Below are 288,358 nucleotides of genomic sequence, written 5' to 3' on the forward strand. Positions count from 1 at the left end.
ATCACACAGATGAAGAAGTACAAATGTATTTTTGTAAGACACTTCCTATCTGATTTATAAGAAAAGTTCATAAAGTAATAATTATGAAACTGTATTGAAGCCTTTACAATATGTGAAGATATAATTTGTTAACCAGTAATCACACAAAGGAGCGGGAAGAGAATGGTACTAACACAAACTAGATTGTTTTTAGTTATGATGTTAATGTTAATTCTAGGATAACAACAAAAAAATCATAAAAATATAGTAAAAGAAATAGCAAGGTCAGAAATTGCAGAATGGATTTTAAAAATAGGCTCTAACTATATGAAACACACTTCAGACTTAAAGACACAAAAAGTTGAAAGTAAGAGAGTGGAAACAATACCATGCAAATAGGAATCAAAAGAGAACTACAGTGACTATACTACTATCAGACAAAATATGGCAAAAGTTGTTAAACAAAGAACAACATTTATGATGATAAAATGGTCCATCTATCAGTAAAACATAACAGTGATAAATACACACACCTTACAAAAGAAACTCAAACTATGTGAAGCAAAACTGAGAGACTTGAAAAGACAAAGAGCTGAAGAATAATAGTTGAAGATGTCATAACCCACTTTTCATAACAGGTAAAACAACTGATCAGAATATCAACAAGGCTACCAAGTAATTGAAAAACACTATAAGCCAATTAGACCTAACAGACATTCCTAGACCACTCTACCCAAAAACAGCAGAAAGCATATTCTTCTCAAGTACATGTGGAACATTCTCTAAGATAGATTATGTACTAGGTCATAAAACAAATTCAAATAAATTTAAAAGGGTTGAAGTTATACCAAGTATATCCCCTGATCAAAACAGAATTAAATATAAATCAATAGCTGAAGAAAATTAGGGAAATTCACAAATATATTGAAACAACATACTCCTAAACAACCAATGAATTAAAGAAGAAATCACAACAGAAATCATAAAACACTTTGAGATGAATTAAAACAAAACTGTAACATACCAAAACTTATTGGATACAGCCAAAACAGTTCATAGAGATAAAATTTTAACTGAAAATTCCTACATTGAAGAAGAATAACTACATTAATATTTATGAAATATTAATCCTTGGGTTGCTCTTAGTTTTTACTTTATCCTTAGGTTTCCCATCACCCATTCCTCAAGGCAACCAGGCCATTCTGGATTCGTCATCTTATCCTTATTAAATCATTTCACTATCACAATCACCCTATTATTATATTATTATAATAGCACAATAATAAGCATTATTATTGATTCCAGTTAACAAGTTATGGAACTGAATCACAGAGAAGTTGGGTAATTTGCCCAAGGTCACAGAACTTACAACTGATAGGGAATGAAACTTGGAAGTCTGGCGTCAGAGATAGGATGAGAGAGTCAGAGAAAGGGCTCAGTTACTGGCTACTGAGCTTCAAAAACAACACTGAAAATTTTGTACTATATACTAGGAAATGGGAAACATCAGTCCCTGGCCATTTTACATACGGCCGATGAGTTGGGAATTTTTAAATGGTTAAAATTTTTGAAGAAGAATATTTCATAACACATGAACCTACTGAAACTATTGTCAGTTCTTTGCATTTTGTCAGGATAAAAGCTGAATATTGTCACTTGTCATATCATACAGCAGTTTCATGGCTTAGCAAGATAAATTTTTTTCTATTTTTTGAGCTCAAGGCCAAGACTGAAATTTTTCTGAATGAAAAGAATTGCCTTCAACTATGATTATTCAATACTGAATGGTTTTAAAATTAGTTTTACTGAAAACTCAATAATGTTTCCAGACTTAAAAGCTTGCCTTCAGATTTCTAGTTCTGGCTGTGACAATGTAGATGGTATTGGACTAACCCTCCTGCTGAACATAGTTATGAAAGCTGGACAACATACTTTAAAAACGCTTGAAGGCATATAGAGAAGCCAATGCAGGCAGTATTTAAGGGGCTTTGTGTTTCTTCAGAAAAGAGAAACATAGGAAGTGAACTCTACAATCACCTTGGCTGTTTTTCCTAAGAACATTTCTGAATTTACAGAGCTGGGGAATGAAGGAAACCCAAACAAAAACAGTGGTCCTGCTGGGCTGACAAGGCAGAGGTCCAAATCTAGGCAGCCAAAGAGGCTAAAATGTAAAGGCAAAGTCTCAGAGAGCAAGGAACCACAACACTTCTAAAAATTTCCAAACAAATTTCTCTTTGGTAGTCAGCTGACAGCTAGGGTCTGTGTGCATAGGATTATAGTACACAAACAAAAGCAAACTAACAAAAGACAGCAGTTAGGAGGCTAGAAGGCTAAGCATAGAAGTGAGCAGCCTTGTGGTTCTGGGGAGACAGGGACTGGAGTGCAAGATCCTAGCCAAGTGAGAAGGGCTGGAATTTCTGCATACTTGGAGAGCAGCACTCAAGGTCTAAGGACTACTCCCTAGGATTAAGGGGAAAACTTGAGCCCTAACAAAAATGATTTGCTATACTGATCTCTCTGCCAAAAATATTAACCCTCTTTGGTACATTTTTTAGCCCATGATCTATTCTGGTATGATCTATAACAATTGTGTGCAGGTAAAAGTTTCACAACTAGCTCTCCAAGTTTTGATTTATAGCATCTGCTTGTTTCCATTGTGAACTTATTCCCACCATGGCCAATTTCAAGCTACCAGTATGATATTACTGAACATAGATCTGTAAAGAGATGTGTATAACTGACTCTCATCAACTGGTATGAGAAAGCTCCAAGACACCCCAGGAATCATGCAGCCCAAACCCTCCCCTTTACATCATTAAACTTTATATCTTTACATCTTCATGTCTTCAAACTCAAAAGAAAGAAAAGAATGACTTTTAAACCCAATTACATGTCATAATTTAGCATTTGTTTTAATATTTGAAAATGCTGAATTATTTGAATAATTCTCAGTTTTGGGGAATTCTCTTTTCTATTAAGGTCAGATTTATAAGATGGTATTATTCCTGAACATAATTTCTTTTTTTGGGCTGAAGCATGAGTCTCTCTCATTCAAAGACAAACGAAGGTGGCTTAAACACCAATGAATAATTTTTCCATTCAGTTCAGTTCAGTTCAGTCGCTCAGTCGTGTCTGACTCTTTGTGACCCCATGAATCACAGCACGCCAGGCCTCCCTGTCCATCACCAACTCCCAGAGTTTACTCAAACTCATGTCCATTGAGTTGGTGATGCCATCCAGCCATCTCATCCTTTGTCATCCCCTTCTCCTCCTGCCCCCAATCCCTCCCAGCATCAGGGTCTTTTCCAATGAGTCAGCTCTTCGCATAAGGTGGCCAAAGTATTGGAGTTTCAGCTTCAGCATCAGTCCTTCCAATGAACATCCAGGACTGATCTCCTTTAGGATGGACTGGTTGCATCTCCTTGCAGTCCAAGGGACTCTCAAGAGTCTTCTCCAACACCACAGTTTAAAAGCATCAATTCTTTGGCACTCAGCTTTCTTCACAGTCCAACTCTCACATCCATACATGACCACTGGAAAAACCATAGCCTTGACTAGATGGACCTTTGTTGGCAAAGTAATGTCTCTGCTTTTTAATACGCTATCTAGGTTGGTCATAACTTTCCTTCCAAGGAGTAAGCGTCTTTTAATTTCATGGCTGCAATCAGCATCTGCAGTGATTTTGGAGCCCCCCAAAATAAAGTCTGACACTGTTTCCCCATCTATTTTTTCATTGATTTGCTTTAAATGTTCATTAAACATAGTTCGATTCAACAAATACTCATGGAGTGTGTACTCAAGGCACTCGGCAATGTAATGAAAAGTCTCCCATGCCTTCAACTACTCTTATCAAAACAAACATTCAACAGCCTAAAAGAAAACTTGTTGGAAGAGAATATTTCTCAAGATTGAATGGGGGTGGAGAGGGAAATACCTAAAGCAAAGAGCAGGAACATAATAGCACACATGATAAGGCTGAAAGATTAGAAAATAAAAATACTATGATTCTAAGTCTCCATTTCTTGACCTTTTAGTGGTATGGGAACTCAGTCTGAAGTTATCCTCACAATCACCCATGATGGAAAGGGACACATTTCCATCCTGACTCTATGATTTTGGGATCTTATCACCTTTTTTGTGGCTCTACTCCTGTTAAGGAAAAGTCAGCCAAGTTCTTTGGGGCTGTTCATATGTGTCTAAATCACTTGTTTTCTAGCACTTAGAAAGAGTATTCTTTTTCTTCCTAAACCCTTATCTTATAATGAATTTACAACATAGTATCTGTCTGAAGAGGAAAAATCATATTTGATCCTCTAGAGGTGATGGTTTGACTTCCCTTTGCAGATTGACACATAAAAACATGTATTCTAATATTATATTACCAATTCTGCAGAAATGTAATATGATGCTTGCCTTGGCTTATTTGATCCCTTTTGTGCCCGCCTTCTGCTTAGCTTTGTTAAATTTAGTTAATCTGACCTAGGAATGTGGGAAAGAATACTGTGACCCAGATGGTAAAGAATTTGCCTGCGATGCAAGAGACCCCACTTCAATATCCTGGGGAAAGGAAAGGCAACTCACTCCAATATGCTTGCTTGGAGAATCTCATGGACAGAGGAGCCTGGTGGGCTGCAATCTGTGGAGCTGCAAAGAGTCAGACACGACTGAGTGACTAAACACACATGTTCATCAGGATAAACCAAGATAAACTCCCAAGCTTAGAGTCATCTGATCAGCAACCTTAATTTTATTCGCAACTTTAATCTCCCCTTGCCATGTAACATAACACATTCCCAAATATCAGGGATTAGGACATGCACATTTTAGGAGGGCAATTATTCTGCCTACTGCAGAAGAGGAGGGGATAACAGAGAAAAGTCAAAGAGCATACAGAACAATTTTACAAGTCTACTTGTTCTCAAAAAAACACTGGCACATTGTCATTCTAAAACAAAAATACATAACTTATAATGATCAATCACTCTATCCCGTATGTGTTTAGTTGAGGCTTACTTTCTTTGCAAATGAAATGTACTTAAGAGGGTCTGCATTTCTACAATAGAAAGGTGCTTAATCTGTGGACTTTACCCCAGACATTGGTCCAAACTACTCCAAAGTAGCACAAAAGCCACTCATTTCACAGATTAAAGACTGAGGCCGAACGAAGTGATATAATTCTCCTACATTTTCACACTAAGCAAACCAAAGACCAACTTAGACACCAGGTCACTTGACTCCCAATTCAGGACTCTTTTCCTACATAAAGCTACATGCCAGTGATGGAGGGTCCTTGATAACTTTCTTACTGACAGCATTAGGGAGAAGTTAACAGTAGAACTCATCTCTCTAGGAAGTGAAAATGAATCTAATCTGTCTAGTGTGATGAAAACTCATCACACTGTCATCTGAATGCTAGGACAACTTCAAATACAATTTATTGCTTCAAGGAGACCAGAACCATAACTTAGTTCCCAACATTCCTCTGGCAGATAATATTGTTTGACTGACTCCACAGTTATGCCAAATCTTCTCAAAGGAAGAGATTAAAACATACAAACACTCCTTTTTTCTCTAGCATCCAATGAGAAAAAATAACCCTGCCAAAGAAACAAAAGGTTTTCTGGGCAAGATTTTGTCTTCATGATAAATGGACACTTAGACCTAGGTTATGTCTTCCTTTTTATTCCTACTCAGAGAACAAGAATGTTTTTGTTTCCTTCTCTGTCTCCATAAGAACAGTATTTGTTCTCACAGAACTAGAACAGAAAATCTAAAATTTATATGGAATTATAAAAGCCCCAGAACTGGGAAAATTCTGGGGGAAAGAAATCCTGAGGAAAAAGAATAAGGCAGGAGGCATAACCCTCCTTGACTTCACATACTACTACAAAGCTATAGTAACCAAAACAGCCTGGAATTGGCCCCAAAATAGACACATGAATCAATGGAACCGAAGAGAGAGTCCAGAAATAAACCCACACATCTACAGTCAATTTATCTTTGACAAAGGAGGCAAGAACGTAACGGAGAAATGACAGTCTTTTAGTAAGTGGTACTAGGAATGTTGGACAGCTGCATGTAAATCAATCAAGCTGGAACACACCCTCACATCTTACACCAAATGAACTCAAACTGGCTTAAAGACTGAAACATAAGACATCATAAAACTCCTAGAAAAGTATCTAGGCCAAACATTCTCTCACATATGTTTTCTTAAGTCAGTCTCCCAAGGCAATAAAAATAAAAACAAAAATAAGCAAATGGGACCTAATCAAACTTACAAGCTTCTTCACAGTGAAGAAAACCATAAGCAAAACAAAAAGACAACTTATGAAATGGGAGAAAATAATTGCAAATGATGAGACCTACAAGGGATTAAGTTCCAAAATATACAAACAGTTCATACAACTCAATAAGAGAAAAACAGACAACCCAATCACAACACGAGCAGAGGACCTAAATAGACATTTCTCCAAAGAAGGTATACAGATGGCCAGTAGGCACATGAAAAGATGCTTAAGATAACTAATTATTAGAGAAATGCAAATCAAAACTACAGTGAGGTACCACTTCACACCAGTCAGAATGGCTAACATTAAAAAATCTACAAATAACAAATGCTGGAGGAGGTGTAGAGAAAGGGGAACCTTCCTACACTATTAGTGGAAATGTAAGTTGGTTCAGGAACTATGGAAAATAGTATGGAGGCTCCTAAGAAAGCTAAAAACAGAGTTATCATATGATCTAGGAATTGCTCTCACGGGCATAAATCCAGACAAAACTCTAATTCAAAAAGATGCATGCACCCCTGTGTTCACAGCAGCATATCTACAATAACCATGACATGGAAAAAACTTAAATGTCCATTGACAGATGAATGGATAAAGAAGGTATGGTACATATATACAATGGAATACTACTCAGCCATAAAGAAAAGAAATAATGCCATTTGTAGCAACATGGATGCAACTAGAGATTATCATACATTATCCGATTTATCAAGTAAAGTAAGTCAGAAAGAAAAAGAGAAATATCATATGATACCACTTATACATGAAATCTAAAATATGACACAAATGAACAAATATGAAATTAAATTAGGCAAAAACAGAGTCACATATAAAGAGAGACTTGTGGTTGCAAAAGGGGTGGGGGTGGTGGGAGAGGGATTAACTGGGAGTTTGGGGTTAGTAGACACAAACTATTAGACTTAGAATGGATGGACAACCAGGTCCTAAGGTATAGCATGGGGAACTATACTCAATGTCCCAGGATAAACCCTAATGAAAAGAAAAGAGTATAAAAAAGAACATATATATGAGTATATATATACATATATATATACACACACACACACACATATATATATATATAATTGAGACACTTTGATGTAGAGCAAAAATTCACACAACATTTTGAATCAACCATACTTCAATAAAAAAATAAAAGTAAATAAATTAAAACAAACAAAAAAAGTGCTTATAATATACATAAATATTTGTTGAATAAATAAATATTGTTGAATGATGCCAGGAGTTACAGCAGCTACTTGAAACTTACAGGTAAAAATCAGGAGAATTCCAGAGACATAACCCTTGATATTATTAATATCAACAGCTGCCTCCCTCCAGACTTGTTACGTGACAGTTTAACTCTACTTGATAGTCACTGCATGTCAGGTTTTCTGTTATTTGTGGCCAAAAGCATTACTTATCCATAGAGTTGCTTTGTGTACTATGACTTTGCAAATCAGACAAATAAAAAGAGCCTCCTCTCACTTTCGGGGAAAATTTCTAGGTGGTAGCAATATTTAACATCTTGATAGGAGTGATAATATGCAGCATCTTGATAGAGATTCAAGCAAGCATTCTTCAAAACTCAGTAGATATACACTTTTATTTTTGCATTTAATTGTATCTAAATTTTAACTAAAAGAACAAATATTGAACTCTGATTAATGAGGCGCATGCTGAAGTTTTCATATGGAACTTTCCTGATATCTGGAATTTACATTAAAATGCAAAAAATAAGATATGAATTGACAGAGGATTGATAAGATACATGATAAAGCAAATAGAATGTTTGAGGTAGAACAATGCTCATCCTCAAATATTTTTTAACTTTTCTGTAAATGTTAGAAACATAAGTACTTCCATGTTATAAATACATATGCCAGTCGTGGAGGAAATGATGACTTTGAAATTTTTATTTATGTGAGACAGAGTAGCTCTCTGGCTATGAGAAGGGGAGATGACTGGAAGACATCTCCTTAAAGTGTGTAGCAATCCTAGCACTAATCCACACATATTCGATGGCACTTTCTTTCAAACTTGGCAAAATTAATACCAAATTTCCTTGGAAGAATGAACAGACAGTGATAGTTCAGAATTAAGAAAAAAATGAGTAATAAGGAGGAATTTATTCAGCTGCATATTAAAACAAAATAGGAGGATAATAAGAAAACATTTTCCCTGACTGAAATGTAACATGCTCCATTTCGAGAATTATGGTATACATGACACATTTTTTTTTAAACCTCCTGGAAATACTGGATTAAATCTAACTAACATTCTTTTTACAGAGATAGCTGAGATGTGAAAAGAGTAAGGGAAGTCTCCAGAGGCCAAAACTCCAGACTTGAACTAAAAACCACTTGCCAATCTGCCCGTCTGACACAGCAGAACACAGTGGACCATGATAAAGTGTGAGAAGAGAGACAGCAAAAGAGGAATTATAAAGACAAATAATTTCATTATATAAGTATTATACCAAATATTTGAAAAATACGTGCAGCTTTTTTTTTCCATTTATTTTTATTAGTTGGAGGCTAATTACTTTACAATATTGTATTGGTTTTTGCCATACATTGACATGAATCAGCCATGGATTTATATGTATTCCCCATCCCGATCCCCCCTCCCATCTCCCCCTTCACCCGATTCCTCTGGGTCTTCCCAGTGCACCAGCCCCGAGTAACAAGTGCAGCTTTATGGCCAAGCATTCAGATGATCGGGGCTTCCTAGGTGACTCAGAGGTTAAGGAATCCATCTGCCAATGCAAGAACTACAAGAGACATGGGTTCAATCCCTGGGTTGGGAAGATCCCCTGGAGAAGGAAATGGCAACCCACTCTAGTATTCTTGCCTGGAGAATTCCATGGACAAAGGAGCCTGACAGTCCATAGGGCTGCAATGAGTCAGACATGACTGAGCATGCACATACAGGGGTCAGAGGTACAGATGATCATCTAAATAAGTAATCTCCAAAACATTTCACATAAGTTTAATCAGGAAAAAAAAAAATTGTCGATTATGTCACCTGTGTCTGTCGGGGTTCTCCAAGCAAACAGAACAAGTAGAATATGTAATATACAGAATACAGAAAGAGTTTGGTTAGGAGGGCTTGGCTTATGCAACTATGGAGGCTGACACGTGATACAATCTGCCATCTACAAGCTGGAGGCCCAGGAAAGCTGGTAGTGTAACTCCAACCCAACCCCTGAAGCCTGAGAACTGGGAGGCCAATGGTCTCCCAGTCCTGGTCTAAGTCTGCAGACTCAAGAACCAGGAGTATCAATGCCCAAGGTCAGGGTAGGATAGATGTCCCAGCTCCAGCAGAGAGCAAACTGATACTTTTCCTGCCTCCATGTTCTATTCGGGCCCTAAAAGGCTTGATGATGCCCTTACCCACATGGGTAAGAGCATCTTCTTACTCAATCTAACAATTCAAATGTTAACCTCCTATGGGACCACTGTCACAGACACATCCAAAAATAATGTTTACCAACTATCTGGGCATCCCTTATCCCAGTCAAGTTGACACATACATACATCACAAATCACTATATATATGCTCATTTATATATTGTGTGCATGCTCAGTCATGTCCAACTCTTTGTTACTCTATGGACTGTGGCCCACCAGGCTCCTCTGTTCATGGGATTTTCCAGGCAAGAATACTGGAGTGGGTTGCCATTTCCTCCTCCAGGGGATCTTCCCAACCCAGGGATCGAACTTGTGTGTCCTGTATCTCCTGCATTCATAAGCAGATTCTTTACCACTAAACCACTTGGGAAGCCCCATTTGTGCTAGCCCCTTAAGTGCTAGCATATTATATATATTATAAAACCATACACAGAAATGTATGTTTAAAACATGAGTCTGAGTGTGCGTTTGTGTGCATGTGTATACATGCTCTAATGTAGATTATCTTGAACACCTCCTAGAATGCTCACCCAGCTTTCTCACTTTGGAAACAAATGGTCTATATGAATCTATATCACATAAATTGAAAACAAGCTGGTTAGAAAGTCCCATGTCCTTTCTCTATTTCATGACTCATTACTGAATTCCTAATCATTCCTTTAGTTTCAGCTTTTAGCATAAATAACTTCCAGGGCCCTTCCTGAGAGCACATTTAATTACAGAAAGTGGAACAAGAGCACGAAGGCAGCAGTTAACTCAGGGGGGCAACAGATCAATATGGAAGGCAGAGAGGGGGGCCAGAAGTCAGAAGCTTGGACAGCAAACATCCCTCTAAGGGATACGAAGCCATTTATTCAGAAAGAAGCCACTGCACATACTCAACAGAACTGGAATATTCTTCAGCTCTCACAAATTTTGTTTTTAAATGAAATATTTAACATCTAGCCCACTTTCTTATCCCAGACACTGTCTGCATGGGGGGATCTGTACAGCAGGCTAGTAGGACCAGCCATCTCCCCCTCTCGTCTCTCACATTCTCCCCACAAAGTCAAAGAGAACAACCCCAAGAAGAAGGAAGAGGTTCTTTGGTGAAGAACTCCTGAGTACTATGCTTCTTTCACACTAGCTGAATTGAGGACCTGGGATATTTTAAATTCTGGAATTTTCCATGCCTCTAATCCTCCTGGATTATTAAAAGCAATCCTTTCAAAAAAAAAAATCTTTGGATCATTTCAAATCTACATTCTTGCAACTGTTTTAGTTATTTTTCACTACTCATTTTATACACTTGAAGGTATACATACTTTAGTTTTGAGAAAATAAAACTGAAAGTAAAACCCAACAATTTTTCTTAGCTTTTACAGAAAATGAAATTTTAACTAACTGAATGAGGAAAGGAATTGGGGTGGTATGGGTTTTTATTTAGCTATTTGTTTGAAAATACATAGGAAACTTGTATTCTTCTTTTTGGGTGTGATCCTAAAGCAGTCTTCTTACCCACTGGCATAGACCTGGGCTATAGCTGGATTGAGTGACAAACTCAAAGCTTCCATTCCAGTGAATCTACACATCTGTAGACCAAATACAGCCCATGAGTTGTAGTTTCCACTCTCCTTCTTAAGAAGAAAAAACTGCTCAGGAAGCTAAGTTTTGCTGATAAAGAGACTATATCAAAAGTTTTGCGTATCAAAAGGTTTTTAATTATTTACTTATTTATTTGGTTGACAAATTTTCCAAAATGGATTTCATGTTCTTAATCGAAAGACAGCAATCATAATTGGATTTCTCTTGGTAAATTCAGGATAATCATGATGAATATCAGTTTCTGTACTCACTCCAGTCACATGTGTTTTTGAGTTCACATTTACGTTCTCTTATTCCTGTCACTTTACTCCCATACAGCTCTCACACTGCAGGTTTCTTTTGTTATGAAACTCCTTGGAGTCAATGTATTCAACTGCAAGAATTCTCTTATCAACCAGAAATCTGGACCTTTTTAATGGATCACATCTTAGAAAACAGAAGCCTCCTTATTTTAAGTGGTAGTGTAGAAGCCTCACAGGAAAATCTGAAAGATGTTCCTATGAAAAGTACAAGATACAATGGAATACTATTCAGTCATAAAAAAGAAAGATGTTGCCAACTGCATCAAAATGGATGGATTTGGAGAGCATAGTGCTAAGTGAAATAAGTAAGACAGTTCAGTTCAGTTCAGTCTCTCAGCTGTATATGACTCTTTGCAACCACATGGACTGCAGCACGCCAGGCTTTCCTGTCTTTCACCAACTCCTGGAGCCCACTCAAACTCATGTCCATTGAGTCGATGATGCCATTCAACCATCCCATCCTCTGTCGTCCCCTTCTCCTCCTGCCTTTAGTCTTTCCCAGCATCAGGGTCTTTTCAAATAAGTCAGCTTAAATGAATCGCATCAGGTGGCCAAAGTATTGGAGTTTCAGCTTTAGCATCAATCCTTCCAATGAAGATTCAGGACTGATTTCCTTTAGGATGGACTGGTTGGATCTCCTTGCAGTCCAAGGGACTATCAAGAGCCTTCTCCAACACCACAGTTCAAAAGCATCAATTCTTTGGTGCTCAGCTTTCTTTATAGTTCAACTCTCATATCCACACATGACTACTGGAAAAACCACAGCTTTGATTAGAAAGACCTTTGTTGGCAAAGTAATGTCTCTGCTTTTTAATATGCTGTCTAGGTTGGTCATAACTTTCCTTCCAAGGAGCAAGCATCTTTTATTTTCATGGCTGCAGTCACCATCTGCAGTGATTTTGGAGCCCCAAAAAAGAAAGTCTCTCACTGTCTCCATTGTTTCCCCATCTACATGCCGTGAAGTGATGGGACCAGATGCCATGATCTTAGTTTTTTGAATGCTGAGTTTTAAGCCAACTTTTCCCCTCTCCTCTTTCACTTTCATCAAGAGGCTCTTTAGTTCTTCTTCACTTTCTGCCATAAGGGTTCTGTCATCTGCATATCTGAGGTTATTGATATTTCTCTTGTCAATCTTGATTCCAGCTAGTGCTTCATCCAGCCCAGCATTTCACATGATGTACTCTGCATAGAAGTTAAGTAAGGAGGGTGACAATATACAGCCTTGATGTACTCCTTTTCCTATTTGGAACCAGTCTGTTGTTCCATGTCCAGTTCTAACTGTTGCTTCTTGACCTGCATACAGATATCTCAGGAGTCAGGTCAGGTGGTCTGGTATTCCCATCTCTTTAATAATTTTCCATAGTTTGTTGTGATCCACACAAAGTAAGACATAGAAAGCCTAATGTTGCACAACATCACTTATATGTGCAATCTAAAAACACAACAATTAGTGAATGTAACAAAAAAGAAGCAGACTCATAAATATGAAGAACACTAAGTTAAGTCGCTCAGTCGTGTCCGACTCTTTGTGACCCCGTGGACTGTAGCCCACCAGGCTCCTCCATCCATAGGATTCTCCAGGCAAGACTACTGGAGTGGGTTGCCATTTCCTTCTCCAGGGGATCTTCCCAACTCACGGATCAAACCCAGGTCTCCCACATTGCAGGCAGATGCTTTAATCTCTGAGCCACCAGGGAAGCCCAATATAGATAACACTAGTGGTTACCAATAGAAAGAGGGAAGAGGCGAGGAACAATTATGGGTAAGGGATTAAGAGGTACAAACTACAAGGTATAAAATAAGCTATAAGGATATTTTGGACAATACAAGGAATACAGCCAATAATCGATAGTAATATAAGTGAAGCAGAACTTTTAAAAATTATGTATCATTATATTGTACACCCTATAAATTATATAATAATAAAAAATGCAAGGTGCTACTACTCAATTTGGTTATTTATCAAACTCTTGGTTATTTATATCTAGCTTTCAGATGTAATGTCATATGTGAATGTTAAATAAGTAAAATACCACTGAAGGACTCCCTAAAATACTTGCGTAGCAGCCCAGAGCATGTCAGTATTTCAGTAGAAAAAAACAAGGCTCCAAGTAAAAATTTCTTGTCCAGATGACACTAAATCCATCAAGGTACTGTAAACTAAATTTCATTGTATGCTAAACAGATCTATTCTGATTTGGTGATTAACAGATACTCGAAATTCTGATTATGTATTACCCAGACTGCTAGTCTAACCCACCATCTTTTATTTCACTCTATGCCTTGCAATTTTATTCCATTAAGAGTTCGTTAGACATGAATACAATGCCAGAAAGCCAGAATGAGTGCAGGTCGACCATTAAAATGGAGATTTAAACAAAAGGGACAAAAGTAATACACACAACTAGGCAGAAATAATCATGTGTCCTTGAAACCAACGTTTCCTTTCAAAGGTTAAAGCAAATTTTCCTTTGTTTAAATTGTCAAGATCATAACTCCAATTCTTCACTTGCTTTTACTTAGCCAAGTTTGGCTTCAAATTTCATGGTATTGATGTCAAACACGCTAAAGAGACCTAACATAAAATTTAAGCATCAGAAAAACAACATCACAAGTAAGCAAAAGGGAGCAAAACAAAACCCAGGCCAAAAAAAAAAAAAAAACCTGTTATCCACTCCCAGGATTTCCAGAACACATAATTAGTAAGCAATTAGAAAAGGTGGCTCAGACAGTAAAGCGTCTGCCTATAAAGTGGGAGACCCGGATTCGATCCCTGGGTTGGGAAGATCTCCTGCAGAAGGAAATGGCAACCCACTCCAGTATTCTTGCCTGGAAACTCCCATGGACGAAGGAACCTGGCGGGCTACAGTCCATGGGGTCGCAAAGAGTCGGACATGACTGAGCAACTTCACTTTCACTTTCTTTAGAAAATCAGAGCATCCCCTCTGTATGGTAGAACTTTTTCCTCTAGGTGATTTCCACACATTAAAATAACCCACATGATAAATCAAGACAATAGAACCAGGTTGCTAAATCCTGTAACAGGCGAGAAAGCATCAGGCATCATCTGTGTCATTAAGATATGCAAGTTCTTGGGACTGATAAATCTGAACTTTGACAAATGAGTTTTGTTATTTCCGTCTCTTTGGTATCACACTATGTCCCTAACAAAACACCAAAAAAATTTTTGTATTTATCATTTTTGGAGCCCTAACTTCTGGCACAGACAAAGCACCTCTTTGTTGTAGGAAAGCAGACCCTAAAGGGTATCCATTTACATAGAGAATGGGCCTCAGCCTAGGATGGAAGAACTGCCCATTGAAAAACATATATTTCTAAAAAGGTGTTCCCACATTTTTTAGAACAAACATATTAATAATTTCAACTCTGTTCTGCATAGTCTTTGGTTCTTCTTTCATGACCCAGCTCCCTTTCCCATGCTGCAATAATGAATACACTAAATGTAAGAAAATCATATGGGAACAGAGATGAGCGAGATCAAATAGGTCTAAGAAAGCACAATGGCTGCATTTCAGGAGGTTGGATAATTCAGTTACAGAATATTCACCTCTGCTCACCAAGATGCAAAGGGAAGTCAGCCACTTTGTGAAGCAAACCAAATAAGATCTCTCCTCCTCAAAGAGAGACTGCTGCTGCTGTTGCTAAGTCGCTCCAGTCGTGTCCGACTCTGTGTGACCCTATAGACGGCAGCCCACCAGGCTCCGTCGTCCCTGGGATTCTCCAGGCAAGAACACTGGAGTGGGTTGCCATTTCCTTCTCCAATGCATGAGAGTAAAAAGTAAAAGTGAAGTAGCTCAGTCGTGTCCGACTCTTCACGACCCCGTGGACTGCAGCCTACCAGGTTCCTCCATCCATGGGATTTTACAGGCAAGAGTACTGGAGTGGGGTGCCATTGCCTTCTCCACAAAGAGAGACTGTGCTGGGGATAAATCTATTACAGAGTTGGAGTTTCAAGGGGGAAAAAAAGATGCTTTTCCTAAGTGCTAGAAAACTAAGTGATTTATACATAATGTGAATTATGTACAGAAAGAAAAAAAAAAAAAAAACTGGTGGACTCATTTCTGACAGACCCAAAAGAAAAAGAACCTGGTGGACTCATTTCTGACAGACGAGGAGAGCTATATACAACAATACTGTATTAAATTTGTATTGTGATACGGTAACTAGACCCAAATGTGGAGTACAAACCCCTTGCTCCTCAGGGAGGAGGTCTTTGATTATTAAAAGACCCTTCCCTCTTGCCAGTTGTCAGTCACCATGCCAGGGGAAGAATTTTTGGTAATAGCCTGTCCCTGCCCCTTCTATCCACTTCAGTGTGTATCTTTTATCCTTTGTTGTGGAGCTAGTTTTCAGGTTCTTATCAGAGGATATTGTTTCATATGTAGCTTTAGTTTGTTAATCCACGCCCAGAGGTGAGTTCAGGGTTTTCCCATGCCATTATCTTGCTTTAGTTCCTAGGTATAAAATTTGACCCTTTGACCCTACTGAAATAGCTAGAATTTACTGAATGCTTTCCATATACACAAAACTGCCCTAATTAACAAAACTATAATTCAAAAAGATATATGCACTCCTATGTTCATAGTAGCACTATTCACAACACTCAAGGCATCAGTTCAGTTCAGTCATTCAGTCGTGTCCGACTCTTTGAGATCCCATGGACTGCAGCACTCCAGGCCTCCCTGTCCATCACCAACTCCCGGAGTTTACTCAAACTCATGTCCATTGAGTCGGTGATGACATCCAACCATCTCATCCTCTCATTCCCTTCTCCTCCTGCCTTCAGTCTTTCCCAGTATCAGGGTCTTTTCAAATGAGTCAGTTCTTCACATCAGGTGTCCAAAGTATTGGAGTTTCAGCTTTAGCATCAATCCTTCCAATGAATATTCAGGACTGATCTCCTTTAGGATGGACTGATTGGATCGCCTTGCAGTCCAAGGGACTCTCAAGAGTCTTCTCCAACACCACAGTTCAAAAGCATCAATTCTTCAGTGCTCCGGTTTCTTTATAGTACAACTCACATCCATATATGACCACTGGAAAAACCATAGCCTTGACCAGACGGACCTTTATTGGTAAAGTAATATCTCTGCTTTTTAATATGCTGTCTAGGTTGGTCATAACCTTCCTTCCAAGGAGCAAGTGTTTTTAATTTCATGGCTATAGTCACCATTGGCAATGATTTTGGAGCCCAAAACAATAAAGTCTCTCACCATTTCCATTGTTTCCCCATCTATTTGCCATGAAGTGATGGGACCAGATGCCATGATCTTAGTTTTCTGAATGTTGAGCTTTAAGCCAACTTTTTCACTCTTCTCTTTCACTTTCATCAAGAGGCTTTTTTAGTTCCTCTTCACTGTCTGCCATAAAGGTGGTGTCATCTGCACATCTGAGGTTATTGATATTTCTCCCGGCAATCTTGATTCCAGCTTGTGCTTCTTCCAGTCCAGCGTTTCTCATGATGTACTCTGCAAATAAGTTAAATAAGCATGGTGACAATATACAGCCTTGACGTACTCCTTTTCCTATTTGGAACCAGTCTGTTGTTCCATGTCCAGTTCTAACTGTTGCTTTCTGACCTGCATACAGGTTTCTCAAGAGGCAGGTCAGGTGGTCTGGTATTCCCATCTCTTTCAGAATTTTCCAGAGTTTATTGTGATCCACAAAGCAAAAGGCTTTGGCATAGTCAATAAAGCAGAAATAGATGTTTTTCTGGAACTCTCTTGCTTTTTCGATGATCCAGCAGCTGTTGGCAATTTGATCTAGAGCCTGAAATACAGAAACTATTGACTAAATGTTTATTGAATGGATGAATGATAGAAATAATCAGAAAAGCAAGGATGACTATGTAAAAATAGGTTAAATTTTAAAACAGCTATTCTTCAACCTGACATCACTGTCTAGATGCCAAGGAAAGATTGCCAGAAAGTCTCAAACTTTAGGTACTTAATAATCACCTGGGCATCATGTTATAATACAACTTTTATTCACTAGGTATGTCATTGAGCCTGAGTTTTGGTAGGTCTGAAAATCCCCAGGTAGTTCTATTGACTGAAACCACATTTTGAGTAGCAATTTCCTAGTCAGCATTAACTAATTGGTCTTGCCATCACTAGAATTTTGGTGAGCTTCGTGGGTCAGGCAAACTTATCCATGGTTAATAAAATAACATGTATGTCTTGACACACAATAAGCAATCAATTCTAAAAACTCAAATCGTAATTTCATCAGAAAGATAATAAATTAGATTTATATAAGGCACAGGGAAATTTACCTAAAGAAAACTTACATCAAAAATCTTCTCATTCCCACACTGCAGAATGAATTTCAGAATTTTCTAACAGGTGAACTTAGTGTGGTCAGCTTTAAACCATAACTTAAATTCACCAGCCAAATCTTCAGCTATAATATGTCTTCAGATCAAGATATAATTCTTCCAAATTTCTTCATGAACATCATTCTCATGAAAAATGGAAAAACATAGTGAAAACCTGATCACTATTCCAGAATAGTTTTGTTATTCAATAACAAAACATTTGTTATTGATTTTTAAAGGAGAATAAGAAAGTAGAGAGCAAAATCGAACTTATATTGAGTAAAATGACAGGTGAAGTTGACTGTGGTGTTTTACAAACTAAAGCCTTTGAGACCAAATGGAAAAGACAACATATCCCCATTGATAATTTAAAAGCGTGATTTTGGAAGAAGATATTCATTTGTTTACAGTGAGGACTTATATTGGTATACACGCTTCTACAAATTAAATAATTACTCAAAAATCTCTATGTAGACTCTCTTTACAACCAATATTTAAAATAGTGGGTATGCTTAACTAAGAGCTAGCATGCAAACTAGAATCTTAATTGGACTTAGAAAGTAAACACATAAACTAGAATGCAAAGAACTGAATCAGCTGGACTCCAAATTCATGACACAGCCATTCAACTGTCCATGCAAGGTCTCTGTTTTACTTTGTTTTTCCTCTAATCTTCAATCTTCATTTCTAATCAACTCCTCCACCTGTAAGACATTACTTGAATACATTTAGCACCTTTCCTAAACATGCAGGTATATTTGAAAAGTGGTACTGTTTTGTTGTGTGTTTATGTTTTAAATTTGCCAGCTATATCATGTTACAGGTCTTTTGTTATCTTACATTTTCCTCTCAATCTTTCCTCATGTTTGAAAGATTTCTCCACATAACTCTGTCTTTAATTTGTTACCCCTGTGAATATCCACAGCATTTCTCCCATCTGCTCCCCTAGAGATAGATACCTATGTTTTTTACAATGCCCCGTTCTACAAATCATTTGCAAGTAATCAAGCTTATATATGCCTTCTTAGAAACTAAAAGTTCCACAGGAGTGGAGTGGATGGGTCCTGGTATCTACACATATGAAATTAAACTATCTCCAGACTATTTTCCAAAGGAGTTGTTGCAATCTATAGTCTCTGCTTTAACCATTGTTCTGTTAGTTTCTTCTTTTTTTAATAAACATTTACTAAATATTCTAGATATTATCCCTTCTTAGTTTTTGAGTTCTCAGATTAACTTCTCTCAGCCTTACCTCTGTCAGTTGACTTTAGTGATGGCTCCCTTCATTGAATAGAAATTTACAAGTTTTTATGTAGTCAAATTTCCAAAAATTATTCTTTCTTGAACTATTTGTAGCAGATATGATTCCCCTATTTTTTCCTAGCTAAAAGAACACAAACATTGTGGCACACATAGATCTCTGATTTCAAGGAAAATTCAGACTCTCTCTCTCTAGCCCTAGAAGATGAATCTGACTAATTCAATCCAGTCATAGGAACTGCACTTCCTCTACCAGTGATTTCCTTAGATATGAGACATGACACAGTCCTGGACAAAGAAACAAAATAGGATACATGCTTCGGAGTTTCCCTTCCTCATACATAGATAGCTTCACTTAGGGAAAGCCTTGCCCACTCCTCTTCCTTTCCTTGCTCTAAGTTATAGCATGAGATAACTACCATGTAGTTAAAAAGGAGAGAAGAAAAAAGTTAGAAAAAAGCTAGGTTCCAGACGGCATCACAAAGCACTTGGATTAATTCTATCAGATTTAAGCACTGTAATCTCTGTTGTGTGACAAAAGTAAGCCACTATTTCTTTAATCAGGGCTGAGATTTTTTGTGACTTGAAACTTTTTTTATCCTAAATTATACATTCTCAGTCTGATATGAGGCTTCCCGGAAGCAGACCCTAAGATAGGGATTCAAGATGTAAAAATACTATAAAAAATACTAGCAAAGTACAAAGATATTTGAAAAGGATAATATGTCAAGATCAAATCTGGTTTGTTCTAGTAATAGAAGGCTGACTTAACATCTGAAAATCAATGTAATTAACTACATCAAAAGATTAAGTTTGAAAAATCATATGATCATCTCAGTAGATGCAGGAAAATTATTTTATAAAATTAAGCATCTATTCATGATAAAAATTGCTACTATACTAGAAATAAAAAGGAACAGTTTATTGTGTAAAAAGGTATCTATGAATCCTACTGAAAAAATTATACTGAATGGTAAAATAATGAAAACTTTAATCCAAGAATGAGGACAAGATATGAATGTCTGCTGTCACCAATTCTAATAACACTGTACTAGCTATTGCAATACGGTAAGGCAAGAAAAAATAAGAAAAAGATTGGAAGAAAAAAAAAACTGTTATTTTCCAGGTAGTATAATAAGTATGCTAAAAGTCCAAAAAATTCAACAGATAAACTATTAGAACTAATACATGACTTTCAAACAATCACAACATTTAAAATCTATTTTGTGTCTAAATATGAATAACAAATAGAATTTAAATTTAAAATTTTAAATTAAAAAAAATTTATAAGATCTTTAAAAATACCTGAGAGCTTGGAAAATATCTAATGAGAACTATGTAAAAACCACGAAATATTACTAAGAGAAATTAAATAAAGAGCTAAATAAACAGTGAGATGAGGTATGTTCACATATTGTGAGTTCATATTGTAAGGATGTTAGTTTTCATGCTTTATCTAAAGATTCAAGGAAATTCCAAACAAAATTCCAGCTGGTGTGTGTGTGTGTGTGTACCTATGTGTACACATGAAAACTAGCTAACTTAAATACTATATGGAAATTTAAAAGATTAATAATAACCCTGACTTCATTTAAAAAAATTGGAAAACTTACACTACTGGATATGTTACTCTAATTAAGACAGTGACGTATTGGTGCAAAAACAGACAAAGCCAAAACAATGAGAGAATCAAGAGTAAGAATAATCAAGAGCAGAGCAGCAAGTCCGATACCCTCTTTCCCCTCATGGAGACACGGACCCAACAACAATACAGGAACCAATTCCCTTTGTGAGAGACCCAGAAGCCAACTAATAGACTTCTATACAGCAGGAAAGCCCAAAGAGGGAAGGAAAACTCATGACACTCACCATAATTCCTCCCCTTGCTCAACATGGCACAATCAGAAGATTCCCAGAGCTCAGTTTCTCCCTGGCGAGAGAAAGAGAAGACAGAAACCTATGTCTAACAGTTAGACTGAGGGCGAGGGGGCTTCCTGAAAGACTGGTTTCTGTCTTGCCTTAATCTAAGCACTGTTAAGAAAGAGCACCGGCTTGGAAGTTACTGAGAACAAAGGCACTGTTTCGAGGCACTCACTCCCCATAGACCATCCCCCAGCGCAGTGCATCATGCAGGGGGAAAAAAACAACAGTTCTTGACTTCTACCCGGAGAGAGACAGAGTTGGAACATATATCCAGCATCCCATTTTTCTGCGGGCTGCCTGAGGACTGGTATCTCTCTCCTGCCTCAGAGCACTGGTGGGACATGATATACTCTAGATCTCTAGATGCCTCAGGTTTGCTGAAAAATACAAGAGAGTTGGGCAACACATTGCTGCTACAAAGTACCTGCAGAACAGCGGAGAGAGGCTGATACAGCTCCACACCTCTCCCTCAGGGGAAGGAGAGAGGAGCGTGTGCCCCAAGATTCTTACTGAGAACTGAAAGAGAAAAAAAAAAAACTGCCAAACAAGAATACTACATCCAGCAAAACTGTGCTTTCCAAAGGGAGGATAAACAAAGCTGAGGGAATTCATCACTGGGCTTGTCTTACAAGAAATGCAATGTCATTTTCATTTATTCATCTAAGGTAAATTTGTACCTATACACAGTAAAAAGAAAATCACATGGGAAAAAAATAATTTTCATGACAACATTATTCATAAAATTTGAGGAAAAAATTAAAAGTTCATAAAGAGTGGGATGGGTAAATTATGGTTTATATGATAGTATACTGGTGAAGGTTAAAGAGGAAAGTGAAAAAGCTGGCTTAAAACTCAATATTCAAAAAACTAAGATCGTGATATCCAGTCCCATCACTTCACGGCAAATAGATGGGGGGAAAATGAAAACAGTGACTTTATTTTATTTGGCTCCAAAATCACTGCAGACAGTGACTGCAGCCATGAAATTAAAAGATGCTTGCTCCTTGGAAGAAAAGCTATGACAAACTTTGACAGTGTATTAAAAATCAGAGATATTACTTTGCCAAAAAAGGTCTGTATAGTCAAAGCTATGGTTTTTCCAGTAGTCATGTACAGATGTGAGAGTTGGACCATAAAGAAGATTGAGATGCTTTTGAACTGTGGTGTTGGAGAAGCCTCTTGAGAGTCCCTGAACTGCAAGGAGATCAAACTAGTCAATTCTAAAGGAAATCAGTCCTGGATATTCATTGGAAGGACTGATGCTGAAGCTCCAATACTCTGGCCACCTGATGCAAAGAGTCAACTCATCAGAAAAGACCCTGATGCTGGGAAAGATTGAGGGCAGGAGGAAAAGAGGGTGACAGAGGATAAGATAGTTGGATGGCATCATCAACTCAATGGACATGAGTCTAAGCAAACTCTGGGAGATAGTGAAGGACAGGAAAGCTGGGCATGCTGCAGTTCATGGGGTGGCAAAGAGTCAGACACAACTGATCAAATGAACAACATGATAGTATATTACATAGCAACAGAACTGAGCAAATTATTGTTACATGCACCATCATGGATGAATCTCAAAAATGTAATGTTGATTTACAATAGCCTGACACAAAATAATAATTTCTGTATGATTCTGTTTTCATGAAATTCGAAACAGGCAAAACTAATCTATGATACTTAAACTTAAACCTTTGGAAGCGTGACAGGGAGTAGTGAAAGGAAGGGGCACAAAGGGAATTTCTGGTGTCAGGTCATATCCGAGCTCTTAATCTGAGTGGTAGTTATGTAGATGGGTCCATTTTGTGATAAATCATCAAGATATAAATTTATGACTTGTAAATTTTCCTATGTCAAGAAAAAGGAATACACTAAAAGGTATTCCTGCCACTACCGACTCTGATCCACTGGGCATCCATATCTACAATTCAACCCAGAATAATCACATTTTTCTTATTTGGCTCCCTCTGCATTGTTGTTTTATGTTTTTTAATTAAGCTTTTTTAATGTAATTTTAGGGCTTTTCCCTCATAGCTCCGTTGGTAAAGAATCTGCCTGCAATGCAGGAGACCCCAGTTCAATCCCTGAGTCAGGAAGATCCACTGGAGAAGGGATAGGCTTCCCACTCCAGTATTCTTGGGCTTCCCTTGTGGCTCAACTGGTAAAGAATCTGCCTGCAATGGGGGAGACCTGGGTTCAATCCCTGGGTTGGGAAGATCCCCTGGAGAAGGGAAAGGCTACCCACTCCATTATTCTGGTCTGGCCTAATTTTGGATTAACATGCAGTTGTAAGAAATAATATAGAAACATCCAGTTTTCCCCAGTGGTAACACTTTGCAAAACTAGAGCAATATAGCAACAAGGATAATATGAAAAGGATAATATGTCAAGATCAAATCTGGTTTGTTCTAGTAATAGAAGGCTGACTTAACATCTGAAAATCAATGTAATTAACTACATCAAAAGATTAAGTTTGAAAAATCATATGATCATCTCAGTAGATGTAGGAAAATGATTTTATAAAATTAAGCATCTATTCATGATAAAAATTGCTGACACATGATAAAAAAACTGACACTGATACAGTCAAGACACAGAACAGTGTCATCATCACAAGGATCCCTCATGTTGACTTTAATAATCATATCTACTTCCCTGCTGTCCCAGTGCCTGGCAATTGCTAATCTAGTCTTCATCTCCATAATTTCGTCATTTTAAGAGTGTTATATAAGTGGAAGCATACGGTATGCAACCTATTGAGATGGGCTTTTTTAGCCCAGCATGAAAAGTGAAACTGAAAATGTTAGTTGCTCAGTCATGTCCAACACTTTGCAATCTCATAAACTGTAGCCCGTCAGGCTCCTCTGTCCATGGAATTCTCCACATGAGAATACTGGAGTGGGTTGCCATTTCCTTCTCCAGGGGAACTTCCTGAGCCAGGGATCGAACCCTGGTCCCCTGCATTGCAGGCAGACACCAGAAATACATCCAGGTTGTAGTATATCAGTAGCTGTTTCCTTTTTACTGAAGAGTAGTATTGCTTGATATGGATATTCTACAATTTGCTCAATCTATTTTTTTCCAGTTTGGGGCTATTACAAATAAAACTACTATAAACATTTGTGTACAGATTTTTATGTGAACCTAAGTCATTTATCTGGTTTAAGGGTCTAGGAGTATAACTGCTATATCACATGGTAGTTGCATATTCAGTTTAAAGAAACTGTCAAAATTATTTTCCAGAGTGGTTGTACCATCTTACATTTCCATCAGCAATGTATGATTGATCCAGTTTCTCTGTATTCTCCTCAGAATTTGCTGCTGTCACAATTTTTTATGTTATCCATTCTGATAGGTATATACTGATATTATCATGTGGTTTTAGTTTGAATTCCTCAGTTGTCTACTGATGTTGAACATCTTTTCAAGTGTTAAATTTGACATTTGTTTACCTTCAATGAAATGTCTATGCCTTTTGCCCTTGTACTAACTGGATTGTTTGGATATTTTTTACAGTTGAATTCTGAGAGTTCTTTATATATCCTAGATATTAGTCTTTTGTCTAATGTGTGGCTACTACTTTGTCAGAAACATGTGCTTTTTCCCATTCTGGAAAATGTCTTTTTATATTCTTAACAGGTTCTCTCAGAGAGCAAAAATTTTTAAATTTTGATAAAGTCCAATATAGCAATTTTCCCTATTGTAGATTGCTCTTTGGTGTCAAAACTACGAACATTTGCCTAGTATCAGGTCCTAAAATTTTTCTATGTTTTCTTCTAAAAGTTTATAGTTTTATGTCTTATGCTTAAGCTTGTGATTCATTTTAACTTTTACAAAGTATGGGGCTTAGGTTGAAGATTTATTTTTTTAACCTATGGATGTCCAATTGTCCCAGCACTATTTGATGAAAATTCTATCTTAATTCTATTAAGTTGCTTTTGCAGATTTGTCAAAACTAAGGCACGTTTGTATGTATTTCTATGGTCTCTATTCTGTTACAATGTCTATGTCTATCCCACCACCATTACCACATAGTTATTATTATTTTAGTTATCAGTAAGTTCAGTTCAGTCCCTGAGTCGTGTCCGACTCTCTGCAACCCCATGGACGGCAGCACACCAGGTCTCCCTGTCCATCACCAACTCCCAGAGTTTACTCAAACTCATCTCCATTGAGTTGGTGATGCCATCCAACCATCTCATCCTCTGTCGTGCCCTTCTCCTCTCGCCTTCAATAGTTCCAGTATCAGGGGCTTTTCATATAAATCAGCTCTTCACATCATGTGGCCAAAGTATTGGAGTTTCAGCTTCAATGTCAGTCCTTCCAATGAATGTTCAGGGTTGATTTCCTTTAGGATGGACTGGTTGGATCTCCTTGCAGTCCAAGGGACTCTCAAGAGTCTTCTCCAACACCACAGCTCAAAGAATCAATTCTTCAGTGCTCAGCTTTCTCTATAGTCCAACTCTCACATCCATACATGACTACTGGGAAAACCGTAGTCTTGACTAGACAGGCTTTTGTTGGCAAAGTAATGTCTCTGCTTTTTAATATGCTGTCTAGGTTGGTCATAACTTCTCTTCCAAGGAGTCTTTTAATTTCATGGCTGCAGTCACCATCTGCAGTGATTTTGGAGCCCAGAAAAATAAAGTCTGACACTGTTTTCACTGTTTCTCCATCTATTTGCCATGAAGTGATGGGACCGGATGCCATGATCTTAGTTTTCTGAATGTTGAGCTTTAAGCCAGCTTTTTCACTCTCCTCTTTCACTTTCATTAAGAGGTTTTTAAATTCTTCTTCACTTTCTGCCATAAGGGTTCTGTCATCTACATATCAGAGGATATTGATATTCCTCCCAGCAATCTTGATTCCAGCTTGTGCTTCATCCAGTCCAGCATTTCTCATGATGTACTCTGCAAATAAGTTAAATAAGCAGGGTGACAATATACAGCCTTGACGTACTCCTTTTCCTATTTGGAACCAGTCTGTTGTTCCATGTCCAGTTCTAACTGCTGCTTCCTGACCTGAATACAGGTTTCTCAAGAGGCAGGTCAGGTGGTCTGGTATTCCCATCTCTTTCAGAATTTTTCACAGTTTGTTGTGATCCACACAGTCAAAGGCTTTGGCATAGTCAGTAAAGCAGAAATAGATGTTTTTCTGGAACTCTCTTGCTTTTTTGATGATCCAGCAGATGTTGGAAATTTGATCTCTAGTTCCTCTGCCTTTTCTAAAACCAGCTTGAACATCTGGAAGTTCACAGTTCATGTACTGTTGAAGCCTGGCTTGGAGAATTTTGAGCATTACTTTACTAGCATGTGAGATAAGTGCAATTGTGCGGTAGTTGGAGCATTCTTTGGCATTGGCTTTCTTTGGGATTGGAATGAAAACTGAACTTTTCCAGTCCTGTGGCCACTGCTGAGTTTTCCAAATTTGCTGGCATACTGAGTGCAGCAGTTTCACAGCATCATCTTTTAGAATCTGAAATAGCTCAGCTGGAATTCCATCACCTCCACTAGCTTTGTTCGTAGTGATGCTCCCTAAGGCTGACTTGACTTCACATTCTAGGATGTCTGGCTCTAGGTGAGTGATCACACCATCGTGATTGTCTGGATTGTGAAGATCTTTTTTGTACAGTTCTTCTCTGTATTCTTGCCACTTCTTATTATCTTCTGCTTCTGTTAGGTCCATACCATTTCTGTCCTCTATTGAGCCCATCTTTGCATGAAATGTTCCCTTGGTATCTCTAATTTTCTTGACAAGATCGCTAGTCTTTCCCATTCTTTTGTTTTCCTCTATTTCTTTGCACTGATCACTGAGGAAGGCTTTTTCATCTCTCCTTGCTATTCTTTGGAACTCTGCATTCAAATGGGTATATCTCTTCTTTTCTCCTTTGTTTTTTGGTTCTCTTCTTTTCACAGCTATTTGTAAGGCCTCCTCAGACAGCCATTTTGCTTTTTTGCATTTCTTCTTCTTGGGGACGGTCTTGCTTCCTATTTCCTGTACAATGGCGAGAACCTCCATCCATAGTTCATCAGGCACTCTGTCTATCAGATCTAGTCCCTTAAATCTATTTCTCACTTCCACTGTATAATTGCTAGGGATTTGATTTAGGTCATGCCTGAATGGTCTAGTGGACTTCCCTGCTTCCTTCAATTTAAGTCTGAATTTGGCAATAAGGAGTTAATGATCAGAGGCACAGTCAGCTCCTGGTCTTGTTTTTGCTGACTGTATAGAGCCTCTTCATCTTTGGCTGCAAAGAGTATAAACAACCTGATTTCAGTGTTGACCATCTGGTAATGTTCATGTGTAGAGTATTCTTTTGTGTTGTTGAAAAAGGATGTTCACTATGACTAGTGCATTCTCTTAGCAGAACTCTATTAGCCTTTGCCCTGCTTCATTTTGTACTACAAGGCCAAATTTGCCTGTTACTCCAGGTGTTTCTTGACTTCCTACTTTTGCATTCCAGTCCCCTATAATGAAAAGGACATCTTTTTGGGGTGTTAGTTCTAGATGGTCTTGTAGGTCTTCATAGAACCATTCAGCTTCTTCAGCATTACTGGTCGGGGCATAGACTTGGATTACTGTGATATTGAATGGTTTGCCTTGGAAACAAACAGAGATCATGCTGTCATTTTTGAGATTGCATCCAAGTACTGCATTTTGGACTCTTTTGTTGACTAGGATGGCTACTTCATTTCTTCTAAGGGATTCTTGTCCACAGTAGTAGATATAATGGTCATCTGAGTTAAATTCACCCATTCCAGTCCATTTTAGTTTGCTGATTCCTAAAATGTTGACGTTCACTCTTACCATCTCCTGTTTGACCACTTCCAATTTGCCTTGATTCATGGACCTAACATTCCAGGTTCCTATGCAATAGTGCTCTTTACAGCATCGGACCTTGCTTCCATCACCAGTCACATCTACAACTGGGTGTTGTTTTTGCTTTGGCTCTGTCTCTTCATTCTTTCTGGAGTTATTTCTCCACTGATCTCCAGTAGCATATTGGGCAACTACTGACCTGACGAGTTCCTCTTTCAGTGTCCTATCTTTTTGCCCTTTCATACTGTTCATGTAGTTCTCAAGGTAGGGATATTTATTTTAGTTATAAATAACTCTTCAAATTGGAAAGATAGACTCCCTTGCACTTTAGTCTTCTTATTTCAAAATAGATCTAGCTAACCTAGTTCTTTTTTCTTTCCATGTAAATTTTGGATAATATTGTCTGTATCTATAAAAGATATTGCTTGGATATATATTAACCCTTTCATCAATTTGTGAGGTTTGATATTTTATTATTCTGAGGCTTATAATGTATGAATGCTGCTGCTGCTGCTGCTAAGTCACTTCAGTCATGCCTGACCCTGTGCAACCCACAGACGGCAGCCCACCAGGCTCCTCTGCCCATGGGATTCTCCAGGCAAGAATACTGGAGTGGGTTGCCATTTCCTTCTCCAATAATGTATGAATAGATATTTCTATTTCTGTAGATATTCTTGTATACTTTTGTATAGCATTGTATACTTTTCAACATACAAGTCTTGCACAAGTTTTGTTAGATCTACAGTGAAGTATTTCATTATTTTTAAGTTATTATAAGTGATCATTCAATTTCAGTGTCCATGGGTTCATTACTAGTATATAAACACATAATTGATGTTTATATGTTTATCTTGTATCCTGTGACATTGCTGAACTCAGCTGTTAGAACTTCTCATGTTATATTTGTTTAATCTCATGTTTTCTTCCCATTTCTTTTGACAGTTAAGTCCTTAAGAATCTAAAACATGCTACTTTTATAGTATAAATTTCACATGAATTATATCTGAACCTTTTGAGGGTTAAATTTTACTGACCACTGATTCTTACATATGCTTGATTATTTCCATGTGTGTTATATATTTTGGAGGTTACAATCTCTTTAGTGACACATTATTAGCAGGAACTCAACATAACCTTGTGTGTGCAGTTTATGTGATTTTACATTTTCTTCTGAAGCACTAGAGGGATAGCATTATATTAGGACTGATTTTTATGTCAATTAAAAATGTATAGATGCATTAGGGTATACTCACAAATTAAGAATTATACGAGAAGAATTTTTTTCTACTATGAAAAAAAGTTTTCTTTCTATGCTGGTGAAATAACAAAAGACTGGGAAAATGCCAGAATTTTTCTGCTCCATTTTTCATACAGCATATAGTCCCTTGAAGGTTTAATATCAGCATCTCTGAGTTCAAATTTCCCACTGCTGATAGCCTGTTTTGTTTGACTACCAAGTCCCTTGGTCAGTGAAACGAGTATCCAGTCTCTAAGACAACCACAATATCAAATCAGATTTACTTCTTTGGCATTCAATAGCCCTACCACCCTCCATTTTGGATCATTACTGATTTCCTTTACTTCTTTAAAGTTGAGTTGTGCGCCTGAGTTGATTTATTATACTTTTTCCAACATTTTGGGATATTTTGTCGTATAAAGGTTTTAATTCTACTTAGATACACATAATAATGTCAGCTATTATTTTATTATTATTAAACTTTCTTAATATTTTACTTAGATTCTATTATTTAGGCTCACGCATGAAACAGGCTTATAATTTTATTTCTTATACTTTGTAACCAAGGTGACAGCAGCTTCTAAATAAGTTGGGTGGATTTAATATTTTTCTAATTTCTAGAACAATCTGTATAATATAGAGAGATTCTACTACTTAATTTTTGGTAAAAGTCTCCTATAAAATATTCTGGGTCTGAGACTTTACTGGTATGAGGTCTTTGATCACCACTGCTGTCTTTTTTTTTTTTTGTCAGTAATTTATTGGTCCATTCATGTTGTTCCTTTTCCTCATACAAATTTTGGCATTTTCAGAAATCATCCATTTCATCTATGCTTTAAATCATTTGCATATTTTCCTTCCTAATATTTTTCCTGATTTTTAAACCCTTTGCTACCAGTAGTGATATGGAAGTTTTTTTCTGTATTTTGTCTTCTCTCTCATCTAGACTCTATCAGTGTTGGTAGAGGTTTGTCTGTCATAAAGCTTTTACACCAGCTTTCGATTTTGTTCTTTATTTAATAAATTTAAATACAAAATAATAAAATTAATGTCTTTCAGACATATTGGTTATAAAGCTACTTTCTATAACTATAAATTCAAAATGCTACATGCTAAGTCGCTTCAGTCATGTCCAACTCTTTGTGACCCCACAGCCTGTAGCCCTCTAGGCTCCTCTGGTCCATGGGATTCTCCAGACATGAATATTGGAGTGGGTTGCCATTTCCTTGTCCAATAAATTCAAAATATCATAAAGTGAATCAAAAATTCATTTACATTTAGACAGTGCTCAAAATCAATGATTTCTTTCCTCTTACAACCAGTATTTTCACTTGTCTAGCCTTCTTGCACTAATCACCAGAATGTGATCATCTGTATCACCCATTGCCACGATGAACAAACCACTGGAACACTCAAAGCACCTGAGTTGCTCAGGCAACAGCTTTATTCCAGCAGTTAGCACATCACGACAAACAGCATTTTCCATAATATAAATCATGCTTCCTAAGCAAAAAAAAAAAAAAAAAGTCATATCCACTTACATTGATAAAAATGTATGCTGTGGGAGAAGGCCCTGTACTTACATTTTTTTTAAAAAAAGGTAGAAAGCAAGGTGAATTCTTTCTGAATTTTTCCAGGGAAATGAAACTAAGAAGCACAGGACTTTAAAATTAAAAGTGACCACAGAAGTCAAACCATTAATCACCCTCATTCTGCAGGTGAAGAAGTCATGGCCTGGAGAATTGACACGTATTAATACCAGATGACATGCGAAAACCAGAACTCAGTCAGATCAGTGACTACAACCTGATCACGAAATGAATTTTTTTCCCTTCCTACAACTTACCAGGAAAGAAGAAAAATTCCAGGAATGACAAACTTGAGAATGATGAAAGGAGGATGGAAAATGGGAAGTGCAAGAGGAAAAACTCTTAGGGAAGAGTCCTACTAAAATAAAAGAGAAATTTTAACAAGGACAGACAAATTTGAGAACACTAACGTCCCACTTGATAATAAATGAGAATTGACTCTTTTATTCATGTCACTTCTGTATATCAAAGCCAAAGGTCCCATTTGTATTTTGTTACTCAAATTGGTATTACTGTTCTCATTGTTCAAACATTGACTGAATATTTACCTGCAAGGTATCTTGGCAGTTATGAAGGACGTGGCACAAGAAGGAAGGCAAACAGAAAGCAAGCATCAGTGTTTCTTTTATTAGAAAATGCTAAGTTGTGCCAGTGTTTCTTTGTCACATTTGCAATCTAGTAGGGAAAGGAAAAAAATACTGCAATTTAAACTCAGAGCCTAATTATCAATGACCTTTAAACTCTGAAACCAGTGTTACTGCCCACGTGGTAAATGCAATTATGAAATTTGATTTCCTATATGTTGTAGGCAATGAAACTGTTTTAATTGACACTGATATATATTTGTAATAAGTTCTGTATAAATTAAAAATCAATGCCAATTTCAACTCTCTGGGTAATTTTTTATTGAATATGCAAAGATTTCATGGGGGCTGGACATTTGCAAACAGCAAAACAACAAAAAACAAATTTGACACAGAATTCAACTATTCTAAACTCAGAAATGGTATCTGGCTACAGGGCTTACCAAAACCATTAAGCAAACTTGCCAGATCTAAGTCTGCTTCATAGTTTGGGGAGATTCCCACGATGTTACAGCAGGTAAGAGCTCTCAATTGCTTCACCATTATCTACTCATAGTCAGACTAAACCAGCGGCACAGCCTGATTTCTTCTCTTTGCTGAAACCCTTCTATTCTGCTTTAACCGAGACACTGCTGAATGTAACGGAGCTGCCTTCACTGTGGTCAGGATGGATACCTGCATTCAGAGACCACACATTGTCTGAGATGGGTCACGCCTAAAACACTGCCCCAAGTTCCTGTGGCCAGGTTTTGATGGAACTACATTAACCAGAAAACTCAGCATGCATGGAACATGTGTGAACACACATTCATCCATGCAAGAACACCCACACATATGCGTGCATGTATGCTCATCAAGTAATTGGTAAGAGGGCTGCAGTTGAGATTGTTCTGACTTCCAGTTGGCATTTCTGGGCAGTCAGTTCTCAGCACCTGCTGGCACCAGTGAGGGAGACAGCACTGTGCTGGGCTTTCGGGGTCTCAGAGCACAAAGGAAAAACAAGGCTCTCCTGAAAGGCAACCAGCCCCTCTCTAGTGCAGCCACTTAAGCACTTCCTTCCTTTCTCAACTTCTGGCTAGAACTGAACAGCACATTACATACAGCAAAGCTTGCAGCCTGGGAAAGCTGTCAGGGCTATTGTTTTCTTCCTCTTTTCCACACTGATTTCATCCAAGACTGAACATCACAGCAATTATGCCTGTCAGCTCTAGAGCTTAACTTCCTATACAATTTTGAAAATGTCCCTGTTAACGTGAGGCCATCTGGAGATGGGTCCTCTTTACGAATTCCCCTATGTATGCAATCAGACCCAGTGGGTGACTATAGTGGTATCATTTAAATGTTCTTTTTCCAGGGGTCCAAACCAGGTAGCATATCTCATAATGATAAATCTGAAAATGAGGATTATATGCTTATGTTAAAAAGAAAAGGCATATAAGTGAATTGTGTAGCAGTAGAAACTGTGTCTGACTAGGTTGTGAAAACCTGTACAAGACTAATGTATGACCTAATTTCTATAATATTTTTATATTTATTTGTGATATATATACATATTTATGACTATAATACTCAATAAAGGCATGGTACGATATAGGTTTTTATTTACTTTTTATATATCTATATTTTATAAGCTTTTTCAGTAATTTTGCATTACTTTTACTATAGAATCTTCTTTTAATTTTAAACTAGCATGAGATGAGCTACTGGAAGAATGTATGAGAAACCTAAGTCTCCTTTTATAGACTCAGAATATCCAAGCGTATATAAACAGAAGGAAATGTACAATTGTATGTAAGTAAACATACATAGAGCTCAGAAAATAGAGTTGAGCTTGTGAAAATAGCAGAGCTGGAACTGCCTCCCCAGAATATTTATATGCACCCACAAAGATATTTATATAAACTCGCCATCCGTCCACAACTTCCCAAGTTACTTCTTTGTCATTTTTGCGTTCCTGATGGCTCAGCAGAGTCTCTTTACAATACTGAGTACCCTATCCTAACTCTGACATATAAATTCAGATGGCAAGGAATTATAATATGGGGAATCCTCTCTGGTAAAAGCTCGAAAAACAAAATGCCTATCAAACTTTTCCAAATGCCATGATTTTTTAAGAGAAACAAGGAACCAAGAGAAAACAGGCAATGGTTAAAACAAAACAAAAATACTATTTTCTTCTTTCAAACCAAAAGTGCTAAATCGTAACTGCCTTGTAAATCTCTATCAATTTGTGCTCCATGTAAATCTCAAATGGGAATTCTTTTAGAAAACCTTCCCTAGAAAGTACTTACCAGGATGTTTATACAGTCATTACTGGTAGGTTTTTCTTTGCAGGAAAAAGTCACGGTTGCAGTTCCAATCTTTAGAGGGTACAAAAATGTATTTCAGGAGGCAGTAAGCCTTTTCACAAAAAAAAAAAAAAAAAGACTTTAGTTCTAACCATAATTATATTTTCACAAAGAAATTGAGAAATGGGATTTTTCTTTTTTGGTAGATCAATGGCTTTATCCAAGCAACAGTTCATGAATAAATCTCTTTTTAAAGATCTAAAATGTGACACAAGCTCATTATTAGAAAATATTCAAATAACTAAGCAGATAGCTTTAAGGGGGAAAAAACTGTGGTGTGGTATTCTGAACCAGAGCTGCATCCTCAATGATGTATTTTTTTTTTAACTATTGGGAAAATACATTTTTGGTTAGACTAACGTGTATCCACTTCAAGATCACTCTCCCTACATATTTCAACTGTAACAAAATAATGCAACACTAATCTGTAAGACTTTTTTCAGTAATAGATGTTTTTCTTCAGTAAATCAATGCAAAGGCTAATTGGGGTGGAAGGTGACTATCTCTCTTGGTTATAAATACATTTGCATTGCTATCAATCTTTTCCACTACCAATGTTAAACGAGGCTGAACAACCTAGGGAAGGGGAAAAAAAAAAAAAGTTCAATGTTAACACGTAGTAAATGCTGCCATCAAGTGGCCAAATAGAGAGTTGCTCTAACAAAAATAAAGTCAGCACTGGAAAAGACCCTGATGCTGGGAAGGATTGGGGGCAGGAGGAGAAGGGGACAACAGAGGATGAGATGGCTGGATGGCATCACCGACTCGATGGACATGAGTTTGAGTAAACTCCGGGAGTTGGTGATGGACAGGGAGGCCTGGCGTGCTGCAATTCATGGGGTCACAAAGAGTCAGACATGACTGAGCGACTGAACTAAAACTAAAAATTACTAACACAATGTTTAAAACCTGGACCCAATCTTATTTTGAGGTTGACAAGCATTTTTATTATAAAGAGGGGTTTTATAATAAAAGTGAAAGTAGTGAAAGTGAAGGTCGCTCAGTCGTGTCCGACTCTTTGCGATCCCATGGACTATACAGTCCATGGAATTCTTCAGGCCAGAATATTGGAATGGGTAGCCTTTCCCTTCTCCAGGGAAATCTTCCCAACCCAGGGATCGAACCCAGGTATCCTGCATTGCAGGCGGATTCTTTACCAGCTGATCCAGAAGGGAAGCCCTTTATAATAAAGAAGGACCTTAAAACTACTACCTGAGGGCCAAAAGTGACCCATGGTCTGTTTCTGTATGGCCCACAAACTAAAACTATGGCCTGCAAAAATCTGAGAAAAAAAAAATTACAATACCCCCTGTAAGTGAATATTCTTTAGTTCTGGATACATTATTATTAAATCATATATCCTTAACCCAAAGCCCATCTATGATGATATGCTGGTGACATTGAACTTGAACTATTTGATGTTAAAAGTCACTGAACTCTATTTTCTCATATTTAAAAATATTTTATCTAAAAATCTTAGCACCTTATATGTGCAAGCTTTGTTTTAATGATTTCCACTGTCCATTGATTAAAATTAACTTTGAAGTAGATACGTCTGAGTCATGAGAAATAGCTTCCCTAGCACAGAGAATGAAACTTTCACATATTAGGCTGTGGAAAGTAGAAATTTTTAACTTATTAAAGACTGGCCCCCAGATCTATAAGAGTAATTATTTGCTGTTGTTTATTCTCTAAGTTGTATCTGACTCTTTGCAACCCCATGGACTGTAGCCTGCCAGGTTCCTCTGTCCATGGGATTTCCCAGGCAAGAATACTGGGGTGGGTTGTATAATGTCAACTGATTTCCACTTTGCATGGCAGAGAATAAAAGTATAGTACAAAGATGAGAATTTTTTAAAATGTATAGTTTTTTTAATCAACAGATGCTAATGATGTGCATGAGAAGCTAATTTTTCTTTCATTTCTATAATGGTAGCTGTGAAAACACTGGGCCCAAGTTAGGATGTTTATTCTCACATTTTAAGTGAGGCAGGTAATTAAACAGCTTATCATTGCTCAAATAACAGATTTTAAATATACATTTAATAATCAATAGAATTTTGCAAATGGAAGCTGATGAGGTTTTCAAAGTTCTGTGAAAACTAAGATGTAAAGTATTCCTCAGAATATGGTCAACAGATGACCCACAACAGGATCATATAAAATGCTTATTTTAAAAATCAGATTCTTAGATTTTATCTTGGACCTATCAAGTAAGAATTTCAAGGGAGAGACTGAATTTGAATTTTTAAGAAACCTCATAGGTAAATTCTATGACCTTAAAGTTTAGAACCTCTTCACTTTAGTAAATGAGAAACAAAAGTAAACTTATTTTCTTAAGATCACACAGCTAGGATTAGAATCTGAAACAGAAGACTGCCTTCCTGGTCTCTAGCCTAAAATTCATTATCCCATACTATATAAACTGGAAAAAGCTTTCCCATTTCAAGTCTCAGAATTCTTGCACTATGATTGCGAGCTATTAACAACAAACAGAAGAGTCATTTCTTATGTTAAACCTTATGGTCTTTAGTAAGTAAAAATTAAAAGGTGCTATATTATTATAAATAAGGTATATTAATATTAATCACCATTAAAACTAATAATAGCTGACTTCTTATAAAGGCAACAGTGTAAAACTGTTCCTTTCTTAACCATTAAACCAAATGAAAACAGGGTGAAGAAACATAAATCAAAAAATGAACCACAATGTTTGCCCAAATAGAGGAAAAATATTAATCATCCCTTCTATAACTCTATAACTATATGCCAGTTACAATACGACTTTGCCACCTCTTGAAACTGGATTGGTCTTCTGACTTGCTTCGAGTAATGGAATGCAGCAAAGTTGCTATGAGACTTTCTAGCCTCTGCCATGAGAGGTCTTGAAGCTTCCTGCCCTCTGGAACCCTGAGATAACCATGCCATGAAGATAGCCAGGATGAAACCACATGGAGAGAGAGACCACAATATCCCAGCTTTCTCAGCCATTGCAAATGAGTCACCAGCTGAGTGAGGCCATGTAAATAAACCCAGGCAAGATCAGCAGAACTGTCAAGCAACAGAGCTGGGAGAAGTAACACTTTGCAGTTGATTTGAGTTACCAAGTTTCGAGGTGCTTCGTTCCATAATGAAAGATAACTAATACACTTAGAAACCACCACAACCATAAACCACAACAAACGAAGAAGCAACCACAGAGCTAGACCACAGTGGCTGCCTAGCACAGTAAAACCACACAAAGACAGCGGAGAGCTCCACGAGACAGAAGCCACTTTAGGCCTGAGCACAGCGAAGCATTCACCACCGTAGGCGGGATATGCCAAGACAGAGAGGCCTTCTTCGCTTGGACAGCCTCCGGGGTTTCAGGCAGGAGCTGTGCAGCTCTCGGTAAACCTCACTTTATACTGTGGCAGATATTGCCAAGCTGAATATGAAAGCATTCATACATGTCATCTCTCCAAAAGAGCTGCTGTGGGTGAAACGTGGTTGTAGAGAAATTATCAGTGGAAGCAGCCCTGCAGAAATTAGGGGAAAAAGAAGAAAGGACGGGGAGAGAAGGGAGAGAGAGAAAAGATGAGAGAGAGAGAGAAAGCCAGAGAGAAAAAAAAGGGGAGGGGAAAGCAGGGGGACGGGAGGGGAGGGAAGAGAAGGAAGGAGGGGGAAAAAAGACAGAAAGAAACAGAATTTGCTTATGGCTTCACTAGGTGCCAGAAAGACTGCTAGGTTACACAGAATTGGTTTACTATATACTTAGGGTAGAATGCTCATGGAAATATGTTCAAAATCTAAAGTTTGGTCTAAAATCCAAACTTCCTGCTGCAGTCAAACTAACTCTCCTCTATACTATCGAACATCAAACAGCTGATTCAGATAAGACACAGTAGGCCTCAAGAGAAAAGATCAGAAAACAAATGTAAAGTGCTGAGTCAAAGTCCAAGAAAGGAAGAGAGAAAAATAAAACTCTACAACAATGAAGTTCACATTAAAGCTCTCAGAAGGAAAAAACAAACCATTTCCAAAAGCACAAAAATATAGAACAATGACATTTAAGTATCTGAAAGAACAGTACTGTTATGGAGCTAAAGGAGATACAACATGGATATAGTTGACTTTCCTAAAGAAGAAATATAACAATAAATATCCAAATGTAAAACAAAAGAACATTTCTTTGAAGTAAAGGAAAAATCAAGCATATAGGTAAAAATGAATTCATTGTGTACAGGTAAAATGAGTACACTGTATACCAGGAAAAGTTGCTTTAGAATGATCAGCTCTTAACCTGAGAAACTCTCTGGAGTTTAATGACAGAGCTTTCTGTGTGTGTGTATTGGGGGGTGGGGGTGGTGGGGACAGGGGTTGGTGAGGGCAAGAAAGAATCAATTCCCCTATTTAAAAAAAAAAAATGACTGACCTCAGACTTTAAAAAAAAATTACTGTAGGAGGCAATAAAGCAATATTTACCAAGTTCTTGGGAAAGGAAAATATAAACCAAGAATGTTCAATCTGAACAAGTTATCAAGTATAAAGGTCATTCACAGATAATATGAAACATGCAAAAACTCAGGAGCATAGCTTCTTTGAGCCCTTCTTTAAAACAACTACTATAATATGATATCCCATAAACTTAGAATTAAGCGGAGAAATCACTATAAAGACACTATACACCTGTGAGAATAAGTGGAACAGAATATAAATGTTACAGACCATAACAATTTAAAAGATAATAATATAATCTACCTCTGGTGATATGAGAAGGAGAGGAAGTAGAATAAAGAGAAAGCATACTCCTATCTACATCGCCTAGACATCAAGTAGATTCTTCAGTCTTAGAGAGATAACATTAAATCATGACTAATATATAAACACAAGGAAAAAGATAAACATCTCAGATCATTTAGTAAATAAAAATGATTAAAAACTAAAAGAATATCATAAAAAGCAACAGGTTTAAAACAAAAACTGTTGTCAAAACACTAAATGCAAAGGAGAAAAAAAAAACCCTCCATACTTCAATATCTAAAGCCCTCAGATTAGATTAAAAAGACAAAATCATCTGCTATATAACAGAGTGATTCTGAAAGTCTTGAAAAAGATTAGGTAAAAATAAACCCATAGGCAAACAGATCTGAAATTGCCGGTTAAGGCTGAGCCAGCCCACGTTTCCCTGTAAAGACAGGAGCTTCTAGTCTTCTCTCAACTATGATGAGGGCAATGAAGCCCATTCCTGCCTGCAGGAGGTACACTACCTAAAATGAGAAACCAAAAGCCCACAAATAATTACAATAAATCATAATCCAATTTCAAGATACCTTGCTGTCTCATTCAACATTTATTCAATAGCATCGACAATTATCTAAAACCTTTTAGGTATTTGTATTAGTAAGTCTTTTTAAACTGAGAATTTAGATGGGTCTATTCTAAATTTTTTAAAGACAACTTCTTTCAATAGCTATGTTTTAGAGTTGCTTTTACAAAAACAGTGCTTCCCCTTTTTCCTGTAATTGTGGTTCTATAACAATCTTTCATTTCACTGGTACATGGGCCAAAAGAGAGCAGAGAAAAATGAAGTTTATCTAAAAGATGATGTAACCCATCAAGTTCAATATTCTTTCTTTCATGTATGAATAACTTTCACAATATGCTTCTGATGCATCTTCCCAATGAACTAAAATGGTTTAACAGCCCTGGAAAGCTATGTCAGAGTCCTCTAGGAAATGATATCCCAATTTTATTCTAAGCAGCTTAGAAGAACTATAATATTCAGAGAAATTGTTAATATTAGCTGTTCCTGACACTAAGAGAATTACAGGACAGAGACAGCTATTTCACTCTCCACCAACTGAGGAGCTGATGAGTAGAGATGACAATCTATGCCATAACTTAGAGCCAGAACAGGAAGCTACTAGGATGCAAGCAAGGAAAATTTTCACAGGGAGGCAGCAGGTTCAGAAGAGACCATGATTATCATAGGACTGGACATACTAGTGAAGAAAGAAATCCCGGGCAGAAAATACGAAATACCAATATGCACTGTAAATGCCCAAAGATCTCAGTTGATTTAAATAAATAAACAGATATTAGAGTTACAGATACCTGATTGTGAGCTCTTAAAATTATATCTAGTGAAGATATACCATTTGAAAATGGGTTCACTTTAACCTTTTCACTAAACTGGATCAAAAGGTTTGGGATGAGTGCTCCAGCCAATAAAACGAGGATCAATCCCCAAGAAAACTACTTTCTCAGGTTCTTCTAATAAAATCATTATCCAGTATTCACACGACTGTCCTGAGCTGATTAATCATATCTAAACAAACTTTAAAAATGCTTCCCTTGGGTGTTTTCATGTGTGAGACTAGCTGGAAACGACACCAATGGCTGTCTCAGGAACAGCGGACACTTGTGGTGTTCTACAGAGAAAAGGGGCTGCAGAGAGAGTAAGGCAGAGAGTAAGACAGGCTTTCCCTGGTGGCTCAGACAGTAAAGAATCTGCCTGCAGTGCAGAAGACCCAGGTTCGAATCCTGGATCAGGAAGATTCCCCTGGAGAAGGGAATGGCTACCCACTCCAGTATTCTTGCCTGGGAAATCCCATGAACGGAGGAGCCTAGTGGGTTACAGTCCATGGGGTCACAAAGAGTCAGACATAACTGAATGACTAAGGAAGAGACAGGAAAGAACAAAAAGTTCAACACTAGATTAACAGTTTTTCTTTATAGTCTAGATGTGCATGGGGTCAACAATTCACTTTTAAGCCATTGACTCTCTGAGCAGAATCACCTACTTGAGAAATTACTTATACCTTAACTTCATACAGGTATCAGACAAAAATGGTAAGGCTAGTCGGATTTCACAGAGATTTCAGAAGCTCCCTGCCCTCAGGAAGGAGTTAAGAGGCTTTTGTTTTTAAATCCTAAGGAAAGTGACCAAAAGTGATCATAATGAAAACTTAACCATACTTAACAAAGCGCCAGACTTCTCACACACCTCTCATGTAATCTTCAAGACAACCCAGAAAGACAGACAACCCAGAAAGATAGGTGGGACCGTCTCTCAATGTTTTATAGAAGAAGAAACAGGCCCGAAGTTTAAATAACTTCTGTAGTCCCGCAACTACAACCGCAAACTCTTTCAACAGACCGCAACTCCTTCGAGATTCCCCTCAATTCTTCCCCTCCCTCTAATTAGATAGAGTGGAATCAGCTAGGCTCCCTCACGACTTCAGGGTTCCCTTAACGCTCTAAAATGTAACTAGCCTATCTACTTGATCACCATGCCTACTGTCCCAAAACAGCGTTGAAGGCAGTAACTATGCTTCACTGATCTCCACATCTCTAGAAGAGCGACATAGTAGGGTTCAATAAATGCCTGATAAATTTAAGGACTAGGTAAGTAAGTATAAAATTGCCCAAGCGCAAAGGTGATCTTTGAGGGCTCATCCACCAGTCCAGGTGTGATATTAGGGATCTTCTGGTCCTACTACAAGTTCTTATGACCCCAGCCAGTCTTCTTACTGGGGAATGAGCCTAGACAGTATACTTCAAATCCAGGAATCAGGCAAAGATTTATCCACACTGTTGTTGTTGTTCAGTCATGTCCAATTCTTTGTGACCCCATGGACTGCAGCACACCAGCCTTTCCTGTCCTTCACCATCTCTAGGAGCTTGCTCTAACTCATGTCTATCGAGTCAGTGATGCCATCCAACCATCTCATCCTCTGTCGTCCCCTTCTCCTCCTGCCTTCAGTCTTTCCCAGCGTCAGGGTCTTTTCTAATGAGTCAGTTCTTAACATCAGGTGGCCAAAGCATTGGAGCTTCGGCTTCAGCATCCATTCTTCCAATGACTATTCGGGATTGATTTCCTTTAGAATTGCCTGGTTTGATCTCCTTGAAGTTCAGTATGTGTGTATATATATATATATATATATATATATATATATATACGTGTGTGTGTGTGCTAAGTCACTTCACTCGTGTCCAACTCTTTGTGACTCTATGGACTGTAGCCCGCCATGCTCCTTTGTCCATGGGATTCTCCAAGAAAGAACACTAGAGTGGGTAGCCATGCCCTCCTCCAGGGAATCTTCCCGACCCAGGAATTGAACCCACATCTCCTGCAGCTCCGGCACTGCAAGCAGATTCTTTACCACTGAGCCACTGAGGAAGAACACGCACACACACATATATCATATATTTATATATCTGATTCTTATCTTCAGTTGTTTTTAGCTAACATTGTGGGTGAGTACAAAATTACATAAATTTGTCCTCCTAAACTATCCCATAAAATCCTCCATGTTTATCTAAGGGAAAATACACCATTTCTAGATAAAGTACTTACACCATTCTTTTGACAACCTACCTTGTTGATAATGTTTCCAGTCATTAATTTCAGACTCAGGAAGAGGGAATTCAGCCATTTTTCATAGTCCTGCAAAAATCATCCACATTCTGCTGAATCAAACACAAGATAATACTGTAAGATTCACTCAGCTGAAACCCATCACCTCAGCCACCATACGTTACTAACGATTAAAACAAAATAGGAATCAGTTTTTCCACCCAATAGTTTACCTAAATATCTCTCTTAGGCAAGTTTGACCTTTACAATACAAATTTCATTTTGCTGTAAGCTCTTACATTTATATTACTGCTTAACATGCACTCTTCATAGAAATCTGCCTGAACAATTTCTAACTGTATTTATTCATGCTGAGCATTCTGCTTAACTACTTGCCTAAAATGCAATACAGTTACCAGAGAAACAATATTTCCTGTTATTTCAGGATGGTGAAGGTCAGACCAGTTTCATTCAAAGGGAAATGAAATGTTTTGTGTCTCTAGGCTGTGTAGTATAATTTCAACGTACTTTCTTGCTGTTTATAGTAGAGCCTTCGACTGTACCTCATTTTACTGTGATCACCACTGTTATCCCTGCCCTCTCATGCCTTTTTAACTGAGTGAGGTTATTTCTAACATTATACCACCTATAGGAATTGTGTAACATGCACGGCATTGAAAATTTAACTTAAAGGCAGCCTGCCTTTGTTACCAGAAAGCCAGAAGAATTATATCCATTAGGTGCTTCTGCAAAATTCTTTAATCAAGTTATTAATCCTCTGGATAAAGTAATTTATTTAATTCTCTATACTATTTTGAAGAGTCACATGATCTCACAGAGATTACCTGTTTTAGGGTTTCATTAATCTGGCACACAGAAGTGACATAATCCCATCCCTGGTTCAAGTGACTGCTTTCCAAGGGAGCCTTACGGCATAGTGGCTGAATGTTGGGCTTTGGAGTTAGAAAGATCTGGATATGAAACTTTGTTCTACCAAACATAGGTCAGTTCCCTAACTTCCTCTGCTCTGCATTCAACAAATTGGGGGCCACTGTTCTATTGTCACTACCTGTTTACGGAACTGCCACAAAATGAGTCTAGGTACAATAGCAGAATTTGCAAGTATTTTCTTCATTGAAAATGCAGTGTGTACTGAAATCATCCCAGGACCCCACAATACCGCTGAGTCAATGTGTGAAACTGATGGTCAAAGCAACGACCAGGCAATGTGTCAAAGTGTAGGCCCACATGGGTCAACAAAGTAAAACGCAAAAAGAATAGAGCACGTTTAAATGAAGCTGGGGGTGAGTACCAATGTTAGGGGAGTTCAACCTTGGGGGCGAGGCACAGCAAAAAGTAAAATCCTGGCGATATTCAAAGATAGGCATTTAAGTGGCCTTATAACCATTCACTGATTTTCAACCACGACTGCAATAATTCAGTATGTTGGAGGTGAGTGGGCAGGAAGGATGTGGGATTGTAGCTAACTCTTTGAAAATCTCACATACATCACAGCTTACAATTTTTCTATATATCGATTTAATACTGATGGACATGTATGTCTGTCACACACGAGAATATTCTCCAATACATGTTTTGTAAATGTAGTGGGTTGAATGATAGCCTCCAAAATATATATCCATGTAGAACCTTTGAATATGGCTTTATTTAACAAAAGGGGGATGTCTTCAAAGATGTATTTAAGGACCTCAAGATGAGATCATCCTGATTAACCAAATGGGCTCTAAATCCAATGACAGTGTCCTTGTTATGGACAGAAAAGGAGAGGCAAAGAGTAGAAGGCCATGTGAATATAGAGGAATAACAACAGGGCCCCAGATGAGTGGCCAGGTTTGAAGCCTGGCCTGGCCCTTGTCCTAGAAGGGAATCAAAGCGTTCATTCATTCAGCAGCTGTTGTATGTAGGGCCAGGATCTGATGGGTATGATCCAATCATAAAGTGTAAGCTGGGTAGTAGGAAGGTACTTTTGCAATTTGTCAGCACCTGAACACCTTGGGCTTATCCTTGATCTGTGGACAGCACTGCTAATTCCAGGTCTTACCAACCAATGGATCTGGGGCTATTAACATCTTACCTTGTTCAGGATTGTCTCAGGAACCAAGGAAGTACAGATTATTAGGAGTATGCCAGTGGCTATCACTATGAAAGTCAGTGCTTGGAGAAACAAGGCAATTCTTCTTCCCCCTTCAATTTCTTCACCCTTCAGGCAGCTGCCACTCACGCTTCTCTGGCACTTTTCTATGTCCTTCAAAACATGATGAAAATAAATTTGGGCTCTGGTGTTTCTAACTGCAAGTGTCACCATATCATTAACTCAGTATCTTCCTTCTAGAAGGTGACTGACAGTGAGAGAGCAATGCTTAGTCCAGAGGAATGGCTTTCTCATAGGACTGTTGTCAAGATGTCTAGTTAATGCGGCAAAGCCTAAGCTCTCTTCTTTGATAAAAAGACAAAATGACAAGGTGAATAAAAATGGGAAATATGAAATATAAACGGAAATACAAAATACAAATGTGTATGTAGCCACAATGCGGAACCATGCTTGAAGACGCTTGCCAAGTACAATGAGTATCAGATCTCACTGAGAGAGAAAGCGGAGGGCAGATTATTCACATCTCCAGGTGACAGGAAGAGAACCAGATGAGGAGTGAAAGCAACAAGTCCTAACTCGCAAAGGCAAGACCTGGATACGTGGCAGAGCCCTTCCAAGTCCCTACTGCTAGCTGATCACCAACTGTGGCAAAGGAGATGGAACCACGTAACGGAAAACTGACATACGGAAAACAAAAAAAAAATTCACCTGTTGGGTGAGAATTGAGAAGAGAGATGGAGCTCTTGGCAAGGTAAGAACTAAACACTAAATCAGTACATTAAAAAATCCTGAAACATAGGAATTTTCAACATGACCCAATATGAAGTTCTACAGGATATCAGCAGAATCCAACCCACAGATGAGGTTTTTCCTTAATTTATAAAGCCTACAAAGACAATTAATCCATTCACTCTTAAAGCACTTACACTATACTATCTATAAAAAAAAAAAAAAAACTGGTCCACTAAAATAAGGCTTTCCAAGTCTATTCTTCTCATCACTGACTCTATTTTCATCCCTGTTTAGCATCTAAGGTCTTCATTTCTATTAGGATTTTGTTTTTCTCTCCCATTTGTTTTTGAGCTCTACCAGTTCACTATTCGTTTCTGTTTCATTTTTCCTGTGTACCTTTTCATCTCTTTTCAATGCTCTTATTTCAAAGAGCCATATCTTGTTATTTTGACAAATGACTCAGCTTTCCCTCCCCCCTTTTTAAAAGTCTTAATTCTAAAACAAATAATAAATAGAAATGAACCAGCATAAAATATGTAAGAATATACCCCAAGGGAACAAAAAGAACCAAAATATATAAAGAAATACTTGAAGAAAAAAATTAAGATAACCAAAAACTACATCAGAAAGACTGTACCACAAAACATATAAAGAAAGCAGAGGAAGGCCATAAGGAGCTTTTACATAAAACTAATGAAATAAACAGAAAAATAAAATGATTTAAATGAATGAAACATTAGAAGCATCAAAAAAGGGGGCACTGAAACTACTGAAAACAAGGTCGTGAATATGCAGAACAACATTGATAAAACTGAGCAACATAAATGAAAAAGAGAAAATACCTCAAAAATAGTAGGAAAAAATTTAAGAATATGACAGATTAAAGCTCCAAGATAGGTGTAACTGATGTTGCTTTAAAAGGACACGAGACAAATGAGACAGAAGTTTGCTAAAAGATATTACAGGGAAAAGCTTTCCTGAAATAAAAGATCGAAAAGCTAAATTTCCCCCTCCAAAAGTTATATTGAACAGTCAACCACGAGATTTCAAAGATGGACTTAGAAGATACTATGAGTACCCAAGCCAAAAAATCAACCAAGTCATTAGGGATGGGGTGCATAATAAACTGAGTTCACTTTCCATGAGAAACTTTCATTGCCAAGTATCAGTGAAGCAAGTCTAGAGGGTTCCAGAAGCAAAAGGATGATGTAGAAATTTCATTTCTAGTCAGATAGTTTCCACAAATAAAGAAAAATAACGTCTCAAACATGAGGGAATGCAAGAAGAATCAGAAAAATAATAGTTGATTCCACTCAAATATTAGAGCCATGGAAATTATGAAAAACTAGGATTGGATGAAATAATAGAATATAAATATTGTAAATAATAAATATGTTGAAAAACAATCTAATTAATAAATATTGAGTAGAAGAATAAAGGAAATGTAAGCACACTGATTTTCTAATTTTATAAGGCAGATTATCACTGGGTATTGTTTAAAGCTGATAAATCAAGCAATGGAGATAATCTTATTTTAGAAAATAAATGAAAACACATAAAGATATAAAAAAATAACACAACCATGTAAATAAAGTAATATGCATACTCTGTTATTACATAAGGGAAACAATGACTTTAAATCTCCATAAACCAATCCATAAATTAAGTTGAGGGCCTGGAGTGTGGAGGGGGACTATTACAGGATTTCTTTTTAAGCTGAAAAAAATAATAATAAATTTTAAGGAACAGGCCAAAAAGTAAACATGAAAATATAGTTGACCAACCTCTGATCTTAAAATAAAAGCTATGGTAATTTAAAAAGATGAATAGGTTAGCTTATTGACAGCATAAAGGCTAAATATATATATGGAATTCCACATATATATGGAATTTAGTATATGATAACAACTATATATTTTGGAGTAGTGGAGACAGATTTATTAATCAAGAAAGAGAATTTGGGAAAACTAGCAGCTATCTGGAAATGTAAAAAGGAGATTCCCACCTTACTCCTATTAAAATAAATTCCAAGCAGATCAAAAGTTTTTAAAAGTTGTAAATACATATTGTTTTTGATCAAGCAATTTCAATTCAAGGGATATGTCCAATTTATATATTTGCTAATAAGTAATGAAAATGTAAAAGCCAAAGTGTCAGTCAGTCGTGTCTGACTCTTTGTGAACCCATGGACGGTAGCTCACCAGGCTCCTCTGTCCATGGGATTCTCCAGGTAAGAATACTGGAGTGGGTGGCATTTTGTCCTCTAGGGGATCTTCCAGACCCAGGGATTGAACCTGGGTCTCCTGTATTGCAGGCAGATTTTTTACCTTTGGAGCCACAAGGGAAGCCCTTAATAAGTAATACTTGTGCTAATATAGAATAATTTCTAAGATCTATTTTTAAATAGAAAAGCAAGCGACAAAACAGTGTGCCCAGTATGTTTATACTTACACAGAATTATATTGTATGATATATATTTGTGTATATATGTACATATACATACTTTAGATATATAAATTTAACATATATATATATATATTTATATTATTTATTAGTTTATACATGCATAGAACATTTCTAGACAATACTTTCAATAAATTTAACAGTTGCTTCTGAGGAGGAGGGATTGATGAATTGCTTATCTGGCAACAGAAGGAGACTTTGCTTTCCTTGCATAACCATTCTATATTATTTGGATTTCTATCATTGGCATATATTACTCTTTGGATTAATAAAAAGACACTTTAAAGCTCCAGGTAGCAGAGAAGTCAGAGAAGCCGTGCACAGAACTGTACTTCCTAGGGCCCAGGCATCTCAGTAGTAATAGACCTATTGCCCAAGCTACAGGTAATGTTGCCACAAGTTATAAAGTGCTTGATTAGTTATAAAAGATGCACAGAGTCAGAATAATATTACACTGCTGTAGTATATCATTTATTCAAAGAGTTAATTCTAGAATCAGTGATCTAATATCTTTATGCCAGGCTGTAAAGATAGAAAAGTTATATTCATTACATGTGTTCCATAAAGACAAAATACAGTTTAATAAATTTTTAAAGTACTTCAATATTATATCTGGTCTCCTTTATTTGAGGGCAAAGGCTCTGATTTCAAGGCATAGTTAGAATAAACTGTGGAAACTATCTGGTGATGTTCGAGGACCACAGAAACAAAAGTCAGAATAATTCTTTTCTGAGCCAGTTTAATATAAAAATTTATTTTCCTAACAAATTTACATTTGCTACATGGACAAAGATCTCAGTAAGAAGGCAGAGCTTTGGCATCTTCTTAATAACTCCTTAAGTTTCAGCACTCCAGAAGTGTACTTGTACCTGTAATTTCACATGAACTTTATTTGGGCCATAAAGAAATTAAGGTTCACAGTATAGCTCACATGAGAACGACATATTCACTCACTCATGCTTTTTTGTTCTGAAACATTTTGCAATTGTAGAGTACATTTTTAAGGTATACAATGATGGTACATTTGACCTGTGAAGGGTAAATAAAGCAGTTAAGGGTGTCATTGCAATTTAGATGTAGTTACTGTGGCTCAGTTGGTAAAGAATCCACCTGCAATGCAGGGGACCTGGGTTCAATCCCTGGGTTGGGAAGATTCCCCTGGAGAAGGGATAGGCTACCCCCTCCTGTATTCTGGCCTGGAGAATTCCATGGACTGTACAGTCCATGGGATCACAAAAGAGTTGGACACGACTGAGCGACTTTCACTTCACTTCACTCCATCAAGAATGTTCCTGAAAAACCTCTCACAAGTAAACAACCTGTCATTTCCTAACTGGACTTTCAGTTTAATTTACTATCCTTGTAAAATGGGGAGAAGAGTCAATAGCTTTAGAAAAGCATTTAGAATAGAGATTCTAGGGTTAGATGCTATAAAATCAACCGAAATTAAAAAGCATTTGACTAAATAGTGCTATGTCTACTACATAACATTACCTAAAACATTAATATGTATACTGTATTTTTAGTTATGTAATAGAGAACACAAGTACATTATAATTGTAAGAGGAACAGATTAGGGTAATTATTGGAGTCTAATAACCATTTGATGTTTTGTTAAGTCATCTAAACCTTCCTGTTGATGCAAAAAATATACTTTCTGATACTTCCTGTTTAACAGACTTCTGTCAATCAACACTCTTCTTGCCCCCCAGTTTCCCTGAGGAAGTCCCACTTTATCTTCTCCCTACATAGATTAGGGAGAAGCCTTTTTCACTAGGCTTCAACAATAAAACCAAATAAAAAACAGCTATTTCTTGAGTAGTATTTATTTGTAAAACCCTATAGTAGGCTCTGTAAAACACCAACATCTTTAAAAATAGCCTCAAGTCTCCTAATGAAAGGATACTAGGGAAAATCTCTCAGTCCTGTTGAGAGGATTCTGGTCATCTGAGCACTTAAGTAGCTATCAGACTCACTCACGTGGTAGAGCTGGAATTAAAACATACACATGGACAGGTAGGACAGCCAAGAACAACAAATTAGATTTCACAGAGTGGTCCTCAGCCTTAAGTAACCAGAGAGGTGTAAACAATAAGAGAACCATTTTATTCTTCAAAATCCTTAAGAGACTGAGGAGACACCAGGAAAAGAGGAATCATGAATGAGACGTGAATTAAAAACAGGGAGATGTTTTATAAGCTAATGTAACGAAGAAAAATCCCCTCTCTCACCATCAAACATAGACCATTAGGAACTAGGAAAGTACCCTTAAATGGGAGAGATGAAATATTTTAAATAGATATTAAACAATCTTAGAAGACATTCGCACACCAGTAAGAAAGAATTTCTCATATAAAACAAACACCACAAATAAACAGAAGCCTCAATTAAAGACTCAGGAGACCAGAAGAGGGCGCTCTCTGGCCCTGCAACAGTAGCCAGAGCCCTACTGGAAGAAAAAAAGATGCTTTTCCTAGCAAGAGATTTCTAGTCTTTCCCATTTTATTGTTTTCTTCTATTTCTTTGCACTGATTACCAAGGAAGGCTTTCTCATCTCTCTTTGCTATTCTTTGGAACTCTGCATTCAAATGGGTATATCTTTCCTTTTCTCCTTTGCTTTTTGCTTCTCTTCTTTTCACAGCTATTTGTAAGGCCTCCTCAGACAACCACTTTGCTTTTTTGCATTTCTTCTCGGGGATGGTCTTGCTCCCTGTCTCCTGAACAATGTCAGAAACCTCCATCTATAGTTCATCAGGCGCTCTATCAGATCTAGTCCATTAAATCTATTTTTCACTTCCACTGTATAATCGTTAGGGACTTGATTTAGATCATACCTGAATGATATCATACCTGAATTTTAGATCATACCTGATTTAGATCATACCTGAATTTTAGACCACACCTAATTTAGATCATTTAGATCATACCTGAAAATGGTTTACCCTACATTCTTCATTTTAAGTCTGGATTTGGCAGTAAGAAGTTCACTATCTGAGGCACAGTCACCTCCTGGTCTTGTTTTTGCTGACTGTAGAGAGCTTCTCCATCTTTGGCTGCAAAGAATATAATCAATCTGATTTCGCTGTTGCCCATCTGGTGATGTCCATGTGTAGAGTCTTCTGTTGCGTTGTTGGAAGAGGGTGTTTGCTATGACCAGCGCATTCTCTTGGCAAAACTCTATTAGCCTTTGCCCTGCTTCATTCCATACTCCAAGGCCAAATTTCACTGTTACTTCAGGTGTTTCTTCACTTCCTACTTTTGCATTCCAGTTCCCTATAATGAAAAGGACATCTTTTTTGGGTGTTAGTTCTAAAAGGTCTTGTAGGTCTTCACAGAACCGTTCAACTTCAGCTTCTTCAGTGTTACTGGTCAGACCATAGACTTGGATTACCGTGATATTGAATGGTTTGCCTTGGAAACAAAAAGATCATTCTGTTGTTTTTGAGACTGCATCCAAGTACTGCATTTCGGACTCTTTTGTTTACTATGATGGCTACTTCATTTCTTCTAAGGGATTCTCGCCCACAGTAGTAGATATGGTCATCTGAGTTAAATTCACCCATTTCAGGCCATTTTAGTTCGGTGATTCCTAAAATGTTGATGTCCACTCTTACCATCTCCTGTTTGACCACTTCCAATTTGCCTTGAATCATGAACCTAACATTCCAGGTTCTTATGCAATATTGCTCTTTATAGCATCAGACCTTGCTTCCATCACCAGTCCCATCCACAACTGGGTATTGCTTTTGCTTTGGCTCCATCTCTTCATTCTTTCTGGAGTTGTTTCTCCACTGATCTCCAGTAGCACTGGGCACATACCAACCCTGGGGAGTTCATCTTTCAGTGCCCTATCTTTTTGCCTTTTCACACTGTTCATGGGGTTCTCAAGGCAAGAATACTGAAGTGGTTTGCAACTCCCTTCTCCAGCGGACCACATTTTGTCAAGAAAATTAAAGATACCAAGGGAACATTTCATGCAAAGATAGGCACAATAAAGGACAGAAATGGTATGGACCTAACAGAAGCAGAAGATATTAAGAGGCGGCAAGAATACACAGAAAAACTGTACAAAAAGGATCTTCACAACCCAATCATGATGGCATGATCACTCACCTAGAGCCAGACATCCTGGAATGCAAAGTCAAGTAGGCCTTAGGAAGCATCACTATGAACAAAGACAGCAGGGTGATGGAATTCCAGTTGAGCTATTTGCAATCCTAAAAGAAGATGCTGTGAAATTGCTTGCACTCAATATGCCAGCAAATTTGGAAAACTCAGCAGTGGCCACAGGACTGGAAAAGGTCAGTTTTCATTCCAATCCCTAAGAAAGGCACACCAAAGAATGCTCAAACTACCGCACAATTGCACTCATCTCACACGCTAGCAAAGTAATGCTCAAAATTCTCCAAGCCAGGCTTCAACAATAGGTGAACTGTGAACTTCCAGATGTTCAAGCTGGTTTTAGAAAAGGCAGAGGAACCAGAGATCAAATTGCCAACATCTGCTGGATCATCGAAAAAGCAAGAGACTTCCAGAAAAACATCTATTTCTGCTTTATTGACTATGCCAAAGCCTTTGACCATGTGGATCACAACAAATTCTGGAAAATTCTGAAAGAGATGGGAATACCAGACCACCTGACCTGCCTCCTGAGAAATCTGTATGCAGGTCAGGAAGCAACAGTTAGATGTGGACATGGAACAACAGACTGGTTCCATATAGGGAAAGGAACTCTTCAAGGTTGTATATTGTCACCCTGCTTATTTAACTTATACACAGAGTACATCATGAGAAATGCTAGGCTGGATGAAGCACAAGCTGGAATCAAGATTGCTCGAAGAAATATTAATAACCTCAGATATGCAGATGACACCACCCTTATGGCAGAAAGTGAAGAAGAACTAAAGAGCTTCTTGATGAAAGTGCACGAGGAGACTGAAAAAGTTGGCTTAAAGCTCAACATTCAGAAAACAAAGATCATGTCATCCGGTCCCATTGCTTCATGGCAAATAGATGGAGAAACAGTGGAAACAGTGGCAGATTTTATTTTGGGGGGCTCCAAAATCACTGCAGATGGAGATTGCAGACTGCAGTAAAAGATGCTTACTCCCTGAAAGATAAGTTATGACCAACCTAGACAGCATATTAAAAAGCAGAGACATTACTTTGCCAACAAAGGTCCGTCTGGTTAAGGCTATGGTTTTTCCAGTAGTCATGTATGGATGTGAGAGTTGGACTATAAAGAAAGCTGAGCGCCGAAGAATTGATGCTTTTGAACTGTGGTGTTGGAGAAGACTCTTGAGAGTCCCTTGGACTGCAAGGAGATCCAACCAGTCCATCCTAAAGGAAATCAGTCCTGAATACTCATTGGAAGGACTGATGTTGAAGCTGAAACTCCAATACTTTGGCCACCTGATGTGAAGAGCTGACTCACTTGAAAAGACCCTGATGCTGGGAAAGATTGAGGGCAGGAGGAGAAGGGGACGACAGAGGATGAGAAGGTTGGATGTCATCACCGACTCAATGGACATGAATTTGAGTAAGCTCCAGGAGTTGGTGATGGACAGGGAAGCCTGACGTGCTGCAGTCCATGGGGTTGCAGAGTCAGACACAACTGTGTGACTGAACTGAACTTTTCTTTTGTAACTCGTACTCTTAACCCTTTGAGACAGTCACAGGATGCCCAATGCACTTGCCTCTTGCCTCTTTTGACCCGCAACTGACAAAAGGAGACATAATCCAATATTGTAAAGATCTGTTTCTATTAACATTAAAACTAACCATGTCTTGGTACTTCTCTGGTAGTCCAATGGTTACAGCTCCATGATTCTACCACAGGGGCTCAGGTCTGAACCCTGGTTGGGGAACTAAGATCCCCCACGCCACACAGCATGGCCAAAAACAAAGAAACAAGATTGGTAGAGCAATCTTTCACAGTGCACTCCTAGGAGACTTAAGCATCATACCTTGCAACCTAGAGGTTTTCTCTACTGAAAATGACATAGCCAGACAGACTCTCTTCAACCTTACTGAAAAAGCCCTTATCAGGTACTGCTAACCAACACTGGTTAAGATATATCCATCTGAATGCAGAGTTCCAAAGAACAGCAAGAGATAAGAAAGCTTTCCTCAATGATCAATGCAAAGAAATAGAGGAAAACAATAGGATGGGAAAGACTGGAGATCTCTTCAAGAAAATTAGAGATACCAAGGGAACATTTCATGCAAATATGGGTACAATACAGGACAGAAACGGTATGGACCTAATAGAAGCAGAAGATATTAAGAAGAGGTGGCAAGAATACACAGAAGAACTATACAAAAAAGATCTTCATGACCCAGATAACTACAATGGTGTGATCACTCACCTAGAGCCAGACATCCTGGAATGCAAAGTCAAGTGGGCCTTAGGAAGCATCACTACGAACAAAGCTAGTGGAAGTGATGGAATTCCAGTTGAGCTATTTCAAATCCTAAAAGATGATGCTGTGAAAGTGCTGTACTCAATATGTCAGCATATTTAGAAAACTCAGCAGTGGCCACAGGACTGGAAAGTTCAGCTGTCGTTCGAATTCTAAAGAAAGGCAATGCTGAAGAATGCTCAAACTAACCGCACAACTGCACTCATTTCAAATGTTAGCAAAGTAATGCTCAAAATTCTCCAAGCAAGGCTTCACGAATACATGAACCAAGAACTTCCAGATGTTCAAGATGGATTTAGAAAAGGCTGAGGAAACAGAGGTCAAATGCCAACATCTTTTGGATCATAGAAAAAGCAAGAGACCCAGAAAAACATTTACTTCTGCTTCAGTGACTATGCTAAAGCCACAGTTCACAACTAGAAAATTCTTAAAGAGATGGGAATACTGGACCACCTGACCTGCCTCCTGAGAAATCTGTATGCAGGTCAAGAAGCAACAGTTAGAACTGGACATGGAACAATTCCAAATTGGGAAAGGAGTACGTCAAGGCTGTATATTGTCACCCTGCTTACTAAACTTATATGCAGAGTACATCATGTGAAATGCTGGGCTGAATGAAGCATAAGCTGGAATCAAGATTGTCGGGAGAAATACCAATAACCTCAGATATGCAGATGACACCACCCTTATGGCAGAAGGAGAAGAATTAAAGAGCCTCTCGATAAAAGTGAAAAAGGATAGTGAAAAAGCTGGCTTAAAACTCAGCATTCAAAAAACGAAGATCATGGCATTCAGTCCCATCACTTAATGGCAAATAGATGAGGAAAAAATGGAAACAGTGAGAAACTTTATTTTCTGGGGCTCCAAAATCACTGCATATGGTGATGCAGCCATGAAATTAAAAGATGCTTGCTCCTTGGAAGAAAAGCTATGACCCACCTAGACAGCATATTAAAAAGCAGAGACATCACTGTGTCAACAAAGGTCCATCTAGTCAAGGCTATGGTTTTTCCAGTAGTCACGTACAGATGTGAGAGTTGGACCACAAAGATGGCTGAGCACCAAAAAATTGATGCTTTGAACTGTGGTGTTGAAGAAGACTCTCCAGATTCCCCTGGAGTGCAAGGAGATCAAGCCAGTTAATCCTAAAGGAAATCAATCCTGAATATTCATTGGAAGGACTGATGCTGAAGCTGAAACTCCAATTCTTTGGCCACCTGATGTGAAGAACTGACTCACTGCAGAAGACCCTGATGCTAGGAAAGATTGAAGGCAGGAGGAGAAGGGGACAACAGAGAATGAGATGGCTGGATGGCATTGCTGACTAGATAAGACATGCTGAGCAAGCTCCAGGATTTGGTGATGGACAGAGAAGCCTGGTGTGCTGCAGACCATGGGGTCACAAAATGTCGGAGGCGACTGAGCAACTGAACTAAACCAAACCTGGTACTACCAATTTCCAGGGAATAGACTCTTGGATTCATGTGATATACCTAAAGTAAGCACCAAAATCGACTGGAGCTACACATCATCTGGTAACCTGAAACTAAAGATTTCCTGGAATCAAAGCTGACAGTAACTGATGAGATGGCTTTCTCAACATATCCAGATGGGGCTGATGATGATGATGACATAACACATCAAATGATCTCCAATGTCTATGACGTTGATAATATATGAACTTCAGATAAAAGAGTCTGAGAGTTTTCACTCTTACTCATTACTACTTAAATGTGGCCTTATTAGTTTCCCAATATGACCACTCACTCTTCCATAGGAGACACTCTGGACAGAAAGGTCCGTCCTGGCACTGAATGATAAAAAGCCTCTAACACTGGAAAACCTGACTCTTACTCATGATGCTTTCAGATTGAGGCCTTCATCAAAAGGGGAAAATGTAAAGAAATTAATAAACAGAAATCTCATCCAAATAGGGTCAAGACACCAGCAGGGAAAGCTCTCATGCCCTGCAACAATTGCAGAGTCCAACAAGAAGAAGACAGACTCCTTTCCTGGCAAGGACTCAGCCAATGAAAAGCACTGGACTTTTTGTTTTTTGCAGCCAGCCACCTCATTCTCCCCTGTATAAAACTGCTCTGTTTCCCTTGCTGAGTGGGAACTTGCAGGTGGTTCACCATGACAATAGAACCCGAACTGTAATTCTCTGCTGATTCTAAATAATTTGATTTTTGCTGGAAAAATACCTAGTAGTTTATTTTGTTTTAGGTTAACACCTAAGGAAAAATGGCTTCCTGCCTGGCCACCGTAAGATGGCTCAACAGCAACAAGACACAAACAGATTTCAACAATTAGAGATCCACATGTAAGATTAATTTGGACCTTCACACCACATATGAAAATGAAATCAAAATGGATAAAAGACCTAAATGTAAGAGATACTACTGTAAAACTTTTAGAAAGAAACACAGGTGAAAATCTTCTTTGTCTTGAGTTAGGCAATTAAACCATTGCAAAAGCACAGGCAACAAAAGAAAAAAATTAATTTAACATCAAAATTTAAGATTTTTGTGCATTAAGGACATTATAAACAAAATAAAATACAACCCAGAATGGGAGAAAATATTACATATATAAAACTGATAAGGGTCTAGTACCCAGAATACAAAAAAATCCCTACAACTCAAAAATAGAAAGAGAAATGACTCAAAAATAAGCAAATAACTCCCTCCAACTAATAAAAAAATTAAAAAAAAAAAAAAAGAAAAAAAAAAAAGCAAATAACTCAAACATACATGTCTCTAATATATATACAAATGGTCAATAAACACACGAAAAGATGCTCAACACCTCTAGTCATTAGAGAAATTTAAACCAAAACCACAATGAAATACCACTTCATACCCACTAGGATGGCTACACTTAAAAAATATTCTGAAAAATGAAAAGTAACAAGTGTTGACAAGGATATGGAAAATATGGAATCTTCATATGTTTCTGTTGGTGGGAATGAAAAAAGTATGACTGCTGTGGAAAAGTTTGATTGGCAGTTCCACAAAATGTTAAACATAGTTACTATGGAATCCTGAAATTCTATCTGAGAAATTTGAGAGCCTAACTACACAAAAGTGTGTACACCAATGTTAATAGCATTGTTATTCATAATAGACAAAAGGCAGAAACAACCCAATGTTCCTTAATTGAAGAATGGATAAACAAAAATTGTACATACATGTAACAGTATTATTCAGCCAAAAAAAGGAAAAAGTACTCTTACATGGAAAGACCCTGATGCTGGAAGGGAGTGGGGGCAGGAGGAGAAGGGGACGACAGAGGATGAGATGGCTGGATGGCATCACCAACTCGATGGGCATGAGTTTGAGTAAACTCCGGGAGCTGGTGATGGACAGGGAGGCCTGGCGTGCTGCGATTCATGGGGTCGCAAAGAATCAGACATGACTGAGCGACTGAACTGAACTGAACTCTTACATGATATAACTAGGATAAACTTTGAAAACATTAAGCTAAAAGAGAGAAACCAGTTTCAAAAGGCCACATATTATGTAATTGCAATTATTTTTAAAATTTATTTGTAATTGAAAGATAATCACTTTACAATATTGTGTGGCTTTCTGCCACACATCAACATGAGTCAGCCATAGGTTTACATATGTAATTGCATTTAGATGAAATGTTCATTATAGGCAAATCAGTAGAGACTGAAAGTAGATTACGGGTTGCCAGAGGCTGGGGTCTTGAGGGGGAAGGTAAATGACTGTTTAATGGGACAGGATTTCTTTTGGGAGTGATGAAAATATTCTAGAATTAGGCAGTGATATTATTTGCATGATGTAATTAATGCCACTGAATTGTACATAGTGAAAATGATGAATTTTTATGGGAATTTGATCTCAGTGTTAGATAGAGGACAGACAGACAACTGTGCTTACACATAATGCAAACCCACAAGAATTTGCTTATTTCGAGGTTTCTTTTAAAATTAGAGACTAATCTCTCTTCAATGATGAAATGCCTACTAGGAAGAACACTTTTAGACTAGCAATTGAGAATGCTGCTGATTTACATTCATATTCTTTTTGGCCTCTAAACTGTAGTTAGTATTACACACAATTTATTTACTGTAGGTATACTGTGAAAGCACAAAGGATGGAAAGAAATAAATAAAATCTAATTTTTGCCACTACAGAAAGAAATTTCCTAGGTATATTGATATCTAGACCTATGTGCAAATAGAACTTGTCTATTTGTGTTGAGATTCAACCTAAAGGAGATCAGTCCTCGGTGTTCATTGGTAGGACTGATTTTGAAGCTGCAACTCCAATACTTTGACCACCTGCTAAGAAGAGCTGACTCATTTGAAAAGACCCTGATGCTGGGAAAGATTGAGGGCAGGGGGAGACGGGGACGACAGAGGATTGGATGGTTGGATGGCATCACCGACTCAATGGACATGGGTTTGGGTGGACTCTGGGAGTTGGTGATGGACAGGAAGGCCTGGCGTGCTGCGGTTCATGGGGTCACAAAGAGTCGGACACGACTGAATGACTAAACTGAACTAATTTGTGCTGAAATCATCATAAAGATTCAGACCTTTGCTGGTTGAAACTTTGTTTTCCTCTGAAATAAAATTTAAATTTTATATTTTTAAGCAATCTGACTTGGGAGAACTTTGTCCTTTGTATGTAACACTCTATGTAAATATATAAAGATTATAATTTACAGTCTACATGTATCTGAAAGTAAAATTTAGAGTTGCATTAATACTGAATATTTAGATCTTGAGCTAACCAGATTTCCATATCTATACCAATAAAAATGTAGTATGATTAACATGAAGCATTCATAAAATGTCAGCTAAGTGCATAATAACAACTTATATTACCAAGGGCTCTTTAAAAGAGCAACTTGCTTATGAAACACTTCTTATAAAAAGGTCTTTTTAAAAGGTCTTTATTATAACAGCAGGTAAAAGATTTCTTTCATTTTTAACTACCATATTACTATTCAATAATTTTTATGTTATTAACTATACATTGCTTAAAGAAAAATTGAAGGTCATATAACAAAATTAAGTTTGAAGTAATTGTGTTTGCTCTTTTCTTCAGAAATAGATGTTTTTCTGGAACTCTCCTGCTTTTTCGATGATCCAGCAGATGTTGGCAATTTGATCACTGGTTCCTCTGCCTTTTCTAAAACCAGCTGAACATATGGAAGTTCATGGTTCATGTATTGTTGAAACCTGGCTTGGAAAAACTTAGGAAACTAAGATCATGGCATCTGATCCCATCACTTCATGGCAAATAGATGGAGAAACAGTGGAAACAGTGGCAGACTTTATTTTGGGGGGCTCCAAAATCACTGCAGATGGTGACTGCAGCCATGAAATTAAAAGATGGTTACTTCTTAGAAGAAAAGTTATGACCAACCTAGACAGCATATTAGAAAGCAGAGACATTACTTTGCCAACAAAGGTCCATCTAGTTAAGGCTATGGTTTTTCCAGTAGTCATGTATGGATGTGAGAGTTGGACTATAAAGAAAGCTGAGCGCCGAAGAATTGATGCTTTTGAACTGTGGTGTTGAAGAAGAGTCTTGAGAGTCCCTTGTTGCAAGGAGATCCAACCAGTCCATCCTAAAGGAAATCAGTCCTGGGTGTTCATTGGAAGGACTGATGCTGAAGCTGAAACTCCAATACTTTGGCCACCTCATGAGAAGAGCTGACTCACTTGAAAAGACCCTGATGCTGGGTAAGATTGAAGGCGGGAGGAGAAGGGGACGACAGAGGATGAGAAGGTTGGATGGCATCACCAACTTGATGGACATGAGTTTGGGTAAACTCCGGGAGTTGGTGATGGACAGGGAGGACTGGCGTGCTTCAGTCTATGGAGTCGCAGAGAGTCAGACACCACTGAGCGACTGAACTGAACTTTTCTTCAGGACCACCCCCAGTCTCTAGATGGCTCCATTTTCTTCCAGATAAAAAGAAACCCACAGGCAGCCTCCTTCAGGTTCACTTCTATCTCAATTCAACATACATGCTACAGCCAGTCACTTGAATGATTTTCTCACCTCCCTCACACATATCACCTCTTGAAACCCCATGGACTACAGCCCACCAGGCTCCTCTGTCCATAGGATTCTCAGAGGGGCAAGAACACTGAAATGGGTAGAGCCATTCCCTTTTCCAAGGAATCTTCCCAACCCAGGGACTGAACCCAGGTCTCCCACACTGCAGGCAGATTCTTTGCCATCTGAGCCACCAGGGAAGCCTGTTATCAACTCTACAAAGGCCAATTAGCCCTTTCTCCTTTCCACTTTCCCTTCTCTTCGGAATCCTAGCTCATTTCCCCCAGGAATTTCCTTTCATCCACATCATTCTCTCCAGTATCTTTGACCTCATCTTCACTGACAGTATTCCTCAGCAAACAAACCCATTCGAGCTGCTCCAATCGTAAAAACACAAGCAAAACATCCACTTATTTCTCTCTTTTTTTTTTTCCTCTCAGCCAGGCTTCGTGAGAGAGGAACCTGTTTCCAAAGTTTCTGTTTTTTCATCTTTTCACTCATTTCATTGATTTTAAATTTTCATTTGCAAAATATTGCAAAAAATCTAAAACAAAATTCATTCACAATCTGATCACTTTTAAAGAAAAGTTATTTAATAAACAAAAGTTTCCCTTCTTTGTCCAGGCCTATCTTTGTCAGGGGGCTCCTAGAAAATTCAGCCAAGGTTTTCTTGGCCTTTGGCCAAATGGCCATCCTTCCTTCCTCTGGGATAAAAATGAGCCATCTCCTGGATAGCAGTGCAGCATAAAACATGCTCTTTTGTTTCCAGGAGTAATTTATATAGCCTATAACCAGGGGAGGAAATAACCACAAGCAATCATTTTTAATCATTTTGTCTTTCTCTGTGGCATGAGAACTTTTGAATATCTCTGTTAGAGAAGAGAAAAAATCTACTTCTCAATGTCCTGTGAAAGGTAAAATTGAGCTTGAATATCATCATTTTGTTGATGTTCTTTGGTGTATGAAAAATGAAGCAGTGACCAGATTATATCATGGAGCTTAAACACAGATATTTCTCTCGTTTGGCTGTTTTCACTCTTTAAGCTTTTTGAATAATTCAAGGCAAGAAGCTATATCAGCAGAGAACTGAGAATCTAGTGGGGATAGTATCTAATAACCATATTATACTAAGTGCAAAGTAAAAGGGCATTTCTGACTGAATCTGTCCCTTGGTATTCTGAACTTTTCACTCCCTGTCTTATGACAAGAACCTATTAACTAACTTGGGACCTGGTCAAGAGAAGGATTTTAGCCCATAATTCCCCTAAATATCACACCACCTGACTTCTAACAGTTTTTTACTTTTCATTACATCTGAACATACTTATCCACGGATGCTCAAGAAACAAGATTAAACAAAAATTGTCTTTCAAATGCAGTAAATACTACATAGTTTTTACCATCACAGTCCCGGACCTCAAAGCAAAACATATAGAGGCAAGACCTGTAAGGGTCACGCAGTGATCATGTTATGCAGTGATCATGTTACGCAGTGATTCAGCCACTGGAGTACTACAGAATAATATTGTAACTCTTCTTTCTCGCCAAGAGAAATGGGGAAAATGTTGAGATGTCTCGCCAAGAGAAAGGAAAAAAAACAGAAGAATAACTGGATGAGGGAGCATGATCAATGAAGGGGGGTTTGTTTGTGTCAAAACCCCCTTGGCTGTGGTTGCTCACTGAGTCAAGAATGTAACAGGAGACTGGATGAGTGTTGGCCCAGGTCTGCAGAGGCAGGCCAGTCAGGAACTAAAAAACTGAGAGGAGTCAGAAGATAATGGTCTAGGTGGTGAGTGATATGGCCTCACCCAACACAAGTGAGCAGGAAGTACAGTACTATCATGTGTCTGGATGAGGGGAGAACCAGAAACACCTGACGAACAGTACTAAGGTACCGTGCCCCGGAAGAGAATATTTTAAAGGGACATCTCAGGCACCAACTCTCAGAAGTTTACCTAATATAAGTCAACATCTTCAGGACTTCCCTGGTGGTCCAGTGGCTAAGACACCATGCTCCCAGTGCAGGGGACTGCAGTTCAATCCCTGGTCAAGGGACTGGATCCCACATACCACAACTAAAAAGACCCCGCATGCTACAATGAAGATCAAAGATTCTGAGTACTACAACTAAGATCCAGTGTAGTGAAATAAATACTTTTTTTAAAAGTCACCACCTTCGAGGACAATTTAGGGCAGTTGTTTCAGAGTAATACATCCCAAAATTGGCGATACATGAGAATTATTAGAGGAATTCTTTAAGAACTCCTTAAAGAACTTCTTAACTCCTCTAATTAACTCTTTTCCTCCACCAGAAGCGCTAGGAGTAGAGAGCCCAAGGGTTTTCTTTCAAAAAAAGTACTATCTATAAGTGACTGTTACACTCAGCAAGGTATGGAAACCTCTACTTTAGAGATCACAATGTCGTCCAAATCCATTATTTCATTTGACCATCATGTCCTTGTAAAGATGTCGAAGGCAAACAGAATCACTTTCATGAAAACTTGGGAGTTAGTTTTCTTGAACAGTTCCTGTATTAGTCAGTTCAGGCTGCTATAACAAAATACCATGAACAGGGTGGCTTAAACAATAAACATTTATTTCTCACAGTTTTAGAAGCTGAGATGTCCAAGATCAAGGTACCAACAAATTCAGTTCCTGCTGAGAGTTCTCTTTCTGGCTTGAAAATAGCTGCCTTCTCACTGTGTCCTCAATGGCGTGGGGAGAGGGAGAGCTTTACAGAGGAGAGAGATAACACAAAGAGAGTAATAGAGAATGTAATACATAAACTATTTACAATGGTGCAGTAGGATTTAAGGAAACAAAAAGGGCTGATAAAATACCTGCGGTGTGGTCACTGGAGCAAGGCACTTTTGACCAGCTGTTGTCCACAAACGTTAAGGCTGTCATCGATTTGCCCAGTTTCACAAGACTGTGGTGAGGCTGCTGTTGTCTTGCTCATTTTCGGAACCAGAGTTACTGGTGTGATGTCGCTAATTCATTTTCAGAGCTTGTGACTTAATTGGAAGTTATCTTGATTACCAGTGGTTACTTGTTCGCAACTTGGGACTTTGACTGAAGAACAGCCTTTACCTTTCTTGAATATGAAAAATAAGCACTTTTAATTCTCAGTGCTCTCTTTTGGTCTTCTATCAGCCAAACCTGTAGAGGAGACCATAAGAGATTATCCAGATGGTAATTTTTCAAGGTATGATTTTCAGCTGGTGTTGCCATTTAAGCAACTTAAGCACCAATTACTGTGGAGAAAAAATAGCTCTAATTGCCAAATCTTTATAATTCATTATATACATTTATCTATGTATATATATACACACACACATACACAATTTATCATATTAAATTTAAAAAAAAGTTGACTGTAGACTATTTAGAACATCCTGACAAAGTTAATATGGAATTCAGTATAAAATACAAGGTATAAGAAGGAAGTGATTTTTTTTTTGCCCATATGATTATTTTTAAATGATTTGAACTTCCAAGGCACAATTTAAAATGGGTAGACTGTTATCTCATGAGATATTGGTATGAACATATATGACTCATTGAAGAGATTTTTTAACTGAATGAGGATCAGTTCAGTTCAGTTCAGTCTTGTCCAACTCTTTGCGACCCTATGAATCGCAGCACGCCAGGCCTCCCTGTCCATCACCAACTCCCGGAGTTTACTCAAACCCATGTCCATTGAGTGCTATCCAACCATCACATCCTCTGTGGTCCCCTTCTCCTCCTGCCCCCAATCCCTCCCAGCAATGAGAAGGGTGAAAAAACTCAGATAAGAAACAAGAAACTGACTGTTATGTACACTGTCAGGTTGGAAATGGACTAGAAAAGAACCTCAGAAGTGTGAAACAACACCCAGCGGTCTTCACACTAACGTAGAGACACAAGCAATAAATGAGGCTTAGGCAACAAGAGGCCGTGGGAGATGAGACACAGGAGTTACCGACGCTGGGTATGGTGAGACTCCTGGCTGGAATACACACAAATGAGGAGAGAGTGCGGGGAAGTATCCCGGACTGACAGCGCTGGTACATGGACACCAAACATAAAATGCACTGCAGGAAATACTGCGGAAAGACGAGAAGAAAAACCTGGGATACAGTTATGAAAATACACTACAGAATGCCAGCTCAGAAAATCAGAGTTAAGCATGCAACCATTGACTAAAATAAGGTGCTATAAACAAACAAAAAAAAGTTGTTAAATACATGAACTTTAAAAGCCCAGATTTGGGAAACATATGGTCACGATAGCTTCAATTGTCTATAAATCTCTTATTTTACCAAAACCAGAGCATCTGATGACTCTTTATATGCCAAAAAGACTAGTCAGGTATTCATGCTTAGTCCTGTCAGACTGAGACTCCATGGGCTGTAGCCTGCCAGACTCTTCCATCCATAGAATTCTCCAGGCAAGAATACTGGAGTAGGTTGCAGTTTTCTACTTGAGGGGATCTTCCCAATCCAGGGATTGAACCCATGTCTTCTGTGTCTCCTGCATTGCAGGCAGATTCTTTACCCTCTGAGCCATCTGGGAACCTTCCAGGAAATAGAGGAAATGGCAAATACTGAAACTACTATCTGGACTGCCAAAATGACCAACAGGAAGGAACTAATTGATAAAGTGGAAGGTTTGAGAACCTTGAGAGAATGTGATCATTTCAAGGCTGGTGATAGATACCTAGTGAAGAGAACTCAGACTGTTGATTCCAGTTCTGCAATCAAAATTGACTCCATAAGGGGAGGGGGAAGGAGCAAGCTTGCAAAAAAATGTCTCTTTTGACAAGCTAAACTGTTAAAAGAATGGAAGTATGCATAGCTAATGAATATAAGAAATGGTAAAATCTTTAACCTCCCTCTCCCAACTAACTGACAATTTCTTAAAAGAAAAAACAAAGCTCAAGTCAATAAAAAGGGTTTTATAAACTATGTGTAGAGACAAATGTAAGGAAATGGTTACGAGGATAATGTAAGACTTAGCTTCTTTAAAATTTTTTACTTTTTTTTAAAATCAAGAATAATCTTCAGCCTAGAAAATTAAGTGGGTGATAAGCGGGAAAAGTAAGTAGGAAATGAGGTCCATCATAGGTACAAACAAGTCTCCAGACCCGGACAAAATTCATCCTGAAAGACTTTGCAGATGGTAAATAGAACAAGGCAAAAAAGACTAGACTGGAAATGAAATTTCTATTAAAAGGAAAAAAAAAAAAAAAAAAGTAGACTATACAGCTACAGATTGGTCAATAATGTGGATTCCAAATAAGATTAGACTGAATTAGTTAAAAGGCAGTTTATAGTATTAGAAATGGTGATCTCTAAAGTAAACACAGATTCATTAGGGAAAGACATTACAAACTAAATTCAGTTCCTTTGAATAATGAGAATGGGAGGGCAAAGAAATGGACTAAATTGTTCAGATCACCTAGATTTCAGAAAAACATAAATAGCTCATGGTAGCCAAATGGCAGAGGATTGTCACACATTAGACAGCCCACTTAGGCATCGTGTCTTAGGTTTACTGGACTGATACTGAGCTTAAAGCAAGCAGGAATACAGTGACGTGACACAGGGCTTTGTCCTTGCCTCTGTTGTTTGTTATTTTTATCATTAAAGGTACAGAATTAATGATTTTTAACTTATCAATGCTGTTACCAGTCAAAATAGCCAATTGTGCAATGTGATAAAATCAGGGTACAAATATTTTTAAACAGAGAACGACAGCTTAAATCTAAGACACAGTTTAATCAATACCAGACCAAAGTCTTGTCTCAAAAAGCAGAAGCACACACTCTGCTTGAGGAATAAAGGTGCTGCTCAGTTTCCAAATATGGTTTATCATGAGAGTAACAGTAAATGGCAGTCTGCATTGAGAGCTCTTATAAATATTACTGCTAAACTTCAGAGACGTGCTGCGAAGAAAGCATTACTCCAATCTGAGGTGAGGAAACTGATGCTAAGAAGTCAAGTGACTTGCCACAGTTCTCACAAGGCAAGCGAAAAAGTTGCAAATCAAATTAAATTTGTTTGGTTCCCAAATTCAGGGTCTTTCTAAGACCATGCACTGCTTCAACACCTAAGCTCAAATGAGACACTGAATTATCTCATTTATAACTCCCAAATGTACTACAGAGCATTTTCTTTATCATAATCCTTCAGGTTATCTCAAAATGACCCCTCCTTTTATAAAGTGAAGAAAGGTTATCTTTTGTGTCACTCAATTAGGTTAAAAAAAAAATTAACTTCAAACATTCAAATCTTTCCAATGTGGTCCAGAACAGAAGTTGGCAAGTCATGGTCTGCAAGCCAGATCCAGTCCAACTCCTGCTTTCATTTGGCCCATGAACTAAGGAATGGTATCTGCATTTTTTAAATGGTTGAAAAAAATCCAAAGAATACTTCATGATACATAAAAACTATATAAAATTCAAATTTCAGTACCCATAAATAAAACTTTATTGGAACACAGCCATGCTCATTCATTGACATGTTGTCTATGACTGCTTTCACGCTACAAAAGCAAAGTTGAATAGTTGTGACAGAGACCATATGTGGTGCTCAGTACTTTACACTGCTGCTCAACACATTACTAATCTCAGGGACACAGTGATCATGCAACAGCATTTCAAGTGCTACACATAGGGTCATGCAAACATTTTATTACTTTTATTACTAATGCAGGTTAATCATATTTCAAAAAGTAAAGTGAATTTTGAGTGTTGTGCTTTTTAAGGCATGGTGGAATGTGGATTATTTTGTTATAAAATTATAATAGCAAAGCACCATGTTTATTATGCAGTGACACTTCAGCTGTGTTAAAGGAATACAATTTATTTTCACATTACCAGACCAAGCACTCATCACAATATTCCCAACTGACAGGAAAGCAACAGTAAGAACAATTAAAACTTTAAAGCAGAATATCTTATAACAGAATTTATTCAAACATACAAAAAATGAGAATGAAGGTGCAACAAAAGTTACTTTCCAAGTGGCTCATTCGTTAGCCAAGCAAACAGTTCTTCACTGACGGTGTGTTAAGTTAATTAAATTGTGTTTGACTGCAGCGGCTACAAAGTGTGTCCAGGGAAGATAAACACATTGAAGACGACTAGCTTTTGAGCAAGGACAGTTGCTTGAAGACACCAACTGTCAACTAAAAAACAAGGCAAATGATTTGGCTTTTCATGAGTCAATACATGTTAGCAATACTGCCTAGTTGTTGATTACAAGAGAAGTCAGTATGGAGCTTAAAGTAACTCAGGAATTGGCCTCTGTGAATAGACTCCATGGAACAACTCCAATAGAGATTTTTTTTTTTTTTAAGAGAAAGATTTTTAAAGAACTTGAGAAAGTATCAGTGCTAACTGAAGCGGGGTCTGTGAAGATGTACTGTAACTTAATGGTGGTGCAGGCATATGGAGTAGAAAATGGTTTACTGAGCAAATTTACAAAGCTTGTGGAAGTGTAAAGTGTTTAAAATCAATCTTTATGCATTACATGATTCATCATCAGGTATTCTGGGGGAACTATTTGAATCTGTCATGTTATTGAACTCGTTAAGTCAGTGGTGAATTTCATTCACTCTTGCAGTTTTAACTATCATTACTTCTAGTAAGTTTTTGCTAGGAATAGAAACTGAATATCCTGACTTGCCCAACTACACAGCAGTTTGATATTAGTAGGAAAGTTTTATTGCAAGTTTTTTTGAGCTCAGAACCAACACTGAATTTTTTCTGAATAGGTATTATCTTCACCTATTATTAATGAAACTTGAATAGATTTGAAAATTAGGTTTTGCAGATTTGATAACATTTCTTAGTAAATCGATTTAAAAACTATAAGGCAAAACAGCACATATATGTGACATTTATACTGCAACAAAATCATTATGACAAAACTAATGCGGTTTACATCACAAGTAATGTCAAACCGCTTTATCAACTTCCTATGCTGTCAAGTTAAAACAAATAGCAAGATATCCATTCCTACACAATTTGCAGTGGATGTGTTTTTCATACTCAACTGCTGTTTCAGCTACATTTTTGGATCCACTTAACTGTACAAATGAGGAGCACCCATCTAATCTTCAATAGGAAGTAATGAATGTGCAGTGTAATGACAGGTCCATGGCAAATATCAAGGGCAGAATCTAAGAAAATTCTATAAAACACCATCCTAATGGTGAATATGCTCTAATAAAATCATATACGTATGGACTGATACAGTATTTGGTAATATCTAACTGAAGACATTTTCAAAGATGAAATACATAAAATCACATACAGATCAGCATAACAGATGATCACGTGCAATCAATTTCAAACTCCTAAGTGAAATATTATCTTCTCAAAATACCTCAATTCTTATCAGTAGACTTGTATTACAAAAAAAATTGTACTCAAGTGTTCATATGTATTTTGAACTTCATCAATACAAAACTATTGGAAATTTGTCTTCTCATTATGCAAGTATATAAAAACTTCAATTTTGCCTTTGGTCCCATAAAACCAAAGTTTGCCAACCCCACTCTGGAGCAGTGCAGGACTTTTTTTCACATTAAGCAAAATCACAGTATGGTAAACATTCCTGTGAACAACTCTTCCTTCTAAAACCATTTTCATATCCCAGCAGTATTACCTGATAATACTTGTATATGTAGTCCTTTCTTTGGTTATGATCCATGTATTCCTATGAGGTAAATTTCCTAAGAAAATAATATGTGGGTCCATATTAGAGATGGGCAGAGAAGAAACTCATCATCCCAAACATCAGCAAAACTTTACAATTCCATTTACTTCTTCTCTAGTAGAAAGATTAGCTTTTCACTCTACTAATCCAATGGTAATCACAGACACCTTTAAAAACTAAACAAAAACACATCAAATATGGTACTTATGATGTCCATTTTTACCTAAATCCAAAACATTTTTCAAATGTGTATTAGTGATTTTCAATAATATATTGACTAATATGTCTCAATAATAGAAACGTTTTCTAATTTAAAGCAATTATTTTTCCCTTTACACTCATTTGATTTTCTCACCATGACAGCAAATATCTAGATTTTGCCTGCACAGAATTCATTCACTTTCCTTCTGATAACACTACCCTCATTTTCTTTTGGGAACACCCCTTCTACCTCATTTCTGAGTCCAATGTGTCCTGTGAAGATGGGAGAACATTTCCTTGGCCACAGTAATTGGCTCTGGGGTGGGCATGTGAACCAATGAAGGAATAAACGTCAGGATTCTGTTGAAACTGTTGAGAGAAACTGTCCTTTGTTTTGGCTGAGGTTATGAAGAAGGCAGTAGTCTAAAGTTGTTATGTGGTCATTTTACCATCACGCGTGAAAAATCCCCTTGACAACAAAAACAGAAGGGTAGGAAGCAAAACTGAGAGAGATAGACAGACAGATTCCTGAGCCTTACACCAGGATCAAGCATGTCTGAAGCCACTCCTATGAATGGACTTTTCAAATGCAATAATGTGCATGCCTACCGCTGAAGCCAAATTAGGCTTCTAGCACTTGCAAAGCCAAGGGTGCTGACTAAAGCACCTATATAATCATTCAGGTCAAACTCTAATCTCAGGTCATTTATTTCTAGATAGGGCCTTTAACCCATGCTTAACCTATGCTATGTTTGATCTCCACATCTTCTTACGGTTTCTGAACGGTGGTGCTTAGTGGACACATACGGACTTAAGACTGCTGCTTTGACTTACCTTACCTTTGCCATCTTTCAGTAAGCGCGGCAGCACCTTGTAAAAGCCCCTAGAGCGAACAGCACGATGATGAACTGTGAGATACTGCCACAGATATGTGCTCTGCATCTGCAATGATCTTAAAGTCATTCACTTCAAACTAGAGCAGTAATAACTTCATTTCTGGAAACATAATAGTATGACTTCATTTTTTAAAAGGAATGAAATGATACAGTTTATTTCCTTTGTTTATTAATGGCATTAGTTCTAATTTATTGTTCTATTAAAGAGCTCAGAGGAATAAAAAAATGTTTTTAAACTTTCATTAAAGAAAGCTTGGATACACCCAGCTACGTACGTACTCCTTACAATAGAGTTCCAACAAAGCAAAACAAAAAACAAAAACACAAAAGAATGTTCCTTCAGCTCTGCTTTTCACATATGTTAAATTTATTCACATAAACCGAATTTTAAAAATTTCTATCTTCAGTTAATGAGTGGCATTATTTTACCCATGATCAGAGGAAAGGGGAAAGAGCAAGTTTAAAAAAACTACCTTTATTTTTTATTTCTTTTTCAGTTACATACTTTTAAACAGGGATGTGTTTCATTATTCAGACATTCAGGCAATGTTGACTTTATTAGTGTTGACAGAAAAGAAGCATAAAAATGCAAAACATTGTTGGCTTAACCTGAACATACCTGCATTACCTATTATTGACCAGTTTGTGTCGCCAAAAGACTTATTCCTTGGCATTAAAATGGAGCACTTAAAAATATTGCTAAAAAGCAAATGTCTACACACTGGTCTTTGCAGCAAATAAGGGTATTTATACTTTTAAAATATTTTAAGTCCATAATTGGATTAATATACACACCTTCTTATGTATAAGGAGTTCAGATCATATAAACACTGTACAGTCCAAAAACCCTACTGAGAATAAAACTAAACAGGCTTATGATAAGAAATACAGATATCGCATGTATTTACAAATATCATAGACACACAAATTTGGTCAAATACTGTAAAGAAAGAAGTGGTTTCACATTATAATGGCTAAAACATCCATCTACCTTGCTCAAAGCAAACAAAAATAAAAACTCAGTATGTAACTCCTGTAGTTTAAGACATCATGACAGTATACAAATAGAAAAAATGGAAACTGTTGACCAAATTATACAGTATATGTTTTCTAGGCTGAGTGTAGATCTTTAAAATCAAGAACTTATAAAGATCATTTACAGGATTCCAAGCGACGATGAGAAACAACATCCTGATCTGCGCTATTCATATGGGTGCCTAATTCATCAAAAACAACACACTGAACTTTTGGCTAATAAGAAAATAAATTACAAAGTACAAGCAAATTTCTGGAAATGCAATAATGAAGTCAAAAATGTAGATTTATTTACTTTAATTACACATTTTAAATGTTACCTTGAAACAATAAAAATAAATAAGCTTGCCCAGAGGCACGCACTTAAAGAGACAAAAAAAAGGGGGGGGCTGCATTGAAGGAGTAAGTAACAATTTCATAAACGAAAGGTGAATATGAGATCTGAACAACACAGTTATCTTTCTAGCCAGTCTTTTTATCTTAACTCTCCTTGAAAATTCTGGCTAGGAAAATGTGACAAAAGCATAACCTGTGTCTGTATGGCTTAAAACAAAACATTCTTGAAAAATGGAATGGGTTCCCTATTTTTTTAAAACAGAACCGTTCGTTTCTTTGTTCATATGCAGGCACTTCAAAAGACTATGGGGACAAAGCACCTGACCCATCCTTTCCAAAATAGTTTTCAATCATCAAAACTATACTAAAAAGCAGGAAAATTCCAGAGAATCAGCAAAGTTGAATACCAGAGACTAATGTGCGCAGGTGGCAATAGGGGGACCCCGTTTTTATTGCTGGGGGGGCCCCTTTTTAATCAAAGAGCAACTAATTAATAAACAGACACCATTGCGTGGCACATCCAAAGTTTTCTGCTTAAGGAGAATGTAGTCATTCAGCAGCAGGTTTCAGTGGGATTTCCTTAGACTTCAACCTCATACGATGCGGTGAGATTCACATTTATTCCTTCTAGTGTATTTCTCCAAAAACTCCAACGTATCTCATTTCTCAAAGTATTCATTTCTTGCTGTCTAACATACATCATTATCTGGAAGCATAAAGTTACATTACACAAATATTTCGCATTTTTAAAAAATAAGCACTTTTGCCACTTCGGCAACACTGTACTTCACAAAGTGGTGCAACAAAAGCAGAGCTCATATTTGCCACGCTATTTTGTGATTCATTTTACCAACTACCATCAGCTGAACCCATAGAGCTTTTTCCTCAGTACCTCTGGGCAGTGACTGTACCTTGATTTCACAGAGAGAATGTTAATGTGATTCATGAATAGCAGTACCATCGGTAACAGTGAAATCAATGCAGATGTCACACAGATAATGAACTTCCCAAGGGATCACTTCTTTTAAATATTTGGGCAACTGTTTTCTCTGTTGCTTTATCCGCCGGGGAGAAAATTCCTGTTTGATTATGCTCTTACAGAAGTTATAAAAAAAAAAAAACAGGTTAGGTATATAACTGGTTGACATTTCAGATACTGTACTGCTTTCTACAACTGGAGGAGAGCTTCTGAAAAATGTTCTATAGAACTGTGTAAGTCATCAATACCACCTCATTGGTCCATTCCATTCACTGATGGGCAAAGCACTCATGTTTTGACAAAACTTTAAAGCTTCCATAAAAGTTAAATTAGAAAAAAAAAAAAAAATGACTGTAAGACAACCACAAAATGAAGTATGAAAGTATGACATTTTCGTTTCTAAGAGTGAGTCCTTGAAAATATATGTGGTCACTACAGAGATGATTTCAATCACAAGACAGCAGATGAACACGTAAGTAACTCCCCATGATCTGTCTGTGTCCAGAGTCATTTGTGGCGCTGTATAGTTTTCCTTTTCCTTCGTTTGAAAAAACAGCAGCACCTGCAGATGGAGAGAAATACTTCTTTTATTATAAAAATACTAGGGTATTGCAAAATAAGGTTGAACTCTATTGCATTAATGTAAGTGGTCATAAAAGCCATAGGCTGGTGCAACAAACAGTGAGCATATCAATGAAGCATATATATTAGTGAAATGATGGCAATTATTACTATCATTTCATCAATGTGCTTTTTTAGAACAGCAAGACATTCTATGCAATATTAAAAGGAGCCACTAAACTGAAAAGGCTCTGCACCAAGACTAATTAAAAAGCCATAAAGCTCTGAACCCCAACTGACCCACCACATCCTATTTTAGATACTAATTTCTGCCAACTGTATGCTGTATATAAAGTTGATCTTATGTAGTCTTTCTCTTTTTTCCTGATTGTGGAATATGATTGGTGGAAGCCAATGTTAGAACAGCAATAATGAGCCTAACATTGGGGATTTTATTTTCACTAAGAATTAGATTTCAAAAATGAAGACAGAAATCCCAAAATACTCTTCAACAAACATTCTCCATCATGTTTACAAAGTGGAAGAGAGAAAAAAATACATTAACTAGAATAAAAATTCTAAGACTGGCATTTTTAATTCTTTAGGGGTTAAAGAAGGTCAAGCTTATCATGTAATTTTAATGAAGGTAAAAATTATGCTTAACATTTAAAATAACATAATCAAGGTGATTCAGTTTCATACTTGAAAACTGATTCGGTTTTTGAATTCTATTAAAGATATATCTGGTTTTTATGCCTAGATGAAAAAAATCTAGACATGATCCCTGAAGCTACTGGTTTTTCTCACAGTGAATTTTCCTAATTATGAGAAGAGGCATCACATGCAGAGATATGCTGAGGCTAGTATGAAATGAGAGTCAAACGAGAATCACTGGTTACCAACTAACAAAACAAATACACACATGTATTCTAAAAGTCTATCATTCCTTCAAATAAAGGTCTGGCTTTATCTCCTTTCCATATTGAAGTCAATCTATCAAAATACCAAGATGACAGGTGCCACATACACAGAGGCTCTTTTCTTCACCCCTCTTAAGTCCTTACAAAGATACTCATTGAATTCTTACCAGCCCACCTTCCGCAAAGGATATTAACGCAAACATTTTCAAGCTAAGCATAAAAGAGACCAGGTAGCTCCAGGAGTCCTATCCAGCAAAAGATCGTTGCAGATGAAATAATGGCTAGAAATCTTTATATATTTCTGTGAAATAAATGTAAACAAAGCCCCACACTGTCCAGTTAAATTACACACTCTCTCAGCTCACATTATGTTTAGAAAAAATAATTTCAACATTTATTGTGATTTATGCCATGATTATGAAATCACTATGGAGCATTCAAAACCAATTTTTTAAACTGCATTCAAATAGCACACAATGACTAGACTAGGGAATGTAACTAATTTAAAACTGTATATATCTGCTGATAAAGATTCAACTAGAAATATGTGCTGTTATCAGTCTGTATGAGTTTTATTCTTATTGAGATAACTACCAGACAGAATGGAAATAAATTACTCAATCAAGGGTCTTAAAAAGAGACACTAAGGTAAAAGAAGACTTCAGGCACAATACATTTTTCCTAGATTTAGAAAAGTCAAATTTTTCTGTCAGCTACCTAATACTTTCTCAAACACGTTACATATATTTTCTAAAATAATAAATCAAAACAAAAAAACGACTAGGAATGCCTATGTTATGGTTGATTCATGTTGATGTTTGGCAGAAACCAACACAATACTGTAAAGCAATTATCCTTCAATTAAAAATAAATAAATTTAATCATAAGAAAACTACTAGGAGATAAAAATCATTATTCTAAAAAGAACTCTTCAATTAAAGACTTAGAAAAGAGTTAGAAAACGTCTATATTGTAAACAGCAAATGTTAAAAAATCAGTATTTAAAAGAAACAAACCAAATATTTAGAAGATTAAATTTAAGAATATGATCATATGTCAATGGAAATTTGTTTAATATGAAGTTTTATTAACAATGTTCACTATTTTTAATAATGTTGTCTTTTCAAATTCCAAAGTATGTCCTTCTAATGAAGTTTTCTACTAAAAAAGTGTTGAAAGGTTTACATAACAAGACTTTTGGAAAAGGGGCTTTCATAGATGTTTTGATAAACAAGTTCAAGGCTCAGATTTTCCACACTTGTATTAGCAATTCGCCTTGTCTGATTTATTTATTTTTTACCATTATTAATCTGCTTTCAGTTCTGAGAGTTGAGTTCTTCCTATTTCCCAGGTAATCTTTCTTTCTATTGTATAAGTATTGTTGAATACAGAAAACTATTGTAAGCATTATTTAAGATTAAATAAAATCTTCAAATGCATGGTAATTGTAGAGACCTTTTTAAAACAAAGCAATCTAAAAAAAGAGATCCATTTTTAAAAAGTAAATCCCAATAGAGTAAATCCTTGAAATAGATTTGCCCAAGTAGAGCTGGCAATGCTATTAAACCGACGACCACGAGAGGACAGCATTGCTTTATCGAACATGAATGCATCCACATACAGAGAACACAGATGTTCTCAAAATATGACATACTTACAGAAGAAGGAAATTGATATTAAGCTTGCGGCTGATTTTCTTAAAAGTCATCACCAAAACAGCTGATTTATAGTCTTAGTGATTAATAAACCAGGACTCATCTCAACTGTCCTCAGCACTCAGTCTAGAACACTTTTTAGCATAGGACCACTCTGACACGATTGTTTAATTTTCCTCTCAGTACATAGTATTAACCTTAATTTATTTTATTTATTTGCTTATTATCTACCTCCACATACCCCTTCATGGATCATAGCCTTATCATGGTGAAAGGGCTTGTGAAAACTTCTGACGAAATGTACATGGTCTGTGGTCTACTGGAAAAGGAAACGGCAACCCACTCCAGTATTCTTGCCTGGAGAATCCCAGGGACAGAGGAGCCTGGTGGGCTGCCATCTATGGGGTTGCACGGAATCGGACGTGACTGAAGCGACTTAGCATGCATGCATGCATGCACTGGAGAAGGAAATGGCAACCCACTCCAGTGTTCTTGCCTGGAGAATCCCAGGGACGGAGGAGCCTGGTGGGCTGCTCTGTGTCCCACAGAGTGGGACACAACTGACGCGACTTAGCAGCAGCAGCAGCAACCAATATTCTTGCTGCGACAACACCATGAACAGTTTGAAAAGGCAAACACATATGACCCTGGAAGATGAGCCCCCCAGGTCTGCAAGTGTCCAACACGCTACTGAGGAAGAGTGGTGGACAATTACTACTACCTCCCAAAACAATGAAGTGCCTGGGCCAAAGTGGAAAGGACGCCCAGCTGTCTGTGTCTGCTGGTGACAGTGAAGTCCGATGCTGTAAAGAATACTGCATAGGAGCGTGACATATTAGGTCCATGAATCAAGGAAAATTGGACGTGTTCAAGCAGGAGATGGCAAGAGTGAACATCAACATCTTAGGAATGTGTGAACTAAAATGTATGGGAATGGGCAAATTTAATTCAGATGACCACTATATCTACTACTGTGGGCAAGAATCCCTTAGAAGAAATGGAGTAGCCCACACAGTTAACAAAAGAGTCCAAAATGCAGTACTTGGATGCAATCTCAGAAGCAACAGAATGATTTTGGTTCATTACCAAGGCAAACCACTCAACAAGTAATCCAAGTCTATGCCTCAATCACCAATGCCGAAGAAGCAGAAGTTGAACGGTTCTATGAAGACCTCCAAGACCTTCTAGTGCCAACACCAAAGTCACCACCCGGGATTGGAATTCAAGCAGGAATTCAAGAGATACCTGGAATAACAGGCAAGTTTGGCCCTGGAGTACAAAATGAAACAAAGTAAAGGCTAACAGTTTTGTCAAGAGAACACTCTGGTCATAACACCCTCTTCCAGCAACACAAGAGACGACTCTACACAGTGACATCACCAAACTGTCAATATCAAAATCAGACTGACTGTATTCTTTGCATCTGAAGATAGAGAAGCTCTATATAGTCAGCAAAAACAAGACCTGGAGCTGACTGGCTCAGATCATGAGATGCTTATTGCAAAATTCAGGCTTAAATTGAAGAAAGTAGGGAAAACCACTAGGTCATTCAGATACGACCTAAATCAAATCTCTTATGATTATACAGTGGAAGTGACAAATAAATTCAAGGGATTAGATCTGGTAGGCAGAGTACCTGAACAACTATGGATGGAAGTCTGTAACACAGTATAGGAGGCAGTGACCAAAACCACCCCACAGAAATGCAAGAAGGCAGAGAGATTGTCTGAGGAGGCTTTAAAAATGTCTGAGGAAAGAAGAGAAGCAAAAGGTAAGGGAAAGAAAGGGAAAGATACCCAAATGAATGCAGAATTCCAGAGAATAACAAGGAGAGGTAAAAAGGCCTCCTGAAATGAACAAGGCAAAGAAATAGAGAAAAACAATAGAATGGGAAAAACTAGCAATCTCATTAAGAAAATTGGGGAGATATAAAGGAAACACTTCATGCCAAGGATGGGCACAATAAAGGACAGCAACAGCAAGGACCTAACAGAAGCAGAAAAGATTTAAAAGAGGAGGCAAGAAGACACAGAAGAATTATACAAAAAAAGGTCTTAATGACCAGATAACCACAATGGTGTGGTCACTCACCTAGAACCATACATCCTGGAGTGTGAAGTCAACTGGACCTTAGGAATCATTATTATGAACCAAGCTAGTGGAGGTGATGGAATTCCAGCTGAGCTATTTCAAATCCTAAAAGATGATGCTGTGAAAGCGCTGCATTCACTATGCCTGCAAATTTGGAAAACTCAGCAGTGCCACAGGACTGGAAAAGGTCACTTTTCATTCCAATCCCAAAGAAGGGCAATGCCAAAGAGTGTTCAAACTACCATACAATTATGCTAATTTCACGTGCTAGTAAGATAATGCTCAAAATTCTTCAAGCTAGGCTTCAGCAGTATGTGAACAGAGAACTCTGAGATACACAAGCTGGGTTTAGAAAAGGCAGAGGAATCAGAGATCAAATTGTCAACATTCATTGGATCACAGAAAAAGCAAGTGATTTCTAAAAAAACCTCTACTTCTGCTACACTAAAGCCCTTAACTGTGCAGATCACACAAACTGTGGAAAATTCTTAAAGAGATGAGAACGCCAGACCACCTTACCTGTCTCCTGAGAAACCTGATATACCGGTCAAGAAGCAACAATTAGAAATGGACCTGAACAATGGACTGGTTCATAACTGGGATAGGAGTACCTCAAGACTGTACACTGTCACCCTGCTTATTCAACTTATACGCAGAGTAAATCTTGGGAAAGGCCAGACTGGATGAATCACAAGCAGGAATCAAGACTGCCAGAGGAAATGTCAACAACCTCAGATATATAGATGACATCACTCTAAAGGCAGACAATGAAGAGAAACTAAGAAGCCCCTTGATGAGGGTGAAAGACGAGAGTGAAAAAGCTGCCTTAAAACTCAACATTAAAAAAGTTAAGATCATGGCATCTGGCCCCATCACTTCAAGGTAAATTGATGGGGGAAAAGTGGAAACAGCGACAGATTTTATTTTCTTGGGCACCAAAATCACTGCAGACGGTGACTGCAACCATGAAATTAAAACATGCTTGCTCCTTGGAAGGAAAGCTATGACAAACCTAGACTGCATATGGTTTTTCCAGTAGTCATGTAACGATATAAGAGTTAGACCATAAAGAAGGCTGAGTACTGAAGAATTGATGCTTTCGAATTGTGGTGCTACAGAAGATGCCTAAGAGTCCCTTGGACAGCAAGGAGATCAAACCAGTCAATCTTAAAGGAAATCAACCTGAATATTCATTGGAATGATGGATGCTAACGCTCCAGTACTTTGGCCACCTGATGTGAAAAGCCGACTCACTGGAAAAGAACCTGATGCTGGGAAAGACTGAAGACAAAAGGAAAAGAGGGTGGCAGAGGATGGGATGGTTAGATAGTATCACCAACTCAATTGACACGAATTTGAGTAACTCCAGGAGATAGTGAAGAACAGAAGAGCCTGGTGTGCTGCAGTCAATGGGGTCTCAAAGAGTTGGAGATGACTTAGTGACTAAACAACAAAATCCTTAAATTTCCTAAGGTCCTGATCATGATACATTCCACAAATGGGCACAAAGTTGGTACTTTTAATTTAATATCTACTGAATAAATGAAAATTTTTGCCTTATAAATGCAACTAACTTCTAAAGTAAGAACCTGGTCAAAATCCTAAATCATGTTTTAAAGCCAAAGCTCTTAGCCTTGGGCCACAAACTCTAGTGAAATGTTACAAAATATAGAGCTTAGTGCCCATGGAAACTTTTCTGGAAAGAAATGATCAATAAAGGAGTTAAATTAATAAAGGAATCTGAACCGCAAGAAGCACTGCTTTCCAGATCCAATGAGGACTTGTCCTGGATGCAATGAGCTGAGCAACAGAGACACTGAATGAGCACTCTGTCATCAATTACATGAGAGCAGGCAAAGGCATAACATGAAACCACAGCATTTTAACTTGGTACAGCTGAAGGGGGGCGGGTGTAGAGGGTAGTTATTGGAAACGATAATTGTAATAATAGCAAAGATTCCAGGAATTAGCACATATAGAAATTTTCACAGATGCTGTGAGCAAGTTATTCTACCAATAAGTCCAATTATTTGGTCTTAGAAAATTACTTGTACTTTTAAAATTTTCAAAGACATTTTCTCTCCTGTTGTTCAGTGACTACATTTTCTTATCCATTTGTTCATACCTCATATGGAGTCTCCTCAGATCTAGACCAACAACTATCCTGGGAAAAGATTCAGGCTGAGCAGACATTTAAATCACGTTCCTGTCAATGATTCTATTTTTCTCGGCTCTTTCTTGATTATCCCTTGTGTGGTTCCAGTAAGCCAAAATGCTCTCATAAGTCAGAGTCACGCTTCTGACCAGATCATACAGAGGCTAGCCTAGAATCTTTGAGGCAACATCTCCACTCTTAAATCCTTTGGGCATAAACATTAAGTTCTATTTCTGATTAACACTGTTGCCTCAAATACTGTTTACACAGGAAATAAGAAATGATAATGGAAAAAAAGAAATGATAATGGGCCAAAGTCCTAAACTCTGTAGAAAACACAGATGGGAACAACCAAGATTTTGCTACTGACATCACACCACCATTTCCCCATTACTGACTGCCTTTTTCTTCTTATAAAACATGGCCTGTCTTTCTTCTTTCTTTCTTCTCAAACTTTCTTCTCAAAAGTCTACCCAGAAACTGACGCATGTTCCTCTGTCTGGATCTGAAGTTCTTATCTGCCCCTGTAATAACTCAGTGGCTCATCGCTATCCAGTTGAGGGACTGTTGGTACCTGCCAGACCCTCTGCACTTAGGACCCCAGAACCTAACCTCTCCTCCTCTGGTTGAAGAGGATATAGGAAGTATCTTTCATGACATCTAAATTTTAATTCACTGCCAAAGGATTTTTTTTCCCCTTAAAACTTATACTTGAAATGTAATTTCATTTCTCTAGGTTTCTCAATGATAAAAACGAGAAACTATCTGGTTAGACAAGTGGGGTTTAGATCAGAGAGCAAGACCATGCATGTAACCACTCTAACAAAGAAACTGCACCTTCAGTTTCTTCCTTTCCACCCCCATGCAGTAAGTGTCTCAAACCGGAAATGACTTTCAAAATTTGCCCACCCTCTCATGCTGGTTTAGTTTATACCTTCCTGCCTCCATCACTGCTAAGAGCCTTTTAACTGACTTTCATGTGAGACTCACCTCTCTCCAATCTGCCATCCAAACTTCCCTCATCATAAATATGGCCATGCCCTTTCCTCTTAAATCTCAGCAATGGTTCTCCACTGTCCTAAGGCATCAGTTTTAAAAATCTGGTTCCAATGTGTTTCTCCTCTCCTCTCAGTCTCATCCTACATTAGGCTTCCTTTCCAGACAGCCTGTACGTTAGAAGGAAGGAAGAAAAAGAGGGCAGGAAGGAGGGAAGGGAGATTTCCTGAAGCCCAGCAAGCGACATAAGCCTCAAAACTGCCACCAAAATAATTTTCTTAAGGTTCAATCTGATTATACCATTTCTTGGCTTAAAACCCACAGTGTGCTTTCTTGTGCTAAGAAAGCTAATGTCCAATTTTTTTTTTTTTAAACCTTGTTACTAAAGCCTTTTGAGATGAGGTACTCAGCCTGTCTCAGTTCCCATTAATATAATCACACTCTACTTGCACGAGTCATTACTCAAACTTACCCATTCTTTCCTTGCTTCACGTTGTTGCACAATCTCTTCTCTCTGACCCCCATTCCCCTTGTCAAATCATATTCACCTTTGAACTACTGCAAATGCATCCTTACCCACAAAGACCTCTATGATCTTCAGCTGGAAATGTATACCCAGTCTCTGAACTCCATAGTGTTAACCCTATAACGCCTTGTTTTAGATTGGTGATTCTCAATCCTGGTTATTCCTTAGAATCGGCTTAAAAGCATTTTAAAAATACTGGTAACCAGACCCCACCACCACTGAGAATGCACAGCCTAAGTACTGACATATTTTAAAACTGCCCAGATGACTGTGATACCAAGCCAGGTTTGAGAACCACTCTACATAAAAGTCTCTGGTGTACACTACTTTCTCTAGTGGAACAACAGGGTCCTGACTTATCTTCATAATCATCGTATCACCATACACACAATACTATTCAGAAAATGACAGAAAATGGGGGGGGGGGTGGGGGGTGGCGCAGAGAAACAGGAAAAAAGATGAATTCACAACACTTCAAAACTTAGTACCTAAACTTGAAGCCTTAGTCTCCTAAATTCCTGGAAGAAATGATGAGGGTGCTATCATTTGTATCACCTGTTTAAAAAAATTCTCCACTACAGTATTAAAAAAAAAAAAAGAAGGCAAAATCTCATTACTATTGAAGGAGCCACTTTGTCTTGGGGGAAGAGATTATTTCACATCATCTGGAAATCATACATTTACGTAAACTTAAGACTCTAAAATATTTGTTGTAGAATACATTTTGGTTTATGAGATGGGGTAAGAAAGACCTCTGCCAATCACAGGTAAGAAGAAAAGAAAGAAGTAGTAAATAGATCCTGAAAAAGAATTCTAGGCTGGTCCCTAGCTACTCAGAAAATTGTGGAAGAGAGAAGAGAAGCATTAGACTCAACTTTGGAAAAGAAATTATGCTCACATTTCTTAATCACAGACTAAGAGGGTATAAGGCATGCAATAATAAGGCTGTAGGAACATTAGAATAAACTTGATCAAAGACAAGACAAAATGCTGTATGTTTAAAAAGAATTTCCAACTAATGAACAGTTTGGGAAGTTCTGAGAATTTCTGTAACCCATCTGGAATAAAGCTTCACTGAAATCATGGATTGCTATCTATTTTTCTAAAGAACTGCTGTATTCAGATATAATTCACATACATTAAATTCACCTTTTTAAAGCGTACAACGCAATGTTTCTTTAATATAGGCAAAGGGTTTTTCAGCTCTCACCGCTATCTAACTTCAGAACGCTTTCTTCACTCCATAAAGAAACCACATAACCTATCATCAGTCACTCCCCTAATTCCTCTTCTCTGTCCCAGGCAATCACTTTTCTGTATATTTGCTTATTCTAGACATTTTACATAAATGGACCTTATAATGTGTAGCCTTTTATGTCTGGTTTATGTCACATTGCATCATGTTTTCAATTTTATTTTTTTTTATATTGTCAACTTATAGTACATTGCATGGATATACTATATTATGTAGTCAATTATTTAGTAATAATTTATTGAGACTTTGGGGATCTTACAATAAAAAAGGTCTTGTTTTTAAGAAATCCTGATAGCTCAGTTGCTAAAGAATCCACCTGCAATGCAAGAGACCCCAGTTGTTCGATTCCTGGGTCAGGAAGATCCCCTGGAGAAGTGATAGGCTACTCATTCCAGTATTCTTGGGCTTCCCTTGCGGCTCAGCTGGTGAAGAGCCTGCAATGTGCGAGACCTGGGTTTGATCCCTGAGTTGGGAAGATCCCCTGGAGAAGGCAAAGGCTGCCCACTCCAGTATTTTGGCCTGGAGAATTCCAAGGACTGTAGAGTCCATGGGCTTGCAAAGAGTCGGACACGACTGAGCAACTTTCACTTTCACTTCAAGAAGTTTTAAAAGGTGGGAGATAAAGAGAATAACATATCAATGACAGACTTAAGAAACTGATGGAACACAGAATTCAGAATGGAAAATGAGGCTGGGAAAGACAGACAAGAGGGATCACAAAGGGCCTGGTGCCATGCCAAGTGATCTGGACTTGCTGCTCTATGCAAAAGAGAACCTCCCTTCAGAAAGTCTTCCCCCTGCCACTTCCTTTTTTCTTATCTTCCAACACCTACAGGTAGAAACCCAAACCGTAAACATACACACTCACACTCATCTCAACTAAATAAATTACTACCCATTCTTCAAAGCACCCTCCACAAAGCATTCTCTGATCATCCTGTCAAACAACTCTAATGGGACCTTTTTCACAGTATTTATCATACACTGATAAATGCTAATATAGCTGCAATTATCCCTGCTGAAGAGTGATCTTCATAAAAGCAAGGATAGTATCAGTATTTCTGAAATCCAAGCAGTGTAAATGCTGAATGAATACATGGAAAAAAATGCAATAGATTTGGCAAAAAGTAGATATCTAGGAGGATAAGAACACAGAATGGCCAGTTTTGGTGAAGAATCTGGGTGTGGAAGTAAAAACAGAAAATGTTGATGGAAGCAGCACAAGTCTAGGAAAATGAACGAGGTCATGGCAGCAAGAAGTAGAGAAACAGAAGGGGTGATAATGGCAAGTGAGTACCTGCCACGCCATGTGCCAGACAAAATACCAGCACTTTAGTACATTTAATTTTTTCAACAGCCTACGAGGTAGATATTATTAGCCTCCTTTTACAGGAAAAGAAACAAGTTTGAAGAAGGAAACAAACAGTGGCAGAAGTAGGTTTCTACAACTTATGTTTATTTGCAAAGGCCATGTGCATTACTATCTGCCATATGCCACCCCCTTTCATAACTGTGCTTGGGATTGCATGAGCACGTATAACTGTTTTTTACTTATGACATGAAAATACACAAGTATGTAGCTGACTGATTATATCCTGAAATCCACCAAAACTAAGTCACACTGACTATGAATAAATTCCACAGTCAAACTGGTTAAAAGGGACACTTGCTCATTACTCTCAAACAGAAATATCCACGAAAGTTTCCTCATCTTGCTGTCAATAAATGAGCTGTGTCTTAAAAATTATATAAGGTTCCTTTTAGACATGAGTAGAATGTTACACAATTTACTAAATCTAAACAACTTTCATTATTTACCCCAAGGCTAACTCAAAATTTGTCCTATAATTGAGAGAAGCATTTTAAACACAGCATTATAACTAAAGGCAGTGTCAATAAATAGTTTAAATTCAGTATTGCTGCAACAGATAAGAATATTATTTTTCATAATATCTGTATTTAGCAGTTACTATTTAGATGAGGATTTTTCATAACACTCTCTTACTATAGCTTATCATGAAATTTAATAATGCATAGCATGTGTATTTAATGGCAATATAATTAGCAAGGGAAGTACTGGTTTAGTGATATTATTGCTATGTGTATTCAACAATTACAAATAGGAAAAAAAGTTTAACTCAAAAACTTGCCTCTTTGAAAAGCAAATAATGCATTGTGTTACAAAACAAATGCACAAGCACAAGCAAGATTGGTGTATCATCTACTCAATAAAAAGTGCCCCCAAATCTATGTCACTTGAAACAAAAAAGCTGCAGCAGGCAAAAGAGCTCCTCAATTATTTCTTGCTTTTCAGAGTTAATGTAAATGATATTGAAGACTTTCATATGACTTTTACCAATTATAATTTCTATGTGGAAAAGTTTGTTTTTAAAGACACAAACTGGTGCTAAATCTTTTGAGATTATAGTCAACGGAGCTATTTCTGCCTGCCTACACTTGAGAACTCACCACATGTTCAACACTTTCTGGCAGCTAAACACAAAAAAAATAGAAGGAAAAAGAGAGAGAGATATCATCAGAAACTGCCCACACTGAAATTATCACATTGTTTTCATGCTTAATTTTTTTCCAAGCAGAATTATTATAATTTTAACAAAAAACAACTAATTTAAAACTAGTATTAATACATGCAGCATACCACAAATTAATATTTTTATGTTTACAGAAAAAAATATGCCTCTAAAGTATAGCAGTAATTTTCATGCACCGACATTCCTAAAACTAATAAGCTAAAAACATGCTATTAACTCTAAATAAGAATTTGAGCACAGTTCTTAAATAACTATTTTTGTATTATTAAAACATTTACTGAAATAGCACTATTTAAAACTTAGTGGTTAAAACAATTAAGTATACCAACTTGTTTTGCATGCACCTATTCCTTGAAAAAAAAATTCCTTAAATAATTGCACATGACTGTCTCAAACATGCACAGTTTAAGGAAAAAAGTGACTAAATCAAGCAAAACCAATACATACTTGGTTTCATCCATCACCTCTACTTCTGTAGGGGCTGTGATGGGTGCATTTGAACGTCCTGCAGTAGGGTCATCTGTGTTTAATTCTCCATTTGTAGAACTTACAACCTGCACAAAAGAAAAAGAAAAAAAAATATATACACACACACACACACAAAGTAATAAGTTATACAATGATAAACATAAAGTTTTTAAATTAGAAAGTTAATATGAAGGACACAAAACAATTAGTATGTAGTTGTTCATAACTAAATATACTAACAGGTCTACATTAAAGATAAAGTCATTCAACACTTGCTTTTCAACTTACTTCCTGATCATCTTGAAATTTCTGTCCTGTCTGCTGTCCTCTGGTTTTTAAGGCTAATGCAGTCAGTTCCCTTTTGGATACTCATCTCCTTTGGTACTTTGCTACATCATGAATTATTTCCTTTGAAAACTTTAATATTGTTCTTCCAACAGATCCTCCGTTTCAGTTGGTAATCATGCTCAGGTCTCACCCTCATTTTTGTCCATTCATTCACCCAGTTTTGCAAGCCCTAAATCTAGGCATCACTGTGATTCCTCTCTTTGACATAAACCATCAGCAGATTATGTTAAATCCTCCCTGACACAAACCCCAAACCTAACTGGTTCTCCCCATTCGTAAGACTACTAGAACCGTGATCCAAAGCACCATTATCTCTTGAATGAAGAAGAGCAAAAACCGATCAACTGGTCAGCTTTTATTTATATCTACCTCCCATTAATGGACTGTCCACATAACAACCAAGATGTTCCTTTAAGATGTAAATAAGGCAACATACAACTCTCTGCTTAAAACTCTTTTAATGTCAACTTTATGGTTTCATTTGAAATAAAGATCCATATTCTTTACTCCAATTTACAAAGTCCCACAAGATCTCAATCCTATCTACCCCTTTGATCTCATAGCACTTTCCCTTTGTTCACTAGCCTCCATCCAACATCAAGCTTATTTCCACCTAAGACCTTGGCATTATCTTTTCTCACTCCCTGGAATTCTCTTCTTGCTTACTGGCTGTTTTCTTGTCTTTCAGATTCTCAGATAGTAGAATTTTTTTCAACATATAATCTAGAACTTCTGTGCAGAAACACTCTTGTATGTTATACTTCATTTATAATTCTTTGTATAGCATTTATCAATAATGATGTTTTTCTGACTGATTGACTGATGAGTTTCTTAATACCCACCCCAAACGCCATTAAAATTAAGCTCCATAACAGCAAGAGCCTTCTGTTATTTCCTGAGAGATCTCCTCACCTCTATGTGGCACAGAATAGGCACTCAATAAATACTTGTTGGAATAAATGAATATATGCATGCATATATGAAAGCTTGAAGAAAGATAAAAATCATAACACTCCCAAATTCTCTTGGTCCAACAAAGTCTCTCTACTGTCCTATCTCTTGTTTTCCTCTAAACGTAATAAAAAACAATCATCTTAATTTACCACTTAAATTTTTATAAAATTCCCCATTTATTCCTTAACTCCCCCCAATCTATACTCTGACCCTCTATCAGAACTCTCATTGAGGTTTTTTTCGAGGGTTTCCAGTAGTTCCTAGAAAGTATGTTAGTGGTCTTTGCTCAGTCTTCATTTGCCTGTACATCTCTATCACTTGGCACCAGCTAATGACTTCGAAGTGAGACAGAGCTAGATTCAAAACCTAGTTCTACCACTTACCACTTATGTGACTCTGGGAAGACACTTTACCTTGCTATACCTCAGTATTCTCAACTATGAAATTGGAAACAGAAGTTATCTGCTTAGTAAGGTTTACATGAATAGGAAATAAAATTAATATATAAAATACAGTGACTGGCATATAGTAAGAGTTCAGCAAATGGTGGCCATCATTATTACCATCAGTCTAACCTAAACAATGGCTTCAACTATTACCTTTATGAAAAGGATTCCCCAAGCCTAACTGCTCACCTACATGGTTAGTTAGCTAGATCAAGTTTGGCATCTCATTATTTCTAAAACCAAATTTATCATATTCCTTCTTAAATCTGTTATGTTTCCTATAGTCCCTACTTTTACTAAAGCCCTACCCACTTCCCAGAGCTCCAGGCTCAAAACCTCAGAATCATTTTTGATGCTTTCTCTACGTGATCTCTCTATGATGTAACAAAAGTCTAAGTATCAGAGTTGACAGGTGACTAGTAGGCTTAACACTTCCATTTACTGAGGCCTGTATATTTCTAAAACTTAAATTCCAGGCTTCCACGGTGGCTCAGTGGTAAAGAATCCACCTACCAAAGCAGGAGATATGGGTCCAGTCCTTGATCCCAGGAAAATCCCACATGCTGTTGAGCAACTAATGCCATGCACCACAACTACTGAGTCTGTGCTCTAGAGCCTGGGAGCTGCAACTGCGGAGCCCGTGTGCTGCAACCACTGAACTCAGGCACCCGGGAGCCCATACTGAGCAGCAAGAGAGGCCACTTCCCTCGCACCACAGCTAGAGCGCGCCACTCACACTGCAACTAGATGAAAGCCTGCGTACCAACGAAGACCCAGCACAGCCAAAAACATTAAATAAAATCATATATAAAAAGCTTAAGTTCTAAAAGGCAACAGCACGCCAAGCACTGTTCTAGGAACTTGGAATACCAGAGTAAACAATACAGAAAAACATCCCTGTCCTTGTAGACTTAATAGTCAGTGTAGAGAAATAGGCCCTCTCCCCCAACTCAAGGAAGATAACCAGAAATCAATCAATGTATCTAGACTAGGTCATGATTTATACAAGTTCCATTTCCGATAGCCTATATGGAACAAGTACTTAAGAAATGAGCACTGCATTTGTTCCTTCAGCTGAAAACACAAAGCTGCCTTGATCCTCTTTAGAGGCAATTCAATGGGAGGAATTCCTAAGTCACCCTCTCAGCTTCTGGGGCACCTGCTTCCTCCTTTCTGTCATTCTGTTGAACTCTGTGGTTCTGTGCCAATTTTCTCTCTTCCTGAAAATGTGAGAAGATATTTATTTGTTTTAATTACTGAATATAATTGGGTTCTTTATTTTTAAAATGTCAGAGCCTCTACCTTGAACTGGAAAGAAGCTAAAAAGCAGAATTCTTATCCCATACTTATGTATTCTCCATCACTTTTAACAAGCAGAATGCCTTGCATGTAGTAGATAACTAACAGTTCAATGAACTATTTCCATTTTTATTCCCTTAACATGATAGTCAACAGGTTTCTCCCCCCACCCTTTTGTTCAACGGCCCTACATAGTTGGAAGGACATTCCTTATCCCATAAACTTATTGGCAGTTCCTCTGATGCATTGTCCCTTTTTTAAGCAGCATAAATAAAAATTTGAAACTCCAGTACTCTAAATTTCCAGCAAAAGTATCTATACATGCACTATAATTATATAATCTGATTTGCTTCATTTCATATAATTTCATAACAAAGTTATATCAGACTTCAATAAATTTTACTTAAATTTAGTGAAATGTTTCAAATATCATTCTACATGGTTGATCATAACCAGATTAAAAAGTTAACATCTGACTTTATAAAAATTTTAATGTAATTTTTCCTGGGCTCCCCAGATTCCCTAACTCTCTGAGTAAAAGCCAATAGCCCAGGGTCAGAATACAATCAATGTGGTAACAGAATTCTGTTAAGCTGACCCACTTAACAGCAATGACCTAAGAGTGAATCAGGCATTAAAATTGTTTCCACTTAAGAAAAGGAGTGGTCTTTTCTAAACAGATTTTACAAGAAGAAACAAAGACATAATATTATAAACAATGTGTCAATATCTTCTTGGAAACCAAAGGCAATTGATCAAACAAACAAAAATTATTTTTGTAAGCCAAATTGTGAGGAATGATTCCACTTAGGTGACATCTCTAGAATGATAATTCAAACTAGAACATAAGAATCTCAGCAATATTAGTGTTTATCAGGCTAGTTTCTTCAGAGGATGAGACGGTTGGACGGCATCACCAACTCAATGCACATGAGTTTGAGCAAACTCCAGTGGAGCATAGAGGAGCCTGGAGTGCTGCAATCCATGGGGTCGCCAAGAGTCAGACATGACAGAGCGACTAAACAACAGCAAATCGAAAAATCACACATGCTTTGAGGTTTCACATTTCAAAAGGAAATTCAGCTATTTTATAGGATTTCTGTTTTGCTGTTCTTGTTCTTAAAGAAATGTTCACTGTTATTCCCACTTGATAAGAAACTTGGTGTAATTCTCATTTTAAGAGGTTTAAAAAAAGGTAACTAGGCGACAGTTTTACTCTCACATTATCAGAGTTAAAGGGGAGGCAGTGGGCAAACAGCCTGTAGCTAAGCAAGGGCAAAAAATAATGGTTCATTTAATGCCTGCCTGCCCCATCTAATTTCAAAAGAAATCATTATCATAGACAAGTACAAAGACAACATGTCTTTGTACTCAAGTATGTTAAAAGGCCAATTAATTTAGTTTCCGAGTAGAATGAATTCAAATTCATTATACTACTATCGTCCTAAATTCTATTTGAAGTTTTGTGAGCATGTTATCAAATGCTCAGTAGAGGCATAATACATTAATGAACTAAATCTTCATCTAGCCAAAAAATATACTAGAAATATTAAAAAATCATATATTTTACTTAAGACACTCAGCTTTTTCTAGAGGCATCTATAAGAAAGCACACTAGTAAATGAGATACAGTTAAAAGAGTAATTTTCAAAGAGTTTACTAGACCTGTATTAGGGTTCAACATGACTGAAACCAGCTAACATATTCTAAAAGCTATAGAAATATAGTTAATATTCCAACTGATGACCCAAAGGCCCAGTGACATTCTCAGTGACTTTCAACAAAGAGAAACCAAAATAGATTCTCTATTAGATCTCTAAGTGATCTAATGTTCACTTAGACTTAACAGCACTCTATTCTTTGAGTATTCCAGTCTTTCAAGATGTTACTGCAAATGATACTAGAAAAGTGTTAAATTCCTTAACATGAGATATCTGTTTTTCTTTCTTTAACAATAATATTTGGGCTTCCTGGTGGCTCAGACAATAAAGAATCTGCCTGCAATGCAGGAGACCCGGGATCAATCCCAGGGTCAGGAAGACCCCCTGAAGAGGGGAATGGCAGCCCACTTCAGTATTCTTGCTGGAGAATTCCATGGACAGAGGAGATTGGCAGGCTATAGTCAAAGGGGTCGCAAAGAGTCAGACATGACTGAGTGACTTCACTTTCAATGTTCAGACTACCAGCCCTTTGCTGCAAAACTCCTATATATCCTAGCTCTCCCCTCCCCTTCCTTGGAGCAGTTCTTAAGAGTTACTTAAGATACTGCCTCCAGGCTTGAAGTCCTGAAAATTCCCACTGAATAAAACATAACTCTCAACTTTTAGATTGTGAATACATTTTTTAGTCAACAAAACCCCAACCATTCAAAAAGTCTCCTGCCTCTTGTTTTGGGTAGAGCAAGCTCAGTTTACACTATATTCTCTTCCCTACTATAGTAGCTATTAAAATCTTTCTTTACTGCTAAAAAAGAAAAAAGAGTATCAAAACAAATGTGTAATGCTGATTTATCCCAATTGTAACTAAACAGGGGATTTCCAAAACTAAAATAAAAAAAAAAAAGAGGAACTGTAAATTATGTATGTAATAAAGGCACATAACTTCTCTCATTCCACAAACCTCTCTTTTCCAAACTTTAGTACCCCCACCCCCCGAAAATAAAAGAGATGACTGTTACAGTCACTAAATTTTTTTTTTCCTTGTTAGGACTTCAGTATTTTCAAAGATTTGACAAAGAAAACTAAAATTGGTTATCTGAAATGTTTTGAAAAGGCCTGCATTAACAATTAGCATAACGGAGAACTGACTCAGATGTGACATCTATTACTCCTCTGACTTTTAACCACATATGTTTTCTTATCATTTCAAGATATGTTTGTCTGATTCTTTTTCTGTTATCATCACCTGTATCTGCATTTCTGAAGTGATAATAACTAAAATATCAGACTGCTTATTATAACAGTTAATATTATCCTCTCATTTCATCAACAGTGCCTGGCTGCAAAACACATCTGCACCACTTGTGATTCTGCCCTTTCTCCCCAGTGTCACATGGCTCCTTACATGAAAAAGAAAGGCTGGGCAAGCAGAGGAGCTTTCCAACAATCAGAAGGTATGCCACACCAAGTAAAATGGTTCTTTGAGTAGTGCCCGTAACAGCTGTCTTCTTCCCTCTGCTTGCCATGACCTCTCAGCTTTTCCAGATCAGATGTTTAGTTAGCATAGAGCTCCAAGACTGTGTTACAGTGAAAAGTTCAACACAGTACAATTAGAGACTAGTGCTACCTGCTGCCCGTGGCACATTTTAAAACCTCATTCTGGAAGTCCCAATGTGCCAGGTGGGAACCTACCAAAAAGGGGTAACTGACCCCTCCCCTTCCCTCAACCCTCATACCCAGTTGAACTGTATCTTCTGTCTTTCAAGTCCTTTCGTTTCTCTTCATCTTCACTACCCATCATCTCTCCTCAACTGCGGACTTTTGAGAGTTGTGGCCCTGCCTTAGACTTATCTCCCTTCCATCCAGTCTCGAGCAAAATTCTCTCTGTAAGTGCTAATCTAATCAAGTTACTTCTAGTTATCTTTATGCCTACCCAATACCCTTAGACCAAAACCCAAATTAAATAACAAACTTTCAGGTCCTTCATAATTCCCCTCCTGTCTGCCTGTCAGTCTCATTTCTCTATACACAATAGCTTGACAAAACTGCATTTAATTCCTCAATCTGTCACCCTCTCTCTCCTCCACAATCTTACACAGTTTTCTCTGCCTGGTACACGCCTCTCTTAACCCCTTCTACCTTCCTACCTTCTTCAAATGCGAAGTCCTACTGATTCTTCACTTTGAAAACATGTGAAAAAATAGAGCACAAATAATGTTTTTTTTCAGAAAACTTTAACTTGCTAAATCCAAGTTAGGTGCTTTACCTACATATTCTCATAGCACCCTGTACTTTCTCCACTTATCATACCACCTGTTTATTAGCTCTTTCCATTAACTGAAAGCCCCATGGGGACAGACACCATATCTGTTATTCTCTCCTTTATTCAAAGAACCTACTAGCACAGTGCCAAGCACCTGGTAGACATTTATATACATTTGCTGAATAAAGAATAGCCAAGAAACTGAAAGTGGTAGGTCTAGGCTTCTCAACCATATTTATTACCAGTGATTCTCAGAGGAGCAGGAGGGGAAACACTTGTACCCCTAGGAAACTTTCCAAATCACATACAAGCCAAGAACAGATTGAAAACACAGACTTCAAGATATTTTAATATTATTCTTAATCTCTTAAGTGGGGAAAGTTTATCAAGGGGATGACATTATCCTTCTGGTTAGTAAATTAACTGAAGAGACAGAATAAAATTAGATAAATCCCATTTCACAATGCATTCTTTTGGCTACTTCTCTATACTTCACTTTTCAGAGATGGATAACAATACTAGTCAAGCTTCTTAATTTGCCAAAGCAATAGATGATTCTACTATTTAGTACTTCTTTAGTCCCAGACTCTATGCTAAATACTTTTTTAGAAAGTTCTCACAAACCATGAATAAAGCTATTATTAATATCCCCATGTTACTGATGAATAATCTAAGGCACGAAATTTGAAATTATGCTGCTAACCACAATTAAATCAACTTGGTAACCTATATATCTGACCTATAATATATATATAATAATTCTGAAAAGATAAGGAGATCAAATATAGACTCCAAGGGGCATAATGTGAAATAGTGAGTGAGGATTTTTCTATAGTCAAAAAGGCAAGAGGTGTTGTATGCATTTTATTACCAGATAGCAATCTATTTATTTCTGTAAATGTATTTCCTGAAAACTATTTGATGATATATATGTCCTTAGTATTTGTTGAGGAAAACTTTTTAATTGCCATGTAAGATCTTTGTCGCTCCGTTGTGTCTGACTCTTTGTGACCCCATGGACAGTCCATGGAATTCTCCAGGCCAGAATACTGGAGTGGGCAGCTGTTCTCTTCTCCAGGGGATCCTCTCAAACCAGGGATCAAACCCAGGTCTCCCACACCTTGCAAAGCCAGTAACTGAAACTGTCCAACAGGTGGTTTAACAACCATGAACAAAGAACCTCAAGGCAAATTCTTCTCATACTTGTGTATTAGTAAAAAGATCTTTCTCTTTATATCTTCCCTTTATCAAATAATGAGAATGAAAAAAACACACTGCTTTCCCTTCTTCCTTCATTCAAAGTAAAATAGAGTATTCAATTATTGGAATAATCATATTAGCTCAGATTAAGGTACCTTTACTTCCTCTCACTATTATTAATTTTTAAACTACCACTTCATTAGTCCAATTATGCCAGTGTCATAACTTTTCAAATTTTAAATTATACATAAATTCAACATTTGGGGATAGAGCAAGACTCACGCATGATCTTACTACACTGCTATCTAATTTTTCATGACAGTAAAACTACCTTAATGTTCATCCCATCAAGTTAATTCAGGAAGTAACTGAAAAATAGTGTAAAAATTTTGACTCACTTATGTATTTACCAGAATAGTGAAGTGATCACTTACTAAATATTAGAATGAAGTCAGGTGCAATCTCTATAAGGCAGAAGAGTTTTAAAGAGATGAGAAATAAGCAGATTTAAAATATATCTTTGAGAATACGTGAAAAAATAGAATAAAATACTAGAATGATGAGCCAACAATGAAACTCATTCACTCTTTGACAGTCCAAAGAGATCCCATGAGCCATCTTTGGGAATTTCACAAAGTGGGGGAAAAAAAAACAAAACTCTTGATAAATTTGTGGCATTGGTACAGAAGTGGTAGGAAAGCTTTCTAACAGTGTCTTAATTGTTATAGATTTCCCTAAAGCAAGTGTCTGAGCAAGACACTCACTATAAAAACACACAACACTTAGAAACATGTAAATGTACACAGATACACACACAATCCAGCTTGTGTTTACGCAAATTAAACATAATTTCCTCAATTAACTTTTCCAATGATATGAATTTCGATCACAGAAAAGTTTTACCTCTCAGGCTCCCTTGCCTCTGAATCCCTCACTCTAAAAAAACTTTGACAGCACTATTCAAATTCTTCTGTTAATACATGACTGAAAGTTCCACAGACTACAAAATTCTATAAAATTTGGTTTCACAATTTAAACTTCCTCTAAAGTATAAAGGTGGGAAAAATATGGTAACTCATAAGATTTAATTAAGAATTGGCTTCTTTAAGAGTTCAAATCAAGACAGCAGAAAATCCAAGCATAGATTCAGATTAATATATAGGAAGAAAAATATAAATTTTGTAAAATATAACAGAAAATTGTTCAAGTCTAAATATGTGGAGGAAAAAAATCAAAAACAGGTTCTAGACTGAAATGGATTGAGAGAACATTTCTCATCTCAATTACTTTAAGCCAGCATTCAGATTATCTTAAACTGATATTTTTAAAAGAAATAAGAGACTCAGTAATCTTTTCCTATTTTTATAATATATATAAAAGATTAAACTTTAGGGGGGCATTTAAGGGAAGAATATAGTAGCTATCTCTAAATGTATAGAAAAGGGGGGAAAAGGAACACATCAAAAAAATAAGAGACAACTTTAAATTGTTGTAAATATCCAGAAAATAGAGGGAAATGTTTTATAAATATCTGTCCTTGAAATTATTTTCTCCATGTTATACTTTATCCAAATAAAACAAAATATGTCATTGTAAAACTGGGGTCATATTTACTTGACCAATTAATCAGAAAATACATTCTAAGGAAGGACTGAGAATGAAAATGTTACGTAACTGCTTAACTAAGTTTAAAGGAAGCAAAATAATGAAAGGATAAGATATAAAAATGTTCTATTACTCAAAGCATTAAAAAAGACTGAGTTTATTACTGGACAATCAAGTTTAACAGATAGTTCAAGTAATACATTTTGTTTTTCTAACCTATTCTGAGTACAACTTACTTAAATACTGTTGCATGTGCTTGCAAAAATGAACAAAGGCAAAATCTTGGTATCCCTCAGGTGGTCTTGCTAGACCATGTTAATTTTTCTTTTTTGGTTAAATTCAAAGGAATAGAATTATGGAGAGTTCAGCAACAAGTCTTTCATTAGGATAAGAAATCATGCCATGAGTTCCAAAAAGGGTTAGTTGTATAAATCTGGGAAATAATCACTCATGCAAAAATCAGAAATACCTGTACCGAGCCACCATGTCTGTCTGCTGCAAGGTGAGCCCTCAAATGATGGGGATTTGCCTGCTGGGAGTCCCAGGCTGCCCTGTGGTCTGCCGACTGCCATTTATTTAATGCATGTGGCATGCATGGAAGAAGAGAAACCCAAAATGTTAAACATCGCATCCTTATAATATAGAAAACAAATGTATAAAAGGAAATTTTAAAAACCCTTACTATTCTGAGTCACAGATGCAGTCATCTTTGCATAGTGAATGTGGAGAGATTTCAATGAAAATGCTACAATTATGTAATGATCAACCACAAAAATAAAATAGCACCACAGAATTTTAGAAGTGAAAGGACTTTAGATATCACAGACTCCACTCTCCAATTTTATAAATGAAGCTAACCAAAACTAGAAAGATAAAAATGACATGGTCAAGAAAGCACTCCATAAACCGTGAAATGTTCTAAAAAGCCATCCCACTATATTTTCTTACAGTAGAGGTCCCCACTGGTTTTCTGATAAGAAATTACTTCCATCAACGTTTTTAAAAAACATTACTTAAACAGCCACACTTAAGGTCTCAGAAAACTTAAAAAATTTTCTCTTCTTGCTTAGTAGTACCCTGTTTCCGACTGTGAGCATAATACAACAAAACAGAAAAGTTCCTTGAAAAATAAGAACTGCTATACAGAATACCAAGAGGATATGACAAACAAATTTTTTAAGTGACAATCCTTCATATATGAATCCCTTTGCTTCCTTCATCTATTTTTTTCATCTGGTTCAAATTAAGAGACCTATTTTCATGAAACAGGCTGATAATTCTTGAAGATTTTAGATGACCTGGCAAGCCTGTATGGCAATAACCACAAACTAAATAATAATCTACTAAAAGAACTGAGTAACGGCTTAACAGGGAGCAATTTCTATGTTTCAGGAAAATGTGGACAGTACTAATATCGGGGAAGGAATACAATATTTAAGTTTCTATTGTATGTTTGGTTCTGCACTAGCTGCTTTATATGTGTTATCTCATTTTTGAGACAGAAAGTATTATCCTCATCTTACTGATGAAGACACGAAGACATTAAATACTTCTCTCACATCACTGAAGTAGCAAATAGTACACCTGGTATTCAAACTGAGAGCCGACTACTTTCCCAGTATTAGTACCTAGCTCATTACCGCAATTACATTATGCTCTGAAGACTTCAGGGCTCTTTTCTCTCTTTTTCAACTAAAGTAAGGAAAATCTTGCCACAAAGTGTCAAGTACACTGGGCTATATGCAGACTAAGAAGATCAGTGGCCAGAGTAACCCTTTAGGAGAAAAGATGTTAAAATCAAGTAGACACAAAGAATAAATGTTTTGGCACTAAGCTTCCTAAATTAAATTGTATCATACAAAACTACATACTCTGTAGCATAAAATATGTCATCAAAACAATTACGACAATTCTCATGTCCCTTCATTAAATCCTCCAAATTTACCACCAGAATTCAGCTGACTTGTAGGTTAAAGTGAAATAAATCAGATGAGACCATGAGACAGCAGGCAACGTGTGGGAATCGTGGACCCTTTAAGAAGACACCGAAAGCTATGCAACCGCTCCTCAAAATAAACATTTGCATCCACCCAAGACTTCCTGTAAAATTTCAGGATCCCCTGAACTTCAGCGATTGACTCTAAGTTAAAACTGTTTATCTGGGGATATTACAAAGGTTTCAGACATTTAAAGAATTAACCTTTCTTCTTTTGGGATTATGAACTGTGGGTTTATCACACAACTTAAGCTGTTTACTGCAGCACAGATAGTTAAGAAATTTTTTTCTAGATATACAATGTTCTATCATGATAAGAATCTATATATCTGGGTTGCAAATTCAATATATAAGCTATGCTAAAGGATTTCCTGGAAAAAAAAAAAATTGACTCCCTACATTTATTGCAAGAAGGACTACATCAACAGAATATGGTTCCCACCCTCAGTGAGCTAGCAATCAGGCTAGCAAGACATATCTGAAACAGGTAGAAAGTTAAAATTTTAAAATATTTAAATTTATTTCAAGAATAATTTAATTCAACAATAAAAGAAGAGTTTCATTTATTACAATACCTAATAGCTCAAGTGGAGATACTCACAGAATATGAATTACTGGTCTTGTTCCACATACATTTGAGAAATTAACTGATTTATAAAACACATACTCCAAGTCTTCACTTCTCCCATTTATTTCTATACACAGCATCTTATCAGAGTACTCAAGCTACCAATGTCTTTTAATTTATACCAGAAGTAATTTATACATAAGACCCTTTACTGCCCAGTTTTTCTAAGGCAAAATTATAAAACTAAACTTTTTTAAATTGTCTATACTTTAAAGCATAAAATTATAAATACTTCCTAAATGTAGCATTTTATTTGACTATGATTTTTAGTAAGTTGTGTTTCTTCTTTGACGTCATTTTTTTAACCCTCACCTCAACCCTGATGGAATACAAAAAGGACAGCACACTACCCCTCTCCAAAAAGGGTTATAACCGAAAATTCTGAAGACACTGCTTAATTCGAGGTAACAGCAAAAATCCTGTGTCAAAATGGATTCAGTAAGGTTTCTTTATATAAAAAAGACGAGTGAAAATGTTGCTCAAAAATTCAACAGCTTCCAATTTATCTTACCCAGAAAATACAAACTCTTCAATGAATCTTCTATATCTTGTCTTGAACCTGCTCTCTGCTCCAAACCAACTGCTTATTTCTCCTCAAACATATTCCACATTTTTAAACTTTTGCCTTATATTTTCTGAATGCTCACTCTCTCCAAAATTCTTATTCCTTAGACTGTCTTTAAAAATTCCATTTATTCTTCATGCTCATCTCAAAAACCACCTTTGCATATAGATCCTACATATTCCAATGATCCTCTATGGCACTTTATTAATGTATCTCCCATGGTACAGCTTATTCTGCATTGTTATGTAGTTATTTGTGAATTTACTGTAATAATGATAACAGGAACACCAGCCACAAGAGTTGAGACTTAATGAATGCTTACTATATGCTAGGAATTAACATGCATATTTCTGTTTTATAGATGAGAACTGAGGCTTTGAGTGAATGAGTAACCTGCCATATCCAGGTCTGATTGATTCCAGAGGTTCAATGAGCTCTTAGCCACTCATTACAAAGTCATTGCTCACAGGTTGTATGTTTTTCCTTACTTCTGCATTTCTGCAACGTGGAGAGCAGTAGCTTTCAAATAACAGAACTCAGTAAATAATTTATTACACTAAACTGGACTACAGTTAGAAAAAACAACTACTATTACAATTCATTCCTACAGGGGTATCCAAATACTTCCATTCCAACAGAACAATATTCTCAAAGTATATACTAACACCACCAATCAGGCTTTGAGATTAAACAATTTTAATGTGAACATTAGGGGAAACAGCCTATGCAATGAAAAATATGTGCATTTTTATCCTTAATATGTCTGTATACGGTCTGTTTTATAGAAGAAAAGGATATGTATTTCAATCATTCAATATGTATACATAAGTATGTATACACACATGTGCAAACACATGCACAAATGCACTCACATATAAAGTTGTCATCTGGGCATGATAAAACACCAAATACATTTATAAACAGTGAGAAGGTAACAAAGAAATAAATTAAGACAGCTCATATCTAAAAGGACAGCAAACCTGATTTTTGGATTGTATCTTATCTCTGTGTGGATGTGCTTCTCTGTTTGATGACAGAGCAGGATCTTGCTGAACTGCACCCACTGGAGTAGGCTGTGACACAATAACAATTAGCATCAATGCATTCTATTTCAGAAGGCTTATTTAAAATTATCTAGCACCTTAAAATAATAAAAAAATAATAAAAGATACTATTACATAAAGCCTTAATTAAGAAAAGGTATCTTCCCTAAAATATGTTGCTAAATATACCAAATTAAAGCAAACAAATTATAGCTACTATTTAGAGTAGCTTCAAAATATTTAAATACTTTATCAAGTATTTATTTTTGTATCAACAAAAGACCTTTTAATGTTACCATTACTTTTTAGGTTAATTCTTCTTATGGAAAAAACAAAATGTATTTGCTTATGTCTCTCATTTCCAAAGCCAATAATATATAAACAGAAAAGGTTATTTTACGAAAATTAAGGGAATAATTTTTTAAATAAGCTAATAAAATTGGTTACTGTCAATATTTTAACTCAGAAGAGACTTTTATAAAATTTAAACCTTCAAATATAATTCAAAATTTCATAATAAATGCATTAATCAAAGTATATTCAGGTTTGCATTTTAGATACAATATATATTCAAATCACTTTGGAGCTAAGAAAAATACAGATTAAACATTTAAGTAAGCCAACTGTTCAAAAGTACTTGAATCTGAGAGCTTGGCAGTTCCAAATACGGACAAAAATTGGTATCAGTGAACTGAAAGTAAATTTTGTAAGGCATTCTTATTTATTTAAAAAGAAGACTAGTGAGAATAAATATTTGATTTTTTTTAAGTCATCTCTTCAAAGAAAGAACTTAATGTTGTGCTCATTTAAGTAATGACACTCATCCCATAGTCATGATCAAGACAAATTTTGGGGGCAGTTTTTATAGTTAAAAAAACCTAAACTTGCTCTGATACATAAGTATCAGTCTATTGCAAAATAACCTAAAACTGCTAGAATAATTAAAGTATATTCTAAACTTATAAATATCTTGAGCAATGACTAAAGAAAAAACTAGCTCATCTTTTAAAGTAATCACTAGAATACTATATTTTTAAAAAGTATGTTTGATATTAAGAACTAAATCAGAAGTAGAACATTCAAAATAACCCATCACTCTAAAAAGCAGATTCCAAATTCTCTATTTTTACAAAACTCAAAGAATGAATCCTTTAAAAATTATTTATTCTCAATCCTAAAATGTATATGGAACCACAAAGATCCTGTCCAGCAATCTTGAGAAAAAAGAACAAATCTGGAGGTATAACACTCCCTGACTTCAGACTATACTACAAAGTTACAGTAATTAAATCAGCACAGTACTGGCGTTAAAAACAGACACATATGTCGACAGAAAAGAGAGCTCAGAAATAAACCCACATATGTACGGTCAATTAACCTAATTAATCTATGGCAGAGGAAGCAAGAATATACAAGCAAGAAAAGACAGTCTCTTCAATAAGTGGTGCTGAAAAACTGGACAGCTGTGTGTAAAAGAATGAGATCAGAACATATCCTAATACCACACACAAAAACACACTCAAAATGGATTGAAGACCTTTATGTATGAAACCACAAAATTCCCGGAAGAAAGCAGAAGTGAACACTCTGACTTAAATTGCAGCAATATTTTTTTGGATCTGCCTCTTAAGGTAGAAGAAACAAAAGCAAAACTAAACAAATTAAACTTTAAAGCTTTGGCACAGCAAAGAAAACCATCAACAAAATGAAAAGACAACCTACTGAATATATTTGCAAATGATATGACCGACAAGAGGTTAATATTCAAAATTTATGAACCGCTCATACAGTACCAAAAAAAACCAACAAAGCAGATGTGAATAGATAGTTTTCCAGAGAAAACATACAGATGGCTAAGATACATGAAAAAATGTTCAACATTACTAATCATCAGAGAAATTAAAATCAAAACCATAATGAGACATCATTTCACACTTCTCAGAATAGCCATTATTAAAAAGACACAAAATAACAACTGTTGGTGAGGATATGGATAAAATGGAACCCTTGTGCACTACTGGTGGAAATTTAAATTAGTACAGCCACTGTGGTAAACATTATGAAGATTCCTCAAAAGACTAGAAGTATAACTACAATATGATCCAGCATTACACTGCTGGGTATATATCCAAAGAAAATGAAAAAGTAATTCAAAAGGTTTACGCACCTCAATGTTCAAAACAGCATTATATACAATAGCCAAGATACGGAAGCAACCTAAGTGCCCATCAGCAGATGAATGGACAAAGAAGTATGGAGGGGAGCTTCCCTGGTCACTCAGTGGTAAAGAGTCCGCCTGCTAATGCAGGAGACGTGGGTTCAATCCCTGATCCGGAAGATCCCACACGCCTTGAGGCAACTAACCTGAGTGCTACAACTACTGAGCCTGTGCTCTAGAGCCCAGGTGCCACAACGACGGAAGCCCAAAGCCCTGGGGCCATGCTCCACAACAAGAAAAACCACTGCAGTGAGAAGCCCACACACTGCAACCAGAGACAGCCCCTGCTCTCTGCAACTAGAGAAAAGCCTGTGCAGCAACGAAGACCCAAAACAGCCCAAGGTAAAAGGATAAAGAAACAAACATTTTAGAAAGGAACGTTACGGAAGAATTATGAACGGAGGTTCGTGACATTGTGCAGGAGGCAGGGATCAAGATCATCCCCAAGAAAAACAAATACAAAACGTAAAATGATTGGCTGAGGAGGCCTTATGAACAGTTGTGAAAAGAAGAGAAGAGAAAAGCAAAGAAAAGGAAAGATATACTCATTTGAATGCAGAGTTCCAAAGAATAGCAAGGAGAGATAAGAAAGCCTTCCTCTGGGACTTCCTTGGTGGCCCAGTGGTTAAGAATCTGCCTGCCAAGGCAGGGGACACAGGTTCGATCCCTGGTTCTGGAAGATCCCACATGCTGTGGAGCAACTAAGCCTGTTCACCGCAGCTACTGAGCCCGAGTGCCCCAGAACCCGTGCTCCACAGCCAGAGAAGTCACCACACCCTGAGACTGCAGAGTGGCCCCCGCTTGCCTAACTCGAGAAAGCCTGTGCATAACGAGCAAGACCCAGTGCAGTTAGAAGTAAATAAACAAATAAATAAAATTAAAAAAAAAAAAAAAAAAGAAGGCCTTCCTCATGATCAATGCAAAGAAACAAAAGAAAACAATAGAATGGGAAAGACTAGAGACCTCTTCAAGACACTCAGAGATACCAAGGGACCATTTCACGCCAAGATGGGCACAATAAAGGACAGAAATGGTATGGACCTAACAGAATCAGAAGATATTAAGAAAAGATGGCAAGAATACACAGAGGAACTATACAAAAAAGATCCTGTTGACCCAGATAATCACGATGGTATGCTCACTCACCTAGACCCAGACATCCTGGAATGCGAAGTCAAGGGGGCCTTAGGAAGCATCACCATGAACAAAGTTAGTGGAGGTGATGGAATTCCAGTTGAGTTATTTCAAGTCCTAAAAGATGAAGCTGTGAAAGTGCTGCACGCAATATGCTAGCAAATTCGGAAAACTCAGCAGTGGCTACAGGACTGGAAAAGGTCAGCTTTCATTCCAATCCCCAAAAAAGGCAATGCCGAAGAATGCTTAAACTACGGCACAATTGCACTCATCTCACATGCTAGCAAAGTAATGCTCAAAATTCTCCAAGCCAGGCTTCAACAGTGTGTGAACCGTGAACTTCCAGATGTTCAAGGTGGATTTAGAAAAGGCAGAGGAGATCAAATTGCCAAAATCCACTGGATCATCGAAAAAGCGAGAGAGTTCCAGAAAAACATCTACTTCTGCTTTATTGACTACGCCAAAGCCTTTGATTGTGTGGATCACAACAAACTGGAAAATTCTTAAAGAGATGGGAATATAAGACCACCTGACCTGCCTCTTGAGAAACCTGTATGCAGGTCAGGAAGCAACAGTTAAAACTGGACATGGAAGAGCAGACTGGTTCCAAATCAGGAAAGGAGTATATCAGGCTGTATACTGTCACCCTACTTATTTAACTCATATGCAGAGTACATCATGAGAAATGCTCGGCTGGATGAAGCACAAGCTGGAAACAAGATTGCTGGGAGAAATAACAATAACCTCAGATATTCAGATGACACCACCCTTATGGCAGAAAGCAAAGAAGAACTAAAGAGCCTCTTGATGAAAGTGAAAGAGGAGAGTGAAAAAGTTGGCTTAAAACTCAACATTCAGAAAACTAAGATCGTGGCATCTGGCCCCATCATTTCATGGCAAACAGATGGGCAACAGTGGAAACAGCGAGACACTTTCCTTTTTAGGGGCTCCAAAATCACTGCAGATGGAGACTGCAGCCATGAAACTAAAAGATGCTTACTCCTTGGAAGAAAAGTTATGACCAACTTAGACAGCATACTAAAAAGCAGAGACATTACTTTGCCAACAAAGGTCCATTTAGACAAAGCTATGGTTTTTCCAGTAGTCATGTATGGATGTGAGAGTTGGACTATAAAGGAAGTTGAGCACCGAAGAATTGATGGTTTTGAACTGTGGTGTTGGAGAAGACTTGGAGAGTCCCTTGGACTGCAAGGAGATCCAACCAGTCCATCCTAAAGGAAATCAGTCCTGAATATTCATTGGAAGGACTGATGTTGAAGCTGAACTCCAATACTTTGGCCACCTGATGCGAAGAACTGACTCATTTGAAAAGACCCTGAGGCTGGGAAAGATTGAAGGTGGGAGAAGGGGATGACAGAGGATGAATGGTTGGATGGCATCACCAACTCAACGGACATAAGTCTGAGTAAACTCTGAGAGTTAGTGATGGACAGGGAAGCCTGGCATGCTGCAGTCCATGAGGTCGCAAAGAGTTGGACACGACTGAGCGACTGAACTAGACTATATGATAAAATATTACTCAGCCATAAAAAAGAATGGAATTCTGCCATTTGCAACAATGTGACTGGAACTATAGAGTATTATGCTTAGGAGAAATATACTCTTGTTATCATTAATATGTGGAGCCTAAAAAATAGAACAAACAAGTGAATATAACAAAAAAGGAACAGACTTAAAAATATAGAGAACAATCTTGTGGTTACCAGTGAGGAGAAAAAACCAAGGAGGGGCAAGACAAGAGTAGGGGATTGAGAGACACAAACTGCCATCTATAAAATAAATTAGCAAAAAGGATATACTGTACAGCACAGAAAAGTATAGATATTATTCTGTAATAACTTAAAATGGAGCATAATCTATAAAAATATTAAATCACTACGATGTTCACCTAAAACTTGTACTGTAAATCAACTATACTTCAAAATAAAAAATTATTTGTTCTCAATTCTTTTCAAATAAAGGATCTGTACTATGAAAATGAAGCTAAGTACTACAAATTATCTTTTGTTTTTCTTATACAGCCTGGAGTACTCACCAACTGTTTACCAATCCAGTCATATTCATAATCAAACATATATCCTTTTCGATCAAACAAGTCAGTAAAAAGTTTTCTTAGGTAGTCATAATCTGGTTTTTCAAAAAAATCTAGCCTTCTTACATAACGAAGATACGTTGCCATTTCTTCTAGAAAGAAAATAAAAATTACTCTGATTAAACTTTTCTATATACATTTTAATAGTAAAATTATAAATAGCTAAAAGGACAAGTGTTATAAGAACACATGAAAACGTAACAAGATTCTACTATCAGTGAAAATGTTATGAACTTAATAACAATGAAATTAAAAGGGTGAAAAGAAGGGAGGAAAGGAAACAGACAAAAGAAAAACCTGAGATTAAACAAGTATTATTTTTGCTTCAGTAGAAAAGGCTGAAGATTTTTTTAAGTAATATTTTTAATAGAAACCTTGGATAGCACTGAAGGTTGAAATAGGAAGTTCAACAATGCATAATCATTTAATCACAAAACACCATACTCAGCTCATGCTGTTAATACTGATGGGAGCCGATTTATACATGAAAGCATTTGCACTAGTTTGCTGGATTTCCTTCACAATCTGTGACACACACTAACTGACCAAAAGAGGATTCAAATACTTAACCTAGGCTAAATGGTATTCTACCCAACGAACCTAGCAACATCGAGCTAAAACAGATTCAGAAGAACAGTTTAATTATTCTCTTAATTTCTGGTCATAAAAGTTAAATTATTTGGTAATACATAAACCTTTGAATGGTATTATAATTCCCAAATGCATTAGAGATATGTATGTTTCAAAAGGTCATCTTTTCCAGAAGCAAAAGAAAGAAAAAGTCATAAAAATCAACAAGCAAAATGGTGATCAGTAAAACAGAGTTTCATCATGTGAGCACTGTAATAAGAGATGGTAGGTTATACCTAGCTGATCCAATTTATTCATGGCAGCTGATAAGAACAGGGTAACCCACAGCCTAAGAGGCGTGAAAGTAACACCAACCCAATTACATGGTGACTCTCCCAATATTCTACTTTCCAGCTAATCAGCTAATTACTTTGGCACTCCCATTTTTCCTGCAGAAATTTGTACAAGCTTCTTAATGCAGAGCCAATCTGCCTACCACTAAACTGTTTGGTACTATATTATCAAGTGATTTTTTTTTTAATCTTTCAGTTCTAGATGTGATAGCTAGAAAACAAAACATATAATTAAAGTTTGCTATCAATGAATAAAAAAAGCAAACTTTAAAAAGGGCTACCTGAGATTATGCTGCTGATACTTTTATAGTAATAATGCCAGCACTATACAAGAGAACCTGCAAATACTGAAGTGAGATATTAGGTTGACGAAAAAGTAACTGCGGTTCTGCACGGTTGAACACTGCCATTTGATATTGGAATACATTCTTAAATAAGTATGGTTATACATCATTTTAATGCACATTTCTCACTTTATTCTTTTTTGCTAATGACTAATTACTTGCTTTTTACTGTATACATATTTTAGACTACAGAAATTATGTTAGACAAAAAGCCAATTCAAGTGATTTTCTTATTTAAGTTCAAATTGGGTCATAGGCAGTGGAGACAACTCGCAACATTGACAACACATTTGGTGTTGGAAATACTAACAAAAACATACACCATGGTGGTGGTTCCAGAAGTTTTGCAAAGGAGACAAGAACCTTGAAGACGAGGAGCCCAGTGGCCGGCCATCAGAAGTTGACAACAAACAATTGAGAGCACCATCGAAGCTGATCGTCTTACAACTGACACGACAAACTGCCAAAAACCTCAAGGTCGACCATTCTATGGTCATTCAGCACTTGAAGCAAATTGGAAAGCTGAAAAAGCTCAATAAGTGGGTGTCTCATGAGCCAACCACAAGTCAAAAAAATCACTGTTTTAAAGTGCTGTCTTCTCTTATTCTACAACAACAAACCATTTCTCGATCAAATTGTAACATGTGATGAAAAGTGGATTTTATATGACAACCAGCTCAGTGGCTGGACCAAGACGAAGCTTCAAAGCACTTCTCAAAGCCAAACTTGCACCAAAAAAAGCTCAGTCACTGGCTGGTGGTCTGATGCTGGCTGGTCTGTTACACTGTAGGCTTTCTGAACCCTGGCAAAACCATTACATCTGAGAAGTATGCTCAGCAAACGGATGTACTGAAAACTGAAATGCCTGCAGCCAGCACTGGTCAATAAAAATGGCTCAATTCTTCTCCGTAACAATGCCTGACTGCACGTTGTACAACAAACGCTTCAAAGGTTCAAAGAACTGGGCTAAGAAGTTTTGCCTCATCTGCTATATTCACCTGACCTCTTGCCAATTGACAACCGCTTCTTTAAGCATCTCGATGACTTTTTGCAGGGAAAATGCTTCCACAATCAGCAGGAGGCAGAAAATGCTTTCCAAGACTTCATCAAATCTGGAAGCATGGATTTTTATGCTACAGAAATAAACTGAATTCTCTCTCGTGGGCAAAATTGTGTTGTCTGTAATGGTTCCTATTTTGATTAAAAAATATGTGTCAGAGCCTAGTTATAATGATTTAAAATTCATGGTCTGAAACCACAATGAATTTTGCAGCAACCTAACATAAGCTCCATCTTCTACCTTCAAGTTTGGTTCTCATTTACTGTTATTGCATAAATCACAATCCCCTTCATGGATCACAGCCTTGTCACGGCAGAGGGGCTTGCGTAACTCAAAGAAGCTATGAACCATGCCATGCCAGGCCACCCAAGACGGATGGGTCATGGTGACGAGTTCTCACAAAATGTGGTCCAACGGAAAAGGAAATGACAACCCACTCCAGTATTCTTGCCTGGAGAATCCCATGAACTATACGAAAAGGGAAAGATATATGATGCCAGAAGATGAGCCCTCCAAATCTGAAGGTGCCCAATATGCTACCGGGGAAGAGCAGAGGGCAATTACTAATAGCTCCAGAAAGAATGAAGCAGCTGGGCCAAAGTGGAAACGATGCTCAGTTACAGTTCTGTCTGCTGGTGAAAGTAAAGTAGATGCTGTAAAGAACAATACTGTAGCTAGGACACTGAAGCAACCTAGATGTCCATCGGCAGACAAATGGATAAGGAAGCTGTGGTACGTATACACAATGGAATATTACTCAGCTATAAAAAAAAGGACACGTGAGTCAATCCTAATGAGGTGGATGAAACTGGAGCCTATTATATAGAGCAAAGTAAGTCAGAAAGAGAAACACCAATACATTATTCTAATGCATGTATATGAAATTTAGAAAGATGGCAATGATGACCCCATATGCAAGACAGCAAAAGAGACACAGATGTAAAGAAAAAACTTTTGGACTCTGTGGGAGAAGGCGAGGGTGGGACAATTTGAGAGAATAGCATTGAAACGTGTATATTACCATATGAAAAATAGATGACCAGTTCAAGTTCAATGCATAAAGCAGGGCACTCAATGCTGGTGCTCTGGGACAACCCAGGGAGATGGGGTGCAGGGGGAGGTGGGGCAGGGGATTCAGGATGGGGGACACATGTACACCCATGACTGATTCATGTCAATGTATGGCAAAAACCACCACAATATTGTAAAGTAATTAGCCTCCAATTAAATAAATTAAAAAAAAAAAAAAGAGCAATGCTGCATAGGAACCTGGAATGTTAGGTCCATAAATCAAGGTAAACTGGACATGGTCAAGTAGGAGATCAAGAGTGAATATCAACATTTTAGCAATCAGTGAACTAAAATAGACAATAATTGGGTGAATTTAATTCAGATGGCCATTGTATCAACTACTGTGGGCAAGAATCCCTTAGAAGAAATGAAGTAGTCCTCATAGTCAATAAAAAAGAGTCTGAAATGCAGTATCTGGGTGCAATCTCAAAAATGACAGAATGATCCTGGTTTATCTCCAAGGCAAACCATTCAACATCTCAATAATTAAGTCTATACTCCAACCACTGATATGGAAGAAGCTGACTGGTTCTATGAAGATCAACAACACCTTCTAGAACTAACACCAAAAACAGATGTCCTTTTCATAATTAGGCTGTGTGTATATGTGCTCAGTCGTGTCTGACTCTTTGCAAGTCCACCCCAAGGACTGTAGCCTGCCAGGCTCCTCTGTTCATGGGATTTCTCAGGCAAGAATACTGGAGCGGGTTGCCATTTCCTTCTCCAGGGGATCTTCACAAGCCAGGGAAAGAACCCATGTCTCTTGAGTCTCCTACATTGGCAGGTGTGTTCTTTACCACTAGTGCCACTTGGAAAGCCCTTCATAATCTCAGGAACTGGAATGCAAAAGAAGAAAGTCAAGCGTTACCCACAATAATAGGCAATTTTGGCCTTGGAATACAAAATGAAGTTGGGCAAAGGTTAAAAGAATTTTGTCAAGGGAACACATTTAGTCATAGCAAACACCTTTTCCAACACAAGAGACGACTCTACATATGGACATCACCAAATGATCAACACCAAAATCAGACTGATTATATTCTCTGCAGCTGAAGACAGAGAAGCTCTATACCAGTAGCAAAAACAAGACCTGGAGCTGACTGTGGCTCAGATCATTAGCTTCTTATTGCAAAATTCAGGCTTAAATTGAAGAAAGTAGGGGAAACCACTAGACCTAAAGCAAATTCCTTATGATTATACAATGGAGACGAAGCATAGATTCAAGGTATTAGATTTACTAGAGAGAGTACCAGAAGAACTATGGATTGAGGTTTATAACACTGTACAGGAAACAGTGACTGAAACCATCCCAAAGAAAAATAAATGCAAGGAAACAAAGTGGTTGTCTGAGGAGGCTTAGGAAGCTAAGGAAAGCAGAGAAGTAAAAGGCAAGGGATAAAGGGGAAGATATACCCAACTGAATGCTAGCAAGGCTATGCTCAAAATCTTTCAAGCAAGGCTTCAGAAGTATGTAAACCAAGAACTTCCAGAAGTACAAGCTGGGTTTAGAAAAGGCAGAGGAACCAGAAATCAAGTTGCCAACACCTGCTGGATCATGGAGAAAGCAAGGGACTCCCAGAAAAGTATCTACTTCTGCTTTAGCCTTTGCCTGTGCAGATCACAACAAACTGTGGAAAACTGTTACAGAGATGGGAATACCAGACCACCTTAACCTGTCCCCTGAGAAAACCATATGTGGGTCAAGAAGCAACAGTTAGAACTGGACAGGAAACACTGGACTGGTTCAAAATTGAGAAAGGAGGATGACAAGGCTGAATATCGTCACCCTGCTTATTTAAATTCCATGCAGAGCACATCATGCAAATGCCAGGCTGGATGAGTCACAAGCTGGAATCAAGACTGCCAGGAGAAAGATCTACAACCTCAGCTGTGCAGATGATAACCACTCTAACAGCACAAAGTGAAGAGGAACTAAAGAGCCTGTGAGGAGGGTGTGAGATCAGAATGAAAAAGCTGTCTTAAAACGCAACATGCAAAAAACTAACGTCATGGCATCCAGTCGCATCACTTCATGTCAAATAGAACGGGAAAAAGTAGAAGCAGTGGCAGATTTTCTTTTCTTGGGCTCCAGAATCACTGTGGACAGTGACTGCAGCCATGAAATTAAAAGACATGTGCTCCTCGGAAGGAAAGCTATAACAAACCTAGCAGCTTGTTAAAAAGATGAGACATCACTTTGCTGACAAAGGTCCATACGGTCAAAGCTATGGTTTTTCCAGTAGTTATGTATGGATGTGAGAGTTGGACCATAAAGAAGGCTAAGTGTCAAAGAACTGATACTTTCGAACTGTGGCAGTGGTGAAGACTCTTGAGAGTACCGTGGATTGCAAGGAGACCAAAACAATCAATCCTAAACGAAAGCAACCCTGTTTATGCACTGGAGCTAAAGCTCTATATGTGGCCAACAGACGCAAAGAGCCGACTCACTGGAAAAGACCGGGATGCTGGGAAACACTGAAGGCAAGAGGAGAAGGGGGCGGCAGAGGATGAGATGGTTGGAAAGCATCACTGATACAATGGACATGAATGTGAACAAACTCCAGGACATCGTGGGAAACAGAGGAGCTTGGTATGCTACAATCCAATGGGTCGCAAAGAGTCGGAGATGACTTAGGGACTGAACAGCAACAACATATTATAACAGGTATTTTAACACATTACGGACACATTACTCTTATCCATTAATTAATTTAGAAATCTTAAGTAAATTTTTGTTGATTTCATGTGAGTTGCCAAAAAGCTACATGAGAGCAAAACTATCTTCATAAAATCAAAAATTAGCCTAAAAGTAGTAAGGTTAGTAGATTTTGCTGTTGGAAAACTAGACTACATCATATATCATATACCTCCTTTAAGATTGATACTGAGACTCAAATGACTAATACTGGACACCAAAAGTTTACAGTCAGTATTTCTGAGCAAATATTTCAACTTATTCAAAGTATGCTATTGAAGAAAATATTACTTTAGCTGGTACTGGTCAACACTGTTAGGATTTTTTTCCATTAATATCATCTTACAAAGCAAATACATAAATTGCCCCTGTGGTCTGTGTATCAAATGCTGACATCTTTTGAGTCGTATTTTTTAAGCATGAAAAAAGTACTTCTAAACTTAAGTAATGACGATTAACACTTACAGTTTTCTGTGTATAATAAGCACATGTATCAGTACAGCATTATTCATTACCTGGAAAATTTTCACATAACACTTCTATTGGTGTGGCTCGTTTTGTATCTCCAATTTTCTGATACCTCTCTTTTAATGTGTCAGCCTAAAACAAAGAAAAAACTCTTGAGAAGTAATTTTAAAATTAAATACTTGGAAAAAAGTATCTTAATAGATTAATAACTTATTAAATTCAATAAAGAAACACAAAAACAATTACCTTTAAACCTTGCCAAGGAAGACTCCCTCTCAGAAAATACATGAACATGTGACCTAAAGCTTCTAAGTCATCTCTTCTACTTTGTTCTGAAATATAAAAGAAACATAAATTTAATTTTCCTTTCCCAGTAAAGGATGCAAGAATGGAAAAATAATTTTGTCCTTACATGTAAATTAATTCCTGATAATTTCTCAAAGTTCAGCATATAAAATACAAATCTAATCATGTCTAAACAATAATGGGTTTACAGTAAAATTATCATGCATTTAAAAAACATGCCACTATGATTTTTCTACATGCTACTGGAGATTTATTTCTTTCCTTAAATATTAATATCTATTCCTACAAATAAGGTAAGGAGGAAAGGGTTCCATGATGAAAAACAGAGTCACTGTGTACTACAGCTCCATTTTATAAGATTTAGAACATATTAAAAATTTTGAAAATATGTAGAACTAACAATGTTTAACTTTCTTTAGTTCTCTATTTCCTAAACTTAAATGAGCACAAAAATTCCATCCCACATACCATACTCTCCATTAGTATTAAATACCATTAATACATTGCACAATATGTTTTTAAAAGCACTCGCGTTTGACGCATTCCAATGGTAGTAACTCGAGTCTCTGGCAGCACCAAAAATATGCTACCAGAACAAATTGCCACTTTCAAGTTTCTATTGTTCTAGTAACAAAATGTTGTATAGCATATAACTGAATGATATAATAACAGACCAAGACTCAGGGAGGTACTTACAAATATTTGCTGAGTGAACCTTTTTTTTTTTTTTTTTTTTCAATTTTTTTTGTCACTTGAGCTAAATGCTTAATTTTTGTTAGTATTTTAAAATAATACAAAAATGTTAACAGTAAGAGGAGATAATAATAGTTTAATAAGAGGATGTTCATGTGCAAGATGTTTCATCCAAATGAACACTAAGACTATCCAAGCAGTACTAAATGCTTTAGGAAAAGCAAACCTTTCAAAGGACGAATCTGAACTAGAGTAAAAGGGTAAAAAATGTTTTAATTTTTACTATGCAACCTTAGAATATTCTGTAATTGTCTTCTGAAACACCTGTTACAGTTTTAGTAAATATGTTTGTGTTTTTATTTAATCAACATCTATCCTCTCACCTTACAACATCACAGGAGAACAGAGGTCTCTGGCTCAACAGCCTCAGGGCCTTATCGTAATGGCTGCCACAAAACAGGCAATCAAGGCATACTACTTATATATAAGTGACTATATAAAAATATACTAGATTTGTCCCTATTAAATCTAGAGTATGTCTCTTTTCTATAACTATAGGGAAATATCTAGAAGAATAGGAATCAAATCATTAGTAATTAGGGATATGAAACTGGGGGACTAGAAAGGGTATTTCAACGGCTTACTTCATATGTTAAAAAATGTGATATAATGGGGATTTTTCCTTATATTTCATATTTTAACAATGTAAGCATATTTTATTTTTTAAAAAGCAAACTTTCAAAATAAGTAATATAGACTTAAAATTCTTCTAAAACCGATTAATGAAAGCAGGATATGAATAACATGAAAAAAGTCCAGTAATGACTTTTATAACTAAAATTTCACTTTACTAGACCCGAGGAGTCTTAAAGAATGAGAAGTCACAGAAAGAAAAAAAATACTATTTCTGAAGTCCCACTGAGAATCAGAATCACCTCTGAAGCTCTTAAGAATGTCAGATGAGTATAGCTAAGGCTGGATGTTGATTCTTTGGGTACGACATAGAGTAGAAGAATGTTTACTTAAAGTTTAGCAGATGATTCTGAAGTATAACCAGATTTGATAAGCACTAAAAACAAACTTCTTTTACTTATGTCTAATTTTACATATAATAAAATATACTTATTAAAGGGTACAGTTTGATAAATATTGGCCACACATACATATAAGTACTACCACAATCAATAAGTATTTCCAACCCTCCAAAAGATTCCCTTTTACGCCTTACCTGCTATGCTCCCCCTCCCCTGGCCTCAACCACGCACATGTTTTCTGTTACACTATAGAAGATTTGACTTTTTATAGAGTTTCACATGCATAGGATCATACAGTATGGACCATTGTGTCCAGATTATTTTGCTTTACTCCTGTTGCTGTAAGCTTTAATTAGGACCTCATTACTTTTTATTGCCAAAATCATTTATCTATTCGGCTACTGATGGTACCTTTGACTAACTTCCAGTTTTGAGTTATTGTAAATAAGGCCGTTAGGATCATTCTTGTGTAAGTCTTTGTGTGGACATATGTTTCCATTTCTCTCACATATCCAGGAGTGGGATTACTCCATTATATGGAAAGTGTAGGTTTGACTTTATAAGAAACTTATGCACTGTTTTCCAAAGGGTTTGTCCCATTTTATATTTCCACAAGCAATACATGAGACTTCAAGCTGCTCCAGAACCTATCATTCAGTATGGTCAATCTTTCATATTTAGCCACGCTAATGGCCATGAAGTATTACCTCACTGCGATTTGAGTTTCACTGATGACAACATTCTGAACATTGTTTCACATTGTTACTGGTCATTCACATATCTTTTTGTGACACGTTGAGATACTGTACCCATGTTTAAAAAAATTACATTATTTGTCTTATAATAAATCTTAAAGAGTTGTTTGTGTATTTTGGATGTAAGTCACTTTCAGATACAAGCTTTGCAAATACTTTCCCCCACACTGTAGCATGTTTTTTTCATTTGCTTAACAGTATCCTTCAAAGAACAGCAGTTTATATTTAGATGAAACCCAATTTATTGGACGTGTTTGTTGTTGTTTTATTGCTTATGCTTTTTTATGTCTTAACTAGAACATCTTTGACTACCCTAAGGTCACAAAGATTTTCTATTTTTCCTCCAAGAAATTCTATAGTTTTGGTTCTAACATTTAAATCTGTGAATCATTTGAAGTATTTTTCTCCTGTTTGCTTTTGTTGTAAGGGTTTAGATTCATTTTTTTCAATACTGATGCCCAGTTATTCTCACAAAGTTTCTTGAGAAGGCTGTCTTTTCCCCTTGGGTAACTTTTGCACTATCCTCAAAAATCAATTAAGCATCCATGTATGGGTCCATTTCAGAACTGTATTATGATTCAATTACCTATGTCTATACCAACACCACCCAAAATAAGTAAAAGAAAAGAATAATGATAAATTAGAAAACCAATAATGAGAAAATGGACAACCAGTAGAGAAAAACATTGAAATCAAAAGCTGGTTATTTGAAAAGTTGAATAAAATTAATCCTCTCATTAGGATAAAGGAAAGAACACAAATTACTATTATCTGGGGGCATCAGGACAGATCCTACAGACAGTAAAAGGATGATAAAGGAATGTTACAAACTAACATTAAGCCAATACATCCAACAACTTAGATGAAATGGACAAGTATTTTGAAAGCTATAAATTACCAAAATTACCTCAAGAAGAAGACAGCTTTATATTAAACAAAATTTAATTTATAATCTATAATCTCCAAATATAACTATGGGCCCAGAAATTATCACTAGTAAATTCAATAGAATTTACTAGAATTTACTAGAAACATTTAAGGAACAATACCATTTCTACACAAACTCTTTCAGAAAATAGAAGAGAAGGAAACCCCTCCCAACTTAATTCACTACCCCGTTACGAAAGCCAGACAAAGGTATAAACAAGCAAAGAAAACTACAGGAAATACCTTTCGTTTACACAGATGCAAAATCCTTAAAAAGAAAGTAAACCATGATGAAGTAGGGGTCATCCTATGACCTGAAGGTTGGTTTAACTTTCAAAAACCAATTGATATAATTATCCAACATTAAAAGAAGATATGAATCATAAGAACATCTCAAAAAATATAGAAAAAGTATTTGAGAAAAGCTAACATGCATTTATGATTAAAAAATTCTCAAATAAAAAAAGAAGGAAACTTCTTCATATTAAAAAAGGACCTCTATGAAAAAAACAAAAATTCTTATATGAGGAAAAGGCATCCCTAAGATCCAGAACAAAGCAAGGATGTTCACTCACATTTTCTATTATTCGATATTGTACTAGAAGTTCCTGTCAGTACAACAAAAGAAAGAGAAAAAATTGAAAGATATCCAGATTGTAACTGAAGAAGTGAAACTATTTTTCTCTTTCTTTCTACATATGACCACATATGTAGAAAATCCTAAGTAACCCAGACACAAAAAAAGGTGTTAGGACTAGTAAATGAGTTCTAGCAAGGATATATGATACAAGGTCAGTATATAAAAATTAACTGTATTCCTATACTAGAAATGAACAATCAGAAAATGAATGTGAACAGTAATAAAATTTCCAATAGCATCAGAAAACATGAAACGGGATAAATTTATCAAAATACTACAAAGTATTGCTTGTATTAATTATAGTATATGGTTTTAAAGACTAAATGCTAAGTGATACATAAAAACAGTGGGCCCACCATATCTATGGGTTTTGCCTCTGCGGATTCAACCAACCATGGACTGAAATATCTGTAAAAAATAATTCCAGAAAGTTCCAAAACGCAAAACTTCAACTTTCCAAGGGTTGGCAACTATTTACAAAGCATTTACATTGTATTAGTTATTATAAATAATCAAGAGATGATTTAAAGTATATGGGAGAATGTGTGTAGGTTATATGCAAATACTATGCAATTTTATACTAAGGGCTTGAGCATCCTTGGGTTTTTGGCATCCTCAGGGTCCTGGAGCCAATTTGTGGATACCAAGGGACAAGTATACTGAGCCCTACAGTAGGATTTTTACTAAGGAGAGGAACTGGTCATAAAGGCAATTCTCCACTGAATTCAATCCAAGGGGAGGTTTAGTTATCACAGTGACAATAAGTCAAGATCATAAGGTGATCTTGCCTACATGCTTGTCTCACAGAATAGTCTCATAACCTACAGAGTATTTAAAAATTCAAACCATAAATAGGAGCTATTAAAATAAACCTATTACCGAAACTCGGTCTGAAATATTCCTTACTCTGATAATTCCTTTCTTTCTGTTTTATCACCAACTGACAAATGTGAAAATAAATTTCACTGTGCAATAACAGAAGTCATGAAGAGGGCTTTCTCTTTTAAACACAGTAACTAAAGAATACCTCCTCTGGTCTTTAACAGTTGAGTTAGATGAAAAAAAATCTCCCAAAGGTAATTTGGCCTTTATTAAATCTTGTTCACAATCTTTAAATCAGTTAACTACAAAGGATTATTTGAAAATGGATGTTTCTGTCAAAGGCAGAATCTTTATTATAGGAACTCTTGTTTGAGCAACTAAAACATTAAAAAGTGACAATTTTCTTTACAATAGGTACCATTAACAACTTATTGTTATTTTAACAACTTATTGGCCAGAGACATTATTAATATTAATACATCTTCTGTAACCTGAACATTATTGACCAGTTTCAATATTCACTTAACTAACAAATCACTGGCCACAGCTGTTAGTTTCTGCAAAAATCTCCCAGTCAATAATGTGTTAAACACTGTTTGCAGATGACATGATCCTCTACATAGAAAACCCTAAAGACTCTACCAGAAAATTACTAGAACTAATCAATGAATATAGTAAAGTTGCAGGATATAAAATTAACACACAGAAATCCCTTGCATTCCTATATACTAACAATGAAAAAACAGAAAGAGAAATTAAGGAAACAATACCATTCACCATTGCAACAAAAAGAATAAAATACTTAGGAGTATATCTACCTAAAGAAACAAAAGACCTATACATAGAAAACTATAAAACACTGATGAAAGAAATCAAAGAGGACACAAACAGATGGAGAAACATACCGTGTTCATGGATTGGAAGAATCAATATTGTCAAAATGGCTATTCTACCCAAAGCAGTCTATAGATTCAATGCAATCCCTATCAAGCTACCAACGGTATTTTTCACAGAACTAGACCAAAGAATTTCACAATTTGTATGGAAATACAAAAAACCTCGAATAGCCAAAGTAATCTTGAGAAAGAAGAATGGAACTGGAGGAATCAACCTGCCTGACTTCAGACTCTACTACAAAGCCACAGTCATCAAGACAGTGTGGTACTGGCACAAAGACAGAAATATAGACCAATGGAACAGAATAGAAAGCCCAGAGATAAATCCACGAACCTATGGACACCTTATCTTTGACAAAGGAGGCAAGGATATACAATGGAAAAAAGACAACCTCTTTAACAAGTGGTGCTGGGAAAACTGGTCAACCACTTGTAAAAGAATGAAACTAGAACACTTTCTAACACCATACACAAAAATAAACTCAAAATGGATTAAAGATCTAAATGTAAGACCAGAAACTATAAAACTCCTAGAGGAGAACATAGGCAAAACACTCTCCGACATAAATCACAGCAAGATCCTCTATGACCCACCTCCCAGAATATTGGAAATAAAAGCAAAACTAAACAAATGGGATCTAATGAAACTTAAAAGCTTTTGCACTACAAAGGAAACTATAAGTAAGGTGAAAAGACAGCCCTCAGATTGGGAGAAAATAATAGCAAATGAAGAAACAGACAAAGGATTAATCTCAAAAATATACAAGCAACTCCTGCAGCTCAATTCCAGAAAAATAAATGACCCAATCAAAAAATGGGCCAAAGAACTAAACAGACATTTCTCCAAAGAAGACATACAGATGGCTAACAAACACATGAAAAGGTGCTCAACATCACTCATTATTAGAGAAATGCAAATCAAAACCACAATGAGGTACCATTACACGCCAGTCAGGATGGCTGCTATCCAAAAGACTACAAGCAATAAATGCTGGAGAGGGTGTGGAGAAAAGGGAACCCTCTTACACTGTTGGTGGGAATGCAAACTAGTACAGCCGCTATGGAAAACAGTGTGGAGATTCCTTAAAAAACTGGAAATAGAACTGCCATATGACCCAGCAATCCCACTTTTGGGCATACACACTGAGGAAACCAGATCTGAAAGAGACACGTGCACCCCAATGTTCATCGCAGCACTGTTTATAATAGCCAGGACATGGAAGCAACCTAGATGCCCATCAGCAGATGAATGGATAAGGAAACTGTGGTACATATACACCATGGAATATTACTCAGCTGTCAAAAAGAATTCATTTGAATCAGTCCTAATGAGATGGATGAAACTGGAGCCCATTATACAGAGTGAAGTAAGCCAGAAAGATAAAGAACATTACAGCATACTAACACATATATATGGAATTTAGAAAGATGATAACGATAACCCTATATGCAAAACAGAAAAAGAGACACAGAAATACAGAACAGACTTTTGAACTCTGTGGGAGAATGTGAGGGTGGGATGTTTCAAAAGAACAGCATGTATACTATCTATGGTGAAACAGATCACCAGCCCAGGTGGGATGCATGAGACAAGTGCTCGGGCCTGGTGCACTGGGAAGACCCAGAGGAATCGGGTGGAGAGGGAGGTGGGAGGGGGGATCGGGATTGGGAATACATGTAAATCCATGGCTGATTCATGTCAATGTATGACATAACCCACTGAAATGTTGTGAAGTAATTAGCCTCCAACTAATAAAAAAATTATAAAAAAAAATAAAATAATGTGTTAAACAGGTTCTCCAATAAATTTAAAAGTTATGTAAAGAATCAAATTAAAATTCTGCTCTTCAGGAATATATGCATCACATAAAGTAACACAACCGACACATATTACAAACCTAGTTGTGTCAGTGCTTCATACAGATGATCTTTTAAAATTACAGATATACTCGAAGTGTCAGTAATCCCCCAATAAAGAAATTAAGGCTCAGAATGATTGTCACTAGCTCAGAACTATGCAGAATTTCAGATCATGTGCCTGTACTTTTTTTCATTTCAGAAAACAAGGTAGAGTCAACCAATTAATCAAACGCTTATTAGAAATCTCTACAATGCTTTTCTATTTAAAAATTCTACTCTTGCAACTCAACATTATTTTCCTCTTTTTAAAACTGACTTATTACCTAGCATTATTTCCATTGCAACTGAATTTCTATTCAATTTTCAACAGAAAAATACCACCCCAAGATATCAAAAGCCCCACTAAAAGGTAGGAAACTCTCTAATATATGCACATGTATTTCCAAAAATAAATTTATTACTGCATTTCCCTGAAAAAATAAAAAATGAGGCTAAAAACATGTTAAACTAAATACAAGCATGACAAGAGAGCTGAACAACAAAAAATCTCACCAAAGAAAGTTTATTCTTTATATGTAAAATAAAACCAAACTATAAAAACAAAAATCACTACAAGCAAATAAAGTTTCACTTTATATCTCCTTCTAAAAGGTTTAAAGTTATTTTTCCTTGGCAACTCATAAAAGAAAAAAAACCCAAAACTCTTTCACAAGATTCACTGAGCTTATTCACATTTTTCAGAATCACATAACTGAGCTTCTTAGAAATGAAAACACAAACTCAAAAGAAAAAAGACAAACATAATTATGCAAGACAATTCTCAGCAACAACCCACTAATCCAAATGCCTTATCTAGCAATATCAAAAACTCAGAAAGAAAAAATACGTTTTCTGAGCAATGGAACTCAAAATATGCATACATGTGATTCCACAAAAAGTCCTCTTAAAAATCTAGTCATCTTAATTTAGATATAATTCCAATAAGTTTGGCTATCAGGTTACAAGAAGCAAAACAAAAGATGAGAAAGTGCTGCCAGAAGTAGGTGTACTACATATAATAACAAAAAGTAATCAAAAATATAGTTGATGGGGTAAAAACCTGTTTAAAAAAAAAACACTGCTTCAAGACCTACACTGTATGGTAGTGGCTAAGGAATAGACAAATAGATCAACGAACAGAATAGAGAGCCCAGAAATAGACTCTCATTAACACAGTCAACTGATCTTTGACAAAGGAGCAAAGGCAGTACAATGGAGCAAAGATAAGTCTTTTTAACAAATGGTGCTAAGACAGCTGAACATTCATATGTAGAAAAATGAATCGAGACAGAACTTACACTGTTCACTATTCAAATTAACTAAAATAGATAAGAGACCTAAACATGAAACACAAAATTACAAAGTTCTTAGAAGATAACACAGGAGAAAATCTAGATGACCTTGGGTTTGGTGATAGATAACTTTTAAGATGTAATACTATAAGCACAATATATGAAAGAAATAACTGATAAACTTGACTTCATTAAAATTAAAACTTCTGCTCTACAAAAACTACCATCAAGAGAATAAAAGGATAAGCCACAGACTGGGAGAAAATATTTGCAAAAGACACATCTCAAAAAAAAAAAAAAAAGACACATCTCATAAAAAACTGTTATCCAAAAGAGACAAACAACCCTTAAAATTCAACAATAAGAATATAACCAAATTGATTAAAATGGACCAAAGACCTTAATAGACACCTCACCACAGAAGATACACAGATGACAAATAAGCATATCAAAAGATGCTCCACATCACATGTCACCAGGAAATGCAAATTAAAACAAGATAACACTACAGACCTATTAGACTGGTATAAATCCAGAACACTAACAATATCAAATGCTAGTGAGAATGCAGAGCAGTAAGAATTCTCATTCATTGGTAGTTGGAATACAAAATGGTAGCCACTTTGGAAGGCAATTTGGGGGTTTCTTACAAAACTAAACATACTCATACCACATGTTTGAAGCAACTGAGCTTTTTTATATTTACACAAAGGAGTTGAAAACCTTACGTCATACAAAAACTACACAAGGATGTTCATATCAGTTTTAGTCATAATTGCTAAAACTTGAAAGCAATGAAGAGGTCCTTCAGTAGACAAATGGATAAATAATCTGTGTTATCTCCAGACAGTGGAAAATTATTCAACTTTAAATGAAATGAGTTATCAAGCCATGAAAAAACATGAAGGAAAATTAACTACATATTACTAAGTGAAAGAAGCCAATCTGAAAAGGTTATATACTGTATGATTCCAACTATACAGAATCTGGAAAAGGCGGAACTATGCAGACAGGTAAAAGACCAGTGGTTGTCAGTGGCTGGAGAGAGGAAGGGATTAAGTGGAGCATAGAGGATGCTTAGAAAGTGAAACTAACCTGTAGGATACTACAGGTAGATACATGTCATTATAAATTTGTCCAAAACCACAAAATACATAACAACAAGAGTGAACCCCAAAGTAAACTACGGACTCCTGGCAATAATGATGCATCAGTGTGGATTCATCAATTATCAAAAATGTACCACTTTGGTGTGATAGTATTACAGTGAGCACATGTGGAGGCAGGGTAAAAAGGAAACCTCTACTTTCTGCCTAATTTTGCTGTGAATTTAAAACTGCTCTAAAAATTAATGTTATTTTTTAAAAATACAAAACTATTTAAATGCACTTTAAAAAAAAAAAAGTCCTGCCCAAAGGCAAAAGTCACCTTAAAGTCTGAAAAAAATAATAATAATAAATAAATGCACTTTTTCTAAGCTTATTTAAATATACATCCTAACACTCTCCAAGTGACCTTGAGGGTATCACTTTAGAACAATAATCATACAAAAATTATGACACTGAAATATCAAGAAAACACCAATTAGGTTTATTATACTTTGTTCCAAAAAGCAAGGAATTGTGCAGTATATTTTTAAACTGTTAAAATGTAACTGAAAAATGAAAACACGAGCTTTTAAACTGTTAAAAAGCTGTTTGGGGAGGCTCCAGCAATAGGTCTCAGGATTTGGGGCAATTAGCTGGAAATTATACACATCACATCACAGAACAAAAAAATTATGATTTTTGTAACACCATAATTCTGTGATTCTCTCTCTCACATTCTGAGCACTTTCCACTGAGGGAATTAAAATACCATTCTTCTTTGGAACACAGATTCTTCTTAACAATTACAAAGCAACTGGCAACTTATTCCTCAAATCCTACTCTTTTTACTCATGAATACTCAATAATATTTAAAAATAAAAGACAAGTTTATTTCAAGACACTTACTAAAGAGAAATACATAGTATTTACTTAATTTCAAATGACTCCAATAAGGCAAAAAAGAACAAAAAGTAATCCAAAGGAAGATTATAAAATGAGGCTCAAAGCACTTGAGAAAAAAAATCTTTAAAAATTATTAAAAAGAAAATACTTGATGAGATGCAATTAAAAATAATTCAAGCTGATAGTACTAAAGAATGCTTCCATTAAAGCAAACAAAGGAAATCAACATTTGTCACATGCAGCTTAATTGAGATTTCATCTTGATCAGTGACTTCAGCAAGTACAAGAAAAATATTATACAAATGAATCACTGTATCTTCCTTCTAGACATAAATCTTCTAATTAAGATCAATAGACATACACCACAGAAATAAAGATACTAAAGTCTATAAATGTGATCTTAACACTATTCCTCCATATTATATTAAGGGACAACTTTTTCCTTTTTGAATCTGATACAGTGTCCACCTCTGCAAAAGAAAAATACATATAAACCTGAAAAAATGTTCCTCTGACCAAATTCTCTATTTTGAAAAGTTCACGTATGTAAGCCCTTGTTTGCACAAAAGTGAATGAATAGGAAGGCTTTAAAAGTAACAACCAAAGTCCCAGTAAAGTAGGAAAGGAAGAAATCATATATATACATAAATTAAAATCAGCACTGAAAGGTCACTTTTTCACTGTTTTTAATCTCTTCCGGATTCCTCACAAAGCCAAGTGCTCTAATCTCAAAACACCACTATTGAATGTTCACAGCCTCTTCAAACTTATAGAATGCTTTAACTTCAGCACTCAAACTCACTCTACATTAGCTCATTCTTAATTTAAAAAGAAGGAACGCATATAATCTGTCAAATAAATTTTCTATTTTTAGCATCCATTCCCAAATTCTACATCAAAACTGAGAATGAGAGCTTTTACAAATGAGATAAAGTAAGGTTTAAAGCTTTTGTTCTTTGCAGAACTTGCCAAAGAAATAATTTTGTGTTTGCTTCCTGAAAGAAGAGTAAAAAAGAGATTATTACAATCGTTAAATGCCACTTCCCAAGCTCTGGGGGCTTTTCTAACAAAGACAAACATATCAGACTACTTTGCCATTTCTACAAATAGAATCCTGTTACATTTACCATTGTTCAGATACAGAACACCAGGCCAGAAGGAAGTCATGACTTCATGTCTCATAATAAAATGATGGCAAACCTTTGTTAGTTGTTATAAAATAATCTTCACCACCACCATGAAATGAAAATTTCTCAGACACTGTTCATATAAACATAGATGTGCCTGGTTTGAACAGAAGACACAATCCTATAAGCTGTATATCTACCCAAACATGTTTTAAAATCTATCAGGAAAGTCTGTTACTGAAAGGCACTCACACAAATATCACCTGAAATATAAAAAAAAAAAGGCAAACTTACATTTTCAGGTATTTCAAAAACGTGAAAAAATATTAAGAGTCTACTATCAGGTAAGCTGTCAGGGAAGATGCCATGTGCTTAGAGACAGAAGCAGGGAACAATGGTGGATAGCAGACAGGTCTGGAGAGAACGGTTAAAGAAGCAGCTAAGACCAGGAGTTAGAGGTTGGATTAGATGACTTCTAAGGCTCTGGACAAACTGTGATTATATTTTAAGGTACACTGAGCAGTGATAGTGGATAAAAACTAATCAATTTACATTCCTGTCTCTTCTCTCCGTGAGTAACATGGTAGATACAGAATCTAAAAGCAGAAACTTAAGTTAGAGTTCCTATGATATGAAACCTGACCAAAGCTTAAGACTTAAGAATAAACTATTGGAAACACAACCTAGAACCAATTTTATTCAGAAACACACAAAAGTAATCCAATGGCAAAGAATATCATAAAAAGAATATCTTAATCCTATCTCACACCGCACAAAAAATGAATTCTAGGTGACAGAAGAAAACACAAAATGTTCTCATTATAACGGGCAAAGATTCCTTAGGATTTAAAAAGTAGTAATCATAAAAGAAAAAATTGATAAATTAGACTTCATAAGTATTTACAACTTTTGCTCATCAATTGTCAACACTAGGAAGATGAATAGACAAGCCACAGAGTAGAAGAAAACGTTCACAGGGCAAGTATTTGCCAAAAATCTCACATCTGGAATATATAAAGAACTCCTAAAAGCAAACAATAAAACAATGTGCACACCACAAAAGAAGATATGCAGATGGTCAATAAGCACATGAAAGGTGCTCACAAACATTAGTCACAGTAAAATAAAATAGCACTACAGATATTCACTAGAATGACTAGGATGAAAAACATAGACAATACCAAATGTTGTCAAGAATGTGAAACAAACACAACTCCCATTTGCTGCTGGTAGAAATCAAAACAGACACACCTACACACATTTCCTGGTTTTATTACATGTGTGTGTGTTTATTATTCAATAAAAGGACCCAGGGCTGCTTAGAAAATGTTGTATCTGGGCTAGAGTAGAAAAGCTACAAGATGAGCCTAGAACAACATGCTGCATAAAAAAGGAAAGAAGTTTTCCAAGAGTCATGAGAACATGCCAAAGGAACAGCAGAGCCAGCATGACAGAGCAACCAGTGGCCAAATTTGGGACAATCTGCACTTCAAAATAAATGATGACATAATGATAGCAATGGACTATAATACATCCAATTATATAAGAATCCATGAGTCCATGCTTATATAAATTAACAAATTAGGGAAGAAGGGACAGCTTTTGCCTACATTAGAATGTAAACTGGAATACATAAGGAATGATGAAGTCAGAAAATAATCTAGGGGGTATAAATTTGATGAAAAACAAACCTATTTAAAAATCTCAAAACTCACCTCAGAAAACGTTTTCTAAATACAAAGGGAAAATAAGAAACTGTTAAGTGGAGAAACTTAGCAGTCACTCCCCTAGGCAAGTGATCAAAGCTACTTGGAACCAAGGCGACATCATGTCCCTTTCTGATGCGATGCACTGAGATCATACCACTTCTATGATATCTGTGCTTAGACTGCACACCCAAGTATAATCATGAAGAAATATGAGACGGCCTCAAACACAGGACATTTTACCAAACAGCCTGCACTTCAAAAAATATCAAGGTCATGAACCATAAAGAAAGGCAAGGAACTGTCCCAGATGAAGAGAGACTAAAGAGATATGACAAAAAGATGAAATATGCGATCCTGAACTGGAACTTGAACCAAGGGGAGAAAAAGCTAAAAGAAACTCTGTGCAGTTGATATCATTTTACCCTTTATACAAATAAGAGATCTTCTTTCAAAGGTTAAATAATAGTACAAAGTAAACAGTACCTCTAAGATATGTAGTCTCAGTATTCAATGTATTAGGCAGGTTGCTATCTCCCTGGCTAGCTGTACCGGAGAGCTAAAGTCTCAATCCGAAATCTTTACACACATTAAATTCAGTTAAAGTTAAGTATTCTCTGACATTCTTTTAACAGAAATAATCAAATGGATCACCCTAAGTGTATCAAAGTTATATATTTCAAGTTACAAAAAAAAAGATATAGTGACCATAAGGATATCTGTCATCCATTTATTTCAAACAAGTTACTCTAAAAGACTTATCAAATACAAATGAAAGTACACTCTAGATGAGATAAATAAAAATTACAATAGAAGCAACTGTAACCTACAAAAACTGAACCATAATGACAAATAAAAACTCACACTGGCAGCATACTGAGTTCAAACATCCATACTTACAAAAGGTACACATACCTTTCCCTAAATGTGTGTTTATGCTCATGTATCTAGCTGTTCCTGTAAGGCTCTTGTGTTCTCTGTATGGTATGTGTTTCTTTGTCTCTGGATCAATATATTCCTTTGCCAAACCAAAATCTATAATATGAATAACTTGCTGGGTTTTGTTTCCCGGCCGGCCTATTAAGAAGTTCTCAGGTTTTACATCTCTGTATATCAAGTTCTTTGAATGGACATATTCCATGCGAGAAATCTTGATGCAAAAAAGAAAAAAAACAAAAGATAAATTTTATTTTAGGCTTGACTAGCATAAAATAGGATGAGAGCGGCAAGACAATTTTCACAATGAAAACAATGTAAAGGGGAAAAAAAAAAAACAAACAGAAACTGTTTTATCCCCTTAAAAGCAACATGCTATATCACTCAAAAACATGTTCAATTATGATGAAAAATCTCTTTTTCTATTTTGGTCACTTATAAATGGAAGTGCTTGCATTTTATGAATTCCTTTCATATCAGGAAGACTGATTTAATCAAAACTTTCAGATGATGCCACCTTATACAATCAAATAAATTTACCAATACAAAATCTTAAAAGTATAAACAGATATATTCAGAAAATTGCAATTTATTTTTCCTTTTCAGTTCAATAATGGAAAAACTTTTACAATTCTTACACTAAAGAAACTTAGAGAGTCTAAACTGTTAAAAACAGTTAACAGAGCACCCTTCAGTCATATTTTTCTTTTTCATAACTTGTTCACTTTTCTTACGTATTAAACATTTAAAAAGATATTGAAACTAGAAAACTTTGGAATACAACTCTAATAATAATATAATACATTTTTATTCCTTGCTTTACAGTTACTCAATATTCATTGTATAAACTGTCACAAAATAAAACATTACAAGTAAATAAAAATGCTTCATTTAGTAATAACCATGGTTCACAATACAATGTAAGTGAACACAGTCACTCAAGCCATTTTAGTTTGTTAACAAATTTTGGGTCATATATATACATAACATTCTATGACCTATACTTTTCATTAACTAGGTGTTATGAGCATTTTTCAGGTCATGAAATATTCTTTTAATAAATAATTTTTAATGACTACATATTATCTTATTGTTATTAATAATTTATTCAACTAACTTATTTCTGTGCATTTGGGTTGTTTCCCACTTTATTATAGACATCTCTGGACAAAAAGCTTTAAGTACACCTGAATACTTCTATAGGGCAAATCTGCAGAAGTGAAAAAAATCAACAGATTAAAAACAATTTTAAGACTTCTGCAACATATACTTATTAACATTTGTTTAGAAACATCCTTAAAAATTATCCTCTAAGTTATTGCCCCATAGGCTCCCTGAAATTTAAATGTCTAAGACCCCCTCACTAGTTTGTTTCTTCTTTTCCTAGGCCATTTTACATTAATTTACTGAGATTAAAAACCTGTGTTTCTGACGGTTCTCTAAGTATTCATTTTTTTTTCCACGTATGGTAGATCTTTTTTTTAGTTTTATTGAGAAATCTCCATACTGTTTTCCACAGTGGCTGTACCAATTTACATTACTACCATCAGTGTTCAAGCATTCTCTTTTCTCCATATCATCACCTATGTTTGCTATTTTCATTCTTTTTTAACTTATTTTTTTATTGAAGGGTAACTGCTTTACAGAATTTTGTTGTTTTCTGTCAAACCTCAACATGAATCAGCCATAAGTATACCTATATCTCTTCCCTTTTGAACCTCCCTAAGTATTCATTTTTGACATGAAAAGAGTGCTAGAAACAACTTAATTCTCCAATGGAGCATTCTGATCTTAAAGCAATAAGATACTAATTTTTTCATACAAAAAAAATATATCTGCATCAGTTATTTTAAGCTACATTCATCCTGACAAGACAATGATATGAAAAGTAGACATATTTTTATTAGGTTGAATGCTGTGGACGACAATGTTGCAGAACTTTTAACTTTTAAAGGAACTTAGTCACCAAATGGAACCATACAATTGGTCAAGCAGCTTCAAAACATTCTGCTTTACTTACCAGTTGGATAGCTATCATGAGAACCGTTTTAAGAGAAAATGTTCTGTCACACAAATCAAACAAATCTTCCAAACTAGGTCCCAGTAGTTCCAGCACCATAGCGTTGTATTTACCACAAGGGCCAAAATAGTAAACTTGAGGTATACCATCTGGGGGAAAGAAGAAGGGCTTTAATAACTTCCTCATCTTAAACATCAAACTCTGCTTCCTAGAAAATCAATACACAATTTTTAAAACATTCTGTAGTTTTAAGAACTGCAGCAGGATTTTTACTTTTTCTGTACAAACTTTTCTTAAAACAGCCTCCTCCCTCATGAAGCATAGGGAGTCAGGTTACACCTCTGCTCCACCTGCATTGCTGAACTATGTTATAAACACTGCTTCACTGTTGGTCTCCACCACTTCACCACAGAAAGGAACTGTGCATTTGAGCCTTATTATTTCCATGGCCTACAGAAATGTCTGGCACACAGGAAAGATCTTATTTGTACTGAAAAAAGGAGCCACTGCACTCTTTGATAACCTTGTGGTAGGCATAATGTTAAGATCAACCCCAAGATTCCCATCCGCTGGTGTACACATCCCTCTGGTGTATAATCCTTCTCCAATTGCGGGCAAGATTCCCAGATTTTCCTCTAATCATTAGGTTGTATTATATGGCAAAGGTAACATAGCTAAGGCCCATGTCACTGGAGTTTAATCAAAAGGGAGATTATTCTGATGTGCCTGACCTAATCAGGTAAGACACTTAAAAAGCCATGCTAGAAGTCAGAAATATTCAAAAGCAGCAGAGCAGTTCTGTTGACGTTAAAAACCAACTACCGTGTTGCACAAGATGGCCACATGCCAGAGAACGGTGGGCAGGCTCTAGGAACTAAGAGCTTCGTCCCATGGCCCTGAAAAAGTCAATTTTGAAAATACGAATGAACCTGGAAGAGGACTCTGAGCCTCGGAAAAGACTGCAGTCCAGGCTTACACCTTGGTCTAAACCTAGAAAAAGACCCTCAAAAAAGGACAAAGCTAAACTATGCCTGGACTCCATAGAAACTGGGAGAAGACAATAAAGTCTCTTATTGTATATCACTAATTACTAAATAATTCATTATGCAAGAACACAAAATAATACAAACTCTAAATATAAAGCCTAAATGTACAGAAATCAAATGTACTTTACTTTTACTTTTTTGTGTACTTTTTAATTTGTTTTTAACTGGAAGATAATTGCTTTACAATATTGTACTGGTTTCTGCCATACATCAACATGAATCAGATACAGATATACATTATGTCCCTTCCCTCCTGAATCTCTCTCATATACTTCATTTTTAGAATTAAGACTCCCAACAAACTAACATATAATAGGTGATCATTTTATTTTAATACTGCATCTATCTGTTTTGAGAAAATGAACAACTTCCATCTAAAATGCCTCAGTTTTACTTACAAGTGTTTTTTGTTTTGTGTAATGACTTTGGAAGGGAAAAAACTTTCTAAAATATACTAAAACTTTCCCCCATTCTTTTAAAAATAAACAGTATGAGGAATGCAATTTCACTCTTACTGTTTATTCTATCATTTTGCATAGTAAGTACTGCATGGGCAAAATAAAACACTGGACTGGAAGCCAAGATAATTAGGTTCTTAGTTTGTCTTAATACTAACTATTCAATCTCTCAAGTAGACTTCAGTTTATCTATAATATCAATAGTTTAGAAAAGACCAATTTTTCCTGAAATGCGAATGTAAGGGAGGCGTTAGGACAGCTGAAGATAGCATAATATAGTCATGATAAGCACAGAGGAAGGAGACACAGTCAAACTGCATACATGGTCCCCTCCTCAAAAACAGAGATTCTCATACACTCCCATGTGTATAAAGATACACTCGCATATATATACATACACTCCCATGTGTATATATCATCACCCTGCACCACACACCAGACAAACACACACATTTTCCCCTGCCAAAAGAATCATTAGAGCATGAGTTAAGGTTGGTTGAATGGGAGGATGTGGAACCACAGACACAGAGGATCCAAAACATGTATATGGAGGGCCGACTATGAGTTACATGTGGATTTTTGACTCTGCAGAGGGTCAGTGTCCCTAGCTCCTGTGTTTTTCAAGGGTCAGTTCAACATTGCTTAATTCCAAAGAGCTCCAAAATGAAGTTCATGGTTAATAAGAATAGAAGTGAGGCTATAAAAAAAAAAAAAAAAAAGAAGTGAGGCTATATAACTTTGAATATTAGGGAGAGTGTTTGAGAAATACTTTACTCAGTTACAGTTAATACTTGGATTAAACAAATGTGGCCTAAATCTTTTTCCAATTCAAGTTTTCCCTGGTCGTCCCTGAATCGTTTCTCTGGTTGTTGTCACTAAAAGTTTCAGGTGTGCAGCGTTATAATCTGACATCTGTGCAGGCACTCCCTGTTCTGTTGCTCTTCACCAGTATTTTTTTTTTTAATTACAATTGGACGTTTGTGGCATCCCTGCAGAGAGCAAGTCCTTGGTGCCCTTTTTCTAACGCCATCTGCTCACTTCATGTCTTTGTGTCACATTGGGACAGTTTTCACAGTATTTCTGACTTTTCTGAGTGGCAGCTTCCCTTGTAGCTCAGTTGGTAAAGAATCTGCCTGTAATGCAGGAGACCCAGGTTCGATTCCTAAGTCGGGAAGATCTCCCGGAGAAGGAAATGGCAACCCACTCCAGTATTCTTTCCTGGAGAATCCCATGGAGAGAGGAGCCTGGCAGGCTACAGTCCATGGGGTCGCAAGAGTCAGACCTGACATAGCAACCAAACCACCACCTTAGCATGAATTCTTACTAGAGCCACTCATACGATACTTGAGTTATATCTACCCATATGACGTGTAAAGAAGACAAAAGGCTCAGAAATAGTGGATAAGAGCCTCATTAATGTTTACTCTAACTCTGACATACTGCTTTTACTATGCTATATACATTAAGAGCCTAGTGATGCAATTAAGATTTATCAATAGCTCTTAGTTACTAAGTTTTAAAAAATATTTCTACGATGTTTTTCTCCTGCCTCTGTGCCACTGAAATGTATTTTTATGTTCTTAATCTAGCAATCTCTAATAACCCATTTCCTGTTGCTTCTAGCCATAAAGATGCTCACTGAACACAGGAGGAGAATGGATTAACATAGAGACAGAAATACAAGAAAGTACCAAATAAGTTATAACTGAATTAAAAATATATATATACTGGAGGAGTTCAATGGTAGACTGGATGAGGTAAAAGACTGAATCAGTTAACTGCAAGACAAAACAACTGAACTTATCCAGACAGAGAAGCAAAATGAATCTTAAAAAGTGGAATTAACTTAAGAAACCACTGAGACAGCATAAAGCAAAATAACATTTGCATTACACAGATCCCAGAAGAAGAAGAGAGAGAAAAGGGGCCAGAAAAATCATCTGAAGAAATATGGCCAAAAATTTTTCTAATCTGCGGAAGGAAACAAGACATCCAGGTCCAGGAATTCCAGAGAGTTCCAATAAAGATTAACTCTAACAAACATACACCAAGACATGTCATAATTAAAATGGTATGTAAGTTAAGGATAAAGAGAGAATTCTAAAAACAAGAGAAAACCAACTCATTACCTACAAAGTAAATCCCATAAGATAATCAGCAGATTTTTCAGCAGAAGTTTTATAGACCAAGAGTAAATGGCATAATGTATTCAGAGTGCTACAAAGGAAAAAACTTTCAACCAAGAATTCTCCGTCTAGCAAGTTTATCATTCAGAACTGAAGAAAGGATGAAGAGTTTCCCAGATAAACACAAGTTTAAAGAGGTTCATCACAACTAAACTGGCCCTATAAGAAATATTGAAGCGATTTCTTAAGCTGAAAAGAAAAAGAACTAATTAATAGTAAGAAAACATACACAAGTAAAAAATATTACAGGAAAAGGTCACTAGATAATAAAGGTAGCGGATCAATCACTTATAAAGCAAACATGATGGTTTAAAGACAAAAAGCAGTAAATTTAAATTAAATTCCAATAACAATGGATGCTTTAAATTAAGAGACAACATATGTCATCAAAAGCATAAAACACTGAGAAAAACTTCTGTTAGATAAAGCTTTGGCATTCAAGGTGCTACCAGTTTAAAACAGGCTACTACTTATATAGACAGTTGGATGTGAATCTCATAATAACCACTGGGAAAAAAACGTGTAGTAAATACACAAAAGAAAATGGAAAGAAATGTAAATATATCACTGAATAAAACTACCAAAACACAAACAAAGAGGAGAAGAGAAGAAAGGAACAGAGAGGAACTACAAAACTACCAGAAAAAAAATAACAAAATGACAATAAGTATGTATTTATCAAGAACTACTTCAAATGTATATGGACTAGAACGGCCAATTAAAAGACACTGAGGGACTATTTGAATTTAAAGGGGAAAAAAAACGACCTATCTACATGCTGTCTACACAAGACTCACTTCAGGAGAAAGGATACACACAGTCTGAAAGTGAAAAAATTGAAAAACATTTCAATGCAAATATAAACAAAAAGAAAGTTGGACTAGCTATACTCATATCAGAGAAAGAAGATTTTAAAACAAAGACTATAAAAGACAAAGAAGAGCAAACATAATGATAAAGGTGTCAATCCAGGAAAAAGGTTAACACATTTATAAATGTTCATGCATCTAGTAGAGGAGGACTAAGATATACAACTCAAATATTAACAAACCTAAAGGAGAAATTGAAAGCAAACAATAATAGTAAAAGTCTTTAACACCCTACTTACATCAATGGATAGATCATCCAGAAAAAAATAATCAGAAAGAAAACAAATTTCAATCATGTTATTAGATTACATGGACTTAATATATAGAATATTCCATCCAAAAGCACCAAAATATACATTCTTTTCAAGAGCACATGAAACGTTCTCCAAGACAGATCATATATTAAGTCACAAAGTCTCAGAATAAATTCAGAAAGGCTGACATTAATTCAAGCATATTCTCCAACCACAATTCTATGAAACTAAATATCAACCACAAAGCAAAAAATCATAGAAATTAATAAACAACATGTACCAAAAAACCAACAGGTCAATGAAGATATTTAAAAATACCTAGAGACAAGTGAAAGCAGAGTAACAACATACCAAAATCCATGGGATGTAGCAAAAGCAGTTCAAAGAAGAAAGTCCATAGCAATACAGGCCTACCTCAAAAAGCAAGAAAAATCCAAAATAAATAATGTAACTTTATACCTAAAGGAAACAAAAAGAATAAATGAAGCCCAAAATTAGAAGGAAGGAATAATAAAGATATGAGGGGAAATAAATGAAAGACATTTAAAAACAATAGAAAAGATGAATGAAATAAGAGCTAGTTCTTTGAAGAGATAAAATTGAGAAATCTTTGGCTAGACTAACCTTAAAAAAAAAAGAGAGGACTCAAACAAAATCAAACTGCAAAAGGAGAAATTACAAATGATACAACAGAAATACAAAAAATTATGAAACCACTATGAACAGTTATATATCAATAAACTAGACAACTGAGAAAAGAGTGGAAAATTCCTAGAAACAAGCTCCCAAGACTGAATTATTAAGAAATAGAAAATTTTAGTAGAATAACTACTAGTAAGGAGACTGAATGAGTAATCAAAAAGCTCCCAACAAATTCAAGTCTAGGATCAGATGGCTTTCATTGGTAAATTATTCAAAACATTCAGAAAGATTTAATACCAACTCTTCTCAAACTCTTCCCAAAAACTGAAGAGGAAGAAAACCTTCCAAACACATCTCACAAAGACAGCATTACCCTGATACCAAAACCAAACAATGACCCCCATTAAAAAAAATTACAGGCCAACATCCTTGAGGAGGGTTCCCTAGGTGGCACAGTGGTAAAGAATGCACCTGCCAATGCAGGAGCCACAGGAGACTCGGGTTTGATCCCTGGGTCAGGAAGACCCTCTGGAGTAGGAAATGGCAACCCACTCCAGCATTCTTGCCTGGGAAATTCGATGGACAGAGGAGCCTGACGAACTACAGTCCATGGGGTCACAAAGAGTTGGACAAAACTCAGCGACTGAGTACACACATCCTTGATGAACAAAGCTGCAAAAATCCTCAACAAAATATCAGCAAACCAAATCCAGCAATACATTAAAAGAATCATATATCATGATCAAGTGGGATTAATTCCAGAGATGCAAGAATGTTTAACATCTGAAAGCCAATCAACATGATATACTATATTAACAAAATGAAGGATAAAAATCTCATGATTATCTCAACAGACTCAGAAAAAGCATCTGACAAAATTCAATTTATGACTGAATTTGAAAAATCCATTTATGATTAAAAAAAAGGGGGCAGAGGATCTGAATAGGTATTTTTCTAAAGACACATCAAAAGGCACATGAAAAGATGTTCAACATCACTAATTATGAGGGAAATGCAAATCAAAACCACAATGAAAGATCACCTCACACCTGTTAGAATGGCTATTATCAAATAAGAAAAAAAAAATAACAAATATTGGAAAAGATGTGGATAAAGGGAACCCTTGTACACTGTTGGTGGGACTGAAAATTAGTGCAGTCATATGGGAAACAGCATTGAGATTCCCCAAAAAAATTAGAATAGAACTACAGCTATTTCCACTTCTAGGTATTATCCAAAGAACACAACACAATGTGAAAAGACACATGAACCCCTGAATACTGCAGCATTATTTACAATGGCCAAGAAACAGAAATAAGCTAAGTGTTCATGGATGCATGAATGGATAGAGATGTGGTGCATATACATGAAGGAACTCTACCACAAAAAAGAATGAAGTCCTGCCATTTGTGACAACATGGACGGACACTGAACGTTCTATGCTAAGTGAAATAAGCAAACAAGACAAATACCACAAAATTTTACTCATGTGTGGGATCTAAAAAAAGCAAAATGAATGAATACACAAAATAAATCGAAAGCAAACTCACAGATGTAGAAATCAAATTAGTGGTTACCAGAGGGAAAGGGAGTTGGGGGGATGAGTGAAATGGGTAAGGAGAGTCAGCTGTACAGTGATGGATGGTAAATAGAAATGTGATGATGATCACTTTGTACTGTGTACAGGCATACTTAGGACATATTTTGGGCTCAGTTCCAGACCACTGCAATAACAGGAAGATCAAAATAAATTTAAACAGAACTTTTTGGTTTCTTGGTGCATATAGAAGTTATGTTTACACTATATTGAAGTCTATTAAGTATGCTGTAGCATTATGTCTAAAAATATAATGTACATACCTTAACTTAAAAACCCTTTATGGCTAAAAAATGCTAACCATCATCTGACCCTTCAGCAAGTTGTGATAGTAACATCAAAGATCACCGAACATAGTTCACCAGAACAAACATAGTAATAATGGAAAAGTCTGATGGTGGTGGTTTAGTTGGTCAGTCAGGTCTGACTCTTGAGACCCCCCATGGACTATAGCCTGCCAAGCTCCTCTGTCCATGGGATTCTCCAGGAAAGAATACTGACTGGGCTGCTATTTCCTTCTCCAGGGGATCTTCCTGACACAGGAATCGAACCTGGGTCTCCTGCATTACAGGCAGATTCTTTACCAACTGAGTTACAAGGGAAGCTGCCACTCAGAAAAGTCAGAAATACTGTGAAAACTGTCCCAATGTGACACAAAGACATGAAGTGAGCAGATGCCGTTAGAAAAAGGGCACCAAGGACTTGCTCTCTGCAGGGATGCCACAAACGTCCATTTGTAATTAAAAAAAAAAAAATACTGGTGAAGAGCAACAGAACAGGGAGTGCCTGCACAGATGTCAGATTATAACGCTGCACACCTGAAACTTCCAATGACTTAGAAAAATACTCTTCAGGGACAACAAAGAAAAACGAATTGGAAAAAGATTTAGGCCACATTTACTTAATCCAAGTATTAACTGTACTGAGTAAGTATTTCTCAAATACCCTCCCTAATATTCAAAGTTATATAGCCTCACTTCTATTCTTATTAACCATGAACTTCATTTTGGAGCTCCTTGGAATTAAGCAAAGTAGAAGGGACCCCTGGAAAACACAGGAGTTAGAGGCACTGATCCCACTGCACAAAAATCCACATGTAACTCACAGTCAGGCCCCCATATACATGTTTTGGATCCTCTGTGTCTGAGATTCCACATCCTCACATTCAACCAACCTTATATCATGTAGTATTATAGTGACAGTGTTAGTCATTCAGGCTTGTCTGACTCTTGGTGACCCCACGGGCTGTAGCCTGTCAGGCTCCTCTCTCCATGGAATTCTCCAGACAGTAATACTGGAGTGGGGAGCCATTCCCTTCTCCAGGGGATCTTCCAGACCCAGGGATGGAACCTGCGTCTCTTGCACTGCAGGCAGATTCCTCACTGTCTGAGCCACCAGCGGAGCCCGCCGGGGAAGTATTACTTCCTACTGAAAAAAACTCATGTGTAAGTGGACCCCACTGTTCAAGGGTCAGCTGTGTAGTGTTCAGACTCTGCCACCATATAATATAATCTTGCCTTCCTCTCCCTCCCCACCATACCTCCCATTCTAAGGCCCAGATTTACTCTGCCTTGCTATTTTGTTCTAAGGCTGCATTTCAAGTTTCCTACCCTAGTTCTGCTATCCAAATCACCAACTTCCTTGCTTCCCAATGTTTAATTTTCCTCTCTTCAAAGGCATCTATTAAGCATAACTCAAAATTCATAACTATTCACATAGAATTTCTGAACTGAAAAGACGTATGTGTAAATAAATTCATACAAGCCAACTCATTGTTGGCGGTTGTACATGTACATTCAAGCAAGGTATACACATAATATATCTTTGGCTTTCTAAAATAATACTGAGAAAGAGATCAACAAAGGAACAAATGAGAACAGCTTCCATTTTCTTCAAAAACTTCCTTTCTTTAATGGTTTCAAAGAGTCTCAAAAATATTTATCTCTACCTTATCCAAGATGGCTAAATTCCATAAAGAGCATTACATTTCACTGAGTAAATTAAATATTTAGTCTCCAATCTGAGGAAAAATACCCCAGCTTTATCATTCAACATAATTTTACCTTAAAATGATTCAGCAAAGATCTTTGGTGAAAAAAAATGATCTAACTCTAAATAACTCTTTGAAATACATATTGCTTCATGAGTCAATGAATGCAAAACCTTCTTACATAACTACTAATATAATGGATAATGTATTTCAACACAAATTCTGTCATTGAATACATGATCAGAGTTACATATCTTTTCAAAATCGAATACAAAGCAAAAAGCAAGCACTGGAAAAACCAAACTAAAATTCCATTTCCCAGGACATGGCTGGGCAGTTTTCTAACAATGAGCAAACAAATCAAACTGCTATGAATTAGGAAAAGCTGCAACTAATAAACAGGGGATAGGGAGTACCCTAAACAAGCACCAAATAAAACAACACAACCACAGCAATATAAGTATGATACGCAAGACCAGAAGTGAGAGGTGAGGGACAAGAGGGCAAGAAGAGAGGCTCTGGAGAGATGGTTGAGAGCAAAGAGTAATGAGGTTTTAAGTTACTAGCTGTGTCTCTTGATCAAAGTTTTCTGGCTACTGAAAAGCATGAACACAATCCAACTCAATGAGCAAAAGCAAGCTTTTTTACTTGTTTTTATATCCAGTGAACTTTAAACTATAAACTTAGAGTCCACCCAATTTCAATTGTTCCAAAAGCATTTTTGAGACTACTACAAAAAGTCCTTGATTGTGGGCTGACAAAAGTTACTCTGATTAACTTCTAACATCACTAATTTTCAGTGATGCTTATTAGCATCCCCAACACTGGAGACAAGTATTTTTTTCCCAAGAAATGCTCCAGAATGGGTAAGAATACAAAATTCATACACAACGTGAAAGTACAATTGCACCATCTCTCTCCCAAAATAAATTTAACACTTCATTTTATATTTCAGCACTTCACTTATGTGATAAAGCACCATCAATTAAGTCACAAAATAACATATGGAGATCCTACACTCTTAATACTGCTTGGTACTTCAGTTCCTTATAGGTGGGCAACAGTTAAGCATGTTATTAAAAGAATGATTGTCATGATGTTTCTTTCCATTTTCAGGTCCACTACTGTTCATGTAGGAAGGATTAGAACCGAAGTGGTGGTAAAGAACCCATCTGCCAATGCAGGAGACGTAAGAGACATGGGTTCGATCCCCGAGTCGGGAAGATCCCCTGGAGGAGGGCATGGCAATCCACACCAGTATTCTTGCCTGAAGAATCCCCATGGACAGAGGAGCCTGGAGGGCTACAGTCCACAGGGTTGCATAGAGTCTGACATGACTGAAGCAACTTAGAATGCACGCACATCAATATTAACATTCTTATCAGGAAATTTAAACTCTACAGACCTGATCAAGAAAAACTGAAATCTGATTAGAAAAACTATAGAATTATGACACAGGTTATGTTCTTTTCCAAGGAAATTCTTTGCTTTCAGGTATTCTTAACTTTTAGCACCAATGCTTATACTCCCAGCTCAGCAGTTCTCAACACATGGTCCCCAGCCAATCCAATCTTCCTTCTTCTGGTGACACCTCAGTTTCCCACGAGACAACCACCTCTCCCTATTCTCGGCCCCTGGATTTCAGGTAGTGCCTGAGATGAGCACAAGATGCAAGTCTGGGCAATCAAATTCACAGTGATTAAATCACTAGATACAAAACAAGTACGATTCAGTTCTAGAACTTTTATTTTTTTGGTGCTATAACTTTTTCCCCCAAAGTTTAAACTTTTACCCAATTAACAAGGCTGTGCTAACTTCAGGTGAACAGTGAGGGGCTTGGCCATAAGCATATATGCATCCATTCTCTCCTAAACCCCCATCCATCCAGGCTGGCACATAACACCGAGCAGAGTTCCATGTGCTATACAGCAGGTCTCTGTTGGTTATCCACTTTAAATACAGCAGTATGCACATGACCTTCCTAAAATCCCTAACTACCCCTCCCTCCCCACTTCAGGCAACCATTACAATTCACAGTTCTAGAACTTTTGCTGAAATTTTTAGTTAAGAGATACCTTTATAAGTGCTAAGCTAGGCTGTTGGTAAGCTTCTCTGTCATTTTGTAAGAAGGGCCAATCAGAGAACAAAGCTTACACATTTGCTTACACACACACACAGACACACAGAGAGCAGAAACAAATTAAAGAATGTCTCTGGTGACAGTACTGCAAAGTCTTATAGACAAGTCTTTTCCCCGAATTTATAGTACGTGGTCAATAAACTCCTTTTTTTCCCCCCACTTAGCTTCTTAGGGCTTTCTGTCACTTACTAGTCCTAACTAATATGTATAGTTTCACATATAACTAGTTGTATCCCCTCACCATTTAAATCTCAATTGTCAGTGATAATTTTGGTAAGTCCTGGAGGACTGTCTGTATCAGACTCAAACATGCACTATAGAAAGTTTATAATGATAAAACCATTATTACAAAATGTCAACTTAGTGTCCCCACAATGATGACTCATTTGGAAAGCATGCTCTAAGGAAAAAGAAAAGAATGCAAAATTGATAATGTATTAAGAAATGTACAGCTCTACCAAGCAGAAGGTAAACATGAGCTTACAAAAAGACACATGAAAAAATTCCATTCTATTAAATCTGGGAAAACAAAATATCCTTACTTGGTAAGACACTGTACATATAAAAATCATTACAGTTAGTAGAACAGAAATGAAAAGTGGAGCTGAGAAAAACGTTAACATAAAGTAAATACAACACAAAATAGGGAATTTTCTCATTAGTTTTTTCCAATGGAACAAAATATCCATTCTCAATTAGATTTAGAGTTTATGTAAAACTATATCAGTATTAACTTTCTATAGCCACTATAATTACTACACATTTGTGGCTTAAAATAACAGAAATTTATTTTCTCACAGTTCTGGAGGCTAAAAATTTTAAATCAGTTTCAACATGCTGAATCAAAGAGGTTCTACAGGACAATTCTACACCAGGATTTCAGGATTCCTTGGCTTATTGGCCATATCACTCCAGTCTTGGCCTCCGTAGCCACCTGGCCTTCTCTTCTGTTACATAAATTATTCCTCTGACTCTCTTTTACTGTGCATTTGGGGCCACCCAGATAACGCATGTGCTGTAGTCCATGGGCTCGCAAAGAGTCAGACACAACTGAACAACTGAACTGAACTGAGATAACCCAAAATAATCTTTAATCTCAAGATCCTTAACTTATTCATACCTGCAAAGTCTTTGCTACAAGGTCACATTTATAGGTTCTAGGGACTGTGATATGGATATCTTTTAAGGGGCCATTTTTCAGCCTATTACTATGTCATAAGTCATTTCAGTGTCTATAATACCACCAAAAAGTCTAAGAGTCTAGAAACTATATGAACTTTATATTCCCCAATTAAATTTTTTCACAATGTTCTCTATTTCTATTGGTACCAACACAAAAAGCTCCCAAAACGGCATATTTAAAATAAAAAGGGAAGACTCTAGAGTGAGTAAGAAAATAACCTACTAACCACAGCCTTAAGAAGTATTACTTTTAACTAAATTTAACATAGTATTCCTTGAAACTAGAGTTACTATGACAATTCATTTTATTACAAATTTAAAAATTAATATAAGACTTTACCTCCAGATCCTAACTGCTTGTAGAATCTGTATTCCAAATGTAGCTGTGGTGCTCTGGATTTCATAGGCTCCTGTTTAAAAAAAAAAAAAAGAAAAGCAACAATAAAAAATATTTAAGTTACTAAAGTGTCACTAGGCTCCAATTATTATGAATGTTACAAATCTTGACATCAACTCTTATATATATTAGGTATCCTTGTCTCCCTAAGGTTAAATCCAGATAATAATCAACTTTAAGTACAATGTAAAATAAATTAATGCCATAAACATATACAAGGTTAAATGGCTATTAGACAAGCATTAGGGAAAACTATGTTTGACTCTTTGACCCTGAAGAAAAGTATTCTGTGAACATTCTTGACTAAGGCAATGATGGCCCTGATTCTATTTCTCCTGTTCCCAGGAATTACTGTGCCCTCTACACTATATATTTCTGATGGAAAGGTTCTGGGTTAAAGTGGCATTACAGAAAAGTAAAAAAGAACAACGATGGAGATGGGAAAATTTTGACAGTAGCAACAACACAGTTTAAAAAATTATAGGTGGAGTACAGCTTACAGTAAAACACAAAATTTCTAAATATTAGGCTCATGAGCTTTGTAAATTCCAACCACTAGCTCAAAAAGCCTTTAGCGCTTTTCTATCACCCTTCTCTCAGACTTCTATCATCTTTTGATTTGTTTTGTCTGTTGCTGGATTTCATGCAAATGAGATTGTACGATATATGTTTTATATGTATGTGTCTGACTTTTCATTCAACAACATGTTTTTGAGATTTATACCTACACAGACAAACACACACACACTCATAGAACATAAACAGAAGCAAAGCAGATTTAAGATATAAATGTGTGAAAATATTTGTAGGAAACAAAACTATAACAGAGTAATAACACAGGAAAATTGAACAAGATCCAACAGGAAAGTATGTAACAAGCTAACAAAATTTAAACAAACAAAATCAACAAAACTTCAAGAAGAACAAAAAACCCAAAATTACCAAAATTTAAAACCAATCTGTCAACACACTAACACAACAGCAAAGAGAATTTGGAAACTGAGAGACAGAAAAATATCTAAAGAATAAGAAAATTTTGTAGAATGCATCTACATAAATTATACAAAATGCATTATTCAGGAAGAAAAATAGAAAACACAGAAAAAAGATTAAAGAGCTAGACAATATAAAGAGCACTAATATGCATTTGATAAGGAAAAGAGAAAGAAAAGTGAGCAGAGGCAATAACTGAAAAAATAAATGAGAGAACTGATGAAAGATAACAAACCAGAGAGTCAAGAGGAATGTGAATCCCAAACAGAGTAACTAGAAAGAAATTTATACTTGGACATATCGTAATGAAAAAACCAATGACAAAGACTTCAAATAAGAAAGCTGTAAAATCCCAGTGGAACAATTTAATCATAAAGATTATTATAAGAGAAAACAATCAACTTAGTTCTTAAGAGGCAGGATGGTAGGGTAAAGGCAGAGGCACTGAAATTAAATTGTGCTGGGTGTGAATCATAAATTCACTACTTGCTATATTTACTTAATCTTTTTGTACTTTTCAGTTCCCTCATTTACAAAAAACAGATAAAGTATTCTCTCATTTTATTTCTATACACATATATATGACTTAAAACAGCCCTTTCCATAGAGTGGAATTCTTTAGTTAACTATATTAAAGTATATAACCATAAGATATAATAAAAAGATACCCAAGTAGACAGTCACAAGTAAAATACATAATTCACTCAATCACTAATATTCCCTAGGTAAAAACAGAAACCCAGATCTAATTTAGTAGAGTCAGTTCAGCTTGATTCCAATATTTACTAGCACTAAAATTTTATTGTGCCACCGTACAAGAAAAGTCACCTCACCATTGGATGAATTTTTCATTATTCATGAATGACAGGTTATTATGTAACTATAAACAAGATACATAATAACCTGTCATTTGTTGTATGGCAGGAGGCAGGAGGAGAAGGGGGTGACAGGATGAGATGGTTGGATGGCATCACCAACTCAATGGACATGAGTTTGAGCAAGCTTCAGGAGTTGGTGATGGACAGGGAAGCCTGGCGTGCTAGTCCATGGAGTCGCAAAGAGTCATGACTGAGTGACTGAACTGAACTGAACAAACAAGATATGAAACTGGTGGTTGAGATCAAGTTAACAAATTAACCTGAAGCAAACTATCAATATGAACTAGGGTAACATTAAATAAGTGTGTAAACTTTTATATGGGATATATAACAAAACTGAAATTAGTCACTAAAGTTCGCTCCCTGAATGAACACCACTGTCATCAAATAAGGCCTTTGTACCAAGGTACAAAAATAAGATAGTACTGAAGGTATACAGATACAACATTTTCAAGTGGTTACTTTTAAGGCAGGTTCTGAACAAAATTATGTGGTTTTCTATAAACAGAGACAATAGATACAGACAGACATATAAGACAGAAAAAATATATAAGGACATTATACATATGTGTGTATATACATATAATACACATATAAATACACACACACACACATGCAAATATTTGGGAAGCTAAGTAACAACCATGGTTTAACAGTTTATATGAAAAATTTTCTGTCCTGCCAATACATTTTTGGATAAATCTGAGGCAAGCATAACTCTGTACCATACTTCAACCTCAAAATGCCACATGTAGATATAAAAATACTCCCAGTTTCCCAAAGAATATTGAATAACAACATTATTATATGTAGTTCTGATTACTGTGCTTTAATAAGGGACAAATCAAGGCAGAAAAATAATGTCAAAAAACAAAAGAAGAAAAAAAAAATAAAGGGACTTTCCCATTGGCTCAGTGCTAAAGAATCCACCTGCCAATGCAGGGGACGTGGGTTCAATCCCTTGTCTGGGAAGATCCCACATTCTGTGGAGCAACTAAGCCCAAGCACCACAACTACTGCGTCTGTGCTCTAGAGCCTGAGAACCACAACTACTGAGCTCACACACCACAGCTACTTAAGCCTGCTCGTCTGGAGTTCACGCTCTGCAACAAGAGAAGCCACCGCAGTGAGAAGCCCACGCACCACAACACAGAGCAGCCCCTGCTCACAGCGACTAGAGAGTGCCTTCACACAGCAACAAAGACTCCGTTTAGCCAAAAATAAATTAGTAAATAATTTTAGGTTCCAGAATCAAAAAAAAACTTGACATTAAAAAAAAAAGTACGTTAACAGTGATACAGCATGAAGGTAAACTAAAACAAGTGACATATGTGTATACCTAAGAAGGCTAACGGATGACATAGTACATGTTTAGTAAGGTATCAAAGATGTCAACAGGGTAAACAAGTTTCAAATCTGAAAATAACTGGAGCTAAGGGTCACCAGTTAATGACTGAAATTGACAAGTCAAGGTGAGCCTAGCATGGCTCCTATTTTGACATAAAGATTTATCTGCCCTAACCTAAGTATCATTCACATGCTCCCGTGAATGGAACTACTCACTACAAGCCATCAATAACAAAGAATATAGGTACTGCCATCCTAGTGTGCCACGTCCACTCCCATCACCATTCAATGTCTGTATCTTAGACCACTGGCCTAGACCATGGGCAAAGTAAAGTCAGCAGTGTCCATTCCTTGCATCCTGGCCTCCCTATTGTGATTCACACAAACTAACTCCCCTTGTCATGACTACACACTCATGAGAGAACCTTGTAAATTTCTTTTTGTAATTTTAGCTTAATATTCTATGTAGATCAGCCTACAGAAAGAAAACATGATTCATACTGTTGTGCGCATTCTGGACCCATAACAGTAAAATACCTTCACTTTAAGTTAGAAATTAACTCTTCTGAAATACTTATACCTGAGAGCTTGATTGACTAAGTGAATTGATGAATACTGTGAATCTAGTTCTGACTAACAGTGACAATTTTAATGAGACAACCTAACCAGATTTTCTGTCATAAAAATCAAGGACCAGAACTTAAACCTAGGTGAACTCATGCCAGGTAAATGCCAGTCCCAACTCACATGTCAGTGAGCCCATCTCAGAAGCACCACAACCCCTACTGCGCATTTTTATTTTCCAATAAAAACAGGCAGCATTTGTTCCAGTGAAACTTGATTTACACTCAGAAAGATACTTAAACTGTGCTTTTTAACTTAAAACACAGTTTTCTATCTTATCCCCAAAGTTTTGTTTTTCAATTTCTCCAACTTGCCTCTTGCTTGAATAGTCTCTTCTGTAGTCACTTTACCCTAATAACAGAGGTTATATTGGCAGAAACAAGATCAAGACTGGCAGGCAGGCTGGGAAAACCAAGCAAGCCATGCCTAACCTCAGGGAAACCTGGCTGGTAAACCAAATAGTAAAGTTGCACCAGAACAAAGTTATATATCATAAAAATCCCCAGATCCAAACTATACAAAAAAAAAAAAAGCTGCCTTACTGCTGTCATAGCAGGCTTCTTTAGGACTTCAAATCAGTCCCTTGGGAGTTTGCTTTCCTGGCTAACCTCCACCCACATCAAGAATTTCTGAATCCCTGAAGGTCAAGAAAGACCCAGTTTTACCAAACATAAAACACAAACAGAAAAGAAGATTTTGGAAGCTACCTGGAAATACATTTTCAAATAATGTAATCCTAAATACTAAAGACACTTTTGTCCAAATGCTTGAATCAGGAAGAAAAACCTTGCATTCTATCATACTAAAAATGCCAGTACATCAGCTTCCTCAAATTTGAAGCATTGCCACATTTTAAGAATTCAATTCGATAATGCTGCCAAAGTAAAAGAATTAAGTTATTGTAACACGGAAAGACACAGATATCTTACATATACATTACCATACACTTGAGGGGCACGATGATGCTAGAAGCTTAATAACAACAGGTCAGTTATGCCTCGCACTTTCCAAATAAACACTCAAGTTACAAATGATATGGAAAAAACTAGTGAAAATACAACTTAATCATTAGAGAAATAACAAGAAAATAATTGAAGAAAAATAAGAAACATGAACTTACCAATTTAATGGCCACATATTCATTTGTATACAAATTTTTCCCTTGAAAAAGAAAGAAAAATGTCAGATTCTCCCAGAAGTGAATTTTAAAAGATATATTATATAAAACTGCTCCGGGGGGATAGGAGGAAAAGCACAGGATACATTTAAATAAAATATAGATTTTTGCTTCCAACTATTTAGCAGAAACCTCATTAACAGGGATATATTTAAATTTATGATCAACTCAGTAACATTTAGTATTTCACCTGGATTCAGAGAAAGAAGTAAGACTAAGAAATACTTTAGCCTATTTATTAAAAAAAAAAAAAAAAAAGAAAAACTCTTATTTTGTTAGAATACTGTGTACCACTTAGAAAGTAATCAATAGGCAAACACACTAAGTTTCAAAACCAGAATGGCATATAGAAACAAGACTACACAATTCCTTTTTCAATCACCACCTCATTTTAAATCCTTTGTCATTATCAGATGTGATCTTAATAGGGCTCTTACATAATCTAGTAAATATATAGAAAAATATGGAATACATTTAAAATAAAATAAAATTTTAGAAATACTATTCAATAACTGGCTTTGACAAACTAGTTATTTACTCTGAGGGGAAGAAGTGTTATTAGCAACTCACCTTAAAACCAAATTAAATTCCAGTTATTTTAAGAGTTAGATATAAGCCATAAAACAAGAAAAAATATTTATCAGCCCAGTATATAGAAGCCTTTTGAGCATTAAAAAAACAAAAAAAGGAAAAAGATTAAGAGATCAGAAGATTTTATACAGATTTGACAACTTAAAACATTTTAAACCTGTTTAAGTCGAAAAACCTACACAAAGAACAGATAGAAGACAATCAGAATAAAGATTTAACATAATTAATATGTAAAGAATCCAAGTAAATTACACTAATCATTGGCACCAGCAATTTGAAAATAATGTAGAAAATTCCACAGGGTCAGCATCTGTTGTCCAAGTAAAACACTATGGAGAATTAAGTATATAAAGATAATCTGATACATAAATTCATGTGCTTCTTTACAAGTATAGCTAAAAGGATAAAAAAGAGAACAATATTAGATTTCTGAATTTCTGAAGAAAAGGAGAACAATGATAGTTGTTATGTTTAACTGTGATAGTAAATGGCCCTGGTTACACTGACTACTGAATAAAATAGGTAATCATCAACTTTCACACATGCAATTTTTTCCAACATAATACTCCTAACTTCATTTTATTCAGTAGCTGATGAACGGCAGTAAAACCTCTAGACAAAATTTCAGTCTTGGATATGTTGCCACAGTGAGCAGTATTTTCACGTAAGACTCTTTGCCACAAGCAACTTCACAGCCAGCTAACGGCCCATAAGGCAATTTTGCCATAAAAAACAAGGAAAATAAAATTTTAAATAAACATTAAAAAGGACACAATGACACATGAAAAACTAGTAAAAAAAAATCTTTTAAAGACTTTATTGTGAAAAATGAAAATATAAAAAACATTTAAAATTTGTGAAGATTCATGGTAATAGTTGTATTATGGTATATCTGAGAAAAGGTGATACTTTGTTACCTTTTGTCAAAGACAATCATTAAGGATTCAGGATCTCATACTGGATCTCAATTCTCTATGATATAAAAAAAATTTGCACTAAGTCTCTCCAGATTTCCCTGGAAATAAAATGAATAATCGAGGGACACTCCTACTGATTATCAATACATGTAACCTATATAAAGACACAAAGTGAAGTCGCTCAGTTGTCTCCGATTCTTTGCAACCCCATGGACTGTAGCCTACCAGGCTTCTCCAGCCATGGGATTTCCCAGGCAAGAGTACTGGAGTAGGCCATTTCCTCCTCAGGATGTAACCTACATAACTGGTAATAAATCACTGCACTACATTTAAATGTTCCAACACATGCCCACTCCTTATATTTCACCAAATCAACTAAGCTAGATACTGTACCAAATACAAAAACTCTGTCTCCATCATGTTCTCCACTATCAAACAGCAAAAATTTTGACCATTTTCAAGAAACTTACACTCATCAGGAATCGTGTAATCATTTCTTTTGTGGGGGACACAAAGAGCTTGATTCTTCTTTAGCTTCCAATTTCTAATTGCATGATAAACCTGGTAAAGACGGCATCAGAGAACAAGCAACTGTATCTAAATTAGCCAAAGTTGTTGTTGTTCAGTCACTAAGTCGTGTCCGACTTTTTGCAACCCCATGGACTGCAGCACACCAGGCTTCCGTGTCCTTCACTATCTCCCAGAGTTTGCTGAAATTCATGTCCACTGAGTCAGTGATGCTATCTAACCATCTCATCCTCAGCTGCCCTCTTCTCCTCTTGCCCTCAATCTTTCCCAGCATCAGGATCTTTTCCAATGAGTCAGCTATTCACATCAGGTGGCCAAAGTATTGGAGTTTTGGTTTCGACATCGGTCCTTCCAATGAATATTCAGGGTTGATTTCCTTTAGGACTGACTACTTTGATTTCCTTGCAATCCAAAGGACTCTCAAGAGTCTTCTCCAGCACCACAATTTGAAAGCATAAATTCTTCAGCACTCAGCCTTCTTTATGGTCCAACTCTCATTTCCATGCTTTGATCATATGGACTTTTGTTGGCAAAGTGATATCTCTGCTTTTAAATATACGGTCTAGGTTTCTCACAGCTTTCCTTTCAAGGAGCAAGCATCTTTTAATTTCATGGCTACAGCACTGTCCACAGTGATTTTGGAGCTCAAGAAAAGAAAACCTGTCACTGCTTCACACTATTTCCCTTCTACTTACCATGAGGTGATGGGACTGTAAAAATAACTAAATCACTTTGCTGTATGCCTAAAACTAACACAACACACAAACTATAATCCAATATAAAATGAAAAAAAAAAAAAACATGAAAGCACAGCATCCGTGGACAAATGAAACCAAACTGTCAATCATTCAAAATCAAACTGTCAGCCAGTTTTTTTTTTTTTTATCTTTTAGAGCACTGAAACCAAATTGTCAACCAGTTATCTTACCCTTTAGGGCAAAACTGCCTTACGGTCAATGAGTTGTATGACCAAACAGCACGACTACTTGTGACAAGAATGTCATGGCAAAAATAGTAAGAACCACTTCCAACACTGTACAGTAGTGTTTGTTCATAGAAATATTATAATGCTCTTCTGAGTTTTGTTCTTGTTTTATAAAAATGAGTGGGAAAAAAATGTTCATTCTAATGCTAAGTAGCATACATAAGTCTCACAAACCTATTACACTGATCACAAAAATGGAGATTAATAGGAATACCTAAGTGGTGTAAGCTAAGCTGTAGTCAAAGTACTCACTGAGCCCATAAATTAAGAAAAATTTTAGAAAACATACCATTTTTCAGCCAATTAGTTCAGCATTTAGATGTGACCATATATATTTTAAGAATACATGATGTATAAACTTGGCTTAGTGAATAAATTGATACAATGAAAAATTTAAATCTTGAGGAACACTTAAATCCTGAGTGTCTAACAAAGGAAAAATTTTTAGTTTAGAAATGGAATTTATATTTCATCAAGACATTACCATCTTCTCAGAATTATTTTGTATTGTATATGATATTTATTCATAACCACAGAGAAAAAATATTTATAGGACAAAAAGTTAAAAACAGATCCCATACAATGAAAATAAACAAAATACTTCTTAAAACATTGTTCTTGTTGTCATTTACATGGTCAAATGTTTATTTTTAAGTCACAGAAAGTGAAGTGAAAGTGAAGTCACAGAAGAAAGCACTAAATCCTAAAAGCATTTTCTTTTTTTGAATATTAGCAATTTCACTGAACTTTGAAGGTTATAAAAATGAGCCATGATTGAATACTACCAATGCATTTTTGTCACTTTGCATAGTTCAGTTCAGTTACTCAGTCGTGTCCAACTCTTTGCAACCCCACGGACTGCAGCACGCCAGGCCCCCCTGTCCACCACCAACTCCCGGAGTTTACTCAAACTCATGTCCATTGAGTTAGTGATGCCATCTAACCATCTCATCCTCTATCGTCCCCTTCTCCTCCCGCCTCCAATCTTTCCCAGCATCAGGGTCTTTTCAAATGAGTCAGTTCTTCGCATCTGGTGGCCAAAGTACTGGAGTTTCAGCTTCAGCATCAATCCTTCCAATGAAGATTCAGGACTGATTTCCTTTAGGATGGACTGGTTGGATCTCCTTGCGGTCCAACAGACTCAAGAGTCTTCTCCAACACCACTGTTCAAAAGCATCAATTCTTCAGCGCTCAGCTTTCTTTATAGTCCAACTCTCACATCCATACATTTCTGGAAAACCATAGGTTTGACTAGATGGACCTTTGTTGGCAAAGTAATGTCTCTGCTTTTTAATATGCTGTCTACGTTGGTTATAACTTTTCTTCCAGGGAGCAAGCGTCTTTTAATTTCATGGCTGCAATCACTGTCTGCAGTGATTTTGGAGCCCCCCAAAATGAAGTCTGTATCACTGTTTCCATTGTTTCCCCATCTATTTGCCATGAAGTGATGGGACCAGATGCCACGATCTTAGTTTTCTGAATGTTGAGCTTTAAACCAACTTTTTCACTCTCCTCTTTCACTTTCATCAAGAAGTTCTTTAGTTCTTCTTTGCTTTCTGCCATAAACATTGTGTCATCTGCATATCTGAGGTTACTGATATTCTCCCAGCAATCTTGATTCCAGCTTGTGCTTCATCCAGTCCAGCATTTCTCATGATGTACTCTGCATAGATGAACAAGCAGAGTGTCAATATAAAGCCTTGATATATCAGTACTCCTTTTCTGATTTGGAACCAGTCTCATGTTTCATGTCCAGTTCTAACTGTTGCTTCTTGACTTGCATACAGATTTCTCAGGAGGCAAGTCTGGTGGTCTAGTATTCCCATCTCTTTCAGAATTTTCCAGTTTGTTGTGATCCACACAGTCAAAGGCTTTGGCGTAGTCAATAAAGCAGAAGTAGACATTTTTCTGGCACTCTCTTGCTTTTTCAATGATTCACTTTGTATCATCATGCCCTTAAATAATCGGCTTTTAAATCCATATTTGGTATATACACGAACAAACTAACAATGTATGTTCAATGCACAAAGTACATGCTTGTGGGTACAATACAAGCAAGAGAGAGGAGTGTGTGTATAGAGGAAAACCAATTAAGAGAAGGCTCCAAGTAAACTGGTTCCAATTCACTGAAGTTTTAATCCAATTTCAAACGATGTTTCCAATGGTGCTTTGTGCCATACTGAACTTGAAAAGATGTGTTTACCAATATCGGGATATTTGAATGGTCATTATTATAAAACTATTTTCTACAGAAACTCCATATATGGTTATATCAGGGAAGACTAATCAACTAAAATACCCCTGTTCACCTTCCTTAGGAAAAGAATGGCCTAAAATGGTTGTCCAGCTAGACTACACTTCTAGCCTCTTTCAACCTGGTGCAGACATGTGATTTTAAGTTCTAGACATGAGTCAACAAAAGGTATGTCACTGCCCACTTGCAAGAATGAACGTGCTATCTTCTGGCCCTTTTGTTCTTGCTGGCTGGGTGTCTGGGAAACAGCAACAAGGGGAGTAAACAACTCACACATGGAGACTGAAGCCCCATTCTGAGGATGCAGAGATACCCTGACAGCCCTTGGTGCTGTTCTTCTGGCCTGTGTTACGTGAGAAAGAAAGAAACTACTTTGCCTAACACCACTGTATGCTAGGATCTCTTTCTTAAAGCATCATAGCCTACTCCTTGTTACATTTTTCAGAAAAATTTTAAGCTTCAGCTAGTAAATGTAGAAAAATCAATAAACATAAAAAAGATGAATCCACCCAAATCTGTATATTTACTTGATACATACAGTAAGACCTGAAGAATTTTCAACAAAACAGTTCTTAAGCAAAAATAAAAAGTTATAAAAACTTCTGTGTCTACTTAATTATATCAAAATTTACAATATCTTACTTCAGATATGGTAATTCAAAAAACAAAATATAACACCCTTGTTCTGTTCTTTCACGTGATGGTCAGTCAGGCATAGCTACAAGAGGAGACACAGAAGCAGCTCAGGAAAACAAAGTTTTCCTGGTGCTAAAGAAGGGGTCACAGAAGAAACATCATGTTTTGGTCAGGTGGTAGAAGACAGGAGCAAGGGAAGAGCTTTGGCCTAGATCTTTGGTATTTCTGCAGGAAAAGCAAGATAAGGAAGGGTAAACAGCTTAGGAGTGACTAGTTTGAATAACTCTGTTAACCTTCGGTGGGCAGTTTCTCTAGCTGTCTTGTACTTTGCCATGGGATGCCTTCAGGAAGACTGCCTCCTAGAATGCATGGGTCAGAGAGAGGAGGTATGGCTCTAGATTGGATAGTTTGCAGAACAAAGGCATGCTCCCAATTTTTTTTATCTTGAAGAACTGGCTATCCTGTAGAGGAGCACTCTTTCCATAGAGTGAAAGGATTTGAGGTTTTTTGGTTTCTTTTTATTATTAAAGCAATGTTATATTAGCTGGTTTGTATTCCATACATTCTAGAATACATCTGCAGTAAGACGTCTATATGGTTGACCAGAAAGATTTTTCTTCAGATGTTAAAGCCTCATAATACACAGGAAAATAAAAAATGTATACAATATAACCCCACATTTTAGCTAGCTTTGTTCTGTCTCATTCTGTACCTGTTAAAAACATTTCCAAGGCATTTTGGTTAATTGTCTAAGCTAGGAATATATTCAACATGCTGGATGGAAGCGTTACCACCAATTCAAGGATAAAATAAAACCAAAAATATCAATTCATCATTTTACAATTAAAAATACAGATAAAAATTATAGTAAACACATTTACTTAATTTTAGATTTTTTTAAAAAATTAACTATTTTCTTTTTAATCTCAAGGCAAATATTTTATGTTCGGCTTTCTTTCGTGTGTGTGTGTGTTAGCCATTCAGTCGTGTTCAACTCTTTGCGACCCCGTGGACTATAGTCTGCCAGGCTCCTCTGTCCATGGAATTCACCAGGCAAGAGCACTGGAGGTGGGTTGCCATTTCCTTCTTTCTTTAGTGATCCTCTATAAAAGTACTTTCAACAGAGGGTAATACTGTCTCTCCTTGGGGCTTTGGAAATGGCAGTGGGGGCTGCGGGGAAGGAATCTGGGGCTGCATATGGAGATGCAACTCCTGTTTAGTGTCCAAGAGGTCTGAAGTTCTAAATACCACGCGATGTATGGGGCAGCCTTCTACCAAACAAACAAACAAAAACAAAAGACTGTCCAGCCCAAGATCCTAATAGCACCTGTTTTGACAATCATTTAACTTAACATATACACTCTATATATTCTTTCTTACTCAATACTTAATCACAGAAAACTTAGTGCCAGAAATCAATGTCTATTAACATGGTTTTAAAGAAAGCACTTTAAGAATTCAAACCATATTTTAACATTAGCATGTTTATCCAGATTAAATAAACATGTTTATTCACATTTATCATAGAAAAAATGATACTTATAACAACTCTTTCTGTACAGAGAAATCACCTGGAACCTTTTTAAAAGGGAATAAAACCTCCCTTTATTTAGTAGTCTATCAAGAAAGAAAAATGATTAAAATAATTATGCAAGTGGACATGTTACATGAATCTAAGTACTGAAACAGTAACATGTACAGATAAAACATTTAAATAAAATCTACAGAAATATACAATAAAAACCCACAGGTAGATTAGATATAGATAGATAAATAGAAAGATGATGATGGACAGATGGATGGATAGACTAATAAGTCATCTTATCCCTATTCCTGCTTATTCACAGACTGCAAAAAAATGGGGGTATTTTGCTGTTTTTTTCAGTATACAGCATGTTAGTTTCAGTACATAGGAGTAATACAGTTTTCTCATATGCCCTGGCTAAAATGTTCCACTAGATTCTTTGGTGTGTATACACACATATACCCACACACACACATATACAGACATATATATATATATAGTTATTTTGAAATAAATTATATGAAATCATTCTGAATAATAAATGCCAAAGTACTAGAGTACTATAGTCATATACACAGAGAGTGACAAAGTACAAATATATATGTCATAATATATAGTTAGAAAACTAATTTATATTAAAAAATTTAAATATACATACAACATGCTATAATCTTAATTAAGAACAAATATCTTGATACCCTTTAAAGGAGGAGAACAATCACTGCTTTCCTAAAACAGGCAAGGATAATGTTGGTTCTTTTATACTGTTATCTAAATGTAATCTTCACAGTAATTCAGGAAGCGGAAATAATTCCATTTTAAAGTGGACAAATATGAAGCCCCATGTGGTTAAATGACTTATGCGTTCCATAATGGCAGAGATAATTTTTATATTTTTCCAATGTATCATCAGTGTCTAATCATGCTTCATACATAATACTGTAGACATGTGATAAATTTTTAATGCATGGATGGGTGTAATTCAAGGTCAGACAAGTAAATAATCTGCTCTTTTTTTTAATGCCAAAATCAGAAACAGTTTAAGAATTTCAAAGTATCATTACAATATCTTTTAAAAAATAAAATATAATTTATATAACATTCACCCTTTCAAATACCTGAGTCCCTACTAAAATGCAGAAGAGTCTATCAGACACATCTCATGTATAAAATGTCATTACCTTTTATTGGATTGCTTCAAAGATTTAATGTACATTAACTACATAAAACAGTAATAAAATGAAGGAGTAACTAAAAATTAGAGAGTTTTTGGCCCAGATGGTGAAGAATCTGCCTGCAATGCAAGAGACCTGGATTCGATCCCTGGATTATAAAGATTCCATGGAGAAGTGAATGGCAACCCACTCCAGTATTCTTGCCTGGAGAACTCCATGGGCAGAGGAGCCTGGTGGGCTACAGTCCATGGGGGACTGACACTCAAAGAGTATCAGACTCTTTGAAACTAACACTTCACTTTCTTTCAGAGTGTTTTACAAGATGATAAAGAGAGGTAGTTTAATAGATGAACATACATTGTATATATTTTTATAACACCAAGGTTGAATCTAATGAAAATTGCAAAGCTAAGCTTTTTCTTTTTATTTAAAGAAGTTTACACTTGTGCCAGTGCATTAACCAGACAGCCCTCAAGGAACCTCAATACTGACTCCCATAAAACCGTGCTGTCCTCCTTCTTGTTTCTCTTCAATGAAGATAGCCACATCTTCATTGCACTAGGAGCTAAAAAGACAGATTTGGATTGTGAGTCCATCATTAAATTGATGCGTGACATTTGTCAAGAAACCTTCCCTGAGTTTCAAATGTCTTAAACGTAGAGTTAGGAGGTTAAACTAGACCAATGTTTCCCAAACTTACCTCATCTTAAGAATAAACTGAATCAGTACTTTGTGTCCCTTGGTAAGAATATAGATTTCTAAACCACTCTGGACATACATGGGGGAAGAGGGGAATAAATTACAACACTGCAAACTGCACTGATTTTTGATGCAGTTTAAGGATATTACCTTAACTTTAAGCCATATGTATCCTCCTCAAGTAACCAGTTACTAAATGTTTTCCAATCAGAAAAGGTAGCCTAAATATCATTCTTAAAGAGTACACTGCAAAGACTCCCCTGGTATCTCTTTCAGCCTGCTAGGGTTTTTTCATTTACTTTCTTTTTTCTCTTAATCTAGATGGCTAATCTCAAGAAAACAGACACTGTATTAAGTAATGACCCACAAATGAAAATACAAGTACATAAGAAATTCTTAGTATCTGTATTCTTTAAAATTACCACAACAATGAAACAACTAAACAAGTAAATCATTTCATTAAAAAGTACCCTTCATTTAAAAAAAAAATGCTCCCATTATTATGGAATAAACAAAATAGTCTTACCTAATCGTAGTTCTCCAAAATTCCCACATCCAATTTTTTTTCCAACTCTAAAGTTAGGTCCAACCATTAAAACTCCAGAGGATGAAGAACCAGTTCCTCGAGTGTTATGTCCCAACCGACCACTAGGTCGTGCCATTCTATCATCTGATTTGTCCTTGTCTTTCTTTTTATTTTCCATATCAAGTTTGCGGTACTCCACTTTGAATTCTTTAATCAAGACAAGCACACTGAAATAGGGTATCGTGAGAACTGGTACATCACTAGGTAACTGTACCAGGTAGGTGATGTTAACATTCAAATTGCAGTAGGTAGTCAATGAACTGGCGCGTGTTCATCCCATTCGTAAAATTTTTCTCAGCTGTCTTTTCAGCAAAACATGTCTTCAGAATTATTTTTTCAATGATGTGAGCTGATATTGATAGAGAGCTAGAATATTAAGAAAAGAAAATCAGTCAACTTAGAATTAAAAACCATGTTTCAGAAATTAATAACATAATAAAAGTTCAGGCAATGGACTTAATGCCCACTGAAATCAAACCTCAGCAGACTCTTAATCATTACCCTTCATTCCTATACTTTAATACCAAAAAGATCACAAAAACAAAACCAAACAAAATCAGTGATTTGCTTACTTTTAAAAAAATAAATAAAAATAACAAAAATGTATTATTTCATAAGCCAATATATATTCACCAGCCTAGACCTTCCAGCTTAGAATCATTCCAATTAAAAAAAAAAAAAAAATCCAAAGAATTCCAGTAAGTCAATACAGGAATATCAATTTAAAAGCAAGAAAAGAGAATACATTTTGCAAATTAGTAAAAGAGTTTAATATTTTTCACATGTTTATACATTTAATAATTTTCAAGGGCTTTTCAAATATACATTCTTATTTGATCTTCATTTATTCAAATATTTATTACTCGTAACTACACATGGGAATGGAGCAATCACAACAAGGTTTGAAATAAATAGTACCTTTCTGATTAATTTTAGCAACCCACCAAATATGCAATTATTTCTAACACCCAATCTATTTATAAAGTTTCTTATTATATCTTCCATGCTCTTAATATTGCAGATGAAATGTAAGCATCCGTTTGGTTTAAGTAAAATTTAATGAGTTTTACATATACTGTTTACTTTCTACAATAGAGTAACTAATACTGAACTTCCCCCCTTGCTGTAAATAATTATGAAAATGGACAAATATTTTCAGGCATTGAATAATAGGCAGAGCAAACTGTGATCTGTGAGAAAATAGAAACAGCAGGTGAATTCCACCTTCGCTCAAGAGCTCCAGCGAGGGACAGTCTTCTGACTACAGCACAGGGAAGCGGAGACTCCGGCAGTGCCCAAGGAGCACAGATCAGAGTCTGGGGTGTTGAAGCTGGTGGAATTTGCAGGACAGTACTGAAGGTGAGAGGTACAGTTTTAGGGGTAGGAGGTGACAGGGCCAAAACAAGGCCTGTTAAATAAAGAATGGGGTTAAATAAGGAATGGAGATACCAAAGGCTATAGAGTGCCAGGATATCTTAAAGTTCCTACCTAGTCATGGTGGAAGAACCTCATTAATATCCCAGAATTTGAGATATCAGAAAGACCAAGTCTTAACAGTAAGGATCATAGTGTAGAGTCAGGACTACTGAGAAGGGCGCACCTAAAGCCTAAAACCAAGCCTAGAGAGGATTAAGAATATCTCCAACTACACTAACTGCATTCCAGAATGAAACCTGACATAATTAAAAAGACAGAGTTACAAAAACAGACTTTCAACAACGTTGAATTCATAATGTCTAGCATACAGTTAAAAAAATTACCAGACATGAAAATAGTTAGTAAATGTGACATGCAGTCAGAAATAAAGCTATCAAAGGAAACAAACTCCAAGATGACCCTGATACTGAAATGAGAAGACAGGACTTCAAAACTACTAAGTAGCTATTAAAGTTCTACTACATTAAAGAAGGAGAACGGAACAGAAAAAACATCTGAAGAAATAATGGTTGAAAATTTCCCAAATTCACTGAAAAACATTCACCTACAAAAATGGGGAAACTCAGCAACTCCATAAAGAATCAATACAAAGAAAATTAAACCTAGCTACATCAAAGTGCAAAAACCCAAAAATTAAGGGAAAGTCCTAAAAGCAGACAGAGGAAAAACTACACAACACACAGGTGAACTTCAAAACCTATCAGAAATAATGGAGACCAAAAAGAAAATGGGAAAATATGTTCAAAGCAATGGAAGGAGGAAATGAACTCTCAACCAAGAACAAGACACCCAATAAAATTAGTCTTTAAAACTGAAAATGAAAGAAACTCATTTTCGGATGAAGGAAGCTAAGAATAGACACCAGCACACTGCCACAAGAAATACTTTTCAAATAATCCATTAAGCTTAATTAAATCACATGATACCAGATAGAAATGTGAAACTTTAAGAAGAAATGAGGAACACTAGAAATGGGAAATGCATAGGTATTCATTTCCTCAAAAGATAAAGTTACTTGTTAAAGCACAAATAATTTCTTAGTGTCATTTATAAGATATGGGGAAGAAGAATAAATATATGATAACAGAAATGGCAGGGGCAGCAAGCAAATGGAATTATATTAAGATCCTTATATTTGTTAAGAATAAAGTAGTTAAATATTAATTTTAAATGGCAGGGCAGACAGTAAATGGAACTACATTATTTTTTAAGATTCTTATATTTGTTAAGAATGAGTGGTTCAATATTAATTTTAAGCAGCCCATGACAAATTAAAAATGCATATTGTAATACCCAGACCAAACACTAAAAATTAACTGCAGTAGAAACAGCTAAAAAGTAAATACAAGAAATAAAGTAGGATGATAAACATCTGATTAAAACAAGAGAATTAAAAGAGATATGACACAAAAAGGAAAACACCAAGAGAATAGACTTAAAAACATACTTATAATGAAAATGGACCATATTCTCTCCATAAAAAGCAAAAAGACTTTAAAAAAGAAAAAAATCAAGATCCAACTATACACTGTCTCTAAGAAACAACTTTACATACAAAGACACAGACAAACTAAAAGTGAAATAATAGAAAGATACACTACACAAACATCCTCATTTGCAGATGACACCACCCTTACAGCAGAAAGTGAACAAGAACTAAAGAGCCTCTTGATGAAGGTGAAAGAGAAGAGTGAAAAAGCTAGCTCAAAACTCAACATTCAAAAAACTAAGATCATGGCATCCTGTCCCATTACTTCATGGCAAATAGATGGGAAAACAATGGATACAGTGACAGACTTTACTTTCTTGGACTCGAAATCACTGCAGATGGTGACTGCAGCCATGAAATTAAGACACTTGCTCCTTGGAAGAAAAGCTATGACCAACCTAGACAGAAATATTAAAAAGCAGAGATGTTACTTTGCCAACTAAGGTCCATATAGTCAAAGTTGTAGTTTTTCCAGTAGTCGTGTATGAATGTGCGTGTTGGACCATAAAGAAGGCCGAGTGCTGAAGAATTGATGCTTTTGAACTGTGGTGTTGGGGAAGACTCTTGAGAGTCCCTTGGTCTGCAAAGAGATCCAACCGGTCCATCCTAAAGGAAATCAGTCCTGGGTGTTCACTGGAAGGGCTGATGCTGAAGCTGAAGTGCCAATACTTTTGGCTACCTGATGCAAAGAGCTGACTCATTAGAAAAGACCTTCATGCTGGGAAAGACTGAAGGCAGGAGGAGAAGGGGATGACAGAGCACGAGATGGCTGGATGGCATCACCGACTCAATGGACTAGTCTGAGCTAGGATAGGGAAGCCTGGTGTGCTGAGCCCATGGGGTCGCAAACAGGTGCACGTGACTAAACAACTGAACAACAACAACAATGCAAACATCAAGTATATTAAGCTTCAGAGGCTGTAACATTATCATACAAAGTGAACACCAAAACAAGGGAGACTCTCCAAAGATACAGAGGTCTATTTCATAGTAACAGAAATAGCAACTCAACAGAAAAATGCGAAAAATCATAAAAATGACATATAAATGAGCAAAATGAAGGAAAGACTTTAAAAACAAGGATTAGTTTGAAATAACTGTTTGAAAAAGACAATCATAGTTGAAATGTTAACACTATTGTTTCACTGCTGTTTGATAAAGTAGAAGACAAAAATAACAGTATGAATATTGAAACAGTAGATCTAAATATCATCAACTACCCTGAACTGACTTTTATAAAATACAATATCCCAAAACTGAAGAATAATATTTCCTTTCAAAAAATGTTCATCAAGATCATATGCTATCATTATTTAAGTCTCAAATAACTAAAACATTAAAGTATACTCTCTGATCTAGTATTTCTAATATTAGAAATGTTAAGATTCAATATTTGAAATAAATTCAACAAATTAACAGGAAAAAAAAAGTATCTCAACAGACAATAAAATGCATTTGAAAAAATTCAACCCATTAATGTTTAAAACTTCTCAGTAAACCAGAAAGAGAATCAAATGTCAACCTAATAAAAGGGTTTTTCCTAAAAAAAAAAAAAAAGATAGCCAACATCTTACTTATATGGTAAACCACTGAATAATCAAGACTAGGAGAAAACAAAAGAATGTTTGCTCTCAAATCTTCCATTCAACACATTGTACAGAAGAACTAGCCTGTAGAGTAAGTTAAGAAAAGATGCAAAAGGCATGAAAAGTGAAGAGGAAAAGGCTAAATTACTGTTATTCAGACATTATAACTGTGTGTGCAGAAAACCTTATAGGGAGACATCATCAAGAGGGCAACATAGGTCACTCCCAACTTCAGCCCCCCTCACAAGAAGACCAACTAGCAAGCAACTATCCATAGACAAGACACCACTGAAACAAATTCCCAGAACCCAGGGCTGAGGCCAAAGCACCCTCCTGAAGCAGAGAGGCAGAGAAGGGCAAGAGGAGTGGCTGCACTCTGACCACACCGGCCCTCCCCCAAGGCTGCCACAGCATCACACCCGCAGGGCCCTCAAGCCTATGGTTTCCCCAGCGGGAAAATGAGAGTCCCAGGTGGACCTCCAGCTTCTCCAGTCGGGCAGGATGCTTCACCGAAGTCCAAGGTGGACCTCCAGCTGCCCCGGTCTGGCACGACGCTTCCTGGGAGGCCCACTCTGGTTTTGCCCCACCGTGATCACTGTGGGACTCATTAGGGGAAAAAAGAAAAACCTCAACAGAACAATAGTAAAGACATGCAATCAGTAATCAAAAACCTCCCAAGAAAGAAAAGTCCAGGCAAGAATGAGGAACAATTAGAACTCTCAATTCCTAATGGGAATATAAAATAGTACAACTTTGATTCTAAGAAAGTTTGATAGTTTATTCTAAGTAAAATATACACCTATCTGATGGCCTAACAATATGACTCTTAGGTAGTTACTCAAGAGAAATGAAAACATAATTTAGAGAAAGATTTGTACACCTGTATTTATAGCAGCCTAAATCAATAACAGCCAAAACTGAAAACAATCCTAATATCTATTAACAGAACAGATATACAAACTGAGATATTCATTCAGTGGAATATTACTCAGTAAATAAAAAGGAAAGAACTGTTGATACATGTAAAATATGGATGAATCTCTCAGATATGAGATTGAGACAAGTCAGGCACAAATGAGTACATATTATACAATTCTCGTCAAATGAAGTTCTAGAATAAGCAAAAATAAGTTGTGGTGATAGAAATCAGATCAGTTGTTGCCAAGAGTGGTTTAAAGCTTGCAAAGTGGCATCAGTTCTGTTCAGTCGTTCAGTCGTTCAGTTGTGTCCAACTCTTTGCGACCCCATGAATCGCAGCACTCCAGGCCTCCCTGTCCATCACCAACTCCCAGAGTTTACTCAAACTCATGTCCATCGAGTCAGTGATGCCATTCAGCCATCTCATCCTCTGTCGTCCCCTTCTCCTCCTGCTCCCTATCCCTCCCAGCATCAGGGTCTTTTCCAAAAAGTCAACTCTTCGCATGAAGTGGCTAGAGTATTGGAGTTTCAGCTTCAGCATCAGTCCTTCCAATAAATATTCAGGGCTGATTTCCTTTAGGATGGACTGGTTGGATCTCCTTTCAGTCCAAGGGACTCTCAAGAGTCTTCTCCAACATCACAGTTCAAAAGCATTAATTCTTTGGCGCTCAGCTTTCTTCACAGTCCAACTCTCACATCCATACATGACCACTGGAAAAACCATAGCCTTGACTAGACAGACCTTTGTTGGCAAAGTAATGTCTCTGCTTTTTAATATGGAAAGTGGCATAAGGGAACTTTATGGGAGAAAGGAATATTCTCTATTGTGCTTGGGACAGGATTATACAAGTGTATACATTTATATAAAGTCATCAAACTAAAAATCTATGTGTTGTATTATCAGTAGATAATACTTCAAAACATGATTTTTAGAAATAACCCACTCCAAAAATAATGCTACATCTCAAAGTTCGTATGTTTTCTCTACTATAACTTTATCCCAAAACTCATGTGAAAACACTACAGCTTTTTAAGGTTAACGAACATGTAAGTATTTTAGCAGGTTTTTTTTAAAAGAGCCCTTTCAGGGGACTTCCCTAGCAGTCCAGTGGTTAAAAGACTCACCATTTCAACACAGAAGGGTGTGGGTTCAATACTTAGTTGGGGAACTAAGATCCCACGTGCCACAAGGTGCAACCAACAACAACAAAAAAAAAGGCCCTTCTACAAAATATTTAGAAGAAAGTAATTTCCTTCCCATTTGCATTTTTCATGCTATATTCAATATATACCTTTTCGTTTACCAAATATCCAAAATACATTCTACATGTTGTAAGAATTTAAATACAAAGTAAAAATACCCTTGGGATGCCCATATGTCTTATCCTTCATCCCACTTGCTCTCCTCAGATGTAAACATTACCTTCAGTTTGTTTTATATGATCCAACTCTTTTTTGTAATGCCTGTGCATGCATATATTTATGTATAGCAATACTAGCAGGTCTGTTTGTTTTACAGAATAGGTCAGTGTACAGCCTCTGATGAACTAAAACTTCCTCACAAAAGAAACAGCATCTGAAAGCATATCATCCACTGAAAAACTTTTGCCTTTTCTCTTTCATAACTCTCCACTCACATGGACCCTGAAGGATCAAGGGGCAGCTTAATGAATGGCTGAGGAAGCAGGAGGAAAAGTCAAGAGACAGCCCCAAATTCCTTCCCCAGAAGAAATTTCAAGAGACAGGAAGAAGTGACCAAATAGCTTAAAACTGTACTTGAAAATGGAACAAGTATTAACACCCCAAAATAAGTCTTGCCAAAACTGAACTTATTCCTATTAATATATGGTAAGAATCAATGGAAACCAGCCACTTATATCATTTATGAGTGGGGAAAGAAGAATAATCAAAGTATACAATTTAGTGGTTAGTGAGAAATTAGGCTGTTTCCTATTTTACTCCATCCTTTTCACCACATTCAAGAAACTGCTCACAAACCTCTTACTAGATTTTTTTAGTCTTTTAATATAGTTAACAAGTAGAATTTTTGATTAAATATTTTTTATTAAGGATCCCAAAGAGTGCTAGTACTTTCCCTATTGTTACGCCTATCAAACAGCATTAGTATAGACAAGTCTGTCTATAGTCATGGTCAGCAAACTCCAGCCTGCAGGCTAAATCCAGTCTCTTGTCCACTATACACCGTCTACAAACTAAGAATGGTCTTTACATATATTTACATGTTTGGAGAAGAAATAGTGTTTTGTGACACATGAAAATTATATGAAATTCAAATGTTAAGAATGAATCCCTGCTAAGTCATTTATGCATTGTTAAAGCTATTTCATGCTACAAGACAATAGTTGTGAGACCATGTGGGGCACTCTTATCATTTCACAGTGGTGCCAGAATACCACAAACTGCAGTGATTTTCATGCTTCTAAGGCACAGTGGAGTGAGGATTATGTATTTCAAATCAGATGGCAAAGTGTTGTGTTTATTATATAATGACATTAAAGAATATCATATACTTGGACATGACCAAAAGTATTAGTTTTCTGTTACTGTGGAACAAACTACCAAAAACTTAGCAGCTTATAGCAATACATTTATTAGTCCACTGTTTCTGTGGATCAGAAGTCTGGGCACGGCTGAGCTGAGGCATTTGCTCAGGGTTTCACAGACTTCATCAAAGATCAGCTAGACGACACTCTTATCTGGAGGCGAAAATGGGAACGAATCTTCTTCCAAGTTCCTTCAGATTGTGGGCAGAACTCACGCCCTTGCAGTGTATAACTGATGGTGTCAGCTTCTTGCTGGCTCTCAGACAGAGGCCACCCTCGGGTCCTACATGGTGTCAACAGTTCCCAGCAGCTACCAACAGTTCCTTGCCACACAGACTTCTCCAAAATGGCCACTTCTTCACACCCCTAAGAGGAATCTCTAGCTCCAATCTTTGAAGAATAAGTCTTAAATAAGGCAACATAGCCTTCTTTCATACCCAAGTCCCAATCTTTGTACCATGCTCCAATACATCACTTCTCCCAGGTCTTGGAACCCCTGCTAGCTGCTCCCAAACCTCTTTGATGTCGTCTTAGAATCTCAAGTAGTTGTAAAGCCTTAGGCAAGGCCTAATCTGTCTAAGCTTATTTTAATAATTATAAAATAGGAGGATTAGACTAAGAGACTTCTGAGGCTATTCTTACATTATACATATTATTATAATTGTCTGCTGTATTTGATGACAAGGACTCATTATATGTAACCTAGCATATCTCTGAACCTAGCATATTGTCAGGCACCTAGGACAGTCAGTAGCTACTATAGATTAAGAAATGAATTTTTTTCTATCTCTAAACATTTTCAGGTTTTAGTGGTATGATTCCTACCTAGAGCATTCCCAGTACATATCACCACACCCCCCAACATCAGTCTCTTCATTCACCTGATGCACTCACTGAACCTCACCAACCAGTATGCTACAAGCACTGCCAAGAATTTCCTGTATGTAGTAGCATTCCCTTGCCTGAATTACTCTTGTAACTCGGTCTATGCTTGTGCCTTTGGTACTGATTCGTTCTAACACCAAAGAAAAATCAGTTTTGAAAATTGCAGATATCCTTTTAGCTACAGTTAATAACTGGTACATCAGAAGTCACAAATCCAAATGCCCGAACAGGTACCACAAAGAGAGTGAATCAAATAGAGTGTGAGACAGTAAGGAGTACGGGGGGCTACAGCAATCTGGAAAGCAAATACTCCAATTAAAAGAGGTGGCTACCACTCAGCTGTAAACAACTGCTACCATTCAGGACCATCAGACATCCAAATTTTTCAAGAAAAATCCAGAAACCTGGATTTTACATAAAATCTCTCCAGTTGCCATTTGCTAAGCACTTAATTTGCTACGCATTTTAAATAGATTGGCTCATCAGTTCCCACAATTATAAGATATTATTTTCAATCCCTATTTTTACCAATAAGGAAACTAAAACGTAGAGCCATTATACAACTTGACCAGCATCGTCAAGTTAATAAATGGTATAGTGAGAATATGATCACAAGGAGTCAGATTCCTGAGTTCACATTCTTACCCACTTAAACTCTGATGGTGTGTGTTTTCACTAATTCTCTGACCTCCCAAAGTCTAAACTGTGTCTGCCTTTCTATCTGGATCAGCAGGTCCCTTCCTGCCAGCCTATACTGTCTCTATAGTACCTCAATGTTGTCAGATCCTAATTTGAGCCAAGGTGGCATTTTAAAGAACCCCTTGCCAAAAGACTAGTTCTTCAGTACAATGTTGAATGGAAGATCTGAGAACAAACTTCCTTGTGTTTTTTCCTAGTCTTGATTAAGAGTTCATTGTTTTACCATTTAAGTATGATACTGGCTGTAGTTCCCTGAGTGCCCACCCTATGTGAAATATGCTGGTCAATAAGCCCCACCTGTGTAGACAGATTCAAGAGGCTGATACAGAAAAAGACAGCAGAGCAAACAGAATGGCAAAGAAAACCCTAGCCGGCTGCACAGAAACAGTAACCTAATCACTCCTTCACAAATATGAACTGACTGAATCACTAGACTCATGAAGAAAGTTAACAATAAGAAAGAAAAATGCCCCCCAAAAAGCAGTTTTTTAAAAATACAGGGAAGTACACCATTCAGAAAAAGGAAGAAAACTTACCAAAAAAAAAAAGATCCTCAGTGACTTTTGAGAAGGACAATAATAAACACTGAGTAAGAAAATAGTGCCATATCATATGGAATAACCGAAGTAGGAAAACAATCCTATTATGTGAAAGAAAAATATAAAGAAACAAAAAATAAAGGAACAGAGACAAAAGCAATTCAATACCTCTGACTTCCAACTAATAAGATAAATTAGCATTAAAGACAGAGGAAATTAAGAAAAAGAAATTTTTCCTGAGCTACAGCAAAAAGGGCCCTGAGGGCTCATCAAGGAAGAAAACTAGGGAATTCCCTAGCGGTCCAGTGGTTAGGAATCCACGCTTCCACTGCAGCAGACACAAGTTCAGTGGCTGTTTGGGAAAGACGATCCCACATGCTGCAGATGCGGCAAAAAAAGACAAAGGAAAACTAACACAGGCATTCCACTGTAAGTTCTAAAAGTGTAAGCAAGGTTAATTGATTTTCAGCTTTTTGAATCAATTTTATCCCCCCCAAATAAGATGTTATTGATGAAAATGTAAATTTTTCCAGTGTTAAAATAACACTGCAATTGACAGACGCTCAGCTGTTAAGGCGGAGTAGAAGAGGTAGAAGGAAGGACAGGGATATGAACACCTGCATCTTAGTAAGCACAGATTATACAGATAATGTAAAATTTGCTAGAACAAAAAGACAGAAATGTAAGAACAGAAGTGTCAAAGGGGAGCAAAAGATGGAAGTAAATTAACTACCCAAAGATTTAAAGACAAAAGGGGATGAGGGAGTATGTGAGCTAAAATTTCATCACTCAGTAGATAAAAGATAATGCATTTGCAAACAATACAATTTTACTTCTTCTTTTCCAACTTGGGTACATTTCTTTTTCTTGCCAAACTGCACTGGCTAGGACCCCCTGAATTATGCTGAATAGATGCATGAGAGTGGGCATCCTGATCTTAAAGGAAAAGCTTTCATTCTTGCACCATTAAGTGAGATGTTAGCTATAGACCTGTCACACGTGACCTTTACTGAGATACATTCCCTCTCTATCTAATTTGTTGAGAGTTTTACCACACAGGAACTTGAGTTTTGTCAGATGCTGTTTATACACCTGTTAGAACGATCAGACCATTTTTATCCTTCATTATAGTAATGTCATGTATCACATGTATTGATTTGTGTATGCTGAATCATCCTTGCATCCAGGGATAGATCCCACTTGATCATGGTATATTAATATAATCTTACAGGTGTTCTGTTAAGTTCACTGAGTTTATACTTTATTGAGAACTTTTGCATCTATATTCACCAGAGATATTGGCCTGTGACCTCTTCTTGTAATGCCCTTACCTGGCTATGGTATCAGGATAATAATGCTGGACTCAAGAAACAAGTCTGAAAGTGTTCCCTCCTCTTCAATTTTTTGGAAGAGTTAGAGTAAAACTGATGTTATCTCTTTAAACGTTTGGTGGAATTTACCAGTAAAGCCGTCTGGTCCCAGGCTTTTGCTAGATGCAAGATTTTTTGTTATTATTCTTTCAATCTCTTTAGTAGTTACAAGTCTGTTCAGATTTTCAGTTTCTTCCTGATTCACTCTTGGTAGGTTGTTTGTTTCTAGGACATTATTTCTTCCAGATTATCCAATGTTGGCATCTAACTATTCACAGCAGTCTCTTGACATCCACTGTGTTTCTGTGGTTATCAGGTGCAATACCTCCTCTTTTGCTTCTGATTTTATTTGAGTCTTCTCTTTTTTCTTAGTATAGCTAAGAGTTTGTCAATTTTATCTTAAAAAAGAAAAATATCAGTTTCATTCATCTTTTCCATTGTTTTTCTATTTCTCTATTTCATGAAATTTCATGTCATTTCTCTATTTCATTTATTTCTGCACTGATCTTTATTTCCTTCCTTCTTCTAACTTTTGTTCTTGTTCCTTAAGGTGTAAAGTTAGGTTTGTTTATTTGAGATCTTTGGGTTTTTTTTTTAATTACTGTAAGCATGAAAGTGAAAGTGAAGTCGCTCAGTCATGTCCGACTCTTTGCGACCCCGTGGACTGCAGCCTGCCAGGCTCCTCTGTCCATAGGATTTTCCAGGCAAGAGTACTGGAGTGGGGCTTCCCTGGTGGCTCAGATGGTAAAGAGTACTGGAGTGGGCTGCCATTTCCTTCTCCAGGGAATCTTCCCGACCCAGGGATCGAACCCGGGTCTCCCACATTGTAGACAGACGCTTTACCATCTGAGCCACCAGGGAAGTCATACATTGCTATAAATGTCCCTCCTGGAACTGCTTTTGCTGCATCTCATTAGTTTTGGTATGATGTGTTTCCAAAGATTCTATTTAAGAAACTTGTTATAACAAATTCAGTAAAGTTGGAGGATACACAAATCAACATACTAAATTCAGTTGCATTTCCATACACTAACAATGAATTCTCTGTAAAGAGAAATTATGAAAACAATCACACTTACAATAATATCAAAAAGAATAAAATACTTAGAGTAAATTTAATCAAAGAGGTGAAATACCTTTGCACTGAAAACTATAAGACATTTAATGAAAGAAACTGAAAAAGGCATAATACTTCAAAAGATATTCCATGTTCTTGGATTGGAAGAATTAACATTGTTAAAATGTCTCTACTATCAAAAGTGATCAACAGATTCAATGCAATTCTTAAAACTCCAATAGTTTTGTTTTTTTTTTTTTCCCACAGAAATAGAAAAAAAAATCCTAAAATTCAAACAGAACCACAAAAGACCCCAAACAGCCAAAGCAAGGATGAAAAAGGGTGCATGGATAAAGAAAATATAGTCTACTCAATGGAATAACATTATTCAGTCATAAAATCGAAGAAAGTCCTGCCACTGTAACAACCTGAGTGAACCTGGAAGGCATTATGCTAAGTGAAATAAGTCAAACAGAGAAAGACAAATACTGTATGAAACCACTTGTTTGTGGAACCTAAAAAAAAAGTCAAACCCATAAAAACAGTAGAATGGTGGTTGCCAGGGGCTGGGAGAAATGGGAGCTGTTGGTCAAAGGATACAAATATTCAGTTATAAAAATAATTAAGTTCTGAAGATCCAATGTTCTAATAATCTAATACTTTAAATTTCCTAACAGGGTAGATCTTAACTCTTCTAAGGATGAGGGGAAAAAAAAAGGCAACCACGTGACATGTACACTTTAAATATAGACAATTTTATTTGCCTCAATACAGGTGGAAAAATAAATTGAAAACTAGTTTTAAAAAGAATGCAAAATTTAAAGAACCAAGAAAAAATTGTATGAGCATCATTTTAAGTTATATGAGTAACCATCTGAAGCATTTAAAAGTGGTTTCAAATATGCTCAGTCTCAAAGAGAGTTTAGATATGGTTTAGGAGAAAGGAAGGAACCTAGAACTAGACATGGGAGCATTTATAATCTACATACTTAAACATTAAAGTTTATGAGAATAATAAATTCCTTTTAATACTTCTGAGTACTCTGAAAAATATCAAAATGACTCATATTTTAAATATCAAATTTTCTTCTATCTAGGATCCTGATTAAATGGTCTTAAAAGTTGTATTCTTTTCTCCTTTTATGACATAATGACAGGCTTTTAGTATTTCCTTAAGAAAAAAATGGCTTTATCTATTGAAAATTTTTAAAAATTCAAAGACATGAAGCAAGAAACTATTATTTATATATCTTTTTGTATTATTTTAATATTCTTGCATATATATGCAGCAACTTAATAAAAATATTAACTCTACTATAAACAAACAGGTAACTTTCATCCTAAAGTAAATAACTAAAAACTACTGTCAAAACTTGCTAAGAATATTTCAAATAATTGAGTAGTAAAGTATTAAGAGCTTCTATATAGTTTCTGTTTGGATTTGGTTTGCCCTGCATGATACCAGAGTCCACCAATAGTAAAGACAGTCACCAAGTTCTTAACCTGAAATCCAGGGAACCTCCAAATCATTTCCTTAAAAAAGAATTCTAGAGTGTATGACCCTAAAAAAAGTTAAGAACTATTGAAAAGTAGAGTTATTTTCTCACTGAATTATTTTATATATTCTTAGAAACAATTTATCCTAAAATTAAATAACATTTGTACTTAATTTAAAAGCCAACCTTGTTATAAAAAGCTTTTTAGGGCAGTTTACAATACACAAATACTACCAAAAGACTGAGAACAGTTTTAAGTAAGGAAGTCAGGAGGGAAGTAAAATAATATTATAAGTAAAACTATGTACTACTAGTTACACAGTCGCCACAGGACTGGAAAAGGTCAGTTTTCATTCCAATCCCAAAGAAAGGCAATGCCAAAGAATGCTCAAACTACCGCACAATTGCACTCATCTCACAGGCTAGCAAAGTAATGCTCAAAATTCTCCAAGCCAGGCTTCAACAGTACATGAACCATAAACTTCCAGATGTTCAAGCTGGATTCAGAAAAGGAGGAACCAGAGATCAAACTGCCAACATCAATTGGATCATCAAAAAAAACAAGAGAGTTCCAGAAAAACATCTACTTCTGGCTTTACTGACTATGCCAAAGCCTTTGACTGTCTGGATCACAATAAATTCTGGAAATTTCTGAAAGAGATGGGAATACTAGACCACCTGACCTGCCTCCTGAGAAATCTGTATGCAGGTCAAGAAGCAACAGTTAGAACTGGACATGAAACAACAGACTGGTTCCAAATCGGGAAAGGAGTACATCAAGGCTGTATATTGTCACCCTGCTTATTTAACTTGTATGCAGAGTACATCATGAGAAATGCTGGACTGGATGAAGCACAAGCTGGAATCAAGACTGCCAGGAGAAATACTGATGCTGGGAAAGACTGAAGGCAGGAGAAAGGGGACGACAGAGGATGGGATGGTTGGATGGCATCACTGACTCAAAGGACATGAGTTTGGGTGCAATCCAGGAGCTGGGGACAGGGGCGGGGGCGGGGGGGGGGTGCGGCGGGGGGGACCTGGTGTGCTGCAATCCATGGGGTCTCAAAGAGTTGGACATGACTCAGTGACTGCACTGCAATGTAATACTAACACATGAAATGGATAACACACAGTTCAATACCCATACTTAATTTTTCTGCTTTTGGGAAGACAAGCAAAACCAGAAATATAAGTAGATAAGATTCAGAGTGTCCATTAAAATTACACCAGTTGATAAAAAGCCCACAAAGCTTCTCTGAGATGCTTTAAATTCAAAAATTACAAGGAAAGGAATAGGAAAATACAGCTTCAAGACTTTAAAATTGGGCAACCATAGAAATAAAAACTATTGAAAGAAGACAGTTTCATAGAAATATCCCTGGTTTACAAGTTCTCATAACACAAAGTAGTGATTCACATGGTTTAAGGATATTTTAATTTCTATAAGACATACTACTTCTTTTAACTGAAACCTTGAACATTATACAACCAGAAAGAAAAACCATGCGTTTTATATGCATAAGTTAACATGAATGTACACAAATGGTAACAAAATATTTTAAATTATGTCTGATTCTATCATAATTCTCAGATACTAACTTACTTAAATATCCATATTAAAAAGACAGAATTTATCTAAGGGATGCATTTTCAAATTATCCTTGAGAACACAAGAATAATCAATTGCTTTTCTCTCATAAACAACTACAATTTTGATGGAGTATCATTCACTAATAAAGATAAAAAATGAGCTGCTAAATACAGAAAACATTAGATATAATCTGATTATATGAATGAAAATGTAGGTCACAGGCATACTTCTAATTTGATGATCACTGATGAATCTTCAAAACAGAAAACAGAAAATCAGATTCTCTAATCTGCATGGCCTAATAATTTAGGACATTACAGAGCCAACTGACCTCCTTTAAGTTGCAAATAGATAAATCAAAGTAATCTGAGAACATATTAGTATAGTATGTTCTACTTCATAAAAAGCCATACAGCTAGCTAAAGCTTTCCAGTAAACATTAATGATCGGTTCTAAATTGTTTAAAATAATTATTAGTACTCTACCTATCTTCCCTTGGACTGCAAGGAGATCCAACCAGTCCATCCTAAAGATCAGTCCTGGGTGTTCACTGGAAGGACTGATGCTGAAGCTGAGACTTCAATACTCTGGCCACCTGATGCGAAGAGCAGACTCATTGGAAAAGATCCTGATGCTGGGAAAGATTGAGGGCAGGAGGAGAAAGGGACGACAGAGAATGGGATGGTTGGATGGTGTCACCGACTCAATGGACATGAGTTTGGGTGAACTCCAGGAGTTGGTGATGGACAGGGAGGCCTGGTGTGCTGCGGTTCATGGGGTCGCAAAGAGTCGGACACGACTGAGCAACTGAACTGAAACTATCTTCCAAAATATGTTGTAATCAATATAGAATTTTCATGTACTTGTAATATTAAATATTAAAAGTATCTACAGGTATCTTTTCACATTCAGAGTGTTATTCAATATTCTCTGCAAATAAAAAAAATCACATGGAATAGAAATTTTTAATTACTTTTTTTCACAAGTTAGTTGTCATAGCACTGGTTTCTCCCTGCTTTATCTTAAATGTAAAAATCCATACACAAAATGAGCCATTCAGTGTTTTAAATGCCTAGTGCAATCTCTAGAAAAATGACACTACTACAAGTCTCCAAGCTTCTCCAAAATTTAAATGAGTAAGGATATTTGTGATGTGATGGCTAGCCGTTACATCACATGCTTCTGTTAGCAGCAAGTGTCCCAGTTACTGGTTTCTGGCATGAGCTCAACTGTGGTTATCTAAGAAAAGACTAAACACTTATTTTTGAAAGCTAAATCATTAACTGTAATGACAAAAATGGAAATCAATTTCTCTAATTACATACCACAGAAACTTATTTTATCTCAGAAATGTTTAGTAACTATCATCTACAACACTTTAGATTTTCAAAACCTGATTTCAGTGATGTCCCTTGTTAAGACCCAGAAAATTCTAGCCTTTGAAATTTATCATCGGTTCTATCAGACAACAGTGTTCTCCAAACTGTGGATAATGACCCATTACTGGGTGTTTAAACAAATGGGTCTTTAGCAACAGTTTTTTAAATAAAATAGTATCAAAAAAAGAAAGAAAATAGAGTGCACAAATGTAGTAAGAATAGTGTTGTTTAATGAGATTTTGTTTTGGTTCCTTATATGAATATATACATATCACTAGGTTACAATGCAAAATATATTTCTCTAAGTGGTAAACAGTTTTCTATGTGCTGTAGTCAAAAATATTTCCAAATTTGAAAGCTACTGCATAATACATAATAGCCAAGGAGTAGCAAAACATACTATATTCAGTTATAACGGAGTCAATTTTATGGGAAATTATATTAAAATCTCAACTTTCATAAAATATATAAATATTACTGAAAGTCTAATTAAGTAAATTTTCTAATTATCTACATCTGATTGTTCTCTAGTTAAGTAGGATGTGACTGTTTCATAGGTCCTCAAAATGTCTTCTGAGGACATGTGCCTCCTCTTGAATTTCACAGGTGAACTTATACTCCCATTGGTAACATCCTTTATCATTGCTAGTTAGTCTCAATATTTGAAGGAGGGAATGTTTAATTTGAAAATGTCCAGCCCCTTAAGCACTTATAAATACATCCAGTCACTCTCATTGCCTGCATGAAGGAAATCAAAAATCAAGTAGACATCATATTAAATTTATACTAAGAGCAGGTCATCTCCCTATCTCTAAGCATACACTTGACTACAAATCTCAATCACAGGAATGATGTTAAACTCCAAGCCATCAATGGAAAAATCATGTTCCATTTGGGGGCACTTACTTTCATCCAACAAATACTTACTGAGTATTTCCCCTGTTGGTGCTGTTGCTGTTGTTTAGTCGCTAAGCTGTGTCCAACTCCCACCAGGCTACTCATAAATTATATGATCGTCTCTTTTCCAAATAAAGGAGGAAAGAAAAAGGTATCAGAGGGCAGGCAGGCCATTTATGGCTCTGAGAGATACTACAGCAAGTGGAATAACACCTCTCAAGTCAAAGGTCATAGATACCGTAATTTCAGCTTTCCAAGACATAGCTATGAGTCAGAAGAAAAAAAAAAATTCACTATATGAGGTCACAAAATGCATATTCTGTTCACTTAATAAGAGCCCCTAAACTCTATTTTAATTTTAACATAATTTGGACACATTTACACTAGAAATCTAACTTAAAATGGAAAATTTGAGGTGACTTATAAAAACACGACAGAGAACAGGAAGAAGGCAACCTTATACAACTTCCATAAATTCTGGCATCTACGCGTAACAGCACAGTTTGTAACTGATGTTCAGAATGAGAACTGGGCATCAGCAGGATCTGAATATGCTTAGAAAACACTGAGAAAACAGTACTACTGTGTAAAGTTTACCATTTAAAACAATTTTACTAACATTTAACTATAAATACAAACTTCTAATTTATCTAACAGGTTGTTCCTGAATAACACCAGATAAATGAGAAAACACTTCAGGAAAGTCAGCAGCTATTTCATGCATGGTTCCCATAACAAAGTTATATTCTTTCTTAACTACAGTGCTTGTTTCCTAATTTATAAAAATATGTTATTAAAACCAACAGTTTAGTGTAGACAAAGGCCTCAGATTTAACAGTCATTCAATGGGATTAGCATTTGGAAATTCCAATTATGAAGTTAATATTGTCAACCCTCATCGCAGAAAGGACTTATTAGTATAGGTAGTGTTAGCTGTTTGCTCGTGTCCGACTCCTTGCAAGCCCATGGACTGTAGACTGCCAGGATCCTCTGTCCATGGAATTCTCCAAGGAAGAATACTGAAATGGGTAACCATTTCCTTCTCCAGGGGACATTCTCAATCCAGTAATCAAACCCAGATCTCCTGCACTGCAGGCAGATTCTTTACTGTCTGACTACAAGCGAAGCCCCTAACTAGTATAATTGACAGGAAATCATAAATAAGTTGACATCTACAAAACTGTGGAATGAAACATGGAACAGGCAACAGAAACTAGCTGAAGGTACAACCACTTCTCCATGGGAAGGATTTTCTTCTGCCTGGTTCAATCCAAAAGAATCCGTCCCCAAAGTAGTGTTGTAAACCTGAAGACAGAGACAGAATTGATCCAAAGGCACCTTAATCCCCAATATGAACACCAGGGTTAAGGCCTAGATTTTGGCCTTTTTTTTTTTTCCCCCACAAAGATCAGGGTTACATGATCTTAGCAAGAAAAAATAGTTCCAAACCATACGGAAGACTGCATTCACTGAAAAGTGAGACTCCCCAAAATCACTATCTTTGTCTAACAGATCTGCAACTATAAAAATATCATGTTCAGAATTAATCTTATTGTCAAGATATTCTGGTATATAATCAAACCAACAAATTACTAGAGTAACTCAATATAGCCAATTTAAATTTTGGGAACTGATTATTAGTGGAACTCTCCTACATTACGGGTGGGAATACAAAATGCTTTAGAAAATAGTTTGACAGTTTGCTATAAAGTTAAACGTACACTTGCCATTTGTGTGTGTCCGTCGCTCAGTCGTGTCCGACTCTGAGACCCCACGGACTGTAGCTCGCCAGGCTCCTGGGTCCACGGGATTTTCCAGGCAAGAATACTGGAGTGGATTGCCACTTCCTTCTCCAGGGAATCTACCCAACCCAGGGACTGAACCCGGGTCTCCCACACTGCAGGCAGACTCTTTACTGTCTGAGCCACCAGGAAAGCCATACTTGCCATATGACCCAACAATTCCCCTAGAAACCTACCCAAGAGAAATAAACACACACAAAAACAAAACCGCATACAAAGTTTTGTGGCAGCTGTATCCATGATCACAAAAACTAGAAACAAGTACTTCAACTGGTGAATGGATAAATAGGCTGAAGTATATCCATATGATGGACTACTGCTTGGCAGCAAATAGAAACTACTGACACACACTACAACATGGATGAAACTCAAATGCATCCTGCACTGTGGAAGAAGAAAGATTCAAAAGGCTACACACCACACGATTCCATTTACACGCTATTTGGCAAAAGTACAGGAAGAAAGCAGTGGCTGTCGGGGCTTGACTACAAAGGGGCAGCATGAGAGGATATTCCAGATGATGAAACAGTTTTCTAATTTGATTGTGATGGGGGGTGAAGTCTGCTGTGTGAACTTGAGAGAGAAAAACTTGAATATAAAAAAATCTTAAAATCATAATTAACTGACATGCTCAAAAAAAAAAAAAAAAACAGAATAGTTCCTTTAAGTTTTCTAGCTAGCCCATGAATGCTTTTCATTTCAAAAATCTTTCTATAATGTATCTCTCTACTTTTAAGCCTGAGTATCAAGTCAGTCAGAGGGTTGTGTTTATTACTTTATTTAAACTAGGCCCAATTAACTTGTTTGAAGTTTGTCTTATACAACTGTGATGATGCAAACTAAACTGGTCTGGGATGAGTATGGTGCCTCAGGAGGGATTTAATTAATGAAGGTTCTTCCATGTTAAAATTCTCCCTAAAAAAAAAAAAAAAAATTCTCCCTAATGAAAGATGAAATGATTAATCTATTCAACAAAGAAGTAATCATTAGAGGCCAATTACATACCAAACACAGGAAATACAAATGGCAAATAAAGCCATCACAATCCCTGGCATCACATAGCTTAAACAAACCGCAACACAAGGTTAAATCTGTCCTCCAGGAGAATTACAATGCTGTCCGAGGACACAGCCAGTGCACCGTAACTAAGCACGCTCTGTGTGCTGAGTCCCTTGGTCGTGTCTGACTCTTTGCAACCCCATGGACTGTAGCCCGCCAGGCTCCTCCATCCATGGGATGGGACTGCCCAGGCAAGAATACTAGAGTGGGTTGCCATTTCCTTCTCCAGGGGAGCTTCCCAACCCAGGGATTCAACCCGCGTCTCCTGCGCTGCAGGCAGATTCTTTCCCACGAGCCACCATGAAGAGGTCTCAATTTCCCGTTAGGATCTACACCATAAGGTGTCTAGTATCCTGGTAAACACGAAAATACATGCACCACAGTGCTCACAGTTACCCTTCAGTCTCTAAGGATGAAAAGAAAGCAAAGATCATACACACAGAACACTATCCGTGCACAAGCAGTACAATCATCACTCCCCCACAGAAAGGTCCTCTTTAGGGAAACAGAACGTGCGCATTCACTTCTGTCACCTTTTCAGCAAACAAATTGCTGTATTTTTCTGATACAGAATACCTAAGTATGAAGTTCTCTGGCTGAGGAATATTATTTGAAAGGGAAGGGGGCAGGGAAGTAATCAAGAAAAAAAGAAACAGGATGGGGGGCGGGGGGGGGGGGGGAAGAAGCCAGAGTAGGTATAAAGATTTTTGCAGTGAACTCTTAAAAACAAATTAAGGAAGTTTAAGGAAACTAAAACAGAGGCACTGCAACCACACCCCTTCTACTTTCTGTTATGAAAAAGGAAGCCAAGATATGAAAAAAAAAGAGGGGTGCTTGCAGGTGTTGTGGCATGAAGTTACCATGAATTATAGAGGTAAACTTACATAATGCCAAGGACTAAAGAGAGTGTGATGAATACTCAGCTATGCTGAAGTTACCCGAAACATTTTCCATCTCAAGCATACTAATTACACAATGCTTCTGGGACCACAATGAGCCCCACAAGACTCAGTTGTCAAAAAACCAGAAGAGCTTTCAACAACTGCTAAAGAAATAAACCCAGATTAAAATAAAGTGTCTCTCGGTATCCACAAACTTACAACTGTAAAAAGCAAGAGAAGTTTACCAGGATCTTACTCAAACTCCATCTCAGAGGAGTAAGATACTGAGTAGTTTCTATACAAAACAAATGATAGAAGCAAATCAATGCCATTTCACCATTCTTTTTCCAAAGTTCTTGCAGTTAATCATCCTGGAACTCAGAATTTCAGGGCATTTTTGACAGGTGATACCGTGTGTAAACACTATGTACTTTGAAATAGCCGTAGAGAAAGCTGGAATGGCACAGAGACGTCCAAGACAGCACTGTGATTAAACATTTACTATTTCTACAGTGAAACCCACATTCATGCAAAATAAAGACAGTTAACAAATTTTGGGAAGAAAATCAATTTGTGTCAAATATAAAAAAAAAAAAAAAATTTTTTTGGTTTTCAGGGCATTTTGGATGTCAAAACTATTGATAAGAAATTGTGGTCCTCTAGAAGAGTACTCTGGTTTTTCCACTGGTTTCTCCAGTGGTCATGTATGGATGTGAGAGTTGGACTATGAAGAAAGCTGAGTGCCAAAAAATTGATACTTTTGAACTGTGGTGTTGGAGAAGACTCCTGAGAGTCCCTTGAACTGCAAGGAGATCCAACCAGTCCATCCTAAAGGAGATCAGTCCTGGGTGTTCATTGGAAGGACTGATGCTGAAGCTGAAACTCCAATACTTTGGCCTCCCCATGCGAAGAGTTGACTCACTGGAAAAGACCCTGATGCTGGGCGGGATTGGGGGCAGGAGGAGAAGGGGAGGACAGAGGATGAGATGGCTGGATGGCATCACCAACTCGATGGGCATGAGTTTGAGTCAACTCTGGGAGTTTGTGATGGACAGGGAGGCCTGGCGTGCTGCAATTCATGGGGTCGCAAAGAGTCGGACACAACTGAGTGACTGAACTGAGAAGAGTATTCATTAATCCATTACTAATTATATGTGCAAGATGTAACTGGTAACATCTTTATCATGGCTTTTATTGCAGTAAATTGAAGAACTCAAAATAATTCTAAAAGCCTCCCAACAGTTCACACATAATATCTCCACTACACTCTGCTGTGCTGTGCTTAGTCAGTCAGTTGTGTTCGACTCTTTGCAACCCCATGGACCATAGCCCACCAGGCTCTTCTGTCATGGGGACTCTCCAGGCAGGAATACTGGAGTGAGTTGCCATGCCCTCCTCCAGGGGATCTTCCCAACCCAGGGATCCAACTCAGGTCTCCTGCATTGCAGGCAGATATTTTACCAGCTGAGCTACCAGGGAAGCCCCCTACAGTGTACCCACTCTTAAATTTCTCTACCACAAATTCTCCTATCAGCGCTGTTTACAAATATCTAACCCTTGACACTGATAGAAGAAATGCCACATGCAAATTTGCCACTACGAAAAAAATGTTCATTGAATGGAATTTAATGTATTGAACTCATAAAATGGCTTGCCCTCATTTTGTCATGAGAAAAATGCTATAACCAGTAAGAGTGTTCCTGACCGAGGGAGGAGCAGTAAATGAGTCATCTTGAAACCTGATTTGCCATAAATGACAAGATACAATAACCATAAAACCCGATTATCACAGTGTACTTACATGTATACATTTAGTGACATCTGATAAAAATAATATACTACATGCACAATATACTATAACTGGAGTACTAAACTATCTCCAACAAAGGGAAAAACAGAAACAATACCTCATCAACAATGGTAAAAAAGAATAAAGCAGAAGGACAATTACACCAAAAAACCATTAAGGCTCCTTCCATCCTTAGGTTCAATGAAAAATACAACTCAACAATATTGCAAATATGATAAATATAACCCAAAACTAATCAAATTTTGATGAGTGACATTCTTACACTAACTTTAAAGACAGGATTGCTTTCATCACTGAGGTTTCTAAAGATTTCGAGAGGAATAAGGATACTACACGTAATGACCAAGGGTTCAATCCAAAAAGAAGATATAACAATTATAAATACATATGCACCCAACCGAGGCTTCCCACATGGCTCAGAGAGTAAAGAGCCCGCCTGTCAGCGCAGGAGACGCAGGAGATTCGGGTTCGATCCCTGGCCAGGAAGATTCCTGGCGGAGGGCATGGTAACTCTCTCCAGTATTCTTGCCGGATGATCCCATGGGCAGAGGAGCCTGGCGGGCTACAGTCAGCAGGGTAGCAAAGAGCTGGACACGACTGACATCACTGAGCATGCACACACACGTGCACCCACCAATGGAGCAGCTCAACACGCACGGCAAATACTGACAGTAAGAAAGGGCGAGATCGACAAAAACACAGTAACAGTGGGGGACTTTAGTACCCCACAGACCATCCAGACAAAAAGTTAGTAAGGAAACTCAATTACATGACACTTTAGAAGAGTTGGACTTAACTGGTATTTAAAGAGCATTTCATCCAAAAGCAGCAGACTACACATTCTTCCCAAATACACATGGAACATTCTCCAGGACTGACCACATGCTACGGCACAAGGTGAGCATTGGTATATTTAAGAAAACTGAAATCATATCAAGCATCATTTCTGATCACAATGCTACGAGAATAGAAATAAACTACAAAAAAAAAAAAAAAACTCTAAAAAACACAAACATGTAGTGGCTGAACAACATGCTACTAAACAACCAATGGGTCACTGAAGAAATCAAAAAGGAAATTAAAAAAAAAAAATACCTAGAGACAAATGAAAATTAAAGTACAATGGTCCAAAACCTATGGGATGCAGCAAAAGCTGTTCTAAAAGGGAAGTTATACAGCAATACAATGTTACTTCAAGAAACAAGAGAAATCTCAAATAAACAACCTAACCTAAAAAAACTAAAGAAGAAAAAACAAAACCTATAGTAGAAGGAAAGAAATCAAAACAATCAGAGCAGAAATAAATGAAACAGAGACAAAGAAAACTGCAAAGATAATGAAACTAAAAGCTGGTTCTCTGAAATCATAAACAAAATTGATAAACCTTTAGCTAGACTCATCAAGAAAAAAGGGAGAGGACTCAAATCAATAAAACTAGAAATGAAAACGGATAAGTTAAACTGATTCCACAGAAATACCAAAGATCCTAAGAGACTACCAAGAGCAGCTATATGACTGATAAGGGATTAGTCTCCAAAATTCACAAACATCTCATGACATCTAACAGCATCGAAACCAACAACCCACTCAAAAAATGGGCACAAGACTTATGTAAACATTTCTACAAAGAAGACATACAGATGGCCATCAGGCACATGAAAAGATGTCCAACAATGCTAATTATTAGAGAAATACAAATCAAAACTACAATGACGTATCACCTCACATCAATCAGAATGGCTATCATCAAAAAACCAACCAAAAATAAATGCTGGAGAGCGTGTGGAGAGAGAAGGGAACCCTCCTAAACTGTGGTGGGAATGTAAATCAGTACAGCCACTGTGGAGAACAGAAAGGAGGTTCCTCAAAAAACTGAAAATAGAGCTATCGTATGACCCTGCAATTCCACTCATGGGCATACATCCAGAGAAAAACACGATTCGAAAAGATACATGCACTGCAATGTTCACTGCAGCACTGTTTACAATAGCCAAGACATGGAGGCAACCTTAATGTCCACTGACAGAGCACTGGATGAAGATGTGGTGTGCATATACGACGGAATAGTACTCCGCCATTAAAAGAATGAAATGACGCCATTTGCAGCAACATGGATGGCCCTACAGAGTGCCATACTGAGTGTAGTTAAGACAGAAAAGGAGAGGTATCCTACGACGGAATATTACTCCGCCATTAAAAGAATGAAATGACGCCATTTGCAGCAACATGGATGGCCCTACAGAGTGCCATACTGAGTGTAGTTAAGACAGAAAAGGAGAGGTATCCTACGACAGCCCTTGTATGTGGAATCTGAAAAGAAATGAAACAAATGAACTTACTTACAAAACAGAAACACCGACTTAAGAGAAAGAGCTTATGGGTTGCCAGTGGGGAGGATGAGAGGAAGGGACAGTTAGGGAGTTTGGGATGGACATGTATACACTGCTATATTTAAAATGGATAACCAACAAGGTCCTACTTACTGTACAGAACATGGAACTCTGCTCAATGTTACATGGCGGCCTGGATGGGAGGAGAGTTTGGGGGAGAAAGGACACATGTAGATGTGTGGCCGAGTCCCTTTGCTGTCCACCTGGAACTATCACAACACTGTTAATCAGCTACACCCCAATATAAAATAAAAAGTTTAAAAAAAAAGATTTCTAGCAAAATCTGAATTGGTGCCTTAATTTAATCCGATAAATTTCCCTTTAACAAATTTTCCAAATGTCAAAACTCCACTAATTGTGGTGCTATACTATTCAAAAGATGCTAATGAACAAGCAATACAGTAGCCTCATGAAGGATTCTGAGTGTGAAACCCTGAAGAGAACTCACTTCATTAACCTGTTCCTCTTGCATATATTTTCTATGCATTTCTTTCTTATCTTTACACCTCCCTCCCCGATTCAAAAGACAATCTGAAAGTAAAAGGAAGTCATTATTTCAAAAAGAGCTGAGAGATGTCCGTAAGAAAGGAAATCAGTCATTTTTAACCCTGAAGCACATTGGAATCACCTGTAGAAATCCTAAAACAGATCAATGCCCTGGCCCCATCCCCAGATTCAACAGCATGGGTATCTGTCATTTTTTGAAACTCCACAGAAAATGTTAATGTGAACAAGCTGCCTTCTCCACAAGCTCTTTCTCTCATCTACTAGCAAGTATTAGCACTCCCAGCCCTATAGCAAGAACTTAAAGCACTATCTTTAAAATTGCCCAATTTTGTTCTCTTCTTTATTCTGCCACAGAAAAAAAAAAATTATTTTCAGTTGGAAGATTTTTTTTTAAAAAGTGGGTATAGTAAAATTTATTTTATTTGATGTTCTCATTCCCAGTGCTCAGAATTTTATTGTTCAGTCAGCCTTCACAAAACAACTTTCATTAGTAGAGTATTTAGATTAACGGTATATAAACACACAACACATATTTCAGTAATCAACTTTCAACTATCAGAAAATACTCAAAAAAATAAGTTTAAAGGGCTGATTACATTGATATTTTAACTACTCTAATATTTTCAGAATCTTAAATATATTAAGAAACACTAGCAATAATATGCCCTGACATTCATATGACAGAAAAAGAATTCAATAAATAGTCTACCATTTTTTTTAAATAAAAACTGGCATTACATGATTCCACATCTTTAAGATTTACATTTTGGGAGGTGGGGGGGGCGGGAATGTTAATATTGTTTTCAGATTCCTGGAACAAAAGAATATAAAATAATGTTTTATAAAAATATGCATCTACAAATACAAGTTTCTTCTTCAAATGTCTCACCAACAATTGATACCTACTAGTTTCACCTCCAAAACAATGCTAGGTTATTTTTACATGCCAAACTAGGATTTTATGAAAAGGCTTTATAGCCATACATATAGTGGAATATCAGGAATTTTCTCTCCCTGTAACATTACCTACTATGTTCGCCTGAAAGTATTCATTGCAATAAGTATTTCACAGAAACAGAAAATAAACAAGACACAGACTGGGTGTAAGGGGAAAATGAATTTTCACTTCCCTTTTTATTAAAGGAAATTCTTACTGTAACTTTGACTCCAATATATCATACTCTTGATACCCTGCCAAGTATACCACCTGAAGTCAAAACCAAACAAGTTTAAAATAAATAACACAATTAATAATTACAAAAATTCAGAAGTCTACTTTTATAAAATGTTCTTGTATCATATGGATTCATACAGCTAATTTCAACTTAAAATTTTAAGAAACATAATTTTAACAAGCCCAGTTTTTTAAATAAAGGCTATTACAAAGTAACAGTGCATTCAGAGCATACTCTATTCAAGGTAATTTACAATGAATCAAGTGGACTATGGTAAATTCTAGGTTGGAGAAAACATCCCATCCCCAAATTTTGTTTTCTTCCCTCAAATAAAAAAACTCAGTATTTTTTTCTGATGGTCAAATAATGCACAATCATAGCTGAAAATCCAAATACAGAAAAGTATAAAAAGTGTAAAAGTAAAAATCATCCCAAATCTATTTATAAATATGTCATTAACATAAATATCCTTCCACGGGATGGATGGATTTACTCTGTATATTTACAACACCGCAGCGATTAGAATTACAATAATTAATTATGTACACTAATTATGTATTTATACATACATGTATCTCCATATATGTCCCCATAAACACACACACACAATTTCTTTCTTTTACACATACAATAAAGAAATCTTTAAGATAACTTTCTTGAAACTAAAAATACAAGAACTGTTCCAAGCACTCACTCTGCTTCTGCCTTTTCATTTCAGCAGACCAAGTTTGAGGTTACTTTGTGTGGTTGGGGGGGGGTGTATTTTGTGTGTGGAGGCAGGTGGGAATGCAAGTGTGCTGTTTTTGTGGACTGCAAGAGGGAAGATTAAAAGATCTGTTTGCTTATTTTATTTAAACACATATGCACACAAACACACACATACACACACACTTCAACTCTGGCTACAATTTTCCAAACCCTGAGAACTTTAAAGGTACTTGGCTGACTGCTTTACATAATTAGCCCATGGTCCTGAGCAAAATTGCAAAATACACAAATTTTTTCACAGCCTCTCCCCTTTTGGTCAGAAAGAGCATCAACCTGTCAATGAGGATAGAAGGGTTCTATTAACCAGGTACATGACAAGCATTTCAACCTTCCACAATTCACTTCAGTTCTAAAAGTCGTCTGTGATTCTCCTCTGGCCCTACAATTTTCGGGGCCGGTGGGGGAGGTGGGGAGGTGGCTGTAGTCAAGATAATATAACACCCATCTTTCCCTCCTACCTCAATGAGATTCGTTGACTCAAAATAAACCAACCATTTCTGACTGATAAATTCCCATTTCCTCAAGACATCTTACTCTCCCCTCCAGGTGTCACAGAGAAATCTGATGAGATCAATGATGTTGGACAAGTTTTGTCCAGGAAGGAGGGCAACAACAACACAAAAAAATTTAAACAAGTTTAGAGGTACAAATTTTTAATTTAAAGTTAAAATAGCCGTATGAAAGTAAAAAGAGCTTTTTTCCATGAAAAAAGTAATAATCGATTTTATTGACTCGAAAGTTAGTCAATAAGAAACTAGCAGTGTTTTCAGCTCCTAAAATATTCATACCTGAGCATATTTAAGACAGTCACATAGAAACAGCTTTCTAATCTTTCATCTGTTACATTTGCACAACACTTTTAAAGTTCAAAGTGCATTTGTATGCATTATTTATTTTCATCCTTTAAACAAGTAGATGTGGTGGTCACTATTGGTTGCCTCTGTAACATCCACTTCCCCCATATTCTTCCATCCCACAGTTTTTTACAACATCCTCCCTCCACCATGTAACTCAGGAACACGTGACCCCGTCCCCAATTGCAGGGACTATATCCTGATTAGTAGAAACTCACTACAGTAACCCTGTTCCCCATGTCATAACTGGTTTAGAAGTATATGTGATCTAATTCCGGTCAATAAAACATGAAGAGGGACTTCCCTGGTGGTATAGTGGATAAGAATCTGCCTGCCAACGCAGGGGACACCGGTTCTATCCACAGTCCAGGAATATCCCACATCCCGCGGAGCAACCAAGACAGCCGACAGCCGGTGCGCCACAACTACTGAACCTGTGCTCGAGGGCCTGGGAGCTGCAACTACGGAAGCCCATGCACTTAGACCCGGTGCTCGGCAACAAGAGAAGCCACCGCAATGAGAAGCCCATGCACTGCAACGAAGAGTAGCCCCTGCTCACCTCAACTAAAGAAGCCCATGCAGAGCAACAAAGACCCAACACAGCCAAAAGAAACAAAAATTTAAGGGGGAGAAAAAAAAAACATGAAGGGGAAAGTATGCAGGTAGGCTTGTGCAAAAGATGTCCTGGTCAATGCACCAGGACCCTGCTACCTACCAGGAGGAGGAAGAACCCCATGCAGAGAGGAAAGCAGAGCCAAGTAAATTACACAGGAGCTAACCAACACTCTGAAAAACTAGCCCCGCCTTCATACTTCAGTGCTCCATTTCAGAAGCTACTGCATTTCTGGTGTTGTGATGTGGGACACCAAGATAAAGAGTATACTCCAGCTACCTCTCCTTCGCTAACTTGGACCTTCTTCTCCTATACATACCTGCAGGCTTTCCTTTCCACTTGGGCTGAGCTAGACAGGAAAGGCGGGTAGTTACCATAGCTGTTAGGCCAGCACGCTTTCCACCAAGCTCAACAGCTCCTGGTATACATCAAGGGGATGGCATTTCCTCTTCCAAAGAACAATTTCCTCTACCAACTCACTCCTGCAGCCCCCACTCAGGTTGAGGAGATGGTGGAATTACAAATGGCTCTATCCATCCCTGACACTGTGTAACAGCTGAAAGGGAACCCCAAAATCAGATAAGGGACTGTATCAGGAAACAAGTGGATACCATGTGACTTGATAATTGAACAATTCATCCTAAAATATGAATGACTGTATGTTCAGGAGGACCAGTATTTCTCTCTTCTTTAAAAGGGGATACTGTTAAATAAATCTCTGTGAGTATAAAAGAGGTATTATTTCAGAAGTAGATACCTCTTCAATATATTTTTGTTAACCAACAGTTCATAAATGAGTTTAACAAAGGGAATCGTAAAAAATCTACATACTTTAAACAGTTGAATGCCACCAACACTAAAACAACCACAAGACGTCTTTTAATGCAGGTTGCTAAGGCCTTTCCTTCAAGCATAAGTCTACAGATTGTAGTCCTACTATATTTTTCTTGCAAAAACCACACCCATAGTACATCACCTGTGATTTCCAGCTTCTGTCTCTTAAACATGGAAAGACATCTCACAACTCTTAAAAACAATTTTACTGAAGAATCTTATTGTGAAATCTAAGATCTTTAAGGTTTTTTTTCCCCCTAATCATTTAAGTTATTTCACCTAAAACTATTTTAACTATTATTGACTTCAACTACTCAATGACTCAACTGCTTTTCAAAGCAGTCACTGGGTCTCAAGATAAACACCTTTTTGCCTTCATAGTTCACTGAATAATGTTTCATTAAACTATGTAATTACAACAAGACGTAATTACATGTACATTACAATGTTATTACAACTGCCATTACCTTTTATTCCCATCAGTTACTGTATACCTTGGTATACAGTAACTGATGGGAATAAAAGTTCAAGAAACTAGAAGGTAGTCTACTGCCTTTTAACGTAGCATGGACATCAAACAGTAAATGAATGGAGAGTACAACAATCTTTTGAGTGGGTTCAAGAGAGGTGAGTTCAGAGATTCTCCTGTAATAGGCTATCCCTAAGAGTCTTTGCTGATTCTACGCACCAATCAACCCTCTGACAACTCATATACATCAGCAACTTCTACATTTAAGAGAAGACTTGCACAGTGCCTACTGTGTGCCAGGCATCACATCCTAGCACTTCATATGAGTTTTCTCAGTCCTGATGAAAAATATAATGGCAGAGAAACTCTCTATCCCCACTCTTTTCAGCTAACGGAAGTAGTTCAGCACCTAATCAGCTAAATATATGTAATAAATTTGAATACAGTTAAAAGTCTGACAACTCACTGAAGAAAAGAAACATTAGAAATTTGTGTTTAAGAAAGAGGGCATCCATCATGAGATTTTTACCTAATTACAGTAAAAGCTGTAAAAAAAAAATGTGGATATGGTATAGTCATTGGATATAACAGTTACAGATTTTCATCAAATTAAATTATAACTATTTGATAAGTCATTAGTAAAAAAAAATGATCAAAATGTGTCTTACTACCAAATACATAAATACTTCATGTTCAGAACTAAGATGATTGGCAGGGATAAGAAGGAGAGAATATAACCAGTCACTTAATATGGTTAAAGAACAAATCACTATGCATCTTCCTTACATCCCATAATAGAAAGAAACCCAAACATTCACAGTTCCTAAATCTCAACTTTGAGAAGGGAGCTGGAAAGATTATGGCTAACAGCAGTCTCCACTGTCTCTAAAACTTACCCATCTCCACGTTTCTGTCTCATTCCATGTTTCCTGACTAGTTCAGAGGCTCTCCAAAGTCACTTTACATTAATAGACAATACACACCTGATTTCTACATATTAATAATCCCACGTATGGTTCTTTCCTATAGATCATCACAAAAATGATACTCTGCGGTAGCTTAAGTTACTAGAACCATTCTGCTCCTAGAGACTCTACGATTAGAAAACTACAGATATCCCCAAACCACCATTTCCAAAGAAATTACATCTTAGAAAAACAACACCCAAACACATACTAAAAACACTAATCAATACCGCTAAGTGCCAACTGCGTAAGAGAAGACAAAAAGGAAGATTAGGGAAGATATCACTGGCCTAACACTGCAAAACCAGAAGAAAAAAAAAAAAAAAACTTTAAATATCCCCTCTGTTACTCCCAAGATATATCTTAAACAGGATGCTTAAATTCTAGAAGACTGTTTCCTACTGTCAAAAGCAAGTGTTATACCACCTAACTCATAGAGCTGTCTTATAACAGTATCATTTAAGGTCCACAAAGTGGGCATTTAATAAATTGTAATAGGTACTGTTATTATTGGGAGATTTGAGATACAAATTCAGTTATAAAGTCAGTGCTTGTTGAACACTAAGAAGGGAACAGTTAGTAAGAACTGTCAATCTCCCCTGCAACATGACTAGATGATTAAACACTGGTGTCGTAAGGGTGATATTTTTTAAGCACTCCTTGGATAATGATTAAATTGGGGGTTAAATTTTTTTAGAATTGTTGATACTTAAGATGACTAAAAACCTTGTACATATTTATCCAGAACTGTGGAATTTTCTCATGTAGTCATCTTACTATTATAGTCAATTCTCATCCTATGTAGATTCCTCATATTTCACTTCATCCATAGCAAATCTCACCTTAAAATGTATTAACAATATTATAACTATCCAAAGACCTGTATTTTGTTGTTTATTATTTTCGCATTCCCTCTATTTAGTCTGATAAATTCTTTTAGAAAGCTCTTGGAAACTAAACCACCACTTGCTCCATTCTGAAAAAATATGAACCAAAAAACCCTGCCAGAATGATGGTCTATTACCAGCATGAAGGGGATTACAGAGGGGACCCAGAGAAGAAATGCAAAGATTCCCATTTCTTTCCAAGTCACATGTTTAAAAATCTAGATTTATTTCACATAACCAACTGCCAGATTACCACACACTCATATCCAAAAGCAAGTAAAGAAATATGACAAAGCCATGTATAAACTGTTTCATATACTGTTCTGGATCTCCTCTATAAGCATGAATGATAACAAACTGACTATTCTGTTATACTTTGTTTCCTTTAAACTTACTAGCCTTATTTTCATAGGTACTCCCTATCACCTTAGAATCTACAAACTTGGATCTTCATATGGTGAACTGACTCATCTGTAAATACAAGGCATTCTAGATGTCCATGGACTGATCACCACCTAATTTTATAGCTTCATTTCCCATAAAAACCTCCTGGCACAGCAGCCTTACCTCCAGTTCAACAGGCCCCATCATATCAAACCAACATGTCCATGCTCAACTGCTCCTTTCGCCTACAAAAATACCACCTCTACACACACACAACCATTTTGATCATTAAAATATTTTAAGGCCTAAATGGAGTATTACCAGTTTTAAACTCGTTTGTAATTCCCAGTCAAAAATCAGTCTCTCTCTCTCACACACACACCATCACCACCACCCCCACACTTCCGTACATCTCTAATAAGCCCCACAGGAGTCCTGTGTTGCAATTATTTCTGTGCGTGTCTGCTTCTCCCTTAAAGGTAACTAACTGGATCTAATTCCTCTTCATGTGTCTACCCACTCTTTCATCCTCAACACACAGTAAAAGTCCCTTGCACAAAGTTTCAGTTTGAACTAAACTATCCCTTTGAATCCTAGTTCTTTTATTTGAAGTAATAAATGCATCTCATGTGCTGAAGATTTTGTTAATAGTTAATGCTTGCGAATCTAACAATGAAAATGTCAATAATTATATAATTCATTAATTTTTCGGTTAACGACCTCTTGGTCAATGAGCACACTAAATCATCAGTAAAAAAAATCATTTTCCAAGATTCCGCCAAAAGTCTCATACACATCAACATTAAACTTTCTGTTCCCCATTCTAAGAACTACTTACACCTGAGGCATATCCAGAAAAGGAAGCTCCCTGAATACCAAAGTGTCTACACACTCTGCTCTGAATCTATACCAAAGTTATGCAGTATATTTTATTACACCTTTCTTCCAATTCCCATAAATATGATTTTCATGTTTTGTACAAACTATAAGGTTAATGTATATAAAATATGAAGATAATTTATCTTAGCTCAGAATACAGTTAAAGCAAAAGTTTGGGAATAATTATAAAATACACTAAGTACATCTCTCCACTTCCCTCCCCCCAAAAAGTTACTAAGAATGTCACAAACCAGATCTGATTTTTGGTGGGAGGTGTTTTCTTAAACTGGCCTCACATCTTGCAACTTTTATGATACTTTTCTTTCACAATTTGCTTATTTATAAAGAACGCAAATATTCTTCAAAAACATACACATGGCTTTACTAGTTAGATATTTTTAATTTTAGAAAGTATTCTAAGTCAGATATAGCTTAACCTCTTTTACTCTCTGTGTGGGCCAATGTCATTCCTATCACAAGAAGTAACTGCAAACGTAAAAGATATTAAGTACTGACTTTTTCTTAACTTACTAAAAATCAGTAGGTTTTTAATTGTCCAATTAAAGTCGATGTTCTAAAACCAAAGGTTAAAAAAGGGTCACTTGCTGACCAGCCTAGGCACTCATTACAACAGAGTTAAAACTAATTCGCACAATGGCAGCAACAGTAGCCATCTCCCACACACACTCTCTCCCACCCATTAACTTTTCCTCCTTCCCTGGGAGAACTGGAACCATCCTAACACAGGCCTAACTACCCCCACCCCAGAAGCAAACACACATCTCCATCACCACCCCGCAGAAAAGAACCTTGGGGGCTGTGGACCAAGAGAGCCGACGCTTCTGTGTGTCACTTCCCCTAGCAAGTAGAATAAACAAACAAACCAGCAGCCTAACAGTAACCATCAGAGTAATTTTGTTTCCCCGACTAATGCCTTGGGTAAGTTTTGAGCTAAGTCAAAAGCTCAAACAAATAGGTAAATCCCTGCCCGCCCCCCCGCCCCCGCAACCTGGAAACAAATACCCCATCGGGAAGTTTCTCCCCGAAATGAATGCTAGCCCCTGACCCCTCCCTCCAGCCGACCGATAGCTCCCACCCTCTTGCCTAAAATCCCTACTCCGAAGGGAACTGTCTGGACAAACCTAGGAGCGCTGGGGGGCTGCACTCCCGACCTCCCAACCCTCCCCCCAAAAGCCCCTGCGTTTGCCCACCTCGCCCACCTCCCCGCGGTCCCCACTCGCGCCGCCCCACTCGGGCAACTTCTGCGGCCAGCCCGGCCCGCCGCCCGCGGCCCCCTTCCTGCCCAGCGAGCCCGCGGCGCCCTCGCCCCCCGGCCGCGGCCCCCTCCAGCCCCGCGCCTCCGCGCCCCCGCGCGGGTCCTCCTCGCCCACCCCTTCCCGAGGCCCCCGCTGGCGGCGCCGCCCCCGCCGCACCCCACCCCACCCCACCCAGCCCGGGACCCCAGCCCGCCCAGCCCCACCCGGGCAGGAGGGCGCCGCGGCCGCGCCGAGGCTGCCGGCGGGCCGGGGCCGCCCAGCCAGGCGCCAACGCAGAGGGGGCTTTACCTCAGAGGCGCGGCCGCCAGCGGTGGGTCGGCCCCGGGCGCGGGCGGCGCCCCCCGGTCCGTCAGTCAGTGGCGGCGGGGGCAGCGGCGGCACATTGCTCCCGCCGGCGGCCGGAGGAGGAAAGCGAGCCACGCAGGGAGGGAGCGAGCGAGGTAGAGGGGGAAGGAACGAGCGAGGGAGGTAACGCAGCTCGGCTCGGACTCGGTCCCCTCACTGCTGCCGGTGCGTCCTACCGCCGCCTCTGGCCGGAGAGTCGCCGCCCGGGCCGCTGCTGTCGCCACCGATGCAGCCGGCAATGAATGCACAGCGGCGCCTCCTCGCTTATCCGGAGGTCAAACATCCTTCTGCCTCGGGCATCCGGATCGGCGCCGGACCCGGAAGTGAACGCTTGGGGGAAAAAAATAAAAAAATAAAAAAGGGAAGCGTCTCTCCAGCGGCGGCCGCCCCTTGAGCTGCCCGCATCAGCGAAAAGAGCCGAGTACAGCCGAACGTTACACCGACTTGCTCAGATTGGTCGGCTTGCCGACCGGAAGAAAAGCAGCTTGTTCATTGGCTGGAAAGGCCTATAAAAGCCAAGCCACGCCTCCCTCCCCACCTCCGCACCCGTGGTGCGTGTAGACATCGTGGAGTAATTGTGGTTACGCGTCTGTTTCCCTGGGTGAGGCCTTGGGAGAAGAGGCTTGGTTAGGTCTCTGGCAAGAACTGGGGGAAAATCGCCCATGGTTTAGAGGAGGAATGAAAAGTCCCCCGCTGCTTGAATGAGCAGAGAGCCTAAGGGCGCCATTGTGCCAAGTCAGGTTGCCGAGGCTTTGCCGAGTGTGAGGAGCACACCCCTCCAGGTGCCAAAGAATTTGAAAGCCTGGCCTCAGGGAATGACATCACTGGATTGACTTTTTCCCCCACTTTTTTGTAACTCCAGTGCTGTATCTAGGATTCAGACGCTTAGAAATTGTGGCTTACGTTTGCATTCCATTTCCTGTCTATAGAGAAGTCATTTGTGAGTTCAAGTAATCCTCTCAACTATATAGTGTGGTAACTGTTATAATTACTGTTATCTATGTAATATTGTCTATCTAGCCAATCTCCTGAAGTTCCTAGAAACCAAACATCACTCAACTCATCAACTCATCAAACTGAAACCGATTCTAACTCTGTTCTCCATCCAGTCCACTCTGCCCAAACAGGGAAGGCAGATTACATTCCTTCTCTTATGGTTGGTTATATAGGAGACCTCTATGGAAATCAATGCACCATGAAGGCATTATAGAGGACTCAGAAACTATCATTTCTTGGAAACTGTGTCTAAAGCCCTTTCAAACGTCAGACATAAAGGTGTGCATGAAGAAAAATCAAACTTAGCAAACTTCTTTTTATATTTTCAGTGTACTTGCTGCATCAAGGAAGCCTTGAGTCAGTCTCACACACACCCCACACAAAAAACTTGAAAGGCTTCAATGAAACAAATGCACTTTAAAATGACTGTGGATTTCTCTCATTTTCCCTTTCTACTTTAGCAGGCTGTGATAGAGTCAATGTGTAATGTTCAGAGGGGTAGTTAGTATGGAAAGATGCCATTTTTGTTTTTGTAGTACAACAGTACCTCTTTTTTACCTCTCTACTCTCCTGCTTTCCCAGACTGGAGGCTATGAAGTGGCTGGTATCACGTGTCATAGAGGAACGGTGGTAGTAAGGACTGCCCCTGTGTTTACCACACTACCATCATTTTTTTAGAAATTCAAAAAGCAACTACAGTTTGTGCATGCTCAGGCTTGGGGATAATATCCCTAAAATCACACATCTCCACAGTTCTGATATATTCCAGGACCAGATACTGGACAAGAAATAGAATTAAGCATATCTCACTAAATGGTGAAGAAATGTCTGCATTTTAGGAACTGTAAATATTGTCATCAGCGATCAACAAACCATTTTATACTCTGCACCTCAAAAACCTCAGTTTAGATCAAGAACACCTCTACATCAAAGTCTGATAAATGTTTAAGAAATACAAGTATTTAATTAGACCAAGTCACATTTTAAAATTATATCTGGATTGGAATAAATGTTTATGTTTTTAAACACTTCAGTAAAGACTGATTTTGTTAAAATTTGACCTAGAAGCTCCTATAGATTAAAATTGGCTGGTAACCTAAGTGAGAAGTCAGTAATGTTTTCTTACAGTTCTGTTAACTTCTAAGAAAAAATTGGCAATACAAAATAACTTATGTTAAAGAGAGAATAATCAAATACAGGCATCTTAACCAAAACTCTTTGTTCCGTAGCATGATGTCTTAGCATGAGCAGACAGATCATCATTTTTATCTGCTATATTATCTATAGTTAATTTCAGCACCTGTTTCCTAGCATTTGCTACTCATTAGGTGTTTATATTATTATTAATATTTTTCATGTTTCCCAAAGCAGTGTCACATTTTTTATCACCCAGAACTTTATTTTGTTGAATTTATATCTCTATGGTGGTGGTGATCCGACTCTTGTGACCACATGGAATGTTGTCTGCCAGGCTCCTCTGTCCATGGGATTTCCCAGTCAAGAATAGTGGAGTGGGTTGCCATTTCCTTTTCCAGGGGATCTTCCTGACCCAGGGATCAAACCTGCATCTCCTGCATTGTAGGTGGTCTCTTGCATTATAAGTAGACTTCACTGCTGAGCCCTTATGTCTCTATAGATATAAGCAAATATCCATTTCATCATTTGGACATGCAACAACTGTTATTATTAAGAAAAGCAGGATAAAAGCAGATTTACCACACCTTTAGAACTCGGAGGGAAGTTACTTCAAAATGGCTTCAGTCTAAGACTGTCATGAATTCCTCAGGAAAAAACAATTTATCAAGTGGGAATTTGAGAAGGGAAGAAAAAACAAAATTTCTGGGTGCCTTTAATAGTATAAATAGTCCAATATCTCCCTTACGTCTTTTGATTCTTTATTTCTGTTACTGTATCTCTTCTCACCTCTTTTCACACTCACTGTGTTACCTAACCATGCCGATTTACACACACAGACACACATACAACCAGAATGGAGAGAGTTTAGGAATAAGGCCTTCAACTAGAGTTTTAAAAGCAGGAAAGCTATTCCATTTCCTTTTTTGTCTCAGTTGAAATCTTACTGCATGCCAAAAAAAGAAAAAATGGCCAGCTTTACTTTCCACAAAATTACCTACTATTCTTTCTCTCAAGCAAAAAACTTGTAGAACATGATAAAAAAAAAGCATTTGTCAGAGGAGAAATTTGATAATTACAAATTTCCAGGATATCATTAAAGATTGTAAACTAACATATAGATCTGTGTTATAATCATTTTCTCCTCTGCCTCTCATACATACTATTAAAATTCTCTCCCAAGACAAACTTGTTTTGCACATATTGGTCAAGAAATACCCTAAAAATATAAATAAGCACCAAGGACTAATTAATCTACACTCTACTTTGGTGTTGTGTATCAGCTGTGTAGGGCTTCCCTGGTAGCTCAGACGGTAAATAATTCCCCTGCAATGCCGGAGACCTGGTTTAAATCCCTGGGTTGGGAATATCCCCTGGAGAAGGGAAAAGCTATCTACTTCAGTATTCAGACCTGGAGAATACCATGGTCTGTATATCCATGAGGCTGAAGAGTTGGACACAACTGAGCGACTTTCACTCACTCACTCACTCATCAACTATGTGGCCAACCTGGCTGAGTTAAATGCAGACAGATATTTTCCAACTAACAATGTAACAAGCAACATTTGCACAAACTCTGATGTATAGGATTCTTTCTGTTGATTCTGACAACAGCTGATGAAGTAACATAGCAGATATTATTTTTTTCCCTCCTAGGAAAGAAGAAGGATGGGCTCAAAAGATAAATTGTTTTGCCCAAGATGTACAAGTGATAAACTGTTAAATATAAACTACAAAATGAGATTAAAATCTTTACCAGAACTTTTCAAAATAAAAATAGAGGAAACAGTCATTTTCGTGGAGGACAGATGTAATTAAGAAAAGATAAATGGAACTTCCCTGGTGGTCCATTGGTTAAGAATCCACCTGCCAATGAAGGGGGCAGGGGTTTGATCCCTGGTCTAAGTTCCATGCCATGGGGCAGCTAAGCGCATGTGCCACAACTGCTGAAACTCACAAACTGCAACTACTGTAACTGGTGTGCCCTAGAGTCTGTTCTCTGCAATAGAAGCCACTGCAATCAGAAGCCTTTGCATAACAACTAGAGAATAGCCCCTGCTCGTCACAGCCAGAGAAAGCCCGCACACGGCAACGCAGACCCAGCACAGCCATTAATAAATAAATATAATTTTAAAACATGAAAAAGTAAATGGTCTTATTACTGGAAGTTATGTGATAAATAACTGCTCAATGTACAGCATAATTAATACAAGTAATACTTCTGTATGTTATATATGGAAGTTGTAAAGAGAGTAAATCCTAAGAGTTCTCATCACAAGGAAAAAGAATTTTTTTATTTTGTATCTATATGAGGTGATGGATATTCACTAAACAGTGTGGTAATTATTTCATGATGTATATGTGAGTCAAAATGTTGTGTTGTACTCCTTAATTTTATACAGTGCTCTATATCAATTATATATCCATAAAACCAGAAACAGAAAAAAATTTAAGGTATGTGGCCTCAAAACACATTTATTTTCTTAAAAATTAAAAAAATAAGAGGACAAGAAACATTAATATATGGTGAAGTAGAAGCAGGAAGAATGAGACACTAGCAATAGCCAGAGCCTGGGAGCAAAGATACATGTTCTACTCAGAATAGAAAAATAATCTTTCCCCAGTCAAGCCTGAAGTAGGGGCAGCAAGGGAAGGATTCTGGGAGAAAGCCAGTCACAGGCAGCAGCGAGGTCAGGTTTGGGGAAAGCTGCCCCTTCGCACGGAGAAGGCAATGGCACCCCACTCCAGTACTCTTGCCTGGAAAATCCCATGGACGGAGGAGGCTGGTAGGCTGCGGTCCATGGGGTCACGAAGAGTCAAACATGACTGAGCGACTTCACTTTCACTTTTCACTTTTATGCATTGGAGAAGGAAATGGCAACCCACTCCAGTGTTCTTGCCTGGTGAATCCCAGGGATGGGGTCGCACAGAGTCGGACATGACTGAAGTGACTTAGCAGCAGCAGTAGCAGCCCCTTCGCAACCTTTCCTTCAGATTGTTACAGGAGTCAAGTCAGAGAGGGTCAAGGCACCGGCTTACACAGCCCAAGAAAATTATTTTAAGTATTCTGTGGTTGGCAAAAATGAACACATAAGAATCAAAGAGCTTTTCTGAGAGGTTTTATTGTATTTTGGAGTCATAGTCTTCAGTATTGTATTTTATAATCACATCTTTCAGACTCCTTGTCAGACTCCTGACGTAAAAATATAATAAAAAATAAATATATATAAAAAAAAATAAAAAAAAAATAAAAATAAGCCACCTGAGTGGCTTAAACAACAGAAGTTTCTCTCACAGTTCTGAAAGCTAGAAGTCTAGCCACCAGGGTGCTAGTATGGGCTCTCTTCCTGGCTTTCTGATGGCTAGCTGCCTTGTCATCATGTACGCATATGACCTTTTCTCGGTGCATGCAATCTGTCACTCTTCCTCTTTTTAAAGGGGCCCCAAACCCATCAAGAGACCCACCTTCGTGACTTCATATAAACCTAATTATATACAAAAGGTCTCATCTAGAAATGCTACCACGTTAGAGGTTAGGGTGTCAACATTCCCTTCTCCAGGGGATCTTCCTGACACAGGGATAGAACCCAAGTCTCTTGCACTGCAGGCAGATTCTTTACTGTTTCAGCCACCAGGGAAGCCCAAGTGTGCTTGCCTAGAAAATCCTATGGGCAGAAGAGCCTGGTGGGCTCCAGTCCATGGGATCACAAGGAGCTGGACGTGACTGAATCAACTTAGCAAGCAAACACGCACAGGGTGTCAATATGTGAATTTGGGCGGGGAGGCGGGGGGACACAATTCAGTCCGTAGCACTCTTGAAAGGAACACTTTCTATATAGAGTGTATCATCTATAAGTGAAAGAGCAACTAAAGGTTAGACAGAATGTAAGTAAGAAAAGACAATTTGTAAACAACATAACATTAAAACCTCACAGAGGAAAGAATGCATTTGTAAGAGAAAGAACTTCAGTAAATAAAGAGAAGAGCTCTTCTCTACAGAGAAGAACTACAAACACCCTGAAAAGTGATGAAAGTATCTTGCCAAGAAGAGCGGTTAAATCCCTAGGCAGGCAATTTAATTTTTGTTTTTTCCATTAACAGACCTGAATTTTGGCAGCCTTTAAACAAGTTTGGCTATTCAAAGGATGCTGTTTTGTGATAAATGGAAGAATTAACTAAAGCTATGTTTTGGTTTTTTTTTTTTTGTAATATTCTCAATAGCAGTTTGAATTCTGAATCACATATGAAGCCAAAGTTTAGAGATGGCCATAATCATTGGTCCCCATTCCATTTTCCTCCCCCGAGTCTCCTTTTGCTTTCCATGGTTGTGTTTGTTGAAAGTGATAATCACTTCAGTCATTTTTGACTCTTTGTGACCCCATAAACTGTAGACTGCCAGGCTCCTCTGTCCACGGAATTTTCCAGGCAAGAGTTCTGGAGTGAGTTGCCATTCCTGTCCCCAGGGGATCTTCCCAACACAGGGATTGAACCCAGGTTTCTTGCATTACAAGCAGATTCATTACTGTCTGAGCCACGAGGGAAAGCCCCCTTCCATGTAATATTCCCCAATATCTTCCTCAAGAGCCCATCCCAGCGCATGGGCCAAATATGACCTAGACTGGGTGTCTCATCCGCCTCACCCACAGGAATCATGCAGTCCTCCAGCTGAAGATGCAGAATGCCGAGGAGGAGCTCTGCATCAGAGAGTAGCCTTCCAACTATGCCACTTCTCTCTCTGTTACCCCTATAATGATTCCCAGTCTCTAGTCCTGGACTTCTCCTTTGGTTTCCTTTTATAACCAAAACCGTAGCCTTTCCCAGAGCCCCATCCAATATAGAAAAAGTATAAACTTGGTGTGGAAAATTGTGCACTAAACCAAGTTCAGACTAGACCCTAGGTCACTGGCTACGGTCCCGCTCTGAGGCGCAAATGCCTCAACTTCTTTAAATATCACCTCCTGACTGGGCTTACTGGATTACAGTATCCTTCTCCTGCGTTGTACTCCATTGTTTCCAAAGCTCATCTAAGCCATGTCTGAACTTCATGTGCCCTTTGGACAGTGAACAAAGGACTGCCGTGACTGGGGTCAGAATCTGTGTCTAATTATGTTTCTTCAGTCTCTGTCATGTTTGGCTGCCCCTGATCTATGCTTCATCCTTCTCTTCACCAAGTAGTACTGCTGAATTCTCTACATAGTTTCATCCTCCCACCTGTTCCTATTATGCTGCTGATACCATATCTGACTGAACAAGATCGCAAGGTCAACAAAAGTTAAAACTGACGTGGGAGGATACCTTAGTTAGAACCTCACTTTCCTTTAGCTCCCATGCTACCTCTTCTACAATTTGAATTATACTACTTTTCAGATTCCTTCTGTTTTTCTTCCTTGAACAATTTAAGTTGTCAGAAACCCCAGTTCGCTCACCTGTAAAATGAATATGTAATATCTGCATCATAAGGCTATGAGGAAGATTAAATGCAATGATATATCAACTTACCACAGTATCTAGCATACAGAAAGCACTCAATTCATGGTCATTGCTAGTCACCATGTGACCCTTAGGAAACTGCATTTTCTAGGTCAACATGAATGAAAATCAGTTGTTGAAAATATCAGACCCCAAGTTGTTTTATAGCTTTAAAGCACAAGACTTATGGAACTGAATTTGTGGTCCAGAGCAAATAATTATGTAAATCTGCTCCAGGCCCTATTATTCTTGATTTTACCATGTATACTTGGACATTCGTGGTATATTAGCTGTCTAGCATCTGTTTACCCTTTCCTGTTTTGGGTGCCGTTGTTGTTCATAGTGAAGGACAGGGAAGCCTGGCGCATTGCAGTTCATGGGGGTGCAAAGAATCAGACACAATTTAGCGACTGAACAACAGCAGCAATGGCATCCAGATTTCCTTCTGATGACTTTTCTCCATCCCACGGTATTCTTTAACCTGGGGCTCTGGCTCCCTATAGGTGTGTTATCAGGTGGGGGAAGAGTAATAGGACACATTGCCCAAACAATGCCAGTAGATGCCCTGTTTAAATGGTGAGCAGAGAGACACGGACTCTAAAAACAACTGCAATCACACTCCATCGAAAAGCAGCATTCTGGCCATACAGTTAAGGTTAGAGTTAGGGTTAGGGCTGCGATCTGTGCTCTCGAACCGTGGTTACGATCCTACTTCCCAGCCTTTGGAGCGTTTTAGATCCTACCCACACCTGGCCCTCCTGCTTCCCGCTTCCTGTTAATTCTGTTAGACCACCCTTACCACCCACGACAACCCACCCCCCTCCCCGCTTGGCTAGCAATGCTTTTCATTCAATTCTGTTTCGCTGGCATTACCAGAATGTTTCCTTTGTTTGCAACAGAAGAATCCTGACTACTAAGCGTTCATTCCTGTCTTTTGGTTCAGCTCACCACTGTCTCTCCTATTTATATTCTTTCTTGTGTGGCCTGGCTCTGTGCCCACGAGAATACTTGAATTCCGAACTGTAGCTCAGTCCTGCTTCACGTCTTTGGCTTTGCTCTAATATAATCTCTGACTATCTCACTGTTGTTGTGAGGCTCCCTGGGCTTCAGGTTTGTATTCTCCTAATTGACAAAACTGGCCACACCCTGCCAGAGCTTTGTTTCAGGGCAGCTGCTCCAGTCACCGGGCAGCTCTACCTAAGCTTCTGGCTGAAACTCTGCCAATTGCAGACCTAACCCTTTGGACTGTGACTTAATGCTTCGTGTTCTGTCAGCTTGGGTGACTTGATATTAACCAAGAAAAAACTTCAACCAAATGCCAATACTTGCTGCTTTCTAGCCCTGTTAGTCTGATATATATTTGTGTGTACTTGTCAGTTTATACTTATGACAGTGAAAGCCAGAGTCATCTTATATCTCATTGCCTTTCCATATTTTACCTCTACTCTTCTGTTCCGGACTCAGATCAGCAAAGAGACATTAATGTGGTCTCTTTACAATGGAATAGATTTTGTAGCCTAAAATTACTATAGCTATTGGAGTCCTTAGTGATGGGATAACCCTTGTTTTCGTGTATGTGTGCCTACGCTCAGTCTCTTGGTCATGTCCCACTCTTTGTTGACCCCATGGTAGCCTGCTAGGTTCCTCTGTCCATGGAATTTTCTAGGCAAGAATACTGGAGTGGGTTGTCATTTCCTTCTCCAGGGGATCTTCCCAACCTAGGGATTGAACCAGCATCTCCTACATCTCCGGCATTCATAGGCAGATTATTTTACCACTGAGCCACCTAGGAAGCCTCATCCCTTGCTTTTGGAAGCTATCTAGTCAACTTAATCTTAGTTTTGGAATACTAAAGAGAATCTAGTTGTGGAGTGTTTGTACTCCAAACCAGAGCTACAGTCCTCAGCTTCCTCCATCATGCTTTTAAACCAGACCTTGACATCTCACTAGAAATCTATTAGTGGTGTTGAAAAGGAAACAAAGTCATGATCAAGATTTCAAAAAAGAAAATAGAATCTGGCTTTAGAATTCATTTCCGGATATCAGAAAAACCCAATTACATACAATTGTTATAATAAAGGTTAATTATTAATAAACTCAGTAGACTAAAACATTATCTAAAGAAATTAAAATAATTATCTGATAGATTTTGAGGTCATGATTGGTAAACAGAGGAAAAGAATGATGATTTTCATCCTATACATGTAAACTGATTTTTTTAAAGCTTGTAATCCCAAGTGATTTTAAAATAAAGTAATCTGACTATACATCCCTCATAAATTTTATCCTAAGGACAAAAAAATGCAACAAAGTTTCTTTTTTTCTTTTTCAACTTTCCAATAATCATGTTGTTGGTAATAGTCTTGCTATTTTTCTGAGACTGTTATATGTGTAATGTGGGATAAAGCAAAATGAGTAATGATGATATCTTATTCTACCATCTCTGATATTGATACAGATGAAAAAAGAGACCACCTAACCAGCCAATAATTGTGAATTTACATGAGAGATATCGGCATGAACTCAGAGGAATTTTGTGTAAATATTTCTTAACTCCATCCACAGAAAAGTCTCCAAATGAGCCCAATTTAGTTGCAGTGAGTACCTTCAGCCTGCACACCTTAGAAGTAACAGAGCCTTGGGAAGAAGGACAAGCAGAGAACAGCACAATATTAGTTTCCTACTGCTGTATAACAAACTACCACAAACTCAGTGGTGTAAAATCAACACAAATTTACTATCTTACAGGTCTGGATGTTAGAAGTCCACAATTGTTATCACTGAGCTGAAATCTCATCGTTGGCAAGACAGTGGAGTGTTTAGGGGCAAATTCCTTTCCTTGAGTTTTCCAGATTCCAGAGGCTTCCTGTATTCCTAGTTTCTTGGCCACTTTCCACCTTTAAAGCCAGCATCACGTAACACTAAATTCTACTTCCATCTTGACATCTTCTCAGATCCTCTCCTGCCTTCCTCTCTCACTTGTAAGAACTCCACTGATTGCACTGAGTTCTCTGGGATAATCCAAGATAATCCCTGTCTCAAAATCCTTCACTTAATGTGAAGGCCATTTTGCTGTGTGAGATAATACACTTATTCGTTCTAAGGATTAGGATGTGGACATCTTTGGGAGGACAATTATTCTGCCTTTTTTCAGGTACCAAGTCAAATAGAGGGATGTGAGTTCTTTTTACAGAAGTAAAGCCTAACCCCAGTTGCTGAGATAAGGATCCACTTGTAACTGTCACTTTTAGTATAATTTTATCAATATTGCCTATAGGCTTTGGTAGTTTAGTCGCTAAGTCGTGTCCAACTCTTGCAACCCCATGGACTGTAGCCTGTCAGGCTCCTCTGTCCATAGGATTCTCCAGGCAAGAATACTGGAGTGGGTTGCCATTTCCTTCTCCAGGAGATCTTCCCGACCAAGGAATTGAACCCAGGTCTCCTGTATGGTAGGCAGATTCTTTACCAACTGAGCAACAAGGGAAGCATAATAATAAATGGGAGAGAGTGGAACTAACAACTCCTGAGTGCCTGAACAAAGAGAGTCAGGCACTTTCTAGAAACCATGTCTTTTATTGCAGGTAAGTATCACTTTCTCCTTTTCATAGATGAGAAAAGTCAGACTCGAAGAGAAGACAGTCTAGGCAATGCTCTGATCACTCAACTAGTGAATGGCAGAGCTAAAATTTCAATACATATGTCTGACTCCAAAGTCCATGAATTTATGCCGCTTTTCATGATGTAACAAGAAGTAAACAAGGAGATCCTGGCACAAATTGTCCAACTGAGGGGTTACTTACTATCACTACTGCTGCTCCTCCAGATTCAAATTGTCTAGGCAAAGAAAGAAAGAAGGAGGGAATGAAGAAAGGAAAGAGGAAGGGAGGAAGCAGGTAGGGAAAGTGGGATCCTAAATTAGTGATTTATGTCAAGTTGAACTAGACTAACTCTATACATATGAAGGATGGATATAAAAGGGTTGAGAGAAAATCAAGAACTATTTCTAAGCACAGCTTTGTGAATTTTAACACTCACAGACACAGCACCAGTCAGAGAATGACTATGGTCTGTAGTTAAATACTTCTTAATCCATTCTTATTCCAAATGTCAAGTCCCAATGAATGAGAGGATCTTTAAACCAATAAAACTAATATTTACTTGTGTACAATTGGCTTTCTTATATATGCTGGTCTTTTCAGCCATGTAAGTACACAAATAGTTATTAATAATTATTTTTAGTAAACATTCTCCAACTGTTAACTGTTAACAATTCTATATCCCAGGCATTCTTTTCAACTAGTTTATCCTTGGGGATTCAATAGGAAGTTACATTGTTTGAAATTAGTGTTTGTTCTAATATATACTGATTAGCCTTAGCTTTGATAAGAGGATGTCCATCTAATTAATATGTCTGCCATTAATTAGCAAGAGAGACATACATTTGATAGTACAACTTTAAGCCTCTTGTTGCATGACACCAAAAATTCATTTTAAAAATTACTCTTTGGAGGCTTTTCTAAAAAATATACCAGTTCAATTTCTACAGATACTCTCAAATTTATCACTGGATTTAGTCAGATGTATCTGGCCCATACTGTTTTGTGTCTCTTCCACTGCCTGCTCAAAAACACCTTCATAGACTTGTTTTAATTACCAAGCTCTTTCTTTGTGTTTTGATATTGAGGGATATTATAAGAAACAGCCCTATGAAACTCATTAGAGTAGTTACTATCAGAATATTTTAAGGATGATATTTACTATACCATTTGATTTCATTTATAAGAGAACCCCAGAAACAAATTCCTTTTATGTTACAATACCAGGAAGAGCCATACTTCTTTTAGAGAGCTGATTTGTTTTCATCTTACAGATGTCATAAATCATTTAACTCTTATATTTACTTCCAGCACTGATTTCTAGGAAGTCTAGAACCAACTTTTTAGCCTATTTCCAGGCAGTCCATGTACCTTTTGACAAGCATGTTGGTGAACCAGCTCTGGAATAATCTTATATGTTATCATATGTTATCTCCCTTTTATTTTTACCTTGTTATACTATAAGTAATTTTGTAAACTGCCTTGGTTCCTTTGATAATGAAACAGAATACAGAAAATATGTGAAAAAGAATTATGATACTGCCTGTTTATTTATTTTGCACATTCCATGAAAATTATTAGCTTTTTCCAAAATTTGGAGAGTATATTTGGGGGGGGTGTGTGTCCGTGTGCTAAATCGCTTCAGTTGTGTCTGACTCTGCAACCCTTTGGACTGTAGCCCGCCAGGCTCCTCTGTCCATGGGATTCTCTAGGCAAGAACACTGGAGTGGGTTACCATTTCCTTCTCCAGGGGATCTTCCCGACCCAGGGATTAAATCCAAGTCTCTTACATCTCCTGCATTGGCAGGCAGGTTCTTTACTACTAGAACCACCTGGGAAGCACCATCTTCAAATACAAACCCGAACAAATAAGCAGGATCTGGCAGTCATTTGCATATGAAGCTGCTTTTCACATATGCATTCTGTATATATAGCATTCCAAAATGTGTAGTAGCCAGGACTAATTTATTTAGCAATGGTTAATGATTCTTCCAAAAAAGTATCAACTGAAACATCACAAGTAATTCAAAAAATGTTTTAAGTAGCAAATCACTATCAACTCATTACCCATTGAACAAATATAATAATATTAGCAATGATACCACTGAACATTTATTGAGTACCTACTATATACCACATACTTATTTAATTTTCAGAACCTCAGTGAGCAGGCATTTTTGTTAAATCCATTTTTACAAATGAGAAATATAAAGGAAAGCCACTGGGGAATTTATCAAGGAGCTTGGCATAATTCAGGCTTCCCTGTAGGCTGGGACGGTAATGAATCTGTCTCCAATGCAGGAGACCTGGGCTCAATCCCTAGGTTGGGAAGATCCCCTGGAGAAGAGAATGGCTACCCACTCCAGCATCCATTGGGTGGCAAAGAGTTGGACACGACTGAGTGACTAACACTTTCACTTTTCACTTGGCATAATTCAATTTACATCTGAAGAAGGTCTGTCTGCCTGCTCTGAAGGAATTAGGCTAAAAGGGCAACCATTAAGGAAGCTATTGTAACAGTGCACACACAACATGATGACTAGGAGCAGAGAAGTAATGAAGGTGCTGAGAGCTGTGATATTCAGAATATAGTTTAATAATTTAGGTGTGTTTGTGTTATGGCACACAAGTTTTCTTTCTCAAGGACAGTAGCTTTCAGTAGGCTAAATGAAGGTTGTCATGACTTCCCTGGTGCTCCAGAGGTTAAGAGTCCCCCTTTCAATGCAGGGGACACAGGTTGGATCCCTGGTCAGGGAACTAAGATCTAACATGCCAAGGGGCAACTAAGCCCATGAGCCAAAACAAAAGATCCTGCATGCTGCTCCTAAGGCCCGGTGCAGCCAAAATAATAAATGGATAAATATTAAATGAAGGTTGTGCTTGCATGTGAAGCATGCTTGCTTCAGTCATGTCTGACTCTTTGCTCCCCTGTGGACCGTAGCCTGCCAGGCTCTTCTCCAAGAACACTGAAGTGGGCTGCCATGCCCTCCTCCAGGGGATCTTCCTGATAGCAGGCCAGTTAGTTCCACTTGGGAAGCCCCTAAATGAAGGTTATCAAATGCCAAGTGATCAGAAAATAAAGTCCCCCTGTCTTTCCAGTCAATGCTGAGGGTAAAGCCAGAGCTTTTTTCTGGTGCTTTCATACCACTCAGAGAGACTGCCTTCCAACAAAGGGGTATCATTTCGCTGTGGGGAGAGGTGGAGAACACTGCCACCTTCTTCATCATGTTTCCTTTTAGTGAATGCCACATCAGTTATCCTTTAAAAAGACATCAAACCCCTGTGTTGAGAAACATGAGGGAACAGATGTTAGGGAGCCAGAAACTTAGAAGTATATTAAGATCTAAAACTGTCTAAAATTGTCCTCTACTTAATACAGAGTTTCCACATGTAAAGTAAATGAAGCAACAAGGATTCTAACAGCCTGAGAAGTCTAAGGTAAAAAAATGTGAGAATCAACTTAAACCTTTATCAGGTCTCAAGCCTAAGAAATGTGAGTAAAATGAATCTATTGTGAGTTACCAAATTTTCAGCTCCTGAAAAACAAAATGAGTTTCAGATGACCTAGCATAATGATGTTGATATTCTAGTCCCACCGAAGGGCTAATTCTTACCCTCTTTTACCTCAAACATAATTTCTCCCTTTATGATCTCTGCATTGTGGTCTCACTAATGTGAGTTTCCCATATGTCTCTCTACTGCCTGCAAGTAGATTATATGTTTTATGGATTCTCTATTGTGGCATGAGACTGCCACCAGGCAATTGGCTGAGCCTGGACAAGATCAAGGGTGGGGTGGGCAATGATAAAGGGTGTCACTGTGAGTTTGTAGCTATCTACATTCTAAATGTGTGTGTAAGTGTATAATATCATATGCCTTTGGATAATATATAATCAACAATTATCACATAGTGCATATAACATGCATGCATATAATATGTAATATATGTGCATGTAATATGTAAATATGTTTATGCATATGATATACAACAGAAAAATAAGTAGTTGTTTTGTTGTGAAGCAGTTTTGCTTTGTATCTTATCCATCCACCCTTCAGTGGCATTGACTCTGCATTGCCTCATGTGAGCAAATAAATTCAACCACGTTGAACTGTAAAACTTCTAGACCAAGTTTCGTTGATCCCTGGTGTAGTAAATGGCTCTTTTTCACCTTTAATTATATCTTTTTATACAAACTGTAGACTCCCAGATCACTTTGGTTTTTTTTTTGAAGAGTGCATAACTTCCAGTTTGACTTTTTTTTCCCCATTTATTTTTATTAGTAGGAAGCTAATTAATTTACAATATTGTAGTGGTTTTTGCCATACATTGACATGAATCAGCTATGGATTTACATGTGTTCCCCATCCCGATCCCCCCTCCCGCCTCCCTCCACATCCGATCTCTCTGGATCTTCCCAGTGCACCAGCCCTGAGCATTTGTCTCATGCATCCAACCTCCCAGATCACTTTGAAACCGATCCTAAAGAATATCATGTGTTCTCAGACAAGAAGCAAGGGCACCTTTGTCTTTGGAAAATAAATCAGATCTAAATGTGTTGAAACTAATTCTACTTTAATCCCACTTCTAGACCTTGAGCTAATTCTAAAATCATTCTTTGGTCCTAAAAAAGATCACTGTGGATCTTTTTGCCTACAGTAGAACAAAGTTGGTAGGATAACTTCTCCCTGACCTCTTTAGTACCTTTCCTATTCTCCAACCTGACCCACCCTAAAGTGTACAAACCACTAATTAACTAGAAAAACATGAGTTATTAAGGTGATTCTTGAACAAAGCTAGCTTTCCAAATATCTTCAAGATTGAGAGTGAGAGCAACTTCCTACAATTACTGATTTCTAGCTATCACCTTCCTTATAACATTTTCATTAAAAAATAAAAAAGCCTTCATAAATACCTAGAAATACCTAGAAAGTTAAAGTGTTAGTTGCCCCGTCATGTCCAACTCTTTGGGACCCCACGAACTGTAGCCCGCCAGGTTCCTCTGTTCATGAAATTCTCCTGACAAGAACACTGGGGTGGGTTGCCATTCCCTTCTCCAAGGGATCTTCCCAACCCAAGGAGCAAATCTGGGTCTCCCATGCTGCAGACAGGTTCTTTACTATCCAAAAGGATACCAGGGAAGCCCTGAAATACCTAGAGTGGTTTCTAATTCCCTGACTGCTACTGACAGATATATGTCTAACGCCGCACTTGAGATGAAAGCAAAGCCCTGGGGCTAAACTGAGGCACCAGGGAAGCCCAAAACAGGACATAGTGGAAGGTATTCTAAAGTTAGGAATACGAGGTATAGTTTAAGTTTATCAGTTCCATCACTGGTGTGTAACCTTCAAAAAAGATACTAAATTCTAAAGATTTAGTATACTATATTTAGTATACTAAAGATACTAAATTTGAGCCTCAGCCACCACACATATAAAATGAGAATAGTAACGAAACTTGCTCACTAGGATGGTTGTAAAGATCAAATGACACCAACCATGTTGAGAGCTCTGTAAATTGTACAAGACAACATAGACATTTATTATAGTTTTCTAGGTTGTAATTCACTATCAGACTGACTCTCTGGATATAATTCTCTATCTAACAATGGTCTAATGCTTATCACGGCAAACTAGTTAAGAAGTTACTTTAAGATGGATAGGACCTCCTTCAGTTCCTGCTCAAAATCACAAATGAATAAGTCACTTTCTCTACCAGTATGAGTAAACTCCAGTGGTACCCTGGTAAGTGGTTAACAACTGGCTCTCTGGGGAGGAAAGGGGAGCTGGTGGTTTGTAGAATTTGCTAATTTTCGTAACTTAAATATTCCCAGCATGGCCAATTTCAAGTTATCAATGTGACATCAGCTGTCTTACAAAAATTCTTCATTATTTAACAACTGGCTGTCTACCACACTACTGTTTTAGTCTGCCTCATTACCATAACAAGAGTAATCCTTGGTGTTAATATAGGTTATAGAAAATAATTCTGGATATTGATATTGGTCAAGATCAGTTTTTTTTCCATTTACACTTTATCAATTAGGAATCACAAAATCATCCTTCCTTTAATGATATCCTTTTTATAACAAAAACCCTGAAAATAAAGCCCTACTTTTGCTTTCCTAACTGATGAAATTGTTCTCTGCTGCTGAGTATACCATTTAATTGTAATTTAATTAACTCTCAAGAGTTTAAAGGCTATGGGGTATATTTTTGAAAGATTCAAAGGTAAAACAAGGACTGTTAAAAGTCCAACAGAGTTATAAGTTAAAAGTTATAAGTTCTATAGTAATAGAAATTATAAAATCTATAAAATTAACACCAACTACAAAATATCTAATATGCATATGTATTTTCAAAACATTAACCAAGGTCTATGCATTTTATGTATTAAAAGATCCCTTTGTATTTGCTTTGTCTTTCATGGGCTGACAGTTCTCTTATGGTTCATGTCATAACAAGAGGATCTCTATGGAGAGACTGCATTGGCAACATGCCCACCCCTCTAGTTGCACACATGCTTCAGAGAATTGATTTGGTTTCCACTGACTCTTGGAGGTGGGAGTGCCCAGGGAATTCTTGCTGACTCAGACCATTACTAAACTGAAGGACTTTTAGGCATGTAATTTCTGGTCTGCCTACGACTGAGCAATTAACACACACACAGATCTGAATTAACTCCACTGCATTCTTACACATTAATTTAATCTTGCTGTAATGGTGGTTTTAGGATCCTTATTGCCACCACAAACCTACCCCAGGTTAGACTCAAACCCTTAAATAAGTTTCCATACACGGTGGATGAATGGGGCCAAAATCTCAGGAATAAGCCCAAGTGAAAATTGTTACCACATAGTGGTGAAAACCACATTGGCAGGCAAGAATATTGGAGTGGGTGGTCACCTCCTACTCCACGGGATCTTCCCAACCCAGGGATTGAACCTGCATCTCTTGCATCTCCCACATTGGCAGGCAGACTATTTTTGCCACTGTGCCACCTGGGATTCCCCCTGTCAGGTATAAGTTTATCTATGTGTGGTCTGAGCAGTTCTATGAATTCATCTTCTGGAGAAAAAAAGAGAATGTTAGTACAAGTTGATATTTTAATCTTATCCACTTTGAGCTTTCTTCAAATCCATACTAAGGGAGACAAGGGAAGATAAGGTATCTTATAAAGCATCACTCCAAAAATTCATATTTGAAAGTTGTTTTATGGGAAGCCTCTTGAAAATGTGCTGAAATGAGCTTTGAACAGGTGATGTTTTGTATATCTTGGAGTGATTTATATTATACATTCTTTACAATGACCTTAATTATTATAAAAGGATAAATTTGGCAGTGTATTGAACTTAATGTCTCAAAGGACTACATCATGACTTGGTTCAGGACAAAATGGAAAATAGCTGGAGTATAGGCTATGCTTTCCTTATGATTTATACTTTAACTAAAAATTACATTTTCTGGAGAAGAACACAAAACTTGAATACAAGGAGAGATTACTCCTTGCAAATGAAAAATATTTGGAGGAAATTAAATTTATACAGAAATTTTCCCTTCAGAAACACCTGAAAAAATTGCCAGTCACTGACATTAAAAATTATATCAACCAATTTCCAAGTACTATTGAACACATTAAATTTCAGAGGCATCAAAGAACATTTTTGGAAGAGCATGAATTCCGTTAAAGCTTAGGAAAGAAAAGTGAAGTCGCTCAGTCATGTCCAGCTCTTTGCAACCCCATGGACTGTAGCCTACCAGGCTCCTCCGTCCATGGGATTTTCCAGGCGAGAGTACTGGAGCGGGTTGCCATTTCCTTCTCCAGGGGATCTTCCCAACCCAGGGGTCAAACCCGGGTCTTCTGCATTGCAAGCAGACGCTTTACCGCTTTACCGTCTAAGCCACCAAGGAAGTCAAAGCTTAGGGGTAATGATAAATATCCTAATTACCTTATGGAATCCCTTGGGATAGAATGTCTATGTAAAACTATCTCAAATTATTCTGTTCATGTTTTTCAGCATCTAAAATTAGACCAATGAAATCTGTAAATCTGCAATCAACTTCTTCTGATTGTCCCACATTTACCAACTTCAAGCTTCAAGGTATAAATCTGACTTTCACTTCTTTTAATTGAAGTGTTTATTCAAATAATGATAGAGTCATACACAATTATAAGAAATAATAGAAATCCCAGTACATTACATTCAGTTTACTCCAGTGATAACATTTTGCTAAATTATAGCTTAATATCATAAAAAAGATATTGACATTAATAAAATCCACCTACTTTATTCGTTTCCCCAGTATTACTTTTACTCATTTGTGGTCTGTGCCTCTGTGTGTGTGTGTTTGTGTGAAGTTTTATGTGACATTGTCACTTGTGTGGGTTCATATAATGACCAGTTATAATACCAAACAGCACAAGGACCCCCCTCCTTTTTTAAATAAAATGTACCATTTTATAACATACTCATTTCTCTCCCACCTTCTCCTCAAAACTATTCTCCTCTTCACTCTAATCCCTGGTAACCAGTAATCTGTTCCCTACTTCTAAAATTTTGTTATTTCAGAAGTGTTTACAATGTGATCATATGGTACGTAACCTTTGGGCATGGGCTTTTTTTTTTTAAGGCAAACATGAGTTTGACATGGAAAACTTCACACCAAGAATTTATAGGACATTACTATTCCCACCAGAGAGAAAACATTCATCAACTAGATGACTCAGGAGGCTAAGTGAAAAGGCAGGCCCAGGAATGAATACCTGGGAAAGCACCAAGGAGCTAGGAACCTTCTGACTTACTGAGTGGTGTTTCCTTCTCTTTGCTCAAAGGTCCCAATTCTTGAGACTGCCATTGATTAGAAAAACACCCTTTGGGAATGCTCTATCTTGTGCCTGCTTCCTAAAATATTAATACTCAGCAGAATTGGGCTTCTCAGGTGACTCAGTGGTGAAGAATTCTCCTGTTAAGCAGGAGACTCGGGTTCAATTCCTGAGTTGGGAAGATTCCCCTGGAGAAGGGAATGGCAATTCACTCCAGTAGTCTTGCCTGGGAAATCCCATGAACAGGAGGAGCCTGGCAGGCTATATAGTACATGGTGTGGCAAGGAGTCAGAGACAAATAAGTGACTAAAAAACAACAACAGAACAGCAGAATTACCCACTAAACAATTCACAGAGGCCTTCCCTACTGCCCCCTCCAATAAAGAAACTGAAGACTACTGCGATGGGCAACAGGCACACGTGTGTGTGGAAAGGGGAGGAGGTGCCACAGTCATCACTAAGGTTCACAGCTGTTTTGATTAGCAAATGAGCCAGGCTTGCTCATTATCTTGTCCTGTGATGAAGGAACATAGGTTAGGATAAAGGTTTTCCTAAATACTACGTTGTTGACTTGCTAAATCGTGTCCGACACTTTGTGACCCCGTAGACTGTAGCCCTCCAGGTTCCTCTGCAAGAACTCCATGCAAGAACGCTGGAGTGGGTTGCCATTTCCTTCTCCAAGTACTGTAAGTATAATACATTTCAGTTTTTTAACTGGATGAGAAATTAACAATGACCTCCATCTTCCAAGGATTTAAAGTAGTTTAATGCATTGCAGGATAAACCCTAAAAGTATGAGTTGTCAGTGAGCTTGGGAAAAGGCTACTCACTGTAATTTCTAATTTTTAATTTTTTTTTAAGTGCCATTTGAACTTGGGTGAGTAATCTTCAGGTTCTATGAAGCCAACTTCTGATTGAAACTTGTCCCCCTATAAAAGTAGAGGACCTGGCGTTATTTATTGAGGCTAAAGGCTAGAAGTCCCTTCGAGAATATTTTATAATAGAGTAGCATATGTTTCTCTTCAACACTTTTCTCCTCCCCTTTCAAAGGTCTTCACCTGAAGAAAAGAGGTGATTTATATAGGGAAGGACGGAGATCTTTCTAGTATCTCCAGATAACAGGCCTCCCTCTGGCCTGCACGGGGTTCACAGCCTGGAAAGTCCTCCCAGGTGTGAGCGCCCAGCGGCGGCAGTCCACAGAAAGGCGTCTGAGCGGACCAGAGCAGGACGTCGCTCGCTCCCAGGCTCTCAGCAAGGAAAAGCCTGGGGTTCTGAACTGCCTCTTGCGTCACAGCAGGATTAAAGACGTGTGGTTTCCAAGGAGACGCTCGAGTGACTTCTAAGGTAACTTGCTGGCCCTTCAGACCCAGGTTGTCCTACTCTGGAGGGTGAAAAGGAATCTGAGCGGCACAGTCGCTCGCATTCTTGAGGCTTATTTTCAACAGGCCCGTCCAGTCCACCCTGCTGCTGCCTGCTATTCTCTAGTTGGTCAGGACAGCTGGTTCCGGGTCCTCTCTTTCCTCTTTACAGGCCCGTGGGCTGACCAGTACTGGACTTTTCCATCACAGGTCACTTCTGAGATCTCAGGAAAGAGAGTCGCCATGTCCTCCCCTCACTGCAGGGAAGGGTCCACCAGGACGGGCTTTTTTTGCTCAGCCTAATTTCTTGGTATTTCATTCAAGTTGTTGCATCTGTCAATAGTCCATTTCTTTTTTTTAATACAAAGAAAATATTTTTATTTGTTAGCAGATATTCTAAGAAATGATGACATAATAAAATTAACAGTTGACATCAGGGCACAAGTAGATATGAAATGCTATTGATGATTAATCGTTTTGTTTCATCCAACCTCCCACTGATTATTTTAGAGAGCATCTCTGGTATATTTCTGACTGAATCTTACGCATGATATATCCAGGTGATTCAATTATGAAGTCTTTGAAAGAATGGCTCCTTCCAGTAGTCATCATTAACTCTTTTTTTTTTTTTCCTTTTTCTTCTTCTCTGGGCCAGGAATTGCTGTGCCAGTGCATGGTTCTTCCTCAGAAAGTGGTTTTTTGTTAATGCTTTTTTTTTTTTATCCTTTTTCTTCTACTTCACAGATGTCTCCTGTTTTTTCACTACTTGTACTCCTTCTCCTTCTACTACTACTACTTCTTCAACTTTAACTGAATAGTCCATTTCTTTTTGTTGCTAAGTAGTATTATGTACTATATAATAATATTTACTAATATTTACTTATCTATTGAAGGACATTTGGTTTGATTCCAATTTGTAACTATTATGGATAAAGCTCCTGTAAACATTAAGTACAGGTTTTTGTATGATTGTGAGTCTTCATATTTCTGGTATAAATGCCCAGGAATACAATTGTTAGATCGTATAATATCAATAATTAGATGTTTAGTTTTTTAAGAAACTGCCAAGCTATTTCCCAGAGTGGCTGAAATATTTTACATTTCCATCAGTATGAGTGATTCACACTCTAATTCTCACCCACATTTGGTACTCTTACTAGTTTTTTAAATTTTAGCCCTTGTGAGAGGTGTGTAGTAGTAGCTCTTTATTGTTTTAATATGCATTTCCCCCAAGGCTAATGATGTTAAATATCTTTTCATGTGACTACTTACCGTCTATTTACTTGTTTGGTCACATAACTGTGTCTTTTGTCTACTTTCTAACTGGGTTGTTTGGTATTTTACAATTGAGGGTTTTTTAGAAGTATTTATGTGGTTGCACTAGGTCTTAGTTGCGGCACACAGGATCTTCAATCTTCACTGCGGCATAAACGATGTTTTAGTTGGAGCGTATGAACTCTTAGCTGCAACATGTGGGATCCAGTTCCCTGATCAGGGATTGAACCCAGGCCCCCAGCACTGAAAGCATGGAGTCTTAGCCACAGGACGACCAGGGAAGTCTCAATATTGAATTTTGAGAGTTCTTTATATATTAAAGATACCAGTCTTCTGTCAAATAAGCATTTTGCAGACATTTTCTCCGGTCTCTCCCTTGTCTTCTCATTTTCTTCTCTGAGCAAATTTTAAAATTTTGATGAAGTTCAATTCATCAAGTTTTCCTTATATGGAAAATGCTTTGGTATCATGTCAGAGAAGTCTTTTCCTGCCTTGAGATCCTAAAGATTATTATTATTATTTTTTTTTTTTTTTTTTTGCTCTTTTCTTCTATAAGCGGATTGGGATTTAGAAGATTCCTTGGTGGTCCAGTGGTTGTTAGTGGCTCAATAATGTCTGACTCTTTGTGATTCCATGGGCTGTAGCTTGCTGGGCGCCTCTGTCCATGGAATTCTCCAGGCAAGAATACTGGAGCGGGTAGCCATTTCCTACTCCAGAGGATCTTCCCAACCCAGGGATCGAACCTGGGTCTCCTGCACAGCAGGCGGTCTCTTTGCTAACTAAGCTACCAGGTGCAGTGGTTAGGACTCCACAATTTCACTAATGTGGCCCAGGGTTCAGTCCCTGATCAGGGAACTAAGGTCCCACAAGCTGCGGGACACAGCCAAAAATTTATTGATTTGATGTTGTGCAGTTTCACATTTTACATGTAAGCCATGATTCTTTTTGAGTTAATTTTTGTATAGGTATTAAGTTTGAGCATTTTTGTTTTGCTTTACTTATTCAAAAAGTACTTATTATGTATCCTTCTGCCAATACCATATTCTTAATTACTGTGACTATGTAAAACGATTTAATACCAAGTAGAGTAATTCTTCCCACTTAATTATTTTTTGTAGTGATTTTAAGCTATATCTAGGGCCTATGATTTTCCATATGAATTTTTAAATAAGCTTGTCTAGGACTACAAAAATTCTTTCTGGAATTTTGGTACAAATTGCATTTAGCCTATAGATGAATTTGAGGAGAATTGACATCTTTACTGAGCTGAGTTTTACAATCTATAAATATGGTATTTGCCTCCTTTCAGTTGGTTTTGCTTTGATCTCCCAGCATCAGTGTTTTATAATTTTCAGCATATAAAGTCTAGACATGTCTTTAAGTATACATCTAAGTATTTTCTTTTTTTTTTTTTTTTTACATCTAAGTATTTTCTTTGGAGAAATTATAAATGGTATTGTGTTCTAAATTGTGACTTCTGCATGTTCATTTTTGTATATAGAAATGTGATTGGTTTTTGTGTATTGATCTTGAGCCATCTTGTTGAACTCTTTTTCTAGTGCTAGGAATTTGTGGGGTTATATTTTGTAGACTTCTTGGTATTTTCTGTGTAGACAATCATGTCACCTGACATTACAGATTGTTTTCTTTTACAAACTATATTTTTTTTGCCTATCACAGTGGCAATAACTTAAAAAAAAAAAAAAACGAAAAACTTCCAGCAATATGTTGATTAAAATGGTGAGAGCCAACCTCCTTACCTTGACCTTAGAGAGTGCTGTGCTGTGCTCAGTCGTATTGACTCTGTGCGACCCCATGGACTGCAGCCCACAAGGCTCTTCTGTCTATGGGACTTTTCCAGGAAAGAATACTGGAGTGAATTGCCATTTCCTCCTTCAGGGGATCTTCCCCACCTAGAAATGGAACTTGCGTCTCTTGCATCGGCAGGCAGATTCCTTACCACTGTGCCGGCAGGGAAGCCCCAACCTTGATCTTAGACTTCTACTATTAAGTATGATATGAGTTGTAGGGTTTTTGTAGATGCTCTTTATCAGGTTATGTTAATTATCTTCTCCTAATTTGCTGAGAGTTTTAATCATAAGCAGGGTATTAGATTTTGTAAACAAATGCATTTCTGCATTAATTGAAATGCCATTATGAATGTTGGTGATAAACAGTAGATTGCATTGATCGAGCTTTGCATATTTAACTAGGCTTGTATACCTGGAATAAGAGCCACTTGATCATGGTACAATTTTTTTTAACATCTTGTTGGTTTCCCATATTTTGTTGCAGATTTTTGTTGAGGATTTAGGTTCCTGAGAAATATGGGTCGGTACATTTGTTGTTTGCTTGCTTTTTGGTGCTACCTTTGTCTCGTTTTAGCATCAGGATAATATGGCCCTCATAAAATTTGTTGTCCTTCTTTCTTCTTTCATCTATCATCTGGAAAAGAAGTGTCACTCCTGCCCTTTCCCACCCCTACCTGCTCCCCTGCAGAGGGGAGGAAGGAGAGGACAAAGACCTCTAAGGACAAAGAGGCTTCCCAGATCATGCTACTGTCCTGGGTCTCTCCTGCTAGCTCTGCCTGCCTGCCTTAATATCTTTGAATGGAAAATGGGAATCTCAAGCCCAACAAAGGAGGAGGCTACCTCCTCTGGTCACCTATTCCTAGCAGTGTTCCCAATACATCTCACTTGCTGGTGGGGTCAGGTTCATGTGGTGTTGTCAGAGGGAGTCTGGGAAAGGAATGAGCTGCCTACTATTGCTAGGTTGAAAATCAAGGTATCCTGGGTCTGGATGGCCTTCCTTTGTTGGGTAGGGGGATTCTATTGTTCCTACAGTTATATTGTTTCTACAATCTTAGGGTCACAAAACACCTTGCTTTCTTCTAAACACATTTCACATTTCTCTTTCAGTTGTCTCATGCCCCATTTCCAGGGTCTATATTTGTACTTAGCAGCGGGGAGTGAGAAAAACAGGTCTACACTATCTTATCCTGTCTGGACGTGACCTTCACTTTTAATCATAGATGCACAAGGACAGACTCAGTCCCAGAAGTCCTTGAATTCTTGAAGAATTACTTGAATTCTGCATAAGCAGACAAGGATTTAATATGACAATGAGGAAGAGGAGGAGAAAGAACCATTCATCTTTGGAATTGACTTCAAGCTGATACAGTGCCAATGAGAAGAGAGACAAAAACAGACCAACGTGGAAACAGGGAACAAAGGTCTTTCCTTTGTAATAGGTGCTGGCCAGCTTGTCTTTTCTTGGTATTTACCTCTCTGCTTCATACTTTTAATATAAAACAAAGTTTTAAAATATCCAACATTTAATTATGGATTATGAAAAATCGGTCAAACTTGGAGAGCAACTGTACTGTCAGTCAGTCAATCAGCAGATTCAAAAGGAAGTTTAGCTCAAACTGCTGGACAAGCAAACAACACTATCATTCATCAGCGATAGGTTGAATGACACATCGGGTGGTAATAACATGTTTGTTACTTAACTTGCTGCCTTATCTTCCTTTTCTTTTAATCATCATTTGTAGAAAATATATATTGCTTCCTTAGGGAGCATTACATGAATTTATTTCCTACCTTGAAGAGAAACTATTTTGAGTGCTTGCCCTCCTTATTGATTAGCTTCTGCCTGTGAAAGTGAAATCAGATACTACTCATTGAAACTCCTCATTGAAAATTTCAATTAAATAGGCCAACATTTGAGATTGCTAAAGAGAGCAGTACATTCTTTGGCTGAAATGGATTGCCTTGAAATAATAGGGAAAATGATTTTAGACATAGCTTGTGTCCAACACTTGTTATTTTTGAAACCAGTCCAGTTGCTATATCGTTAATCAATTTTAAACATTTTATTGGTACATTTTAACTCATTTTTGAGAATAATCTGCCCACCTAGAGTAGGTGTTCCCCTTTGCAAAGAGTGATATAACAAAGGAAAATTACTATGATCAACTTTGCAAAGTTATACTGCATAAATAATTATTATAATACCCAATTCAATGTAATGCTACTGTACGAATAACTTAAAGTAGAATCATAATCATATACCATGTATTGTTCCCCAAACTGTCAAGAAGCAAATTTACATCACTTCAGAAGCCAACCAAATTTTAAGTAATGGTCACTGGTAAGTATTCCTACTCTTAAGAAAGCTTATAATAGCAACTGTACTCTGGCTCTAAAAATAGCACTCTCCCACTCAGAAAATACTAGCAGCAGTAGCAACAGAAGTCCAACTGGAAATCCTAGGGAAAAATGCTTCTGCATTTATGAAAGATCTACAAGTTCTTCTGAACTATAATAAATTTATACTTAAATGAGACATACTAGAAATTCTGCTGTACTTGATTACTTTTTGAGTCACAGAAGAATGTTTATATTTTTAAATGATACCAGAAGGAACCCTAACAGATATTGATATTTGTAAAGAAGTGAAAAACATAGCTAAAACCTAGTTAACATTGATTATATGCTATTTATCTGTTTCTAAAGAAATGATTAGATTACCTTACTATAGTCGATATATTCAGATAACCTAACTTTTTAGTCAGTATTTCTGTATTCACAAATTAAGTTCTAGGTAACCTAACTTTGTATCCTAGATGAAAGGACACAGTTTCTGATTACTTACACTTTTCTAGTGATATTCAAATATTATTGAAAGACTAGTATATACCACTGTTGTTAGTTGCTCAGTCATGCCTGACTCTTTGTGACCCCATGGACTGCAGCCCACCAGGCTCCTCTGTCCATGAGATTTTCCAGGCAAGGATACTGGAGTGGGTTGCCATTTCCTTCTCCAGGGAATCTTCCCCACCCAGGGGTCAAACCCGGGTCTCCTGCACTGCAGGCAGATTCTTTACCAACTGAGCTACAAGGGAAGCCCACCACTTAGTTGTTCATAAACTCCTTAAGAGCAGAGATCCAGTCTTATTTACCTTCATGATCCTAGAACGTTGTGTCATGTAATATATGACATTCTGGATGTTCACCATATATTTATTAATTTTAAAAGATAAACTAGTAGAGAGGTGTTAGTTTAACTAGTATTTGTATACCAAGCACTATGCTAGGCCACAGTCCTCACAAAAATCCTATCAGATCCATGTATTGGTTAGCAATCTTTTGGTGGCAAATAATAGAACATGTAATCAAAATCTAGCTCAAGTAATAAAAGCAAAGTATTGGCTTGTATAACTGAAAGGTCCAGTAGTAGTTGAGTCTTCAGGTACAATTTCAACATTGCTCTGGCTGAATTTCTCTTCAGTTCTCTCAGCTTTGCCCTCTTTTGTACATCAAATCCATTTCAGCTGGCTTCCTTTGTGATAGCAAAATGGCTGCAGTCATTCCACGACTCACATTAGCACATCACACCATATGTAAGAGTGGTGAGAGTCTCTTACTATTGCAGAGTCTGAGAAGAGTTAGCATGTATCCCAGAAGCCTCATCTCCACCCTCTAAGGTCTCTAGGCAGCCTTAGCCTACATTGATGAAATGATTAGTTTGTCCTCATCAAAGCCAACTATTAGAATTATGTTTAATCCTTTCCAAACTGCCACTGGCTGGGAAATAGGGGAATTTTCTTAGGAAAAGGGAAAAGAGAACTGAATGCCAGGAAGGCCATCCACATATGTCCACTAGACATATCTCTAGCTTCAGAGAGTTTAACTTGCCTGAAGCAGAGAATGGTTTAAACCTAGACTGGAATTCTAAAGCTTGTGTTCTTTGCACCTTAAATTTTTTCAGGTGTTTAAAGAAACTACCAGATACTACAAAGCATCATCCTTGCGCTAACTTTAGAAAGCTAGAACTAAAATAGTCTTATCCTAGGAAAAAATGAAATTTAAATGTCTTCTCACACTTCTCTAACTCCCACCATCCTTATTTCCCCGTTCCAAGTTCAGAATCCTTCCCATTGTTTCAGCGCCAGTCTTGTGCTCTTATACTCGCAGGTCTGTGGGATCTGTTCCAAAACTGTCTCCCTCCTCTTCGTTCTTGTGGAATTTCCATTCCTTTGATGAAACGACTCAGCATTAATAATAATATACTGCGTTAGCATGTCAGGAATATTTGTAGTTTATATCAGAGAACTTTTTGGACACAATCTAACACTCTTGCCCCCAAGATCTCTCTAGAAGGCATTTTAAGGGATGGAAATACCAAGGGTGGGTGAGGATCTGGTTGCAGACAAACCTTTCTAGAACTCCTGAGTTCAGACACTGAAAGTGATGGTTCCTGTTGCTTTTGTGAATGAGTTGAATGGCATGCCAGAGAGTCCTTTTCCTAACAGTTGACTCTTGAACAACACAAATTTGAACTGCTCAGGTCCACTTGTATGAAATTTTTTTTCAACAGTAAATACTATAGGAACCAAAGTTGGTTGAATCCACAGATGTGGAGGCTTGGATGTGGAAACCACATATGTGGAGGGCTGACTATAAATTACATGTGGATTCTTGACTGCATATAACTGCACTGAGGGTTGGTGCCGTGAACCAACCCCTTCCCTTTGTTCAAGGGTCAACTGTATTGTTTTTTTCCTTAGACCCCTGTTTTTTCCCCAGAGTATTCCAACTGGCAAATGCTCTTTCCCACCCCCACCATACATTTTCAGGCCCATTTTATATTTAAAAGTTGTTATTTGATTGATATTGCTTATGTGGTGGCTGTTCCATTTTCAGATTGTTCTTTTGTCTACTACGCTTAATTTATATTCTCATTTAAACATTACTCCCCCCCAAAAATAAAAATGACTCCCAGATTTCAATTTGCTTTTGAATGAGATTTTATCCTTCCCACCTCCCAAAAAAGAAAGTTTCACTTTCTTAAGGCCTTTAAACTCCCAAGAACTTATAATAGAAAAAAGAAAAAAAACAAAAAAACAATATGCCTTAGAAAGTCTAGAAATTCACATTTTAAGAATGATAAATTTGGGAATTTATTCATCAAAATGTCAGCTACTTCATAGCCATATAAAGCCAACCCCAGTTGAATTCTAAATTCAGGAAACCGGGATGAAGTTGAGTGGTACAGTGTTGGTTAGGAAAAAGGAAAGTTACATTAATTCAAACTGCCCACATATGTCCAGTCAGATCTGGTTTGAGCTGGTGAAAGCTCCACCAAGGATTTTTAAAACTCTTAAGTGAGCCAGAATTAGACCATGCATTCTAGGTTACTGACCCTTGCTGTAATGCATGCAGGCTGACAAGAAAGTCTCTGTGTACTTGTTTTACGCTCATAAGATTTACCGATGTTTTCCTCTGCGTTGCAATCACAAATGTTTGCTGCTTAGCTGCCTGCATATAGGACATCCCTTCCCGCCCACTACCCACGCACAGAAACACTGCTCTTTCAATAGTCTGAGCTGTTCAGCCACTGCAGAACCAACCCACACACAGTAACCGTTAAAGTGCTTATTATGTCCTCCTTAGAATCTGATTTGTTAAATTCTGTTGTTTTCCCTAATCAGATACAACATTTTACATATTTACAGACTTTTTCCTAAGATGAATTTTAAAAGATCCCTAATGATCTTTGCAAGACAATGTCACAATTGTTGAAGTTTTGAATAATTTCTATGGCCAACAGAATGGAGTTTCTTTTAAGAAAAAAAAAAACCACCTAGTACTAGAAAAATCAGGGAATTTCAGATGTGGGTGGCATTGACTTGGACATATCCATTTAAGCTGAAATTAACTAAGTTATGGGTGTGATTCTGTCTGTCAACATTTGTAGAGCTTTCCTACACTCTTAATGTGATAGTTGGCACCCTGGGGATGGGGAGTATGGGGTATAAGTTGAGGGGTAGAGTCAGCATTCCCATTAAGAGTTCCTGGTCATTGCTTCAGGCTGAATATAAAAAATTCTCCCTGCCCACTCAATAACAGACAAGGCCAGCCTAAAGCAGAGAATCTGAATTGAGTAGTTAATGTATAATATTAGTAAAGAAGAAGTTTGGAATGTAGGCTGAGGGCCTTAAAATTTATATATAAAAAGACAATTTGTTACCATTGTATGTTTCCATGAATTGTATGTGCAAATTTGATTGTTGGTTCTTTTCAAGTATCAGAGCAGCAATCTTAGACCTACATTCTTTGCAGGCATACTACTGAAATGTTATTTTTTTAATGCTTCTTTTATATTAGAGTTATGTTAAGAAAGACTAGCAAAGCTGAACTCTGCCTCTACAACTTTCATGAAACACATTTATTAAGTACCTACTAAGTGATCATGGTGCTGGATACAGAGAGATAAAAAGATAAGAAAAGCAAGGAAGAGCCCTGCATTTGAGGAGCTCTGTCTAATGTGAAGGGATACATTTAAACAAATAATAACCATCTAGCATAATTAATTCTATAACTGAGACATATACTCAAGGAAACACTGACTCACAGGGAAAATGATTTGGAAGGCTGGAATAAACACTGGTGTTAAACAGGAGGGATATTTAAATGGGATGGATGTTTAAGTGGTCAAGTTAGGGAAGAATAACTTCCTATATGAGTGAGAAAGCTGGCTTAAAACTCAACATTCAAAAAACTGACATGGTATCTGGTCCCATCACTTCATGGCAAATAGATGGAGAAACAATGGAAACAGTAATAGATTTTATTTTCTTGGGCTCCAAAATCACTATAGACAGTGACTGCAGCCATGAAATTAAAAGACATTTGCTCTTTGGAAGAAAACCTATGACAAATGTAGAAAGCATATTAAAAGGCACAGACATCACTTTGCTGACAAAGGTTTGTATAGTCAAAGCTATGGTTTTTCCAGTAGTCATGTACAGATGTAAGAGTTGGACCAAAAAGGCAGAGCACTAAAGAATTGATGCTTTCGAATTGTATTGGAGGAGACTCTTGACTCTTGGGCTTCCCTCATAGCTCAGTTGGTGGAGAATCTGCCTGCAATGCAAGAGACCCCGGTTTGATTCCTGGATCGGGAAGATCCCCTGAAGAAGGGATAGGCTACCCATTCCAGTATTCTGACCTGAGGAAGAATTCCATGGACTGTATAGTCCATGGGGTCACAAAAAGTTGGACACAACTGAGTGACTTTCATTCAGTCAGACTCTTGAGAGTCCCTTGGATAGCAAGGGGATCAAATCAGTCAATCCTGAAGGAAATCAACCCTGAATATTCATTGGAAGGACTGATGCTGAAGCTGAAGCTCCAATGCTTGGGCACCTGATGCAAAGAATGGACTCATTTGAAAAGATCCTGATGCTGGGAAAGATTGAGGACAAGAGGACAAGGGGGTGACAAAGGATGAAATGGTTGGGTGGCACCATCGACTTAACGGACTTGAGTTTGAGCAAACTCCGGGAGATAGTGAAGGACAGAGAAGCCTGGTGTGCGGCGGTCCATGGGGTCACAAAGAGTCGGACATGACTTAGTGACTGAACAACAACAGCTCATGATACCTTTAGTTTCTCATGTAATCTTGTAACTTAGGAGTATTGGTAATGAATTCTCAAACAGTGTGGCCCTCTGTGCCGCCTTCTTTCCGTGGTCGTAGAGCCCTGGTCTCTGTTGGCCTCTGCTCTAAGGCACATCTTGTATTCAACTGAAAAGGATTTAATGATCTCTGATTAAACTATCAGTGAGCATCTTGCCGCAGGACAAGTGGGCTTATGCAGGTTGGTTACAGCTATGTGGAGCAGGTTTAAGAAGGGGGGTCAGAGTGCTAGATACTCACTGAGAGCATTTGAATGAAGGACATACATTTCTATCTGTTGAGTGGTAAATTAAAGCTCCAGTCTAAGGTTACACAGGCACTATTAGAGCTGAATTTCTAACAGTTTCCCTGACTTTAGAGGGGAAATGGACTCATGCTAACAGCTGAGCAAAGGTTTACTTTAAGGGAGAATGACACCACATACTGTCTGTTAAACTGCGTGGGGGAGTACATTGGAAATTATTTGATATTTTTTAAAACCTTACATATATTATCATTAGTGTTTTGGATCTGTTCAATATTTACTAAAATAAACTTAAAAGGTAGAATTAAAAAGGAATACTGGATGAGCCAGAACTCTATGAAGAGATGATTCTTAATTGAAAAAGAGAGAAAATGTGGCAGACAGTCAATTGGCATCATTAGGATCCCACCAGGAATATCAAAATTGTTCTGATGGAGGAAGTATGGTGCTTGGAAATCCAGAAGCAATCAAATAGGGAGCCCCAGAGGAGTCTGGTATTAGGGAACAGGGTACCAGGCATCCACTGGAAGGGAAGCAAAGCAGCTAAGCCTATTGTGGGGATGAGGGCATAGCAAGAAGCATAGCAGGGTCCTGGTTCAACCCAGATCCAGGAAATAAGATAAGGTCCGGTCCCTAGAACTGGAATCTCATAAACAAGAAGTCCTCAAGAATAAGGCAGAGCCTATTCTAGAACCAAACCACAAGGCAAAGCCTAACCAACAAAGAGCTCTTTAATGTACTTAATGCTCTCAAAGCTGAACTAGTTTTTCAGTTCTTTCTCAAGAATAAGAAAGGGAGGGGAGGGCTGAAGACAGTGTCAACAGCATAGGGTTATGGAGAAAGGAGGGTATTGGGACAATGACTATGAGAAAAATATTGCCTGTAAGGCTTATCTGTTGGTTTTTCCTTGCTTTCTTCTGGTAATAGCCTCCTAGTTTCCTTTTCCGATCTCTCCACATCCCCCATGAATAAAAACATAGCAGTTTGTCCATCAAAGAGTCTTGCCCACCCAGATCTAGGACCCTAGCTAGATAAATTGTCCTCTCTCTAACCCAAACTTGAATCTCAAAAGAAGAAATGAAGAGAAGGGAAATAACTGGTGCTATTTCATTCCTTGGTCTGGATTTCAATGAGCACTCGGATCACCAAAGCAGTTCTGGTTCCTGTCCTTTCCGAAGTCTGTGTCTTTGGTATTTCCTGGATCTTGGAAATACCAGTGATCCCTCTAGTGAATTACTTTTTTTCATTTCAGTAACTAAAGTCACTTCTATTGCCCACAACCAAAGTATCATATGTGATTCTTTATTGAAGATGACAGCAAGATTCTGGCTCTTTTCTGAATCAACCTTCCCAAAGGTAAAGTCAGGATCAGTGTCCCTGAATCTGGAGAGCCTCAGAATCATGTTTCTCCAGGAGACTACCAAGCCCTGCAGACTCTTGCATCTCAACCTTCTTCCACCCCACTTTCTGTCAGAGAGTGAAATACATTTTCTTAAGCCCCAAAATGCTCAAAGCTTGACCTGGATCTCTGTGATTTTCCTAAAATTTAGAACATTTCTCATGGGTGTGCTAAATCTTTTCTTTCATGGTCAAAGTTTGAAAGAAATATCAGATCTAAAATAAATACATCATACTATACAAAAAAATTATTTTTCAATGTGCTGAAATTGAGTGAAAATTTTAGTGGACAGCAAATATCTTTAACTTACATCAGGCTGAACATGACCATTTTATTATAAATTTGAACAAGAGAATGGTCAAATTTTTTCTTATTGAAAAGCCTAGGAGGAACATCATCCTTTTTATGTCCATGATGAAAGATTAAAAAAGAAAAGCATATATTGAAAAAAGAAGCATACCATTTAAGAATTTACAAACTTGTGTAGACATGACACTTTTCTTTCTAAGTCTTTATTTCAACCACAACAATTTCATTATAAAAACTCATAAAGCCATAAATGGAGAAGATAAAACAATGAACCTTAAATACAAAGAGGTATCAGAAGTTATTCATAATCATTTTCACTGGCAATCCATATGGTATTGATTTTCTCTTCTTGCAACTCTTGCAGTAATGTCCTTGGCTTGAAATTCAACCTAAGCTAGGAAGTAGTAGCAAATAAAGCAATTCCAACTTAAGGAAATTGAAAGAGAAAACAAGACAGCAGAAGCCTGGATACACTTCAGAGATGAAAATAACTGTCAGCTGACAGTTAATTCTGCTGGTTAGAAGATGGTGCCAAGGTGCCCCAGGCTGAGAGTGGGCCCGTGTGGACTTCTGGGTTTCACTCTGTTCCACAGCTAGAGATTAACCAGTACCGTCACCGGTCAGGAGCGTCTTTAGTCAAAGGAGAAGAGACTGAGAGTCTCCACAACTCCAAAATCTACTCAAAGTGTATGCCCTACTGATTGCCGGTCAATCGCATTATTTGAGTACACGAGGAGAAGCAGAATCTCATTCAAATTTTAAGGAATTGATCAAATTGGAAAAATTTTAAACTATCATGCATTAAAGCCGAGACCATTAAAGCAGCCCTGGGGATATTCATTCCAGAGTGGAGCACAATAATTTCTTACAAAACAGAACATGCTGAGGCCTACGTTGAGTAATTCACAGTTACAGATCAAAGCCCAAAGTTTCAACTGGATTCAAAATAAAGGCGCATCAAATCACAGAATTTTACTTTAAGTGTAATTTCAGTAGTTTTGAGGGATTCAGTAAAAATAACTTTCAAAGGATAAATTATGCTTTCCTGACCTTGCCTGCTTGTTAAGTGGCTTCAGTTCTGTCCAACTCTTTGTGACACAAGGACTGTAGCCCACCAGGCTTCTCTGTCCATGGCAGTCTCCAGGCAAGACTGCTGGAGTGGGTTGCCATGCTCTCCTCCAGGGGATCTTTCCAACCCAGGGATAAAAACTCTCCATCTTTTATGTCTCCTGCATTGGCAGGCGGGTTCTTTTTACCACTAGCGCCACCTTCCTGATCTCACAGTATTGTTTTTTCATCATCATTAATCAAATCTGAGTCATATACAGAAAACCAGTAAGCATGATAGAAGATGAACTGTGTCTGCCTCTAAATTACAAGACATTTGCTTTGTAGTTATAAGACATTTGCTTCTAAGTATTTATTTTCTTTCAGCTTCTTTTTAAAATTACATTTTTGGAGAACATTTACTGTCTAATAAAACTTACATCCAAAAGAAGGCAACCATTATTTGGCATCAAAGATAGGTCATATAAATAACTTAAAAGATTTTTCAAAATAATAATACGAAGCATCATTTAATTTTTAGGAGTGCAATGTGTGGGACATGAGTCACATTTATTTTCACAAAGTTTTCACAAACTTCTTGTAGCCCCGTAGGAGATGTGTACCGGGTTGCAAATGGTAGAGTCCCACAGTGGGGCAGGGGTGAAATCCATGTTGGCGTGTAAGGGGTGTAATCTGTGGCAAAAAGAAGAAGGTCAACAGCGTCACACCCAAACTAAAAACCTTCAGTGTCCGTGTGGGTGGTTCTCTTAATCTCAGCATGCTTACACTCTTGTCAATCTTCTCAGGATCTTCCAGACTGGGGGCCGAGCGGTTTCCTGAACTATACCTACACTGATTTCTTTCTGCTAAAGCATGGAACGAGCATTGCACAGTTCTTTTCCCCTCAGCTCACCACTCTTGTGAGCAGGAAAGACAAAAACAGAAACCATACACCCTGAACTTGGTAAGCACCTATCCTTCTCTAACATTGAGGGATATTTAATTATTCAGGTGTTTTTCCAAGCTAATGTTTTACAAACTCATAGATTACTGGAGCTAGAAGCTGCTATATAGTTCACCCAATCCAACTCTTCATTTATTGATGAGACAAAATTCTGTCCTAGAGCCAGATTTGTCCTAATCCCTGTCTCCAAAGCATGAAAATGATACTTTTTGGTCAGATTTACCATTCTGTTGGAATTGTTTTTTATTCTCTTGTTCCACAGCTTGGAATCACTAATTTATTCTGAGTGATGAAAGACTTAAATACATTAGCTTTGCAAAATACACAGTGCTCTGCTTTGACTAGAATAGCCATTTGAAGGACCAAGTAGTATGTGCTCATTAATGCAGAAAACAAATGCTTACTGTAAATTTTTTTTATAGGCTATAGCTCATTAGAACACATGATTAATTAGATGTCCAAAATGTACCTGGGGAGAGCTTTTATGCTGTCTTTGTGGTGATCTGACATTGGTATCAGATTCTACTGAGCATCCGTCAGATCTACTGCTGCTGCTGCTGCTAAGTCACTCCAGTCATGTCTGACTCTGTGCGACCCCATAGACGGCAGCCCACCAGGCTCCCCCATCCCTGGGATTCTCCAGGCAAGAACACTGGAGTGGGTTGCCATTTCCTTCTCCAATGCATGAAAGTGAAAAGTGAAAGTGAAGTCGCTCAGTCGTGTCCGACTCTTCACGACCCCATGGACTGCAGCCTACCAGGCTCCTCCATCCATGGGATTTTCCAGGCAAGAGTACTGGAGTGGGGTGCCATTGCCTTCTCCTCGATGCTCCAAAATAAGCCATCCTAGGAAATAAACAGTTACCTAGTGGGAATCCAGATGGCCCAATACTCGCTGTTAGGAATCAATTGCTACTAAGAACGCTGACTGATAACAAGTTGGTAAGATGAGTGGGTAAGGGAAACTTTGATGGAATGCAATGAATCTGGATTGTTTATCGGCATGTTTGGACATAAAGACAATATTTAGCTAATATTAAGGCATGGTAGTCTGTCAGCTTATTCATTCAGATTAAATCAAATTATCATCTAGAATGAAATATCTATTGAAGAAAGGACTTTGAGCAGCCTCATGGCTAATGTCATAAAATAATCTAACGAGCATGGCTAAAGTGATTATACATCTAGTTTCTCCCGGATATTTGATGTCTCTTGTCCCAGCATAGTTTTCTTTTCTTTTTTTAAAATTTATTTTATTGACATATAGTTTATTTATAATGTTAATTTCTACTATACATCAAAGTGATTTAGTTGTACATATACACACACATTTTTTCCATATTCTTTACCATATGGATTATCACAGAATATTGAACAACCATAATTCCCTGTGCTACACAGTAGAACCCGTTGTTTATCCATTCTATATGTAATAGTTTACATCTTTGAATCCCAAACTCCCAATCCATCCCTCCCCTACCCCTGATCCCCTTTGGAAACCACAAGTGTGTCCTCCATGACTGTGATTCTGTCTCACAGATAAATTCATTTGTGTCATAATTTAGATTCCACACATAAGTGACACCACACAGTATTTGTCTTTCCCTTTTCAACTTTGTCTTTCGCTTTTCTGACTCTCTTTCACTTACTGTGACAATCTTCAGGTCCATTTATGCTGCTGCACCTGGCATTATTTGGCTGAGTAGTATTTCGTCATATACAGGTACCACATTCTCTTTATCCGTTCCATCTGTTGATGAACATTCCGGTTGTTTCCATGTCTTGGCTATTAGGATAATTTTCATTAGCATATCATTCCCTTTCCCGCTCCAGACTCTCCTGGTGCGGTCAGTAAATCCTATGTTCAACCTAGAGCAGTTATTGAAAAAGAGTTGATTGGTGAGAATAGGAATAGGGATATTTGGAAGGAATAGAATGTCTCAAAGGTAGTGTCTTCTCCCTCTGGGGATAAATCTGTAACTGCCTTGCTTGAAGACTCTGTAATGGTCTTACCTGAGGAAGTTATCAAACAAGGAAAATCCTAGTCATGTGCCTGACCTCCACTGACCCTGACTGTCTCCAGGCCTATAATTAGAATCCTAGAGAAGAGCCACCCAGGCCCTATTTGATTTTTGTAACAACAACAGCACCTTTCTCGACTGGGAGAGGCCTGTGTTCAGCTAGCACAACAGAGTCGCAGTTCTTCACTTAATTCTCAGACCTGAGTCCCTACAGAACCATCCCTAAAACTCTGAGGTGATGCAGGATGCATTTTTGCCTTATCATATTGTTCATGGGGTTCTTGAGGCAAGAATACTGGAGTGGTTTGCCATTCCCTATTGTGGATGGTGACTACATCCATGAAATTAAAAGACACTTGCTCCTTGGAAGGAAAGCTATGACAAGGAAAGCTCATATTAAAAAGCAGAGATATCACTTTGCTAATAAAGGTCCACATAGTCTTTTCCAGTAGTCATGTATGGATGTGAGAGTTGGACTATAAAGAAGGCGGAACACTGAAGAATTGATGCTTTTGAACTCTGGTGTTGGAGAAGACTCTTGAGAGTCCCTTGGACTGCAAGGAGATCCAACCAGTCCATCCTAAAGGAAATCAGTTCTGAATTTATTCATTGAAGGACTGATGCTGGGAAAGGTTAAGGGCAGGAGGAGAAGGGGCCAACAGAACATGAGATGTTTAGATAGCATTACCGACTCAACGGACATGAGTTTGAGCAAACTCTGGGAGACAGGCAAGGACAGAAGCCTGGCATGCTGCAGTCCATGGGGTTGCAAAGAGTCAGACACGACTTAGCAACTGACCAACAACACAAGGATGCACTTAAGGGGACCTTGTAATACTTCATAAGTATGTTCTATGATTTTCTTTCTAGCTTTCCACAAAGGAAAATTTTCATTTATCAGAGTAACTGTGCACTGGGAAAATAGAACTACCCAGAACTTTCAGGGATATTTGGACATTGCTTTGAGCTAACACTAATTCCAAGAAATGGAGTTGATTCTCAGTGTGGTTCACTAGTTAGAATGGAGACTGAAAGCATTCAGGTTTTGAATAAAATTGTGAACCAAATCCAGCTCATCAAGGCCTAGTATGTCCCTGAACCTATCTGATAGTTGTTTTCCTGGTTTGTAAATGTAGTACCGGTACAGATAACCTCAGCAAATGGCCAAATCCCCACACTGGATTCCTGGTTCCTTAAGGATCAGTCTGTATCTCTTTTTCTGGCATAATTATTAATAATACTTCTTTTCAAGGGGCTTCCCTCATGGCTCAGCTGGTAAAGAATTTGCCTGCAATGCAGGAGACCCTGCGTTGATTCTTAGGTTGGGAAGATCCCCTGGAGAAGGGAATATTCTCCAGTATTCTGGCCTGGAGAATTCCATGGGCTGGATAGTCCATGGTGTCACAAAGAGTCAAACACAACTGAGCACTTTCACTTCACTTTTCACTATCAAAAGTAAACTGGTTTTGATGATAAATTATATGGTCACTCTAGCTGTTATGGTAGGAAGGTTCAGAGAAAAAAAACTTAGAGCTCCCCATCCCCATCAGAAAGCAGATCAAGAGCTGTATCATATCTGTGGGAGAAGGCTGGGAGAGGTGGTGGGGGGGAGATACAAAGTTAAATGCTACCTTCAAAGACTTAAAAGATTCCAAAGTAGTTTGTTTGGCCTAGGCTGAAATACCCTAGGTATTTCATAAACATTCACATCTAGTTGATTATCATAAACTGAATCGGTTTTTCAGGGGCTTGCCTGATGGCTCAGTGGTGAAGAATCCACCTGCCAATGCAGGAGACGCAGGTTTGATCCACAGTTTGGGAAGATCTCCTGGAGAAGGAAATGGCAATCCTCTCCACTATTTCTCACCTGGGAAATACTATGGACAGAGGAATCTGACAGGTTATAGTACATGGGGTTGCAAAGAGTCAGACATGACTCAGCGACTAAACAACAACTGTTTTTCAACTCAGAGTGGCCAATCCAGGTTTAGTTTCTTTACTGGAGCGAATAAAAGCAGTTTTTGGTTTGCATCTGTTGATCTGACAAATGCATTCTCAATAAACAGAAAATCTCGGAAATTTATCTTCCTTTCCTGCAGTAGTATACTTACCTTGTCTCAGGATTACAACTGCTCTTGAACTTTGTACAATTTGAACCTGAATGTCTCACCATTCTCATGCTAGTCTAATACATTATTACTCCATGCTGTAAACACCCAGGAAAAGAGGTATCATTGACCTTAGATAGGCTTCCCACTTATCTGAAGCACAGAGGAATATCGTTGTCACTATGAAGGACAACTTTGCCCCTGAAGAGAGAGTCATGACACTTGAAAGACCTCACTGGAGTTTGGAAGCAACATAAGGTAGAGGTTTGATTCAAAGCTGTCAAATTCGAGTGGGGCTCAGAACCTGTGAAGGCGGACAGTTCAAGCTGTACTGCATGCAGCTCTGCTCCTTTATGACCTGGTGAATCCAACAGGATTCCAAGTTTCTATAGCAGATTGGAATTCTCTCTAAATTCTGTGAAACTTTCAATACATACATCATAACAGAGGCCTGTAGGGTGCTGGCACATAAGCACACTCTCTTGGCCGAGTTAATAATTCTCCTTTTGAGAAACAGCTAGTAGGTCCTAGCAGAGATTGAGCACCTGTCCTTAGGATTCAACTCATGAACTTGCTATCATAAATGAAATATTTGCAATAGAATCGGATGTGCCCTGAGACACACTGTGCTTGCTTGGCGAACACATAAAGTGGTCACATTGAGACAAGAAGAACCTAGGCATGGGCTTAACTACATGGACTCCCCATCACCAAGGCTGGCCTGCCTACTCCCAGCACTGAATGTCCAACTTGACCTTTGTGTTAACTAAATTTGAGCCTCTGATGTGGTCCCCAGCTCCAAGGGGACCAGACAAGCAATTGGTGTCAGGCAGAGTATGCTGATTCAGGAAGGGGTAGTTTTTGTTTTCGTTGGAAGGATATTTATTTAGGATCTGGATTTGCCTTTCCTGGCTACTATACATCTGCAAGCAACACAATCTACGGATTTAATGAACACTTGGTTTGTTAGCAACTTCTTTTTCAAAATGTTACCTTTTAAACTTCTATATTGCAGTACAGTTTAGTAACAGTGTTGTGATGGTTTGAGCTGTACAGGGAGGTGATTCAGTTATACATATAGGTGTATCTAATTCTTTTTAAAATTCTTCCCCCATTTAGATTGCTACATAATATTGAGCAAGAGCTCCCTGTGTTCTGCAGCAGGTCCTTGTTGGCTATCCAAAAAATGTTACTTTTAATAAGTTTACTTTTTAGTGAAATAATGCAATATACCGATACCTTTAGGGTTGCAGGGCACCATGTGACATCACTTGATAGCTTGCCTTATAGAGGAAGAGAATGCCTATTGAATATTCAGTTATATAGCTTGGGGAACTCCTCTGGGTGCTATTCTGTAGATGCCTTTGTACTCTGAACCAGAGGCAGATACTTGGTGCTTTTCCACTACAGCAATAATATATGGGTCCAAGAATCAGTGGATGGTACTGGGAGTGGCACCTCTCACTATTAAACCTAATGACCTACTTGTCCTTCCTTCTTGGGGCTTTGCTGATTTAGCATTCTTAGTGCTCAAAGATTTCTTTCAGCAGATAAACAATTATGGTTTCACTGAATTGGAAGCAACAACCTTGATCTAGCCATTTGGGGGTTCTCATGAAATTGGAAGGGCTTTCCTGGTAGCTCAGCTGGTAAAGAATCTGTCTGCAATGCAGGAGACCCCAGTTCGATCCCTGGGTTGGGAAGATCCCCTGGAGAAGGGCATGGCAACCCACTTTGGTATTCTTGCCTGGAGCATCCCATGGACGGAGGAGCTGGGCAGGCTACAGTCTATGGGGTAGCAAAGACTTGGACATGACTGAGCGACTAAGCACAGCACATGCCCTTGGAAAACAAGCCAAGGATGGGGCTATAGTCTGTCTGTGACATATAAGATATACTGTTTATGTTATGGAATCTTGTATAGAAATTAGTTTGGGGGGCTTAATGTATTAAAGTGTCTTGTTCTAATAAAATCGGTAAATAATAACAATTTTCTGTTACATGTCAGTAAAGGGTCTTGAAGAAGGAGTGTTTCTTCCTAGTTTCCACAGAAGAACCACATTTTTTTTTCTTTTTTTTTAAAATATGGAACGCTTCACGAATTTGCGTGTCATCCTTGCGCAGGGGCCATGCTAATCTTCTCTGTATCGTTCCAATTTTAGTATATGTGCTGCCGAAGCGAGCACAAGAACCACATTTTTGGTGATGGTTACAGGGATGTCCTAAGTTACAGTGATGTTTAGCAGAATTAAATCTATGAAAAATAAATGTAGTTACTACCTTGCAAAAGGGTAAAGAGGTGTTTAGATACACTGAGGGTACAGCTAGGATGTTTTCTAGTCATGCAAATCTTTTGTTGTGTTGGACTTTTCCTTCTGTATACACCCTTATAATCCCTCTAAAGCATTCTAAAACTTGACTCTTTTTACAAGTATGGAGAAATGAGTAAAGGAGGATGGCACATGGAGATGAAAGAGACCCAGATTCAATCCCTGAGTCAAGAAGATCCCCTGGAGGAGGGCATGGCAACCCACTCCAGTATTCTTGCCTGGGAAATCCCATGGACAGAGGAACCTGGCTGGCTACAGTCCATGTGGTTGCAAAGAATCGGACACGACCTAGCACACACTCCTGCACATGATACATGAGGAAAATTGTCTTCCTCTTTTAAGATAAACCCCCCAGAAAAGTCATGTGAATGACTTTCAGATGTCCCCACATTTCTCAAGAATAATTTCTGATAAACACTCTTGGTCACATGCCTGAGTGTAAGCCTCCAGGAACATGAAGATGAAACATTTGACTACTGTGGCTTCTATAACAGATGATATTGCAAATTGGGGATTCTGCACAAATAAAAAGGGGTTGGAGATGGTGGGACCCCTCTCTCACCTCATGAAAAGGCAATAAAAATGTCAACTGTCTTATATCACTATAATTAGTATGTGGTATATTTATAAAAATAAGTCAATATATAAATAAACAGAAAAATCTTTTTTTAAAAATCTGTCATTTCTAGGAATTCAGTTGTTGGAAATAATTATTTGAAAGCCTTGATTAAAGACAACACAATTTCAGGGTTACAAAAGACTTTTGATACCCCCTTGCAGTTTAGTGACTTGAGATTTTCCTTTGGAGGACAGAATATCATATGATGCTGACAAATGCAGTGACAATTTGACCGGCATAGTTTCTTGTGATACTGGAGGTGACTAATGATAGACTCTTTTGGGTACAGTCTCGTAAGGTCTCCTGTTTACTTGTCTAGGCTCCGTTGGAAGGATTGGGGTACACTGCAAGGTGTTGCCTGCAGAAGCCTGCAAGGAGGTGAAGGTCAAGCAGGTCAAGGTGAAGTGATTCCCTAAGCAGCCAGAAGCAGCAGCATCAAGGAGTGAGTGCAAGTCATGATGGGGTAGGGATGCCAACAGCAAGGAACAAGTGATGAATAAGGTCAGATGTTGGGAAAGCAGGAATAAATGTAAAAGTGGAAGGGCCAGGGTGAAAACTGAAGTACCAGTTGTGTGGTATGTGAACAGCCTGGAACATGCTGAAGCTTTGCAGGACCGAGCACCAGTCAGAAATCTTCTGGGTCAGAGGAAGGAGGCTGAGTTACAGGTAGATGCTCAGCATGTGAAAACCTCTAGATTTCTGCATCATTGGTTATTGAACCTAGTCATGCCTAGAATCAGATAGGCTTTTGCCTGCACCTACATTCGTAGCATCATTGCCGGCAGGCAGAGTTCTGCAACTGGGCGATGCCCCCCTTTTCTCTTTCTGGGTCACTGGGCTACCTTTACCTGTGAAAAAGAAAGGTGATCTGCTCTGCCTCATCGAATTACGAGAGAACTCTCTGCACCCCTTCCACTTTTATTTGGAGCAAATACTGGTCTCCTTACATGTAAAGGGGTTCCTCCAAAACCAAGCAGCTTGTTGTCCTCTTCCCCACGTTTGAGAGATTGGAAATCACTCTATGACACGTGGTAGGCTACTATATGCTTTATACAGTTAAAATATCTTTAAAAATCTCAAGGAAAAGAAACGTAATTGTTCTTGTGAGCAATGCTATTTATAGTGTGTTATACAAAATTCCAGCAAATCAGAAGAGAAGAAAAAGAAACCAAACATTATATCTGTTATGCAAAACTTGAAACAAATGAGTACTATTGTTTGGAAGTTAAACAAAATACAGAAATAGATTTATATAAATGCTATCATACTTTAAGCCAAGTTATTTTCTATAAAATGATGACTGAATTCTCAAACAGCTTCAATTCTTCTAGACCTTTGAATCTCAACCATTTAATATTTGATAAATGTGAAGGCATTATGTTTGACTCCATATTTCCATGGTCTGATGTTATCTTTTTGTTAACATATTCTTATTAAATAGCTATATGGAATTGAAGGTAACAAGTAGGCCAAAATAAAAGTAAAGGAATCACTTATTGAAATTTTATTATGTACAAAATGAAAAACATTTCCTACCTCAGAATGTAATATAAATTGCAAAGGAAAAAATTATTTTTCCCACGTAACCATTATTGATATGTAGTTGATCAGTCCCATACCTACTATCAATGAAATTAAAGAAGCCAGTGTGAGTTCTTGCCCTCAAGGAACTCATGTTACAGCCATCTCTGACTTCTACCTTTCCCTTATGCTTAATATTTGGGCTTCTCCGGTGGCTCAGACTGTGAAGAATCCACCTGCAATGCAGGAGGCCAGGGTTTGATCACTGGTTTGTGAAGATCCCCTGAAGAAGAAGAAGGAAATGGCTGCCCACTCCAGTATTCTTGCCTGGAGAACCCCATGGACAGAGGAGCCTGGTGGGGTACAGTCCATTGGGTCGCAAAAGAGTTGGACACGGTTGGGTGACTAACCAATATGCTTAATATTTACAAGCTGTCAAATCTGGTCAATCTGATTTCTGCATGATTACTCAAACTTATTTTTTTCTTTCTGATCCCCTAACAACTAGACAATTTAGACTTTTGTTATAGCTTTTAAAGCTTATTTACTGTGACCAGGTAATCCATGCACATTTTTTATTTTAAAATATTGTTAAATACTAAATACATTGAAATATTCTGACAGTAAACAATCTCTCTCTCCCACACCTGTTTGTCCTCCCATCCTCTTCTCCGAGGCAACCACTCTTATCAGTTTTTTTTTTTAATTCAAAAAAATACCTGAGCAGGTATTTAATGTCTATGTAAGTGTTTATTTGTATTTTATACAAATGATAGCATGCTATATACTACATTCTGTGTCCTGTTTTTTATTTTATTTTTTAAATTGAAAAATGTATATATTTGTTATTTATGTGTCTGGCTGTGCCGGGTCTTAGTTACAGCAGCGAACTCTTCAGTGTGGAATGTAGGATCTAGTGCTCTGACTAGGGGTCGACCCCAGGCCCCCCTGCATTAGGATTGTGGAGTCTTAGCCACTGAGCCACCAGCTCACTTAGCAATGAGCAAGTCCCATTGCTTTCTAAAGTAAATGTATTTGGAAGATTTTTCTATATTAACATATATTAGCCTCATTTAAAAAAAATAGCTGTGTGATTAATGGGTATATCACGGCCCACTATGTGATTACATAGCTCCCTACTGTATTAGTCAGGATAGACCAGGTTATGTTACATAAACAAATAATCCTACAAATCTCAGTGGTTTATTTCTTGCTTACAAAATGTCTGTTGAGGTTCTGGGCAGCCATCCAGGGAAAGTGCCTTCCATATGGCCCTTCAGTGATCATTCGTTGACAGTGCCACCGTCCTAAAGCTATACCATCTGGAACAAGTGGTCTCCTTAGTTGATGCAGCAGCAGAAGAGAGAGCATTTGTCCAGAAGGAAACCTGCAATGCTTCAGTGTGAGACACACATTCAACTTGCAGCCATTTGCCAGAACTAGTCTCTTAACCTCTCCTAACTGCAAGGACAGTAAGGAAGTAAAATTGTCCCATGTGCCTGAAGGATAGGAGAGCTGGCTATGTAATGAGAAATCCTTCAAAAAACTATATTTGAAAGCCATACTGTTAGTCTGAACCCTCTTAGGGAAGTCCCCTGCATAGCTTTGCCTGTTTAATAAACATTCATTAGCTAGCTAGAAATATAGAGTATTAATATCCATTGATATCAATATATATTGATATATATAATGGATATATCAAATATATCCATTGATAAGCAGGGTCAATGAATAGCCTTTAACAAGGTTAAATACCTTAGCCAAAAAGCACCATCACAAAGGTGAATCTGAGTTGTTGTTCAGTTGCTCAATCGTGTCTGACTCTTTGCAATATCTTGGATGCAACACGCCAGGCTACCCTGTCCTTCACTATCTCCTGGAGTTTCTGAGTTATCGTTACCATTTTTAGACAAAGCAAAGATGGAAGATAGAGGGCAAATATCTGAGGGATTATTTTAGTACTGGTTTGGTTTGTAAAGGAGTAATTAATAAAGCTTTTCAGAGGCTGACAGCAACAAAAAAGGTGAATAAATACACCCACATTTCTAGCAGCATCATTCACCGTAGCCACAGGGTGAAAGCAACCTAAGTGTCTATCAGCAGATGAATGGACAAACAGGATATGGCCTGTACATACAATGGGATATTATTCAGCCTTATAAAGGAAAAGGAAATTCTGACACATCCTGTAATACGGATGGACCTTGAGGACATTATGCTAAGTGAAATTAGCCAGTCACAAAAAGAGAAGGACTGTGTGGTTCTGCTTACATGAAGTACCTGGAGTAGTCAAATTCAGAGGCAGAAAGTAGAATGGTGGTTGCCAGGGGTTGGAGGTGGAAGGAACAGGGAGTTAGTGTTTTATGGGTACAGAGTTGCAGTTCTGCAAGATAAAAAAAAGTTCTGGAGCTTTGGATGGCTTCACAGCAATGTGATGTACTTAATGCCAGGGAACCGTACATTTCAAAGTGATGAACAAGGTCGATTTTATGCTATACAACACAAAAAAAGATAGCTAAAAATCTTTGGGAAATGACTACAAAATTCTGTGAGAAAATTCTGAATTGCTCTGATTCCTTTATGGAAGCAGTTGACAGGAGAGGAGGGAACGGTGAGCTGGGAAAGGAGAACTTGTGGTCAGAGAACAAGAAATATGAGTTAATGATTTGAAATGTAAAACAATTTCAGATGGTGCTGGCAAGATCTAGGATATGGCTGTGGGAGCAGGTGCCTGAGGCAGAGCGAAGGAAAAGCTAGTAGAATATGTGTGTGTGAAAGAACCTGGAGGCCTGGATGTTAGGTGGGACATCCATGTAGATGTTGAAATCACCCATGGGGGTGCCAGAGTCTGAGATAAAGAGGAAGACTGTGAGCAAGGGTCAAATTCTGTGAATGAGTAAAAGGGTTAGGTGATTCCATCGGAGTTGATCAGCCTCCCTGAACTGTACTGAACCCCAAGCTCTCCAGCATAGAGCAGATGAGCTCATCGATGATGGTTTGTGTAAATGAGACTGACAGATAGCTGAGAAGAGAAATGTAGCTATCTCATGGACTTTTCAAGTCTGCAAGAGCAGCACATTCCTTCCTAGTAGGAAATCTGTGTGGGGAAGCACATTACAATTAGAAGCTATTTAGTGAACGTGGAATCAGAGAGAGTGGCAGTGGCTGAGTGGGGGGAACAGGGACAATTGTGATGCTTAAATGCCTAATGACATCACCCTGTAATGACCTGATTTATCAGCCTTTAAACTAGGGTCACCTGCCATGAGAACTAGGTAGAGGGGTTGTAAACTAAAGCATCCACCCTCCACTGGAGACATTGAGTGGGTGTTGTCAAGTTTTCTCTCTGGCATCTCCTTTTTACTAGGCAGTCATGCCGACCACCCAACTTCCATTGTTTGTTTGTTTTTTTTTCCTGTAAAAATAATGGCATCAATTAATGGATAATATGATTAAGGAGACATTCTGCCTCTGTAAGACATGCTGGCATTTGCCATGGACTGAATGTTTGGGTGCCCCCCCAAATCTGTATGTTGTAGTTCTAATTCCCATTGTGATGGTATTGGGAGGTGGGGCCTTTGGGAGGCATAGTAATTAGGTCTAGATGAGATCATGAGGGTGGTGCTCCCATGATGTGACTCATGGCCTTAGAGAAGGAGGAAGAAATACCCCATCTCCCTCTCTCTGCATGCATGTACCTAGGTAAGGCCAGGGGAAGACATAACCAAAACATGGGCGCTCACCAAGGACCTGATCATGCTAGCACCCTGATTTCAGACTTCTTAGCCTCCAGAACTGTGAAAAATAAACGTTTATTGTTTAATCAATGGTATTTCTTGTGACAGCTGAAAGGGACTGAGACAGCACTTTCTGATATTAGTGTCACTTTTAGCAGTGACGAATTTGCCTTCCCTTATAGCAGCTATTATTTTTTAGTATTACTAATGTTATTAGGAACATTATTGTCATGTTCAGCTTCTCAATTTCTGATGCACATTCTGTCCTGTTGGCCATATAACTATGTATTTAATTATTCTTTTATTAATTGATTCATTTCAGAGAGTCTTCTAAGTGAAGGGCGCTTCTACAGGTATATTATACATTAAGGTCTCAAGAATCCTAAACTAAGCTGTGTTCATCTTGGAGAGATTAGAATTTCTTAAAGAATGGTCTCTGACCAAGGACCACTCTAATGGAAATGATTCTTAGTCTTAAGAAAGCTGCCACTAATTGGATTTTACTAGGGCATCCATCCAATTTTGAAAGGCCACTTTTACTTGCTGCATCTTACTTTTTGTTGAGTAGAGAGGTGACTTAATGCTTTAAAGTCTCTAGAAAACCTTTTAGTATAGCATCACATTAAGAAGAAAGTCTGTGGTGTCATAAACATGAAATGGCTTTTACTTATTCCAGCTTTAAATTTTCTATTTACTTTCCCTTTTATTATGGATAGGCCAATAAGCACACAGATGTTGATAAGTATATATCACCCCAAATTATTTATATTTGGATTTTAAGCTAAAAAAAAATTTTGCTTCTAAGAACAATCTTTATCAATTACCAAATAATTAGGAAGCAGAAGAGAATAAAAGCAAGTAAAAATGAACCTGACAGGAACTATAATCCCAATCTCAATCACTTTTAAAACCTAGTTGCATATTTTCCCAAAATAATGTTTACCTCTGGTTGTGTATCTTTTAAGATTTTTTTGAAAGTAAATAGTTTTTCATAAATGTGATCAACTGTATTGCCAAATATTTTCAATAACATTTTTTGCCTTCCTTGTGAATGTATTTCTATTGATATATTTAGATATGTCTGGATTTGTTTCTTTTAAAAAACATCTCCATGGTATTGCCTTGTACAGATATATCATACTTTAGTTATTACTCAAAAAATGGGCACATGGGTTGTTTCCAAATTTTTAATTCTAAAAATAACTCTGCATGAGCTTCCTCATACCTGTGCTTTTTGCAATTCTTTCCTTGAGATAAAGTTCTAGAGATAATTTCACTGCTTATTGCCAGACTCTGCAAAGTTTGTGCTGGTTCCCTTTCTGACTACAAAAGTAAGAGAGTGCCGACTTGCCCAGACCCTCGTCACTATGAGGCCTTATTACCCTCCTTTGTTTCTGCCAACTCACAGACCAAAACGGATAATAATTTGAGCTTATGTTTGAATGTGTGTAGATTTGCCATCTGGAGAAATTTTAAGAGGAAATAAGCCACAAAATAGAGACTGAGCTTGGTAATCTCTGGATATTGGTCAGCTTCTCCTTCTCACCTCTTCCCTCCATCTCTTGATCCTCATTCCCTGCTTCATTAGAGGGAGGGAGAAAATTATCTCTGAAACTGAAGCAGGGCATGAGCTCTTTCATGTTCAGATTAATATCACCAACTCACACACACCTAGGTTTCAAACTTGTAGTTTCCTTTAGGTTTAGCTATCTACATTGGCCTCATCGCAAAAGGAAATAGAACTCTTCTCTTCAAACACCTCTTGTGTCTAACCTGCCATCACCGCAGTTCAGGACATCTTCAGTCTATCTGCTTTTCAAGGCTCAGTTTATGTACCACCTCTTCGCTAGTTTCCCCACCCAGTCGCTCCCTCACACTAAACTGTATAACTTATTACACGTGCTGCGTTGTGCAGTGTCCTTCCCAGGATAAGGAGGGATCTTTTCAAGCATGCTGCTGCTTAATCGCTTCGGTCATGTCTGGCTCTGTATGACCCTATGGCCTGCAGCTCACAACAGGCTCCTCTGTCCATGGGGATTCACCAGGCAAGAATCCTGGAGTGGGTTGCTATGCCCTCCTCGAGGGGATTCCCAACCCAGGGATCAAACCTGGGTCTCCTGCATCGCAAGCAGATTCTTAACCGCTGAGCTACCAGGGAGGCCCCCTTTTCAAGATGCTATGCTGTGCTTGGTTGCTTATTCATGTCTGACTCTTTGTGACCCCATGGATTGTAGCCTGCCAGGGTCCTCTGTCCATGGGGATTCTCCAGGCAAGAATCCTGGAGTGGGTTGCCATGCCCTCCTCCAGGCTTTTCAAGCATACATGTGCCTAATTTTAGTGAAAGCTCCCTGAAGAAGTTTGCTTTTTAGGTTTCTTTGGATCTTTGCAAATATAACACCTTCACTCTTGTCCTCTCCCTAATGTCTGTACTTGAGTGTGTTACAAATGAAAGCAAACCTCCCTATGATTTCACATCCTCTTGCAGTAACCAGCTTTTCCTTTGTAACCAAATTAGAAAGATAAATATGCTCTTGCTAATCCATTTCCTCATTCTCACACTCACTGGTCAGTACAGTTCAATCAGGCCTTTGCTCTTCCTACTTCCACTGACCCCCCCACCCAAGTCTGAACAATCTTTTCTTAATGCCAGATTTAGGTGATTTAAAAAAATAAAACAAAACAACAAACCCAATCATATTGCCCTGCTTAAATGTCCCCCTGTTGTTAGAAAAATGCCGAAATCCTTAGCATGGTTAGCAGGGATCTGTCTGCCCTCACTCTCATCTCATACTGATTTCTCTGAGCTCCTCACACATCAGCCATTTCTTATGTCCTTGGATGTGACATGCTCTTATCTGTGTTCTTGACTGGAACTCCTATGTATATATACATTTGCCTGAACAACCCCTGTTTATCTTTAATTCTTACTTTAAATATAGGTCAGGCCCCACTGTCCTTGGATCTTGTAGCATCCTGTTTTCATCATAGCACTGATCACAAATTAATTATTGGTATAGTTCTTTAATGGATCTCTTCTCTACCAAACTATGAGCTTCACGAGTAAAAGACTGTATCTGTCTCACTCTTTGTATTCCCAGCGAAGTGTCTGACACACAGTAGACAATAAATGTTTGCTAAGACAGAGGAAGGAAAGAGTGGATGCAGTTGTAGGTAAACTTATTGTGACAAGTTGAGGAAAATTCTGTTTTGTGGTTATGCTCTTCTCAGTAAAGTAGGAGATGAGAAAATCCGGGAGGGACTAACAAGCTGGAGGTGGCAGAGAGGGTATCAGAGCTTTGAGGGTAATTAGAAACATTTTGGAATAATCATGATGAAGAATTGGAGACTTGCCTACATAACATAAATACATTTTTCAGCAGTGTGAGGATTAAGGTTAAGAGTCATGAATATGTGGCAACATTAACCTGCCTAGCATAGGATATTTCTCCAGGGCAATGTTGGAACTAAAGTGAACTTGATGAGGAAGTGCGATAGAAGAACAGCTGGGCAAAGGAGTTTAGGATGTTGGGAAGAAACTACTGAAGTGCTGGATTAAAATAGATAAGGTTTATGAGAAAGAAATGAAGGCAAACTTGATTGTCAGGAGAAAGATAAAGGGTCAGTGAACTGCAGATCTACTGAGGCTTTTGAAAAACTGTAGTGAGAATATAGTTCAGGAAGAAACTGGAAAAAGAGAAGCTTTGTCAGAGCATGGGTGCTAAGTCATTTCAATCATGTCTTACTCTTTGTGACCCCTATGGCCTGTAGCCCACCAGGCTCCCCTGTCCAAGGGAATTCTCCAGGCAAGAATACTGGACTGGGTTACCATGCCCTCCTCCAGGGGATCTTCCCTGATCCAAGGATCGAATCGGCATCTCAGATGGTAAAGCGTCTGCCTGCAATGCGGGAGACCCGGGTTTGATCCCCGGGTTGGGAAGATCTCCTGGAGAAGGAAATGGCAACCCACTCTAGTATGCTTGCCTGGAGAATCCCAAGGACGGAGGAGCCTGGTAGGCTACAGTCCATGGGGTCAGAAAGAGTCGGACACGACTGAGTGACTTCACTTTCACTTTCTTTTACTTTTCTGTCTTCTGCGTTAGATAGATGAGTTCTTTACCTCTAGTGCCACCTGGGAAGCATAGAATACCTGAATTAGTCATTCTGACAGTGGAATATATTCAGTTGATCATAAGTTCCAAGGAACAGCCATGGGAGTGTGTGGCTGAAGTGGGATGACAGAGGTCTTGAAAGATGTGTGAGGTAGGTGTTGAACGACCAGGAAATTGAATCACCCAGAATGAAAGCCTAACTTGGTGTGGAGAAGATGAGTGAGGTGCCAAAATTTCAGAGAATGGGAGGAGAAGCAATCAGGATGTAGGAAATATGGTTCTGAAAGATGCAATAGTTGAAACTATGAAAGTATGTAAGATTGCCCAAAGGAGGGCTTGTAACACAAGAAAATGAAAAGTCACCAATATTAACAGAGTATGGAAAGAAAACCAGTTATGTTAAATGGCTGGGAAATCATGGCCAGATAGGGAAGAGGAAAAACCACTGCAAAGTATTGAAAATAAAAAAGGTGACAATTGGCGTGTGCCTGGAACAGAGCCTTGCATATATTAAAAGTGAAGAATGAAAAGAGGTCAGTGAAGAAGGTTGAAAGGAGATGATCATAATGGGGATTAGTAAGTATAAGTTCTTCATGCTTATAGGTAGTTGTAAATATAAGGCATTGCATTTAGTATTTAAATTTTACCCTTGTTTCAGATCTTCTGAGAATTACTCAGCTATAAGGCATTGGAAGAGACATCTATCATGTTTTTCACGTTAAAGCATCTGCCATCATCATCATTATGCATTGGTTTTAAAATGCCTCAGAAGACTCCATTCCTTCTTATAGGCTAGTGATTGTTGTGTTGTAGTCACCACCACCACTTTTTCAAGCTCAGGTTATTCTCACGAAAACATGGCAGTTCAGCGGCTTTCCTTGAGAAATTGTGACAAATTAAAAATATAGGGTACTATAAATTTGGGAAGTCCACTACAGCATTATCAATATTTAGATAAATGTCTTTGGCTGGATACCCATGCTTCACTCTAACGATATTTTTTTATGAAGTATATACATTATTTTAAACTAGAAGTGAAACAAGGTGTAAATCATTTATCACCTGAGATAATATTTTTTTATTGGAGTATAATTGCTTTACAAGGCTGTGTTAGTTTCTACTGCACAAGGAAGTGAATCAGCAATATGTACGCATATATCCCCTTCCTCTCAGAGCTCCCTTCCACCCACCGCCCCATCACCCATCTAGGTCATCACAGAGCCCTGAGCCGAACTCACTGACAGCAAGTTCCCACTAGCTAGCTATTTCACACATGGTAGTGTCTTTATGTCAAACCTAATCTCCCAATTCAACCTACCCTCCCCTTCCCCCACATGTCCATTCGCTACATCGACATCTTTATTCCTGCTCTGAAGCTAGGTTCATTGTACCATTTTTCTAGGTTCCACATACATGCATTAATATATGATATTTGTTTTTCTCTGGCTTCCCTGGGGGCTCAGACAGTAAAGCATCTTCCTGCAACTCGGGAGACCTGGGTTCAATCCCCAGGTTGGGAAGATCCCCTGGAGAAGGAAATGGCAACCCACTCCAGTACTCTCACCTGGAAAATTCCATGGATGGAGGAGCCTGGGAGGCTATAGTCCATGGGGTTGCGAAGAGTCGGACATGACTGAGCAACTTCACTGGTTCAGTGGTTCTGACTTACTTCACTCTGTATGATAGACTCTAGGTCCATTCACAATGAGATCATGTTTTAAATTGTGTATAGTAAGGATTTTTTTTTGAAAAATATTTTTTAATTGAAGGATAATTGCTTTACAGAATTTTGTTGGTTTCCGCCAAACAACAACAAGAACCAGCCATAAGTATACATATGTCCCTTCCCTCTGGAACCTCCCTCCCATCTCCCTAGTAAGGATTTTTTTTTTTCATTTATTTTTATTAGTTGGAGGCTAATTACTTTACAATATTGTAGTGGTTTTTGTCATACATTGACATGAATCAGCCATGGATTTACAGGTATTCCCCATCCCGATCCCCCCTCCCACCTCCCTCTCCACCCGATCCCTCTGGGTCTTCCCAGTGCACCAGGCCCGAGCACTTGTCTCATGCATCCAGTCTGGGCTGGTGATCTGTTTCACCCTAGATAATATACATGTTTCGATGCTGTTCTCTCGAAACATCCCACCCTCACCTTCTCCCACAGAGTCCAAAAGTCTGTTCTGTACATCTGTGTCTCTTTTTCTGTTTTGCATATAGGGTTATTGTTACCATCTTTCTAAATTCCATATATATGCGTTAGTATACTGTATTGGTCTTTATCTTTCTGGCTACCTTCACTCTGTATAATGGGCTCCAGTTTCATCCATCTCATTAGAACTGATTCAAATGAATTCTCTTTAATGGCTGAGTAATATTCCATGGTGTATATGTACCACAGCTTCCTTATCCATTCATCTGCTGATGGGCATCTAGGTTGCTTCCATGTCCTAGCTATTATAAACAGTGCTGCGATGAACATTGGGGTGCACGTGTCTCTTTCAGATCTGGTTTCCTCAGTGTGTATGCCCAGAAGTGGGATTGCTGGGTCATATGGCAGTTCTATTTCTAGTTTTTTAAGGAATCTCCACACTGTTCTCCATAGCGGCTGTACTATTTTGCATTCCCACCAACAGTGTAAGAGGGTTCCCTTTTCTCCACACCCTCTCCAGCGTTTATTGCTTGTAGACTTTTGGATAGCAGCCATCCTGATTGGCGTGGATTTTTATTTGAAAACACATGCTATGTGCACTGTATAGTACTGTTTATTTGGAAGCAAGAAATATATCTATAAAATGCACAGAGCCACTTATCTTTCCATTGTCAATATTTGTTGAATGCCTGCTATGAGTCACACTCTGCACTAGGAACTCTGGTTATGACCGTGCCTAAGGCAGAGACAGTCCTGCTTCCAGAAGGCTGCAGTCTTTAGAAGAAAAACAAACATAATTATGACCAATATAAAGGGGGAAATACCTGGTGCTATGGGCATATGTAACAGGGGATGGGAAAGACAATCCCAGATGTTATTAATAGTAGAGGTTATTTCTGAAAATCAGATTGCAAGTGATGTTTTATTTGTCCCTTGTTCTTTTCTATTTTCCAAATTTTCTGTTGAGGATAAAACATTCGTTACTAGGAAAGACATAACGTTCGTTGAGTGAAAAAAGTCAAAGAAAGCATTTTGCTCTGTGTCTTTTCTTACAATTCTAATCAACAACTTCAGAAATTTAAAGGTTATTTTAAAGCACACTAAAATGTAAAGTAAGACACATTACATGTTCTTTTCCTGAATTAGTCAGCTCGAGTTGTTGATTTTTATTTAATCTTGGACATCCTAATAGCATTTGGATTTAAGAATAGATTTGTGGCCGATCTAGTAAAATAAGCACTAATTAAGAAACCCAAAGATTCAAGGCCAAGATTCATGCTCTGCTCATACAGAATCATGAAAACTTTGTGCCTTGGTTCCTCCAAAGGATGAATTGACCACCAGGGCATGGAAGAAAGTTGGAATTCTTGTTTAAGGCACTGCAAGCTATGATCACATTTATTACCATTAAGTGACACAACTAAAGGTTAGTTGGTAGAAAATTCAGTATTAGACAGTCTCTGGTGATCATAACTTTTATAACTATGTACGATAAGGTTTTTTGGCTTCCCAGGTAGCTCAGTGGTAAAGGATCCACCTGCCAATGCAGGAGATGCAGGTTTGATCCCCTGGGTGGGGAAGATCCCCTGGAGGAAGAAATGACTACCCACTCCACTATTCTTGCTGGGAAAATTCCATGGACAGAGGAACCTGGGGAGCTACAGTCCCAGGGGGTTGTAAAGAGTCGTCATATACAACTGGGTAACTGAGCACACAATACATACACATAAGGTTTTTACCTACATCCAGAAATAACTTAATGTTCTCAAATAAAAAGTAAAATTTAGATGAGAACTGGGCAAATACCTAGAGCAGATAATTGGTGCATGCAGGACAGACATTCTAAAAAGAGACTAATGACTCTTAAAAGTTGAAAATATAGACTACAGCACCTATAAACACATGCATTACATTTCAGAAAGAATTAGCAATTACATGCACTAAACACTAAAAATACACTGACAATATTGTAATATTTGGGATCTTGTAAGCTCTTCATCATTAGGGATATCATTTACTGTGGATATTTAAAATATCAGAAGACAGAACGCTGGGTAGACATGTTTTGTGATACATATACAATAAACGTATGGTGCAAACTATAAATCTAGCTGACTCCTCATTTTTCAAATAAGAGTAAATTATCACTTTAGCTTGTCAACTGCTTTATTATGTGAACTAGTTGGTTTTAAAAGTGAGAAAGGTAACATTTAAATATATATGCATAGCAACATACGATGTTATGTTTGAACTGCCTTTGAGCTGAACTTCAAGCTTTAAATATGCTATTAGGGTACTACTATAAATAGAGCATAATAGAGTTGCGTTTATTTGGTCTTCCCAGAAGGATATCAGTGATGAATGAAGGTGGGGCAAAATAGCAGGTGTTTAAGTGGAAACAGTGTGACAGGGATTATGGCAGGTTTATGACACTGGCTGTTAGCTAATGTCAATGACACCCTTAAGAAACCCTGTGCAAGAAGGCTAATAAATCACAGCCAACCGTCATTAATAATCCATGGCAGAAGGGTAAAGAGAAAGAGAGCAAAAGAGAAAGGCAAAGAGGTGGGCTCAGTAATGCGGTAAAGCCTACTGTTACAATTAAAATAATTTACATTGGCAGAGGTTGCAGGAAAGGCTGTCTCGTGAATAGTTCAAGGAATAATCAGTGGGGTTGATAAGCATATTATCAGAGTATGAGATTTCACTTCTTTCAGTTGTATGTGTGTGTGTGTGCCCTTTAAGGGCCCATGGTATCATACCAGGTAGAGATAGTAGGAAGTAACACTGAATAATCAATGGAAGAACTGATGCTGAAGCTGAAGGTCCAATACTTTGGCCACCTGATGGGAAGAACCGACTCATTGGAAAAGACCCTGATGTTGGGAAAGATTGAAGGCAGGGGGAGCAGCGGGTGACAGAGGATGAGATGGTTGGATGGCATCACTGACTCAATGCACAGGAGTTTGAGCAAGCTCCAGGAGATGGTGAAGGAGAGGGAAGCCTGGTGTGCTGCAGTCCACGGGGGTCACAGAGTGGGACATGACTTCATGACTGAACAACAGACATGTAGGATTAAGTTTTGACTTCTTATCTGTTCCAAAGGATACAATAATTCCACACAGAAAAGAGCTAATATATTGCTAGGTAGTCTCTGTTGGAATTTCCTAACTAGACAGTTTCCCCCATGGCAATATGCAACAATAACCATGGCTTTCAGGTTTCATCTATATAAAGGACTGAAAACTCTTCTAGTACCTATTTAATATTTCCAATCAGTGTTATCTTATCTTATCAATGTTGCCAGAGTTCATTGTGAAAAGTGCACCATTGTAATTTTTAAACACTGACTAAGCTGCCTCTTGAGAAACCTGCATGCAGGTCAGGAAGCAACAGTTAGAACTGGACATGGAACAACAGACTGGTTCCAAATAGGAAAAGGAGTACGTCAAGGCTGTGTATTGTCACCCTGCTTATTTAACTTATATGCAGAGTACATCAAGAGAAACGCTGGGCTGGAAGAAGCACAAGCTGGAATCAAGATTGCCGGGAGAAATATCAATAACCTCAGATATGCAGATGACACCACCCTTATGGCAGAAAGTGAAGAGGAACTAAAGAGCCTCTTGATGAAAGTGAAAGAGGAGAATGAAAAAGTTGGCTTAAAGGTTAACATTCAGAAAACTTAGATCATGGCATCTGGTCCCATCACCTCATGGGAAATAGATGGGGAGACAGTGGAAACAGTGACAGACTATTTTTTGGGGCTCCAAAATCACTGCAGATGGTGACTGCAGCCATGAAATTAAAAGACGCTTACTCCTTGGAAGGAAAGTTATGACCAATCTAGATAGCATATTAAAAAGCAGAGACATTACTTTGCCAACAAAGGTCCATCTGGTCAAGGCTATGGTTTTTCCAGTGGTCATGTATGGATGTGAGAGTTGGACTGTGAAGAAAGCTGAGTGCCGAAAAATTGATGCTTTTGAACTGTGGTGTTGGAGAAGACTCTTGAGAGTCCTCTGGACTGCAAGGAGATCCAACCAGTCCATCCTAAAGGAGATCAGTCCTGGGTGTTCATTTGAAGGACTGATGCTGAAGCTGAAACTCCAATACTTTGGCCATCTCATTCGAAGAGTTGACTCGTTGGAAAAGACCCTGATGCTGGGAGGGATTGAGGGCAGGAGGAGAAGGGGACGACAGAGGACGAGATGGCTGGATGGCATCACCAACTCGATGAGCATGAGTTTGAGATGGACAGGGAGGCCTGGCGTGCTGCAATTCATAGGGTCGCAAAGAGTCGGACACGACTGAGCAACTGAACTGAACTGAAGCTGCTAAGTCACTTCAGCCGTGTCCAACTCTGTGCGACCCCATAGACAGCAGCCCACAAGGCTTCCCCGTCCCTGGGATTCTCCAGGCAAGAACACTGGAGTGGGTTGCCATTTTCTTCTCCAATGCGTGAAAGTGAAAAGTGAAAGTGAAGTAGCTCAGTTGTGTCTGACTCTTCGAGACCCCATGGCCTGTAGCCTACCAGGCTCCTCTGTCCATGGGATTTTCCAGGCAAGAATACTGGAGTGGGTTGCCATTGCCTTCTCCGACTGACTAAGCTATTAAGCGGCAATTAGAATATGTTGTGGTAAATGGACTGATAGGGAAAGTAGATGGTGGTATTTTCAAATAGGTTGCAACTTTGGAAGACAAGGAAAGCTTCCTGCAGGAAGTGACATATACCATGAGACCTAAAGACTCCGTAAGATGTAGACAAGCAAAGATAGAGGAGGAGCTGGCTGGAGAACATGATTCAAAATAGAGGGAACATCATGTGCAGATAGGAAAAGTGAGAGGGAACATGGCAATCTGGAAAACGGAGGGCAATTTAATCTATATTGAGTGTAGATTTTGAGGTATATTTTTAACTTTTTATTTTGTATTGGGGTATAGCCATGAACAATGTTGTGATAGTTTGAGGTGAACCGTGAAGGGACTCAGCCATACATGTACATATATCCATTCTCCCCCAAACCCCCTTCCATCAGGCTGCCACATAACACTGAGCAGAGTTCCATGTGCTATACAGTAGGTCCTTGTTGGTTATCCATTTTAAGTACAGCAGTGTGGACATTGTCCATCCCAAACTCCCTAACTATCCCTCCCCCATCACCACCCCCCACCACAACCATAAGTTCATTCTCTGTCTGGAAGTCTGTTTCTGTTTTGTAAATAAGTTCATATATATCATTTCTTTTTAGATTCCACATATAAAGGATGTCATATGATATTCCTCCTTCTCTGTCTAACTTACTTTGCTCAGATTTTGAGGTATTTTTGAGAGAGATATGAAGTGGTGACAGGTAAGCCTGGAGAGATAATCAGAGATCTAATTAATCATAGAGATCTGAGGCCAGTGGACAGACTGGAGAGTTTCAGCAGGGGAATGGCATTATCAAGTCTGGAGCAACTGCAATGATCCAGCATAGAATGATGGCAAAATTGAGAAGGAGCTGTAGTTGTATCAAGTGATGGTTCAATGGAGTTGTTAAAAGGGATGAAAAGTTGGGCGAGGAAGAACTGACAATATTTAATATTGATTTTTCTCAAATTACAAATTCCTAGAGGAATTTCTTATTATTTGATCCCACATTAGGTCCACAAAGTAAATATTCAATAAATATTTGTGGAATAAATGAATGAAGGAAACAAATTCAATCAAATTTATTTTCCTTTTCAACCTAACTTGGGAGAGGAGTTCTCACCTCTGTTTGTTTATGGAATTTTTCCTCTCAGATATCTATCTCTGCTTACTATATTTTACTTGACTCCCACGGGTGTGGAAAACTGGATCTTCCCACCATTTTTAACCTTGACACTGCCTGGACTGTTTGTTTTCTTCAGGTTGCCCTAACTGTGAAAGATAAACTATTTTCTCAAATTTTTATTATGACAATTTAAAAAAATATAGAAAAGTTGAAATAATACAGTGAATAACCAAATGCTTACCATTTTGTTAATAATTTACACTATTGTACTTATATGTGTGTATATCACTTTAAAGTTACATCACACCTCATCTCAAAGTAATTCAGGTGCAACTTCTAAGAATAAGGTTGTTACTGTTCAGTTGCTAAGTTATGTCCAACTAAGGCAGGCTTCCCTATCCTTCACTGTCTCCTGGTGTTTGCTCAAATTCACATCCATTGAGTCAGTGATGCTGTCTAACCATCTCATCTTCTGCTGCCCTCTTCTCCTGCCCTCAATCTTTCCCAGCGTCAGGGGCTTTTCCAATGAATCAGCTCTTCGCATCAGGTGGCCAAAGTATTGGAGCTTCAGCTTCAGCATCAGTCCTTCCAATGAATAGCTACAGTTGATTTCCTTTAGGATTGATTGGTTTGATCTCTGTGCAGTCGAAGGGACTCTTCAAGAGTCTTCTCCAGCACCACAATTTGAAAGCATCAGTACTTCAGTGCTCAGCTTTCTTTATGGTCCAACTCTCACATTCGTGCATGACTATTGGAAAAACCATAGCTTTGACTATACAGACCTTTGTTGGCAAAGTGATGTCTTTGCTTTTTAATATGCTGTCTAGGTTTGTCATAGCTCTCCTTTCAAGGAACAAATGTCTTTTAATTTCATCTGCAGTGATTTTGAAGCCCAAGAAAATAAAATCTGTCACTACTTCCAATTTTTCCCCTTCTATTTGCCATAATGTAATGGGACAAGTTGCCATGATTTTGGTTTTTTGAATGTTGAGTTTTAAGCCAGCTTTCTTACTCTCCTCTTTCACCCTCATCAAGTGACTGCTTAGTTCCTCTTTACTTTCTGCCATTATAGTGCCATTATATACTATCTGCATATCTGAGGTTGTTGATATTTCTCCTGATAATCTTGATTCCACCTTGTGATTCATCCAGCTTGGAATGTCATGTGATGCCCTCTGCATAGAAGTTAAATAAACAGGGTGCCAATATATAACCTTCCTGTACTCCTTTCCCAATTTTGAACCAGTCTGTTGTTTCATGTAAGGTTCTAATTGTTGCTTCTTGATCTGAATCCAGGTTTCTCAGGAGACAGGTAAGTGGTCTGGTATTCCCATCTCTTCAAAAATGTTCCACAGTTTGTTGTGATCCATGCAAAGACTTTTGTGTAGTCAGTAAAGCTGAAGTAGATGTTTTTTCTGAAATTCCCTTGCTTTCTCTATAATCCACTGAATTTTGGCAGTTTGATCTCTGGCTCCTCTACCTTTTCTAAACCCAGCATGTACCATCTAGAAGTTCTCAGTTCACATTACTGCTGAAGCCTAGCTTGAAGGATTTCGAGCATAACCTTACCAGCATGAGAAATGACCACAATTGTCTAGTAGTTTGAGCATTCTTTGGCACTGCTCTTCTTTGGGATTGGAATGAAAACTGACATTTTCCAATCCTGTGGCCACTGCTGTGTTTTCCAAATTTGCTGGCATATTGAGTGCAACACTTTCAGAGCATCATCTTTTAGGATTTTAAATAGCTCAGCTGGAATTCCACCAACTCCTCTAACTTAGTTTGTAGTAATACTTCCTAAGGCCCACTTGACTTCACACTCCAGGATGTCTGGCTCTGGGTGAATGACCACACTGTTGTGGTTATCCCAGTCATAAAGACCTTTTTTTGTATAGTTCTTCTGTGTGTTCTTGCCACTTCTTAATTTCTTCTGCCTCTGTTAGTTCCTTGCTGTTTCTGTCCTTTATTGTGCCCATGCTTGCATGAAATGTTCCCTTGGCATCTCCAGTTTTCTTGAAGAGTTCTCTAGTCTTTCCCATTCTATTGTTTTCCTCTACTTCTCTGCATTGTTCTTTGAAGAAAGCCTTTTTATCTCTCCTTTCAATTTTCTGTAACTCTGCATTCAGTTGGGTAAATCTTTCCTTTTCTCCCTTGATTTTTGCTTCTCTTCTTTCCTCAGCTATTTGCAAAGCCTCCTTAGACAACCACTTTGCCTTTTTGCATTTCTTTTTCATGGGGATGGCTTTGGTCACTGCCTCCTTTACAGTGTTACAAACCTCTGTCCATAGTTCTTCAGACACTCTGTCTACCAGATCTAATCCCTTGAATCTATTTGTCACCTGCACTGTACGATAACAACAGGTTTGAATTAGGTCGCACCTGAATGGCCTAGTGGTTTTCCCTTCTTTCTTCAGTTTAAGTCTGAATTTTGCAATAAGATGTTGATGATCTGAGCCACAGTCAGCTCCAGGTCCTGTTTTTTGCTAACCGTATAAGAGTTTCTCCATCTTTGGCTGCAAAGAATATAATCAGTCTGATTTCGGTGGTGACCATCTGATGATGTCCATGTATATAGCCATCTCTGGTGTTGTTGGAAAAGGGTGTTTGCTATGACCAGTGTGTTCTCTTGACAAAACCCTCTTAGCCTTTGCCCAGCTTCAGTTTGTACTCCAAGGCCAAACTTGCCTGTTACTCCAGGCATCTCTTAACTTCCCACTTTTGCATTCCAGTTCCTGTTATGAAAAGGATGTTTTTTTTCGGTGTTAGTTCTAGAAAGTCTTATAGGTATCCATAGAACTGGTCAACTTTAGCTTCTTCGGCATCAGTGATTGGGGCAAAGACTTGGTTTATTGTGATGTTGAATGGTTTGCCTTTGAAATGAACTGATATCGTTCTGTCATTTTTAAAATTTCTCCCAAGTATTTCTTGCTTTTCAGACTCTTTTGTTTACTATGAGGGCTACTCCATTTCTTCTAAGGAATTCTTGCCCACAGTAGTAGATATAATGGTCATCTGAATTATATTTGCCCATTCCCATTCTATTTCAGCTCACTAATTCCTAAGATGTTGATGTTCACTCTTGCCATCTCCTGCTTGGGCACATGCAATTTACCTTGATTCATGGGCCTAAAATTCCAGGTTCCTATGCAATATTGTTGTTCTACAGCACCCAACTTTACTTTCACCACCAGACATATCTACAACTGGGCATCATTTCTGTTTCCGCCCAGCCACTTCATTCTTTCTGGAACTATTAGTAATTGCCCTCTGCTCTTCCCCAGTAGCACATTGGACACCTTCTGACTTGAGGGGTTTGTCTTCTGATCATATCTTTTTGCCTTTTCATACTGTTCATGAGGTTCTTGTGGCAGGGAGTAGTTTGCCATTCCCTGCTCCAATGGACCACATTTTGTCTGAACTCCCCACTATGACCCTTCCATCTTGGGTGGGCCTGCACTGTATGAACTCATAGCTTCATTGAATTATGCAAGCCCTTTTGCCCCCACAGGTCTGTGATCCATGAAGAGGAGACTAAGGATAGTTTCATGTAAAACTATAATATCATCATTGCCCCTAAGAAAATTAACAGTAATTCCCTAATATAGTCATTTTCAAAACTCTCCAATTATCCCAAAATGTCTTTTGTATATATTTTTCAAATCAGGATCCAATCAAGTTTCACAGATGTGATTGGTTGTTAGGTATCTGAAATGAGATCTTTTTGAGTGAAGAATAAAAGTGGTAGAATTATTTAACCTGGAAAAAAAGTGCTGAGGATGACCTAAATATTCAATAGAAAATACTGGGCATCCAGGTTTGTTCCCTAAATGGAAATACTTTCTTTTTCCTTGGTCAGTGAGTTCAGTTGGCAGTTGCATTGTATTTATGAGTCCTACATCAAGGCTTCACTATCTATATGGGTCTCCTCCCACTCCATGGGGAATAAACTCTGTCCATGTGATCATACACTGTACTCCACGCTCTAGGTAATCACCTGGTAAAAGGTTGGACTTTGTCGCCATCAAGAACTGAATGAGCAAGACTATACTTTCAGGGATCATTTCTATAGTTCGTTACTAGAGAGGTTTCTCTGATCGTGTAGAGCACCCGAAACCACAAGGAGGAGACGCAGCGTTCTCTCCTGAGCGTGAAACCGGCTTTTGGTGTTGCTTCTGCGGCTGCTATTAGCCATTGATGATCGTTCTTTTCCTTTTTGGAGATGAAGAGGGAGAGAACGTAGTCTGAGGAAAAAAAAAAAAAAAAAAGAACTGAATGAGCACATATAGATGGTTAGGTGAATATTCGTTATTCCTTTAGAGGGGGAAAAAAACCTCCGTAAGTTATAAATTATTCATTTGGTGGGACATCTTCATATACAAAATAACCCATTTGATTTAAGGTGCTTAGATTATAGTGTGATTTGCCAGGTGCTTCCAACTGAGCTTGTGTCTAGGGACAAAGACCAGTTGAAAAAATGCTGAACAAAGTTGGGCATTGGTCCCTTTCACTGCCCCTGTCAAATCGTGAAAACGTTGATAGTAATAAGTGCAGATAAGTGAGCCTACTTTTAATTGTTAAGTTTTTGTCCTCCTCTAATTTCCCTTTTCCTTCCCTCCCCTTCTCTCTCTTTTATGGAAACACCAATAGGACTTTAACCATGGTGAACAGCCTAGTGACACCTTAACAAAATTAGCATGTCTGGTTCAGCATCTCTCTTTCTAGCTGCACAAGATTGAAAAATGATTATAATCTTCATCCTTTGCCTATATTCAGATGCAGAAGGGTATTCTAGGGTGATGACCATCTCTTCTAAAAGTGTGAAACTTCCAGCTGTTTGTTAGCTCTGTCATTTACAGGCGGCTGAGTGAATGTTGGTTTATGCCCTAGCAATAGAAACTCTAGTTGAAGCTTTCAACAGTCCCTGTGAGCTGTATTAGAGAGGATGGGTGACTGAAACAGGAATATTTGCATTCTCTGAATGACTGAGGTAGTTCCTTTAAGGGCTTTATCCTTCCTTTTAAAACTTATAAATAATATATGCTTTGCTGCTGCTGCTAAGTCACTTCAGTCGTGTCCGACTCTGTGCGAACCCATAGATGGCAGCCCACCAGGCTCCCCATCCCTGGGATTCTTCAGGCAAGAACACTGGAGTGGGTTGCTATTTCCTTCTCCAATGCATGAAAGTGAAAAGTGAAAGTGAAGTCGCTCATTCGTGTCCGACTCTTAGCGACCTCATGGACTGCAGCCCACCAGGCTCCTCCATCCATGGGATTTTCCAGGCAAGAGTACTGGAGTGGGGTGCCGTTGCCTTCTCTGAATATATGCTTTACTACATAATAAGCTCTACTTTGATGTTAAAGCAAGCATCTTGATTTCTCTTTGCAGATTATTTTTAAGAAATAAATGCTTGCAAGGTGATATTAGTGACAGTGATGATGGTGCAGGCATCATGGTTTTGAAAAGTTTGTGCATGAACAATAGTCCTTCCTGCTTATGTGTATCAGTGTTTCATTTCAGGCTTCCACTGCTACTTGTGGAGCTTGGTCTTGATGGTAAGCAGCTGTGTCTTCTCTTACTCTCTTGCCTTAGTCTTTGTTTCATGGAAGCTGCCTTGTCTTCAATTTCTCCACAGCAGACTAATCCAGCCCCTTGTTTTATGGTACACTTGAATGACACCATTGCCAGATATTAGAGAATCTCTATGTAAGGCATTTTTAACATTCCAAGCTCACTAGAGTCAAATGAAAAGGCACATTCTTGAAATATAGAGATAAATAGGGTTCTAGACCCAGTTATTAGTAGTGGTTCAAGACACTGGCATTTTCTGTTAGTTGATTCAGAGATAAAATTCACAAAACTGGAAACACCATACCAGGTGGTGGTAGTTTAGTCGCTAAATTGTGTCCGACTCTTGCAACCCCATGGACTGTAGCCTGCCAGGCTCCTCTGTTCATGGGGATTCTCCAGGCAAGAATACTGGAGTGGATTGCCATTTCCTTCTCCAGGGGATCTTTCCAAACAGTAATTCAACCTGGGTCTCCTGCAATGCAGGCAGATTCTTTACCAACTGAGCTACAAGGGAAGCCCCACCAGGTGGAACATCAGCTGGAGGTTTTAGATATACCTCAAGATACATTAACAACTGCAATATTTACATAGGTATTGTTGTTGAGTTGCTAAGTCGTGTCTGACTTTTTTCAGCCTCATGGACTGCCTCATGCCAGGCTTCCCGGTCCTCCACCATCTTCCAGAGTTTGCTAAAGTTCAAGTCCATTGAGTCAGTGATGCTATAACGATCTCATCCTCTGCTGCCCTGTTCATCATAGAAAGTATTAATCGTGAAACCAGGGATTCCTAATTGCTAATATATGACACATTAGTGGGAGATGAGGAGTGGGGCTTAAGTTGGGCTTCAGGTTATTGTGTACAAATTGCAGCCAGCTGTACCTCTGCTAAGCTTATAGAAACAGTGGATAAATATACTTGTGCATATAAACATTATCCATCAGGAAAAGCCTGCAGAAAATAATAGTTTGTGACTCTCCTCTCTCATGAAAACTTCATGTTTTCCGGAGAGCTATATGCATATTAATTTCCTTCTTTGTCTGCTATTCTGAACCTCAAAGAAAAAACCTTCTAGGTAATTAAATCAGTTGTTTGCCTCAACTGATATAACATTGAACTGATAACTTTGTTAATAGATGCTATTATGGAGAAATATTGTACTCCTGATGGAAAGATGTGTAAGGAAATAGATGGATGTGGTGCTATCTTACCAGCAGCAAATATTTCAGGCTTTTATAGTTCACACACAGTGGCATGCTGAAAATCACAAAAGCATATGGAAAGCTTTAATGTGTTTAGAAAATATATTTACTGGAGATAGTATAGGAATGTGTAATTACCCAAGAGGGAGCACTGGAAGAAATTTTTCTCCACTGGTTGCTCAAAGAGCGTGTCAGGATTTTACTAGCATCTTTGCATAACCAAATAGGGAGAATCTGAGTCCTAATTGAATCTGGGGTTCAGATTTGAACCCACCAAAGCATGTCTGGGGCTTCCCTGGTAGCTCAGCTGGTAATGAATCCGCCTGCAATGCAGGAGACATCAGTTTGATTCCTGGGTTGGGAAGTTCCCCTGGAGGAGGGCATGGCTACCCACTCCAGTATTCCTGCCTGAAGAATCCTCATGGACAGAAGAGCCTGCGGGCTACAGTCCATGGGGTCGCAGAGAGTCAAACACAACTGAGCAAATAAGCACAGCAGTAGGAAGCATGTCTGAGGAGCTCCTGGGCAGGACTTTCCCAAACTCATTTTCAAGAGAATTTCTCATGGAGGAGGAGGAAGGGAGTAGTGAGGATAAGGGGGTTTGAGCCTCAGACATCACTCTTTCCCCAGCTAGGGCTTCAAGTGTGGAGCTCATGGAAAAAGGCAGAAGGCATGAGGCATAGAAGCCAGTTTCCTGAGGCACACAAGGCTAAATCCTGACATCAGGAGATGGGAGGAGATGTATTCCTTTCCCTTCCAGGTGGAACAGACATTGGAGGCGTCTAGAGACAGCACCTTTGGTACAGCTGGATGTTAGCCTTGTCATAGGGCCAGAAGCAGAGAAGTCCAAAGATGCCCTTGAGTGGTGAAAACCAAAGCAGAAGAATGTGAGGTTTTTGTGAATTCCTGAGAGCCATAATTGGAAAATCCCAGAAGCAAATTGGTGAGAATTTAAATAGAGGGCTGAATTCCTGCAATAAGAGGGAGAGGAATGAACCAGTGTTCTCCCACGTAAGAGTGACCATAGATAGCATTTCTTTTCCGCAGTCTACACATCCTAAATCATCAATCTATTATTACCCCCATTTTTTTTTTAACATGAGAAAACCAAGGCACAAAGAAATTAAATAATTTGCCAAAGATCACACAGTGAATCAATGATAGAGCCCCAGATCAGACCCACCGACGCAATTTGACTCTGGAACCCATTCTTTATCCCTTTCCTACACTGTCCCATCGTAAGCATCCCCTGAGTCTAACAACAATCAGGTTACCTACATGACGATCTATTTCATTTTAGGAAAATCATCTAGCCCTTGTAAACCAAAGTCAAAATTAGAGACTGCTTACATTACTATAAATTGATAATGATGAAAGATTTCTAAGAATAGGCTGAAAGATAAATGGTTCTTTAAGGGTGACTAAACAGTATATAAAAACACTGGAATTGTTTATTTCTTAATTTGAGCCCTACAGCTACATACTCAATAACTATCAAATCAGTGAAGCAAAATTAAAAATTAAGAGGTTAGTTGAGGTAGCTTGACGTATGGAATAAGAATGGAGAAAAAACAAGTTATCAAAATAATATTAAAAAAGAATGTGTGTATATATGTGTACACACACATATATATTTAGTTACAAATACACACACACAAGACACACACACACACACACACACACACTCTCACACACACACACACATATATATATAGGCTTCCCCGGTAGATCAGCTGGTAAAGAATCCACCTGCAATGCAGGAGACCCTGGTTCAATTCCTGGGTCAGGAAGATCTGCTGGAGAAGGGAACATATACCCACTCCAATATTCTGGACCTGGGTTTAATCCCTGGTTTGGGAAAATCCCCTGGAGAAGGGAACGGCTACCCACTCCAGTATTCTGCCCTGGATAATCCCTTGGCAGTTATATATATTTGTAACTAAATATAGCCATACTGGTTCTTTTGGCCATACTTTTTACCTTAATCACTTGAATTTCCTATGTGAGAGGTTCTGGTAAATGACAAGAAAGGAAAGAACTTCAAAAACCACCAGAAATGTCAATTTATAGCACAGGAAACTACTCAATTTTCTGTCATGGCCTATATGGGAAAATAGTCTAAAGAAGAGTGGCTATATGTATTATATAACTGATTCACTTTGCTTTACACCTGAAACTAACACAACACTTTAAATCAACTATACTCCAATAACAATTAAAAAAAAAACCAGAAATATGCAAACAGTATTTTCTAGCAGTAAGCTAGTTAGGGAATGACAGCAAGAAAGTAGAAAATACCTCACTCTGGGGAAAAGAAAGGGCAGCCTTTCTCTTATTTGATTATTCTACCTTTGGAAAGTAGATGTGTCACAACTTGACAATGGTATTTGCATCTGATAAGAGAAAGTTCTGCTTGATCATTAAAAATGCTAGAATTTTTTTTTTTAGATGTAGTGTTTTATTTTTTTAAGTTCTCATCTTTGATAGTTTAGACTGGGAGTTAAGGCTTTTGTTTTTTAAAGTAAACCTTAACTGGGCCACTTCTGTGTGTATGTGTGTGCGTGTTAAGAACACTTAATAAGAGATCCACTCTCAACAAATTTTGAACTGCACAGTACCATATTACTAACTGTAGGAACTATATTTTACAGCAGATCTCTAGAATTTGTTAATCTAGTATAACCGATGCATTATACCTATTAAATAGTGGCTCCTCATTTCCCTAGCCCTACAGCCACTATTATAATTTCCTCTTTCTTGAGTTTGACTACTTTAGTTATGTAATCTAAAGTAGGAAGTAGGTGGAATTGGGCAGTATATGTCCTTCTGAGACTGCCTTATATTTCACTTAATGTCCTCCAGGTTCATCCACATTGTCACAAATGGCAAGGTTTCCTCCCCCTCCCCCCCTTTTTTTTAAAGGCTGAAACATATCCCATTGTGTGTATAGATCACATTATCTTTATTCATTTATCTGTTAAAAAAAAGTATGGTACAGGCATAAAAACTGACATACAGACCAATGGAACAGAAGACAGAGCCCAGAAATAAACTTACATTTATAAGGTCAGTTGCTCCTTGACAAGGATGCCAAGAATACACATTGGGCTACATTCTGTTTAAGTTTTATTCTAGGCTTGAGAGACAGAGGTAAAGTGAATTTACTTTTCTTTCTGGATTCCCATGATAGGCAAAAAGGAAAGAATTCAGCACCCACCCCCCTCCAAAAACATTGCCTGGGTCTAAAAAGCTGCCTTAAGCTTCAGTCCCAGCTCATAGGACCTTAGGTAAGGACAGAGATCAGAAGAGGGACAGACCACCATAACCCCGTTGGTTACCGTATGCGAGACGCCAAACTTTTGAGTCTCAGTGCCTCACCTATAAAATGGTGATAGATTACATATTATTAGTATATATTCTACTTAGAGTTTTTTGGAAGGTTAAATAAGGTGATATATACATGAATTCTTAGAAAACTATGAAAATCTTGCTTTTAATAAGCAGTTATTGAAATGTATGATTTTATATTTCTTACCATTTTTCTTTAATAGTTTTGATTGTCTTAATATAATAGGGTTCTATATTAGTAGCAAAGGCAGGGATTTTACAATATATTTTAGGAAAAAAGGTCTTCCAACATGGCTGCACTCTTACTCAAGCCAAATGACTTTTGTTTATATACTTTTTATTCTTTCCTAGATTTTCAGTGACTTGAGTTCAGGGAGCACTAGATTTATCTTTATTCTGAAATTCCTGTCACTCAATAAAATATGTGATGCCAGTGAATGAATATGCAACCAATCAATGATTCATTAATAGTCACAAAAATGAACAAGTGAAGGAAATACAGAACTTTCATCAAGTGGAAAAGTGTAGATTCTTAAATAAGTTTCGAGAAGGCAATGTTTTGGATTATTTGTTAAATTACTAAATTAAAGGTCCTCAATTCTGGCTTAATGTATACAGGAGTACAAACATTCTTTCAGGCTACTAGGGTGCCTTTGAGTTAAACTAAAACTCTCATTTGCTAATGGTACCCTAATGACCTTTAAGCTTTAATGAAAACTGCCTGATTTACGCCCAAGGCTAACTCACTCATCAAGTGAAGCCCTGCCCAGAGAACAGAGCATAAAGAGAAACAGGGTTAGGTTGCTGAATGGGCAGGTAGGTACCTGCCCAGTGCCCCAGGAGGCAAGATATTGAAAAACATGTCTGAGAGGGAAGAGATGCGGACCTTGGTTCTGACTCGGCCACCAGCCAGCTCTGTGACCTCGGCCAATCAAGCCCGTCTCATCGAAACCAGCAGTGGCTCTCACCTAAGACAAACATAGATGCAGCATAGAAGGCATGCCTAAGTCTTGAGAACCAATTCTAAGATATTATCATAATGGTAGAAAGGGCACAACTTTTCGAGAAAATTTTGTGTTTGGGGCTTTGGGTTTTGTTTTTCCTATTATGGTGGGCCCTGGAGCGTGTGGATTTATACCACAGGAAGTGTTGAGAACCCATGAAACCAGATCATTCCATGGGTCTGTGATTCTAGTCAGCTGCTGCATGTGTGTGTGTGAAAGGAGACAAAGCTGGCCAAGAGCCAGAACTGGTTCCAGCTACCAAGCTGAAGCCTGCTGCTCCAAATAACGAGCTATTGAAGAGGCCAAAACTGTTTTTCTTCTTTCAGTGAGCAGCTTGCTTATAATAAAGGAAAGCAGACTCCAAGTTGAGAGTGTTCCATTGCCTACAAATCTAATATCCACATCAAATGAAGCTGCCATAGACAATTATTGCAAAATTAGAAATGATGTTCCCTTCGAGTTTAACCATTTATGACAGGGAGTGTTTTTAAGATTACCCACTTGTATTTTAAAGACAACTACTTTCCTATTCTGTATAAAATGCTAAATGCTTTTTTAAAAAATTAAACAATATAAAATTACCATTTCTACATCTCATTGAGAAAAAGAGAGTGAGGCAGTGTGTTCCAATTAGCATAAACAGAGAATAGAGATTTTCCTTTCTACTGCAGTCTCAGATCTCTGAAGGGAGACATTATGTCTGGTACAAATTATCAAGGAAGGATTAAAAGTATTTTGCAGCTTGACCTAAACAGAAGCTCTGAAAGCAGAAGGGAGAAGAAAACTGTAACCACTATAGTAATAATGAAACAACATAGCAGTTTGCTAAACTTTCAAAATCGCCAAGACTGAGGAGTGACTCCAAACTAGTGAGTTGTTTTGCAGGATAAAAATCAGAACATTTTCGAGCAATTCTGAAGGTGAAAAGAACAGAAACCAAATAATCTTTAAGAAAACTCACAGTGCTGGAAATACAGAAATATTAAGGGGGAAAAGAGTATTTGAAAATCGATTTCTTTATTTTTGTTTATTTTTAGCGGTGCTGGGTCTTCGTGGCTGGGCAGGCTTTTCTCTAGTTGTGGCGAATGGCGTCTACTCTCGAGTTGCAGTCCACAGGCTTCTCATGGTGGGAGCTTCTCCTGTTGGGGAGCACAGGCTCTAGGGCCCTCGGGCTTCGGTAGTTGTGGCTTGCAGGCTCAGTAGTTGTGCTCCTGGGCTTCAGAGCACAGGCTTGGAAGCTGTGGTGCTCGGGCTTAGCTGCTGCATGACATGTGGGATCTTCCTGAAACAGGGATCAAACCATTTCTCTTGCATTGGCCACTGAGCCACCAGGGAAGCCTGAGTCAGTTTTTGGAAGGACATGGCGTTTTATATCTGTATGCCATTTTTTTATTTTTTATTATAGCAAATCTGCTTTTATCTTAGACTAGACTAGACTGGGTAATAACTTTTCACCTCTAATTTATATTAAGAGGACTGGGAAAGACAAGATTTCTAGAAGCAAACCATTAGTCTATCAGTTAATGTTTTCAGAACTGAGAATTTGTGCAATATGTACTTATTAGGAGATAATCCTTTAGGGGTCTTTCATATTTTTGTACCTATTGTAAGCGAGGCACTGCCCTTCATTTCTGGACAATCTCAAGGATGTCTATATAATGAGCACACCTGAAAAATAGAGAAAGTGTTGCTCTTTGGAGCAAAGGACAGGTTTACTTGTAGCCTTGAAAGAAACAGATAGTATCAGTCTCCAGAGCAAAGCCCAGGCATGGTCACTGCCCATAAGAAAAGATTCTGGCTCTCTCGATTCGGGGTTCCTTTTACTTTAACATAACCAACTGTGAATTACAGCTGTCCCCTGGCCCTCTTCCTGTTGTCCTGTGGGAGGTGGGGTTCAGGTAACTACAAATATGCCGACACTTTGGCTGTTGCTATTGTGTCCTTCAGCTCTGCTCTGGGGATCCTGTGTTTTCTATCAGCACCCATGACACGATGCCAGGCTAACTTGTGAGCTCACAGGTAGAGTAAGAACCTCCATAGGTCATGACAATAAGTGCTTACATTTATACAAACGCTTACATTGAATAAATGCTTACATTGCAAACATAGTGGTCTCTTCTCTTTGGAGTCTTGGTAAGCAGTGAAAAAGCTTTTTGTATTTGAAATGATTTTTCAGGATGTGTACAATAGAGAGATGAATGTGTGTCTAGAGTCTGACTGACTAATAAGCCCATAGGGGTAGCAGTACTTGTTCATCCAGAAATTCTATATTGCTGGTTCTTAGAGTTGACTATACCAAAGCCTTTGACTGTATGGATCACAACAAACTGTTGTGAAAATTCTTAAAGAGATGGGAATGCCAGACCACCTGACCTGCCTCTTGAGAAATCTGTATGCAGGTCAGGAAGCAACCATTAGAACCAGACATGGAACAACAGACTGGTTCCAAATCGGGAAAGGAGTACATCAAGGCTGTATATTGTCACCCTGCTTAGTTAAATTATGTACAGAGTACATCATGAGAGACATTGGGCTGGATGAAGTACAACCTGGAATCAAGATTGCCAGGAGAAATATCAATAACATCAGATATACAGATGACACCACACTTATGGCAGAAAGTGAAGAAGAACTAAAGAGCCTCTTGATGAAAGAGGAGAGTGAAAAAGTTGACATAAAACTCAACATTCAGAAAACTAAGAACATGGCATCTGGTTCCATCACTTCATGGCAAACAGATGGGGAAACAGTAGAAACAGTGACACACTTTATTCTTTGAGGTTCCAAAATCACTGCAGATGGTGACTGCAGCCACGAAATGAAAAGACGCTTACTCCTTGGAAGAAAAGTTATGACCAACCTAGACAGCATATTAAAAAGCAGAGACATTACTTTGCCAACAAAGGTCTGTCTAGTGCAGGCTATGGTTTTTCCAGGAGTCATGTATGGATGTGAGAGTTGGACTATAAAGAAAGCTGAGCACTAAAGAATTGATGCTTTTGAACTGTGGTGTTGGAGAAGACTCTTGAGAGTCCCTTGGATTGCAAGGAGATCCAAGCAGTCCATCCTAAAGGAAATCAGTCCTGAATATTCATTGGAAGGTCTGATGTTGAAGCTGAAACTCCAATACTTTGGCCACCTGATGCGAAGAACTGACTCATTTGAAAAGACCCTGATGCTGGGAAAGATTGAAGGCAGGAGGAGAAGGGAAAGACAGAGGATGAGATGGTTGGATGGCCTCACCAACTCAATGGACATGAGTTTGAATAAACTCTGGAAGTTGGTGATGGACAGGGAGGTCTGGTATGTTGCAGTCCATGGGGTCACAAAGAGTCAGACATGACTGAGGGACTGAACTGAGCTGAATTGAGAGCTGATACAGCTCAGGTGAGCCTGAGACATTGTCCATAGTGGTGATTTATTCATTTATATTTAAAAAAATCATTTCTAAGTAGATCAGAAGTTTGCCAGAAAAGGCAAATACATCTCTCTTTCATATGCAAGTCAGCTGTAATAATCTAAGAGAAAATTTTGTGTTCTCAGTGGTTAGAGTCATCCAGTCTGATTTGTGCATGGCTACTCTAGGTTGTTGAATATTCATATCAATTAGTTACATTGCTCTCTTCTGGATAATGCCGAATTTTTTTTCTCTACTTTGAATGATTTCCTCTTCCAGAATCTATACAAACCACTCCTTCTCTATGAATAACTTTTCTTTCAACAGATTGCAATTCAGCTGATTGGGTTTCACCTCTGTGTCACAATCGCTTTGTAGTAATTTAATCTCATTGAAGATATGACTTTGCGCCTTGGCCAGATTTCATTGTTTCCACATCTTCTCTGTCACACATTTACAGATAATAAGAGTAGTTTGTGAGTTGTATTTACATGGAAAAGATAAGATAGTCTAGTGGCACTTACATGAGGAAACAGTGATGCTTACTAAGCAGCCTGGGTTATATCGAAGCCTCTCTCTTACTTTTGTTCTTCATACTAGTGGAGAGAGAGAGAAACGCATGAGTTCCAAAGGTACAGTATCTACTTGGGAACTACATGACAAACCATAATCAATGAAATTGGTATTCTTTAAAATTGAGAATTACACAGGATATGTGATTATCTTAACAAAAAGAGTTTGTGGCTGTACTGTGTGGTCAGTCGCTCCAACTCTTTATGACCCCATGGGCTGCAGCCTGCCAGGCTCCTCTGTCCACGAGATTTCCCAGGCAAGAATACTGGGGTGGGCTGTCATTTCCTCCTCCAGGGGGCCTTCCTGATCCAGGGATTGAGCCCACGTCTCCTGCCTTGGCAAGGGGATTCTTTACCACTGAACCACCACGGAAGCCCCCGTTTTGTGGCTGTCCTATGCTGTGCTTAGTTACTCTGTTGTGTCCAACTCTTTGTGACCCCATGGACTGTAGCCTACCAGGGTCCTCTGTCCATGGGGATTCTCCAGGCAAGAATATTTGAGTCAGTTTCCATGCCCTCCTCCAGAGGATCTTCCCAAACCAGGGATCAAATCCAGATCTCCCTTGTTGCAGATGGATTCTTTACTCTCTGAGCCACCAGGGAATCCCGTGAATTCTAGAGTGGGTAGCCTATCCCTTCTCCAGGGGATCTTCCTGACCCAGGAATCAAACCGGGGTCTCCTGCACTGCAGGTAGATTCTTTACCAGCTGAGCTACCAGGGAAGCCCCTATTAGAGTTTAAATCAGAAAAGTAGATGTGTGAGCTTTATAGAGTTTCACTGACATGATTATGTTTCTAAGTATAAAAATGACCATGTGTTAGGGATTGGTCTTTGTGTTAGTTCAGGTCTTCTCCGAAGCAGATGCCAAGGTAGGATCAGACAAGCAAGCAATTTACAGGGGAGATGCTTGTGAGGGATAAAGGGGTGGACGTAGGAGTTTCAGGGAGAGCCATCAGACCACAGTGTAGGTCTTCACAGTGTAGTGAAAGGTGAGGGGAAGGCAAAGAGGTTTGGAAAGAAGTCTCAGACTGTAGGGACCTAAGCGAGCTTTGCATTCCCAGGGTGAGTCCTTGGAGATGAGTCCATCTTCTGGCAGAGTAGGCCTGCACTAGCAAGTTCTCTGTACTCTTTGCTTAGCCACTGGGAAAGTATGTCCTCAGCCCAGACACTGAGGTAAATTCAGATGGCTGTCCATCAACAATGCCCCCTGTAGCAGGAGATCTGGGTGGTGCATTTTTGTGACTGCTGGGATTTTCATCCAAGTGATTTCAGAAACACGAAAGTCATAATAATGAAGGTAGTATATGCTCAGAGAAGGAAATGGCAACCCACTCCAGTACTCTTGCCTGGAAAATCCCATGGACAGAGGAGCCTGGCGAGCTACAGTCCATGGGGTTGCAAAGAGTCAGACACAACTGAGCACGCGTGCACACACGCCTGCCTGTTCTAACTCCATAGGTATCAAGACACAGTGGTGTCATACTTCAGATCTTCCCAATCATGTTTCTCATACTTGAAAATCTCTGACATGAATACAACAAATAGCAACTAAGATATTTTTAAAGGAATTTAGTGTCAAAGTTTTAAAAATATGACTTCAAATTATGCATAGAATGTTCTAATGCATCATGTGATAAAAATGAATGCAACAGCTTGTATGTATGCATTCAATGTAATTCTTAATGTTTCTCCCATCCATGTGGTGTGCTGTGCCCTGCCGGACCCAAAGCTGCAGTCCAGGTCTGGCAGCGCTTGCAAAAGCAAAGCTACTGGTGACTTTCAGAACTCTATGATGGATCCCAGTGTTCTCATAGCAGCCATTCATGACCTGGTCATCTGTTTTTAATTAATAGATTTTATGTTTTACAGCAGTTTGGCTTTGCAGAAAAATTCAGTGGAAAGCACAAGGAATTCACAAATACTCTTCTCCCTGTTCCTATCCCCCATAATTTCCCCCAGTATTAATATCTGAATTTAGTGTAGTATATTTGTTGTTCAGTCGCTAAGTCGAGTCAGACTTTTTGTTGACTCCAGGGACTGCAGCACACCAGGCTCCCCTGTCCTTCACTACCTCCTAGAGTTTGCTCAAATTCAATCTGTTGTGCATTTAACAAGTCGATATTGATATATTATTAAATGTCCATAGTTTACATTTGGGTGTACCTCCTTGTGTTGCTCATTCTGTGAGCTTTGTATAATGAGACATATCTATACCATTATTGTATCATACAGAATGGTTTCACTGTCATAAAAGTACCCTGTGCTTGGCCTATTCATCTCTGGCTCCCCTCCTCCCCTACAAACCCCTGGCAACCACTGAACTTTTTACTGTCTCCATAGTTTTGCTTTTTTCCAAAATGTCCCATACTTGAAATTATACACTAGGTAGCTTTTTCAGATTGGCTTCTTACACTTAGCAAAAAGTGTTCAAGTTTCCTTCATCTTTTCAGTTATGCATTTTAGGTTCTCTGGTTCTCCGTATCTTAAGATTCATGTGTTTTCATCACTGTGTGGATGTATCATGGTTAGTTTATCCATTCATCTACTGGAGACCATCTAGTTGCTTCCAAGTTTGGGTGGTTCTGAAAAAAGCTACTGTAAACATTCATATCGCAGTTTTTTAACTCATTTGGGAAAATACCATTCCGTTTCAGTTTTTAACTTATTGGATACATACCAAGGACTGTGGCTGCTGGGCCACACAGTAAAAGTATGTTTGTATGAAACTGCTGAAGTATCTTCCAAAGTGGCTGTACCACATTAATGGGTTTTTTATAGGGGAGTATTGTGTGGCTTCTCTAAAAAACAAACATAATACCTTTGTGAAATCTTATCCGCTTCTCTCTTAGGGACACAAATGTGATTCTGTCTTCAGGTAGCAGAAAGAAATAATAAAGCAGGAAGGAAAGGTAGAAATGTTCTCTGTTCAAGAGACCCCCAAGCCTTTGTTTCACAACACAGAGCTTTAATCGTAATTGGGAATTTCTGGGAAGAACTTAGTGTTATTGTTGTTTCCATCTTCAGCTCAGCTATTAATTAACATCCTTTTGGCAAGTAACCTTTGAGATTCTGGCCTTAGTCAAAGCTTGTATTTCCAAAACCTTGTAAACAGTATTGTTGGTAGTTTTTAAATATACATTCACTGAAAATAACAACAGAAGGTAATGCTGCATTGTAGGAAAGGTATTAATTTTCTTCTCCTAGGATTTCAGTCAGTGAGGATGGATTTTAAATCCTTTTCCATCCTCTTAAAAAAAATCTCTGTAAAGAGAAGCAGATGGTCTACCGTGCCTAGCACACCTGTTTTACTGGTTACTCTTAGTGAGACAAAGCTTCAAACACAAAAGACTCACACCGATTTACTAAAAATACTGCATAATTATAATATGCATGTTCCTCTACAGAGTGTAAAGAAACTGAGGTGTTTTCTAGTTTTATTTTAAAGTATCATTGTCATCAATGAAAGGAGATTTTACCTTAAAACTGAGGAAATATCAATTGGTTTTTCTTCAAACTGTAAGTAAAGTGTATTCAGTGTAATAATTTTAACAATGTGGAAAAATAATAAGAATGTGATAAAAACCACTGCAGATTTCAACACCTGGAAATAATCACTATTAATATTTTGGGTAACATACTTTCAGGTACCTTTCAACATATAGGCTTATAAAGTAAGGATAACATTATATATTATGCTTAATAATCTATTTTTAAAAATCTGTATTATGTTCTATACTTCTTTCCAGGGTAGATACAAATTAATTAATCGTTGTTGTTTTTGACGGCCGCATAGTATTCCATGTTATATTGTTTATTTTATAGCTCTTTCATTGACTAACAATTAGCTTATTCTAGTCTCTTGTTTTTATGTGCAAATATTATATACCTCTAAAATATTTTTGAGGATTTATTATCTTCTTCCAATAAATTATCAGCACTATAATTATCAGGTTAAACTTGTTTGTATGTTTTTAAATTAATTAATTAATTTTGCCTGTGCTAGATCTTCCTTCCTGAGCGCAGACCTTCTCTAGTTGCAGCGAGCAGAGGCTACTGTTTAGCTGTGTGCAGGCTGCTCATTGTGATGGCTTCTCTTGTTGACCACAGGCTCTGGGGGCATGGGTTTCAGTAGTGGTTGTGTCTGGGCTTACTTGCTCCACAGCACGTGCAATCTTCCTAGACTAGGTATTGAACCCATGTCCCTTACACTGGCAAGCGAATTCCTTTTGTGTGTGTGTGTGTGTGAATTCTTAACCACAGAACCACCAGGGAAATCCTCTAAACTTATATAGTATTTTGCAGTTACTATATTTGGCCAAACTTCCCTCCAAAAGATTTGTACCCACCTAACTCTTACCAATCCCAAGGAAAGGCAATGCCAAAGAATGCTCAAACTACTGCAAAATTGCACTCATCTCACACACTAGTAAAGTAATGCTCAAAATTCTCCAAGCCAGGCATCAGCAATACATGAACCGTGAACTTCCGGATGTTCAAGATGGTTTTAGAAAAGGCTGAGGAACCAGAAATCAAATTGCCAACATCCGCTGGATCATCAAAAAAGCAAGAGAGTTCCAGAAAAACATCTACTTCTGCTTTATTGACTATGCCAAAGCCTTTGACTGTGTGGATCACAACAAACTGTGGAAAATTCTGAAAGAGATGGGGATACCAGACCACCTGACCTGCCTCTTGAGAAACCTGTATGCAGGTCAGGAAGCAACACTTAGACCTGGACATGGAACAACAGACTAGTTCCAAATAGGAAAAGGAGTACGTCAAGGCTGTATATTGTCTCCTGTTTATTTAACTTATATGCAGAGTACATCATGAGAAATGTTGGGCTGGAAGAAGCACAAGCTGGAATCAAGATTGCCAGGAGAAATATCAATAACCTCAGATATGCAGATGACACCACCCTTATGGCAGAAAGCAAAGAAGAACTAAAGAGCCTCTTGATGAAAGTGAAAGAGGAGAGTGAAAAAGTTGACATAAAACTCAACATTCAGAAAACTAAGATCATGGCATCTGGTCGCATCACTTCATGGCAAACAGATGGGGAAACAGTGGAAACAGTAAGAGACTTTATTTTTCTGGGCTCCAAAATCACTGCAGATGGTGATTGCAGCCATGAAATGAAAAGACGCTTACTCCTTGGAAGTAAAGTTATGACCAACCTAGATAGCATATTAAAAAGCAGAGACATTACTTTGCCAACAAAAGTCTGTCTAGTCAAGGCTATGGTTTTTCCAGTAGTCATGTATGGATGTGAGAGTCGGACTATAAAGAAAGCTGAGTGCAGAAGAATTGATGCTTTTGAACTATGGTGTTGGAGAAGGCTCTTGAGAGCCCCTTGGACAGCAAGGAGATCCAACCAGTCCATCCTAAAGGAGATCAGTCCTGGGTGTTCGTTGCAAGGTCTGATGTTGAAGCTGAAACTCCAATACTTTGGCCACCTGATGCAAAGAACTGACTCATTTGAAAATACCCTGATCCTGGGAAAGATTGAGGGCAGGAGGAGAAAGGGACAACAGGATGAGATGGCTGGATGACATCACCGACTTGATGGACATGCTTTTGGGTGGACTCCAGGAGTTGGTGTTGGACAGGGAGGCCTGGTGTGTTGCAGCTCATGGGGTCTCAAAGAGTCGGACATGACTGAGCGACTGAACTGAACTGAACTCTTACCAACATGAAAGAGTTGGCATTTTCTCACCAACTTACCAATCATGGGCATTTGATAAGTTAAAAAAGTACTTATAGGTAAAAAATTATATTTCAAAGATATGCCTACTTATAGTTATTTAAATTTGAAGTTGAACATATTTTCATTTGCCTGTTGATTATTTGTCTTAATTTTGTCCTTTGCCCATAGTTCTTTTATTAGATAATATTTTTCTGGTTGGCTGACGATCTCACTCTATATTAAACTAAGCAAAATGAGTTTACTGAATTTTTAGAGGAGCTGCTTTTCTTACGTTTTGGATTGGAAACCTTAAATTTTAGATTTTATCTGTAACTGTACAGAGAAATTACTTAAATTCTTCTAAGGAAAAAATGCATATTGCTAAGATAAAATGATTTAAATGACTTTCTTTTCTACTGTCTAAAGAGAGTTCAAATGACAGTTGTAAAAAAATAATTTCTAATAGTCACTTTCTGCTAGTCAGTTATTCACTAGCAATAAAAATCAAGGCAAACCAAAGAACACAGAACTAATTTGTGTATGCATGTACACCACTTTTAGTGGATGGTCCCTATGAATTCTTTTTTGCACTCTAAAATGATAGTATGTAAGGTCTACTCATTGTATTGCTTGCAGAAAAAAACCTGAACTCAGCAAGTAAATTAGCATAAAAACATGCCCCCATTGTGAAAACCAGAGCCACGTGTGTCCCCAATTGCTTTTAATTACACACTCCATGTCACCCCAGAGAGCAAGCTACCCTAAATTAATGCTTCTACATTGTTTCCTGATGAACATGGTAAATTCAGACATTTACTCAACTAAGTCTCCAGGTTCTGCCTTATTCCAGGGTCCCTAAAGAATGTGATTTACTGGCAGATAAAAGCTTTTCTTTTTATCTCTGAGCCTAGAAAACAAATAGGTGTCATCCTCCGAGGTCTCTAGAGAAGGGTCAGAAACAGACAGCAGAATTGTAACATGTGGGTTTGTTGCCACTGTATTTATTTTTTGGGGGGAGTTAATTTTTCAACCCATCAAGGATATACTACAATATATGTGGATTTCCTGTATAGAAATGTTGAGTATAGACTTAGGCTTATAATCTAGGTCATCAAGAAACAGATCTACAACAAAATTTCTTAGCCTTTCTTAACTGTAAAAGAACACTTCTCAAAGAGACAGAGAGCATCATATTTAATCTGGTTCTCTCTTTCATCCCTTTCTGTGGAAAGCATGAGCTCTTTACTCGGTGTGCAAGTCTAAGACACAACATTCTGCTCTTGAAAAGCATAGGATGATTCATCTCGTTCAAGCCATAAGTAATACAAGATGAGAAATAAAAGTGTGAGTTTCTTCTTCCTCTAACTGTCTTTTAGAGAAAGGATATGTGGGAGAAGTGTCCCATGTTTGTATAAAATCAGAAAAAGTGATTTTTGTGTTCATGTAAAAGCCTGCTTATTCATATGTTCTCTATTGGTTTTATGAGAATATCTTATTTCCTAATTAGATTGAAGACTAATAATTTTCTTGTATTCTCTCACAGCATATGCAGTGAGTATTTGCTTATATAATAGATTGCTTTGCATGACTTCGGGAAAACGAGCTTAACATATCTACAATTATGTGACACAATTTATTTATAATAGTGCCTTGAAGACGATATGAATAACTCAAAGAGTTCTGCAAAACAAGGTGTCTCTCAAAATAATTTAAAAAGACATATTTAATAGTTTTCATGGACGATGGTGAATCTCTTCTGAAAACAGGCCCTTACTATATATTTTGTGTGTGTGTGTGTGTATGTGTGTGTGTGTGTGTATGTCTGCATGCGTTCTCTACCATGGTGTAAAATCAATTTTAATCCAAGATATGATAAATAATTAAGGATAGAAGCACACAGCATTTTATAAGCTTGATTCCTAGGTAAAAATACATTATTAAAAGCTTTTATTTTATGCAAAAATAGCAATCAAATAGAAAACTGACCACTGGCTATTTGTTCTTACGTGAAAGACTGTCATTAGACGTATCTCTAAAGCTAAACTGGAACTTCAGGTTTCATTAGCCTCTCTCTTTAACTACACCCTCTATATTCAGAGGAGCAAAGAGCATTTATGTTCCTAAAATACATACCCACACTCGCTTCTAGATAACAGGTGATTAAATGATGTCTTACTACATGTATTTTTTAAAATAGAAGAGTTTCATTTAGATGCTTCTATAAATCAGTCAAAAAAAGAAAAGCAGAGACATTACTTTGCCAACAAAGGTCTGTCTAGTGAAGGCTATGGTTTTTCCAGTTGTCATGTATGGATGTGATAGTTGGACTATAAAGAAAGCAGAGTGCTAAAGAATTGATGCTGTTGAACTGTGGTGTTGGAGAAGACTCTTGAGAGTCCCTTGGACTGAAAGGAGATCCAACCAGTCCATCCTAAAGGAAATCAGTCCTAAATATTCATTGGAAGGACTGATGTTGAAGCTGAAACGCCAATACTTTGGCCACCTGATGCGAAGAACTGACTTATTGGAAAAGACCCTGATGCTGGGAAAGATTGAAGGCAGGAGGAGAAGGGGACGACAGAGGATGAGATGAGTTGGATGGCATCACCAACTCAATGGACATGAGCTTGAATAAACTCCTGGAGTTGGTGATATACAGGGAAGCCTGGCATGCTTCAGTCCATGGGGTCACAAAGAGTTGGACATGACTGAGCAACTGAACTGAAATGATAAGTCAGTCATAATCTGGAGTTTTCATAATGATTTGCATTAATGTCAGTATCCTATATAGACAATTAATAGTGAACAAAGATGTGGAATGCTCTGTTAGAAACATAATTTTAAAGTATTTTAATACATTTTATCATGTAATAGACTATTTTTAGTACATGTCTTCATTACCCTACATAATAAATTAATAGTTAGTTTTGCTTAAAATAGGTTAAGTAGATTTGAACATCAACATTCTAAAATAAAATTAATAGACTCTAACTCTTATAACTACTACAGTATAATATCATGAGTGTTTCCAAACATATGTTTTGGTGATTAGGATTTTTTTACATTGAAGTTTACAAGGCACACAGGAAAAAAAATGTAGCAACGAAATCAATGATTTCTATGATCTACTTTTGCCTAAACAACCCAATCTTTGTCAATTACAGATTCCATTTTTCTGTTATCTTATAATTATAATGATATTAATATTTACTTGGCACTTACATGCCAGGTACTATGATAGCTCTGTATAAGCTTAGTTGTGTAGTCATGTCCAGCTCTTTGTGATCCTATGAATTGTAGCCTTCCTCCTCTGTCCATGGGGTTTTCCAGGCAAGAACACTGGAGTGGGTTGCCGTCTCTCTTCCAGGGGATCTTCCTGACCCAGGGATCAAACCTGAGTCTCCTGCTCCTGCATTGGCAGACAGATTCTTTACACTGAGCAACCTTGGAAGCCCTTATGCTAGCTCACTGAAGACTTAAAATAACACTATGACATAGGTATTACTATAACCACCTTATAAAGAAGAAATTAAGGCTTAGGAAAGTTAAATAACTTTCCCAAGGTCACAAGGGGACACCTAAGATACAAATCTAGTTGCTCTCACAAGTATGAAGCCTATGCCCTTAGCTCTTATTTATTACTTCAAAAAATACTTCTTGGGCATACACTATGTGTCAGGCACCCTACTATATAATGAGGATAAAGTAATCAACCAGGAAATTCCTGATCTCAATGAAGCTAAGCAGAAGAGACAAAGAAAAAAATCTAAAAGACAAATGACTAAAATAATTACAGTTGTGAGAAGCAGTGTAGCACAAACATATATCTCCTGGGAATAGGACATTGCTGAGTTAGACAGTTCTCCCTGACGTAACTGGGTCATCTAGTTTATGCAGTAACATCTGTTTGATATTCTCTTGTCCTGCACTTTAAATAGCAGAAAACAGAAAAGTCTGAGATGTGTATTACTGACAAATCTGGGCTTCTCTGGTGGCTCAGTGGTAAATAATCTGCCTGCCAATGCAGGAGACGCAGGAGATGTGGGTTTGATCCCTGGGCCGGGAAGATTCCCTGGAGGAGGGCATGGCAACCCACTTCAATATTCTTGTCTGGAAAATCCCAAGGACAGAGGAGCCTGGTGCGTTACAGTTCAGAAGGTCGCAGAGAGTCAAACACAACTGAAGTGACTTAGAATGCACGCACGCAGGCACGCTGAGAAATCCGTGGGACTGATCCTCCAACCATAAAGGAAACTAGAGAGCTACATGCCTGGATGGATGATCCACATTCCATATCTGAAGCTTGATGCCAGCATCTGGAGTCATGCCACTCCTCAAAGTGGCCAGACTGGGTCTCAGATCCACCTGGTAGACAGGGGCAGACTTTTAAAATGTCTGACCAGAACAGATGGCTCTCACCCAATGGAGACAACCCAATTATCTTCCCACTTATGGCTTATTTTATGATTTTATGGGCTTCCCACATGGCACTAGTGGTAAAGCCAATGCAGGAGACATAAGAGATGCAGGTCGGGCAGATCCTTGGAGTAAGGAAATGGCAACACACTCCAGGATTCTTGCCTAGAAAATCCCACTGACAGAGAGGCATGGCAGGCTACAGTCCATGGGGTCACAGAGAGTTGGACACGGCCGAGTGCGCGCACACACATTTTACGGGGGCCTTATATTTCAATAAATCTCAGTTGCATCTTGAGGCAAGGGTTGCACCTCAAAGAATACTGTCAATCAGACTCATGGCTCCATTCTTACCTAAGACTGTTTCCTCATTTGAGGTACACAGCTGATGATATAACAGTACACAGGCTTACTTTTAATCTCGTGACTTGAACAAGTCCCTTGTGTATATATATATATATATATATATATATATATATTAGTGGAAGTCTCCTTATACTTCCGTTTCATCAATAACCTCAAAAATACCCATTACCACCCAAGGAAGCAAATCTAAACAGCTTCCGCAGGAGGTCTGGACCTCAGTACCTTCGTGATATTTCAGGAAACAAGTCAAAGCAATTGTACACCATTCATTTCTTGTGAATTTTGTACTGCTAGGAAGGTGTATTAATTTTCTAGGGCTGCCATAGCAAAGTACCCTAGACCAGGTATGACAGAAATTTGTTTCCTCACAGTTCTGTAGGCTAGAAATCTGAGATGAAGGTGTTGGCACAGTTGGTTTCATCCGAGGCCTGGTTCCTGGCTTGGTGCTGGCTGTAATGCCTCCGTCTTCCCACGGTTTTCCATGTATGTATGTGTGTGTGTGTTGTTGTCCAGGCACTGTCTTGTCTGCCTCTTTGAGACCCCATGGACTGCAGCACACCAGGCGCCTCTGTCCTCCGCTCTATCCCAGAGTTTGCTCAAACTCATGTCCATTGAGTCCGTGATGCTGTTTGTGTGTGTCCCAATCTCCTCTTCTTATAAAAACACCAGTTACAGTGGATTAGGGGCCACCCTGATGACCTCATGGTAATTTAATTGTCTCTTCAAAGGCCCTGTTTCCGAATATAGGCACATTCTGAGGTACTGGGAGCTAGGATTTCAACATGTGAGCTTGAGGGTGGAGAGGTGCACGATAGAGCTTGTAACAGGAGAGTTTATGAGAAACGAGAGGGGCCCGGCAAGGCTGTTCTTCACTTACAGAGTATAGGGCTTTATGGTAAGTCCTCAGTTCCTGATCGCTCCTAAATATGGCCTAAGGGTGACACGGGGGTCTCCCCCCAACCCCTTTACAGAGGGCGGCTTCCCCTGGCACAGTGCTCGCTAGAGAGGTGTGTGCGCCCCTGGGCAGGAGCTAGTGTGTGTAGTGTTAGGCGCTCAGTCATGTCTGACTCTTTGCAACCCCATGAACTGTAGCCCTCCAGGTTCCTCTGTCCATGGATTCTCCAGGCAAGAATACTGGAGTGGGTTGCCAGGCCCTCCTCCAGGTGATCTTCCCAACCCAGGGATTGAACCCAGGTCTCCTGCATTGCAGGCAGATTCTTTACCGTCTGAGCCACCAGGAGGCTGAATCATTTCATGAAAGTGATGCCATTCCCTTGCAGTTCTTCTGAAGAAATCCATGGGCAGTCTGGGTATGTTGGCCATTTTTTTTTTTTTTTGAATACTTGTTAATTCCTCCGTACCCACTCCCTACGTTTTTTTCCTTAAACAAACAGAAATCAGGGCTCAAGCTCAAGAGCCTTTGGCAAGCACCAGTATCCAGCCCTAGGCATCTTGCCTGTTTGTTTTCCTTGAATTCATGAGGTCACCCACATTTGCATTGGTGGCAAGTGATTCTGTTTTCCATCTCAAATTGTGATATGTGTTTTATTTAACACAAAGTATGTAAGTTAAAAAAGTGAATCAATTCAAAGAAAAATATTCATGATGGCCCAGGTAGGAGGAAGATATGAAAAAAATCAGGAAGGTGATCTACAAGAGATTTGAAGTCTTAGAAATACAGCTCTAACATGTAAATTGGACCATAAAGTTGAACCATGAAGAAGGCTAAGCACCAAAATATTGATGCTTTAGAACTGTGATGCTGGAGAAGACTCTTGAGAGTCCCTTGGACAGAAAGGAGATCCAACCAGTCCATCCTAAGGGAAGTCAAGCCTGAATATTCATTGGAAGGACTGATGCTGGGAAAGATTGAGGGCAGGAGGAGAAGGGGGTGACAGAGGATGAGATGGTTGGACGGCATCACTGACTCAATGGACATGAGTTTGAGCAAACTCTGGGAGGTAGTGAAAGACAGGGAAGTCTGGCATGCTACAGTCCATGGAGTCACAAAGGGACAGAACTTAGGAACTGAGCAACAACAACGTGTAAGATAAGCAGAGACACTGGTCTTACTGACCCTTGGGTTGTTCACCAAGGGACACTCCTTAGAAAAATGGCACTTCTGGCTCCACCCAGAGCCTCCACTGCCAGTATTGTGGTCAACCTTGGTGCCAAGGGCCTGGTTCTCTTCCCAGAGTGATGTGTCTTCTCCACCAGCACCCAAGAGGAGACAGAGCGGGGCAGAGATGCCCGTCCCTTCTTTTATGTTGACAACTGCCACATCTAGTATCTAAACAGTTTCTATCCCCAGGATAGAGGTTTACTCTCTAGATCCTCCCTCTTTTACTTTAGTTCCAACCTTGACATTGGCAAGGCCCTCATCTGGTGGCTCAAAGGTTAAAGCATCTGCCCCCAATGCAGGAGACCTGGGTTCAATCCCTGGGTTCGATCCCTGGGTCAGGAAGATCCCCTGGAGAAGGAAATGGCAACACACTCCAGTATTTTTGCCTGGAGAATCCCATGGTCAGAGGAGCCTGATAGGCTACAGTCCACGGGGTCGCAAAGAGTTGGACACAACTGAGGGACTTCACTTTCACTTTCATCTCAGTTAAGGAGCAGCTACTAAGAGAAGTTTAGTGCAGACACATGTAGGCAAAGTATTTTTGGCTTGAACCTGAAAACTTCCAGGAAGTTCCAGTATGTATCTGATTCACAATTCTTTCCTATGCTTGTTTCCTGTGTCACACTTTTGTTTTACAATTTGGAGTTTCGTTCCTAGCTTCCTTTCTCTATTTCTGGTTTAATACCAACTTTAAGAGTCAGGTAGTTCAAATAGGAGGCTAGGCTTATGTTTGTGTTGGACATCTGAGCTTTGTAAACACTTGTAAAATGTTTTATTTGCAAGAATAAGCTATCTGCTCACTAGAGATTGGCTTAATAATCTATTATGTAAGTCTCTGATAGTTTCAAAAGAGTTATTAATACATGGAAGAAGTGCTTATGGTATAATAAAGAAAACAGGTTACAAAACAGCATTTTTGGTAAAACACTACTTTGAAAAGCATTATATATACATATATATATTCACACATACATATGCATATATTACAGTTTATTAATATGTAATTGAAAGAGTATGCTGTAATATTATTAATGGTTCTTTATCTAGAGGGAGTATGAGGATTTTAAATTTGTTCTTTTTACTTTTCTATATGTTCTTGTGTGTTTTTTGTTTTTTTGGACTATACCTTTTATTTGCAGTTTTAAAAATTGAGGAAGAGTTGATAAAATTATGCAAGTTTTAGGTGTGTAACAGTGATCCACAGTTTTTAAAGGTTATACTCCATTTATAGTTTTTATAAAATATCAGCTATGTTCCCCATGTTATACAAGCTATGCTTGTAGCTTATTTATTTTGCATATAGTAGTTTGGACTCTTAATCCCCTGCCCCTGTCTTGCCCCTCCCTTCTTCCCTCTCCCTACTGGTAAACACTAGTTTGTTCTCTGATTCTATGAGTCTGTTTCTTTTTTTGTTATAATCACTGTTTTTATTTTTTGGATTCCACATGTAAGTGATCCTATACAGTATTTGTCTTTCTCTGTCTGACTTATTTCACTTGGCTTAATACACTCCAAGTCCATCCTTGTTGTAGCAAATAGTAAAATTTTATTCTTTTTTATGACTGAGTAGTAATCCATTGTGTGTGTGTATATATCTATATCAGTATGTATTGATCCATCCATCTGTTGATGGACACTTGGCAATTGTAAATAATGCTGCTATAAACATTGGGATACCTGTATCTTTTCAAATTAGTGTTTTCATTTTTTTTTCAGATATATACCCAGAAGTAGAATTGTTGGATTATATGATAGTTCTGTTTTTAGTTTTTTGAGAAACCTCCATAATGTTTTACACAATTACTATACCAATTTCCATTCCCACCAAGTGTATGAAGGTATCTTAATTTTCTGCACTGAATTTTTATTTTGTTTAAAATTTGAAGAAGAAACATTAAATTAGCTTATGTAAAAAAAAATTCTTTTATTCAAATGTTTCAAAGGTGAAGTCTATACCATGTAAAAAGGTGACTACTGCTGGCCAGGATTTTTTAAGAAATCATGTCTGCATTTTTTTTTTTTTTTTTTTTTGAGAAAATGAGAAAAGGATGGCAGTGCTTAGTCTTGAACCTCTTCCAAAGAGACATGGTCTTAGATGAGATACAGGGTCAATGAAACAATGCAAGTTAGGCTGCTTTCCTCATTATCACTAGGCTAGGTGAAATCTGTTTTTAAAAAACAACAACAACAATGGCAGTCTTTATCACAGGACTTGTGGACTTGTGAAACCAAAACAGCAAGTGAAAAGAGGCTGACGTCAGGATGAAATATGAATAACCAACTACACTATTTTATTCCTTTACAAACATTTATTTTTGGCCCCTCACATTAAAAAGTTTTTTCTATAGCCATGTTTCTCAGTAATTTTGATGTGTTCATCCTTCAGATCCAACAGGGGTCCCAACAGTAACCAATTTTCAGTGTGACAAGTAAAAGAGCCTCATACAGGTATAGATCAGAATAGGGAGGGGAATGTAACTTTGATGAAAAACAAATACTAGAGTCTTCTGATATCCCCCACTTGGGTAATTACTGCTTTATGTTATTTTGTTATCTTTTATTGAATATTTAGTTCAACATCACATGCAACTACCTGTTTAAAAAAAAGAAGCTTTATTCTGCTAAACTTTGTTGGTTTTATTGTTGTTTAGTTACTAAATCCAACTTTTTTATGACCCCATGGACCATAGCCCACAAGGCTCCTCTGTGCATGGGATTTCCCAGGCAAGAATACTGGAATGGGCTGCCATTTCTTTCTCCAGGAGATCTTTCCTACTGAGGGATCGAACCATATCTCCTGCATCAGCAGGCAGATCCTTTACCACTAAGCTACCAGGAAAGCCCACGAACTTTGTTAATGCTAGTCCATTCTCCCTTCTCCTTTCCTAACTGTGTCCTATCTTGCTGTCCTTTCTGCACAGTTCATGTGCTTCAGGGAAATGTGACTTCATCCCCAGCCTCAGGGTTAGGCCTGGCTGGTTTAAAGTGAATCTGAAACTCTTGCAACAGTGTCTGGTTTAGGCAAGCCAGCTGTGACATTCCCCTGGCCACAGGATTGTTCAGAAATGAGCCTGAGGGCCAGTGTGAGCCAATGGGACTCCAGCTGCTTAAAAAGGAAGGTCCTCAGTGTTAGGAGAAAGCCCCTCTGACAGATGCTGTTCCTCTGGAAATCATTCTGGGTTATTACAGTCTCTTCCCACTGAGTGATCCTGACTGAGAATGAAATAACTCAAAACAGAAGGCACAAATGACAGACCAGAAGGGACTGCATGAACCCTGAAGCTCTCCCTACCTCCAAAGTACCTGGTACAAACATTATCTTATGCTGTAAGCCAGTTGGGGTCAAGTTTTCCACCTCTTGAAGCTGAAAGCATACTGATACAATACATGTAATATTGAAGAATTCCTCAAAATATAGTTTTATAATTTTAGTGTGAAGTGAGTTTCACTTCCCAGGCTGGAATATTAGGGAAAGAGAAGCTGCTTGACTCTCTGTAATTATTGACTTAAGTTAATCACTTTAAACAGCATCTTAAATATTCATTCTAAAAGTTTCCATTAAATACAGCATAATATATGGTTGGTTATAAGAGTCTTTTAGCAATCACAAAATGCCAAAGATCTTAAAGCAAATTTCCATAATAGGATTTGTGCTTAAACTATGTTTTACCTGTAATGTCCTTGAGATCTAATCTTAAAATATGAGTGCTGATAAGTGATTAAGATACATTTCTTCCTGAATAATTTATGTATTATGGCATCAAGTTGAAGAATTACACTGGAGAGCATTCAATAACTATAAAAATAATCCTTACATTTTTTTAGTGGTCCTTTTTCAAATAATTCATTCTTTTAAATTTATTGAAATGTTTAAAAATAACATTAAGAACAAAAAAATAGAAGCAGATAATTTAAAAAAATGAACTCAACTTTTTCTTTCTTTGGTGAAATTTCATATTTTGTTCCATAGCTTGTATGTCTAAGAAATCAGTACCTTTTAGGGGCATGAGAAGGGAGGAGGTGATAAAAAACAAATGCAAGGTGATCCATATGATTGTTTTCTAGCAGAAAGGTAACTGCACTAAAAGTATATGTTTTGAAAATTACTTAGATGCCAAAATAATTGAGGAAAAGTTGTGTTATATTTTGATAGAAAATCTTCTGTCCTTCAAAGATGCTTATTTTGGGCATTTCCATTTTCCATTAAACTCAGCAGTAATTATTCTGCAGACTACAGATCCATAAGTATTTTGGCATCCATCCTTCATCATTACTTGCATTTAATCTGCTAGATTCATAATTCCTACATATTATAATAGCATGTAGCCACAGAAGAAATAAAGTATACAAGCTGGCTGAATATTGATCATCTAGATTTAAACTGATTTCTATTTTGCTGACATAAGAAAGTAGGAAAAAGAAAGAGCTTCACTTAGAGAGAAAGTTCTTTAATTAAGGGAAATGTATTAAATTAACTCTATTTTTTGTGTGTTTGATTCACATATGAGATTTCTAAAGAGAAAACAGTAGCTGATAAAGTCCAAATAACTAATATAAGCTGATTTATAGGTTCTGTTTCCAAAATTTTAATCCAATGAGACTTTGTTTTAGGGGGAAGATTTATAAACAAAATATCCCAATGAGTGAAGTTTCAACTAACACAAATAACGTATCTGGATATGTTACTACCTTTTAATATAACCATGGTTGATTTAGGGAGGAAAGGGAAAAAAAATGCATGGAATAGGTGCCTCATCATTGGATATCAGATTAAATTGTTTGATTTAAATGGATGTAAAGTTAATGAATACAGGGAACTGCTATGAAGTTCTACCTTTTCTTATCAAAATGATAACATTAGGCACCCATACTCATGAGAACCAGGCTAGGTGGGGAGAAAGTTAATTGATCTAGGCAGAAATCCTTCAGGGGAAAGGACAAGAAGAAAAGAAACCTGGCCCCTTGTGTAAAATGAGAGCTCCCTCAGCTCTATTCTGAGAAGTGGTAAATTAACTATTTGGATGGACTGATAGTTGGGTTCCATTGCAATGCATTTGTTATACCATTTAATACTTTTTAAATGAAAGCCAATTCAAGCTCTGGAATGTCTGCTCAGTTTTCCTAAAACTTAGAAGCTTACATTAATTAAAAAAAAAAAACAGTGAACTTGATGGAACAGAGATATATGATAAATTTATATAATTGCCCTGATTAAGTTCGGAGGTAAATTTTCCAGGATAGATAGCAGTGTGAAGTTGGGTATTTGAAATCTGAAGAAACTCCTGGGAATCTTATGGTTCTAATTTGGTCCACTTAAGAAATAAGAGAAAGTCCTTGAAAACTTAATTTCTACATTAAAAAAAAATGAAGTGTAAAAGTTTGACAAAAGTTAGCTACTAGCCAAATATAACAAAATAGTATTATAGCATTTTATTTTGAAGAAGTAAATATCCCAAGAAAATGTTTAATATTTTGATAAATTTCCTTTATAATGGAGGATATTAGTCAAACATGTCATATCATGTTAGGTTTAGAGTCCATCTGCTGGCTAAAATCCACTCAGTTTTGTCAGGTCATTCAACAAATATTTATTAAATGCCTATTGTGTGCCAACCACTATTCTAGACCCTGGATATAGAAAGTAAAACAAACAAGATCCTGTCCCATGGAACTTAATTTATACATTGTCTTTTATTGGCACTTGTTCAACGAATATAATGACTTGTTAAAGATTTGGAATGAACTGTATCAAAGCTGTTAACATTTCCAATAAGAAAACAGTAACAAACGAGTTATAAAATGTCCTGTTAACTTCACCCTGCTGAATAGACATAATTTTGGTGTGTTCATATTGGTTAATAGAGATGACGGAAAGCAGTTTGTTAATAAATACTGCTGGATGGTGGACAAAACTATAAAGAAGAATTCTCAGAAGTCTAAATTTTAAAATATTTCTTTTTTCTTATTTTAACTATCCTTCTCACTCCCTGATGGAGAATTCCTTTTTCCTTCTCGGACTTCTTATGGCACTGCCAGTGAGGACACTAATGAAACATATTAGTTTAACATCTCCTTTTCCTTTTCTTCAATTTTTCTTTTTTTCTCCTTTTAACACATGTAGAATAATTATCCTTTTCAAGGGTAATTCGCTCACTCTCATCTCTGACATCCTTGCAAAATCATTTCATTATTGTCATCTTAACCTTTGAGACTTTCCCAAAGTACTACAGTAAGTCCTTTCCAGGTGGCCTTGTGGTAAAGGATTCGCCTACCAATGCAGGAGACACAGGAGATGTGGGTTTGACCCTTGGGTTGGGAAGATCCCCTAGAAGGAGGAAATGGCAACCCACTCCAGTATTCTTGCCTGGAAAATTCCATGGACAGAGGAGCCCGGTGAGCTATAGTCCATGGGGTTGAAGAGTCTGATATGACTGAGTGGGCGTGTGTGTGCACACACACACACACACACACAGAGTTCAATAAATTATTTCTTTTCATATTGTTAAAAGTTCCTGAGACCAAGTAGATTACAAAGTGTTTTTAATGTATTGGAGATTGGCTGTTGCAATCTGATCAGGAAAATTTCAAGGCTCCATTTCTTGAGCTGTACCGAATTCTGTATTCACTTTAGTACTCTACACTTGGATGAATTACATCTCCATTACTATCACTGGTGTAGATATAATTCTATGATTGCTATAAATTTGGCTTTATTTATATAGCAAGAATCTGTTAAGCTTCTATTACAAATTGACTTGACACTCTTCCAAGCATTAGCAATAGGATAATGAACAAAATAGACATGCTTTCTAACTTACTGGGATTTACATTCACTGATATTTGGAAGATTATATATTTCTGGTTAATGTTAGGATAAGTCAGTCAATGTTGACATTGCAGTTTTTAGCCACAAACTAAAAAAAACAAAAACAAGAAAACCACTGATTTTTACCTTGTATTCAACTCTTCTCTGGGACATTAGTCATTTTTATGATAAACCAATTCACAATTGTAAAAATTTGCAGAGTACACTAACATTATGTTATCACACTCAGCAGTCCTAAGAGTACCTCTCAGCTAAATGTCCAATCATTTAAATCTAGCATGACTAGAATATCAAAGTCAACCATCCTCAGAATTTCATTTACTACATTGAAATAATAATGATTTCAATATATAATTAGTCTTCAATTTTCTCTAACTTCTGCTGGAGAAGGGATAGGCTACCCACTCCAGTATTCTTGGGCTAACTTTCTGGCTGAGCTGGTATAGAATCCACCTGTGATGCGGGAGACCAGGGTTCGATCCCTGGGTTGGGAAGATCTGAAAAAGGGAAAGGCTACCTACTCCAGTATTCTGGCCTGGAGAATACCATGGACTGTATAGTCCATGGGGTCACAAAGAGTTGGACACGACTGAGCAGCTTTCACTTTCACATTTCAACCTCATAGAGTGCTATGTGGCAGTATGATATCACTTCCATTTAGACATAATATTCAACCTCACATATGCAGATAAAACAACTCTCATGGCAGAAAGCGGTGGTTGGATAGCATCACAGACTCAATGGATATGAGTTGAGCAAGCTTCAGAAATTAATGAAGGACAGGAAAGCCTGGCAGGCTGCAGTCCATGGGTTGCAGAGAGTTGGACACAACTTAGCAACTGAACACCAACAAAAAGACATTATATTTCCTCCTTTCACTATTGCAAATAGCTTTTAAGATATGAATCTAGCTCAAGAATATAAGTGAGGGCCTTTTCTAAGGGTCTAGTAAATAACCAACTGGAGAGGAGGGCTGACATGAAAAGAGTTGGTGGGCTGGGGCGGGGGTGTGAGAGGCTGGAAGTCTGTTAGTCGCTCAGTTGTGTCTGACTGTGACCCTCTGGACCGTAGCCCAGAAGGCTCCCCTGTCCATGGAATTCTCCAGGCAAGAACACTGGATTGGGTTGCCATTTCCTTCTCCAGGGGATCGTCCCAACCCATATGTTGAACCTGTCTCCCAAATTGCAGGCAGATTCTTTATCGCTGAGCTACCAGGGAAGTCCCTGGAGGCTGAAAGTGTCCTCCAAAGCAAATTTCTTTGAAGTGTTATGCTCTGTCTTTGAAAATCATGCAAAATATTTCTTGTATCCACACCGTTTCGTGCTCATTTTAATATAAAAACAGTGTTTTCATTTCTTACCACTTATTAACATTGCTGCCCCATCCATAGTGTTGTAAAGAAATTTCTACCCCAGGGTCCCAGCACTGATCCATGTTCTCAGGTCACATGTGTACCCTGGTCGGGGGCTTCCCTCGGGACTCCTATGGTAAAGAATCTGCCTGCAATGCAGGAGACCGAGGTTCGATCTCTGGGATGGGAAGATCCCCCGGAGGGGGAGGGCATGGCAACCCATTCCAGTATTCTTGCCTGGAGAATTCCATGGACGGAGGAGCTGGGTGGTTTATAGTCCATGGGATCACAAAGAGTCGGACACGACTGAGTGACTATCACTTTCACTTTTCACTTTTCAGGGCATCTGAATATCACTGGCTTAACAGAAGCACTCAGACACCC

General features: G+C 37.8%; 1 protein-coding gene and 2 non-coding genes across 11 annotated transcripts; 1 reads left to right on the forward strand and 2 right to left on the reverse strand.

Moving 5' to 3' along the window:
- Window positions 1–70,038: 70,038 nt before the first annotated feature.
- On the reverse strand, window positions 70,039–192,064 carry CSNK1G3 (casein kinase 1 gamma 3). Of its 9 annotated transcripts, none has more exons than XM_043912239.1 (14): window positions 191,609–192,064; window positions 155,800–156,225; window positions 145,907–145,947; window positions 140,888–140,957; window positions 128,184–128,332; window positions 126,143–126,377; window positions 111,386–111,471; window positions 111,187–111,271; window positions 104,522–104,670; window positions 99,051–99,143; window positions 95,357–95,446; window positions 85,088–85,194; window positions 84,558–84,581; window positions 70,039–72,491 (listed from the first exon to the last, which is right to left on the reverse strand). In XM_043912239.1, exons 2-14 carry the CDS (start codon window positions 155,975–155,977, stop codon window positions 72,437–72,439), a joined length of 1,362 nt encoding a protein of 453 aa, XP_043768174.1. In that variant the 5' UTR covers window positions 155,978–156,225; window positions 191,609–192,064; the 3' UTR covers window positions 70,039–72,436. The 9 variants fall into 9 exon arrangements, with proteins under 9 accessions (XP_043768174.1, XP_043768172.1, XP_043768173.1 ...); XM_043912237.1 differs by having other exon boundaries at window positions 95,351–95,446; window positions 191,609–192,063; XM_043912238.1 differs by having other exon boundaries at window positions 95,351–95,446; window positions 104,522–104,667; window positions 191,609–192,062.
- A 41,903-nt stretch (window positions 192,065–233,967) lies between these two features.
- Window positions 233,968–234,074, reverse strand: LOC122701065. Its single transcript, XR_006342915.1, has one exon. It is a non-coding gene; the product is annotated as a U6 spliceosomal RNA (small nuclear RNA).
- Window positions 234,075–256,156: 22,082 nt separating this feature from the next.
- On the forward strand, window positions 256,157–256,366 carry LOC122701209. The gene has a single exon (XR_006343033.1). It is a non-coding gene; the product is annotated as a small nucleolar RNA U3 (small nucleolar RNA).
- Window positions 256,367–288,358: the final 31,992 nt, after the last annotated feature.

The sequence above is a fragment of the Cervus elaphus genome, chromosome 9 (assembly GCF_910594005.1).
Source record: "Cervus elaphus chromosome 9, mCerEla1.1, whole genome shotgun sequence".
NCBI lineage: Eukaryota > Metazoa > Chordata > Mammalia > Artiodactyla > Cervidae > Cervus > Cervus elaphus.

Coding starts and splice junctions, on each gene's coding strand:
- CSNK1G3 (XM_043912237.1), bottom strand. CDS start 155,977: ATGGAAAATAAAAAGAAAGACAAGGACAAATCAGATGATAGAATGGCA. Junction 145,948..155,799: donor TTTTGGAGAACTACGATTAG/GTAAGACTATTT, acceptor TTCTTTTTCAAG/GGAAAAATTTGTATACAAAT. Junction 84,582..85,087: donor GAGGTGATGGATGAAACCAA/GTATGTATTGGT, acceptor TTTTGTGTTTAG/CTGCCAGAAAGTGTTGAACA.